This window comes from Odocoileus virginianus, chromosome 31 (assembly GCF_023699985.2).
Source record: "Odocoileus virginianus isolate 20LAN1187 ecotype Illinois chromosome 31, Ovbor_1.2, whole genome shotgun sequence".
NCBI lineage: Eukaryota > Metazoa > Chordata > Mammalia > Artiodactyla > Cervidae > Odocoileus > Odocoileus virginianus.
Genome location: NC_069704.1, coordinates 12,042,541 through 12,283,421, shown reverse-complemented (window position 1 = coordinate 12,283,421; position 240,881 = coordinate 12,042,541). Strand labels below are relative to the sequence as shown.

General features: G+C 38.6%; 1 protein-coding gene across 1 annotated transcript; it reads right to left on the bottom strand.

Annotated features, from left to right (window-relative positions):
- Positions 1 to 12,993: 12,993 nt before the first annotated feature.
- SVEP1 (sushi, von Willebrand factor type A, EGF and pentraxin domain containing 1) lies at positions 12,994 to 206,983 on the bottom strand. The gene is made up of 48 exons (XM_070459306.1): positions 206,184 to 206,983; positions 173,536 to 173,791; positions 169,754 to 169,930; positions 138,175 to 138,333; positions 137,043 to 137,222; positions 130,681 to 130,860; positions 122,749 to 122,946; positions 120,039 to 120,157; positions 119,258 to 119,387; positions 112,914 to 113,021; positions 111,812 to 111,943; positions 111,053 to 111,247; positions 109,756 to 109,877; positions 106,974 to 107,082; positions 102,550 to 102,714; positions 101,483 to 101,716; positions 99,469 to 99,630; positions 98,033 to 98,194; positions 89,047 to 89,208; positions 88,209 to 88,300; positions 87,024 to 87,120; positions 85,168 to 85,281; positions 84,207 to 84,320; positions 83,208 to 83,409; positions 79,964 to 80,121; positions 77,600 to 77,801; positions 75,570 to 75,745; positions 72,269 to 72,393; positions 70,971 to 71,094; positions 69,966 to 70,136; positions 68,147 to 68,320; positions 67,602 to 67,721; positions 65,551 to 65,727; positions 65,047 to 65,131; positions 63,749 to 63,940; positions 62,556 to 62,723; positions 51,109 to 51,781; positions 46,557 to 49,345; positions 44,432 to 44,657; positions 41,567 to 41,722; positions 34,990 to 35,053; positions 33,287 to 33,460; positions 31,945 to 32,121; positions 26,858 to 27,028; positions 25,572 to 25,667; positions 23,720 to 23,815; positions 17,836 to 17,929; positions 12,994 to 13,379 (listed from the first exon to the last, which is right to left on the bottom strand). Exons 1-48 carry the CDS (start codon positions 206,718 to 206,720, stop codon positions 13,358 to 13,360), a joined length of 10,716 nt encoding a protein of 3,571 aa, XP_070315407.1. The 5' UTR covers positions 206,721 to 206,983; the 3' UTR covers positions 12,994 to 13,357.
- Positions 206,984 to 240,881: the final 33,898 nt, after the last annotated feature.

Genomic DNA, 240,881 nt, shown 5'->3' with positions numbered 1-240,881 from the left:
ACAGAGAGTTGTGCTGTTAGCAGGACTGATTGGCTGTGATTGTGACTGTAGAAGCAGGAAAGAAGAATGTAAAGCTCAAGGTCAGCACACCAAGAGAAAAGGGAAAAATGACCATATCAGCAATAGGAAGACCATGACTTCCCTGGTGGCACGGTGGATAGGAATCTGCCTGCAAATGCAGGTGACATGGGTTAGATCCCTGATCCATGTCGCGGAGCAGCTAAGCCTGTGAGCTACAACCACTGAAGCCTGCACACCTAGAGCCTGTGCTCTGCAACGAGAAGCCCATGCACCTCAACGAAGAGTAGCCCCTGCGACTAGAGAAATCCCATGTAAGGAAGCAAGGAAGACCCAGTGCAACCAAAAAAAAAAAAAAAATAAAGGAAGACTAACTGTTCCTCTTCAGGGTGGAGGGGTGTAGTCCAGATACTGTTGCCAAACAGACAAGCCCTCCAGTGCATGCTAATGTGAATCACCCAGAAACTTGATGACAAGGAAGATACTGGGCGGAGAAGGTACTTCAAGTACGTGAAAGGCAATGACTATTATAAGTGGCATCTTAGGTGGAAAGAAGGTGGATTTAGCCAACTCCTTTTTCCCATAGCTTCCACTTAGCTGTAAGAAAAACTGACAGAATTGAGGGCCAGGGTAGATGCGGGTCAGGGTCTAGAGAGATCTTCCACAATGATTCATACAAACAGTGATGCTTAGGAAAAAGCCTTTCTCAAATTAAAGGTCAGGGTTTCAAAGAACTTACATGTTTTTCTCCTATCTTGATGCTTACTTTTTTTTTTTAAATTAGAAATAGCAGGGTTTAGAGAACACAGATTCACTATGGCTTTGCACAGACCCAGGAAATATCTCTAGAGCTCTAAGCTTGTAAGTTTCCATATGTCAAATGTTATACTGATACAATGCCAGGACTGAAGATGTCATCTGATTACTTCTTATAGAGTCTAAGCTATAATGATGGCAAGGTATACTCTTAAATTGCCAACCACACAATGCCATTTTAAGAGGTATTCCTAGTTACAAGATGTTAAAAAACATGCATTTAGGATGAATGAAGCATATTTAATATCCTGTTGAATACTGTGATTTCTATTTAACTTTAACTGCTACCCTAGCATTGTTATACTCTCTAGGGATGTGGTGAGGCAACTATAGCCAAGAGTTTATTAATTCTCAGGGCCTTATTGTGATACCTGGGTCAGAATCCTATACACCAAGCCAGGAGAACTAAGTGGGGAGGGTCATGGTAGTGTGTTGGTAGCAGGGGTGCTGGATAGTAACAGGAAAACTGATTGTCCTGGCAAACTAATAGCATGGCACGACAGACCAAGGATAAGAGTGCTTTTCAATTCTACTTCCCAATGCTGACAGTGCCCTTATCTCAATATTGTCCTTTCTTTTTTTTTTAAAAAAGTATTTCATTAAAGTATAGTTGGTTTACAATGTTAATTTCTGCTGTCCAGAAAAATGATTGAGTTACACACACACACACAAATACTGTCCCTTCTTTAGTGGAAGAGGTTTGGAGTCATCCAGGCATCAAATCTGTAAGATCCACAAAATGTCTTATTTACTCATCTAGAGCATCAGCAATGGTGCATTGGGACTAATTTGCCTGCAATTTCCACTGAAGGGCTTGGCTTTCAGTATTGTGTCCAGGTTTCCTATAGTCTAGCTCAGCTGCTCAGACTGAATATGAGGTTAGGAGATAAAAGAACCTAGATTACCGACCCACTGACTGTTAGCATAGTAGTGAAACTCACAAGGAAATGTACTTGATTGACAAAGATGGACTGACTCAGTAAATTCTGTGAGTATCTACTTATTTGTGAGACTTGATCTTCACAACAATTCACAACAATTGGAGCAGGTCTTTCATTATGCAGATGAGGACAGAGAGGCACGTTGTTCAATTCACATGGCTTATAACGGAAGAGGCTAGCACTTGAATGTGGTTGATTAAATTCCAGAGCTTGTGCTTTTAATCAACTGCACCTGGTAGCTAAGCTGGTGAAGAATCTGCCTGCAATGCAGGAGACCCAGGTTAGATTCCTGGGTTGGAAAGCTCCCCTGGAGAAGGGAATGGCTACCCACTCCAATACTCTGGCCTGGAGAATTCCATGGACTGTATAGTTCATGGGGTCGCAAAGAGTCAGACACGACTGAGTGACCTTTCACTTCACTTCACCCATAAATAAGAACTCGATCTAGCCATTAAGGAGATTCAGACATAAATCAGCCATGATAGAATGACAAAAGTGCTTTAATCGACACATGTATGGAACGCTATGGAGCCCAGGGAATGAAGCAACTAAGTTTATGTATCTTATATATTAATATGAAAACTAAGCATGAGAAAGAGTCAGCTATCTTTTTTTTTTTTTTTTAAAAGAAGGAACACACAACTAGTGAGCCTGCAAGCTGCAACTACTGAAGTCTGAGCACCTTCGAGTCCATGCTTTGCAACAAGCCACAGCAATGAGAAGCCCTTGCACTGCAACTAGAGAGTAGCCCCCTCTCACCACAACTAGAGAAAGCCTGCAGGCAGCAACAAAGACTGAGCACATCCAAAAATAAATAAATATTTTTAAAGAATAAAAGAAGGAATACATCTTGCTGCTGTTAAGTTGCTTCAGTTATGTCCAACCCTTAGCAACCCCATGGACTGCAGCGTACCAGGCTCCTCAGTCCATGGGATTTTCCAGGCAAGAGTACTGGAGCGGGTTGCCATTGCCTTCTCCTGGAATACATCTTATTGTTTCATAATTTCAGCTTATGGGTTTCCAAGTACCATGTATCTGCTTGTTTGTGGCTCAAATCACAATGCTTTTACTCCCAGACTCCTGAATATTAAACCTCAGGTTCATTGGATACTGGCCAATAAATGCGATGTAAACATGTTTTTCTTGATTGTGGAAAATTTCAAACACTCACAAAAGTAGAGAAGAGAGAATAATGAACTTCAAGCATCTCTAACTCAACTTCAACTATTATCAACACTCTGCTGTTCTTGCTTTAACTATACCTATCTTTCCTTTCCCGCCCCCCCCCCAACCTGTTTTTTCTGGAGCATTTGAAAGCAAATCTAAGCATGCACATATACTAGTAAATACTTTGGTGTGACTGTCTAAACTACCAAGTCTTAAAAAATAATCAAAATGCCATTATGCCAACCAGTGAAATTGACAATAATTCCAAATATTCATCTAATACCCAGTCTAAATCTAATTTTTCCTGATTAATAAACATGCTTTTTATCAGAAGGACTTTTGTCACTATCAAATGTCTTTCCAAACCTCTTCAGGGCATCAACTGTTCAGGATGCTGGACCTTTCTCAGCATCCCCTGAATCAATCCAGCTATCACCATTTTCACCTTTCAGATTTCTTCTTTGACTTTGGAAAGGCAAATTATGAAAAAGGATTAAGCAACTGGGTTGTTTGCCTCTGAGGAAAAATTATACACACACACATATTGTCCAAAATATCATGTTATATTTTTATGATACTTTACTTTTATGATACTTTTTTTATGATTTTTACTATGTGCCATGGCTTAGCCTCAGAACCACAGATTGGAGAGGGCAACTATTGGTCAGGAGAAAAATAAGAAGGGTAATCTCCTCTATGAGAGAGAGAAAATGTATCAAGTTTAGAAGTAGACAGAAAAAGAGTTGAATTGACAAATTACAGTGTTTTATATATCAGAAGGTGAAATGAGGAGAAAACACAATGACTGACTCTGCTTCTTAGGGAGTAGGATGATGGTTACCGTGACTTAGGTAGATTTGTTTTCCTTTAACCTACTGGAGGATTAGTCAAATACTCATATAATAATACACATGAGTGGGTGGACCTTTCTGTCGACTCCTTTGATCCACTTGTTGGAGTTATCAGAGTTTGATCATCTTGACAACCCGGGCAATGAGGAATCAACTGGAGCTCAGTGCCTGCTCTTTCACTTTGATAGAAGACACCTTAGCACCCAAGAGTCTACTCTGTTAAAGTATACGCATACTCACACCATGCTTATAGGCTTCTGGGGGCCATCTCTGTATTTTGGGGTAGACTCAAGGTTCAAGTGTAGCAAGTTAGCCAGAGTCTTAGGACCAAGATTGTGAACTACTTTGATAGGAATAAAATGGTTTGTGGTATGCATGCACTTGTGTGTAATACCACTTTCAGACATACCTGACCTATTGTTTCTCCCCCTGAATCTTACATCTTTCACACCCATACCCACAAACACCCAGAGTATATTCATTCTATGCTTGAATAACAATGTTGGTTTGTCTGTTCTGCTAACTGGCAATGTTGACGAGAAGTGAGAATGGGATGGAGGCAGGAGGGTTTAGAACAAGGACAACAGTATCTGAAGGCTCTAAAACAAATGCCGTTGCTGATACTGGGGTTGGGGGAGAACTGGGAGTAAAGAAAAGTGACACAGATAAAGGAAATGTCTGTGTAAAGGCTTCAAGATGAGCCCATGGATATTCAGAGGACCGAAAGCCATTCGTCATGATAGCTTTTCAATGATGCAGCCATGACTTATGGAACATTTTGAGCTGTCCTTTAAACACAGCCTGGAGTTATTTGGTGGGACTCCTACGAAAACCAAGGTTGCTTTGTGATTAGGAACATTTTCTTTCGCAAACCTCAGAAACACAGGCTGTAATAATAAAGTACCATAGTTATAAAGGTTCCTGAAGGTTGAGAATGTGCTGTGACTGGTTACTCTGAACCTTAGTCTTCAGGTGTCAGGCAATAATTTCTCGATCTTGTAGACATTCCTTCACTGCCTCAGTTTTCTTAAATGTAAAGAGGGAGCTTTGCAGAATTAGCTGAAATGGGGTGGGGACGGCCTAAAAAGCATGAAGGATGCAGTTATGTATCCAGCTACTGCTAAATGCCAGGCACCCATGTGACTTGCTGTTCTCACAACTTTATGAGACAATGAAGAAGAAAATACAGTTGAAATTACAAAGCAGAATACAAACTCTAAGGTGTGCAAAAAAAAGTTTGGAAACATTTCCCTTTTGACTATACATTTCATAGACTCTCAATAAAGGATTCAGCTTTCTTTGAAGAAAGTGGCATAACTTAGAAATGCACACAAGTGGTTTTTGCCACTTCTTTGTGATCCTCATCTTACTCCGTTCCTTCAGGTTTTTCTAGTTTGTCGGTTAGTGTTTATTACCCTTGCTGACCGAATACTCTTTAACTTAAGAGGAGCATAAACGAGCTTGAACACTGCTGGGAAAGTAAAAGATACAGTGGATGTAATGAAAGCAAGAACTTTAATGATTCAGGAGGGCGAGGATCAGGTGTGTAATTAGACAGGTCAGGACTCATGTGGGTGGAGCAAACACACTTCAGAGTGGTTTCTATGAGTGGGTGTGATCAGCATTTTCTCCGAAGAGAAGGAAATAGCGGTCTGTACTGTAATGTTTACAGACATCCCAACAGCCTCAGTCTATGTGTGTCTCTTTTAAGCAGTTTGGCTGTGTGCACAAAACTTAACAGCCCAGAAATATTCCACTGAGGATCATATATTTTAAGTGACTTTGCCTGCTGATTACTGTGGCTGGAAGAGGTAGCTGTTGTACCAGCTGAAGACATGTGGCCCTTAAAATATGTTTGCAGCTTTTTTATTATTTTCAAAACAGTGCATTTCTTTCAGGCGCTATGCAATGCTACACTTTGACCCAGGTGACCTTGAAGAGCTGATTGATAAGATAATTAGCGAGGGGGAGGTGGGGGGGGGAGTGAAAGTCTGAAGTTACTGTCACTATTTTAAGGTCAGAGTTAGGACAGAATCACGAGTATTAAGTATAATTCCTCCTAACAAAAAAGCAATGCTGTTGCTATGTTGGTTGTTAAGGAAGTACGATTCTGATGTAACTTGGCTGGTAAATTTCAGGTATTGTAAGTGTCTGTCTCTTATGTTCCCTGGAGCATAAAGCACAAGCATATACTCTAGAAATACACTGAGAGTTGTAATAACTGATTTAAGTTCCTTAATTTGATCATCAGCAAATATTTCCCTTTGGTGTATATATAAACAGCTCACAATTGACTGATATTTCCTCTTGGTAACAGTTTCCATTTTTACGTTAACCTACTAACCATCTTGCTCTGAACTTTTCTCTAAAGTTTCATTCTAAGGAGAGTTTAAATTACATGGAGGCATGATTTTTAAACTTATACAATACATGCCAATGCAAATACCAGATTAATTAGAGAAAACAGAAAGATTGATATTATACTTTTACTTCAATTCATTTTCATGAATTTAAGTTATATTTGTATGAATCTTAAAGTATATTTAAGAATGTAAAAGTAATACATTCTCATTGAAAATAGAAATAAAGGGAAAATTGGATGGATGACACAAAAATCACCATTGTTTTCTATCTTAGGGAAACCCACTATTAACAAAGTTAGTAAATTTCTATGAATATTGCATATGCATATTCTAGGCAATTGAAAGCACATTATAAACACATTTTATATACTGTTTTCCACTGAGCACTATGCCATGATGATTTTTCCTGTTACTAAAACTCTTTGTAAATGTAATACTTAATGGCTTAATAATATTTAATCTTATGAGTTCCATAACCAGTACCATGAATTCTATAACCAACTCCACGAATTTTAGTCATATAAATTGTTGCTTATTTTTAATATTAAAAATGCTGGACTTCCCAGGTAGTCCAGGGGTAAAGAATCTGTCTGACGATGCAGGGGGCACAGGTTCGATCCCTGGTCTGGGAGGATTCCACCTGCCATAGGGCAGCTAAGCCCTTGCGCCACAAACTGAATGAGCCTGTGCTCTGGAAACTGCAAGCCACAACTGCTGAAGCCTGAGTGCCTTAGAGCCTGTGCTCCGCAACAAGAGAAGACACTGTAATGAGAAGCCTGTGTTCGGCAACTACGGAGAAGACCCTGCTCACCGCAATTCAAGAAAGACCAGGCATAGCACTGAAGACCTAGTACAGCCAAAAATAAATAGATAAAACATTAAAAAATGCTGTGATAATTAGCTTGTGCATAAATATTTGCCTTTTGGTTGGATTTTTTTTTTTTAATGAGACTGTTTTAGGCAAGGAATTACTGTAGTAAATGTCATGCATTTAAAAAATTTTGATACAAGTTGCCAGTTGTTTGGAAGAAAGGTTGTTCCAGTTTATATTCCCTACAAATGTTCAAGAAAATGATTTTATCTAACAGCCAACTGCATACAGTCATTAAACAAACACTGCCACCACCACCACCACAATCTTTGCCAAGTGGGTAGGTGAAAATTCATCTCATTTCTTTTATAATTAATGAAGTTGCTCATTTTCTACCTGTATTTCTCCTCTAGTGATCTGCTTGCTTATCTCTCTGCCCAAAACATAGTTTTCTTATACTTATCTGTTCAGTTCAGTTCAGTTCAGTAGCTCAGTTGTGTCCAACTCTTTGCGACCCCATGAATCGCAGCACACCAGGCCTCCCTGTCCATCACCAACTCTCGGAGTTTACCCAAACCCATGTCCATTGAGTCGGTGATGCCATCCAGCCATCTCATCCTCTGTCGTCCCCTTCCTCCTCCTGCCCCAAATCCTCCCCAGCATTAGGGTCTTTTCCAATGAGTCAACTCTTTGCATGAGGTGGCCAAAGTATTGGCGTTTCAGCTTCAACATCAGTCCTTCCAATGAACACCCAGGACTGATCTCCTTTAGGATGGGCTGGTTGGACCTCCCTGCAGTCCGAGGGACTCTCAAGAGTCTTCTCCAACACCACAGTTCAAAAGCATCAATTCTTCAGTGCTCCGCTTTCTTCACCATCCAACTCTCACATCCATACACGACCACTGGAAAAACCATAGCCTTGACTAGATGGACCTTTGTTGGCAAAGTAATGTTTCTGCTTTTAAATATGCTATCTAGGTTGGTCATAACTTTCCTTCCAAGGAGTAAGCGTCTTTTAATTTCATGGCTGCAATCACCATCTGCAGTGATTTTGGAGCCCCCCAAAATAAAGCCTGGTCATTGTTTCCACTGTTTCCCCATCTATTTCCCATGAAGCGATGGGATCAATATTTTAGAGCATTATTATTTTGTCATCCATATTTCTGCTTGGTTTCACAATGCAGTTTGTGTTAAATTTCAACTTATGAGAGAAGCTTCCACATTTTTTCAGTGAAACATATTTACTGTGTGGGTCCTTTAAAATTTTACTTAAAAAAAATTTCAAGTATATACTTCCGAGGTTTTTATCATACTATTCATGAAGTTGTGTAGCTATCACCACTATCTAATGGCAGAGAATTTCATCAGTCCTGTATCTATTAGCAATTACTCTTCATTCTCTCCTCCCTCATCTTCTCTATAGATTTGCCTGTCCTGGGCATTTCATATAAAAAGAATCTGATACTACAGGGCTTTTTGTGTCTGGCTTCTTTGACTTAGCATAATATCTTCAAGGTTCCCAAGGTTAGCCTTTGTTTTTTGTCTCCTTTTGACCACATTTGGTTTTGCTACATACTTTGTCTTTTTTGAGAAACTACAGGAACTTAAAATCTATCTGTTCATAGTACACCTTAATCCACTGACTTTGGTTAATTTACTATTCAGCTTCTACTGCTTCTTACATCCTCTTTCTAGTCTGAGTTTTAGAGATTGCTAAAAATAGAGGGACTTCCCTGGTGGTCCAGTGGCTAAGATGCCATGCTCCCAATGGAGGGGGCCCGGGTTTGATCCCTGGTCAGGGAACTACACCTAGCACGGTGCAATTAAGAGTTCACAGGACAAAACTCAAGATCCCACGTGCCACAAAAAAGACTGAAGATCCTGCACACCCTGGCTCAGCCAAATAAATAAATAAATATTTTTTAAAAAGATATTAAATTTTTCTGAAAGGTTTCCCTACATCTATTGAAATGATCATATAGCTTTTAGTATTTGACGTTCCTATGATATACAGTAGGAGCAATTTTACTATAGTTGGACAAATTGTTCATTCTTGCTACAAAAAACCATATCCCATTTGACTATCATGGACTATTGAATTTGTTTTTATCTGTTATCACATTAACTGTTTTATGTTTGCCATATGGATGTAACAAAGTTAAGAAGCAGTCTTTGAATACAGTTATAAAACACAGGTATTTAAGGCCAGCATATCTGAGTTTTAATTCAAATTACAATACATAAAATTTTGTGACCTCGGACATTTTCCTTTTCATCCTCATTTTGCATTATTTTTGTAGATTTTTGACCATGTGAATATAGAAAATCTTATATCTTCCTCTTTTCCTCATTATTTTTACACTACATACATTTTCCATGTTATTGCATTCTTTTTGAAGGCTGGTATAATATATGACTGAGAATTGTGCTTGAGGTAGCATAGAGTTTTTTATTGGGACTTTCATCTATGTCCACATTTCACCAGTAATAATTCTGTGATGAGCTTTATTATGTTTAACACTTATGTTTTATTAGCTCAAAGCATACAGAGATACTTTTAGAGATACAGATCATAGTGCTTTCTAAAATTATTATATTGATTTACACTCTCACTAACAATATATAAAATGTCCTGTTTTATCCCATGCTTGCCAGCATTGTTTATTAACACTAAAAATAAGTCACTGCTAATCTGATATACAAAATGTTTTCTCCGTATTTGTGAGGTTAAACTTTTTCTCACACATATGTGAATATATGGCATTTCTTTGGTGAGTTGTTTGAGTTCTGCAGTTCCATAAATTTTTTTCAACTTATATAATAAAACCATTATAATAAAGACTACTATTTGGTCTGTCATAAAAATATATCTTTCCATTTTACATACGTTTTTCCCTCTTTTTTTGGGCCAGACTGCTTGGCTTGTGGGATCTTAGTTCCCTGATCAGGGATCAAATCCAAACTCTTGGTAGTAAAAAATGCAGAGTCCATGGGCTTCCCTGGTGGCTCAGTGGTAAAGAATCCGCCTGCCAATGTAGGAGACACGGGTTCGATCCCTAGTCCAGGAAGATCCCACATGCCTCAGAGCAACTAAGCCTGTGCTCCACAATAAGAGAAGCCACCACAATGAGAGGCCCGAGCACCACGACCAGAGAGTAGCTCTCATCCACCGCAACTAGTGAAAACCCAGGTAGCAAAAAAGATGCAGCGCAGCCAAGATAAATTAAAAAAGCAGAATCCTAGCCACTGGACCACCAAGGGATTCTCTATCTTTCCATGCTGGGTATGATTTTTTGAAAGACAGCCTAAACTTCCTATTTATTTATGCTATCAAATCTATTATTCCTACCATAATTCCTCTGTAACTTCTAAACTAGAAGATTATTTTAAGTCTTTAAATTTTTTAGATAATCAATATTTAACCCCCCAATCCACCTTGAATTTATTTTTATGTGGTGAGAATACAAATTAAAAGATTTTCAAATTTTTACCAACTGTCTAATGCCAGTAACTTAACTTTTTAATACAACAAAAATTTCACTGGTTGTTGATGCTTCCTTGATGACTTCTGAGTTTTTAAGTAGAATATTCAAACTTGTAGGTATACACTTTCACACTGCTGTTTTCATGTTTCTCAATCCAGAATGCACCATTTTAATTCCTACAGATTTTAATACTGGACAAACACCCTTACTTCAGTTTTTTTTAGAAATTGAAGAATTCACAGTGAATATACTTAGTACTAAAAGTTTAAAAAATAACATCGTTCTGTAAATTGGTACAGCCACTTTGGAAAACAGTATGGAGGTTCCTCAAAAAACTAAAAATAAAGTTGTATATGACCCAGCAATCCCACTCCTGGGCATATACCCAGGAAAAGCTATAATTCAGAAAGATACACACACGCCTACACTCACAGCAGCCTATTTACAAAATCCAAAACAGGGAAACAGCCTAGATGTCCATCGACAGATGAATGGATAAAGAAATGTGGTAGGTATAAAACAGAATACTACTCAGCCGTAAAAAAGAATGAAATATGCCACTGCGGCAACACAGATGGACCTAGAGATTATCATACTAAGTGAAGTCAGAAAAAGAAAAATTTATGATATCACATACATGTAAAATCTAAAACATGACACAAATGAACAGACTCACAGACAGACGAGAGAACAGACTTATGGTTGCTAAGGTGAGGCAGAGTGGGGTAGGGATGAACGGGGAGTTTGGGACTAGCAGACGCAAACTATCATGTATAGAATGGATAAACAACAAGGTCTTACTGTATACCAGAGGTAACTATATTCAATATCCTGTAATAAACCAGGATGGAGAAGAGTATGAAAGATATATACACTATATATGTATATATAATATATGCATATATATATATACAACATAAAAACACATACTAAATAAATATATATTGGCTTCCCAGGTGGTGCAGTGCTAAAGAATCTGCCTGCCAATGCAGGAGACGCAAGAGACACAGGTTCAATCCCTGGGTCAGGAGGATCTCCTGGACTAGGAAATGGCAACTCACTTCAGTATTCTTGCCTGAAGAACTCCTTGGACAGAGGAGCCAGGTGCGTACAATCCATGGGGTCGCAAAGAGTTGGACATGACTGAGCATGCATACACACGTGCCCGCACATGCACGCGCACACATACACGTAACTGAATCGCTTTGCTACGCAGCAGAAATTAACAATTATAAATCAACTATATCACAATAAATTAAAAAAGATTTTTTTCAACTGCTTTTAATATTCTTTCCCTGTGAATCACACTTTTAGTTATGTAGAGCCTCATATCATTTGCAAACCTTACTCGTATGGTGCTTCACTTCCTTGTCCTGTCTGCATAATGCAACTAATATAACTTACTGTCAAGTATAGATCTTTTAATCTATTCAAACTAACCCAATACAAATTTTACATGGTAGGTTCATTTTCAGAACTGAGTTTTGCTTTCAAGTGTAGTAGCTTTCCCTAGCTTAAAATTTCTGGTACCACCTTGCTTTTTATTATTTAGATTTTGGATTTTATTTGATAGTTTTATGATTATAAATGACAAAAATCAACATAGTTTGGAAGTCGATGGGGGCATCAATTAAATAAAAGGCATACTCATAAGCGTGGAAGACTGGTCCAGAGGGTGACTGTCCGAAGAAGGAAGGAAGAGGCGTCAGTGGCTGACAGAAGAGAAGACAGTGAGGAGAACCACTCGGGCAGTCAGGATCTTCACCATTCGTCTCTTCACAGTGTTACACTGTGCACCATGCCTTGTGTGGAAGCAGTTCTCCAAAGGATGAGATGAGCTGACTGCGATTTTCCTATTTTAAACAAAATCCAGTGTTGTGGCTTCCCGCCCCCCCCCCGCCACAAAGTCTGAGAAAACCTTTATCCTGCTAGAAGGATGGTGATGGACTTAGGGGGAAGCAGTGGGAATTGAGAGGCAGCTCAGCTCTGCCTTAGGCAAACTCAGTTCTTTTTTTTTTTTGGCAGGTGGAGCCAGGAGCACAATTGCGGCGATTTTCTCCATTTGCCTTTTCCTTTCCCCTTTTCTGTTGTGTTATTCCAATCTCCTTTCTCCCAAAGTAGTGAGTGGTGGGATTATGACCCAGAAATGGGCTCTCTGTTAATCTTCCAGTTCTTGCATTTCTTATTCCAGCTTAGAGAAGGAAGTGAAGCACTTTATTTTGTGAACCATGGTCATTATTTTTTTCCCCCCATCCACTAGGTTGATGCCCACAGCTTTCCAAATGCTGTAGAAGGAATTAGTCAGGCTACCCTCAGCACCAGAACAGTGTTTTGCATGGAGGATAGTGGGTCCAACAGTTACTTTCTGATTGAACAAAAGGAAACTTCTACTGTTACATATATTGTAGACATGATGGATCTACCATGAAGGAGTCTCCATTACTGTAATTTCTCAGTACATTGCATGTAATCTCATAGCATGCTAGCGGCACCAATGATGAATCCTCTTTTCCCTCACAAAATGGCACTACTGGCAAAACATTATTTAGTAGCAAAATATATTTTAATTGAAAAATCATTTTAAGTAACTGAATAAAAATGTATACCAGGAACCTTCCAATAGACAGCAGAGTATGTACATTTTGTCAGAGTGGAGCAGCATCTATTTAATATATTTTTATATAGAAAATACAGGCATATTTAAAAATGGAAACATGTAAGAAGGTATGTCACAAGAAATAAACTATAACACAAAATAAAAAGGTCAACCCAAAGTAACAAGATGACTGAAACGAGACAAGACCCAGCACCGTGTTGGAAAGTCTTCACGTAAATTGTGCGATGTCCAAGACGGCCAGGAAGAGATGATCCTGCATTTCAGGAGAGCTGGTTGGTTGTGCGGTGGTTAAAACCCAGTCCTCCTTTTCCTAGAACAAAAAACAAAGATTCAACAGTAAAGAAAGGGGGAACATCTGTATGGGGGCTGATTAAAACACAACTGAAAGTCTCAGATACCTGGGCATCATCTGTGATGTGGTTTGGATGGATGGGGGTCAATCCTTGAGAAAACGAAGGGACACGGAGAAAAAGTACTAATGTACACGGCACACTGGAGTTTGAGTCCTGGCTCTGTCACTAGTTTCCTGTCTGATAACCTGCTCATCTGCAGAATGAGGGCTTTGGACTTCGTGAACCTAAAGGTCTCTTATAGCATGAACTGTCTATGGTTTTTATTTATGGTATTTGTTTAGGATCCATTTTCTGTGCATAGTCAGAGGAAACACAGTATCTTCCTTGAGGACGGAACAATTTGGGAATGATTCATCAGTAGAGAAGGCTACAGATTGAGGGACCTAATGGAATGCCACAGGGTTATCTCTCCACCAGCTGTCACGATGCCTGAAAACTGTTCGGTCAACCAGCTGTGCTGTGCTAAGTCGCTTCAGTCATCTGACTCTGTGAGATGCTATGGACAGCAGTCTGCCAGCCTCCTCTGTCCATGGGATTCCCCCGGCAAGAACATCGGAGGGGGTTGCCATGCCCTCCTCCAGGGGATCTTTCCAGCCCAGGGATCAAACCCGTATCTCTTACGTCTCTTACATTGGCAGTGGGTTCTTTACCATGAGCATTAATTTTTCTGTCTTTACTAAGTATGAGGGAGACAATCTTTAAGGCACTCAATCTTGTGGAAGAGAAAGAAAGTATGTGTAAACATTTATTGTTTTGATTTCCCAGAAAAGCTTTCTCTCCATCTCTTTCACCAATGAATTGCCAGTCTCTTCCACTCTTTACCCAAAGGCATGGTAAAAGTTTTAGCAAAATGAACTTTCACATTAGAATAACCCAACCTAGGGTCACCATTGACTGATCCATCATGGGCCCTTGAATCAATCTGGGCTAATGAGTTCTTCTCCTGCAGTTTTAAAATGGGTCAGCACACTACTTCTGTGGGCAGTGGGGTCCTTCCATGTGAAATGAATAGCAAAGGAAACCATTCTGCAGCGGGAGGATGGAGAAGATGTTAGAGACAGGAGGTGAGATGGGAGGGGAGAGGCTTCAGATGTCTTTCAAGTTCTTAGTCTGTTTGCCCTCATGCTCAGCCAACCATGTATGGGGTTCCATATGAGGTCCCATTATTGTGATAACAGATTGCTTTCTTTGCTTAAGCCACTTGGAGTTGCAATAAGAGAGTCCTAGCTAATGCAGGTCTCCTAGAAAAATCCATCACAGTATAAGGAGAGGGGGGCTGCTGGGTCTTCTGGCTTGACCTTTCCTTGAATTTGCATTATTATTATTATTTTTTCGATTCCTTTATCAAGCTTTTGAATTAAAAAAAATCTAGATTTTATTACCTTTATTAATAGCATTTTATTGTTTATAAGGTAAGTTCTTTCTTTCTTTCTTTCTTTTTTTTTTTTTTAGTAAGTTCTTTATTGACATCCTCTGGTCAAGAAAAATTTCCTATAGGGGTAGTTGACTCTTGAATAATGTGGGGGTCAGGGGAGCGGACACTCTGAGTGGTCAAAAATTGGTGGATGATTTTATAATCAGTTGGTCCTCTGTATGTGGTTCCACATCCACAGATTCAGCCAACTGAAGATTGTGTAGATCTATATTATGGATCTATTGGGGAAAAAATCTATATATAGGGGGACTCATGCTGTTCAAACTTGTTTTGTTCAAGGGTCAATTGTATTTTGATATTAGGGAACCATACAAACTCTGAGCTTCCTTTATTTATCTGTAAGATGAAGTAGTTGAAACATAAAGCTTTAAATAATGTTACAAATACTTCCTGTTCCTTTTTGAGTCACTGTCCTTATTGTTTCTATCTTTGTTTTTTCTTTTCTTTGCTCTCTTTTTTTCCCCAGAAATCCTCTCCAGTCTGATTCTCATTTTCTTAAGTTCTTTCAACTCTGCTGTCAGGTAAAACTATCACTTTTATGTTAGAAACTTCTAAATCTACTTGTACAATCCAAATTTGTCCTTTAGGGTTCAATTTTTTTTCTCTCTGCAGAGATGCATATACTTGAGATGATATGAAGAAATTCATTGGCATGAGACATATATTTTCATCAGTTAAGTTTATATGTAAATAGATTTTTGTCTTGGCAAGTTGACTTTAATTGTCCAATCAAAATTTAGTAAAAGGACATGAAAAAAAGAAATATTCTTCTCAGTTAACTGAATTTTTCACTTTAAAAAATGAATATGGAAATACCCATTTTTTCCAATGATTCCTATAATATAGAAGTAAATGTACATAATGCAAATCTAAGCGATGTAATATAATGACATATATTAAAATTTTAAAATAGAGATGGTAATATTCCAACACTGCAATATTTATGAGGACAATGGTGTAATATTGAAAATATTTTATCAATGGTATGATGCAGTATGTAATCAAAATGATACAGTATTGGTATAAAAAACAGACCATAGATCAATGAAACAGAATACAGAACCCAGAAATAAATCCACATATATATGGTCAATTAACTTATGGTAAAAGAAGTTACCATAACTTCTTCTTTCTCCTAGAAGAAAACATAGGTCGTTGGCTCCTTGACATCAGCCTTGGTATGGTTTTTTTTGGATTTGCCATCAAAGCAAAGGCAACAAAAGCAAAAATAAAGTGGGACCACATCAAACCCAAAGGCTTCTGCACCACAAAGAAAAGCATCAACAAAATGAAAAGACAATCTACTGAAAAGAAGAAAGTATTTGCAAACCATATATAAGGATTAATGTTCAAACTACATAAAGAAATTACAGATGTATATGAAAAGATATTCAGCATCACTAACCATCAGGAAATACAAATTAAAACTACAATGAGATGTCATCTCAAACCTGTTAGAATTGCTATTATCTGAAAGGCAAGAAATAACAAGCATTGTTGAAGATATACAGAAAAGGAAATCTTGTACACTACTGATGGGAGTATAAATTGGTGCAGCCACTGTAGAAAATATTATGGGGTTTCCTCAAAAGATTTAAAATATAACTACCATGTGATCCAGCAACTCTCTGGGTATTTATCTGAAGAAAATGAAAACATTAATTGGAAAGATGTCTGCACTCCCATGTTCATTTTGGCATTATTTACAGTAACCAAGACATGGAAACAGCCTGTGCCCATTGATGAATGAACAGATAAAGGAAATTTTCTTTATAAACACACACACACCTCACAATGGAATATTATTAAGCCATAAAAAGAATGAAATCTTGTCAACTGTGACAAATGGATGGACCTTGAGGTTATTAGGCTAAGTGAAATGAGTCTGAAAGAGAAAGACAGATACCGTATGATTTTGCTTATTTGTAGAATCTAAAACAAAAACCAGAACCAAACTTACAGAGAACAGATTGATGGTTGCCAGAGGTGGAGGTGGGTGGGGGACTGGGCTAACTGGGTGAAAGGAGTCAAAAGGCACAAATTTCCAGTTATAGAATAAATAAGTTATGGGAATAGAATATATAACATGGCAATTATAATTAATAATACTATACTGCACATTTGAAAGTTGCCAAGAGCAGTAGATCTTAAAAGGTCTCATTTCAAGAAAAAAATTTTTATAACTACATATGTGGACTTACATAGTTAACTATACTGTGGTGATCACTGCACAATATGTACATATAGAAATACTGAATCACTATGTTATAGTAATATACTAAACTAATATAATGTATGTCCATTATACTTTATTAAAAAGTTTATGATATTTAAACTTTCAAACTTTTTCCTTTGATTTATTTTTGTGATAATCTTTTCTCAACTATGATATTTATCTGGTTACAAATGAGAAATCAATTCCTAGAACACATTTTTACATAAATTTTCTTGCAGTCCATTAAATACTGACTGTATATACTGTAAAAAATATGGAAAAATAATTGACTTTAAAAATAAATGGTCCTTATCATCACTTTCAATACTATTTGTATTACAAATAGGAATGCAAATGAATGTCAGTAAAACATACTGAGTTTATCATTTGCTTTCTTTCTTATGAAGGGTGCAATCTACCATCCAAGAAGTCATTAACTTGTTTAATTAAGCTCTTTGTCAAAAAACTTCACAAATTTGCATGTCCTCCTCATGCAGAGGCTATGCTAATCCTCTAAAATTATGTTGTTTCAATTTTATTATTTGTGCTGTAATAAATGTGTGTTTTTGAGAAATCATTGTTTTATCTGTCAAATATTAACTAATACTTCTTCATTTGGCTTTAGTTCAAATCTCAAAATGGCTATTTCTGGATACAAAATGCTTACCTTCAAACCTGAGATATCTTCTGGCTGTTGGGACAACTTAACTTGAACTTCAGTCTTCTCATGTTGTAGATAAACAGTAGTTTTTGGTTGTCTTACCTGGAACAGTCATGTCCCGTCCATGCCGAGAGACAATGGCATCGGTTTGGTCTTACGCATTTTCCACCATTTAAGCAGGGAGACTGGCAGACAGCTGGGATGAAAAATTCATGCATTTACTTAATGAATACTTAGCAATCATGAAGATGCTCATGAAGATACGGAGAATAAGATTTGACTCTGCTTTCTGCTCCAGCTGCCACCATTCCTAATGGACTGCATCCTGCCAGTTTGCTCGATCTCACATTATTATGTGGTACCACCTCCCTCTGTCCTTCCAAGCAAGAATTGATCTTTATATTTAAATCCCAGCTTAAGTTCTACCTGCATACTGAAACCTTTGCTGATAACTCTGAGTCCACTAATTTTTCTCTTCTTTAATCCTTATTTAGGTAACTAATTTGACACTGTTTGAACTGAAAATTATTCATATGCTCAGTGAGACTGTCAAGCTCTTGAGACAGCCAGCAATGAACTCTATGACTGATGAAGTCATTATATCAGATGTTAATTCTTATGACACTAGATTAGGCACATAGACTGGCTAACATAACAAATGATTCAAAAGCCCTTTGTGCTTGCTAGGAAATTTATTTCATGGCTTTTACCAACTTGAATTGGAATTACAGAGCCTGGGGTCGAGTTAAAAATGAGCCACTGATGTAACCCTGAGTGAAAACTGGGAGATTTACTGTACAGTCATCTTTCTCACAGGTCCATAGTCTCAGGGTCAAACTTTTCTCCATGAATCTACTTGTTAAAAAAATCTTAAGGACACTAAAAACAGATGAAGGCCAGCCAGTTTAATGTATCAAAGAAAAAAATAAGATGCCTGTTGGGAGAAAGCTGGAAATGAGAAACATTTCAGTCTCATTATAACTTGGAAAAGCAGGCTTCCCCAGATGAAAAACTCATCTTTGGTGAGAGAGGAAGAAATATCACTTCTTTATCACTCATTCGTAAAATATAGGGAAAACATCAGCAATCCAGGCACTTGATAAGCATTGAGAGAGGATAAGAATGAAAACACACCAGTCTTTGCTCTTGGTGAGCTTTCTTGACAAGCAAGCCAACAAAATGCACATATTTGCAATATAACCAAAAGGAAATTATGAAATGAAGCAGGGTCAAGAATAGCAAAAATAAAACTCAATAGTCTACAACTAATTCTCCATAAAGCAAAGCAAAGTCACTTAGTCGTGTCCGACTCTTTGCAACCCCACGGGCTGTGGCCTACCAGGCTCCTCCGTCCATGGGATTTTCTAGGCAAGAGTACCAGAGTGGGGTGCCATTTAATTCTCCATAGCTGCTCACTAATATTAAAAAATCACTCCTTTTCAAGCGCATGATGATTTAGCAGTAACTGACTGTACTAACAATTTTTTTACATTATTATTTTTCATTTCTCCATGTAAAAGCCTAACACCTTCCTCCTTCCCTATAACATGGGTGACCCCAACGTTCCATTCTGGGCACCTTCTCATGCCACCTTCTGCACAGACTTCTTTTTTTCCCTCTACGAAAGTTTTCCAGTGATGACTGATATCTATCTTCAATGTAGTGTATCTTCTGGGAAGATACATCATCCAATTGCCTGTCAGACCTCTCCCTTGTATGTTCCAACTCAGTGTGTTTTTGTGCATGCATGCATGTGTGCTCAGTCATGTCCAACTCTTTGTGACCTCATGGACAGTAAGGTACTTTTCACGTAGTAAATAATGGAATGGGTTGCCAGTTCCTCTTCCACAGCATGTATTTTCTCAACTCCTTATCTGTACCTTCAACCTCAGCCTATCCTTACTTAACTCTTTATCTGTATCTTCAAACTCAGCCTGTCCTTACTTAACTCCTTATCTGTACCTTCAAAGCTCTTCCTTTTGGGTTCTTTGTCTCAGCCAATAGCACCATCTTCCACTCAGAAGCCTAAACTGGAAATATCAACCGTGACTCTCCTTAGACCTTTATTTCCACAATAAATCTATAACCAGGTAGTGCTGATTCATCTATCTTCTCTCAAATCTATCCTTTTCGGTCACCATTTCTCTAGACTTCATTGAATGTGAAAGTGTTAGTCACTCAGTCATGTCCCACTCTTTAGGACCCTGTGGATTGTAGCCCGCCAGGCTCCTGTCTGTGGGATTCTCCAGGCAAGAAGACTGGAGTGGGCTGCCCTTCCCTTCTTTAGAGGATCTTCCCGATCCAGGGATCGAACCCAGGTTTCCTACACTGCAGGCAGATTCTTTACCTCTTGCCAATTCAGGCTGGGATAAGTCTCTAACAAGTCTATTTTTAAGTCTTGCTTTCTGCCCTTTTCTGTACTGTTCCCAAAATAATTTTTCTAAAAGAATACCTAATCACATGATTTTCCTGCTTAAGTCCCTTTAACAGCCTCTGTGGCTCAGAAGCCATAATTAAGTATGCACTGCACTTCCTCATCTGGCTCTGCCTAGCTTTATACGCCACTTCCGGCCACACCCCTCCACTGCCGCTATGGCTTCCGCTCTGGCTCTAGTCAGCTGACCAAGCTTGTGTTACACTTCTATGCCTTTGTCTGGAATGAGCTCCACCTGGGGACTCCTCTTGCTCTTCCTTTGAGTCTACGCTTGCGGAGCCTTTTTTGAACATCTACTGGGTCTTTCCTGGTGGCTCAGACCGTCAAGTGCCTGCCCGCAATGCGGGAGACCCAGGTTCGATCCCTGGGTCGACGACTGAGCAACCTCACTTTACATTTGGGTAGTTTACTCATTTTACTATTGAGCATGTAGAGAGTTCAATTAGCCTCCAGTCATTATACTTATGACTGGAGTATATACTTATTATACTTAATGACTCCAGTCATTATATAGTATACCTCCATACTGATAGGCCATTCTGCTCATCCCTTCTTTTCTAGACTGGATTCTGGAGAGCGAGATCTCCTGTTGTACACTCTTTTGTATGTTTAATACCTAATGGATATAAATGGGATCTTTGCTGAGGCAGCTGCAGCAAAACTGAAAAACATAAAGGCTGTATGGCTCATGTCAGTGAGGTGCTTAATGTCAGGGAGCTAAAGAGCTAAAAGAAATACAAATCAGCCAGATTAACTGAGCTTTAAATGGCAAGTGTCTGTGTTTAGTCCCTGAGTCGTGTCTGACTCTGTGTGACCCTATAGACTTTAGCCCGCTGGGCTCTGTCCATGGGATTTTCCAGGCAAAAATATTGGAGTAGGTTGCCATTTCCTCCTCCAGTGGATCTTCCTGATTCAGGGATCAAACCTGCATCTCCTGCATTGCAGGTGGATTCTTTACTGTTGAGTGACTGGGAAAGATCCTTAAATGGCATGGTTCTAGCTAACTGTGCAATATCTATAGAGATGGAATGTTAGAAAACAGATTTCCGTTGTAGAGAGCAAGTTTAGGGATAACAGGAAACTTAGGCAGGGCTTCAGAGGTGAGTCTTAATAGGCAATAGCCATGTCTGCAAGGGACAAGATGTGACTGGCAGGAAGGGAAGTAAGTGTATCATGTATGCTGGTGCCAGTACACACAGTACCTCAGGAGGCAGAAGAATCTGGGCTGGATGTGGAGACAACAAGCAACCATCTCAGGTTCTTAAACAGGGCAAAGATATGCCCAGAGCTGTGTGTAATGGTGTTATTTTGGAAATAGAAATGGGAAGGTTAAGTAGTAGACTCTGGTAGTGATCCAAAGGAAAGGTCTTCTACTAGCTGGTGATAGTGGAGATAGAGTAGGATGCAAGAGATATGGAGTCGGAAGGAACAGAAAGGAGTGCTGATACTGGTAGATGAAGGGGGAGGGAGAATTGAGAGCGTCTCCGTCTGGAAGCATGCTGCCAACACCTACAGAGATAAGATGCCCGGGAAAGGGCAAAGCTGGTTTGCAGGTAGGTTGAATTTTGTATGCATGAGAAATATAGATAAATATCAAGGCTGGGGCTTCCCTGATGGCTCAGTGATAAAGAATCCACCTGCCAATGCAGGAGCCGTGGGTTCCACCCCTGATCTGGGAAGATCTCACGTGTCTAGGGGCAACTAAGCCTGTGCACCACAATTACTGGGCCATGCTTCAGAGGCTGGGAGCTGCAACTATGGAAGCCCAAGTAGACCACTAGAGCCTGTGGTCCGCAAGAAGAGAAGCCGCTTCAATGAGAAGCCGGAGCACCGCAACTAGAGAGTAGCCCCGGCTTGCGGCAACTAAAGGAAAGCCCGCACAGCGACCAAGACCCAGCGTAGCAAAATAATAAACAAACAAATAAAAAGCTAAAAAAAAAAATCAAGGTTGATTTGTGATAAAGAAACACGAAACATTACTTTAAGACTGTCAAGTACCCCTTGCCCTAGCCCTTCTTTTTATTTTTCCCAATTTTTCTTGAGGTATTTCAAATTGGTTCCTTTCCTCTATAAACAAAGTTCATAACCAATGTAAGGCATTAAAGTAATCTAAAAGTTGTCTGTGTTTTCCATAAAAAGTTTAAATAATGAGTGAGGACATGGGATGGTGATATCAGATTTTAAGGGGTGTTACAGGCTTGAGACTTCAGTGAAAGTTATGAGCCCACTTATACAGCAAGATACATAACATATTAAACTTTTAATACAAGAGTGAAATGTCACGGGTTCCTACACCACCCAAAGCTCACCTATGGTCCTCTAAAATCAACAAGGTTTACAATAGACCGCTAATGATAATACTATCAGGAGTCAACCACTGTACCATTTCATTTGAAGTCTGCCTTTTCTCTGATGAAAATAAAAATGGAGAAATGCAAAAAAAAAAAAAGTTTCAAATAAAAACTTCAAATTTAGCCTCCAGTATTACATTTTTCCTTCCCTATACTCATGGGTGGCTCACTTTCACCTTTATGTGGGGTGGCTGCACGTCTGCTTTGGCGTTTTTACAACTTTGACTCCCATTTCCCTGACTTGCTTCTTAATAGTGCCCCTTTCATCCTCCAAAATCTCCCAGTTTGGAGGCTAAATTATATAGTCATTCGAGCCTTAGAGTTCGTGACAAGCTCTGGTGTCAGTTGGCCTGCTCTGTTTTACAATTAACCTCACTAGGAAGTGGTATAAATATTATTTACAACAGGAACAAGAAGGGTTAGAGTTAACACAAAATAATTACAGTGAGTTCTGTGCTTTTAACAGTTGCCTGACAATTAGGACATTAAAAAGGTAAAAAAAAAATCTATCATTTTAGACTGCTGGATTATTTAGACAATTACTGAAAAACCTGTCATATTGTGGGCACTATGCTAGCTACTGAGAATATAAAGATCACAAATATCCCTGCCCACCAGTGGCATATAATCTAGTGAGGGCAGGGAAAGATCAAAGTCAAGCAATTAAACAGATAGCAAAGTATAGTGGATAGGCAGGTATTTGAGCATGGGTTGCTATGAGGACAGGTTTATCACCAATTAAATCAACAACAGTTTCTTACTGTCTTCCATGATAAGGAACCATCTCTTGTTGAGTTACTTCACTTTAACTTCAATTGTATTTATTTAGAGCCTGTTCATTCTAAATAGTTACTACCAATTTAGTGATTTAGCTTCATAGAGGTTTAAATAAATATTCTTCTGAACTTCTGCATTATTTTTTCTCTAATTCTGCAAAACAGAGCAAATGACATGAAGAAGGCTGACAAATGAGTCACCTCTGATGCTCTTATTGGTCACACAACCCTGAGAGGTGTCTCTGAGGCAGACACAGGTTGAGCATTGAGACCACCATTCAAGGGACCATCTCGAGGAATTCGTGAGAAACCCCGATACCCTTTGGGCTTACTGCCACCTCTGAATCTGAGTCACACTCACTGGTGTTCTCTAAGGTTTCATGGAGTCCAGTCACCAAGAAAACCAACTCTGATAGGATGCCTACCTGTATGACAGCGGGACCCTGTCCAGCCAGGTGAGCAGTCACATTGATAAGGGGCCACACAGCGACCACCGTTCAGACAGGGGAGAATGCAGATCGCTAGAAAGGAGATCAAAATGGATTGGATCAAAACCCACAGATATGATCAGAGTTTTCAGAAGATATTTTCCAGGAGGAGTAAAACCTCAGATGACCTCAGATAACTTTCCCGTATATGCTGTGTTTATTAATCAGTATTATTGGGAAAACACAATCCAGAAAGTCAATCTGGACCCTTAGCCCCGTGTAATGGACTCCAATGCCAAATGCACTCTTCCGGGAGGACGCACCAAAATCGATGCCTGCTAAGTGCTTTGCTTTCTCTTCACAAAATAAGCAGAATGTTTTTTATTTATTATCGTTTCAAATTTCCATTACAAATTACAGAAAATGATCTAAGAGGGTTTGGCTGCCTTGAGGTTCTCTTCTTGGCTGTAATTAAATGTGAAAATGCAGTCAGATAAGCTCTTCCGTGGGCTGGTGTGGGTAACACGTTAGTAACTGCCACCCTTTATTTCCTTGGAGCCGAGGCCTAATGGTGACTGAATCTGGCCTCCCTGACATTCTTCATGGCAATCATTTCTCCTACTAGAAATCACTGAGCTCCGTAAAGAGGCATTATCTGTTTAAAAGAAGTGAGACTGTCTACTGACTTGGTATTCAAAGCATGGTTCTCAAGACCAAAGCACTGGCATTACATAGGACTTAGTTGGAAATGCGGAATCTCAGGTCCTGTCTTGGGTCTACCAAATCAGAAGCTGCACTGAGCCTCTCCCAGGTGGTCTGTAAGCGCAGGAAAGCCTGGGAAGCCCTGATCTCATGCACTATAGGCACATGTTCAGCGAACTAAGCCAGGCTTGTCATGATCCTTGGTATTCTAGCAGGTCACATGTGGAAGCCCTAAGTAGGAATGTAGGACTGGGGAGAAGTAGAAGGAAAAATTCTCTTCTTTCTGAGTGACTGTGAGAACACTTGTTTTGGTGAGCTATTAGCAGCCTAAACTGATTTCCATTGTATTATTTCCTTTCTACATTAGTTGAAATACTTACACTTTAAAAAGTTTCAGAATTTCTAATAAAGTGCTTGGCCTTAGGAAAAACTGATATAGACCAATGGCCATCATATCAACGACTCAATGTGATTAATATACTCCCAATAATTTTATCCATGTGTATGTATTTTTAGAGATTTTGAAACAAAGTATAGTTTAGACATTAAAAAAATTAAAGCCACTTTTTCACATTCTCCTGGAAACTCAAATTTAAATGTATTTTTTCCTGAGGACTGAAATTCTGTATTAAAGTATCAAGCATTGTATAGCTACTGGAGTACCAATTTATTTTTTTAATTGGAAAGAGCTACCCTTAATGAATGATGGGCTCCCTATCTTACCTGCAAAGTACAATTTTATGCAATGCCATGAATTTATACTAATCTAGCAAGAAGCAGCACAGAACATAAATGGACTTGAGATAAAGGGAGACCAAGGTTGGGAAACCAACCCTTTATTATAAGCTCCTTCCCAAGAAAGTTCTTGGAAATCTGTGCCAGTAGGCAGGTTGAGATGGCCTTAGATGGAGCTTGATAACTGTATTTTCAAGGCCTGTAATATTATAGATCTTCTGCAACTAAATGACATATATAAATCAGCTCTCGGACCTTTGTCTGGTCTGTCACGGGATTTAAGCAAGAGAATTCCTGCCACTAGTGAAGCCAGTTCCTAGTAATGCCCCTAAGTTGGCAGCTTCCAGGCAAACCATCGGAACTCAAAGTAAAATCTTAGGACACAACTTGTAAGATACGAGGACAGACTCACGCTCTTCACAGAGGCGACCCATCCAGCCATCTGGACAGGAACAAGCATTTGGGCGTTGGCAGATCCCTCCATTCTGACATGGGAATCGACAGACAGCTGGAAAACAAGCAGGATGGGTCATACATCTAGGGAATTAGGAAAAGCAAGGCCGGTTGTCAGAAAATAGGATTGATCATTTACATTTCAGAGTATTTCCTCGAATCAAGTCTTAAGGAAGAGAAATGAAACCCAGTTTCAAGATTTTGGTTGGGGATGAACCTGAGGGGCTCAGGAGGGACATAAACAAGTTCGGGTAGTTCTGAGATTATAACTATCAAACGTTTTAGTAGTTTGGGGATTCAGGGCAAAAGAGAACCAAGTGGTTCATATAAAAGATTGTCTCCGTTTATCTGGACAGGGGAAATGCCTTTCTAGGAGATTTGAAAATTCCCTTAAAGGAAGCCTTTGATGGCTAATAGCTCTCTGGTGCTGCCAGCGTTCCACATTACCTTAAAGAAGTGAAGAAACAAACAGGTAAACAGACACACACCTCTCATTTGACTTCTGACTTTAAGTGACACGAGCTGTTGCTTAAGGAGGTAGCTCCTCAACACCCCTCTCAAGAGGAGTTTGCGTATTTTCTTACAACCTATGAGCTGACAGGCACATGAAAAGATGCTCAATATCCCAAGTTATTAGAAAAATGCAAATCAAAACTATGATGAGGTATCACATTGGTCAGAATAACCATCATCAAAAAGTCTAAAATAATAAATGCTGGAGAGGGTGTGCAGAAAAGGAAACCCTCCTACCTTGCTGGTAGGAATGTAAACAGACACAGCCACAATAGAGAACAATGTGGAAGCTCCTTAAAAGATTTTAAAATGTACTATATTAGTCACGATAGGATCCCATATGGGGCCTCATTCCTTATGGGGCACAGGGGTCTGCTGAGGATGGTTGGTTAGAACTGGTATCTGTATTGAAACACCAGGAGGTTGCCCTCATGACCCAGTCACGACACAGCTCTGCCTAGGGACTGGAGAACACTCCCAAGATGCGGAGAGGAGACTTGCTTAAGGAGCCATGATTGACTCAGGAAGGGGCCAGGTACTGGACCAAAGGTCTGTGTGCAAGCTTTCAAAACTCCAACTTGCAAAGTTAAGGAAAGTAACACACATGATATGAGAAAACTGAAAGTCAAGGAAAGATAAAATAGCATGCCTACTAGTTGTTGGCCATATCAGACTTCCATATACATTTTTCTACAGTTTCACTAATAACTAACCATTCAAATATCTCCTTACCTCTGCAGACAGGAGGTGATGTCCAGGTTCCATTCTCTAGGCAAACACTCCTCAGGGAACCCTCCAACATGTATCCACTGTAACAGGAGTAGGTGATCATGTCCCCATACTGATAATGTACGCCTCGGGCAATTGCATTTTCTACATGAGTTGGTGGACCACATGAGATTTCTATAGGAAAATAAACAAACAAAAAATAAGCTTGCAATACTAACCCAGCCAGTGGAGAGGAGAGAGCATAGTCTCACCTCTAAGACTGAAAGAAGAAAGATAAAATACACAAAGGTAACCTTTTTAACTACATTAAATCTAAAAGGCACCAGAAACTAAAAGCACCACCTGCTGCTCTCTAGAAAAATTTGATGTACAAGATCAAAGGTTTTGCTTTCTGATTCATATGTTGAAGCTGAGGTATTTTATACTCAAGGCATGAAGTCTTGTCTTCTTATACCTCACCAAAGAGATATAAGAATTTCATTGCAGCATGCTTAGCTTATCAGATAAGAAGAGAAGTAGCATTCGGATTATTTACAGCTTACCACTTTAAAGATCACGAATTGCAAGACTACAAATACCATCATGGCTGTTTTATCAGTGCCCAGAACAGTGCCTGGTGCAATGGGCTCTCAATAAATATTTGAAAAATGAGTAAAGGAATGAATATTGTCTCTAACCTAAAGATAACTCCATTTACACAGCCTGACGGGGTTTATGAAATTCAAGCTTTCACATTCGTTTCCCTCTTTTCAAGACTATAAGCAGTGACCCTCTTCTTTCGGAATGTGTAAGACGGAAGGATAATCCTCTCTTTTAAAAGTACATGCTTTGAATATTTAAATAAAAATGTTTATAGCTAATTTTGCTTTGAGAATTTTATGGGGATAAACTAGATAACTAGTGTTGTTCTGTACTGCCTCACACAACAAAGGCTGGATTGGAGCCAGGATTCTCATCCGTTTCCAGTTTGTACAAGGCTAACTTTTAGATGAGTTTTCATAAACTGGCTTTTAAAAGGCCACTTTCTGGCCATAATACTATTGAAAAACTTGCCAGAGGCCATGGTCACTTTTTCTGATTCTTCTAAATTTTCTTTTCCTTCTAAGGTAGTTAAAAACATTAATTCAATCAGCCACATATCAAATAAACATGTATTCATGCCTACTGTGTACAAGAAACTGGAAAGAAATAAATGAAGAAAATGCTGTACCTTTGCTCAAACAAATGGGTGAAGATGTACGAAGAAATATAGTCATATAATTTAAAAACAGCTGTATCAGAGGCCTGGTTACCATACTGCAGAAAATTGGGGTCAGTGTAACTAATTATGCTTAGGCGGTTTTCAGTGACAGTGGTCTTTGGACTAGACTGTAAAGCTTGAGTGAATCAGAGGACTACGGCTCCCAGGTTAGAGGAACAGTAGGTACAGAGATAACAGTGAGCTGCTGGATAGTTTACAGAAGTGCTTATCAAAGCAGAGGTTTCAGGCCACCTATGTGGGAATCAGCTTGGATTCTTATTAAAAATGCAAACTTCTGGGCTTTCTGGCTTATGAGTCTGTATCTTACATACTCTCCCCAGGAGAGTCTCATGCCCACTGAATTTTAATCACTGATTTGTAGTGATAAATAGCAGGATGAGGTGAAAAGGATGAGGAAGGTGGCTAATTTGGTCTCGGGAAGGATATTTGTTCTAAGCCACAGACCTCCTGTCTAATAGAAAATGCAAAAGAGGGACTGAGGATAACAAACAACTGTGGAAACTGTCTCCTCTCCTAGGCAACCCCTGATCTTCTCAAGAATATTGAGGAGTAATTAAGCATGCACTGAAAGGACATTTGTAATAAAGGCATGTCCCTCCTTGCTGTTGCTTCCGGTGCTCTGAGTAGTAAGTCTCTGCGAGCCAAGACCAACGTGAGGATATGCGGGTAGAATCGGGCCACTTGGCTCACTTTAGTTCAGGCTAATGGCTTTAAAGGAGCTTAGACCGTCTGGCTTATACATACTTAGTTCTTCTCACTTAACTGGGGATAGATTTCATAAGGATTTGGGATGCAAAACCCCAGCTAAAAGTATGATAAACACTTTGCTGAAGTAAAATCAAAATTCTAATGCTGCAGTAGGCTGCTAGTGGAAAATTCAGGGGTTTGGGGTTATTTTACGCTTTCTATCAGGAGATAGCAATGTCACAAATATATATCAATTAATTTATTTTTTTAAAACAAACCTATAAGATAGGAATTTCTGGTGCTATTTGCAGATGAGAACTCCAAAATTAAAGAAGTTAGGGCACCAGCATAAGTTGAGGATTAGGACATTTTGAGGATAGAATTCAAACCCAGGAGGGTAGGATATTGGACAGGAAAGATGCATTACATGTGTTAAGAAGTATCAAGAGTTCAAAAAAAAAAATGAACAAAATAATGCCATTATTATTATTATTATTATTAATGGAATAATGCCATGAATGAAATAATGCCATTTGCATCAACCTGCAATTATCATACTAAGTGAAGTCAGACAAAGACAAATATCATGATATTGCTTATATGTGGAATCTAAAAAAAGGATGTAAATGAACTTATTTACAAAACAGAAACAGACTCACAGACACAGAAAACGATTTTACAGTCACTAAAGGGAAAGGAATTGTTGTTCCGTTGCTAGTTGTGTCTGACTCTTTGCAATCCCATAGACTGCAGCACACCTAGCTTCCCTGTCCTTTACTATCTCCTGGAATTTGCTCAAACTCATGTCCACTGATTGGTGATGCCATCCAATCATCTTATCCTCTATCATCCCCTTCTCCTCCTGCCTTCAATCTTTCCCAGCATCAGTGTCTTTTCCAATGAGTTGGCTCGTTGCATCAAGTGGCCAAAGTATTGAGCTTCAGCATCAGTCCTTCCAATGAATGTTCAGGACTGATTTCCTTTGCATTGATTGGTTTGCTCTCCTTACTGTCCAAGGGAATCTCAAGAGTCTTATTCAGCACCACACTTCGAAAGCATCAGTTCTTTGGCACTCAGCTTTCTTTATAGTCCAACTCTCACATCCATACATGACTACTGGAAAAGCCATAGCTTTGACTATATGGACCTTTGTTGACAAATTGATGTCTCTACTTTTTCATATGCTATCTAGGTTTGTCATAGCTTTTCTTCCGAGGAGCAAGTGTCTTTTAATTTCATGGCTGCAGTCACTATCCTCAGTGATTCTGGAGCCCAAGAAGATAAAATCTGCCACTGTTTTCATTTTTTCTCCATTTGCAAAGAAGTGATGGGAGCAGATGCCATGATCTTAGTTTTTTGAACGTTGAGTTTTAAGTCAGCTTTTTGAATCTCCTCTTTCACCATCACCAAGAAGCTCTTTAATTGCTCACTTTCTGCTATTAGAGTGGTATCATCTGCATATCTGAGGTTGTTGATAGTTTTGGCTTATGATTCCAGCTTATGATTCATTCATTCCCAACATTTCCCATGATGTACTCTGCATATAAATAAGCAGGGTGACAGTATATAGCATTGACAAACTTCTTTTCCAATTTTGAACTAGTTTGTGTTCCATGTCCAGTTGCTTCTTGACCTGCACATAAGGTTTCTCAGGAGGTACATAAGGTGGTCTTTAATAATTCTCATTAATAATCTCTTTAATAATTTTCCACAGTTTGTTGTGATCCACACAGTCAAAGGCTTTAGTGTACTCAATGAAGCAGATGTTTTTCTGGAATTCTCTTGCTTTTTCTATGATCCAGCGAACATTGGCAATTTGATCTCTGGTTCCTCTGCCTTTTCTAAATCCAGTTTGTACACCTGGAAGTTCTCAGTTCACATACTGCTGAAGCCTAGCTTAAAGGATTTTGAGAATTACCTTGCTAGCATGTGAGATGAGTGCAACTGTGTAGTAGTTCAAACATTCTTTGGCATTGCCCAAGAATACGATTGGGATTGGAATGAAAACTGACCTTTTCCAGTCCTGTGGCCATTGCTGAGTTTTTCAAATCGGCTGACATATTGAGTGCAGCACTTTAACAGCATTGTCTTTTAGAATTTTAAACAGCACAGCTGGAATTTCATTATCTCCCCTAGCTTTGTTCATAGTAATGCTTCCTAAGGCCCACTTGACTTCACACTCCCGGATGTCTGGCTCTAGGTGAATGACCACAGCACTGTGGTTATCCAGGCCAAGGCAGGGTTAATCAAGGTGATCCAAGTCATCAAGGGTTAATCAAGGTTATCCAAGTCATCAAGGGAAAGGAGCGGGAGGGATAAATTAGGAGTTTGGGGTTAACAGATACACAGAAATATATATATACATACACACACACACATATATAAAATAGCATAGGGAGTGGCATTCAATATTTTGTAATAACTTATAATGGAAAAGAATTTTTAAAAGATTATATACAGATATGTATAAGTAAAAGAAAACAGCAAATGCTTATATATATTAAAATATTAAAAAAAAACCCACAAAGATATGTCGAGAGTTGTCACAAGGCTGCAAGAGATGCTGCCAGACTGTTATGTATCAACACAGTGCTAGCCCACAGGTTCTCCAGTTGTGTTTTTAGGACCAGCAGTATTGCCATCAGCAACACCCGGGAAACTGTTAAATGCAAATTCTCAGGGCTCACTCCAGACCTACTGAATCAGATACTCCAGGGTGGGCCCTGTTTGTACCATGCCTGCTAGGTAGTTCTGCTATCCGCTCAAGTTGGAGAACTACTGTGAAATAAATTTTGTATTCCAAAGCCTGTTAATGGATAGTTTAGAGACTCAACAATGCAGAGAAAAATATGTATTTTAGATTTAACATCCTGCCCGTTCCTAGAAAAGTGTGATTTGAAAATCTATTCAGTGAATCCTGGTCAGGCAAGTTTTAGCCTAGTTCTGGTAAGTTTCTCTTTATGTTTGGATTTCAAATTAAATAAAAAAATTTTTTTAAAATAGCAACACAGAGTTGATGACCATGATAAGACAGAGATCTAAATATTTACATGTAAGTTACTTGATTGAAAATAATCTCAGGAAGATGAGAAAATCTCATTCCCCACTCAGTAAATTCACTGGCTCCCACGTGTCCACTCACTTTCACACTTGGCACTTGTCTGCGTCCACGTCTCGTCAGGGTTGCAGGTGATAGTGCTCTGGCCCTGGAGCAGGAAGCCTTCCCTACACTTGATAGACACGTTCTGATCAACATAGAACTCCTTTTCAGAAAGCACAGCATTCTCAGGGATCACAAATGGGACAGGGCATGGATTTGCTGTTAAAAAGAAAAGAAAATGCTTACTGATATTTTCTCTCCTTTTTTAGTTTGTTTCTTTGAAGGCAGAGTATGAACTCTGCCAGAGTTGAGTTCCCAGTGATGACAATATGAGGCTTCAAAACATAGAACTTCAAACATTAAATAGACTTATTTTGCATCCCCATGCAATTATTTGTCAGGATAAAATAGGTAAGATCTGAAAACATCAAGCTCTTCAAACACTAATGCATGGTCCTAAAATTCTAAGATGGCAAATGAAATGCTTCACAACTGCAGCTCTTCCCCAGGGAAACCAAAGCTGTGCTAGAAACCCAAGGAGTATATCAAACATCCCCTTCATATCTGAAGACTATTAAGAACGTGGGATGAATGCTACCTACTGTCCCTGTACTTTCTTTTACTGAACATCTTTCAGAAGGATGGACCAGAGAAAAGTCAGACATTTCTCAGAGAGCTGAATATAACTTTAGACCCACACCACTCTATAAGAGCATCAGAGCTTAAATTATAGAGTTTCCCAGGCTTTTTGGTAAAAATGAACTCATTTCTCTATGGGTTTGAAGGAAATACAGGAAGTGTTGCTTTTAGTGTAAGAGTGTGATGCACATATCAACACCAATTTCATGTAATTTCAGTTTTTCTAATTTTCAATGGGCACAAATGAAGTTTTGTGAATAAGAAGGGTGTCAGCTGAATTCTAAAGGTTTGATTAATTTGTTGTAATACTTAAAACAATAGCTAGAGTTTTCTCAATTTATACCTTGCTTGGGAATACTGTTTTCATTCCAGTGGCTATAGCTAATTATCTTCATACACTATATTTATGTTTATTATATTAATATTGAACATTAAATATATTTTCTTTTATCACTCCTATCATATGTAATTCATTATACATTTATGGCAAATTTGTAAAATTAAGTTGCATTTTCTGTGAGTGTTTTGGACTTGTACTCATCCAAGGAATCTTATGAAGGCTGATTCTCAGATAGGCTATTTAATATAACACAGTTGATTTTTAAAACACCCCATAGTATTCAGCTTGGATATGCACAGATTTCTTTCTCTGGGCCAATCTCACTTGTCAGTGGAGTTTCTACTATGTTCTAGACATCCGGGGAAACTAAATCTGATTGAAACCCCTCCTACGGTCAACACACACGTTTGCAGAGAGGAACAGGGTGGCTCCAAGTCCCATTTTCTGTGCAGGAAGCCTCGGGCGCCCCTTCAAGGCTGTAGCCTCTGTTGCAGGAATATATCACGTTGGGCCCAGCGGTACTGTTTTCAACTTCAGCTTTCCCATTCTGAAACTCAAGTGGAGCTTCACACATGATCTCTAAGAAGAAAAAGCAAAGCCTCATCTTAAATGATTCTTCCAACCCTCTTCTTTATACAAGGATTTTATATCACTTATTTGATAATTTAGAAAGAAAAAACCACAGAGAATAACAGGATTCACATAGAGTGTTCTATTACTATCTTGCATTCCAGAGATAGAAGCTATACAAACCATTATCACTGTTGTTTGAATTAAACCTACTGCAAAATGGAAACAATCCCCTCACCAACTCCATAAAGAAAGAAAGAGAAGTAGCTCAGTTATGTCAGACTCTTTGCGAGAAGCCTGGTAGGCTACAGTTCATGGGATTTTCCAGACAAGAGTACTGGAGGAGGTTGCCATTTCCTTCTCCAGGGGATCTTCCCGACCCAGGGATTGAACCCAGGTCTCCCGCATTTCAGGCAGACACTTTGCCCTCTGAGCCACCAGGGAAGCCCCCACCATAGCAGTTTCCTACTTCAGACATGTTTCCTTTTTGGTCCCCTCTTCCCTCCTCTGTACATACATTCAAGTTTGATCATGCACCAAAAAAATGCTATTATCTGGAATGCTCATTGATGTGAATATTGAGATGTTACTCAGTGTTTACGTATATCTTTCTGTATGCACACACACAGAGCTCCCTTTCAGAGCTACAAAGTCATACTCTCCATTGAATTTTAGCCATATAATATTGCTTAAAAGACTTAAGATTCCTATTGCATACAAAATCAGCTCATTAATCTACTTTAGAAACAAAGTGAACAAAACTCAGGTACCCCAAGTCCTAGTGTTAGCTTGCCACTAACTTCATTTCTGATACTGGGCAGGTCACATCCCCTCTCCCAGTTCATTCTTCCTCATTGATTAACTGAAGCGGGTAGAGCGAGATTATCCTAGAGGTCTCTTCTGGTTTGAAAATTTGATGACTCCTCCAGAGTTATTAACAGAAAACAAATTTTAAACTTGCCATTTGACTGGTTTGTAACTACTGCATTTGAATACATTGCTTTTTGGCAGAGGAATCATATGAGCCATATCCTAGGAACTGAGTCACTTGAATTCACCCACATCTTGCTAAATAAACTTGGCTGTTCTCATATGATGAATTAACGCAAAATTCCACCAAAAATGTGAATATTCATTTGCTGGACAGATGTGTCAACGTTACTTTAAGAAGATGTCAGTTTTGCCCACTACTGTTACCAAGGCAACAGCTCTAAGTCTTCTAAATTATCATCATTTGGGGGGAAACCCACAAAAAGAAGGCAAGTAAACTCAATAATTAACTAGTTTCAAAACAAAATGTTTGCCATTCCAGAGTCAGCAATCTTCTGCTCTGTTCCAATCTAATCATTAATCTCTACCACAGTTTTCCCACTGCTTTATTGGTTTGGTGCCTGTGAGCAAAAGCCCATAAAAGGCTTTCATATAGTTCATGGAGTCAAAATTTGTTTTTAATTACGTAAACAACTTGCAAAGAAAATGAGGCCACATTTGTATTGTGTCCTTAGTATCATTTTGGGACTAAGAGTCATTAGACTTACTTTTGCATGTTGCCACCCCTCCACTCCACTGTCCGTTCTCCTGACATACCCGTTCTCTGCTCCCCTGAGAATCAATAAAAACAGGTTACTGACAAGACGATTCCTCTATAATGAAAAAATACGAGAATGCAAAGCCAACTCAGCTGTGAACTTGAAATTCTTGGCATTGGGATGCTAAATGAGTTCATTAAATAAATACAGTTTAAGAAGTAGGTTTAGACTTTCAAAAAATGTTTTCATCAAATTACCTCAAAATTCATATTCTGGCTGACCAGGGTAATTCAGGTACAGACTTTGTTTCACTTTCTGCTTAAATGACAACTAACTATAACCAGTAGCAGAATGTGTCTGAAATGTCTGAGAGGTATATTTGCTTAGGATTTTAAAAACTATTTTGAATTGAGTTCATTTTTCAGTATCTGAGAGATACAGCAAAGAAGTGCATTTGTTTATATATACCCTTGGACATGAACTAGGTCAAGATATCTTATTGATATCAGGATTGAATTTTTTGACAATGTAACTTATCCATTATATATAAACTTACCCTATTAAGGGCCCAAGCAAGTAAAATTTTAAATATTTTGAGCAAAAATCTTTCTAAAAATTTATTTATTTATTTAGGTTTCCAAATTTTCTTTGTTTTTCTTTTTTTTTTCCATTTATTTTTATTAGTTGGAGGCTAATTACTTTGCAATATTGTAGTGGTTTTTGCCATACATTGACATGAATCAGCCATGGATTTACATGTGTTCCCCATCCCGATCCCCCCTCCCACCTCCCTCCCCATCCGGTCCCTCTGGGTCTTCCCAGTGCACCAGCCCTGAGCACTTGTCTCATGCATCCAACCTGGGCTGGTGATCTGTTTCACATTTGATAGTATACTTGTTTCAATGCTATTCTCTCAGAACATCCCACCCTCGCCTTCTCCCAAGAGTCCAAAAGTCTGTTCTATACATCTGTGTCTCTTTTTCTGTTTTGCATATAGGGTTATCGTTACCATCTTTTTAAATTCCATATACATGCGTTAGTATACTGTATTGGTGTTTATCTTTCTGGCTTACTTCACTCTGTATAATGGGCTCCAATTTCATCCATCTCATTAGAACTGATTCAAATGTATTCTTTTTAATGGCTGAGTAATAAAAATTTATTTCCCTGCCTTCTGAAATAGAGTAAAAATAATATAAACTTATTTGAAAAATCATTTATAGTTGTTATCCTCGATGGACTTTTGATATATTTTCCTATATTCCACAGCCCTTTGACATGGGGTGGGGGTGTGGTAGTGGGTAGGGGGAGGATATCAGCTGTTTACCCCTTAGAGTTACTATATGCTGAGCTAGGCTAAGATTACTGGGTTTTTATTTCTGGATAGAATTTTTATGTGTCCTCTTTTTTTGTGGTTTATCTTTTCTTGTAATCACAACTGTTTCTAATGATAACCTTTTCCTATGTTTTAAATTCCTAATTTGCTGTGGAACAATTAATAAGATAAATAAAATTCTGTAACATTATGGTAGTGTGTTAAGGGACTTGGCTTTAAGCATATGATTTTGTCTCACAGTTTTTCAATCCTCAGATCTCTTTGGATACACATTCTCAGAGCTGGTTCTAAATTAGCAATATATCTGAAAAGGAGCTATTGCCTCTACTATGATTTTTATCTGCTCAACTGTTGTCTTTTATCTTTAATCTTCTACTATTCAAAGGTATTTTCTTTGAGTTTAATTACTGACAAAGCTTCACCTACAAAAATTCCACTGATGTCTATGGAAGGATACTCACCTGATCTTCCAAAAAATAACTGAACCAAAAAAATAAATGTTTTAAAAAATATATATTATTTTCTTCTTATTGAAAAAGTAATATGTGTTGATTATAGAAGGCTTAGAAAATATGAAAGAGAAGTAAAAAGTTTTCTAGAATTCTTCATCCAGAGATAAACCCTGTTAATATTTGCTGTACTTCTCCTGTGCTTATATACTTACATTTGCAAAGGAAAATAAACATTTTAGTTTGTTAACTATTTATTAATTTTGAGGAAGTATATGACAAGCTCTTGAAGTCAGCTCCCCATTTGGGTATTCCAGAGTGGACTACACTCAAGTAGTTAACTTAAGCCAACAGAATTTTTCTCATTCTTTAATAATTTGCATAATAAATATTCTGTTTCAATCATGTCAATTTTTGTTCCAATAAAATTCTATTTTCTGTAGCTATTGCTGTAAAAAGAAAATCAACCCAGATGCCCATCAGCAGACGAATGGATGAGGAAGCTGTGGTACATATACACCATGGAATATTACTCAGCCATTAAAAAGAATTCATTTGAATCAGTTCTAATGAGATGGATGAAACTGGAGCCCATTATACAGAGTGAAGTAAGCCAGAAAGATAAAGACCATTACAGTATACTAACACATATATATGGAATTTAGAAAGATGGTAACGATAACCCTATATGCAAAACAGAAAAAGAGACTCTGATGTATAGAACAGACTTGTGGACTCTGGGAGAAGGCGAGGGTGGGATGTTTCAAAAGAACAGCATTGAAACATGTATATTATCTAGGGTGAAACAGATCACCAGCCCAGGTTGGGTGCATGAGACAAGTGCTCGGGCCTGGTGCACTGGGAAGACCCAGAGGGATCGGGTGGAGAGGGAGGTGGGAGGGGGGACGGGGATGGGGAATACATGTAAATCCATGGCTAATTCATTTCAATGTATGACAAAAACTACTGTAATGATGTAAAGTAATTAGCCTCCAACTAATAAAAATAAATGGAAAAAATAAAAAAAAGAAAAAAAAAAAAAAAGAAAATCAAACACTATCTGTTGGCTCCCCTCTGAGCAAATTGCAAATTTTACTATTTATTATTTTATGATTTATTATTTACTTTCCTTTCTTTTTCTCTCTCTATTCCTTTACATATCTTGTTTTTGATGATTAAGCTGGAGTTTTAAATCCAGATTAACATCAAGTTACTATTTTTGACACAATATATCTGCTTAATCAGCAATTTAGTTAGATAGCTATATTAATTTTTAGAATCATAGAAACCACTTTACTGCTCATTAACAGCAATTTTAGAGCATGATTATACCATTTTTGTGTTCTTTATTTTGATTTATTCCTCAGTTGCCTGTAGGGATTTATATTTCGAGACGATCACATGTATAGTGACACTTGGGGGATTTAGATGTCTCAAAAAGGTTGGCAATCCTTATATAAAAATGATAACATTTACAGAGTAGAAAAACTGACCATGATTTACATTGGTTGTCTTAATTGCTTTGTCTGACTTTGGTAATCATGAATACTAGGAGTAATGACAATTACTACCCTCTGTTGAGCTCAGACATTGTATAAAGTGCGGTGCTTGCCACTTTCTTTTATCTCTAATCCTTGTAATAACTTTGCAAAGATGGTTATCACATACTGCAGACAGGATGAAACAGAGGCTCAGAGAGGTTCAGTCAGTTCCCCAGCACCTTTACATCCAGCAAAAGCAGAGAGCCTGCAAAAGAGGTGTGCTGGGACTAAGTCCCTATTCCTTCCCAGCCACTGACCTTTGGCACTGGGGGAACTTGTTAAAAAGTGCAAAAATTCAAAAGTTCTTTTTATGGTAAGACTTTTCCCCTAATGGTTTGTTTTTCCATTGAGAGGCATAATGTCCGGCTCCATTATTATTATTATTATGTTTGACAGCAGTAGCCATGCTGATGAAAACCTAAATCCATTAATTCATAAGAGCTGCAAATTCTGAGATTTGAATTCTATCATTATTGACTGGAGCTCATTTACTATTTGGTTATCTAGTCATTCAGTTGGGGTTCTCTGGGGGCTCAGCTGGTAAAGAATCTGCCTGCAATGCAGGAGACTTGGGTTTGATCCCTGGGTTGGGAAGATCCCCTGGAGAAGGGAACGGCTACCCACTCCAGTATTCTGGCCTGGAGAATTCCAGAGACTGTATAGTTCATGGGGTCTCAAAGAGTCATTGAGTTAGCCTTGAAAAGATACTTTTCCTCCTTTTGTTGCACTTTCAAAATAATGAATTTGCTCATGGAAATCCCCTAAAAGTCACCAAATAATCTTTTAGTATCATTATGAGTCTGTCATTCATGACGTATTTGATGTGTCCATTAAAGTTATTACCCTTAACTACGCTAAAAAGGTTTCATTTTGGCCATCTTGGGAACCTCATCCAGTTGGCTCCCGAGGTCTTTTCTTAAAACTTTATTTACTATTTCTGGCTTTGTTGGATCTTTGTTGCTGCGTGGACTTTTCTCTAGTTGCGGTGAGCAGGCGTTACTCTCTACCTGTGGGGCACAGGCTTCTCACTACAGTGGCTTCACTTGTTGCAGAGCCTGGGCTCTGGAGTGAGGGAGTTTCAGCAGATGCAGTTCCTGGGTTCTAGAGCAAAGGCTTAATAGTTGTGAACAGGCTTAGTTGCTATCCCGGCATGTGGAATCCAGAGAAGGCAATGGCTCCCCACTCCAGTCCTCTTGCCTGGAAAATCCCATGGACGGAGGAGCCTGGTGGGCTGCAGTCCCTGGCGTTGCGAAGAGTCGGACATGACTGAGCAACTTCACTTTCACTTTTTACTTTCATGCATTGGAGACGGAAATGGCAACCCACTCCAGTATTCTTGCCTGGAGAATCCCAGGGATGGGGGAGCCTGTTGGGCTGCCGTCTATGGGGTCGCACAGAGTCGGACATGACTGAAGCGACTTAGCAGCAGCATGTGGGATCATCCTGTCCCTGGGATTGAACCCATGTCTCCTGCATTTGAACCCATGTCTCCTGCGTTGGCAGGTGGATTCTTTACCACTGAGCCACCAGGGAAGTCCGTCTCCTGAGTTTTCTTTTTTTTTTTTAATATATTGTCCTTGATAGATTCCTCTTATCTCATATGATAAAGATTTTCTAGGCTAATCTTTTACATACCATGTTCTAGACCTAGATTTGATTATTTCTGTAAATAACTGGACATAAATATTTAGAGATAGTCTCTTAGGTGCTTCAAACATGTAGCTTGGAATAATAACAACTGCTATAACATCTCTTTCGATTTTGTGGTTACCACTGGGTATTTCCAAAAATTTTAAGGTAAATTATCCACTTCCTCAAATTTAATGACCCATCAGTTTTCTCTAGATTTTATACCACTTTTCTTCTTAACAAAATGCAAGGTTAGTACTCTCACATGAAGAACAACTGAGTTTCAAAAACAGAAAAGCTCTCCAATTGCCATCAACCATTACATTATCATCCTTTTCTCCCCTGAAAAAGAATCTTTTGAGGAAATAAAACAAGATCCACATAAGCCTAGTTTCATCTCTCATGGACCTTGCTTATGAAAATTCTCTGATTCTATGGTCAGCAGGAAAATAATGGAACACACCATTCACATTTAACAAATCTCTGGCAATGAACACTTCTGAAAAAACTACATTTAATACCATTATAACAACAAAAACAGGGAAGAAAGTTTCCTGAAAAACCAAAGGGCAACATCACACAATATAAAAAAGGCCTCTTATATTTCAAGTTTGATGATGTGATCATGTTTTGATGGCAGCATTCCCACCAGAGTAAATTGGTGCTGCTAACAGGATTTTTTTTTTCATTTATTTATATTAGTTGGAGGCTAATTACTTTACAATAATGTGGTTTTTTCCATACATTGACATGAATCAGCCAGGGGTATACATGTATCCCCCATCCTGAGCCCCCTTCCCACCTCCCTCCCCATCCCATCCCTCTGGGGATGTCCCAGTGCACCAGCTTTGAGTGCCATAATGAAAATTGATCTTTTCCAGTCTTGTGGCCATTGCTGAGTTTTCCAAATTTGCTGGCATATTGAGTGCAACACTTTAACAACATCATTTTTTATTTTATTTTTATTATTTTATTTTTTTTTCCATTTATTTTTATTAGTTGGAGGCTAATTACTTTACATCATTACAGTAGTTTTTGTCATACATTGAAATGAATTAGCCATGGATTTACATGTATTCCCCATCGCGGTCCCCCCTCCCACCTCCCTCTCCACCCAACCCCTCTAATATTACAAACCAGGCAGGCATGATCTTGAGACCCATCATTTGGTTAAAACAGCTCTGAGGAGTTTTTTTCAGGTTATGCCTACCTTAAGGGAACCTGGCATCTCAATAAAAAACCCTCCAAGGTATTTGAGCCCATGGCTTGAGGAAATTCTAGCTGTGCATACTCAAATTCCTGTAGACACTGCCCCATATAGTTAACAGGAGGCCAAAACATAGGTTTAAGTGACCAACTAAAGTAACAATATCAGTTTTGGGGCGGGTATGTAAACTCCATTTTTTTCATGGCTTTGGTTTTTTAATTTGAAACTTATTCTGCTTTTTAAAATTATAAGTCACTTTAAATACTTCTAAGAAAAGATTAAGCTATAAGGCAACAATGTATAAAAAAGTGTTAAAAAGTCTTTTAGGACCCAAATCAGTGAGGTAAAATAGTGTAATACTAAAAATATTCCTAAGTATATTGGAAAAACAAATTAATTCTAGTTAAACAATTTGTTTGCTTACCTCTAATTCATAGCCAGTTTCACAGTGATAAGTAATCGTGCTTTCAAAGTTGTATTCACTGCCAAACACAAATCCATGTTCTGGACTTTCAGGTTTCCCACAAGAAATTGGACTGCAGGATTCATCAGAAAATGGGGGCTCCCAGGTGCCATCAAGCTAAGTAACAAATTATAAGTTACACTTAGGAATTAGTGCACATGAATGAAGATGTCTGCAAATACTGCTCATATAACAGGATAATCCTCAAATGATAGTCAAAGGATCTAGAACTTGCTACTATTTCTGCTACTTATTATCTTTGACCTTAAGAAACACACGTTAATTATCAGATGGTCATTAGTAAACAATTTTAGACATTTCTAACACTCATAAAACAAGCATTTTCTTCCTAATAAAATCCTTTAAAAAAAAAATCAAGAACACCAAGAAGTACATCTTCATTATGATGAGAACTGTATGGTAGATACAAATATTCCATGACTTAACACACTCTTATATTTTACATAATTCTACATTTTAATCTAAAGCTGATAAGAAATAGTCACGTTTAGGCATATCACCTAAAGTTTAAAAAGATGGCTTCCTTTTCTCCATGTCAACATAAATACTTGAAAACATTCTATGACATATTGTGAGCAAGTCACAAAGTTGAAAAAAAAAGCCACCACCACACACAGAGACATTACTTTGCCAATAAAGGTCTGTGGAGTCAAAGCTATGGTTTTGCCAGTAGTCATGCATGGATGCAATAGCTGGACCATAAAGAAGGCTGAGCACCGAAGAAGTGACGCTTTCAAACTGCGGTGTTGGAGAGTCCCTTGGACTGGAAGGAGATCAAACCAGTCAATCCTAAAGGATATCAACCCTGAATATTCATTGGAAGGACTGCTGCTGAAGCTCCAATATTTTGGCCACCTGATGCAAAGAGCCAACTCACTGGAAAAGATCCTGATGCTGGGAAAAACTGAGGGCAGGAGAAGAAGGGGGTGATAGAGGATGAGATGGTTGGATGGCATCATTGGCTCAATGGACATGAGTTTGAGCAAACTCTGGGAGATAGTGAAGGACAGGGAAGCCTGGTGTACTGTAGTCCATGGAGTTGTAAAAAGTTGGACGTGACTAAGCGACTGAACAACCAAACACACACACACATTTACTTTATTCCCCCACCACCACAATTAGTATTAACATTTTCCAGTCTTCTTTTGGGGTGTACAAAGAGGTGCATACAGATGTTTCCCTTGAAGACAGTTATTCTCTGCTAACATTATATTGTCTTCTTTGAGGAAATAGCTTATGAGTTGAATAGCATTCGAAACAGGACTTGAGACTAAACATTTTATTCTACACATGAGCCAAAAGTAATTTTATATATATTAATATACACCTGTCGCATAATTAACCATTCCCTTAATGTTGGAAATACACATTATATCTAATTTTTCAATGCTGTAAATTATGCTTCAATAAATATATGTCTTGTACAGATTATCCTAGGTATTACTATTAACTTTTAAAAGCTACACAGTGTTATTTTCTTTTGATGTATATGGAGTTTATTTTAGCATGTATTAACTTTTCCCCTACTGGGAAAAGTTGTCATGATTCCTTTATTAGGATCTGCTTTTGACAGTTTCTTCCATTTCATTCATTTCTCCTTCTAAAAATTTCACACTAATGCCATGCTGATATGTTGTTGTTCAGTCACTAAGTCGTGTCTGACTCTTTGCAACCCCATGGACTGCAGCACACCAGATGTCTCTGTCCTTCACTATCTCCTGGAGTTTGCTCAAACTCATGTCCATTGACTCAGTGATGCCATCCAACCATCTCACCCTCGGTCGTTCCTTTTTCTTCCTGCCCTCAATCTTTCTCAGCATCAGGGTCTTTTCCAGCAAGTTGGCTCTTTGCATCAGGTGGCCAAAGGATTGGAGTGTCAGCTTCAGCATCAGTTCTCCCAGTGAATATTCAGGGTTGATTTCCTTAAGGATGTACTGGTTGGATCTCCTTGCAGTCCAAGGGACTCTCAAGAGTCTTCTCCAGCACCACAGTTAAAAAGCATCACTTCTTTTGTGCTCAACCTTCTTTATGGTCCAACTCTCACATCCATACACGACTACTGGAAAAACGGTAGCTCTGACTATATGGACCTTTGTCAGCAAAATGTCTCTGCTTTTGAATATGCCAACTAGGTTGGTTGTAACTTTTCTTCCAAGGAGCAAGCGTCTTTTAATTTCATGGCTGCAGTCATCTGAAAATCCCTAATTAGATTGGATTAGGAATGCTATGCTGACAGTAGCTAAGCAATTCTAAGTGACTTTATAAGGTGACATAAGCAGAGGCAGAATTTGACTCCAGTTTCTTTCTTCTGACTCTGCTCTTTTACTAAAACCAGAAACATACGTGGTAACAATCAGGGCTCATTAAGCACAGACTGTCCATGTGTAAAGCATTCACATGGCTAATCTGTCATGAAATCTTTTGTTATAGATATTTTAACATTTTTTCTATCTTTGATACTTTTCACCTACCCTTGGCACTTTATTTTTAAAAATGAGAATATTGGAAAGAAATATATGCTGTTATATTTCTACGAAAAAAGTACTCAAATTCTTTGACAGGATTGGAAACTTGAGGCATTTTCTCTTTTCAGGATAGCAAGATACTGCCTGTGTGGCTATATCTGTATCTATATCCACACACTTATACCCACAGTTACTTATACACTTACACATATATGCATATGCACACACACACAGCATAATACACACTTACATATATATCCACATACACACACACTCACATATAGTATAATATATATATAGATGAGTTATACTGTACATGTTCCAATTAAGAAAATCTTACCTGACATGTTGATATATTAACTCCCTCATAGGTATACCCTTCTGCACATGACACTGACACTTGCTTATTCACACTGAAGTCATCTCCATGAACAAGTATATGTGTTACATTTGTTGGCAGAGGACATTTTTTAGGACTGCAAGAAATTATCTCAGGGAACCAACGACCGTCCTTCTGACAGGTGAATGTGTCTATATCTGTATCCATCATATAACCTTCTAGACACCTGCAATGGAAAATAAAGTGAGTGCCTTAAATGGAGTGCAATGTAGCTGGTGACTTATTCTTGGGTTCAAGAAGTTGCTACAAAGCTCAGCAGGCATTTTATACGACATATTAAAACTGACTCAAATGTCAGGGAGATGGTGTTGCCATGCAAAAACACCAGGATAACAATGATAATCAGATCAATGCTCAGTTATTCACATTAAAGAGGAGCCACGTCTAAACTTGCATTAAATTTTGTTGACATGATTTACCTTTGCTCTGGATAATACCATTATTGAATTCATTTTTATTCTGAAAATACCTAACAGTTCAAGAAACTCTAGACAAGGTTCAAAATAAACTCAGATACTAGTAAGAATACAGCACAATTAGTATTTACTGGGAATCTATTTTGTTCCAAGCATTGTTCTAAATCCTCTACATAGTGTGTGTCTTTTAATCTTGTTTACTAGCTATCATGTAACAGTAGTATTGGTGTTCAAACTCAAGTCAATCTGATGCTAAACTCTCAATGATTTTGAAAATTTTGCATTTTTTTCATTCAACAAATGTCTACAGAATATTTATTAAATTCCACTCACTGTTCTAATTGCTCTACAGATACTAAATCAGTTTCATGTCAACTCTCTGAATAGGTGTGATTATTTTTATTTCCATTTTACAGGTGAAGAAACACACCAGAGAGATGAAATAACTTCCCCAGGAAGCAGCAGAGCTGAGATTCCTGCCTAGGGAATCTGGCTCTGGAGGCCCTGCTTTTACCACTATACTGAAACCATTTAATTAATATTTATTGGGTGGGCATATTTTCAAAATTTCACAAACCACCAGGCTATGTAACAGTCACAGGTTTGCAAACTTGGAATGATCGGTTTACTAACAAGTGAAGATCTGAAGACAGTCAACACACAAGGAATAACAAACAGGAGAGTCTTAGGAAGCAGGTGGTACTGTGATTTCTCAAGCTATCTGACACATGAACATCCAAACAGAAAACTGCAAATGCACTTCAAAAGTAAAGAATAGTTTTTGTTTTTCTTCTTGGTGCATAAACCACTATTCCTTAGCTTTCATTTCACTAACAACCTTCCCTTGGGTCTGTTTCTTACTGCAAGTAAGAGAAAATGAAGGGCTAAAATATCTACAACAAACAGGCTGAAGAAGAGTTATTATTCACAAAACTTAAGAAGCCAATATGTGAAGAATAATCCCTAATTCCTTCAGAGATACCAATAAAATCTAAACTGATTTAGAGGGCTGAGATATATTTGCACATTACAGGCATTCATTCCAATAAAAATCTAAATTATAAATTCATTCCATATTTTCTCATCTTTTTTTAATAGTACATTTTAAATAGAGAATTTTTCAGCAAACATCACCATTTGTGCATTAAATGCTTAGTTTGCTCGGATAGCATAGATTAGACGTCCTCTTAAGACTATCTCCTTATTTATGTTGCCCATTGAAAGTATGTGACTTTTGACCTGAATTCTTGTTTTTGCCCTATTTCCCCGACATTTACATAGATGAATATAATTCTAAGGTGATACCAAAGAAATTTATCAATGTATCATTCAAAAAAGAGCCTATGATTTAATAGGTATTAAAGCTAGTTAGACAATCTTGCTGGTCCAAGAAGCTCAACAGAACACATTAATTATGATAACTATATTAGAAACTATAATCTGAAAATGTGGAAATTTACTTTTACAAGCCAATGTATGGATAATTATGGGCAGAATAAGGCGAAGTGTTAAAAGCTTCAGTTTTCAGAGAATAGCCCAGAGAAGATGTCTTCTTCCCAACTAGCTTAATTTCTGATTTATCACCTTTCATTTTATAACCCTCCTGTCTGCGCCCCTGCCCCTTGGAGTCTCTAGAGCCACAGTCTTACCTGAGCTTCACGTGACTTTCATAGGTATATGCTTCTCCAGTTGCCACTGCATTGGAGACAGATGGTGGAGGTCCACAGGACCGGGGCTCACAGGCTGGGGAAGGCTGGCTCCACGTCCCTTTCTCTGTACAAATCAGATCTGAACTGCCTCGGATGACATACCCAGGCTTGCAGGTGTAAGTGATCACATTTTCCTCCAATGAACCCCTCTCAATGATGAACGCATTTGGTATCGTTGGAGGAGAACCACAGGAAGGGTGTTCACAGCGTGGGAAGTCAGAGCTCCACTGGCCATCGGCTTCACAGGTGATCTCGGAGGGTCCCAGGATCCGGAAGCCTTTGAAGCACCGAATCTGAGCTGCCTTTCCACAACTGAAATCTGTCACATTAACAGCTCCACTCTGAATGGTTGGTGGGGAGCACTTGCAAGGCAAGCAGGAAGGTGGGCTGCCGCTCCAGGAGCTATTAGAGAGACACTGTCTGGAAGGACTTCCATGGAGCTTGTAACCGGGAAGGCACTGATACTCTATCTGCCCCCCACGATAAAAGGAAAAGCCGTTAGTGAAGCCGTGGTCAAGATCTTCAGGAGGGCTGCAGTTGACTGGTTTACACACAGGAGCCTGGGCATCCCAGTTACCATCTGACTGACAGGTGAGTCTGGAGGCCCCATGTAACGCATACCCATCCTGACAGCGGATCACCACTTCCTTCCCGAAGCCATAGTCCAGGCCATCCATCACCCCATTTGCCACCTGTGATGGGGGGGCACACTGGACAGGCACACAGGTGGGAGTGTTTCCACTCCAACTTCCATCAGCAAGACAAACACGAGTGCTGGCCCCCTCCAGTGAGAAGCCTGTGTTGCACGTGTACTCAACCTCTTTCTGGAATGTGTATTCCTCTCCCGTTACCTGGCCGTTGGCTGAGCTTGGAGGTGAACCACAGTCCACGGGAATACAAACTGGCTCGTCCCCATCCCACATTTTATCTTCCTGGCACGTTCTCCTGCTGGTGCCATTCAGCACATACCCAGAATTACACTCGTAGTACAACACACTCAGGTACGAGTAGTTGCTTCCTTGGACGGAGCCATCTGTAAGTGGACTTGGTTTGGGGCACGAGACGGGCTCACAGCGTGGGGAAGCACCGCTCCATTCCCTGTTCCTTAGACAAAGTCTGATGTCGGAGCCCACCAGAGTGTGCCCAGGTTTGCAGCTGTACCGCACGGCACTGCCCGTGGTCGTCTCTGTAACTTGCAGAAGGCCATTTTCAGGAGCAACGGGCAGGTCACACTCAATTGAAATGCATGACGGTGCACTGCCATTCCAAGTTCCATCTTCCTGGCAGATCAGCACAGCGTTCCCCAGGAGTTCGTACCCCGGATTGCAGCTGTATGAAATCAGGGTGTTGTACCGAAATTTTGCCGAATGCATAGCAGGAGACCCCTTCGTGTTTCCCAAGGCTTTGGCCACTGTTCCCAGATGATGAGGGGGGTGAGGAGTCACATGCGGAACTTCCATCATATCTTCTTGGTTAAAATACCCCTGACCATCTCTGACCACAGTAGAGTCTCCAAAATCAATGTGAGGGGGGAGACCACAGTCGATGGGTACACATGTTGGGATGGAGCTTGACCATCCAGACTCTTCACAGGTCTGCATGGCGTGACCAGCTACCTGGAACCCAGGGAAACAGCTGTAGATGATCACGGCACCGTGGCTGTAGTCTGCACCTTCTACAAACCCGTTTTCAATGGGTTGTGGGGGATCACAGTGGATGGCATTGCAAGACGGGACGTCCACATCCCAATCACCTGTCTCTAAACAAGTCAAGGCTTTGGGACCTTCGAGCCTGAAGCCTCGGTCGCAAGAGTATGTAACGGTTTGCCCATAATGAAGCTTTGTGTAAGAAAATTTGCCATTCAAAATCTCCTTGGGCTTTGGGCACTCGATGGGTTTACAGGCTGGTTTTTTCCCAAGCCAGTGACCATTTTCTCCACAAAGAGTGGTGGTATTGCCCACCAACTCAAAGCCTGGCTTGCAGGTGTACAAAGCTGTGCTTAGGTAGGCAAGACCTTGCACATCGACGATGCCGTTGAGGATTTCCTCAGGTTGCGGGCATTCTACTGGCACACATTCTGGCAGTGGAGAGCTCCAGGTACCATCAGCTTGGCAGGAGGTGGTAGGATCTCCTTTTAAGAAAAACCCATCCACACAAGAATACTTGACAGTACTTCCAAAATGAAGAGCAGAAGAAGGAGCAGGGACACCGAAGGAAATGAGGGGAGGTGGGAGGCACAGAATCATCTTACAAACAGGAAAAGAATCATTCCACTGCTGGGATGGCAAGCATCTCAGGACAGAGCGGCCCTGGAGGACTTGCCCTTCCTTACAGGAAAATGTTACCACTCCTGCCTCCGTGGTCAACTCCTTCAATACGAGCTGGTTCTCCAAGAGGGGTGGCTCTGGGCACTTGGCAGGCACACACTTTTGGTTTGGCTTCTTATTCCATTTGCCAGATTTCAGGCAGGTCCAAGAATGATCACCGATAAGCTCATAACCCTCATTACAGAAAAAGTGAACCTTGGCTCCTACTTCAAAATTTTCTCCTTTTGTGTAGCCATTCTGGATCGGGGGAGGTTTCCCACAGTTGAGAGGGATGCATGACAGAGGGGATTCACTGTGCCAGTGGCGATTGGCTTGGCAGACAAACACAGGACTTCCGACTGACTTATAGCCTGGGTTACACTGGTACCTCGCTTCACTCTCAAAGGTCCTGCCAGTTGTATGCTGGGTAACAGGGAGAAACAATTAAACACAGTTTGTATAACAGATAATATAACTGACAAAATACAATGAATCATAGGAAAGAACTAAAATGTCTGTGTTAAAATAACTCAATTAAAACAAGCAAATGAGGACTTATATTTTTCCAATAGGTCCACTCTATTTTTTCAATTTAAATACATGAAAATGATGGTAGAAGGCCAAATTAAGTAATCAGTCCCTACAGCAGAAATACTAGCCACAGTGGTAAGACCATAATAAGGAAAAAATCAAGTCTCTAAATTGATTGATGAGAAGATGGAGCAATACCAAAAATTATAAACTGCTTGGTAAATTTAAAAAATCTCACAATGCTATAGTTTGTTGTTTTACTCACAGAAAAGAAAACATACACAACACAAAGATACATCTGTTTGTGCTGTTAAAAAAAATTTTTTTTAATGGGTATGGACCTATTGTCAGAGTTATGAATTCATTTTTAATGCACTTTAAAAAAATTGCTGTCATAACATAAGGGTGGAAAATAAAAAGTAGTATTTTCTCTTTTAAAAAAATATAATATTCATGATCTCAACATTCAGATACGTAAATATATAATAATCATTTTAGGCAATACTAAGATGCATAAGTTATGAAAACTTTAAAAACATTACAATGGTTCTTTCATTAGTGATCACGGTGAAGTGTAGCTTCTGTGCTGCAGTAATCCTCCCAGTATTTGGACATAATTATTTACTTTGTCTACCTACTTATTTCTTGGGTACCCCACATACATGTAAATACCATGATGGACCTAATCACAGATCTATTCCAAATTATTAAATACTAGATCTCGATTGCTTACCTGATACCTAGTAGGAGCTCCAGAAATATTTGTTAAATGAATAAATGAAGAAAGCCTTCTTACATATACTAGACACTCTCATTTCAATGGAAAGTTAATATATCTGAGCAAAGGTCTTAGACAAAGGCTTTCACTGTTTTAAAACATAAAGGAGAAACGGTGCTATATGCATGTGTGAATTTTTTAAAAGTATTTAATTAGAATATAATCTATTTAAAATGGCCCTTGATTTGAGGGAATAGACTTTTTGATAGATTTAATGAGCAGACACATATTAATGAGAAAGGAGGACATTTGTGGATATGATATAATGCTTTGCCCTGATAAAATTACCTTTAGGTGCCCTAAAAGAAAATCGCAAAAGCCGTCCTACAGTGAATGGATGGTTTACCACCCTCCCTTGTGTCTAAAAATTAGAGATGATAACAGATTTCTCTAGGTTCCTTTTCCACCTTGATTCTATAAAAATAAATAATACATCCATCTTGCAACAACTTTTATAAAGCAAAATAACATTTTCTTAAAAAGGTTTTACTGTAACTTCATGGTTAGGGCTAAGATATTGCTAAAAAGTATTTCAAGTGTCTGTATGCTAGCAGAAGGTAGAAAGCTATAGATTAAAAGGATTTATAACCTCTATCAAATTCTCTCCAATATTTACTGCCTATAGATTTAGTCTCTTGTTATTCAATTATATGCCCCTGCTTCTTTATTTTTCGATAGCATTTTTAAAAAATTGGAGTAGAGTTGCTTTACAATGTTGTGCTAATTTCTGCTACAGAGCAAGGTTGATTAGTCACATGTATAAGTGCATCCCCTCTTCTGTGGCTTTCCCTCCATACCCCTGCTTCTGAGTAAGCCACACAGTGGGCTGGCCCTGTCAGCGATGAAAGCCAGGGACACTTGGGAACCAGTCTCTTACCTCCAGGAAGCCGTTCTCGACCTTCGGGGGCTCACTGCAAGACACAGGGTGGCAGCTGGGTATGGGGCCGCCCCACTGTCCTGTGGCTTCGCAAGCGCTCTTCTTCTCCCCTTTGATGTAGAAGCCCCTGTCGCAGCTATAAGCCACCACGGCTCCAAAACTGTAGTTTGACCCAATTGCATAGCCATTCGTGATGCTGGGCGGCTCCCCACAGCGCAGAGGGATGCACCGGATGGACATGGGGGAAGGCTTCCACTGCCCGCCTCGCAGACACTCAATCTTCGCTGAGGTGTTCAGGACAAAACCCTCCATGCATTTGAAGCTCACAACTGAGCCTGCTGCAAATTTTGCTTTGCTCACAGATTCCAAGATGCTGTAGGAAACAGCAGGGGGTTTTTCACAGAAATGAGCGATACAACGGGGCATGGCCTGCCCTTCTGGGGGAACCCACTTGCCCTGGGCATTGCAGAGGAGCTGGGAGTTGTCTGCCAGGCTGTAGCCGTCTGAGCAATAGTAGAACGCGATGTCTCCAAATAGCCGATGGCCAGTCTCCGGGGAGGCGTGTTCCACGCTGGGCGGCTCATCACAGGAGACAGCCAGACATTGCTGGTCACTTCTGCTCCACTGGCCACTGGCCAGGCACTCAACAGTATCAGGACCAGCAAGGGTGTAGCTGTTAGATTGGGGAGAAAGAAACAGTAACCAAGGATATTATTTGAGAAAAGCTGTTTGCATCTTCTTATTCTGTCTTTATTTTTGATCTTTCCAACAATGACTTTACCTTTATCCTTTTTTAAAATAATATTTACTGCTTGAATTTGAGCCTATTGAACAAATCAGCTTCATTTAAGATATACATTTTGGTAATAATACTAGGGCTTGTTCAGAAGGGAAATGGATTTTTGCTATTTAAGAAACTCTAAAAATGTTACACATTTTCTTACAAATAAAAATGAGGAATAAGTTATGATTCTGTTTGACTAAACTTAGTTGGAACTTCGTCTGTCTACAGAGGGTTTCAGTTGCTTGACTTGATCATTAGTCCTAAAAGCTCTGATGAACCATAGGTAGCCTCTATGTAACTCTTAGTTATTCTCTTACTTATAATCAATGAACTGTAAAGGAGAGATTATAATTTCAGTCTCCAATGTTTCCTAAGGCCTTAACCACACTGTTAGCATTAAAAGCTGTGTCTGAATATGGCTATTTGACCAGAACAAATACATTTTGCTTAATAACTGTCTTTTTTATGCACAAGGCTTTTCACCATGTATGATGATAGACTGATGACTTACAAAAATCTTAAATTATTCTCGAGTACTCTTTCAATGAAGTAGAACACAATATTAGGATATGCAGTATTACAACAATTACACAGTGACTTTCATTTTCACTTTCTTACTGAAGATAAAGAGGATGGGGACACTGAGAGGAATGCCTAACATCTCATCAGTCCGTCGTTCTGATACTAATGAAGGATAAGGGGACTGGAATAATTTGGTAGCAACTGAACTCTGCTTAGAAATATTAATTTCTTCATTTTACAGTGAAGGTTCAGAAGGCTACATAATCTGCTGAGAATCACACAGATGCAAGCAGCAGAGTTAGGATGTGATTTTGGTTTACTGAATTCTAACTTTTGCCTTCTCTCTCTCCTTCTCTCCTTAAAATGAGATCAGTTACATCACAGATGGTGGGTATCCTGTGGAAACTGTATGTCAGTGTTATTAGTACAAATTATCTGACCAACTCTTCAGCAGATTCTCAAATCATCAGTTAGTAAACATCTCCAATTTCAATTATGATAGAGAGGGTGGAATTCCTTTATCTTTGTTGGTAAGATTTATGAAATCTGTAGAAAACAGAGATCAGGTAAAAAATGATCGAGGAACATCAGAGATGTTTGTAACCTCCCTATCTATAAAAATCATATTATATTTTTATGCTGTGGGTAGAAATGGTCTCAAAGCAAACACTCATAGCTGTACTCAATAGCTAAGGAGTCTCCAGTTGGTGTCTGCTGGAGCTCAAGGTTGTGGATTAGCACAGTTCTTTGTATAAGAATCTGAACTTAATAAACTGTTAGGTGGCTTCCATCTTAAAGGGTCCGGGAAGATATACAAAGACAGTATATTAAAACTTTAATTTTATTATTAAAAATCCATTGTCCGAGGTCTGAGTGCCTAGCTTCAGCTATTACTGTGTAGAATGCGCTCCATTTGTAGATATTCTCGATGTTTTCTATTTTCATGGTACAATTTACATCCTTGGAACCATACATCATCATTTTCACAAGGTCCTTTAATGCTGCTACTATATTTCATTGGCTGAAGTTTACAGACATCACCTGAGACATCCCTGATTTACGAGGATCCTTTGTGCTATCTATAAACTGCTTCCTTTATGTCATGAGACTAGCTGCTTTGAGGCAGAAACCTCTGCCTCCAAAACCTTCCTTATTCCTGAAGGCCTCTCAGGGACACAAAAATGGTGCTTTGTAATCTGGCAGCATTTTGTTAGGTCTCTGACCTCTGATCTGCTGGAAAATCTCCACTAACTAGTCCCACTAACTACTCTTTCCTAATGGGAAAATCACAGCGAAAAAGCACTTCTGTAATGTAGTAGTAGGAGATTACCACTAAATACTTGTATTTTGAACAAAATGAATTTAAAGAATGCAATTTTGATACTATCCATACTCTCCTAGAATGGACACCATCCCTTTGTCTTGACTTTTCTTTATCACTCTCAGTCAACATTTAGTCCTTCATTGGACAATGAGGCGATGCTATGTGCTAGAATCTCTTCCCCTAGTGCACAAGGCAATACCAGTGCCTATACTTGTTTACACATCTGTGTCTCAGATGAAATAGCTTTTGAGAGGAGTCATGAAAAAAGCAGGAAAGGATGAAAAGTAACAGGAGCAAAGAAATGGGAGTGTGGTACAGCCGGGGCCTTCTGCAGACTTACAAACAGGAATGGCATATGAACAACTGGAAAAGGAAGCAGCGGTCTCTAGGATCTTGTGTGTTTTTGACAGGTTCTGATGGCTAATGAGTGAAAGTGTGGCAGGCACAAATGAACTGGAAACTGTATTTGACAGTTGCTCTGACAAGGCATCTCATAAGATTTTAGCTGACAAAATGTTGCTAGAACAGAAAGATACTTAAGTGGTTTATTAACTGGATGACCCAAAGAGTGCTGGTTAACAGAAGTAAGCTAGCTGGGCATTTCCTATCTTGTGAATGCCACAAAACTCTGTCCTTAGCCCAGTGGTTTGTAAACGACACATAACTGTAGGGTGAAGGATGAGGGTTTTAATAGTCCAGTTCAATGCTTCTAATCTTACAAGGGAATACTTAACAAAGATAAAATGGAGGTCCTGTATATAGATAACAAAGAACAACCACGCAGAGGGAAAGCCGGCCCAGTGGCAACCAGTGCCGAAGACTTTAGTTTCATCAAACGAATTGAGTGAGTCAATGGTGACATCCTTCAAAGGGTTACTGTATCTCTAGAAACTCATTTATTCAGAAAGAGAAGAGAGATGAAATAAACAGTTATGTTTTAAGTACCATGCACCAGTCCCTAAATTTAGTGTCGTTTTTGTTGCAGTTATCTTCTAATTTGCATGTGTCAGTGTACATTCAGCTCTGGGTATCACAGTTCAAAAATGGCTATAGGCCTATTGGAATAGGCTCAGAGCACAGTGACTCTGAGACTGAACAGACTTGGCATCACTTCCATCTATGAGAAACAGAGAGGCAGATTTGAGGTTGAGCTGGCTGAAATGTCTGTCTCCCGACACCTTCACTTCCAACGCTGCGAGCTGGACATCTTAACCAGAGTGTAGGATCTTTTTTTGTTTTTCAGTCATGGGAATGTATGAAGGGCTGTGATCCTTTCTGAAACCTATCAGTTAGCTCCAATGATCCACTTGTAGGAGAACCTTGGGACCAAGCCATCAAAACTTGAATAGCTGGCATTTCAGAGAAGCAGAGAAATTTATACTGAATCACTTCAAAAAGTGGAAATAAAGCCAGTGCTTTAGACTGGATAGAATATTCAATGAAGATGAGGATAGGAGCTTATTAAAAATAACTGCCTTCTAAGATACATTAGTTAGTCTTTTAAGATGCTAAAGAAGCATATGTTCTCTGAACGACAAAAAGAGGAATTAATTTGTAGTTACTGCCTAGAAAGAACTATAACCAGTCTTTGATCAAACTGCCACATCATTCCATTATGGTAGGAATCTAAATGAGTGCTCAGTTTTCTGGAGGATACAGTTAATCTGCTTATGTAAAAGAATCATTTAAAAATGATGGAGTTTTATACTAATGATAAGATATGGCCTATAAATGTTGGCTACCAAAACAGGAAAAACTGGAATTGGTAAAAATCTAAAACATTGAAATATTTAATTTTATTCTGTGTGACATTTTGTAGTCTCATTCAAAAAACAATGGGGACACCCTTGAAGTCTGTTATTTAAAACCAGGACATATATATTTTAAAACAAGGAAAAATCTCTGTAATTCCAAAGAAAACTGTCCCACTGATATTACAGTGAAGCCATGGAAGGAACATTTTAGGATGAACTGGTTGTAATGCATTATCATACTTTTAGAATGATTAAAAAAATCCTTTGAAAATGTGCAGAGTAATCTCCAGATGCAATTTTCAGTGGTTTGATTCATGGCATGAACACTTACTAATGGGCCTGGGCAGCTTTTTTTTGGGGGGGGGGCAGCTTTATGAGAAGACTTTATGAGTGGGTTTATGAGTGGGTTATTAGCTCTTCTCTTAAGAAGTCTTAAAAGAGCAGCATACTAGATAATTTAAAGAGCTGTAATTTAATAAGATCAACAGAAAGTATAAATCTGTATCAGCAAGTAATTCTGTTTTCAATTGAAAAAGATTATAAAAATGTTATTATAGGATATACAGTAATTGCATTTTAAAAGTCTTTATTTGAGAAGACTCAAAAGGGAAACATTCTATCAGGATGTAAGGACATCAATAATCCTTCCTTCCTATTGAATTTCTTACCGAGAGAATATATAAGGATGAAAAGGAAAATGGGAAATAAGCAATCATTCTATAAGTTGGGGCAGAAAGCTAAAAACCCCCAGGGTAATATTTTGATAAAAGATGGATTTGGAAGGCCAATTTCAGGGCAGGAGACAGAAATGAGACATTCCTTTTCTGCCATTCATCTTACTACTCTAGGCTCCTAAAGTCTCTGTTCTTCCATCCTTATCTTGAGAGGGTATATAGTCCCTTCTTAATCCAAGGAAAGGCCCATGCAAAGCACAATACCGGTATAAGGAGACAAAAGCACTGAGACCAAAGCAAGAAGTGTGTATGTGCTCCCAATAAGCAGGAGTGGGTAGCTCACACACTGCGCAGGGCAGTGGCCCATGTTAGGCAGCCCAGGGGAGGAAAGGAAGCTGAGAGGGTTAGAGAGGGAACAGGTTCTTATCAGGCCAACAGCACTTTAGGAAACAGGAGGAAAGGACAGCACAGAAAAGCCGTTACACAAAAGCTATGACATGAGCACAGTGATTCTATCCTGGCATAGAACAGACACAGGGCATGTTCTGTGCACTATCCCTTGTGAGGGAAGAGATGGAAAAGAAGTGAAGTGATAAGGCCGAGCACTGACTTCTTGTTCTGGCTAGAATATAGTCTGAAAACCGCCTCTATGTAACACTTGATGAAATACAACAAAAATTATTTTAAATGCATAGCTAGGCTGACAACAAATATGCCAGAATTGAAGAGGAAATTAAAAACAGAAAAGTCTGTGAATGAATGCTATGGTTGCCCTTGGGTTGGCCAGGAAAGGGAAGAAGTAAGGGCAGTAAATATAACCTTGGAGTTGAAGTAGAGGGTAAAAGTTGAGCCGCTGGTATGATTCTATGTCCTGGAAGGACATTCGGTGAAAGGATGTTCACTAGAAAATTTGCACCTTGAGGCCCAGTGATATGACAAGTGAGATCCCTGCACTTGCTGGGAATCTGGTTAGGAAAAAAAGTTCCAGCTAAGGTAGCAGAACCCAGGGCTGCATCTCATGTGGATTTGAGGATAGGATTTATACCAATCGGGCTTCCCTGACAGTTCAGTTGGTAAAGAATGGGCCTGCAAATCAGGAGACCCCAGTTTGATTCCTGGGTCGGGAAGATCCACTGGAGAAGGGTTAGGCTACCCACTCCAGTATTCTTGGGCTTCCCTTGTGGCTCAGCTGGTAAAGAATCCACCTGCAATGCAGGAGACCTGGGTTTGATCCCTGGGTTGGGAAGATCCCCTGGAGAAGGAAAAGGCTACCCACTCCAGTATTCTGGCCTAGAGAATTCCATGGACTATATAGTTCCTGGGATCACAGAGTCGGACATGACTGAGCAACTTTATACCAATCATTTCATATGGAAAGCCTTCAAACTGATAAATAAATGTAAAACTGGGTTTTGGTTGGTGATATTCTTGGGGTACACAGTAGAAAAAATAGTCTATACAGTCAGACCACTAAAGAACTGTCATAGCCCCAATACTGTAAGGATACAATATAAAATTATAAAACACATGCATATTTTTCATCATGAATGGGTCAGTAGACAGAACAGCAAGATGAGGGCACCAATAAATTGAGATAAAAGAAAAAGTGGTCTAGAATCTTAAAAATAATATGAAATAAATTTGTTCAAATAATTAAAGACAAAAGCCTCAGAATTCTATTTAAAAAGAAGAGACTACATGAAAGGACACTTGAAAAATAAACAAAGAGTAATTTTAAAAATAAAGATATAGGAAATAAAATTTTTTTTAAATGGACACCATTCAAAAGCAGATTATAGACAGCAGAAAGAAAAACTAGTGAAATGGAAGATATAAATTAGGAAATTACCCAAATGCAACCCAAGTGTTTAAAAATATGGAAAATGTGACAGATAAATGAATATGTAAAACAGAAGTAAAAGCTCTAGTATATATCTAATTAAACTAATATATATCTAGAGATAGAGAAAAGTGAAAGTGAAGAAGAGTGAAGTAAAAAAGAGTTTATTCTAAAACTGGTGAAAGACACAAATCCTCAGATGTAAGAAGTACAGTGAGCCCTGAACAAGATGAATGACAATCAATGCAGCTTCAGTCATAACACAGAGAACCACCAAAACAACAGAGACAAAAAAAAAAATCAAAGGGAAAACACATTGTGTATAAAGGAGCAATTCAACCATTCTCTCAACCTCAGCACTACCGACATTTTGGATCAGACAAATCTTTTTTGTGGGAGTCTGTCTTATGCATTGTAGTATGTTTTAGCAGCATCCACAGAGTATATCCGCTCACTGCTAATAGCATCTTTCCCTCAGTTGGGACATCAAAAACATCTCCAGACCTTGTCTAATGCTCCTAAAGGGCAATACTGCCCCTGATTAAGGACGAATAAATTAGACTGATGGAACCTGCAACAGAAACACTAGAAGTCATGGGACAATGGCATAACATCTTCAAAAATGTTTATGGAAGAAAACTATTAACGTAGACTTGTATACACAGCTGGGGGCTTCCCAGGTGGCGCAAGAAGTAAGGAACATGCCTGCCAATGCAGGAGATGTAAGAGATGCAGGTTCGATCCCTGGGTAGGGACAATCCCCTGGAGAAGGAAATGGCAACCCATTCCAGTGTTCTTGCCTGGAGAATCCCAAGGATAGAGGAGCCTGGTGAGCTACAGTCCATAGATCACAAAGGGTTGGACATGACTAAAGCAATTTAGCATGCACGCATGTATACCCAGCTAAATTATAATTCAAGAGCAAGGGTAAAATACTATTATTTTCAGACAAAGATTGTCTGAAGTATATGCCAAAAGAAGAATATAACGGACGTACTTCAGGAAGTAGAAGCATTAAACCCAAAAGGAAGCAGGGGGATGGAAAAAGCAATTTCCATGACCCAATAATTCCAACTCTTAGTATGAGAGGTATACTTCCTTCTAGGGACCAGGAGACATGTACAAAGATGTTTACATCAGCACTGTTGTGTCAGGAAATAAAGTGGAAATCAATTAACCCTCTACCAGTAGGGAAATGGGTAATTTAGAGATTGCTCATTCTTACAAGGAAATTAAAATTAATCCTGCAATTAAAATGAATTCTGTTGATTTACATGTATCAATAGTTATATATTAGGCTCAGCTTCTAAGTCGTGTCTCTTTTCAACCCCATGGACTATGCAGCATGCCAGGCTTGCCTGTCCTTCAATATCTCTCAGAGTTTGCCCAAATTCATGTCCATTGAGTAGGTGATACTATCTAACCATCTCATTCTCTACTGCCCCCTTCTCTAATAGCGTCAATCTTTCCCAGCATCAGGGATTTTTCCAATGTATCAATAAATATAAAAAACATGATGCTAAATGAAAATCAAGCTTCAAAATGATACTCTGAATATGAAGCAAAATATACAAAAATTAAAACACATAAATTAACAGAATATTTACGAGGACCTTCATATATAATTGGAGAAGGAAATGGCAACCCACTCCAGTACTCTTTTCTGGAAAATTCCATGGACTGAGGAGCCTGGTGGGCTACAGTCCATGGGGTCGCAAAGAGTCGGACACAACTGAGCGACTTTTCACTTTCACTTTAATATATAATACAGAAAAATATATATTTACTTTGGAAAGAGTAGGTGGTGAGAATGGCTTACAGTTATCTCTGTAATATTGTATTTCTTTTTATAAAAAGAAATCTACAATAACTATGGCCAAATTTTAACATGCTCTTTTATCTCAGCAGTAGACACACAGGTAATTTTAATAGAGATTATTTGGGCTCTGTGCTCTTTTGTATATTTAAATGTTTCATTAGACATTTGCCCAGAAAAAAAGGAATAAGACAGAAGGTCTCCAGTCTGGCCATCCTCATAACACTCTAAAGATGAGTAAATGTATGTCAAGTGGCAAAACTGTTCTTCCTCTCATCAAATTTTACTTTCAAAAACGTGAAGCTATCTCTTAATAGCTATTAATATTTTTTTCTTTTAGAAAAAAAACATGGGTGGTAGTGATTTGTGACTGCGTGTACTTTCTACTAATTTGGTTAAGATAGGTTCCCTTATATTAAAATATCATCTCTTTACGTAATGATGATGATAGGTGCATGCGTGTTCAGCTGTGTCCAACTCTTGCAACCCCATGGACTGTATCTCACCAGGCTCCTGTGGCCACAGGATTTTCCAGGCAAGAATCTGGAGTGGGTTGCATTTCCTTCTCTGGGGTATCTTCCCGATTCAGGGTGTAAACCGGCATCTCCTGCACTGCAGGGAGATTCTTTACCACTGAGACACTAGGGATGCCCAGCAACGATACAGAAAATACTGATAAAGCCATAGCATGTCTTGCATACATAAAGCACTCTAATAAAAACGGCCTCCTGCCCTTTAACAGCTATTTCATTTAGGTGGACAGACTTGGTTTCCATCTTTCCAATGAGAAGAAAGCTCCCACAGAGTGTCTACTTGCTCAGAGCTGAAGGAGTCTGTATGACAGTATGGCCCCCAAACCTTCTGTTTTAACTATAAAATGGGAATAATATTTCTCCGGCCAAAACCCCCTCCTTGTGGAAGAGAACACCTGGGATAATTCACAGCAAACTCCTCTGAAGAATGCAAAACCCTCTACAAAGGCTGGGATTTACCACCATTTTCAATGTTATCTTTAGTTCGTTTTTTAATAAATCCTTTTTTTTCCCCATAATGTATAGACTTAACATTAGGCAAATACAGAACTCTTCTTATGATACAAATGAATGATTTATACAGAAAAAAAAGAAAATATGGGAATTTTTATAAGAGATGAACTTTAAAACTATATGTGAAGACAAAGTTCTGGCAGGAGATATAGTAAATATAATAAATAAATAAATATAGTAAATAAATAAATAAATATAGTAAAATATTACCAGTGTTTATCTTTGGGCAATTTAAAAAATACATTTTTATTTTCTAGTTTTACATAGTGGTAATAGATTACTTTTGTAATCAGAAAAAAACCCAGAAGTAGTCAGTATCTAGTTATTATTTGAAACATTTATATTTGAAAAGATTTCACAAACATTTAAATAACTAATCTTATATAGTACTATGCAGTTCATTAGGAAGCAGTTTTTAAATGAGTCAATCCACAGGGGAGAGATGAGGCCATCAAAAGTTAACTTCTACAAATTAACACAACATTGTAAATCAACTATACTTTAATAAAATAAGTTTTGAAAAGCTAATTCCTACACTGACATTTTAACATTCAAGATTTCTTTTTTTTCACTTGTTAAGTGTTAAGACCACTTAACAAGCGTTAAGTGATGTTAAGATCTGGGATTTCTGTCAACTATTTGAGTATTTGACGCTCAAGAGCTTTTTGCAAGAAAATGTTGTCGCCACCTTCTGGCGGCCCGTATTAGTGGGATGGTCTTTTTACCTAAGTGACAAGAACTTCAACATTCATGTTCTAGAAACTGTCCTCTCTTCTGACATCATAATAATGGCAGAGTTTGTTGAGATATCGTCTTCTGGCTAGTCCATGCCTTATATAGTTTTAATCCTCACAATGGCCATAAGGAGTACGACCCTTTAATGAACTTGTAGAAAAAGCACAAAGAGGTTATACCATTTTCTCCAGGCTACACAGTAAGCAAATGACCGAACTGAGACACACACCAGAAAACGGCAACGCCTCTGCTGTTCTTTGTTACAATTGGGTGAAAAGCAACTGTAAATCTGGAGTGTGAACGCTATCAACTGTCACTGCTAAACCATTTACTGAGGAAGCACGTGAAAAAATGAGCAATTAAACGCCAGATGATCTGGGACTGAATCATCCTTCAATGCTTTACTGCTTGCCTGAGACCTTGGGCACATCACTGTCCCAGAGGGAACCTTTTCTTTCTGTGTCCTACATGGCTTCTGTGGGGGTAAAATGAGACAAGGAGTAGGAAAGCACTTTGTAAACTGCTTCCTATTTGCTTACATCTCTAAACAAAATGAGACCAGCAAAAATGTAAAAATCTGAACTCTATTATCTTTTGTTTTTCATGCAGACGTGGCATCTTAGTGCTGTGACCTAAAGTGTTACCTTTGGTTTTGCAGGGGACAAGGCACCAATGCTTATTTAAATGTGCTTTTTGCATCTGTAACTAAAATATCTAATGCTTTCCACTGTACTGCCCAATGTCCATTATTCAAGGCCCAACTGGATAAATTACTTTAATTCCAGGAAAACACTATTTTTACAGGAGAATATGCTCCCTTTGGTACAAGAAAAGAATACCAAGCTCTCTCTGGCTTTGGCTGCCAGGAAATTTAATTTAGTGTTCAATGGAGTCCATCTGCAGTTGGGACCACCCTCTCCCAATAAGCCTTCCCTTCCCCGGGTTTACTCACCCTTCTCTGCAAGCGTAAGTGACAGTGTTCCCGAAGGTGAAGTTACTCCCGGTGGTGACAGCATCTTTGATGGCCGGCGGCTCGCCGCAGGAGACCAGACGGCAGGTAGGTGGCGCTCTGTCCCAGCTGCCAGAGGCCGAGCATTCAATGACTGAAGGGCCCTGCAAACTACAGGAAAGAAAGGTGCCGCTTCTTTCACTGGCTATTGACTTACTGCTCTAGAGGTGAACTAGGAAGGACTTAGCAGAGAACAGGGGCCACTTGGGAATTTTAACGCGTGAGCTTTCTTTCTATTTTATTGTTTTATATAAAAACAAAGGAAATCTGAGTTTGGCTGTAGATTCATTTAAAACTATGAGTAGGCTAAAACAACATAGCAACAACTGGGGTATAAAATACAATGGTTTAATGTGCTCTTTGGTGATCTTGTCAGGTGCTCCAAACCTTGTGATTAGCAGATCACTTGGATGAGAAGCAGTATTAGGCTGGTTAAGGTCCAGTGATAAGGGAGACAGACACCCAGGAAGTCAGAGTAATTCAAATCAAAGGGCACCATCCTTGCTATGAGCCTGGGCATCTGAACAGTGTTGTTCATCACTCTGACCTCTGGGCTGCCTTTGAATTTAAAAACCTAGGAGTTCTATGGCATGGTTTACCCAGCCTCACTTGCTAACCAGATTTTGATTGTACAACTCACTCCATTTTCCGTTCAGTTGATCTGTTAGCCAAGTTTTTGATCACAGCCTGACTCTTTCACTTCTTTTTGAACACACACACACACACACACACACACACACAACATTAATCAATTAATACCTCTTAACAGTATTAAAGATCCAGGCCCTTATCTTGACATGATTTTTTAACAAAATTCTATGCAATGTTTTGTTTACCAAAAAAAAAAATCATCAAAGCATTTTATTAGGTGTTATGTTATGCTTCATAAACATTTTTTGCTTTCATGTTTAGTGTCTAAATGTTTATAGTATTGAATTGGAGCTCTCAAAGTTAGATGAAATATTTCCCTGAGCATTTACTATAGGCTGAGCTTTAAGAAGCAAACATGTTTAAGAATATCTTTTACACTTAGAAACTTGTATTTAGAGCCAGCCAATCACATGGAAGTGAAACCCACTGAGTAAATAATGAATAACAGGGTATATAGGAAGCTGGGCTGCTGTCTAGGACTGTACCTGTATCCATTCTCACATGAATACGATGCAGTAGAAAGATAGGTAAGCCCACTCAAAATATAGGTCCCATGATTTATGTCTTCGGGGCTAGAACACTTGACCAGTTCACACACAGGAGGAGAATGACTCCAAGAACCACTAGCAAGACACGATGATTCTTTCTCACCCTCCAGAGTATATCCTTTGTTACACCTAAAGCAGATAAAAGAAAATGACAGAATGGAATTCACTTTGCATAATTTCATCTGTACCAAAACCTCCAAAAAGACTAAAACTTTATACATATTGCTAGACTATTTCCTACTGAAATAATGCTTTGATAAATTTTTTTTCAACATTGAATACTATGCATCTTGCCCACAGGGACCCTGCTGGGTAATAAAGAGAAGGATGGATTTAAGCATTTGACTTGCCTCCAGTTTGTGTCATGAGTTAGCATCTGCCAACAGAAAATTCACTCTTGAAAATTTAATTGAAGTACAGTTGATTTACAATGTCATGCCAATTTCTACTGCACAGCACAGTGATTCAGTTATATGCATGTACACATTCAGTTCTACATATTCGTATATATATGTGGCTCAGATGGTAAAGAGTCTGCCTGCAGTGTGGGAGACCCGCGTTCAATCCCTGGGTCGGGAAGATCCCCTGGAGAAGGAAATGGCACCCCACTCCAGTATCCTTGCCCAGAAAATCCCACGGACAGAGGAGCCTGGCAGGCTACAGTCTATGGGGTCACAAAGAGACACAACTGAAGCGACTTCACTTTCACTTTTCACTTTCATACATTCTTTTCCATTATAGTTTATCATAGTATATTGAATATAGTTCCCTATGCTATACGGGAAGAACTTGTTTATCCATTCCATATATATATATAGTTTATCCATTGGATAATGGATATAGTTTATCCATTCTATATATAGTAGTTTGCATCTGGCTAATCCCAAATTCTCAATCCTTCCTTCTTCTCCTCCCCTCCCCCTTGGATAACTACACACCTGTTCTCCATGTCTGTGAGTCTGTTCCTGGTAAACAGAAAATTCCTGGTTTGATAATGGTCCTATCTAAAATAAATCCTTAAGATGCTATGAAAGAAGGCCCTACAAGCTAATGAATATTTTTGGTCATAAACTGGAGCTTTGGATCCAAGCCCAAATATAGAATTCAATTAATTCCATATTAATCTGAAAACATCCTCTGGGATTACTTTGTCTTTTTTTTTTTTACGAGTATTTTTTGACTGCCAGCATGTTATCAATAACATCTACAATGCAGTGTTAATCTTAGACACTCACCTATATATTACTTTATTGCCATAGGTAAATACAGATCCATCAATGTCACCATTTTCTGGGATAGCTGGTGCAGCACAGGAAACAGCTGAAAGAAGGAAAACCAACAGGCATTGCTTTTCATAGCCAGTATGCGTAAAAATCTCTTTAAGGGCAGCTCCAAGACTCTGGTCATGTTTAAATATGAGCCTAGGGACTTCCCTGGTGGTCTGGTGGTTCAGATTCTGCCTTCCAATGCAGGGGGTGTGGGTTTGATCCCTGGTCAGGGAGCTATGATGTACATGCCTTGTGGCCAAAAAACCAGAACATGAACAATAGAAAGAAAGCTGGAAAAAATTCAGTAAAGACTTTAAAAACGGTCCACATCAAAAAAATCTTTAAAAAATACATTCAGTCCAATATTGGGCTTTAAATATAAAAAATATTGGGACCACACTTGGTATTTCTCCACCCTGACTTTCTAGCACTGCTGTACACCATACGCAGGGGGGAGCTTACTCAACATACCTTCACAATATGGTATCAGATGACTCCATTCTCCAGACTCCAAACATGTGAGCCTGGCCGCCCCCACCAGCTGGTACCCTTCTTCACATGAAAATGTGACCTCGGCACCCACGGTATAAGTCTCCCCAGAAGAGTGGCCATTTTCTGGATTTCCGGGAGTCTTACATTTTATAGGTTCTTGAAAGAGAGAAAACAGTTTTTGTGGGTCAACAGGGTCTTTCACATAACCACATGAGGTCTCATAGCAAAAGAATTCCACTGAAGTTAAGGTACCAATTAAATCTTGAAGGGGGGAGGAAAAACTTCTGAAGGGAAAGGCATGAATTCCAAGGACAGACCAGATCATTTAATAGGCATTTGAAAAACAGTATTTTGAAACAGCAATGAATAAGAAAAAGAAACAAAATGTCTCTGTCCCCAAAGGAAGCTGTTTAGGGAGGAACTGGTGGTGGTGCCAGGGCATGGCTCAGAAGGGCTTCAGCCCCTGCTCCTCCCAACCTCATCTGTTGTTGGTCAGCCGCTCAGTCATGTCCAGCTCTTTGCAATCCCATGGACTGCAGCACGCCAGGCTTCCCTGTCCTTCACCATCCCCTGGAACTTGCTCAAACTCATGTCCTTTGAGTCAGTGATGCCATCCAACCATCTTGTCCTCTGTCGTCCCCTTCTCCTCCTGCCTTCAACCTTTCCCAGCATCAGGGTCTTTTCCAGTGAAAAGACCACTTTTTAAGTGCAACTGACTTTCTCTCAAGATGATACAGAGGCAGCCGCAAAGCACACTGGGGGGAAGTTCCCCACCTCCCCTTTCAAACAGCCCCCAGATCATAAGGCTGCTGTGTGCAAATCCAGGGTCAGTCACCCCTTCTAGGAAGGGGGATTATAGAAAGGGAGATTTAGGGCTAGAGTCGAACAATGGGACCAAATGAACACTGAAATTCTCAAAAAAGGGAGATACACTGATTCAATCTTTCTGAAGATCTCTTGGACTTTACATGGAACACTCGCAAAAAGTAAATGCAATTATAAGACTGATTTTGAGAATTCCTCATTAAGTTCTAATTTTTCAAGTAGCTGCTTTCTCACAATTAGTATAGAAAGACACTGATGGGGTGAGTATTATCGACCTTACCACAAAATACAGGTAAAGCAAGTGGTAAGGCAAGATGTCTATTTTTTCCCAATGATTCTGTGTGGCTGAGGCAGAGGAAAGATTCTGAAAGAGAAGAGGTGATGAAGTAACCTCTTTGCTCTGCCTGAAGGCAGCAGGGGCCACCGCTTATACTTCTAGATTCACTCTATTATTCTTCTATTATGGAGACATTTCTTCAACAGTCAGGTGATAAAGTTGGCTCTCAGTTTTGTTTTTCAGAAATTGGGATCTATGGCCACACCACCCTGACCGTGCCAGATCTCGTCTGATAATCTCAGAAGCTGAGCAGGATCAGGCCTGGTTAGTACTTGGATGCGAGAATTTGTGAAGTTAGGAAAAGCACAGTGCTAGTTTAAAGCACCTCCAACTGTTGCTTTGTCTATCTTTAAACACTTTTTACTGAAGTATAAGTTGATTTTATAATGTTGTGTTAGCTTCAGATGTACAGCAAAATGATTCACTTATACATATATTGATTCTTTTTCAGATTCTTTTCCATTACACATAATTATACGATATTGAATATAGCTCCCTGTGTTATACAATAGGTCCTTTGATTATCTATTTTACATATAGCATTTATACTGTGTATATGCTAATCCCAAATTCCTAATTTATCCCTCCCTCCACATTCCCCTTTGATAACCATAAGTGTGTTTTGTATGTCTGTGAGTCTGCTGCTGTTTTCTAAATAAGGTAATGTGTGTCATTTTTTTTTAGATTTCACATGTAAGGGATATCATGTATTTGTCTTTCTCTAAGTATCTTTTTAAAGATGACTTTTCTTCTCCATATCCCCTTTGAAGTTGAAAATACTGTCTTATTTTTATATGACATACATTTAAACTATATACTTGAATTAAAAAGTTGAAAGAGACTTCTCAATTACACATAGCCTAGTTACCTGCACAGTTTTTACCATCTCCTGTGTAGGGTGGGATACATGAGCAGACATAGGATCCATTTGTATTCAGGCAGGAGGCGTGCTCACTACAGTCTGATCCAACTGCACATTCATCAACATCTAAAATAGAGATCGTTTACAGGCCATAAGGCTGATGGATTTGTCTTATGGAGCAAACATTTGTTTTTACTTTTAAATCATTATGTATCACTTAATGCATCACATTATATATATTTTTTATGAAGTTTAGATGTAATAGTCATAATCATATTGCAGATCTACAAAAAAGCTATTTCCACAGTTTATAGGTGGATAAGTAAGAGAAAGAAAGAAAGAAAAAGATATTCTTATATTGGGCCTGGTAAAAATTTAAAACATGTTTGGCATGTCCATGGACAGCTGCTTTGTCACTATGGCTTGCCCAGAGCTGACTAGGACAAGATGAAATTAACAAAGGCACGCCGCAAGAGCCTCAGGAATTTGGGATAATTATCTCCCACAGAGTCAGAATAAAGGCACGCAGTAATTGCCAAGATTCATCTCACCAAGACACGATGGTGAAATGCCATTCCAGCTCCCATTATCCGTACAGAACATCCTCGAATCGCCCAACAAATAGTAGCCGCTGTTGCACTGGTAGGTCACTGTGCTGCCAGCATGGAAGTCCTCTGCTGAATAGAAGCCGTTCTCCAAAGGGGGTGGCACCCCACAACTAATGCCTGGAATGTGACAATTACCTTAGGAGCAAAATACTCAATGGACATCTTATTTATATTAAACCTGTAGTTGAGTTAAACATGAACTCTTCAATGCACACAAACATTACACTGAGAATACTATAGGTGTGGTGGCAGGCTACAGCCACTCTTGTGCCCAGAGCATCAAGCACAGTGTCTGGCTCACAATGGGCATGCAATTCACTCATTTAAAAGATAATTATGGAGGGACTTTCCTGGTCATCCAATAGCTAAGACTTCACGGTCCCAAAAAAGGGGGCCTGGGTTCCATCCCTAGTCAGGGAACTAGATCCCACATGCCGCAAGTAAAGATCTAAAGTGTCACAACTAAGACTCAACACAGCCAAATAAATAAATACTAAAAAAAATAATTATGGCGACCCTGCTACCTGCTAGACATTGTCTGGGTGCTTAGGTTGAACCAAGCAGACAAAATCCCTGCCTTACAAAGTGTACTGTCTAGTCAGAGATGAGATACATGAAACAGATAAATAAGCACCAGGTGGAAAGAGATGTTTTGAAGGAACTTCCCCAATCACCCCGTCTACAATAGCAGTCCTGCTTCCACCCAACCCTCTCACTTTATATCTCCCTATCCTGCTTTTCCCCTGGTGACTCAGTCGCTGTAGAACCTGCTTCCAATGCAGGAGACGCAGGTTTGATCCCTGGGTGGGGAAGATCCCCTGGAGAAGGAAATGGAAACCCACTCCAGTATTCTTGCCTGGGAAACCCCATGGACAGAGGAGCCTGGAGGGCTACAGCCCACAGGTCCCAAGAGTTAGACATAACCACCTCCACCACCCTGCTTTAGTTTTCTTCAAAGCCTATACTTCTGGCCTTTGCAGTTCTTACTTACTATAAATAAATAATGTTACTTCTTACTTCTTGCCTTTCCTACCACAATGTAAACTCCACAAGGAGACAGACTTCCCCCAACTGCTGTATCTCCAGAACTTAGTTCAGTGTCTAGCACATACTGCTGCTGCTGCTAAGTCGCTTCAGTCGTGTCCAACTCTGTGCGACCCCATAGACAGCAGCCCACCAGGCTCCCCCGTCCCTGGGATCCTCCAGGCAAGAGCACTGGAGTGGGTCCCCATTTCCTTCTGCAATGCATGAAAGTGAAAAGTGAAAGTGAAGTCTCTCAGTCGTGTGCGACTCTTCGCGGCCCCATGGACCGTAGCCTACCAGGCTCCTCCGTCCATGGGATCTTCCAGGCAAGAGTATTGGAGTGGGGTGCCATTGCCTTCTCCACTAGCACATACTAGGTACTTTCAAAATTGTTGAATAAATGAATGAATGGGTGCATCCAACTTAAAGAGATATAGTCCTGTTTTCCCACCCAGCAACGACCCATCTCCCTCTGGGCTCCAGGCTTCACACCTGTCTTTCCCTCCATTCATTTCCTTGGGCCACTTGGGTGCCTTCACAGGTGTGGGCTCTCTGCATCCTCATCTCCCACCTCCCTCATGGTGCCCAGCACACTTCATTACACAAAGAAAGTAATGAGTATCTGCTATATTGGCTGTTAAGAAGCACTCCGCTTTTATCTAGCATTCCTCAAAAAGTGTTCTTAGGGTTCCACTAATTTTCAAGAGCTACTGAAATGCTTTCAACAAAGGCTGCTCACGTTCACAGCGAGGCAGTGGTTGTGTCCACTGTCCTTGATTCAGGCAATACTGCACAGAGTTCCCGACCATCTGGAAGCCTGGATCACAGTACAGACTGATTTTGGAGCCTGGCTTTACATCTCTTGATGCAGTTCGCAGATGAGGTACCGATCCTTCTAAAGATGGGCAATCTGAGGGCAAAGAACACTGGTTCAGAGCTTATCAGAAACACACAGGCAACATCATTAGGTTAAGGGTTTCAAATCATATATTGTACCAGCATTTGAGAGCCACTCTATTGATACTAAAACAAGATAACGTGTAACCAGATCTCTGGCATGCAAAATTTCTAGAAAAAAACTACTGGAGTCAACAAACAACTTTTCCTCTTTCAGCAGAAGTCTGCTGAATATTTTTAAGGAAAATGGTATTTTTGAATTACAAATAGTATTTCAGAATTAATAAAATGTCCTTATGAGTTAACAAAAGCCATGAATTCTAGGATATCTTCAGAAACTTCTTTAAATATTATATATTGAATTTTAGAAGGGAGCTGGGACCAGAGGGCAGAGTTTAACAACTCAGTATATATATTATTATTATATTATTATATATATATAATATCTATTATATATTATTATATCTATTTCTTTCCCCTCTGTGCTACCTGCACATGGATGATGGCTAGGAATTACAGAGCCAAGAGAGTACCCCATCTCAAACTGGGGGACAGGACTTCGATGGGCATTTAAAAAAATTAACCGTATCCCTCTGCTCATCCTATTTTCCTTATTTTACCTTTGTTCAATTTCCTGCACAATTATTTTGAGCAGTGTTTTGTGCAGTATTGTGTATTTAAGTATTAAAAAATAACAGACCCTTTAGATAAAGTAGGCTAAACATGAATTATTAGGTAAACTGACAAGCACACACTATTTGACCAGTAGAGAATCAAATGTCTCCTTTTGCTAGAAAATCCCCAAGTAATCAAGAGACAGCAGAGTCTAAAGAAGAAGGAAGCTAACCCGAACAGAATATGCTCTTCGGATTGATCTTCACTCTCCCCACAATTCCCGACAGGAAATCAGGCCAGGCTAGCACGTTTCCTTTACTGAGTTCCTCTGGGCATGAGGTGGCCAGCGATTTCACCTGAAAATTTACAAATGCATCTTTTAGACAAACCTCACTTGCTTCTGGAAGAGAGTTATTATATCGTAATCTGGTCCTGCTGAGAACATTCACATACTTGTGAGGGGCAGGGGGTGGGAAGCAGAGTTTTGGATGTAGGGTGTGATTTCAGGGGCAAAGGAAAGTTCTCTTCCTTTTCTCTCTCTCCCCTCCTCCCCCACCATTCCCTTTACCAAATATTTCATAGTCACTGGAAATTCTGAAATTCTACATATAGAATTTCTCGTCTAAAATTCTGCAGTTTGTCAAGGTGTTGTAGGGGCGCTTCCTCTCTGGCCTCCTATGTCTGATCTGGAGGCGAGAAAGCTGAGGTTCAGGCAAGTTCCTCCACAATAATAGTAAGAGTAAGCATCTATCAAGCACTTTTGCTATTGTTTAGTCACTAAGTTGTATCCAACTCTTTGCAACCCCATGGACTGCAGCCTGCCAGGCTCCTCCGTCCATGGGATTTCCCAGGCAAGAATACTGGAGTGGGTTGCCATTTCCTTCTCTTGGGGATCTTTCTGACTCAGGGATCGAACCCACGTTTCCTGCATTGGCAGATGGGTTCTTTACCACTGAGCTACTGGGGAAGCCTGTCAAACCCTTACTATGTAACAAACGATACCTCAATCTTGTATGTAGGACTTTGTTCCATTCTGCCAAAACTCCACTATGCAGTTCTATTTGTTTATCTTTAATAGATTTGAAAACTGAAGCATAAAGAGATGGGGTAACATGTTCAAAATCATCAGAGTGAGCTCATGGTGAAACTGGAACTTGAACCCAGGCCATTGGACTGTAGGCTGGCTTTAACCACTAGCCCATCTGTTACTCTGTATGTGTGATCTTGTGCCAGCCCTAAATTTCTGCTTCTTGAGTCAGAGGGATTGGGAATATTCTTCTCTATGATTCTTTCTAGTTCTGAAATCACAAGATTTATGAAAGTCATGTCCAATAAAATTATAAAACATCACCAAGACACTGTAAATAACCTCTGCCTCGCTTAGTCTACTACCATAGCAGCAAATGATACTGCCGGTAACTTCTGAAAACTCAGCGGTGGCATAGATACGGTAGCATTAGGCTGTGCACATTTGTACTAGGTTTGTACCTTTGCATGTCATTACTGTCATACACTGAAAATGGAATTGACCTGCTGTGGAGACAGGACATAGTCCCAGAGGTTGAGCTGGCTTATGGAGCCCACAAAAGACTCAGCTGGGTTGAATCCCTCTCCTTTTGTGTCTTGTTCTTGCCCAAGAACCAATGAACCACCACCTAAAGAGAAAAGGAAAGAAAAAAGGAAGAAGAGTGGCCTGGCTGTTATTTCTAAAATGCTAACTTAATGAAGGCACAGCCTATACAAATGTATCAGAGGAAATTATTGAGAAGTTAAATTATCTACATTCACTGCATGATTTATCAGTAAGATGAGTTCGACATTTTATACAGCAACTAAAAAATCAGTCAAAGACGATTTGGAACACAAGATTAGATTTATAAATATTTAACTATAAAACTACATATATACTTATATATGCATATAGTATTTTATGTCCACAAAGTAACTAAGTCCTTTTTTGCCTCTTCTGCTCTAGGAAATTATCCTCTGTGACAGATTACCAGTAGCTGCTCTTCATTATCTTATTCTTTAGCCTATAATGCTTAAAGTTCTATTACTAATTCCAAGGAACATTCCTTCCAGTGGCCACCTAATGACCCAAAACAAAGGAAACTCTTCAATATTCACCTCTGGTGACCTCTCTATATCACTTGCTTCTTGGAAGCATTTCACTCTACTAACCTGCCCTTCCTGGCACTCTAGAAGGTCTGTACCCCTCGAGAGCCACCCTCCCCCTTTCTCCACTCTGCTTTGTGGCCGCACGGTTGACACCCATGGACTACACCACCTGGTTTCTTCAATCCTCTGGCCTCTGTTTGTCTGGCCAATGGAGAGACCAGCCCAAGGTAAGAAAGTGGGATGAGAGACAAGTTTAACTTCTTGGATAACTTCCGCCCAGGCAACAGACGGAAGGGGCTGCTTTCCTCTCTCTTGCATCACTGGTTTGTAGGCAAACCATCACTACAGGTTTGCCTACATTCTGGTGACAACTCCCACTCTCTGTCACTTCATGTGCATCTCTTGTGACTTTCCATCGCTACTAGCCAAGGGGCATTTTACTACATTTTGGTTCTCTTAACTTTGCTCAGGACAGCATGCTAAGTCATTCCAATTGTGTCTGACTCTTTGTGACCCTATGGACCACTTCCTGCCAGGCTCCTCTGTCCATGGGATTCTCCAGGCAAGAATACTGGAGTGGGTTGCCGTTTCCTACTCCAAGGGATCTTCCCAACCTAGGGATCGAACCCCCACCTCTCACGTCTACCTGCATTGGCAGGCGGGTTCTTTACCACTACCTGGGAAGCCCACATCTTTGAAAACAGTCCTTTCATGAAATTCTTCAGTTATCCTTCTTGCGTGTGTCACTTGCTTCCTGCCAGGAGCCCTCCTGATTGCAGTTGGTTTCCATGATAGCATCCTCCCCTGGTTCTCCCTGAACCTTTCTGCTCATCCTCAGTCTCCCTTCTCCACCTGCCTCTTAGATTCTGATAAACCCAGGATTCTACCCTTGGCTTCCTCTCTTCTTTCAGTTATTCTCCCATCCTGCCACTCCACGTCTGTAGAACCCTCATTCATGATTTCCCAATCTATATATTCCTCTTATAAAATTAACAATTAAAAATGAATAATACACATGGAAGAACATTTTTAAAAATTAAGTATAAGGAATTCTTCCTACTCAGGAAAAATCATTTAACAGTTCTGTGTATTTCTTTCTAGATTATATGTTTTTAAAATTATTTTTTTTAGTATGTGTGTATGAGAGAGATTTTAAAACACACAGAACAGGATCCTACTACACATGATGTTGGAAGCTTGCTTTTCTTGAACATATTTTCATTTCATGAGTTTTAATAGTTACTTTATTATGTGAATGCACAACAATACATAATTTTCTTAATTAACTAAGTTAACAACTATTTCTTAATGGATACTGGAGTTGTTTCCAGGCTTGGTACCAAGGTAACACTGAACTAAATATATATATACATAGATATTTATTCAGATCACTGATTCTTTCTTTTTGATTAATTCCTGGTAGAGAATTGTTGGTTCCATGCAAAGAGTTTCTCTAAGGCTGTTGATGAATGTTTCTAAATAGTTTCCCAGAAAGTCTGGATCAATTTTCACACCCCCCCAGGACTCTATAAGAGCATTCACCATGCTGAATTCTTGACAAACATAGCCTATCACTAAAAGACAATTCTGTCATTTTGATATAAAATGGTATCAAATTATGTTTTTAGCTTCATACATTCGTGGGATTAAAATTCATACTCAGTATGTCTAAAACCAAACACAGAATCTTCCTCTACCCCTAATTCTTGCTCTAATGACAGTCCTTTCCGAAGAATTTCTATTTCACCTAATACAGTCTTCAATAAATCTGGTCAGCCAAACCACAGTCAGTCATTCACTAGGGTCGGTCAAATGGAGTTCTGCAATAGTTATGGACTATAATTCATTCTTATTACTGTGGTCAGAGAACTGTCCCCATGGGTAGCTACTATTATAGTTCCAATTCTTTTAAGATAGAAACTTTTTTTTTTTACCATAAATGAAATAAATGCTCATTATAAAATTATCAGAAAAGGACCAAGAAGAAATATAAAAGCCACCTAAAATCTCACCACTCAGAGAAGGGCAAGTTAAAAACAACAACACTTTAAACACAAAAAGAAGCCAGCACTTCCCTTCAGAGGATAATACCACTTCCTGCAGAAACACTTTTAATGTTTCCTTATTTACTACAGGGAGCCTCTAGCTGTTCCTGCTCACATGACATATGTCACAGAAGAACCTAGACAGAGCAGGCTTATTGCCAGGTACAATGCTGAGAACCCTGGAACACTTAATACTTTTGCATTCCTTCAAAACTCAACTCTCTAAATATTTGTTTAAAAGTATTTTTAGAAGAGAGTCTGAGTTCTATGAGAAAAAGGGCATAAAAGATAGATAACTATTAGCAGTGCTTCAGCTTATATTCTGAATCTACTTGTTTAGTGTGTATACTGATCACAAACCAAACCTAAAAAAAAAAAATAACAGACAAAACCAACAAACAAAACACCAGCAGTTAATCTCCTTCTTGGAAGATAATTTAGTAATCAGGCACAGTCAGTTCAGCATGCATCTTGGTAGTCTTATTTTCGATCCCAAGGCATTTCTTATACAAAGTCACACAGTTCGCCTAGGAAAAGCTTCTAATAATTCACAGTCTGGATAATTAGGAGGTGGTAAATGGGAGTGATGACTCAGCAAACTTGATGTTCATCAAAGCACCACCGCCTCCAGCATCAGATGGAATTATATTCTGTTTGCTAAGACGTACCAGGGATGGGTGATCCAACAGAGAGGCCCATGCCACCGTCGGATAAATTCCCATCGATGTAGACTTTCCAGGCTCCACCAGTACTCGTCCAAGTGATGGCAATGTGATGCCAATTGCCGTCATTCACGGAGGGACAGTCTGTTATTTTTTCCTTGCCATTTACATAAAGAACCCAGCTGCACAAAGATTCAAGGGATACAATCATCAGTCACATGTTGTAATCCCATATGTGGGGCATGTTACGATCTTTCTTCCTTTTTTGCCGGTAAAGCACTTCGGGTACAACCATTACCTCTTTTTCTCCATTTGAGCCACATTTTATAGAAGCAGATTTGATTACTAATTACCTTTGATTGTATTGTAGCTCATTGAAAACTGGTTTGTGTTTCCTAAACACTGAGGGGTAGGGAAAATGCCTTAGGACAAGCTGAAACAAACTGGCCCAATTTGAGATAATTCACCAACTGTCTATTCTAGAGAGAATGAGTCAAGAATGGAAGGAATGAGAGTTTCGCAAATGTCAGTCTGGTTTCTTTTCTCTAGGATGTATGTTCCTACAACTTGGAACAGACTTCAGAGATGTCCTAGGAAGTCAGTCCTATCTCTCTGTTGCCAGAACAGTCACTTGGCAGATGAAGTACATTGATGCAAGAGAAAGAATAATTGGCACTAAACTAGGTGACCAGCCACAAAAGGGTTCCAACAACCATGTCACTTAGAGAAATGTTCAAGTTAAGAAGCAGTGGAAAGTGGAGTATCTTCAAAAACAAATGGAGAAAAAGAAAAGATTCGGGGAAACTGATAAAGAAGAAGTCATTGGAGTAACTGTATCAGCAGCTTCTAAACCCCTATTCAAAGATGTTTATGAAAAGATATTTCTAAAACAAGAATTGTTTCCCCACTGTTTTTCCTCCCCAAACTCAAGCAGGCAACAGGTTTTCTCTTCCTATGCAATCTGTCTTGGGGGAGGATTTTGAAATTTCTTACATTTTGTTTCTGAATGTTCAAGTCCACTAAGAAGGATAGGGTTTGAGGACGCGAAGATTTCCACCAGAATAGTGAGAATCTCATGGACTGAGGCAAGGAAGGGGAGCTCAATGTATTGTCCTTGAGGCCTGCAACTGGAGCAAAAGTCCACACGGTTGGGTAGACCTGGGAGGAAAAGGCCATGTGGTGTGCCACAGCATCTTTCTTAATCAAAAGGCATAAACTCACAGCCTTGCCAAGGACTCCACACGTGGCAAACAGCAGAGGTTCTGAAAGGACCACAGAGGCAGCTCAGTGATCAGCAGGGTGGACAGATAACCAGTGATGGAAGTCTTGCCTGAGCCAGTGGCTCTTTAGCAAAACTCTGTGGGTTTTAGATGATCCACGAGTATCTAAGACAGGAGAAGCAGTCACTAGTGAAAGAAATCAGAGAAACAGCTGAAGTTGACTTTCCTATCAGCCCAGAGGGATGGGGCCCTGAACTGGAACTAATTGATCCAAAAAGACACCAAAAAATGTCACCTTGCACGCTGGAGATTTCAAATGGATTCTTATTCAATACAAGGGTCTTCCAAGGACCAACAGTGCCATGGAAATCCTTTGACCTTTGACCACTCTGATATGTAAATAAAGGAGCACTGGTCTGAACAGTCAGTTTGACAATTCTGCCACTCCCATGGTGTGAAATTTGGGGGGGGGATGGGTAAAGCATTTAGCTTCTCATTCATTTCACCTGTTAAGGGGCATCAGGTTCCTCAAGTCCTTGTGAAGCTCAAATAAAATAAAACATATGAAAATACCTGGGCTTCCTTGGTGGCTCAGATGGTCATATTTAGCAAATAGCAAAACACAATACACGTATAAGGTACTACCACTGAAACGCTGCCTTCGTACAGGACCTGTCGAGATGCTCTGTTTGACTCTTGTCACCCTGTTGTCCTGTTGGAACACTTGAGCCTCCTACCGCTCCATCCCCACCCATGTCAGTTCTAACCTGGTGCCAGGATAAGTCCTAATATGGCCTTCCTGATGTCTCTGCTTACCCGTTATAATCGGTTAGGAGGAAGGTATTGTCACTGCCATTCTCCAGGGCATAGGAGATCGGCGTCCCGTAATTCGTGTCGTCAGACGATTTCATCCAGAACGTGCAGGTTATAGCATGGAGGGACGGAAGCACACCATCCAGCATGACGTAACCATAAATGGCAGAAACTTCAAAATCCAGGTTAAAGCCTGCAGACTGTTCTGCAACAAATAAGAAAAGTATGAGAGGACATACAGATGGCCAAGAGACACATGAAAAGATGCTCAACACCAGTAATTATTAGAGAAATGTAAATCCAAACTACCATGAGGTATCACCTCACATGGTCAGGAGAGTCATCACTAAAATGTCTACAAATAATAAATGCTGCAGAGGGTGTAGAGAAAAGGGAATCCTCCTCTACTGTTTGGAAGGCAAACTGGTGCAGCTACGGTGGAAAACAGGATGGAGGTTTCCTCAAAAACCAGAACACAGAACTACCATATAACCCAGCAATTGCACTCCTGGGCATATATCTGAAGAAAAGTCTAATTCTAAAAGATACATGTGCTTCAGTGTTCACAGCACACACACACACATACACACAAATGGAGTACTACTCAGCCATAAAAAGAATGAAGTGAAGTGACGCAGTTGTGTCTGACCCTTTGTGACCCCCGTGGACTGTAGCCTACCAGGCTCCTCCGTCCATGGGATTCTCCAGGCAAGAATCCTGGAGTGGGTTGCCATTTCCTTCTCCAGGGGATCTTCCCGACCCAGGGATCGAACCTGTGTCTTTCGCATTGCAGGCAGACGCTTTACCCTCTGAGCTACTGGGGAAGCCTGGTAATGAATGAACTAATGCCATTTGCAGAAACATGGATGGACCTAGAGATTATCACACTAAATGAAGTAAATCATATGGAGAAAGACAAATATCATGATATCACTTATCTGCGGAATCTAAAAAAAATGATACAGATGAACTTATTCACGAAACAGGCTTATGGACGTAGAAAACAAGCTTATATTTACTAAAGAGGGGAGCAGGATAAATTAGGAGTCTGGGACTAGAAGATATAAACTACTGTACATAAAATGAGCAAGTTTAGCAAAGGGAGCTGTATTCAATATCTTGTAATATAGTCTAGGGAAAAGAATATGAAAAAGAATATATATACATGTATATATAAACATATATAACTGAGTCACTCTGTGTATACCAGGAACTAACAAAACCTTGTAAATCAACTACACTTTAATAAAAAGGAAGTATCATGGCAGTTGTGAAGCATTTTTCAATTGTCTAAAGTAGTACCAAGTACGTAATACTATCGCCAAAGAAGCTCATTTCAGTAAATATGATAATCTAAGAAGCAGTTTCAAAATTAAATACATATTGCTTACAAAATAAATAACATATTCCTTCTTTTGTGTGTCTTTTACTATTATTATTTTTATTGAGATATAACTGATTTACAATATTAAATAAGCTTCAGGTGTACAACACAGTGACTCACATATTTAAAGGTTATATTCCATTTATAGTTATTACAACATACGGACTGTCTTTCCTATGCTCATCCCTGCAGCCTATTTATTTTACTCATAGTAATGTGTATCTCTTCTATCCCTATACCCACCCTACCCTCCCATCTTCCCCCTTCCATTAGTAACCACTAGTTCTCTGTATTTGTGAGTCTGTTTCCTTTTTGTTCAACAAATTGTTTGAAATAAAACCAACAGTGCATATCCAAGACAGGAGAAGCACTCTGCAGTGAAAGGAAGCTTCGAAACAGAATACCTGGAAGGAGAGGTGGGGCTGGGGAGTCATTCAAGTTGAGACACTAAGCACCTGTGGGCTGATGGGAATAATCAAGGGAGTGGGGTAACTGACACTGCAGGAGAGAGGGGGGTCCACTGTGAGGGCAACAGTCCATTCCTGCTCAGGGCCCTGGCTCTTCCCCATTTCAGGAGCCCCAATCCTGCATATCCCACTCAACAGAACAAAAGTCCTATAGCTAGAAGACTCCTATGCTTAAGAAAGCAGTTTAGCATTAATTCTTCAAACATATCCATGGACTCTGAACAATCTAAATCAAGTGACTTATCCAAGTGTCCTTTCTAAACACGCAGAATGTGAAGAGTTCTGTTAAATTCGATTTTCTCCATTTCACCCTTGCATCTCTAAGCTCAACCTCCTCCTCTGTGCTCCTGGAGATAACATGAGCCAGTTTACTGGATGGCTGTGAAGGCTAAACAAGTACAAAATGCTTCACATAGTTTTTGGTATACAGATTGTGCTTAGCACAGGTAAAAATTGATGTCGTTATTGTATCCCTATACTTGATATCATTCTTAACAACAATAAGCTCACATATACCTGTTTCACACCTGCTGCCTGAAAATCCTGGCTGACATTTACAGTTGTATGAGTTTAATTCATCCACACAGGTGGCCTGGTTTTTACAGGGGTTAGACTGACATTCGTTGATGTTCAACTCACAGTGAGTCCCTGTGAAGCCTGCCGCACAGTGGCACCTGAAAGAATACAAAATGTTATAACAATTAGCATAGTTGCAGAAAGGCATTAGAAGCAGCCTCCCATTAATGACAGCATCGTCTCAAAAGACTCTGGAAAGTTTAGTGCTAATATGAGCTCTCTTGCATGTGAAATCTAAATATATATATATGTGTATACACACCCACCCACACACACACCCATAGCCTAGAAAATAGACTAGTGGTTGCCACAGGCATGGGGTGGGAAAAATGGGTGAATTGTTTTGTTTTCTCTTTTTTTCAGTTTAACTGAATTGTTAAAAAATCCTGACATGCTGAAACACATTTTCCACATTAAAACGGTGTTTTAACTATTACTTTTTAAAGTTCATTCAAATAAACCTATTTAAGACAACATATACTTGAAATGTTACAGTGGTAAAAAATAGAGTAGAAATTAGTTCAGGTCAAGGTAAAGTATTATTCACCCGTTGCCAATTTCTCTCTCCACGAAGTGCTAGGAAAAAATGTAAAAAGTTCACACGCTCTTCTAAACACTTATATATGCCATGCCAAGTTGCTTTAGCTGTGTCTGACTCTTTGTGACTCCATGGACTGTAGCCCACCAGACTCCTCTGCCCATGGGATTCTCCAGGCAAGAATACTGGAATGGGTTGTCATGCCCTCCAAGGGATCTTCCTGACCTAGGGACTGAACTCGTGTCTCTTATGGTCTTCCTGCATTGGCAGGTGGGGTCTTTACCACTAGCACCACCTGGAATTCCCCACATACATTAATTCAATCCTTATAACGATGAAGAATATTATTATTCTCAGTTTACAATGAGTAAATTGTGGCTCAGAAAGGTTAAGTTGCCCAAGTCCTCTTGATACTAAGTTGGGGGGGGGGGGGACTTTGATCTCGATCAGGATGCCATACAGTCTCTGGGGAATGCAAGAAGCCATTTAAACTCCTCCAAATGGAAAATACATTGGATGATGTCAAATACTGACAGAGTGTCATGAACCATGTGGCAATGTCAAAGAAAGTGGAGGGTTTGCACTCTCAGAGCCCTGTATGTTCACTTCTAGTATGAATTCTAGGAGATGACTGTCCAGGTGTGCAAGGACACGTATAACAAATGTTCACAACAGCATCATTCTGCATGTTCATGAAGAAGTGAATGGGAAAATAAACTATGGTATATTATCCAATAGAATACTAATTGGCAGTTGAAATGAATAAACTAGAGGCAAATATATCAACATTAATAAATACACAGTGTTGAAAGGAAAAACAAAATACAAAAGGATTATATATATATGTATATTATGATACTACTTATATTAACATGTAAAACTATACTATTTATTATTTATGAAGTCATATATATAGTAAAGCAAAGTCTGAATGAGAAAGCTATAAACCGACTTCAAGACAGTGGTTACTACTAGTGAAGAAGAGGAATGTGTGTGTATGTGCACACTTATTGGAGGGACTCCAAATCTATCTTTAGAATTTATTTTTGTAAAAATGAAAGATATGAACCAAATATAGAAAAAGACTAAGGATTGATCACTACTGTGGTGAGTGTATGACTTTTATTATTCTTCGTAATTTTTAGTATATCTGAAATATCTTTAATTAAAAAGGATCTTCCCAATAAATGTAGTTAATATTACTACTAGCATCTTTATATGGGGGCCTCTTTGATATTGGTAATAATATAAATAAATGGTATTTGGAGGTTTAAAAGAAAATTTCAGTTGGAATTGGTGGGCATCTTTATGGAGTTCTGTATATTTGATGGTAAACCTATTTTGGCTAGAATTTCACTCATCTTTATCTGTCCATGCTTTTTTTTTTTTTGGCAATGCTTTAAAAATATTTGTTTTTTAAATTTTATAGAAGTATAGTTGATTTACAATGTTGTTTTAATTTCTGATGTATATCTGTCCATGTTTGATATCATTATAGTAGCTCAGTATCTCTGTGAAACAGATTCACTTTGGTGGCAACTAGCATTGCTTTTGAAGTAGGAGAGTTTGCCTTCTTCACCTTTCCTCTAGTTAGGATTTAGACAAATTTGGTATTTATCAATTGTTTTGGACCCTGGGGAGAGTTTGGAACTCTTGCTGTTCATCTGGAAATGTCTCATTGCCATATGCTTGAAGATACAAAAAAACCTATGACAAGTTGATGCTACGTGAAGATCTCATTTTCATATTGACAGTGAAAGTCTCACTGGCAGAACTGGCTCCTTATTTCTTCCAGATAGTGTCCTAGCTCTTTTGGGGGATGGTAATGGAAGGGGGCTGGGAAATGTTGCAACTGAGGTAGAAATTTTTTATTTTTTTTTTGCTTTTAACTTGAAAACTTGCAGAACCAGTTGCTTGCTGAGGATAGTAAAGATCCCTAAAATTCTGCAAGCAAAGCCAGTCTCTTTTTGTACTGCAGGAGCCACAGATCCTGCAAGGGGAAGTGAATGGAACAGAGCAGAGTTGATAATGATTAAAAAAAAAGTGTTGGTTTTCAAATTGCTTTCTACTGGTACCCTAAGACCTGCCTCAGGAAGCCAGTCTTTCTCCTCCAAAACACCACTATTTTCAACCATAAAAGCTTAGCTTTAATTTTTTTATTTGTTTACACTTTGATTTCCCTGGAAACAAGGGACACCAAACTAAAAAAAATTTGAAAACCATGGTCATAGAATGGCACTGTGACAGTAGGATTGCACTATTCCTTCTGATTTTAGCTGGTGCGAAAACTCCAGCTAAAATATAAAACATTTAAAACTGGGTTTTGAATAGTGATTCTGCATTTGCTTTTGAATAAATGTCCTTCCTTTTATCTTTTATGACTTCCCAAGCATAGGATAGTGGTTTCAAAGTCTGGCTGTGCTTCAGAAACACAGGAGAACTTAAAACATACAGATTGTCTATTATAAAATTCCAGACTTTACCCAAGAGGTAGGAAATCAGAACATCAGATGGTAGTCAGATTCTACCATAGCTTATCCTTGGGCTAGGATTTGGGAAGGGCTGGCCTGGGATTCAAAGTAATATTCTGTAAGACGGCAGAATGACTGAACAGTTAAGATTAAGTCAGGCTTAGTCTATTATTACCTGAAGCTATTGGCACCATCCTTGCAGGTAGCTCCATTTTTGCATGGTTGGCTGAGACACTCATCCATGTTTATGTCACACCGGGTGCCCAAAAATCCAGGTGGGCATTTGCACAAGAACCCCCCAAGCTGATCTTCACAGACTGCGTTATTTAAACATGGGCTTGACTGGCATTCATTGACTTCTGTTTCACAGTGTAGGCCTGGGGATGGATGAGGATGAGAGACAGCCCAAAGGTTAACCCCTTTGGAAAACTGGAATCAAGGTGAGGACTCCTTGGAGGATGCTGCTTCGAAAGGATGAAAGGGAGGCTGCAGAGCGACTGGCTGACCAAACAGTTTTGGGACCTATCCCTAAATAAGTTCTGGCGTTTCTAAGTCATTTTAGGACTGTATTTTTGATAATCTGCTCTTTCAATCTTACCTTTTTCTGTAACTAACACTAGCAATGAACATCTAACTGAGATAATGTTTAAATAAAAATGAAACTAGCACATATAGTTCAAAATGTTCATCTGTATCTTTGATCTTGCCTCTTTCTATCACTGATCATTTTCTGTTTTGGACTTATTCTTTACCAGTTATATATGTGTGTATATATATACACACACACATATACATTCTATTACTTAGCATTCACTTATAATAATATTTTATATAATTCATCTCCAGTTACTTCTTGAGTGTTTGTCTTAGCATATAAACTCAAGTCTTCTCTTTCTGTCTCTACATATACATATATACACAGACATGTACAAGAACATATTACTTTTTCTGAATTGCTTTAGTCAATTTTAGACCCAATGCTCTCTTACCTCTAAATACTTGTGTGAATTTCCTCAAAAATAAGGACTTTCACTTATAAAATCATGGCACAGTTATAAAATCAGAAAATTAACATTAACTTATATAATGTCACATATATAACAGTAAATATAATGATTTATGAGACTTTACAGAACTATTTAAAAGACAACTAGGAAGAATGAAAACATCTTACCCATGTATCCTTTCACACACATGCAGTGATAACCAGCCAGGCCATCAACGCAAGTTCCTTTATTTAAACAAGGACTAGAGCTGCACTCATTTACATTTTCTTCACATAGTTGACCTGTAAAGAATCATAGAATCATAGAATATTTGTACTTGACAAAACTTAAAGGAATTTAAGACTAATCGTTTCAAGCAAGTTGTTCAGGTGTAAGAGCAGAGAAATTGGAAATCAAGGCTAATATGCTTGTGGAAAAATATGCACTTTGCTAAATATAATTATTTGCTGAATAATATTCCAATAAATGTTATACATAGGGCTTCCCAGGTGGCGCTAGTGGTAAAGAACCTGCCTGTCAATGCAGAAGACACAATGAGATGTGGGTTTGATCCCTGCCCTCCAGGAAGATCCCCTGGAGAAGGGCATGGCAAGCCAGTCCAATATTCTTGCCTGCAGAATCCCATGGACAGAGAAGCCTGGTGGGCTACAGTCTACAGGGTCACAAAGAGTTAAGACACAACTGAAGTGACACAGCATTGAAGGATATCTACCTACCTACCTACCTCACATTTTCTTTATCCATTCATCTCTTGATACATACTTAGCTTGTTTCCATATCTTGGCCATTGGCTATTGTGAATAATGCTGCAATGAACATGGAAGTACAGATATCTCTTTGAGATAGTGATTTCATTTCTTTGAATGGATACCCAGAAGAAGGATTGTTGGACTGTATGGTAATTCTATTTCCAACTTTTTGAGGAACCTCCATGCTGTTTTCCACCACGGCTGAAGCAATGTACATTCCCACCAAGAGTGCACAATAGTCCCCCTTTTCTCCATGTCCTCACTAGCACTGTTATCTCTTACCTTTTGATGATAGCCAATCTAACAGGTGTGAGATGGCAACTCATTATTTTAAGGTTTCAAAGGTTTATATTGTAAGAATGAGACACTCCTTCCTTACCTGTGTAACCAGATGGGCATTCACAAATGAATTCTCCAACTCGGTCCTTGCAAACTCCATTGTTGTGGCAGGGCAGTGAGCTGCATTCATCAATGTCTATCTCACATTTTAAGCCTAAAATGCAAACACTGAAGGTCAATCAAAGAAAGGATGAACAGAACCGTCCCTTAAAGGTAATTATCCCAATAACCTGAATTTATAGGGAGTGGCAGTGATGAAAAAAAAGGCAATATGTTAGGAATTACCATCTAATTAAGTATTTCATGAAGGTATTACCTCTTTCTAAATAGATTTAAGCTCTCCTTACAAGGATACATAAAAGACAGCAAAAGATCCCAAGTCAGAAGCAGGGGGGATAGAGGGAAATCTGGAAGCATAAAATGTATGCTAATCAGACTAATCAGGAATTAGTCTGATTTCAAAGTGAAAAGTAAAAAGTCATATGTACTTGTTACCAAGGCCACTTGGCTAAGAAATGGGGGTGGTGTTAGATCCTGCCAGATCTCAACTCATATGCCAGGCGTCCTAGAATAGGGTTTATCTTTTCATAGGGTACACACAGTCTTTCTATGGACTAACTCTGATGAAACCCATATTCTTCTACATGAGGAGATCTCAAAGAAGGGTCTCTGGATCAATAGCATCAGTAATCCCCTGGGAATGTGACAGAAGTGCCACAGTCTGTGTTTTAGGAAATCCTCCAGATGATTCTGATACGCATCAAAATTTGAGAATCCCTGTCATATACTACGCTTTTCTCAACAAACTCTCGTTTATAAAATTCTAGGACAAGATTATTATTTCTTATGGAATGTTGGGACAAAAATTCTTATAAAAATTGAAACACACACACATACATGTGTGCACATGCTGAAATAAGTGGAATGACAATATTCGGTATTTTGCCTTCCAACTTCTCTTTTGTGGTGAATTCTTTTATCTAAATACCACTTTTCGCATTAAAATACTTCATGCTGGTGACACAAAACTCAAAAAGGAAAAACTGCATTTCCAGAAGAAAACAGGAAATTATTTTAAATGAGCTGCAACATTTAATATATAGTTCATTTCTCCTCAAAAAAAAAAAAAAACATTATCTTTCTGTACTGAACTGGAATTTGAACCAAGCTGCAAGAAAACACAATTCTTACATAATTCCTACATAATCAAGTTCAAACCCATACTGTTTTCCTAAGCACAGCTTGCAGAAAGACAGAAATAAACAACACATCATGGCCATAAGAACTTCCATTCGTGTGAAACAAATGAGAGAAACTGGAATTTGTTTAAAAATGTTTATGCTAGACAATCTGTTCTAGGTTGAGTGTCATGCATTTAATTTGTGTCAGAATGCAACCTTGGACATGACCTCTGGAACAGTATTCAAATTTAAATTATAAGTTACGATGTGATTTTTTCACAGAGAAGATGATTCTTATTATTCTTCCTCCAAAACATACAAAGAAAATTGTCATTTGTAAGATCTGTATAGTTTTTTCACATATTGGTTTGTCTTGTTCAACCAAATTTTTGTGCATCATTATTTTTTTAAGTTTTTTTTTTTTTTTTATGTAGACCATTTTTAAAGTCTTTATTAAATTTGTTACAATAGTGCTTTTGTTCTGTGTTTTGTTTTTTGGCTACAAGTTATGTGAGATGTTCAGCTCCCCAACCAGGGATCATACTTGTACCCCCCTGTCTTTTTGAAGGTTAAATCTTAATCACTAGATTGCCAGGGAAGTCCCCAGTCTGATGTATCTTATGGCATTCATCTTTAAAGTTTCAAAGTTTGATACTTCAAGTTACAATGATGCAGTATGAAAGATAACACGAAAATTTGCATTCCTCTGTGTTACCTGTATATCCAGGCAGACAGAGACACACATAACCACGGCCCAGTTGTTGGCAGGTTCCACCATTGTGGCAGGGGTTTAAGAAGCATTCATGGAAAACCTGTGAAAAGAAAATTCATCAGAGACGAGTCCATTTCAAAGCAACTCTGAGTAGGGAGTTAGAAGATTCACAGCATTAGCTGGTTCCAATTTCCAAGTGAGTCCAGTAGGACTGCTGCCTGCATTAACATTGGTACCTGCCATATACTGGCACAAATGCTATATATTATTCTTGAGTGATGCTCTGCTAAACCCAGGCAGTGTCACTCAATGCTGGCTGCATGTCAGACTTCATTTAAGGAATTTAAAAAGTTTACTAAGGACGGGTCCCAACCCAAACCAGTTAAATCAGGAATCTCTGGAAGTTATATCTGTGCATCATTATTTTAAAAAGTTAGCCAGTGGATTCTAATATGTCTCCAGAGGTGATAGCCATGTCTTTAGAGGTTCTATGTCCATTGGGCTCAGTTTCAAAGCTTCACTTATGAAGCCCTTACAAGTGAGAATGTTTGGATGCTGGAAGTTAAAATAAGAAATATAACTTCATTATCCTCCTTAAAGATACTTAAAGCCTTGGAATTTATTATGACATTGGGCAAGGTGCATTCAGATTAATGGCTGAATCACTCAAAATAATTGGTCTTCACTAGTCTTTAAAAAATAAATGGAGAACAATTATGAGTTATGTTTCTTAATTTTTAAAAAAGTCACAGCTTTTCTCCAATAAATGATTCCCCCCGTTCCCGCTGGCAAAAAATCTAAATATCTTTCATGGAAGTTGAGTAACTTGTCCTGCTAATCAGAAAAAGCCTTTGGCTAATCCCAACATGCTTACTCAAATGATGGGTTATGCTCATGGTACATGATAATTATTAGCAAATCAAAAGACTCTCCACATCCATAATTCTCTACACCAGACATCACAGGGAAAAATTCCAATTTCTGGTACTTAGGACTTCTAATGGCACATTCTTGGAAAGTTCCTATTATAAGTCATAAGCAAATGTAATTATTCATTGATAATATTCATGAGCCTTGATTAGTTGAAGTTTCAAGTCTGGTAGTTTTCCTCTGTGCGACATGTATAATGACAAATTGTTTTCCAAGCACTCCATTAGAGAAAATTTTATAAGTACAAAGTAGACTTGCCTGACTGCTGACTTCATACTTCTTTTTGACATGTCCAGGAGAAGCAAGAAGTACTGTACTTTCCTCTGCTGCGGAGAAAGTTGAACTAAAGCCTAATAAAGTTAAAGGGGAAATATCTGAGAAAAGTATTTGGTATAGTAGATATTGCAAATTAAGTGCATTCTATTTTTTTCCTTTTTCTTTTTTAATTGAAGTATAGTTGTCTTTGAATATTGTGTTAATTTCTGCTGGGTAGCAAAGTGGTTCAGTTTAATATATATATATATATATATATATGAGTGAATATATAGCAATATATATTTTTATATATTTTATTCTTATTCTTTTCCATTATGGTTTATCATAGGATACTGGATATATAGTCCCATGTGCTATACAATAGGACCTTGCTGTTGATCCATTCTATATACAATAGCTTATATCTGCTAATCCCAACCTCCCACTCCATCCCCCCCCACAACCTCCTCACACGTGGCAACCACAAGTCTGTTCTCTATGAATTGACTCTATTTAAATGCCATGGTCAAGATTTTGATTCTCAGAGTCAGTAAAGCCACATATATTTTCCTTTAGTCAAGTAAAAAGACAGAACATGAGAGACAGATGTGACATGTCATTAAATTCTAGACTCTTAGAAATTTGGAGGTTATCAAGTTCGACAGTCCCAGAGTGAAGCATCGAGTCGCTGTCATCAAAAACACCTTCAAAAGGACAGCTAAACACATCCAGACACCCAAAGGCATTGAAAATAAATAATATTCGCAATTAAAGTTACCGCAGAGACAAACAAAACTCTCCAATACAGGATAAGATGAGAAATGAAGTATTATCATCTTACTGGAACAATCTGTGATGGATCTGGCACCCGTGATGGTTGTAGTTCCATAAAAGGGACAAGATAAACAGAAGGACTTCCCTGGATTGGGTTGGTAGTAGTCTTGAGGACATGGATAACAGGGCATTAACCCAGAACGAGAGAATTCTCCCACTGGACAAGGAACTGCAAAAGAAAGAAAAAACCATTTGTGCTTATAAAGCAATATACCCTACCTTCTAAGAGAAGTGCATTAACCTTTGGTTATAAGAAAGCTATCACATTGCTGATATTTTCTCTTGCACGTATTTAATACCTAGGTCATTAAGTAACACTCAGACCACTTAAGTAAATATTTTGTTGTTTCCTTTCCACCTTTAACAACACACATTAACTTAATAAAAATCAGAATTGGTCATATAATATTGTACTCCAATTTTTCCACTTTATATACAAGCAAATCATTCCCCAAATCATTAAATAACACAATGTTTAATAAATGAAATATATTATATCTCACTGGCAGACCATAATTATCTTGTATTTCCTCTACTATTGAACAACTGCAGTTGTTTCTACTAGTTCTATTTGTTTCTAATAATTTCTAATATTATAAATAATGCTGACATGAAATTTTCTATACAAATTTTTTTATATAACTCTGATTATTTCCTTGGGATAACACTTGGCTTTAGTTAAAGCTAAAGATATGAAAATCTAAAGCCATAAATATACCATGCTTGAATCATTAAAAAAAATGTAATTTACAACCCCATCAGCAGTATATGAAATTACCCTTCTCAATGCATGCTCATCAGCATTGAAAATGATCTTTTTTCTATTTGAAGGTAAAAATGGAACTGCTCTGTTAATTTGCATTTTCGTGATACATGAAGTTGTATTTTTATGTTTATCTGAAATGGTTCTTGCTCCTATATAGTTGTCTATTATGTATTGGGAGGGATCTTCTATTTTTAAACCTTTTAATGTTATTTTGTGCTTTAAATGCTTTTCATATACTACATTCAGTTGAATATTGTCATTTAACCAAGTATGAAATTCTCTTGCCAACCTCTGGTGGAATACGAGAAAAGGTCCCCAGGCTTCCCTGGTGGCTCAGTGGTAAAGAACATGCCTACCAATGTAGGAGACAGGAGTTTGATCCCTGGTTTGGGAATATCCCACAAGCCACAGAGCAACTAAACCCATGCACCACATCTGTTAAGACAGTGCTCTAGAGCCCAGGAGCCACAGCTACTGAAGCCCATGCGCCCTAGAGGCTATGCTCTGCAACTAGAGAAGATACCGCAATGAGGAGCCCAAGCATCACAATTAGAGAACAGCCCCTGCTCACTGCAACTAGAGAAAAGCCCAGTGAACTAGCAAAGACCCAGCACAGCCAAAAAATACTTAGATAAATAAATAAAATTAAAAAGAAAAGAGCTCAAAACCTAATATGGATTTTCTTCAATAAATTTTGGTTACATGTGGCGGAGGGGCAGTGAGAAAGATTACCCATGACTAAATCTGTGGGTTGGGGTTTTAGACAATGATCCAAAGACAAATTCAGGTGGAGTGTGTGAACTGGAGTCATTTGGGTGAGCCCGAAAGTCATTACAAGCTGAGAAAACTACTGTAACTATTAAGACCTATCTGTATAAAATTAGGCATGGAAGATAGAACACAGGGAAACAGCTACTCAGTGTATCAGCATACTTACCCTTTAGGTCTTGGATTCTTGATAACAAAAATTAGTTTAGCAGAAATAATTACCAACAAGGTTTAAAGAGTTAGAGATACACTTGAGGCTCAAGGGAGCAGGATACTCCAAGTGGTGGCATCTCTCTATCGGTAGGACAATAAACATTAAATAAATGACAACACATCTGTCATAATCTCAAGATGCTTAGATCAAATTTCTTAAGCAAAAACAGCCAGCCAAATCTTTTGCAAAAGATCTCTTTTACATACCCAACTGACAAAAACTCAGGAGTTGAATCAAGAGATGGCAGAAGATAACACAGATATTAATGCATATTTAGAAAAAAAATTCTGGTGGGTACATTTGCCACATTCAAGAAAAGTTTTAAACTCTAAATTATCTTTGTTTCACCAGGAATAAAATAAATAATCTACTCTGTTACTAGAGGTAACAGAGGCTTTGCACAAAACATAAACTTACAGGAGTTTATAAAGAATTCCTCATTCTCAAATTTCCAAAAATAACTGCCTATTTAGAAGAGGTATTAATACTTGCCAAAAACCTAATTATTAATAGTTAACTGAAAGCATAAATCTTCTACTGGAAAAAGCATAAATTTTCTGTTTGAAAAGATATCTATGAATGTGTATCATATGCTAGAAACATAAATGCTGCCTGTAAAACTCAAGATGCTATAATGAATTAAACTATTTTTTTAATATAATTTTTTCAGTACAACCTCACTCTTAAAAAGAAAACCTGACAGAATTATACTGTCAGCTGTAGTATATAATTATACTTTAACAGTCAAAAATTACACTAAAACATAATAATAAAATCTTAAGATTAAAACTCAATAAGCCAGTTGGCATCTCAAAACAGCAAACATGGTACTGTGTTGTCTATTCTATGCTTTTTGATCCAGAAAGTGCAAAATAAACTTTCGTGTGGAAATTAGTTTAAATTACATTCCAAGGGCAAACAGGTGTCATCACAAATGTACTTTCTAAGAGTGGATAATCAGAATTTAATATATAATTTATATATGTAGTTAGTACATACACATGCACACATGTGGTGCTAGTGGTAAAGAACCCGCCTGCCAATGCAGGAGATGTAAGAGATGTGGGTTCCATCCCTGGGTAGGGAAGATCGCTTGGAGGAGGATGTGGCCACCCACTCCAGTATTCTTGCCTGGAGAATCCCATGGACAGAGGAACCAGGCAGGCTACGGTGCACAGGGTTCCAAAGAGTCAGACATGACTAAAGTGACTTAGCACGCACTCAAACAACACATGAATGTATAAACATACACATATACATAATAATAGCACTATCTACTACAGTATTAAATATACAGACATTGACACATACATGACACAGTTCCCAATGGATTAACATCATAAGGAAAGAGGGGAGAAAGCTTTTGTTTTGAATCTTGGACAAAGAAACTATGGTTTCTAAGTCAAGAAAAATGAAACAAAATCCTTTTCACCTCTTATATTGCAGAGAAGGAGAGAAAATATTTAAATATGCCAAAAGTGATATAAAAATAGAATTAAAAATAGAGCACTGAAATGAACAGGAAAAAATGTAACCCCACACGCCTGTCCCCTGATGGTATAAAGGGAAAAATTTAGTTTTAGAGACACTAGTTTCTGATGACAAAGCCAGAAGTCAAAGCCTCTCATTCTGAGCCTCCTTTTAATTTCATCCTAGAGGGTCAAGGTAAGGGGTGATGTTATCTTGTTCCACAAATAATCTTTCCTTCTATTGGGACCACATGTAAACCACACCATCACCAAAAACCCATTTGTGGGACTTATTGTTTTGGTAAAAATCTTTTTAAAAACTTAAAAATTTCAGACTCTTGTAACCAAAACTCAAGACTGTTAACTAAGGACTCAAAACTGTTTAATATCCTAACACATGATGATAGGTGAAATGTATAAAGAATATTACGTTATACTAACATAGTTATACTTGTCCTTGTTTAGTTGCTAAGTTGTGTCTGACTCTTTTTGTGACCCTATGGACTGTAGCCTCCTAGGCTTCTCTGGCTATGCGATTCTCCCAGGCAAGAATACTGGAGTGGGTTGCCATTTCATTCTCCAGGGAATCTTCCTGACCCAGGGATTGAAGCTAGGTATCCTGCACCACAGGCAGATTCTTCACTACTGAGCCACTTAGGTAGCCCAATATAGTAATATACTTAAATATAATCACTATATTTATTAATGATGTTTTAAGTTCAAAGGCTAAATAATGCAAAAAGTGGTACGTCAGCAAAAAATAAGGTAAACTGCACAACATGCCCATAAAAATAAACCAGTACAGAAAGAAAAAGAGGAAAAGGAGAGAAAGATGGGGTGGGGACAGAAAGGGGGCTGATTGAAAACTACAGAAATATATATGAGGGACTATTCTAGAACACTTTAAGTAAAAACAAAACGGTGCTTATCCAGCACCACAGGGGAAAGTGTCATTACCAACTACTACTTATATTCCACTCACGACAAGTAGAATATGGTTAAACATATGCTAGGAATATTAGAAATAGAGCAGTTACCAGAAGTTTAAAGATTTTCTGGGAATTACAATTTCTTAATCGCAGCAATTTGGTATGAGAAAACCTCAAGGCTTGTTCGGAAACTTAAAGGAAAAAATTGTCAAATATGAACTTATTTCACTGCGAAAATCCCAGTTGGCTTTTGCAGTTGGAGGGAGGGAGGAAGGGAAAGAGAGAACACTTATTTTTCCTGCGGACTTTGTTCCGAAGTTAGACTGTATACTGACAAAATGAGAGAGTCTTTGGTAGATCTCTTTTAACCATAATGTGAGGTTTTGTCTGACTTTCAATTAAAAAAAAAAAATCCACAGCTGGTATTACACAACACACATGGTTTATGAGTTTCAAGTAGTTCCTAGCTAATCTTTCTTCTCATTTCTTCAGTGAAGCATTAGGTTGATGAACACTTTTGCCCAGTTCCTCATGTCTAAGAGGCTTTCATCTACTGTGATTCTGGTTCTGAGATTCAAACAGATGCAGCATATAAAACATATATTTAGGGTAGCACTTAACTTACGGGGACTACAACTCCCAGAACGCAATGCTGGACATCCCCTGCCCCCTGCCCACATCTACACTCAAAACATCCTAAGTATTTATTTTCTAGAAAGCTCAGTCTCTGACTGGATACAAATGTATATATGTGTGTGTAGCTTGGGGAAATCAGGAACCATCAGACTGGCTAATAAGCCACTGATGATTAAAAACATCACTCATTCAATAAGGGAAGTTTTTACACTTTAGATTGTCATGCATATGTGCTAAGTCGTTTCAGTTGTGTCCGACTCTGTGTGACCCCATGAACTGCAGCCTGCCGGGCTTCTCTGTCTGTGGGATTCTCCATGCAAGAATACTGGAGTGGGTTGCCATTCTTTTCTCCAGGGGATATTCCCCACCCAGGGATCAAACTCATGTCTCTTAAGTCTACCTGCATTGGCAGGTGGGTTCTTTACCTCTAGTGCCACCTGGGAAGTCCAGACTGCCACAGGTCTTGGGTTTTTCAATAAGGATATACAGAATGGGTAGGACACACAATTTTTTAAAAAGTCATCTTTTGCCAGGCATGCTTGTTCTGTTCCCAGTGGTATAACAGATGGAGGTCAACAACTTTTTATTTTTTGCAAAGTTCCCCTTGCATTCCTATACACTAACAATAAGAAAACAGAAAGAGAAATTAAGGAAACAATTCCATTCATCATTGCAATGGAAAGAATAAAATACTTAGGAAAATATCTACCTAAAGAAACAAAAGACCTATATATAGAAAACTATTAAACACTGATGAAAGAAATCAAAGAGGACACAAATAGATGGAGAAATATATCATGTTCATGGATTGGAAGAATCAATATAGTAAAAATGAGTATAATACCCAAAGCAAACTATAGATTCAATGCAATCCCTATCACGCTACCAATGGCATTTTTCACATAACTAGAACAAATAATTTCACAATTTGTATGGAAATACAAAAAAACCTCAAATACCCAAAGCAATCTTGAGAAAGAAGAATGGAACTAGAGGAATCAACCTGCCTGACTTCAGGCTATATTGCAAAGCTACTACAAAGTCATCAAGACAATATGGTACTGGCACAAAGACAGAAATATAGATCAATGGAACAAAATAGAAAGTCCAGAGATAAATCCACGCACCTATGGACACCTTATCTTCAACAAAGGAGGCAAGGATATACAATGGAGAAAAGACAATCTCTTTAACAAGTGGTGCTGGGAAAACTGGTCAACCACTTGTAAAAGAATGAAAGTAGAACACTTTCTAACACCTAACCCTAACTCAAAATGGATTAAAGATCTAAATGTAAGACAAGAAAATATAAAACTCCTAAAGGAAAACATAGGCAAAACACTCTCCAACATAAATCACAGCAGGATCCTCTATGACCCACCTCCCAGAATATTGGAAATAAAAGCAAAAATAAACAAATGGGACCTAATGAAACTTAAAAGCTTTTGCACAATGAAGGAAACTATAAGCAAGGTGAAAAGACAGCCTTAAGAATAGGGGAAAAAAATAGCAAATGAAGAAACTGACAAATAATTAATCTCAAAAATATACAAGCAACTCCAGGAGCTCAATTCCAGAAAAATAAACGACCCAATCAAAAAATGGGCCAAAGAACTAAACAGATATTTCTTCAAAGAAGACACACAGATGGCCAGTAGGCACATGAAAAGATGCTCAACATAACCAATTATCAGGGAAATGCAAATCAAAACCACAGTGAGGTACCATTTCACACCTGTCAGAATGGCTGCTATCCAAAAGTCTACAAACAATAAATGCTGGAGAGGGTGTGGAGAAAAGGGAACCCTCTTACACTGTTGGTGGGAAAGAAAACTAGTACAGCCATTATGGAGAACACTGTGGAGATTCCTTAAAAAACTGAAAACAGAACTGCCATATGACCCAGCAATCCCACTGCTGGGCTTGCACAATGAGGAAATGAGAATTGAAAGAGACATGTATACCCCAATGTTCATCGCAGCACTGTTTATTTTATAATATAATAGCCAGGACATGGAAGCAACCTAGATGTCCATCAGCAGACGAATGGATAAGAAAGCTGTGGTACATATACACCATAGAATATTACTCAGCCATTGAAAAGAATACATCTGAATCAGTTCTAATGAGGTGGGTGAAACTGGAGCCTATTATACAGAGTGAAATAAGCCAGAAAGAAAAACACCAATACAGTATACAAATGCATATATATGGAATTTAGAAAGATGGTAACAATAACCCTATACCCAAGACAGCAAAAGAGACACAGATGTATAGAACAGTCTTTTGGACTCTGTGAGAGAGGGCAAAGGTGGGATGATTTGGGAGAATGGTACTGAAACATGTATATTATCATATGTGAAACAGATCACCAGTCCAGGTTCAATGCATGAGACAGGGTGCTTGGGGCTGGTGCACTGGGATGACTCAGAGGGATGGGATGAGGACGGAGGTGGGAGGGGGGTTCAGGATGGGGAACACATGTACACCCGTGGTGGATTTATGTCAATGTATGGCAAAACCACTACAATATTATAAAGTAATTAGCCTCTAAGTAAAATAAATAAATTTATTTTTAAAAAGTTACATTGAATTTGTAATGTCACTGCAGGATTTTTTTTTTTTTTTTGGAGTTTCTGGCAATAGGCTGACATTGATTTGTCAAATGGAGTCCCACCATCATTCTAAGTTTTCATCTTTTACTTTTGTTTCTGTCTTCCAGTTTTTACACTGCTGGAAAGCTGTACCTGGTAAGGATGGTAGAACTATTTGAAACTCTAATCTTCATATTTCTATCTAACCAGTGGCTCTCAGTGTGTGGTCCGTGGACCAAGCAGAATCAGCATCACCTGAGAACATCCAACACTTTGTGACCCCATGGACTATACAGTCCATGGAATTCTCCAGGCCAGGATACTGGAGCAGGTAGCCTTTCCCTTCTCCAGGGGATCTTCCCAACCCAGGGACTGAACCCAGGTCTCCCACATTGCAGGCAGATTCTTTACCAGCTGAGCCACAAGGGAAGCCCAAGAATACTGGAGTGGGTAGCCTATCCTTTCTCTAATGGATTTTCCCAACCCAGGAATTGGACCAGGGTCTCCTGCACTACAGACAGATTCTTTCCCAACTGTGCTATCAGGGAAGCCTGAGAACTAGGTAGAAATGCAAATTCTCAAGGCCTTTACCAGACCTGTTGAAGTAAAAACTCTGGGGCGGCCCCAGGAACCCATGTTTCAGCAAACCCTCCATGGTGACTGTTGAGAACCAAAAATTAGTCATATTTTAGAATCACCTGGGGGAACTTTGGGTTTCCCTTGTGGCTCAGTGGTAAAGAATCTGCCTGCAATGAGGAAGACACAGGTTTGATCCCTCAGTTGGGAAGATCCCCAGGAGAAGGAAATGGCTACCCACTCCAGTATTCTTGCCTGGAGAATCCCAAGGACAGAGGACGCTGGTGGGCTACAGTCCACAGGGTCACAGAAGAGTCAGACATAACTTAGCAACTAAACAACAACATGGGGAGATGGGGGGGGGATCTTCAGAAGAAAACCAGTAAACTTACACCAGAATTATCTGGGAGTTGGAGATTGGGCTTCAGAATTTTAACATGTTACTGACTGGGGCATTTTTTGCAGATATTAACACCTGCGGCCCAGTGATCTGTTATGTAAGTGAAACTGAAACATTCTGGTCAACAGTGTTCAGGTAACAAAAGATGTACTAACATGTCTCTAGTCAATAAGTGGCTACAATACTGATATGAATGTGCAATGATTCTAGTAGGCAGCCAGAGTGGATAAGCACTGCTGAAAATCTTCAGACTGTAAGGAACAAAGGTCACAATCCAAAAGATATATTTTTTGAGTTTCAAGGAACATAAGATAAGACCTCATTTTATACATGAAAAATCCAAGTTCCTGGTTGACAAGTATTTCTCTCATACCATGTGGTCACATGCTTACTGGTGTTGAGGGCTGGGACCAAGTCATGTGCTTCTTGTGTGTCCCTAACGGTACCAGGGTGGTGTTTATATTACGGGTGTTTACACTTAAGTACCGACTGGCTGAATATAAGGAGACGCTCTATGAAGAGACAGCTATTTACATTCTTCGCATATAGCAGACATACGGCTCTCCTAACAAGATTCCACTATTCCACGCACAGGCTTGCATAGGCTTGGGGGGAAAAAAAAGCAATGTGTAAGACTTAACCTCCACAAGCAGAAATATCCACGGCTCCTCTCTTCACAGTTGAAGTGTTTTCTGGACATAAGAGGCACCCCCGGGAACCAAACGCTGGCTGATAGCTGCCCAGTGGACATGATTCGCATGTTTCAAGCCCATTTGATGAGTAGGTGCCTTGTTTACACTGAGCTACAATGAAAAATGTAATATGGTTAATAATAATGACATCAACTGTACAAAAGTAGCACTGTGTACAATAGGGTTTTCCATATTTTGATTTATTTTGGATAAAATGAGGGTCATAAAGAACTCCAAGCAGACACATTATCTTTTAGATTCTTCATACTTCTGTATACTAATAAGTTATAGGCTCATTTCCAGCTCCTTCTATTATGACCTAGCATGGTGTTGGACACATAGAAAATGTCGATAAATAGTTTTGGGGTGAAGTTAGAAATCTGCATCTGACAAGGTCAAGCTGTTACAGGGAAACTTGCTTTTGTACAAGTTCCCAGCCTGTACGCTGTTCTCTTGAGTGACAGAAACAAAACTCACAATTGGCCTTTCATTTTGTAACTATGCTGGTACCATTTTCACACTAAATAAGAACTGGCCCTCTTACCTCCTTGTGCTTACAGACACCATTTCATTTGAGAGTTGGCAGAGGAGGAAGTAAGAGCAGTCTTAGCATCAGGCCCAGAGAGGTGAATTAAACAACCTTCCAAAATGCACAGCAATGGTTTTGTAGTAGAGTGGGCCTCGGGCCAGATTCCTCCACTCCCAGTGCACTGTCCTCTTCTTCTGCCCTTTTCCTCCAGATTAACCCCACTTTCAGCACTGCCAACATTTTCAGGGCATTTGCAGTCACCCAGCACTGCTCTCAAGCTCAAGTGTGTCACGAAGCACCCACACCTGCGCTGGCAGCAACAGGCGAGGAGGAACCACCCTGCAATTCCTTCTTTTAGGTGCATCTTAACCATAATGTGAAAGAGAATGTTTCCATTTGGAATGGTCATTGAGAATAACAGTAACAGTATTTTGGAAAGATTGGATACTTTAGTAGCAAGAATATGTGCATATGGGTCTGTGGTTATTCATTTCCAAGCAAATGGAGTTAATCTCATCATATCAAATATTATTCAAACAAAAAGCAGCCCAATGCTTGCTAAGAGTCATGAAAGTCCCTTCCACCAGTTAATGTGAGATTCACTAAAACACATGGAATTAATTGATGAAAACAGGTTAAAGTTCTTGACAGTGGAGTCTGATTTAGACAGCAATAGGCTGTTCCAAAAGGAAGATAAATGGACTTCTCTAAGTGAGGGAAACATTCAAGTAATAGCTTATAATTGAAAGAAAGAAAAAAAATCGGTTAATAAAATTGCTTTAATTAATTTAATCCTATTTGCTAGCGAGATTTCCTAAGTGGAAATAAAATTCAGGCTTCTGGTCTAAGCCTCTACCTTTGCATTCCGAGCTGCTCCTTGAATGGAGATATTCGGTGTAAGTTCCAGTCGGACAAGGTTTGCACTCAAGCTGCCCTTCTTCATCTTGATAGGAGCCCATCAAGCAACTCTCACAGACAGAATGCTCCAGGGAATAGTAGGTTCCCAAAGGGCAGTTGACTGAAAATAAGCAGGAAACACTGAATATTGTATGGAACATACATTTTTCCCCTAGGTATGAGACTAATAAAGCCTGCTTCCAGCTACTATTGTTTATGATTTAAATTTTACTGTCAGAGGTTTATTCACAAGATAAACCTTCCATAAATGCAGTCCTCTACACAAGCAGATTTTTTTTTTTTTTGAGAAAATGCAAATTCTTAACTGACCAAGCTTACAGCTTATAGGATGGGGGCTTTGAAGTATGGGTTAAAGCATACACCAGATCATTCTGGAAACACACAGCTAATGGAAGAAAAGAATAAAGCAGTTAATTTGGGGCTTTGAGATATTAAAAAATGGTTTCTTAGCTGTTCTGAATGGTTTCCCTATGCAACTGTCCATTATAGCATCACTTCTAGAAATAAAAACAGACAAGGGTGGTGAGCTTAGAACAAATGAGTTAAGTCGACCCCTCTTCCTGCTCAGACTGCTTGCACTGAAGCCAAGTGCAAGTCTGAGGCATCCTTAGACCCAAACCCCCCGCGGAAACTGGCCAGTTTCAAAACCTTCCTCCCCTGGAGATTTGGTCTACTATTTTGGCAGGCTTGGAGTGCAGAATTTCTGAAATCAAAGTGGGATATTAAATTCCCTGAGAGGTTGCTATCAAAGTTAGTATTCTTACAGAGAGAACACCTGAAAGAATCACTTGGGTGATTCTGAGGTGTTAATGTGTGAAAGAATTATCAGGCAACTTACTAAAATTTCAGATTCCAAGGACCTGACCCCAAAGGGTCAGAGACATCCCTTGTGGATTGGGACCTGAATCAAGCTGCGATTTGACAAGCACTTCAGGGGATGCTGACACAGGTAGTCTGAAGGCCACACTAAGAACTGCAAAATGCTGGCCAAGGCAATTCCTGATTTTTACTCACAAGTTGAGAAAGAAACAAGAGGAGGCTCAGAATGACAATATTAATGTGCTTTTGATGAGCTGGGTTTATTCCAGTGTGAAAAATCTAGCTGAGCTCTGGGAATAGCAATGAGAACTGTTGATGAAGGTTTTCTGACCAGGACACAATATCCCCCACTATAGAGAGATTAACAGAAGCCTCATGTCATTTGGTTCTGTTTGAGCACATAGATTTTGCTTGGAGGAGACTCTGCTGTCTATAAATGATGACTCACTTAGGAAAGAGACTGGAATTGACTCAGATGTGACAGTCTAAAGTCAGAGTAAAAGCTAAGGGACTGGGTGGGGGGAGGGAGAATGGGGACTGGCACTTTAATGGGTCTGGGGTCTCCTTTGGGGGTGATGAAAATGTTTTGGAACTGTGATAGAGGTGACGGTTGAATGTCACTGTGACTATACTAAATACCGCAAACTGCATACTTCAAAACAGTTCATTTTATGCTATGTGAATTTTGTGTTGGCTGCCTGGGTGGGTATATCAGCTAAGTCACTTATTGTCTTAAAAGACCAAGTTCTTAGCCTCTTGGCTTTGGTTTTCTCATGCATTAAATGTACTTAATAATAATGGCACCTCACACAGTAGCTAAACAGGATTAAACAAGACAGGGTCTCAGTCAGCACACAGAGGTGGTCAGAAAAGTCTTAGTTTTTGTTACTGGTGTTGCTGCTGAAAGCTGTGAGGTCTAAAGATCTATAAATAAAACTAAGATTTTAGTCCCTTACCTAAAGTAATCTTATCCTGACCAATAGTGGTTATCTAGACTTTTGAGACAAAAGGCATGCAACAATAACAAAATGTCGGTTTCATGACAATACCCCTTCACAGCTGTAGGATGACTGTAGCTGTGTCATCTGACCCAAGAGGCACCAAATATTTTTGGTGACAGGGAGAAATCTTACCACACATTCGGCCTCTCAGCACGGAGCCTGGTCTGCAGAAGAGGAAAGCCTTTTCTGTTTCTAAGGAATTGCTGTCAGCTACAAGCATTTCAGAGGCAAGCTGAAAGGAATACATGGGCTCCTTAGTAAGGGTCCTTTTCAGTCGATTTGTGATAGTTTCCAACGTCTTAATGAGCCGCTGCTGATTTTCCAATTCAAGGGTATCGTTTCTTTCATCGGGTAATGGCACACTAGCTGAGATAAAAACAAAGCAAAAGAAAACATAACACACACACATGCCGTGTTGCAGCAGACCATTTGGAGTGAGTTTCCACCCTAAAAAAATGACTTGCATTAACTTTAAAAATGCACTCCAATATACAGTAGGTGCAGACAAATAGTGTTTGATTCTACTTATACGAGGGACCTAGAATAGTCAAATTCAAAGTCAGAAAGGACAGTAGTAGTAGATCCTGGGGTCAGGTCTGGGGTGGGGAGCGGGAATGGGGACTTACTGTTTAATGGTGATAGAGTTCCAGTTTAGGAAAGTGAAAAATCCAGGAGATAGATGATGGTGGGAGATGATGCATGTATTTAATGCCACTGAATTGTACAGTTAAATATGGTTAAAATAGTATGTTTTATATTTTGTGACTTTTAAATCACAATTAAAAAAACACTCCAGGAAAGATACACACAAATTTAAATATTATTTACTGAGTAGCTAGTATATAGAGAATATTAAGAACAACATGTTTTGTTTTAATCCTTCTGTCCTATGCTGGATTTATATCACCATTTTGTAGAGTTCTTAATGATTACATATTCAGTTCCAGCTAACTCTCATTTTTTAAAAACAGGCCTCAGTTCATCATGTCAAGATGAATATGAAGCTGGGGGCCTGTTGCTATGAGAATCGTAAAATGTATCTGTGATATTATGAAAAATAATAGAACAGGTGACTGCACTTGCCCTAATATACAGTTCCAGGGTAATTTCCTAATAATGACAACACATAGAAAGTTTGAAAATAGATCTCCAACCAAGAATTTTCTATTAACCTTTTCAAACAGACAGTCTATTCTTACCTGTGATGTTAAAAATTAACCTGATTTTGTGGTCAGATAATGGGGCACTTCTTTCTACCCGTGAAGACCTGGCTTTGCCAGCACCCGTGGGTGTTTCTCGCACTGTGTCCTGGAAGTCACCATATGAGTAATCCAGCCTGTTGGCTGCACCCCAGCCACCAGGTCCTGAAAAGTTGGAGCAGAGAAACAAAAGATTGAAGAGCTGCATCTTTATCAGCTTTTAGGGTCTAATGTTAAGCCACAAATTACATTGTCTTTGATCACTATTTAAATTGCCCATAATGTTCTACATATAAAGTTTTTGCCTGTAATTTTATACTGTAATTTTGGGCACTTCATATTAAATTTAGATTAGCAATGAACAAGGAAAACTATTTATAGAGCAAACCATTCTATCTTTGGCCTAATAATTAATTATCATAGGTTTAGACGAAACAGGAGGTGGGTATAGATTTCTATTTCCCTTCAGGGTTTGTTCCATTCTTGTCTTTTTTAATATGAGTGTCATAAACTGAATGTGCATAATCAGATTTCCCTTTGTGAAGATTATTCAAGATATTTGCATATCTGTATATTTTAAATATAAACAAGCTGTATTTAACAAAGCTAATACTTTGTGTATATTATTTGCTAATCATTTTCTCAACAATACATTATATAATATTTCTGTGTCAAACAGTTTAATATCTTTTTCTGTAGCTATACTGGTTTCTGAGGGCGGCATATGAGTTGAATGTTTACACACTTAAGAAACTGCTGGAGGCAGAGTGCCGTGCCACGCTTAGTCACTCAGTCATGGCAGACTCTTTGTGACCCCAGGGATCGCAGCCTGCCAGGCTCCTCTGTCCATGGAATTCTCCAGGCAAAAATACTGGAGTGGGTTGCTATGCCCTCCTCCAGGGGATCTTCCCAACCCAGGGATCAAACTCAGGTCTCCCACAATGCAGGCAGATTCTTTACCATCTGAGCCAGCAAGGAAGCCCATGAATACTGGAGTGAGTAGCATGGTTGTATGTGTTTCTTTAGATGCCTTCCATATCACTGTGATCAACTGCGTGGACTCAGATTGTAACTTCTTGATAAATGATGTATGGCTGTACAATCTTAATCAAGCTACTTTCATTACTCTGAATCTCTGTTTCTTTATGTCTACATTGAGATCATTATTCCCACCTTGTAGGTCTGCAGAATAACTGAGCTAATTCATGCAAACTAGCTCATATTTGATTCATTCTAAAAGCTCGGTGAGAGTAAATATTAATATTGATGTAGGCATGCTGTTGTTGCTTAGTTATGTGCTTTAAACATCAAATCTATTTATACAGGTTTGTCCACTTAAGTAAGTTGGTTTTTTAGTTTCTTTTTTAGCTTAATTCATGCTTTCAGCCATTTAAAAAGAACTGGGAGGAATAGTTTTATTTTTCACTTAAACATTTTTCCCTACAAGTGTCAGGTAGCCGTTATAAAAAACACAACACAGAACCCCAGAGGAACAAAGAGAAAAATGTAAAAGATTGCCTATAATTCCACCACACAGAAATAATGACCATAACATTTTAGCCAAGAATATTTTCTATGAATATATAAACACACACATACATATTTATGTGGCAGGGGAGGTGGGCAGGGGAATTCCCTGGTAGCTCAGATGGTAGAGTCTGCTTGCAATGCAGGAGACCAGGGTTTGAGCCCTGGGTGGGGAAGATCCTCTGGAGAAGGAAATGGCAACCCACTCCAGTATTCCTGCCTGGACAATCCCATGGATGGAGGAGCCTAGCAGGCTACAGTCCATGGGGTCACAAACAGTCGGACATGACTGAGTGACTTCACTTGCTTTCTTTATATATATATATATACAACTAGAATAAATATACACATACTGTATTTTTAACAAAATAAGAGCATACTATATGTATATTATTTGCCAATCACTTTTCAAATCTTCTCAACAATATAATATTTCTGCATCAAATGGTTTCATATCTTTTTCTATAGCTATACTACAAATTAACCAAGTTTCTATTTTCAGACGTTGAGGTTATTTCAAAATTTTAGAACATCCTTGTGCATACTCTATGTCATAAAAGACACCATCAGTGAGAAGACATCACCCAATTCCATAAATACCCAAATGAAAAATGTACATCTTAGAATTTATAAAATATGATACATGTTTGTACATTAGTATGACTTCTATCTTGAGAAATATCCTCAGATGGGTCTGAGCATTTTTAACCCTTTAGTTACATATTGCCAAATGCCCTTCAATTTCTTCTCTACACACAATATGTGAGTATGATTTTTATCTCATGACACCCTTGCCAACTCTGGGTATTGAGATTTTTACTCAAATTTGTTAATCTGACAGATCAAAAATGGCATCTCCTTTTAGCTTTAATTTGAATGACATGATTAGTATAAGATCTAGCCATTTTGATATATTTATTGGCCCTTTATTTTCCACACATTATGACATGCCAAGGTGTTATAAATATTACTGATTTTGTGAGTGGTGTAAAGACACTTGAGGAAGAAGGTTCGCCTCTTAGGATCACTTGTATCACTTGCACCATACGGCATTCAGATTCTTACAGGATGACAAACATCACCCATCACAAAGTCTCATGATGATAGCTGACTCACTCTGTGTAGCCCTGGACCCTTGCAACCTACCTCAACAATCCGGGGGCAGTGGGGACCTGGGTCACGTGTGACAGAAGAGGCATTGATATTCTAGATGTGCCACTAGGCATTCTTCTTCTAGACATGCCACTGCCAACTCCCCCGCCAAAGCCACTTTTTGTTTTTCTGTCTAAAACTTTAACTTCCAGTATGTTCACTGAGAACTTGTATATAATTGTTAAAATTGGAAAGCAACTTAAAGTCTACCAATAGGAAACTGTTTATATAAATTATGGCAAATTGATAACATATGTAGCCATTAAAACTGTACGGAACTTCAACACTTGTGTATTCAAAATGGATAACCAACAAAGATCCACATACAGCACACGGAACTCTATTCAATGTTATGTGGCAGCCTTGATGGCAGTGGGGGTTTGGGGGAGAATGGATAATGTATATTGATGGCTGAGTCCCTTCACTGTTCATGTGAAACTATCTCAACATTGTTAACCAGCTGTACCCCAATAGAAAATAAAAAATGCAAAAAATTGCATTGAAGTATAATATTTATAACATAAAAGTATCCTCAATAAAATATTAACTAGAAATTCATGTTTATGAAATAGTATGGGTCTACACACAAATGCAGTACAGTAATATAACATTAATATAGTAACAATTATTTCTGGAACTGCAGGTTATCTTAATTTCATTCTTTTTTTTAGTTTTTAATTTTAATTCTTTAATTCTTCTTCATTATTTTTCAAATATTTGCAAAAAAATATATGCAGAAATGATATTTTTCAATTTAAAAACTCTAAAGCAATAGTCAATATCACTCTTAATGCTAAATCACTAAGAGAAATATGATTAGTGTCAGAAACAAAAAGAATGTCCACTGTCATGTGAATTAATACTGCTTCAAATAATCTTCTAAGCACTTTATTATTCTTGTACTTCCCCATTTAATCCTTACAACAGCCCTATGAGTTCAGCACTCTTATATACCCAATTTAAAGATGAGAAAATTGAGGCACAGAGTGATTTGAGAACTTAAGTTCTTCCCCTGCCTCCTAGTAGGGGGGTAAGCCAGGATTCAGACATTTACTAGTTGGTTGCAGAGTTCATGTATTTAAACGGGACCGCATCACCATTGTGTTCTAAAACATTACTGTGCAAGTTCTGTAGAGACAGTCTTATAAGAATGAAATAAAAACAGGTATAATTACTGAAAAGGACAAAGAAATCCCACAACACACTTTGGAGTACACTTAATAAAAGTTGTATGTCAATTATATCTTAAAAAAACAGAAGAAAAGTTCAGCGTCTACATGAAGAAAACATCCAAATTCTACTTGAAGGTATATCAGACTTGAATAGATTGAGTCTTAACATATTATAAGTGAGGAATGTGAATATTTTATGTTTATAAATAGAAATATTTACTATTTTGAACAAATGACTTACTTGCAATTTAAGTTAAATGCCATATAAAAATTGCTGTTAGTACTTTATTACTATTCTAAGATATCATACAAAGATTTGAATTTTACAATCACAATGTGACTTGGTTTTCTTAGTATTTATCATCCTGAAGCATTCTGACTAATATTTTGAAAGAATTACATATCCATAAAGATCATTATGTATAGGATCAGGTTATCTAGTCATCCTAGAATTCTTGATGAATAAATAAGTGAAAGGTCATTTTTTTTTCTAATTTGCCCCACTCTTCTGTAATGATTTTCTTAGTTTGCACAACAGTTTTCCCAACTACCCACACCAAATAATTTCATTACCGATTGCAAAGCCATTTTCATAGTCATAATTATATTCGAGGCAGTATTTTTTGGTCAGATCCTCCAGTCTGCAGTCAATGTCATCAGCATCACTACAAAATGACGGGACCTGCAAATAAAAAATGAAGAGGACAAACTCTGCTTCACATCTGGGTGTGCCTTGGATAAGCTCTGTGCTCCTGTTCCTCATGTCTCCATCAGCAGGAAGGAAGAAAGGACCCCAGAGTGCTCCCTGTCCTTAAAAAGGCTCCTGATCCTCCTCCTTGCCCTCCCCCCCACCTCCTCTCAGCACAGTGGACCACCGAGATCAGTCTCAAGCCTTTTCTCTCTGTTCACATCACTTATCGCAAGGAACTCAGGACATCCGGGATATCTGTCTCTGAATTTTCACCCCAATTGAGTTTTTTTTTAATTGAAGTATAGCTGATTTACAATTTTATATTAATGACTCTTTAGACCCCTTTTCTCTGAGCCCATCTCCCACCCTCCTCCAAGTAAAGTCCTCAAAACTTTCTTTGGTGCCCTCTGAAGTTCAGAGTCAATTACCAGTCCAACCCTTATTAGTATTTACCTCCTCTCTCTATGTTCTCTTCATTTTTGCTCTCAATGAAACCTGACTTCCTTGTTTTTTTAGGTGGTGGTCATGGAGGTGAGGAAGTGTCCGCCTTACTCCTTGGTGCTGTTTCTAGATCATACTCCCATGAACCTCCTTGAAGCCTCAGAGTTTTGAAGCTCCTGCAATAAGCTGTGCCACACACTGATCTCCTTGTGCCTGTCACCTACAGCCCTCCTCTATTCTGAGTCACTCCCTCATTCCAAGAACCTTAGTAAGTGTCCCTGGTATAGCCCTTGGTGATTTGTATATTCACCCAGCTGATCCTTCCATCACCTTGAATTCTCACTTCTTCCATCTTCCAGCTTTACTTTGTCACTTACTCTCACAGTCATACCCTCAGATCTTGTCATTACCAGTCACTGCACCATCTCTTAGACCCAGGAATCCAACAACTCTTTGACTTCATCAGAACCTCTAATTCACTGACACTGTCCCCTCTTCACTGTCCCTCAGCCCATGATGTCTTCACTTCCTCATTTACCCATCTTGGATCCCATCATGATCCATCACCATAAATTACTTCCTCCCTTGCACGTACCCTCCTTGGTCTATCACCATGAAATACTCCCTTGCATGCACCCTCCTCAATTTGTCTGGAGAACTTTAACCCCAGTTAAATTTATTGCTCTGCTTCCTCTGCATCTGTGCCCACATGTTCAACTATAGTCTGGGAGAAAACACATCCCTGCTTACAGCCAATCCTACATTTCTCTAGTATATTCATTTATGCTCTCCTAGAAAATCATTTTGTACCACTTCTCTTTTCTCAAACCTCCAACAACTCCTCCCCAACCTTACTCCAGACTGATCATTCTGCATCTTTTTTCACAAATCAGATAGTCACAAAAGATCCTTCTTTCACACATATCACAGGTGGACTAACTCTGGTACCTGTGCTCATGTACGCCACCCCTTCGTGACACCTCTCTTTCTCAGACTATATCAAATCTACTGCTATTGCATCTACTTTCAGAATCTATCCAGAAGCTAAGCCACTCAGCTCTGTTAGGGATACAAATATATATATACATATTTTGTATGTACTCAAGATAGCTCTGGAGTTAACTACACATTAAGTTGCTTAGAGGACTATGATTTCACAGAAGTTATACATACATACACACACACATATATATAATATAAATATATAAAAAACATATATAAAACATTCATATACCACATGCATATAGAACATTTCCTGCTTTCAAGATGCTCAATACATTTAAATACATTGCTTTGCTCTCCTGGAATCCCGAAAGAGTCCTAAACTTGCATGAAAAAGAAAACCCTTTAAATGTTCAGTGATCATAAAAGAAGAACAGACTAAGAAAGCTGTGGTACATATACACAATGGAATATTACTCAGCCATTAAAAAGAATACATTTGAATCAGTTCTAATGAGATGGATAAAACTGGAGGCCATTATACAGAGTGAACTAAGCCAGAAAGATAAACACCAATACAGTATATTAATGCATATATATGGAGTTTAGAAAGATGGTAACAATAACCCTATATGCAAGAGAGAAAAAGAGACACAGATGTACAGAACATACTTTTGGACTCTATGGGAGAAGGTGAGGGTGGGATGATCTGAGAGAATAGCATTGAAACATGTATATTATCAAGTGTGAAACAGATCGCCAGCCCAGGTTGGATGCATGAGACAAGTGCTCAGGGCTGGTGCACTGGAATGACCCAGAGGGATGGGATGGGGAGGGAGGTGGGAGGGGGGATCGGGATGGGGAACACATGTAAATCCATGGCTGATTCATGTTAGTGTATGGCAAAAACCACTACAATATTGTAAAGTAATTAGCCTCCAACTAATAAAAGTAAATGGAGAGGGAAAAAAAAACAGACTACAAGGGCATTTTTGTCATGCTTTAAATAACAAAGCAGACATTCTCAAAGCAAAGGGACTCTTAAGTTTTTCTGAATGTTTTAAAAAATTCAAAGTGCTTTAACACAGATTTACTTATAATTCACTCCAGGAGACCAAAACCTATGAATAACGCTAAATATGAGGAGCAAGTTTGGGCCACAAAGAAAAAGGAAATCATCAAGACAAAGAATTTCTGTTGCAGGTGATGCAGAGCAACTACAGAAAACTCAACAGCATCCTTTACAATGTGGCAAACAACCAAGGAATGCTACTGACATACCATTTTCCCCAGGGTGGTCTCAAATGCTTCAGAAAACTTCTTCAACAGATCTGTGTCATCACAGCGAGTTGCCTTGTATAGCATCTCAAAGGACTTATACCCATGATTTGCAAAACGTTTTACTGGAAAAAATCAGTTTCAGTTGGTTAGTGTTTTCAAAACACAAATTTAATTTCTGTGGAATTAAACTGGTATTTTCATCCAGACATGGTTTGTGGGATTGTTATAAAAACAAAAGTTGACAGTTAAGGAATGTTTCCAGGCATTAATCGATCATCATAAACCACCAGCCAAGCAGCCGTGTACCCAGTTACCTGGTGATATATTTGCTTTCTATATTATTCTTTACCTTCCAATCATATGACAAAGTGAACATTTAAGGGCAAAAGAGATATAAACATTTTTTCATTATATTCCTTGGAATCTTTGAAAAATTCTGGTTGCAAAGATATTATATAAGTTTATAATGTATATGTTTATATTTTCAACCAATAGACACTAAACAATTTCTGAATGGTATGTGAAATTATATTTCTTAAAAGTGTAATTTCACAGAGATAAACTTTTCCTTGGATCAGAAGTTAAGAAGTTAAGACAGCAAGATGTCTTGAAATATTCACAGTCTCCTAACAATATCAACATTAAAATCCTACGGTCTAAATCTTTGATAGAGGTGAGTAATATCACTTGTATTTCCCAAATTTATGAACAATACAGTTCAAGTAAGTGAGTTTTACTTTCTAAGACACTGGCATTTAAACTTCATCTATAGTAGTGGATCAAATATCCACTCCAGAGATGATTATTTACACAAGATAAAGACATTGGATTATTTTTAGAATAATACACAAGATTACAGAATAGATCTAAATCACTTCTAAAAAGAGTATGACTGATCTGACTGCATCATGTATACAGGCTCTTACTTTAAATATAAGTTCTTCTCCAGACATCAGACTATACATTAGTTCAAGTTTACAGCTCAAGAATGACATCTTGAATCTTCTGACAATTCTGGTAAATAATAATGAGGGGGCCAAGATGTTTTTCCCATAAACTGAATCTTGTCCTATAGCAATCCAATCAGCAATAAGATTCTGGGCTAATATTTTAAATTGAAGGATGGACATTTCTCCTATCTATAAACACTTCACATTCATGGCACCATTTTGTACTCACCAAATCTAAACCCTGTATTAAGGCAATTTTCTTCTTTAATGTTAAGAAATTTACACATATAGGTAGTCAAACACATATTTACACATACTAAAGAAGCCCAGAAAAATTTAGAACTTACTAGCACAGTCTGGCCATTCAGTGGAATATGGTGGTTTCCAGATACCATCTTCATAAGCACAATAATACTTGTCAGTAGATCCTTCTGTGAAATCATAGCCCTCTAAGCAACTTAATGTGCAGTTAACACCAGTACTATCTTGAGTACATACAAAATCCCCATTTACAGGTGTAAATGGAACTTCACAGGGGGAACCTGTGTAAAAAAATTGAATTATTCATATACAGTGGTATAAAAATATCAATTAAAATCTAGGTGTCTAAGCTGAATTTTGAAAAGGAGTCCTGTCCACCACTACTCCCAGAAAAACTCTCAGAATAAATCCATAGTGTGAGGTTGCTGCAATTTCTGCTTTTTGATTCCTAGGTGGGTATGCCAAAAAGCTGTACCAATGTGTAATTAATGATCTTTGCATAACTGTGATATTTTTGGCATTCTTTCAATAAAAAGGAAAACCAAATAATGTTACATAGCAAATATATTTTCAGAATCTGTCTCCTCAAGCATTCAAAATAGGATCATGACAATACTTTGTAACTTTGAAGAAAATATTAATAAGTGGTTATAGACTAGCTCAGAAGAAAGCATGTGTATTTACCATGAAGTGAAGAAATAATAATTGAAACCTCAATACAATTTGTCAGTATTCTAACTTTAAACAGCTATGTTCATAGCCTATTTTCTTTCACAAAGGAGAGTGCAATAGTGATTACATATCTCAAGTGTCAGCTAGATTTTGGAGGCTTATGCAGAGTATACCTTTTACGATAATGTGAATGTCACACGATCTATTATTGCCTGAGGGGTCAGTGGCTGTATACCGCACTATCGTCTCCCCATGAGGGAAAAGGTCTCCTGGTGTATGGCTTCTGGTGATGGTCAACACGGCCCCTAAAAAGTAGAGAAGGGGAAAGAAGGAATCCAATCCGGGGGTTATTGTGTGCAGTCACTTTATTTGATTTGAATTTTCATTTACTCTTTATACAAACCAGCTGAACATTCTATTGGTACTAACTGGGCTGCTAACAGAAAATAAACTATAAAATCTTACACTAAACTATAGAAATAGTTGACTCAGAAGCCTCATTAAATGAAGGCATTCTTGCTAAATAGATTATTTTCCTTTACTAGGTCAGTCTCTGTGAATATTGGAAATTGAATTAGAAGCATATTTCACTTGCATTCTTGTTTTCAGGGTGTTTGTGAAAACTTTAAAGTGAACTTCAGCTATATTTGCTCATTTTTTTTCTGTTTTCCCATGAGCTTTTGTAACATTTTTGGCAAATGTTTGAGAACTGAGTATGAATACATAGAAATGCATTAGATTTGCCAATAGGATGCATAGCTTATGTCTCTAGGATAAAGGAAGCTTAGAGGCTCAACGAATTTACTAGAACATTTTCAAATAAAATACACTGTACAAGTTTAATAAATCCCCACTGAATAATGAATGAAAAGCCATGGACAGGAAAGAATAACAATGTTAAAATATATAGAATTATCCTAGCATTAAAACATCTTAGGTAATTAATTATCCATGCTACTATATTTAGATGTAATTTGTTTTTTATTTCTTTTATCTTTTTTTGGTATTTTTTAAAATTTTTCATTTATTTTTTATTAGTTGGAGGCTAATTACTTTACAATATAGTAGTGGTTTTTGCCATACATTGACAAGAATCAGCCATGGATTTACATGTGTTCCCCATCCTGAACCCTCCTCCCACCTTCCTCCCTATCCCATCCCTCTGGATCATCCCAGTGCACCAGCTCCAAGCACTTGTCTCATGCCTTTTTTTATCTTTTTAAAAGCTTTTTATTTGGTGGTAACATGTTGACAACAAGATATCCACATTCTCACCTGAGTTGTCTGAAAACTGAGGCTCATCCCAGGTTGCAGCATGCTCCTTCTCAGAGACCTGGATTGGAGGCGGGGATCTGCACCAGTCTATGCTAGGTGGTTCTACATCTAAAAAACATGAAATCAGAGGATGAAGTCACAACTGATGTTCAAAACTGATGAGGAGGGTTGCAAGAGAGAATCAAAGTCTACTTGTGCTGGCGGAGAACCTTGACCTTGACACAAGGCTGGCCCTGGGATCCCTTTGATGATGACATGGTAAAGAATCCACCTGCCAATGCAGGAACTGTAAGAGATGTGGGTTCAATCCCTAGGTCAGGAAGATGCTTGGAGGAGGAAATGGCAACCAACTCCAATATTCTTGCCAGGATAATCCCATGGACAGAGGAGCCTGGTGGGCTATAGTCCTTGAGCACACATGCATGTTTCATCCCTGATCTCAACATCACAAGAAAAAGCTGATTCTTGCTATGCTTCACTCTACTTGTTGAAGAAATACTGGATTGCTAAAATCACCATGAGCACAGCAGTATGAATGGTAAATTCGGGATGTGGTGAGCATTTAATTTGTGAGTTTTGCCAGTGGTAGTTGAACTGATTCACCCAGAAATGAAGAAAACATTCCCAGATAATCAGAAGGTGTGAAATGACCAAAGCAGTCATTTCACAGGGATCTCTTGAATCATCCTCCTCTTAACTGAAGGGTTGACAGATGCTACATGGAAGACCAATGGGCAGAGATCTGAGTCATGCTGCAGAATATATAGGGCATTTAAGTGTCATTGTCGTTGTTAAGTTTCTCATTATGTCCAACTCTTTGTGACCCCATGGACTACAGTGTATCAGGCTTCCCTGGTGTTCACGATCTTCCAAAGTTTGCTCAAACTCATGTCCTTTGAGTCGGTGGTGCTATCGAACCATCTCATCCTCTGTTACCCTCCTGCTCTCAATCTTTCCAGCATCAGGCTCTTTTCCCACGAGTCAGCTCTTTGTATCAGGTGGCCAAAGTACTGGAGCTTCAGCTTCAGCGTCAATCCCGCCAATGAATATTCAGGGCTGATTTCCTTTAGGATGGATTGGTTAGATCTCCTTGCTGTCCAGGGACTCTCAAGAGTCTTCTCCAGCGCCATAGTTCGAAAGCATCAATTCTTTGGCACTCAGCCTTTTTATGGTCCAACTCTCACATCTGCATATGACTACTGGAAAAACCATAGTTTTGACTATGCGAGCCTTTGTCAGCAAAAAGTGAGGATGTGATATTGCTGAAAGGCTAGGAGATTATGTCCATAGGTGGGACTATGGGGTCTAAGATGCCTAGGTTGATAAATTCCAGTTAAAGACAAAGAAGAGCATGTGGACATGGGAATAGGGGGCTGCAATGGAGAGGGGGTGAAAGCCACGGTAGAAATGAAAGAACTGTGAGTCTGTTGCTGGGCACTGTAATCTACATTGAAGGAAGGGTTTGAGGGGGTTGCGGGTGAGCCAGGTTTCAAACTCTGATGGAATGCGGTGGAATTTGAGGTCAGAAAAGTACAACCAAGAAGTCGTTAAGGAGGATATTTTCACATAACTATTGATTTTTACATATATGAAATGTCCTTCTATCTGTAGTAACATGTCTTTGAGGGAGACTGGACAAATAATATTTTTCTTATTATATAGGTAAGGAATCTCAAACCAGGCAAATTTATGAGACTTGCCCGAGGTCAGTAAGCTGGTAAATTACAGTCATAGGCATCAAGACTAGGATGATATACTGTCTATGTATATGGAAACACATATCCTGAAATGAAACAAGCTGTACCTATAATAATATACAGATTTCTGCTTGAAGCTAAGTCTTGTGAATAAATATTCAGTTTTTCTCTTTTCCTAGTATTTGCATTTCCTCAGTGTAGGATCTTTGATTTACTGCTTTCTTAGGCTGTGAACTCTGTCACCCAGCAATGGAGCCTCTTTGGCTCACAGGTCTCCACGGCCTAGCACAGCACCTGGGCCATAACAGATGCTCAGAAAAAGTTGCTCACATGAAGAAAAGAATGAAGGAATGCTCGTAGGAGGCCAGTGCACTTTGAGAATTCGGAATCAAGCCAATGCATAGTTAAATTTATAAATCTAACAGTATTTACTGTGCTCCCCAAAGAAAGTACAAATGAAATAGTTCCAAGATTTTCTAAAGTTATCTGATTTTAGCCAAACATTTAAAAATTGCAGTTTGGGGATGAGAGAGAGCAGTCCGCAGAGGCCAGTGTCTGTCAAATAACTGGAGGTCCCAGCAGATGCAGCATCTCCAGAAAAAGAAAGTCCATTTCAAAGCACATGAGACAGCATTCTGTGGAATGTTAAGCAAAAGCATTCCTACTCCCTCTCATTTATCATTAAGACACCAACACTCTGTCATCTGAGGAAAACAAGAAAATGTAGGCTTTGGAATATTTTCGGTCTCCCTCTCCCCCTGCCTTCCCGGTCTCATTACCTCCCCTTCTTCCGTTCCCTCCTCCCTCCCATTTCCTTGCTCTCTTTCAGAATTTGAAAATTCAGCTAGTATCTAGCTAGACACTCGAGTATACTTTTTATATTTCACCATGCTGACTCTTCATTGTGAAAAATGAAAACGTGGCAAACTTTTCACTCACATGTCCATGTTTAAAATCACAGCACCATAAAAATAAACCCAACATATTTTTCATGTGACTGGTGATGTTCATATTTAAAACATTAAAAAAGCAATTAAAGACACTAAGCATTAGGACATAAACATAGGTTTTTATATAAGTCAGTTTATTTACTTTCACCAAAACCTACCATTTCTAGGGTAAGAAGCCAGTTTGATACACATTAGTTATTTCAAGAGGTTATGTACAATTCTTAAAATGAATTCAATATACTGAATTTCAAAATAAACATTAAAAATACATATGAAACCAAAAGAGCAAAACGTTAGTATATTTACAAAGAGCTTAATGCAGGTCAGGAAGCAACAGTTAGAACTGGACATGGAACAACAGACTGGTTCCAATTAGGAAAAGGGGTATGTCAAGGCTGTATATTGTCATCCTGCTTATTTAATTTATATGCAGAGTACATCATGAGAAACGCTGGGCTGGAAGAAGCACAAGCTGGAATCAAGATTGCCGGAAGAAATATCAATAATCTCAAATATGCAGATGACACCACCCTATGGCAGAAAGCAAAGAAGAACTAAAGAGCCTCTTATGAAAGTGAAAGAGGAGAGTGAAGAAGTTGGCTTAAAGCTCAACATTCAGAAAACTAAAGTCATGGCATCTGGTCCCATCACTTCATGGCAAATAGATGGGCAAACAGTGGAAACAGTGGCTGACTTTATTTTGGGGGGCTCCAAAATCACTGCAGATGGTGATTGCAGCCATGAAGTTAAAAGACGCTTACTTCGTGGAAGGAAAATTATGACCAACCTAGACAGCATATTAAAAAGTAGAGACATTACTTTGTCAACAAAGTTCCATTTAGTCAAGGATGTGGTTTTGTCAGTATTCATGTATGGATGTGAGAATTGGACTATAAAGAAAGCTGAACACTGAAGAATTGATGCTTTTGAACTGTGGTGTTGGAGAAGACTCTTGAGAGTTCCCTGGACTGCAAGGACATCCAACTAGTCCATTCTAAAGGAGATCAGTCCTGGGTGTTCATTGGAAGGACTTATGTTGAAGCTGGAACTGCAATACTTTGGCCACCTGATGCGAAGAGCTGACTCATTTGAAAAGACCCTGCTGCTGGGAAAGATTGAGGGCAGGAGGAGAAGGGGACGACAGAGGATGAGATGGCTGGATGGCATGACCGACTCAATGGACATTGATTTTGCGTAGACTCTGGGAGTTGGTGATGGACAAGGAAGCCTGGTGTGCTGCAGTTTACGGGGTCTCAAAGGGCTGGACGTGACTGAATGACTGAACTGAATTGAATGTGTCAGACGCTACTTCAAGTAGTTTGTATATCTTAACTAATTAAAAACCTCAGAATAACCCTATGAGGTAATATATTTATTAATTATATTTCTGGATGAAGAAACACGCACAGAGCAGTGGCCAGTCACACTGTCTTAAGTAGGAGAGATGGCTCTGGAGTCAAGCAGTTTGTGTTCACAGTCTGAACTTTTAAGCACTACAGACCACCTCACTCATATATTCCCCACATATTAAGTCTTATCGGTGGGCTTCCCTGGTGATTCAGATGGTAAAGAAGCTGCCTGCAATGCAAGAGACTTGAGTACGATCCCTGGGCCAGAAAGATCTTCTGGGGAATGGAATGGCTACCCACTTCAGCATTCTTGCCTGGAGAGTGAACGTGAAAGTGAAGTCGCTCAGTCGTGTCTGACTCTTTGTGACACCATGGACTGTAGCCTACCAGGCTCCTCCATCCATGGGATTTTCCAGGCAAGAGTACTGGAGTGGGTTGCTATTTCCGAGTACCATCTGGTATCTACTGAATATCTACTGAATTGACTGAAAGTACAAACACCAGTTAGGAGATGATGGAGTAAACCAGGTCAAGAAAATGAAATTTAAAAGGACTGATCTATAGCAGTGGGATATGAGGATGGAGAGATGGGGACAGATTTCAGAGATCCTAATTTGATGAAACCAGTAGAACCTGATAACTTATTGAGTGTTGGTGACAGAGGGAGAGGAGTCAAGAATGACTTCCACCATTACACGCCAGTTAGGATGGCTGCTATCCAAAAGTCTACAAGCAATAAATGCTGGAGAGGGTGTGGAGAAAAGGGAACCCTCTTACCCTGTTGGTGGGAATGCAAATTAGTACAGCCACTATGGAAAACAGTGTGGAGATTTCTTAAAAAGCTGGAAATAGAACTGCCATATGACCCAGCAATCCCACTCCTGGGCATACACACCAAGGAAACCAGATCTGAAAGAGACACGTGCACCCCAATGTTCATCGCAGCACTGTTTATAATAGCCAGGACACGGAAGCAACCCAGATGCCCATCAGCAGACGAATGGATGAGGAAGCTGTGGTACATATACACCATGGAATATTACTCAGCCATTAAAAAGAATTCATTTGAATCAGTTCTAATGAGATGGAGGAAACTGGAGCCCATTATACAGAGCGAAGTAAGCCAGAAAGATAAAGACCATTACAGTATACTAATACATATATATGGAATTTAGAAAGATGGTAACGATAACCCTATATGCAAAACAGAAAAAGAGACTCAGATGTATAGAACAGACTTGTGGACTCTGTGGGAGAAGGCGAGGGTGGGATGTTTCAAGAGAACAGCATCGAAACATGTATATTATCTAGGGTGAAACAGATCACCAGCCCAGGTTGGATGCATGAGACAAGTGCTTGGGCCTGGTGCACTGGGAAGACCCAGAGGGATCGGGGTGGAGAGGGAGGTGGGAGGGGGGACCAGGATGGGGAATACATGTCAATCCATGGCTAATTCATTTCAATGTATGACAAAAACCACTGCAATGTTGTAAAGGAATTAGCCTCCAACTAATAAAAATAAATGGAAAAAAAACAAAACAAAAACAAAAACAAACTAACAAAAAAAGAATGACTTCCAGATTTCTTGCCTGGTAGCTAGGTCTTCACTCTATTTTCTGAGCTAAGAAATACCTTAAGTTTGAGTGAATTTGAAATGCCTGTGGGGCATTCACATGGGAAAGTTTAGTATGCAGTTTTATATAAAAATTTGAATTTAAGGAGAGAAATCTGAGCTGGAGACAGAAATCCGGGAGTTGTGAGTTAGCAAAATTACCAGGAAAACTAGAGAGAAAGAAAGAGGGTCAAGACTGGAATCCTGGGGATGATCCATATTTGAGAGTTGGTCTAAGGAAGAGAAACCTAAAAAAGAAATCAAGGTGGAAAAAATGAGAAAAATGAGGGAAAGAAACAAGAAAGACTGGTGTCTGAGAAGACAGGGAAGGAGGCAGTTTTGATAAAGAGAACATTGTTAATAATGTAAAATCCATAGAAATATTATATAAAATAAGGACTAAAAAGTGTGCAGTAGGGTTAACTCTAGAGATTACTGGTGACCTTGATTTCTATGAGTAGAGGAGACAGAAGCCAGAATTGAGTGACTTTGAGAATAAATGGCAGTTAAACTAAAAGATATGGCAACCACTGGGGAATTTTCAAAAGGTGCAGACAGAAAGGAATCAAAGAGATATAGTAATAGTTAAAGGGTACATAGGTTTCAGAGAGGAAGCGGCTTCGACGACAGAAGGAAGAATCAGTGAAAAAGGAGTTGCTGAAGATAAAGGAGAGGCAAAGCTTTTGGGGGTTCTGGATTATTTTCACAAACTTACCAAAGTAATCTGAAGACTTACCAATAACCTTGATATGGAAGGTGCAGCTGGCTTGGTTGCTGGATGGGTCAGTTGCCGTGTATGTGACAGCAACATCTCCAATTGGGAAAAGATAAGGTGGGGTAAAAGCTGGATGAACGTGGATTGATACCTTTTGGAAAGAAATTTCCAAATATTTGGAAAGTTAAAGTTAACATTAATAGTACTTTTATTACTTTTTGGTTTATAATATATTATTAGCAAAGTGAAGTTAAAAATGATACAATATTTTACATATAGTAAAAAGGAAAAAAAAAATCAGGCATAGTCTTTGGTGTATTCCTTTCTAGGCTATTCTACCTAGGCAGTTTATAGAGTTTGGATAGATAATATAATAATGCTGGTTTTTGAAAGCAGAGTAAGAAACACTGTTATCTTCTTTAGACTATCATTTCAGAATCATATTTTAAAAGATATGTTTATAAATAGGAACTAAGATTGATTCCCCATCTTTCTTTTTCTTAAAAGATCTTCAGAGCATAGTAAAGTGCCAAGAAACTTTAGCCAAGTAATCTTAGAAGATACACAACACAAAAAACCCACAGAATGAAAAGTTTCTGTTTTTAGATTTTCATCGGAGATTTCTAATGAAAAATTCAAGGCTGATCATTCTGTTATCAGATGGGCATTTGCATTTATGAGTAGAGTACAGCTAGAGACAGTACAATCATAAAGAGTACTGGAAAGTTTTCAATAGCACACATATTTACAGTGTATTTAGAGTCCATTTGAAAAAGGATACAGATATTTGCTCAAACCTTACCTTTTCCCCAGAGTTGTCTTTAGCTGTTGGGATTTGCCAGGTGATATTAGCAGAGTCTTGCTGTTCCTGAGTCTCAGCCTCTATGTCCGCAGGACAGCTGATCTGAGGAGCTTCCACATCTAATTCAGAAAATTCACATAGCAGTTAATGTATTGATGCAGTGATATAATTCTAAGTCATTTAAGAAACTGGGGCATGCATTCTCAGCAGCTAAGTCGTGTTTGACTCTTTTGTGACCCCATGGACTGTAGCCTGGCAGACTCCGCTACTCCATTGGATTTCCCAGGCAGGAATATTGGAGTGGATTGACATTTCTTTCTCCAGGAGATCTTTCTTACCCAGGGATCGACCCACATTTCCTGCATTGACAGGCAGATTCTTTACCATCTGAGCCATCAAGGAAGGCCACAAGAGACAGGTAAGAAATATTTTTAATCCTAATCTAATCATAGAGGATTTCTAATGTACTTCAGCATGGCTTCCAAAGTTCTTCCTGAACTGGTACCTGCTCCTCTCTTAGCCTCATCACTTACAGATCCCCAGTCAGAACTCAGTCTCCACATCAGATGTCCCACAAGAGTACCATGATCCTTCTTATACCTGGGCCTTTCTTCACGCTCTTTTATTTGCCTGAATCAACGCTCTCTTCTTCCTTGAGGCAGGTAACCTCTACTTGTCCTGTAATTCTCAGCTTAGACACAAGCTCCTCAGGAAGCTTCTCTGACCCACTGGTCCATTTTGGGTGCTCACTGCACAAGTTCTGATTGCCCTCTGTCCTTCCCAGCCATGATGCACTTTGCCATTTTTAAACTGAATTTCCTCCCCCCAAATAATTGAAGTTCTTTGAATGCCACGATTTCTTATTTCATTGTATTATATAGTTTCTGGAATATAATATGAACTTGATTAATACTTATGGAATGAAATAAACAGGAAAAAATGAATGCTGAGTCTGGTAGGAGGGGACTACTTGAAAACAGACTGTCAAGTAGAATTAATTAGTATGCTAAAATGTACTGTCAAAGCAAACAACAAATTAAAGCCAAAGATATTTTTTGCAGTGTGAAACTTTGCGGTACAGATACTGCATTAGATGTGGTAACATTCCACAGAGCTCCAACAGTCACCGTAGAGCTAAGTTCTTATTATATAATAAATCCTCTTCAGTTATATCAAGTCTTCTGCAACTTGCAGCTGAATATATCCAGATTAATCTGTGTCTCACTTTCTTGTTTCTTAAAAGTTTTATTCAATTTGTATTTTCCCTTTCTCAGAGGGGCTAACATGTAGACAATTTGCCCCCACAAAGGTGCATGAGCATATTGACTCTTAAAATCTAAACAAGCATTTCATTTTTTCTTTAGACTTGAATAATAGCTTGAATGAACTTGGAATTTCAGGTTTATATGGACTCTCCCTCTGTATTCTTAGCACACTGCTACATTTCCTTCTGGCATTTTGAGTTGCAAACGAAAAGCGTAGTGTAATCTGTCTGAATCTTGTGTCCTTTGTGAAGTTCCTCTTTTCTCTCTGGAAACTTCAGATCTTCTCCTTACCTTTGGATCTTAAAACTTTCACAGAGTAGTGAAAGTATGCCTGCCCAATACTCAGACTTTTCGACTCACATTATTCAGTGTTTATGTGCATATGGACCAACAAACTCTTTTCCTGATAATGGAACTTTTTATTTTTTATTGAGGCATAGTTGATTTACAATGTTGTGCTAGTTTCAAGTATATAGCAAAGTGATTCATACACACATTCTTTTTCAGATTCTTTTCCATTACGGGTTATTATAAAATATTGGATATAGTTCCCTGAGCTATACAGTAGGACCGTATTGTTGGGGGTAGGGGAGGGACAAATTAGAAGCTTGAGATTAACAGATATAACTACTTTATATAAAATAGATAACCAACAAGGTCAGAGGTTATTTTCGATCTAAAAGTTCAAGACTTTCTGTAGCTCAGGGAAACTTTCTTCTACTGGTAGGAAAATTCTTCTCCTCCATCCCTTTTTCTCTCTGTGCTTCTGGAGCTCCTTATTAAAGGGCACTGGTGTTTCTCGATTTCTCCTGGGTATCTCTCTTAACCTCTATCTTTTGAACTCGATCCACTGGGATATTCAAGTTCCTTGTTCAGTAGTTCTCCCTTCTGAAGGAATTCTCAATTTGTTTCTTCAAATCACTAATCCTGTTTTCAACAACTTCCACTCCACCATTTTGCCCTTTACTTAGAGAGAGATATATTTTTACTTTTAAGAACTTTTTCTTGCTCTCCAGACCTCTTTTTTCATAGCAGTCTGCTCTTGCTGTAAGGAAGCTGGCAATGTTCTCTTGTGAACGTACTGAGATGCAGGTTTCAAAGTGCTGATCACTTGTTTTATAAGAAAAAAATTAATTTAATCTCACTTGCTTAATAGGAGTCAGAAGTTCTTCTAAGATTTTCAATTCCAACTGGAAAACTTACCTGATTTCTGGCCCTAATATCATCCTTAGTTTTCTATCTTTTCTATCATTGCCTGGCATGTGGTACTGGATTTTTGTAAATTCACCACCCCAAAGCCAAAATCTTCATAGCATGTATTGGGATGACATCTACCCTTTTACCATAGGTATGCAGCGAAAGATGCAAAGAGTGACAGTCCAACACTACACCAACACACCACTATATAGAACTTGCTTTTCAACTTGACCAACGTGGGGACCTACCTTTACAAGCAGCTGTCTGAACTTTGGCACTCCATTTTCCAGACGTGGTACACCTCACTTCTTCTCTGCCCCCCGATAAAATGAATCCTTGGCGGCAACTTAGCTGACAGATCGTCCCAGGTTTGGCAGGATGCCTGCCACAGTTGGGAGGTGATACGGTAACACCTTTGGGCTTCTGAAAGGTGGCACAGTAGCGTTCTATTGCAGGAGAGCAAGCAAATATTATTTGCATTCTCACAAATTACAAAATGCCACAGATTCACTTTACTCAAGAAAAATACAATTGGTCTGCATGCAGATGTCTACATATGACACAGAACAAATATTGTATTGTTAATTATGCTCAACCAGGTAGTGCTAGTCATGAAGAACCTGCCTGCCAATGCAGGCAGACGTGACATGGGTTCGATCCCTGCATCAGGGAGATCCCCTGGAGAAGGGGATACCCACTCTGGTATTCTTGCCTGGAGAATCCATGGACAGAGGACCTGGCCACACTGGAGCCAACAGAGTTACAAAGAGTCAGACATGACTGAAGCGACTAAGTGCACACACACATCTCTTTGGTTGCCTCATGTTTTCTGCCAGTGTACCAAAACTTTAAAAGATTTCTAACTAGTATTTAAATCAATGCTGATTGTGACTTTTATCATTTGCTTAGAGAACCTTCAGTTTGCAGAATATTACGTTATGGCTCCAAAGTGTAAAATAGTGAATTAGATTCTGTTTTTCATGGGGTAAGTGATGATTCAACAACCAGTTTCCATTTTTATGAGCTTATGGTGGCATCTTTAAGCAAGCATATTTTGAGAAAAGTTTTTATACTCTCCCTAGAATCACTGTGTCATGTTAGGGCCCAGACTCTTACTGATGTTATTTTCAGCACTGATGAACAGCAGGTGAATCAGGTAGAAAGGAGAGAAAGGAAAATCAGATGAAGACTTAATACAAGATATGTGTGTGTACGCACATGAACCCACATACAAATTTGTTTATTGTAGTAGTGATTCTACTGGTAGCACTGCCAGCAGCTTTACTCTGTATTTCCCATGTGATAATCACTAAGTTTATCCAGTGTTTACTACGTGCCAGGCATTATTCTAAGTGCTTTACATGGATAGACTCATTTAATCCAATGCAGGAAGGACTAGTGTCATTATTTTCACTTACAAACAAGAGCGCTGGAGCATAATAGTAATTCTTGTAGCTAACTTTCCTGAAGCTACCAACAGGTAAATGGCAGAACCTGTGTGCCCCCCAAATATTCTATAATCAAGCCTCCTCCTGAAATGACTGCTTTCAAACCTCTCTGTCAATAGAAGTAATTTTTCCTGAGAATTGCTATGTTTCTTTATTTTTGCACAGAGAAGCCTGGTGTGCTATAGTCCATGGGGTTGCAAAGTGCTGGACATGACTTAGCGACTGAACAAAAAAGAACAAACGTACCAAATGACAGTCCAGATTTCCTGTTCTGCTTTGATCAAGAGGACTGTCAGAGACAAATTTGTGGTTCAAATATAAACAACATATGGGACTTCAAATCCTTTATTTCAGGACAGTTGTTTATAAATTAGGAAAATTATCCTTTTAGCTCTCATATCAAGATTTTATTCCCTGCTAATATTCTCTTTCTTATTGTTTGTTTATGGCATTTTGAATTTTTATATTGTTGTTTAGTTGCTAACTTGTGTCTGTCTCTTTGTGACCCCATGGCTGGAGCCCACCACGCTCCTCTGTCCAAGGGATTTCCCAGGAAAGAATACTGTAGTGGGTTGTCATTTCCTTCTCCAGGGGACCTTCCTGACCCAGGGATCAAACCATGTCTCCTGCACTGGCAGTTTAATCTATTCTAATGTAATGGAGAATTTTTTCCCATTGCTTTTATGTTTAATACATTCTGAAGTGGATTAATACTTACTTCATGTATATTAACTATACTCTCTTCTAGCTTTTAATGGCTTTATTTTTAATGTATATTTTAAAACTATAAAGTATTTACATTGGTGTCTGGTGTATATTAAAGACATATGAAAACCTCATTTTGATTCATTTTGTTTTTTCCCAAGGAGCAAGCCAATTTTCCTATATTATCAGTTGAATAAATCTTATCTTCTCAACTGAGCTATGATGCTTCCTTAATAATAATGAAACTCATAAGTCTGGGAATCTATTAAGTCCCACTGATCTGATGGCAATTTTTACATACTTTTCATTTTTGTAATTTAGTATATATTTTAAAACCCAGCAGAATTACTTCCTTTTTACTATTCTTTATTACACTTCCCTTTCAATCTTATTTTAGTGAGTTTTGCCTGCACATTCTTCCAGATGAATCCTGGAATCACTCCCCAGTTCCAAGAAGGGGAAAAAAGAAAATCTCTTTTGGGCTACTGAATAGGTTGCATTTTACCTATACATATATTTGGAAAAAACTTTGCCTTTTGACAAAATTTTATAAATATATTAAAATGTTCTTTCTATCTAAGCAATATTTCGTAGTTTGTGTAATATAGGTTCCATATATTTTTTTGAGGTTATTCTTACATATTTTATATTTTATATAGATCTCTGACTGTGGTTTTTCATTATATATTCTGTTTATCATTTATACAGAGGAGTTGTTTATTTTGTATTCTTAAGACTTTAATGAACTTTCAGTCTTTTAGTAGTTTCATTTTATTTTAGAGGTAAACACGTAGTTTACAAATGATTATTTTGAATCCTCTAAGCTCTAATTTTATGATTTATTACAAGAGCTAAATCTTAGACAATCTTACTAAATAACATGGATGATTCTAGCATCCTTTTTGTTTTCCAGATTTAATAAGACTGTCCACATTTTTTCTTTAAGTAGATACAGATGTAAGATGAACTTTTTTTTTCCTTTTTTTTTTAAGATGAACTTTTTTTTAATGTCAGTTATCAATGAGTTTCTAAGAATTTTACCAAAAATCTGTTTTAAATGATAATGAATACATTTTTATCTTATATTGAGCAACCATATGAATTTTTCCTATTTGTTATGAAGTAATTTATTATATTAATAGAATATCTAATTTTAAACCCTTCTTGCATTTTTAGGATAAACCTTTACACATCCTGGTTTGAGTATGGATTGCTAGTATATTTGCTGTCATAGTTCTAGCTTCCTCTTGGTAAATGTCAGATTGGCAACAGAATAACAATAGCTCAATAGTATGAACTGATTTATTTTCCACTATTTGGGCCAAATCAGATGGTATGAGAATTGTTTCATTTTAAAAGTTTGAAAGAGTTTAATTTTTTCCTCAGTCGTTTTCAAATGCTTGGAAAGATTGAAGGCAGGAGGAGAAGGGGGGTGGCAGAGGATGAGATAGTTAGATAGCATCACTGACTCAATGGACATGAATCTGAGCAAACTCTGGGAGATAATGAAGGACATGGAAGCCTGGTTTGCTGCAGTCCATGGGGTCGGACACGACTTATCAACTAAACAGCAAAAGCAACAACTAAGTAAATTCTGATATTTCCATTACTTTGTAAATCACTCATAGGTAAGTATTTATTTGCTTTTCTACTTTTTTTCTTGGTTCATTTAATAGTTTTCATTTTCTTAGAAAATCATGCATCATAAATGGTGTTTCATTACTTTAAAAACCTCAGACCTCTATATAGTCCTTTGGTATAGCTTCTTAGAAAAATTCCATTTTTGCATTTTTCTTTCTTCTACAATCTATGACTTTATTCAAAGATTTTCCTTTCATCCACTTTACTGCATCCCATCTCCTTTTATAATTCATCTTTACATTATTATGTGCTTCTTTCAACTTCTCTCACAATCACTCTTTTCCTAGTATTTAATTTAATGTTTAGTTATTTTCATTCTTCCTGTTTAATGAAAATATTTATATCCGTGAAGTTACATCAGTATATAATTTAACTTAGGTCACATAACTATGGCTTCAGAATTTTCTCAATTTTGTTATTTTTTTAATTGTATTTTTAAAATGTCTCCTTCGTCCATTTAATTCATTTCTTTTATCCCTCTTTGGAGTCTTCATATTTTTCTGTTTTGGTCTAGTTTCATATGTCAGAAAATGTTAAGGACCTTGACTTTTTAACATGTGTTTCAAATAACTTTTCCTTTTTCTTGTTTGCATTTTAAATATAGAGAATATATGTCTGCAGTACTGAAATTTAAAGCTTTATATATTCAGATCTATTGTCCTTTCCTTTTTAGGAAGTTATGCTCTGTTAAAATCCATAGTTTGCCCATTTTCCTACATTTCACTCCTTAACCTGCCTCATTTAATTAATAAAATTAATTGAACTTAATTTTTTAAATGAAGCAAGAGTCCAAACTAGTTTTTAGATAAGCTTTTCCCCTACGGATATCTAAAATTTCCCTTATTGAATACTATATTTTTCTACAAACTAATGTTTGTTTCTGAGGCATGCTTGCTTCCATTGTTCTGTGCATCCTTGTATCACAAACCTACCATATTAATTACTGGGTGTTCATAATTGGCCTTAAGAATAAGGTTTCTCTCATTGTACTTCATGTTCAGAATTTTCTTATTTTGCAACTGTCTACTCAAAACTCTTTTAAAATTAATTACTTTATTTTATTTATTCTTGGCTGCATCAGGTCTTAGTCGTGGCATGAGGGATCGTTCGTTGCAGTGCACAGGCTTCTTTCTAGTTGTGGCTTGTGGACCCCAGAGTCTGTCACAACTATTGAGTCTGCATGCTCTGTTGCCCTGAGGTATGTGGGATCATAGTTCCCAGACAAGGGTTGAATGTGAGTCCCCTGCATTGGAAGGCAGATTCTTAACCACTGGATGACCAGGGAAGTCCCTAATACACTTTCTATTCATGTCCATCAACGTTTAAGTGGAGAATTTCATAGTAACTATGGTTATTGTCAGAATTTGGGGGCTATAATGAGTTGTTCCTCAATAAATTGTATTAAATAAGGATGGTTATACTTCAAAACAACCAAGACTGACATCCGCTTTAAATCATTACAGGGATGGGTACAAAAATTTTAAAGAGAATTCTTAAAGCTTAAAGAATTTTAAAAATTAAGTTAAACTTAAGAATTAAAGTTTTAAAGAATAACTCCAGAGCAACTTTATTAAATATATTACCACTTTTAATTCAAGACTGGGTCCCTCATAAGAAAAGCTGCTCAGCTATGGAACCATAGATGACTCCTGGGAGTAAACATTAATATCTAGATACAAATTCTAAGGCAGGAAGACAACTTTCCAACAAAAGGGATTTATTAAAATTTAATGTTCCATTTGCTAACCCATCCTTTCTATGGTGGACAGATCCATCATTTTCATTTAAATCTGTGAAATATCTAGAGAAGCTAACTCCCTTTGTTTTAGTTTTATGCCAATTAAGTCTAAGGTTATCAGTAACCTCAGGTATGCAGATGACACCACCCTGATGGCAGAAAGCAAAGAAGAACAAAAGAATCTGTAGATGAGAGTGAAAGAGGAGAGTGAAAATGTTGGCTTAAAATTCAACATTCAGAGAACTAAGATCATGGCACCTGATCCCATCACTTCAAGGCAAATAGAAGGGGAAACAGTGAAAACAGTGACAGAATTTACTTTTTTGGGCTCCAAAGTCACTGTAGATGGTGACTGCAGCCATGAAATTAAAAGACGCTTGCTCCTTGGGTGAAAACTTTTGACCTATCTAGACAGCATATTAAAAAGCAGAGACATTACATTGCCAACAAAAGTCCATCTAGTCAAGGCTATGGTTTTCCCAGTACTCATGTATGGATGTGAGAGATGGACTATAAAGAAAGCTGAGTGCCAAAGAATTGATGCTTTTGAACTGTGGTGTTGGAGAAGACTCTTGAGAGTCCCTTGGACTGCAAGGAGATCCAACCAGTCCATCTTAAAGGAGATCAGTCCTGAATATTCATTGGAAGGACTGATGCTGAAGCTGAAACTCCAATACTTTGGGCATGTGATGTGAAGAAATGACTCATTGGTGAAGATCCTGATGCTGGGAAAGACTGAGGGCAGGAGAAGAAGGGGACAACAGAGGATGAGATGGTTGGATGGCATCACTGACTCAATGGACATGAGTTTGAGGAAACTGCGGGAGCTGGCAATAGACAGGGAGGCCTGGAGTGCTGCAGTACATGGGGTCGCAAAGAGTCAGACATGACTAAGCGACTGAACTGAACTACAGCTAAGTCTGTCTATGGTTGAGGAATCCTTGTAGATTCTGCCTCTCGGGAAATACAATGCCTGTCAGGCCTACATCTTTCAGTAGGCCATAACAGCTATCTCATTGCTAATAAACTTTACTTATTATTTTTAATATTTTATACGCCCTATAAGCTTTCTGAGCCTGCACAGTGAGGGTGAATGCTACGACTGTTTTTGAATCCCTCAGTAAAGCCCAACATCCTTCCTGGAGACACCCTCTCTTAGCCTTGGATACTACTAGATCATACTAGAATAAACCTAGAAACCAATTTAAAAAGTCTACCCATCTAGGATCCTGGCATATTGTAACTTATTCCCTACATAAAGTTCTCCTATTTTGGAAGTTGGTTATTTAATGAAATAGCTGTTAATGCTCCCAGGTTTACTGTATCTTCCACCTTCTAAGGGTTCACTAAATGGCGGTTATCATTTCATCATGATCATTATTGTTGTTACCACTGCTGAAGTGTCTGTGGTGTATAAGCAGCAGCAAACTGGAAAAGCTGCATTCATTCTGGACCCAACTACAGGAGTGAGATGTCACAGCTCTTAGTGACAGACAACGAAGAAAAATCTTCTGATGAAACAGAATTCTACAGCCAAGATTCACTGGTTCATAATTTCATCATTTCAATAAGAAGGTAAAAGTAAACTGTTTTCAAAAGTGAGGGAATTACATGGCACTTGCTTTTATTTTTTTTTTTTTTTTGTTTTTTCTCTACTTTCTTTTTATTTATTTATTTATTTATTTTATTAGTTGGAGGCTAATTACTTTACAATATTGTAGTGGGTTTTGTCATCATTGACATGAATCAGCCATGGATTTACATGTGTTCCCCATCCCAATTGGCATTTGCTTTTAAAACAAATCTGTTCCAAATGTGCCCCAAGTATAACAAAATTCATTATTATTAGAAGTTGTAAACTTTAGGGAGTTGGAAGATTGGATTCTGGTGTAGTCTTTTTTTTACCAGTGGGAGCAGTAAAACCACATACTTGTTCATGTATGTACACATCATATATCTATATACATATGGATGTGTATTTATACTCATATGCCTGTATCCATATGAATGTGTATTTATACTCGTGTATCTATATACACATGGATGTATATTTATACTCATATATCTATATACATATAGATGTGTACTTATACTCATATCTGTATACATATGCATATGAGTTTATACTTGTATATCTATGTACATATGGATGTGTATTTATACTCGTATCTATATACATATGCATGTGAATTTATACTTGTATATCTATGTACATATGGATGTGTCACATATGGATGTATATTTATACTCATATGCCTGTATACATATGGATGTGTATTTATATTCATGTATCTATATACACATGGATGTATATTTATACTCGTATATCTATATACATACAGATGTGTACTTATACTCATATCTGTATATATATGCATGTGAGTTTATACTTGTTTATCTATGTACATATGGATGTGTATTTATACTCATGTATCTATGTACATATGCATGTGTATTTACACTCATGAGTATAAATGTATATCTATCTATATACATATATGATACTTGAGGGAGCTGGAGGTATTCAGGATGGATGTGTGTTTATACTCATCATGAGCTAGTTTTTAGTTCAGGTCTTCACAGAAAATAGGAGAAAGCAGAGAGCTATAGAAATGACCCATCCAAGGAACCATGCCCTAAGAACTTACCCAGACACCGGGGTTCTGGACCATCCCACTGAGCGTTTACTTGGCAGGTAAGCCTAGCACTTCCTTCTAGTCTGTACCCTTCATCACAGGTGACCAAACACACGGTCCTGTAGGACATTTCTCCAGTTGAACAGCTCAGGCGGCCATGTTTGGGCTGGCGGAGACGAGGGCATGTTCTCACTATATGAAAACGATTAGATAATATTTCACTCAATAAAGAAAAAATTATAAATTTAATAATGCCTACATATTGCAAGCAGTAAATAATACACTATTATTTTTTTAATTAGAATGGCATAATTAAAAGTATGTATTTTATCAAATGCACTGCCTAAATAATATTCCTGTTGTCTGCCTCTGCCTACAGGTAGGAAACTTAAGCTGTTGAAGGAGTTTGGCCCTGGCCGGGGGATGATGGCTGACTAAGGGAGGGACATTCAGCTCTTAATGGGCCTTTGCTGTGATTCTACAGGCTACATTTTAACGAAAGGAAAGGGTCTTTTCTGGGACAGAGTTCAGGTTCAATTCAGTTTTCAGACCTCTTATGAACTTTTCCTTACTTTTTATCCTGGTTTAAAATAAAAAAATCTTGTCATCTCTTACAGACAGAGTTGAAGGTGAGAGAGTGGTCATTTTTTTTCCTTATTGCTTTCTCAGGTCATTCTCTCCTCTTTCTTCCTGAACACCTCCAGCTCCTCTCAAGTATCATATCATATACCCAACATCTCTTTCCCCTAACTGTCTGCTGGCTTCTAGGCCATTTCTCATTCTTTGATGATTTTATATTTCTCTCTTTCTCTCTTCCCCTCTCTCTCTTTCACACACATATGCACACACACGATGATGATTTCATCATACAGATGATCATTCCAGTACCCTAGAGTCATATTCCTCACCTCTCCAATAATCAGTCCTTCCCCTTATTTCAGCACCCCCTCCAAGTCCTAAATCCTCCGGACCTGACCATGACCAATCCAAGCACCCCACTCTCTGACAACAACCTGTCTTCCCAGATTACTCTCGCAAGAGCTTCAACTCCAGCAAACTCTACACCCTGTTGCACTCTCTGATCCATTACATGTCCTTCTTCAGATAAAACCATCTGTAAAGAGTTTAAACTCTTTTCACCCCTCTTTGTCTCCAGTTCTAATTTAGACTCACTCCAACAGGATTTCAAATCAGGAGGAGGATGAAGGAAAGGGGGAGAATAAGGAGAGGTGAGAAGGAAGAGAAGAGAAGGGGGAGGAAAGGCAGGCGATAGAGAAGAGGAGGGGAGGGGAGACTTGGAACAAGACTGGAAACGACAGTATGGGGAAGGGAGAGGAGAAGGGGAGTCCTGCACAGACCCGTGGCTGTGACCCTTCCAGTTAGATGGCGTGTACATCCCACCCCTAAATGTATGTACATCCCATCTATGTACCCCAGAAATACATAGATGACAACAAGGTGGATTACTGTTGAATGTGCCAGCAGATGGGCATATACATTCCTATTAATAGCTTACAGGTTTTATCCTAAAAGCATCAGGCACCGTACAAAGCACAAAAACCACCCCTGCAAAAGAACAAATTATGGTTTGCTCTCATGTAACATGCCTGCAACACTAAAGGCCAGAAGACCACGTAGTAATCAAGAGCTTTGTTGGGACTCTGGGTAATATGTCTTTCCTTCTTTTATGAATTTGTCAATTTTTCTTATCAAGCAAGTAGTTACTTTTGATGAAAGTTTAATTTTAAAATAATAGGAAAGGAAGTTGGGGTAAAATATTCAGTGCATATTCAACTGAAGTCATGGTTGGACAGAATCTACTCAAAGAAACCCATTCAAATTATGTGAGTTGACAGAATACAAATTCTGATTTCATGAAAGATATATTTAAGATTGATTACTCCTTAGAGAAAACTCAAGAATTAGAAGTTAAACCATAAGCCCTAGATTTCCAATTAGTTTGAAATGAAGTCAATTATTAATGACAAATGAGTATAATTACATTGACTTCTATGTTTTTTTATTGAGTGTGTCCATCACGTAAGCAGAATTTTTATTAAATGTGTCCATCAAGTGCATAGAAAATATTTTGCCTTCCATATTTTGGCTTTTCTTGAGGTAATCATCAGTGGTAGCACAATGCCAAATGCCAGGTAGGATTAAAAGTGAATAAGATAAATTACTATGATCAAGATATATAAAATCTAGAAAACCACATTAAACAACTGCTTTTCGATTCAATAAACTGCTGAAATGATTCCAGGTTTCCAATTAGGGACAAAACGAACTTGCAACATGTCTCAAGAGAAAAGACAGTAAATGAGAACTGGTGTTTCATACACATGGAAATTATATTGCTTCTCAAAAGTGTTGGTTTTAATAAACTTTCATTGCTCCTCTGGGAAAACAAAAGCATATGTAATAAATCCTATTTAGTTCTTAAATATCTATGTTCCTTTTCAACCAAGAATGATCATTTTTATCATTTTGGATAGGAACATGCTTATATATGAGTTTCAACTTCCAAAACATTTTTATTTCAATAAGCTGGAAAATTCTGCAATAAGTGTTTGACATTCATATTAAAACAATCCTTAAATATTTATTAAGCCTTTCAAAAACAGCAATTTAATATTTTAAGAGAATGGTTTACTTGGTAGCAGACAATTTAAGAACATGTTCTGGTTCTCATTTGAAAGAATTGCTATATTTTGTCTCAGACTCACAGTTTCTGTCCATCTCCCAATTGTGACAGCTTTAATGAAGAATGTATAAGAGAAACAAGAATCAAGCCTATTAGTTATTATCTAACACTACAAATCATTCAGGATGTGACATGAAATTTGTGAAAAGTTTTACATTTTATACTGGTCTTTCATTTCTGTCTCACTTTTAGAAAGACTTTTAAGAAAACAAAAAAACAGCTAAAATTATCCTCTGTCTTTATAATCAGATTTAAACTGGAGCCCATTATACAGAGCGAAGTAAGCCAGAAAGATAAAGACCATTACAGTATACTAACACATATATATGGAATTTAGAAAGATGGTAACGATAACCCTATATGCAAAACAGATAAAGAGACTCAGATGTACAGATTTAAATTAGATCTTTAAAATGCTACTTTCTCCATAGTATAAATAAAACTAATTTTATTTCTAAAAATGTTCACCATAATCTGACAATATGGGGTTTTTGATTTGTAAAAAAATGTAATATCAGCAAAGCAAAATAAATCAAAGTGCAGTAAAACGAAGTATGCCTATAAAAATCTATTAATGAGGAGCAAGAGAAAGAGCCTGAATTAGTACCTTCCTTCAGGACAACCTTGTTCACTGATAAGTTAGGAAGCAGCATTAGAGGTGAAATGGAAAGAATTTTAGGAAAATTCACTTTCTTGAGCACTGCTTTTACTTTGACTAAATTTATTTTATTTATACTATGCAAATTGCATAAAAGACAATAACCCTGCTTTGTAAAAATGAAACTGCATGATGGGAAGTGACACAGAAGACCACCAATGTAATTTGTCAATGTATTTGTCAGTGTAATACTTACCAACACGTATATTTGTTAAATTCAGATTTTCAGTCATTCAGCAAAGGTATAACCAAGGATTGGCTGGAGTAGGAGAAGATACATTCTATGCTCATAATGAGTTCACAGACTAGCAGAGATGATAGACGAGCTAATTAATAAAAATACAGTGGTATGTATTGTAACAAGCTGGTTAAGCTGGCAAATGCTGTCAGAATCCCCTTAGAGTGGGCCAGTTTAGGGTTGATCAAAGAACCTGCACTTGATTGTGGAAGATGGAAGAGAAGCAGTGGTCATTGCAGGCAGACTCACTGATGGACAAATGTAGATGTACAGTAGGTTCCAATTCATGTTTCTTTACTTGTCTCCACCCTACATCTCAACTGCCAACCCTGTTGACCCAAGGTGGCCCAAGCTCACTGCTAGGTTCTTGGCTATAGAACATCAGGGCGGGGTCACACAGAAATGAAGCTTCTCCTAGGCTTCCCAACACACTTCTCTTGTGATTCCACTACAGCAGCTGCCTGGGCTTGGATTCCTGGGCTGGTAGTATCTCTTCTGAGGCTCCAGTTTCTCTTTCTGAAACTTCTACTTTCCAGCTCCTTCTATTATCTAGGGTGAAACAGATCACCAGCCCAGGTTGGGTGCATGAGACAAGTGCTCGGACTGGTGCACTGGGAAGGCCCAGAGGGATCGGGTGGAGAGGGAGGTGGGAGGGGGGACCGGGATGGGGAATACATGTAAATCCATGGCTAATTCATTTCAATGTATGACAAAAACCACTGCAATGGTGTAATTAGCCTCCAACTAATAAAAATAAATGAAAAAAAAATAAAGAAAGAAAGAAAAAAAAAGAAAAAAAAAAGAAAATAAAAATAAAATTGTATAAGGTCTGATTCTTAAAATAAGTTCCTTGTCCCATAACACAGATGGGGCATTTCCTGGGTTTTCCTGACTGACCCTGACGCATGGAACATAAGGGCTGGAATGAGGGCACAAGAGGTCTGCGTATGCACATGTGGAGGTTAGAGGTCATCACATCCCAGCGGGAGGTCAGTGATGGGGCGGGCTTATCTACAGGGGCTACAGGTCCCTGTAGATCAGAGGATCAAGGTTGTTCCAACAACTTACAAAGGGATGGCTTCCTGACAGGTGTGGCCACTTCTTAAGGCTTTAGCATAGGATTCAAGGTTCAGGATGGAGATTGTAGAGGGTCAAAGAGGCAGGGGCTAGACCTTATCCTAAAGGGATTGTCTGCCTGATTTTCTCACTCTCCTTTGGAAGGCCAGTAAGGGGAAAGTTAAAATGTCAGGCTTTCCACCTTCTGCCATGAGGTATTTAGGAGAAGGGGTAGAGATTATACATAGACCTTAATAACTATACAGGAATATATTTAAGAGGTTCTTACGATTAACTTTTTCAGGAACGGGCTTTTTACCATTTGAAACTGTGTGACTGAGAAGGTCTTGGCTTTCCCACATAAACAATCGCTTGTCAAAGTTTAGAGATCTAAGGTCTAATTCTTTTCTTCAGAACTTTGGAAATATTTGCTGATCTTCTAAAATTTAGAGTGGCTGGTAATGGGCTCAAGGAGAGTCTGATTCCCCTTCCTTCATAGGTAATGTTATTAAACATTTTTAACTGTCAAACAGGCACAATTTTCTAATTTTTCCAAGGCTTTCAGAAGTTTCAGTAAGATTATTTCCAGACATGGATCTGTTTGCAATAATTTGTTTTCTGGCACTCAGTAAGTGATTTTAAGTTCAGTATCAAAGATTTCAGTCATGTGTATCTTCAAGATTTCAGCTTGCAGATACATTCTTTGATCTTCTAGGAGTGCTTCTCCTTGGCTCCATTTTCTCTCTGGATTCCTAGTCTGCGAAGAGTCTATTTCCTGTGACTGTTCTCATGTCATTTTATTCTTTCACCTTTTTTCTAATCTTTCAAATGTTGTTCTACTTTCAGAATGATTTCTGGGGTTGATTTTCTAACTTATTAATTTGGCTTTTGACTACGATCTCAGGTTTATCCCATTTCTTGGAATCCTAATCTTACTTTACCAATGCAGTTGTAACTGCCTTTGAATCTCAGTGATTCCATTACCCCCAACCTTTACTTTCAGTTCTCCTTTGTTCAGTCTGTTCTTTTTGTAAATACAGGTAAGAGTCTGAATTAGGACCTGGATTTAAGCAAATCTGTAGATGAGTTCAGTATCGGTAGCTGATAAATACAAAGATGAATGTCTCCTGGGGTTCACAAGTGACCCTGAAGTTGTGAGTAGGTTGGCTTCCCCTATGGGTGTGGGAGCTGAGAGAAGCCAGGAAAACAGGACTTCTCACTCTACTGCAGTAAGCAAGGTGATATGGGGGTCTTGGAGCAGTCAAGGCCTCAGCAAAACTTTTACGGCACGCTGTCTATTCAAACTCAAGGCTGGGGATGTACATGCTGGCTAACTACTCTTGGCACAGGATACTGGCATGGTTCCCCAAATCCTGCCATCAAAACAGACATCAAAGCCCCATGCTGACCATCCTCTAACTCTCCCTGGACCCTGTCTTGGCTGCTTGAAATCTGAGGTTTAAGGTAACCTGTCCATTTCCTTCCCAGGCAGGCCTTTCCCCTGCTTGTTCATAAAAGAAACACAGGAGGCACAGTTTATGATGATGTGGTCAATTGAACTTAGTAGTTCTGACTAAACTTCCTATAATTTTTTCTCTTTCTGTGGTCCGTGGTCCATGAGCTCAAAAGCAACCGAGAATTTACTGATCCATTAGAGTTTCAATCAAGGACATCGAGCAAGACAATCAGTAAACAGTGTGAATTGGCAGTCTGCATACCTCTGCAGGAGCTTTCGGAACCGGACCACAAACCACTGGGGAGACACAAGAAGATGCTGCTTCCCACGAGGTCAAACCCAGGGTGACAGCGGACCCCACAGGCTGCATTGAAGTGGTTGTTGCACGTGTTTCGGATAAAGTAACCGTTTTCAGGAGGCTTCAGAGCAGGGCAGTGGACAACTAACATTTACAGAAATAAAATTAAAAAGCAAAGCTAGCCTTTGTCTATAGAGCATCCTCCTCCCACTTTTCCTGTTTAAGAGGACATTTTATACGCAGAGCTAAACTACCTCCAGCACTCCCATTTATTGCATGTGTTTGTAAGTGCATATTTGGAAGGACACTTACACCTCATGCTTAGTAGGTATTTGTTTCTAATTAAATTTAAAGACAGACTAAATACTTAAGCCTGAAAAATCTTTTTATCTATGTGAATATGAAATTTTCTAGTTCTTGACCTTCATGTGTCATTTGCTATTTCCCTTCTCAATTAAAGCAGCATAAAATAAAGAACGAGAAGGGCCAGCAAAACATGTCTGTCACAATCCCAGGACCCACAGCTTCTTGTACAAATTATTGGCTAAGTAAATATTTTTAATTTTTGGTATGAATAATTTCAAGGCACATTACTTACAAAAATATTTTCTTTAAATGGATTTAACCATCACCAGGGCCCCAAAATAGCTCATTTATTATTCAAATTTGCTGTTAAATTTGAGACTTCTCAGGACTTCCCTGGTGGTCCAGTGGTTTGAGAATTCCTGGTTCTCAACACAGGGGGCACAGGTTTGATCCCTGGTCGGGGAGTTAAGATCCCTCATGCCACATCCTATGGCCCCACCAAAAATATTTATCTGAAAAAAACCTTGTGACTCCTCTCTTAATGTTCATTTTAAATCTTTTATAAGTCTGTTTTCATAGTTAACGATACTTCTGGAGTCTCAGACCTCCTTTCTCTGAAACAAGACATGGCTATGTTCACTGATAAGAAATGCTAGATAATAAAAATAAAGAATATTCCCCAAATATGATTAGAGGATCATGCCCAGGGAACTGGATGAAAACACTGGTCTTACCTCCCTAAAAGAGGTCAGGTTTTATACTTCCTATCTGCCAGCGGTGGGATCCTTACCTTTGCAGGTCTGGCCGGAGGCCTGGTACCCCTCTTTGCAGACACAGTCTTCAGGGGACGTACTTCCAGGTGGAGACGTGTGATTTTCATCAGGACAGGGAAGGCAAGTGCTGATTCCTCCCGGTGAACCTTCTGGTTTGTATGTCCCGGATGGGCAAGCTGTGGGTAAGCCAGGGAAGTCCATTTTATGTGATATGTCAATGGATAGTGAACACCATTCTGGAAACTGATTGGGGCAAAAAGAATCCCAAACAATAGCTTTCCACAGAAATAATCGTACAATTCAAGCAAGGAGAGAAACCAAGATTTTTTTTTTTAGAGTGATGTAGTTTGTAATTTTCAGGTTATGAAGTAGCCTCTTAGCGTCCCATAATTAGTTAGAATCACAACACACTGCAGCATGATATGGCTGGGCTGATTTGTGGGAAAACTCAGAACAGTGTACTTGAGGGGACTAAAAGGAATCCATAAAGCTCAGCGTGATTACTCAAGAAAACAGGTTTGCTTAACCACAAAACTAAGCAGGCTCGATTAGCAACAAAACCATGCAACAGAAGCATGAGACATGCCTCAAAACAATAAAACAATGATGGTATGACCCATATCCTGTTCAGTAAGTTAATGATCCCTAGAACATGCTCTCTATACACATAAAAAAAAAATAAATTTGTGGACCTAGCTTGACCATGTAGGGACAAGGAAACTCTCTTGCCCAACCTGGAGGAGGGGTTGATGATGGAAGCATGACATCTCCCTTCCCCACTTTTCCTTTGATTATACAACTGTAGCCCCATAAGTTCTTGGGATGTGGCATCCTTTCACCTGTCCAACTTGTAAACCTCACAAATGTCCTATTCTAATAAATCACTTCTCACTATCAAAAAAAAATCTTCTAAAGACGGTATACCCATATTCTAACCACCCCCACCCCCATCTCTGCAGCTGCATCTCCTTCACTGCGCTCCGCTCACTCACTCTCAATGGAGAAGAATGACTGTAGACGTGCAAAAATTACTGTGCCCTTTAGTTTGGTTCAAAGTACTTGACAAAGGATGAGGAGAAAGTAAAGGGCTTGAGGGAAATGATCCTACTGATGAGAAATAGGCCCTCTGAAGCAAAGAGAATCACAGACTCTGCTTTTCCCAGACTCGGGGGGAAAAAAAAAAAAGATGAAAGCAGGATCTAACTGACCTTGCTTCATATCTTCCCTTTGTACCAACAATGTGGCTTTGAACCTGTATTTACTCTCTCTAGAGTTACACTTCTGTAAAATAACTGAAAATTAAGAATTCAATAATAGAAGAAATTGTGGAAATAGAACTTGCAGTGCCTAGTGAAGCCAAATAAATGTAGCATAGTCAAGTAAGCATTAGATCATTTTTAAAAAGTAACAACCAAGGAATGTGCACTTACGTGTGATGCTATTTGATACAAATGATCTCATTTAATACTCACAGTACTAATTAGTATTAATAATTACTAATATTTGTATTAATAAGTACATTATTTTTATTAGTGCTGTGTCAGAAAATGGAGGCTTAGAGTAACCTGATGATTAGGCTAAAGTTACTCAGTTAAAAGGTGATAGAGCTATGAGTTTATTTTTTTTTTTAGTACTTAACATTGGCTTATTATATTTTTATATTGAAAATTCAAAATCATTTATCTTGGTTGTAATTAGCAAGCAAAATATTTTTAAATTAAATATATATAACCTTTCCTCTTCCTGCTGTCATTTGTTTAAGGCCTGTTTCTAGGTAGATAAGCTCTGGCTTATTTTAAAAAAATTTTTTTTTTTAATGTTTACAACAAAATTGAGATGAAAATCTGTGCCAGAATTTTACAGCAAATGTTTATACAGCATTCACTATGTCCCAGGGACTGTTCCACATATTTTGTAAATTATCTTTTTAATCTCTTTAAGAAGTATCATAGAAATGATACTATGAAGTATCATTTATCTCATATTACAGATGAGAAAACTAAAGCACTAAGAAATTAAATAAAACTAGCCAAAATTATATAGTAAGTGACAAAGCAGAGATTTGAACTAGGAGAATTTGGATCCAGATGCCACATTCTTTATCACCACATGTTCTATGTCTCACACCCCAGTATCCTGGATGCAAAAGTCCTGTTTCAACAACTATAATGCTAAACCCAGAAACAATCAGTGTTGAGATAGAAGACTCATAATGTTATTTTTAGAAAAAGTATTCATGCTTCTAACATTCTTGATTATATTTAAAAATGAAAGAGAACATTTTCCCATGTATATAGTAGAAAATTCCAGAACTTGATAAATCTGTAGCTATTTAAGAATGAAAGAAACATTTTATAAATGTTTTTATAAATTTATAACTATTTTATAAATAGTTATAATGATGTGTGACTTATGAAAAGTACTTCAGCAGGAAAAAGGGGAACATGACTTCAAAGCATCATAACATTAAATATTGAATTATTCATATTTCTTAATAGTCATTTCTATAAAAAGTTCAGTAAATATGTGCACAGATCTTCACAAAGATGCAAGACAACACTGTCTCCCTTAAACAGAAGTCAGCAGCTGTAGGAGAAAATGATTAAGAGAAATACAAAGATAGAAAAGAAAACATAAACCATAAGAGCAAAATTAAAGTTGTCACTGGAGGCAGTGAAAAGTAGCCGTAAAATTCTAAATCAACAGAATTGAGTAGACCTTGGAGAAGTTGTGATATTAATGTAAGAAAATACTCTACTTGACATTTTAGCACCATAAAATTCATCAAGTTCCAAGCGAAATTAATAGTGTTTCACACCTAGAATAAAGGGAAAGTATTACAAGCAACTAAGAAAGAAAAAAAAAGAAGGAAACAAAAATCAAACTGACATTTCATTTCTCCTGTGCAAAGACAAATGTCAGGAAAAAGAATAAGATACATAGCTATGCGGAAAAAATATTTTGAACCCCAAATTCTGTATTTGGGCAAACTATTGGCAGATATGAGGAAAGAGAAAGACATCTGAGAATGTGCATGGTTTCTGGAAATCAATATGTATTCCACTGATTGAAAAGAAGTCAAAATAAAGAACTCATACTTGAGAAAAATGGTATTGAAAAAATTGCTTGAGATTAAGAAACCATCCTAAAGGAGATCATTCCTGGGTGTTCATTGGAAGGACTGATGCTGAAGCTGAAACTCCAGTACTTTGGCCACCTCATGCGAATAGCTGACTCAGTGGAAAAGACCCTGATGCTGGGAGGGATTGGGGGCAGGAGGAGAAGGGGACGACAGAGGATGAGATGGTTGGATGGTATCACTGACTCGATGGACATGGGTTTGAGTAAACTCCGGGAGTTGGTGATGGACCTTGGTGTGCTGTGATTCATGGGGTCGCAAAGAGTCGGACATGACTGAACTGAAGAAACCAGTGGAACATGTAGTATATTGCCAAAATAATTGCAAAAATGAAAACAAGTGTCAAATAAAGCCCCTTCTTAAAAAGATATATAATCCAAGGGAAAAAAATAATCTTTACATATTACAAAGAAAAAGGATTTAAAATATGAGAGAAACTGGGAGATGGTTGGGAAGAGGAAAAGGTGAAGTTCTCATTTTGTATACACCAATATGATAAAACTGAAAGAAAAACAGGTTTAAATTTGGATACAAAGAATACACAAAACTATGAATAGAAAAAGAATGTACAACCACCAAATCAGTGGGGAAGGAAAAAACACAAATAGCAAAAGATATAAAAACATAGGACAAGAAAATAGCAGAGAGAATTAATAACAAAATATCATAAACTAAGGTAATGGAAGTAAAACCAAACATATCATTTACCATCAATAAGAGTAATGGGTTAATTTAACCCTGTTGATAAGATATAAACTTAAAACAAGCCAGAGAAATAGGTTAAAAATAATTGGATGTACCAAGACGTTAAATATTTCAAAAAATCTTCAAGAAGCAATCAAGTTACTACCTTAAGGAGAAATAAAAGTTTAACAAATAAAGGGCTTTTTCTAATATATGAAAAATAGGATAATTTCAACAGAAAAGTTAACAAAGAACAAAAGCTGGAGATTAAAGAAATGACAATGACCAATAATTGTTGCATACATAGTCTAACCTCACTTATAATGCAGAAATGCAAACTGATGACTACTTTTCGATTTGAAAAAAATTTAAAGGATATTAATACCCATTCCCATTGTTGGCAGGCATGTGGGAAAACAGGCTTTCTCCCACTTTGTAGGGAAACCTGAGGGTAGACACTAAAACCCTCAAATAGAGCCCTTCTTTTGATACAGCAATTCATTTCTAAGAATCTGTCCAAGTGAAAGTCAACATTTTTTACCTACACATATAAGTACGAATAATTGTTAATTATATACATAAGTATGTATAGTTACTGTTTGTCATTACACAGCATTGGAGATAACACAAGTGTCAAGACATGAAGGGTCTGTTAAATTCTTACGACACATCCATCCAGTGGCATATTAGCCATAAAAATACAACTGTTGACAAGGAAAGTCAATAAAATTGTGTGGTCAAGTGTAAATAAAAGCATGTCCCAAACACCATATGTGCTGTATGATCTTTTGACTAATAAATGCATAGAATTCTAAAAGGTTATGTACACATGGTTTGTTTCTCTGGTGGCTCAGGCAGTAAAGAATCTGCCTGCATTGCAGGAGACCCAGGTTTGATTGCTGAATCAGGAAGATCCCCTGGAGTAGGAAATGCAACCCACTCCAGTATTCTTGCCTGGAGAATCCCATGGACAGAGGAGCCTGGCGGTCCACGGGGTCACAAAGAGTTGGACACAACTGAGCGACTAACACACATGGTATCTATTCATGGTAGAATGACAAGGTTTCCAAGGTTGTTTATTTTTGCTGATCTACATTTTCTTGTTTTGTTACACTGAATGGGTACTGTGCCAAAACATTAAAAGTAAAGGAAAATTATGTATAAGATAAAGTCATTATTTCAAACACATATGTTTCATTTCACAGTTAACTACTTCTCTGACCTCAGAGATCACTTCAATTCCTCCTTCTCCTTCCATCTCTTTCAATACTGAAATGAAAACCATGTTGTTTAGATTTTACTCCATAAAAGCCCTCCAAATTTTGCCTATCTCTCCATCTGCATTTCTCTTATCTTAGATCTGAACTCATCACCTCTCTTTCAGGTTTTCACAAAATCATATCACTGGTCCCTCAGCCTTTACCTCTACTGTTTAACCCATCTTAGATGTTGCTGCCTGAACATTTTTCTAAAATATAAATTTGAGCAAATCACTTTCTACCAAAAACTGCACCAACAGGATGAAGCCTTCTCTCTTTACTTAGATCTATAAAGACATCTTTGATCCATCTGTACCCATCCTGTCAGTCTGCTACAATGAACGGGTGAATTCCATATCCTGATCAGAAGCTGCTTCAGAACTGAGCAGAGACTAGTTGTTTTTGTTTTCTTAATTTATTTATTTTAAAGCCTTTATTGGACTTGTTACAATACTGTTTTGTCTGATGTTACAATACTGTTACAATACTGTTTTGTCTGATGTTTCATTTTTTTGGCCATGAGGCAAGTGAGATATTAAGATCCCAGACCAGGGATCGAACCCACGCCCCCTGCGTTGGAAGGCAAAGTCCTAACCACTGGACCGTCAGGGAAGTCTCAAGCAGAGATTAGTTTGCACCACACCTCCCCCACCTCAGTTTACTGGACTTGGCAGTTGGACCAATTTCCTTAATTTTTCTGAGATTTAGTTTCTTCATGTGTAATTCCCTTATAAATTTGTTGCTAGGATTAATCGAAATAATGTAAGAAACATGCCAGGCATGTAGTTGGCATTCAGTAACTGTGATAATGATGCCTCCAACTTTTAATCTTCTTAACCATGGAAGCGATAATTATACTTCTTTTATAGGCTTGCTGTGCCCAGTAGATGCTCTGGTACTCGGTAAACACGATCTCCCTCTCTTCCCGCTCCTGTCTCCACTTAGCTTCTGCCTTGGCATATGCTGTCCTTTCTCCGAGCGAACCTCCTGCATCCCTCAGTGACTCGCTCTTCAAAGCTTCCCCAACTTTTTGAGATGGATTTTGTCACCTTCATTTCTGGGCCCCGGAGAATGTTACTCTCACCTCTCCTGGCACCTATCACACTGTGTGTAACATACACACTTGTCTCTGTCCCGCCAGGGGGAACACACTCTTGTAAGTTTAGGGAGTCTTCTGGTCATCTGACTCAGCCTTTGCTCATCTCATTCCCTGAGCTAGCAGTCGCTTAGACAAAGGAGGACAGAAGGTGGAGGATGGGTTAGTGTGACGGAAGGACCGAAGTCAGAGGGACTACCTACCAGGGCAAAGTGAAAGGACGTCAGACTCTGAGTCAGGACAATTGAGTTGCTATCTTGGCTGCTCCACTAACAAGCTACGGGGTTGCTGCCAATTGTTTGTTTTTTTCTTTTCCTACAAAATACAGAAGTTACTTGTAATGATGGCTGTGACCTTTCTGATGCTAATACTGAATGATTCTATAAATAGACTAACACTAAAAAGTAAGTTAAAGAAACCTATCACATGAGCAGTCAGATTTTATCTACAGATTTTATAATTTATTTGAAAATGGTATTACACAAAAAGGAGTTAATCTTACACTGTTACTCCCCAAAACATTTTAAGAAATAAAGAATTTACAACATTGGAGAACAGTGTTTTGGATAAAAATATCCAAAAGTACATTTGGAAGTGTATTGTGAAATTCATAATGATAATCAAAAACAGACTTAAGAAGAACTATTTAAAGGCATTGCACAATTCTAGTGGGAGAGGTGTAATCAACTTCTTTGATTCCCGAAGGAGAAAATTCCTCATCTAAAACCAAGCAAAAGTTGAAAAGATGAAGTTAACTGTGGTTTGAAAAAGTTCCACAAGTGATGGTAAAGACTAGGGTACAGTTACTTTCTTTGTCATATGAAATGATTCCCTTCCTGGAAATGTACCAAATATTTTTTTAAATTGTTCTTTTTGTTGTCAAAATAAAATTTCTCCTTTCAGAAACATCTTAGCAGTTATCAGCTAGGATTACTGGAACTGTGCTTCTTGAAGATATCATGCGCTAAGATTAGATTTTCCTTCTGCCAACACAATTTTTGACTGAAGTAAATGAAAATATCAACCAGTTTGCAATTCATAAAATCTAAAGAAGTCTCCATTCTTTAATTATCAATTCTTTAGATGACTATTTCAGTTAATATTTAAGTAACTTATACTTTATAAAATTCCTTCTCACTAATAATCTAAGATTAATTTTAAAACTCTCCATAAATATTAAGAGCCTCTGTTCTTTGCACAATTCACCTTTAAAGCTTAATGAATTTCTTTAAAGAATATAGTTTTAGGGCAGTTGCATCAGCTGCCTTCAGGCTGTGAGGTACACAACTCCAAGAACACTCACTAAGGAAGATGAAAATATACCCAGGAATTGTGGAAATCAAAAGCTTTCATTTCAGCTACATCTAAGTATGGGGCCCCTGGAAGAAAGCTCTTTATTATTACAATATCATGCTTCTTCTCAACTTTATGGATTCATTCTGAACAAGCAATCATTTCTATAAATAGTGTGCTAGGGTTTTGAACACAGGGACCCACTGCACTAGAAAAGAACCAGCTTTCCCCACGCTAAGTCAGTCCTTATCACAAGTACCAGGTAAGGACCTAGGCATGCATACGAAGGACTTTCTTATTAAACAGTCAAGATCCTTTGCATTTTCATCAAGCATTAGACAAGGAGACTACTGACTGCCCTGGATTCTGCACATCTGAATCTGTGTAAAATGAATTCGCATCCTGCCAACCTCCCTGTGATTGGTTAACTCATTTGGCTGGAACACAGGTTATCTGGACAAAATTATGGGCAACTGCGTGGTGCCATGGTAGCAAATGGCACCCTAGCTGCAGGATGCCATGCTGCCAATGTGAACACCTGCTCTGACTAGAAAGGAGATTAGTGATGGATTAGGACAAGTCTACACAAAAACAAAAAAGCAAAATGTCTGAAGACTGTGTCCAAAAGAAGACAGTGAAATAAGAGTCATGTTATGAATAGTGTACACACATACACACACATATAGACATAATATATACATACCACACATAAACACATATATCACACACAAATATTACCTGGATGAGTACATAACACTTACGCAAAGTCTTTTTAGTTGAAAACTCTGTATTCTTAATTGTTTTAAGGTATGAACTGTCTGCGTGAGAAATGTGAGATCATTTTGAGTTTTATAACAAAAACTCTGTGTCTAATCACTTTGAGAAAAGCCTCTGGAGATTTTAGAATTATCTTTAATTTTATTTATTCCTCCTAAAATAGTTAATAACTCAGACTTGTATAAAGAAGAAAATAAAATTCACCATAAGCTATACTACTCTGCTTTAACTATGCTTTAAATGTTTCATACTTTCCTACAATCACCTTGTTCTTTATATTTTTCATCCACTATATTTTTTTCTTAGCAATATAATAGTAACTTTTCATTAGCCTGTTGCTGTTTAGGCACTAAGTTGGGTCCAACTCTTTGCAACCCCATGGACCATAGCCCACTAGGCTCCTCGGTCCATGGGATTTTCCAGGCAAGAATACTGGAGTAGGTTTCCTTCTCCAGGGGATCCTCCCAATCCAGGGACTGAACCAAGTCTCCTGCATTGCAGGTGGATTCTTGACCACAGAGCCACCTGTGATATTGGGCCTGAGAAACAAGTCAACTGGCCTAGTGTTCAACATAATGCTACCAAAAAACCCGAAAGCCTTAGCATTTATATCTCAGACTACAACATAGGAACAATTCTCTTTAAGCTACAATTTCATGATTATCTAGAAAATCACTGATCTTCAGACAGTAAATTCATACTATACTACTATGTATTTCATTAGCCTACTGTCCACAAAGCGTCACACATGACTGGGCAACTAAGCCCAGCAAAAGTATTGTCAAATTATTGTATATTCCCATCATCAAGAATAAAAATACATCTTTTACTGTCGTCTCATTACCACTGGGTATTAACAGGTTTTTTTTTTAATACCAATTAATCATTATTTAAATGTGAAGTCCCAGACCTCCCTGGTAGTCCAGCCATTAAGACACCTGCCAGTGGAGGGCACCCAGATTTGGTCCAAGAAGCGCAGCTAAGGGCAACATGCCGCAGGGCAACTAAACCCATGTACCACAACCACTGAAGCCCGGGTGCCCTAGAGCCTGTGCTCTGCAACAAGAGAAGACACAGCACTGAGAAGCCTGTGCACCACAGCTAGAGAAAGCCCACAAACAGCAACAAAGACCCAGCACAGTCAAAAATAAATGACAATATTGATTCTTCCAATCCATGAACATGGTATATTTCTCCATCTGTTTGTGTCCTCTTTGATTTCTTTCATCAGTGTTTTATAGTTTTCTATGTATAGGTCTTTTGTTTCTTTAGGTAGATATACTCCTAAGTATTTTATTCTTTTTGTTGCAATGGTGAATGGTATTGTTTCCTTAATTTCTCTGTTTTCTCATTCTTAGTGTATAGGAATGCAAGAGATTTCTGTGTGTTAATTTTATGTCCTGCAACTTTACTGTATTCATTGATTAGCTCTAGTAATTTTCTGGTAGAGTCTTTAGGGTTTTCTATGTAGAGGATCATGTCATCTGCAAACAGAGAGAGTTTCACTTCTTCTTTTCCTATCTGGATTCCTTTTACTTCTTTTTCTGCCCTGATTGCTGTGGCCAACACTTCCAAAACTATGTTGAATAGTAGTGGTGAGAGTGGGCAAATCACAGCAGGATCCTCTATGACCCACATCCCAGAATTTTAGAAACAAAAGCAAAAATAAACAAATGGGACCTAATGAAACTTAAAAGCTTTTGCACAACAAAGGAAACTATAAGCAAGGTGAAAAGACAGCTCTCAGATTGGGAGAAAATAATAGCAAACGAAGCAACAGACAAAGGATTAATCTCAAAAATATACAAGCAACTCCTCTAGCTCAACTCCAGAAAAATAAATGACCCAATCAAAAAATGGGCCAAAGAACTAAAAAGACATTTCTCCAAGGAAGATATACAGATGGCTAAAAAACACATGGAAAGATGCTCAACATCACTCATTATCAGAGAAATGCAAATCAAGACCACAATGAGGTACCATTACACACCAGTCAGGATGGCTGCTATCCAAAAGTCTACAAGCAATAAATGCTGGAGAGGGTGTGGAGAAAAGGGAACCCTCTTACACTGTTGGTGGGAATGCAAATTAGTACAGCCACTATGGAAAACAGTGTGGAGATTTCTTAAAAAGCTGGAAATAGAACTGCCATATGACCCAGCAATCCCACTTCTGGGCATACACACCGAGGAAACCAGAACTGAAAGAGACACGTGCACCCCAATGTTCATTGCAGCACTGTTTATAATAGCCAGGACATGGAAGCAACCTAGATGCCCATCAGCAGACGAATGGATGAGGAAGCTGTGGTACATATACACCATGGAATATTACTCAGCCATTAAAAAGAATTCATTTGAATCAGTTCTAATGAGATGGATGAAACTGGAGCCCATTATACAGAGCGAAGTAAGCCAGAAAGATAAAAGACCATTACAGTATACTAACACATATATATGGAATTTAGAAAGATGGTAACGATAACCCTATATGCAAAACAGAAAAAGAGACTCAGATGTATAGAACAGACTTGTGGACTCTGTGGGAGAAGGCGAGGGTGGGATGTTTCAAGAGAACAGCATCGAAACATGTATACTATCTAGGGTGAAACAGATCACCAGCCCAGGTTGGATGCATGAGATAAGTGCTCGGGCCTGGTGCACTGGGAAGACCCAGAGGGATCGGGTGGAGAGGGAGGTGGGAGGGGGGACCGGGATGGGGAATACATGTCAATCCATGGCTAATTCATTTCAATGTATGACAAAAACCACTGCAATGTTGTAAAGTAATTAGCCTCCAACTGATAAAAATAAATGGGAAAAAAATAAATGGAAAAATAAATAAAAAATAAAAATAAAACATGAAAAAGTAAAAAAAAAATAAATGACAAATACATGCAATTTTTTAAAGTTTAAAAAAATGTGAAGTCCCATGAATTTTAATGCAACAGACTTTCAACTTAAATTTAGGGGGCCTCTCTCTCTGAGATTCAGACATGTGTAGGCCCAGCAGACGTCTATTTGCTTACAAAAGTTCAGAACCTTCTGGGTGAAAACTTTATCTGTGGTAAGGGTAATATTTAAAATGTTACCAAAATGGCATGATCGTTGATCAACAAGAGCATACCTAAGCTATAGCATTAAGCAGAGTTCTGGCATGCCCACTCATCTGCTGGGCTTCCCAGGTGGCACTGGTGGTAAAGAACCTGCCTGCCAATGCAGGAGACGTAAGAGATGCATGTTTGATCCCCAGCTTGGGAAGATCCCCTGGAGGAGAGCATGGCAACCCACTCCAGTATTCTTGCCTGGAGAATCCCATGGACAGAGGAGCCTGGTGGGCTACAGTCCATAGGGTCCCAAAGAGTTGGACACGACTGAAGTGACTTAGTGCGTGCATATGCATGCACACACGCGTGCGCGCGCGCACACACACACGCCCCTAATCTGCTAGATGAGACCTCTCTAGGTGCTGGATTGCGGGAGAAATAAATGAGCCTAGAGAAAGGGGTCAGATCAGTAAAAGGGCATTTAGGGACTTGGGGGCAACACTATTTTTACCAACGAGTATGTGTGTACTTCAACATTTTGACAACTTTTATAACTGTACTGATGCACATGTGATGAATTAGCTCGTCCTGAGGAACAAGATAAACGATACACATTTAGACCTAGTAACACTTGTCTTAGTGGTCAGTAAGAAAGAAAGATTCTGAGTATAGTTTGGTATTGTCAAATATGTTTCCCTTTGGGTCAAATAAAGAGTGATGAGGTATGAGTAAAGTCACAGGCCATAGCTGCCTTTCATGTTTTCCTTTCCTCATCTCCTCTACCTCAGTTCAGTAGGACTTTGGGGGTTTGGAAGTACAGATAAATATCAGTTGCCATGCCTACTATTGCTGTACTAATTTTGGACCTTATTATTTTAGGACTTCATTTAGCTGCAACCTGTATACACCCATTTCTTATTCTAGGATATACAGAGTCAGTGATTTCTGCCACAGATACCAAATTAATATTCTTATAACATGCCTCTCACCATGCCATATTCCTGCTCAAAAATCTTCAATAGCTTATAGTTGCCAGTTGACCAAAGGCTATCTCTATAGCCTGGAATTCAAGTCCCAGTACAATTTAGTGCCTCCTTACTGTTCTTCACCTAAATCCCACTTGTTCTATTGATTTAACCTACTTTCCCATCCGTACAAGCTAACTTCAGTCCCCATCACAAGTCTGCACTTTTCATTGTCCACAATAGTATCCCCTTTCTAACGGTGCTAATCCTATTTTTCAAACGCAGTTCATCTTCACAACTAACAGCAAATATTTTTTGAACAGCCATAGCATTTTATATATCACATATGTATATTTTGTGCATCACATTTTATCTTTATTTGATCTCAATTGCTTAGAACTGGATTAAATGTAAGTCTTGGTTCATGGCACACATTCTTACTTCTTTGTAATAATTATAGGCCTACTTCATATTAAGTTCCTTTAAGGCAAGTGCTATGCAATAATCAAATCTTCTGAAATACCTAAAAGATATTCAATAAATAGTTAAGGGAGTCAATGGACAGATTTCAAAGATTTCCTTCTGTAGTTTCCATAAAACCTGATTCAGAATGACCCATTCTGCCTGGCATTCTTTCTGATCTGTGTGGTCTAATCTACTGCACCTTGAAATACTCCACTCATCTAGTCACTGTTTCCTTTCCAGATTCCCATATTCAAATGTTTGTATTATTTTCTGAATTTTAATCTGCGTGTAAAGAAAATTGAAAGTATTTTACTTTGGCAATTACAATATATGCTTTCAACATGTTAAATTTCACCATGTCACCACCTTTCTCCCTTACCATCCCTTAAAGGAGGGTGTGGTGCAAAAGCCACAAGGCAGAATCCTTGGATGAGAATTCTGCTAATTACTACTGGCTATGACACTGTCTGACCTTCTCTGTGTTATGTAATCAATTGGAGAACTGTTTTTTTCCATCGTGACACATGGGTGATCAAGTTTACAGCCAAGTGCTGGTAAAACTAAAATGCTATGAGCCTCTCTAGGGGTGAAAAGGATATGACAGGTAATGGGATTCCTAGGATAGAAGAGTAAGATAGAGCTTTGCCTGACGTCTTCAACAGATGATTATAAAGGGGCAAAGTACCATGTTATGCAATAAAACATAAGGTAGATGTTACCCAGACTTGAGGCAGGGGTGGATGGTCAGGTAAGCTTTGTTGGTCAAAAAGATTTCAGAGGTGAGACCAGAACCATGCATAAAAGTGAGGGGATACAGAAACAGGGTGATGGCATTTCAGACAAAGGGATCAATATGTGCAGACTCAAAGGCAAGAGAGGACAAGCTTGAAAATATTAAGAGTTGTCTCTGGCTGGAACAAAGAGGGGGTGAGGTTAGAAAGGTGAGTGCAAGAACCACTGGGCTGAATAGGTCATTTTCAAAAGTTAGGAATTTAATTCTTAAAACAATGAGAAAAATGACAATAAGTTAGGACGTGTGACAAGATCATCTTGGATGCCTTCTGGAGAATGATTTTGAAAGACAATAATATTCATCCTCAAACATCAAACATGGAAAGATTTACTCACTCCCATATATCTCTATACATAAGGATGATTTAAGAACTTAATTACAGTTAATTTTTTTTTTTTTTTTTTTGCTTAACTGATTTACTGTTTTTCTCCATGACTCCCATTTTCCTTTTGGCTACTTCTCGTTTTCTAGACATATAAGTCATCATTGGGCATAAAATATGAGAAAACTGACATCACCCATTCTAAAGACATAACATGTAAAGAACAATATCACTGGATTGATACAGCCATCATGGAAAAAAGTGTCAACAGAGAAGAAAGAAATGATGCACATGAAAAGCAGAGGCATCTGTTTCTCGGAGGATGGAGTAGATGTATTTTTTCCTTAGTCCTTCTGCTAAAGTACAGCTAAAACCTGTAGATGTTATATATAAAATAAACATGAAATGACACTGATAAGGCAGACCTGCCAGGGACCTCAAGATTCAAAGAACAACATGCTGTTAAGTTCCCTGGGCTTTCTTTTCCCTCACATATCCCCGACTTAGAGCTGAAGAAGCTGGAAACCTCAAAACACCAACAAGGGTGGACATAAAAGCCCCCAAACAACAAAAGACACTTCTCTCAGCCAAGGATGAAGAAAAGGGCAGCCTAGCAAAACAGATCACTTCTGGACAATAATCAATCAACCCTATTCTAGCCAAACGCGGCAGAAAAACCTGTGGCCCAAGCTGAACCTTACCAGGCAGAGGCCAAGTAAACAGCCTAATTTCCACTCCTGCAAAGATCCAGAAAGGCACCCCACATGTCTGCCAGGGTTGGTATGAGAGAAGGCCAAGAAGAGAGATGGGTCTTTCATATCAATGGAGACCATAGGGGTGAGGATGGTGTCTCGCTTCTATACTCACCCAGAAGTAACAAAGAGTCCTGTCCTGCTCCACCAGAGTGGGTCTCAGAGTACGCTCTGGTATATGAGAACTTGCACGACACCCAAGCAGTGAAGGGGTTCCCTCCTCGCAATGTCAATGGAGGCCACATGGAGAGCAATCAGCAGGCATCGAGACCCCTTCCATCCCAGGGGAACCAGTGGAGGTTAGCAAAGAGCATGGACTTCCATCCACATCCAGCAGGAATGAGGATCCCCTCACACACATAAAAATGAGGAACCTGGGTTTCTATATTTACCTGCTAGTGCTCCTCCCTCTTCCCTCTGCTGGAGGACTGTTTATATAACACTCACGAAATGATAACATCAAAGATTTGGAGAACAGACTAGTGGTTTCAAGAGGTTAAAGCAGGGGCAATCAGGGGTAGGAGGGAAGTGACTGTGGTTCTAAAAGGACGTGTTATGGATCCTCATGGTGGTGATGCTGTTCTATAACTTGACTGTATCAATGTCAATATCCTGGTTGTGATATTATAGTTTTGCAAGATGATACCATTGGGAAAAACTAGGAAAATGGTTAATAAGGGATTTCTCTGTATTAGTTCTTAAATCTGCACGTGACAATAGTATCTCAAAACGTGTAATAAAAATTTTAAAAGTGAAAGGCAGAGAAGCAAAAATTTCAGGGTGCATCCAGAAATACCCGAGACACAGAAACTTTACCTTGAGCCTGCGTATCTGGGTCACTACAGAGATATGCCTTTTTGCAGGCCAGGGATACTGCTTTATACATGGAACAGAATATGATGAAGATTATGCACAAGTATTAGAATGACTGGAAAGAGGTATTCCTCCTATAGAAATTTACAATTTGACCTCTTATGCATCTATCAGTTTCTATAAAATTTTACAGTTGCCCATGAGGGTCACACATTTCTCTTTGAAACTATTCTTAGGAAACACTTTTTTTCCGTATTACTATAAATTGGATTTCAGGACATTTTTAAAATTTAATGTTTCATTGATATGAAACATCTTTATCCTGCCACCTTACAAGTCTGTTCTATTAATTCTAGTGGTTTTCCATGGATTTCTTTGGATTTTCTAGGTTAGCAATAACATCATATGCAAATAGTGAAACAGCTCTTTTTTGTTTTAAATATTGATGGTGAAAAGGAGTAACTGTGCCTTATTAACCTTTATGGCTATGCCTGTACATATTACACATTTCACATATAATGTGTATTTGATTACTTTTTTTTCATAACTTATTCTATAGTTCATGATTTATTTTCCTACACTGCTTCCGTATTTTGACAAAATCTATAAATGTGGAGGTTTTATGAAAAATTTCCCAAACATGAACATATGTTTCCTTGATGGCTCAGTTGGTAAAGAACCTGCCCGCAATGCAGGAGACCTGGGTTTGATCCTTGGATTGGGGAGATCCCCTAGAGACGGAAATGGCAACCCACCCCAGTATCCTTGCCTGGGAAGTCCCATGGACACAGGAGCCTGGAGGGCTACAGTCCACAGGGTCACAAAGAGTCACGTACAAGTTAGGGATTCAACCACCAGTAACACATGTTACATACAGAAATAATGGTTTACTTTGTATTTGTTAACTAATGTTTAAATGGTAAAACTTCACAATATCCTGGCATGTTCTCTTGTGCTATGAATTAAAACACTACCCAAACTATCAATTATCAATACATGCAAATAGCTTTACACATACAAACAAACATAGATACACAATACCATGGTTTTAGAACTAAATTTGTAAAGTAACCTCGGTGTAACTAAACAACATGAAAGGCATAAATGTGTGATTAGCCACTTCCTACTGTTGTACTTGAGCTTCCAGATGGCTGACTTTGATTCTTAGCCAGTGCTTCTAAGGGTCAGTAGACTTGTTCACCTTCATTTCTCTAAAAAAGGAATGGAAAATTCCCAGGAAGTTGGGAACCAAGCAGAGTTTCCATATGCTGTGTTCTAGCATGTAAACATGCAAGTTACTTTACTTACTCATTCATTCATTCACTCAAAATTTATTAATGCTTACTCCAAGTTCATGGCCATGTAGCAGAGGCAATAAAGTGGGGGAGAGAGAGACAGACATAGACATAATCCTCCCCTAAAGAGATTCAGAGAATATCAAAGGAAAAAAACATACCAAAAATGGTGATACTATGTGGTAAGTGTTAACAGAAAAAAGATATTTATGAGAACCAAAAAAATCTAGATCAAAGTGTGCCAGGACAACAAGGAATGAAAGGGGAAGTTTCATAAGAAATGTGAGTTTGTTGAGAATCCTGATGGACTTGGTAAAAACTGAACAGATAGACAAGACATGGACTATCCTAAGCAAAGGAGGATAAATTCAGAGCCATGAAAGGGTTTTAAGCCTAGGAAGGCTGGAGCATAAAATAGTGTAATGTTCATAACCAAGACATTAGTTAAGCCTGATAGAATTGCATGGCTTTAATCTTTTTTTTAATCAAACTTTCAAAAGAGATACAATAATGTTTTCTCAGTCTTTCATGAAACCATTAATTCACTTTGTCAATACAGAGCAGATGTCTCAACCTCAGTAGAGGGTGACATTTGGAACTTGTCACAGCTGTTTGGTGTACTATAGGCTACTTAGCAGTGTCCCTGGCTGCTAGTCACTAGACAGCAGTAGTTCCTTCCAGCTGTAACAATCAAGAATGTCTTCAGACAAAGCCAACTGTCCCCAAAGAGCAAAACCTCTCTGTTCAGAACCACCACTGGTAAAGCATCATTATTTAAATTAATCAAGGACTTACTATACGCCAAGCACTGTAATATGCTTTTTACACATACTATCTCATTGAATTTTTGTAAGAATCCTACTTTATTAACCCCACTTCATAGACTAAGAAACTAAGATTCACAGAGGTCAAAAAACTTGCCCAGAAAAACTCAACCAGGAAGTGACAGAACTAGGATTCATCACTAGCATTCATGCCACTAACTGCAATCCGTAACAATTTATTTATAGATTTATGGATTTACAAGGTTGTATAAGGGTTTCTCAAGTGGCACTAGTGGTAAAGAACCTGCCTGCCAACGCAGGAGACATAAGAGACACAGGTTCAATCCCTGCATCAGGAAGATCCTCTGGAGGAGGGCATGGCAACCCACTCCAGTATTCTTGCCTGGAGAATCTCATGGACACAGAAGACTGGCAGGCTACAGTCCATAGGGTCTCAGAGTGTCAGACACGACTGAAGTGACCTAGCACACACGCACACATGACTCAATCACATATCTCAGCATTGCCAGCATTTAGCAAGCTCACTGGGTCCATTATTTCTCTGAGCGTGACTTTTGTCTAGCTTCAGTTCAGTCGCTCAGTCGTCTCTGACTCTTTGTGACCCCATGGACTGCAGCACGCCCGGCCTGCCTGTCCATCACCAACTCCCAGAGTTTACTCAAATTCATGTCCACTGAGTCGGTGATGTCGTCCAACCATCTTATCCTCTGTCGTCCCCTTCTCCTCCTGCCTTCAATCTTTCCCAGCATCAGGGTCTTTTCCAATGAGTCAGTTCTTCACATCAGGTGGCCAAAGTTTTGGAGTTTCAGCTTCAGCATCAGTCCTTTTGTCTAGATTGGGCTATCATTTTCAAATTGCTAACTTTAGCTACCATCCAAACATGGCTCATCATCTCATATGTAGTGAGCACCAACTCCATGCAGAGCCTGGGGAACCAAACACGGGAGATGCTAAGCTACAACTGAGAAGCAACTGTTTATTTTAAATGTAGCCTGGAAAGAGCAGCAAAATATTTCTGAATCATTTCCTTGACAGATAAGGACAGTGCAATGAGTGCTATGGAATGACTGTTGGCAATAAAATGGAGCAGAGAGAGTGTTGGATACTGAGCTCCCAGAGAGTTGGGTCTGCACACTAACATCTTCGGAAATGAATGACACTAGGAAAATTTAACATTCTTTCACACTGCCTCCTGTTCTGCAAATGAGGAACATAAGCAGGCGAAGACTTTGCAAGAGGCATGTATGGCATGAATTATCTTAGAGAGCCAATTTCCAGGACTTCAGCATCCCTATGTACGCTTACCTAAACTGATGTGCCAGAGAAAGCATCTATTGCACCTTGACACAACTGCCCTTCGTGCCCTTTTCAAAAGCACCATGTACTTTTCACCCCTTCTAAATCTTGGTGCATTGCCCCAAGGCAATAAATCCCCAGCACAACTGAAAATCTTGTATCTGGAGACCCTTCAGGTTAAGGCACAATAAGCAGGTCCTCTAAGAAACATTTTTTACTTCTTCTTTTAAAAAAAAAATTATCTATTTATTTGGTGGCACTGGGTTTTAGTTGCCACATGGGGATCTTTGATCTTCCTGGAAGCATCTGGAATCTTTAGTTGCAGCATGTAACCTCTTAATTGAGGCATGTGGGATCCAGTTCCCTGACCAGTGATCAAACCCAGACCCCCTGCATTGGGAGCATGGAGTCATAGCCACTGGATCACAATACAAGTCCTAAAGAAACCTTTCTAGTCTTTCATATATTTCAATTAAGTATCTTTCAACAAGATTTCCTGACACCGGAAATGGGGCATTTTGGTTCATTCCTGGGATTTCTAAATTCATGTATGTTGCAGGGTGAGGAGGTGGGAGTAAAAGTGCTGTTCATTTGTCATTTTCCCTTTTCAAACCTCTGACTACTGTCAAAGCATATGCCACTTTTTTAGAAAAATCCCACAAGGGCAAAACAAAGGAGAAAATAACCTTAAGAAATACTGAAGGTGGCAGCAGCTTATTTCATCCAGATGACAAATTCAGGGCAGTGTCTCTGCCTCGTGTGTCAATCATAGAATTCTATAGTAATATGACTGCCACTGGAATGTTCATTAGTTTATTTAGCCTTTTTTCTCAGAAAAGAAATCTGATTTGGAGGATAGCTTTGACTGTTATAAATATTTTAACAAATAGATATGATAGATATTTGTTCAGAAATTAAACAAGCTAAATCTATGGCTCCAAGATTTTGATAAGAATATATTAATGCACATTTTAGGGTAACATTATTTTATCAAAAACTATTCAATGGCAAAAATTTTATTAAACTTAGTACTATTTTGTTTTTCCCAAAATTGATTAGGTTAAGTAAAATGGTTCCAAGTGAAATAGTAACAGACAGTCTTTTAATAATTCCTGGTAAACTTCCAGTCTTCGGGGACTTCCCAGAAATTTGAGGAATTTGTGAATGATTGGAATGATGGACTAAAAACTCCTTTTGCTGGTGAAAAGTTTTCCAATTCCTTAGTTTCAATAGAATTGAAAAAGGACCTAAGGGAATTGTCAGCTGAGAGATCATTTAGAATCACTTTTTGATAATAGATAACTCATTTTATTTTTGGCATGCCACTCAGGAGGAATTCCTAGAACTAAGTGACATCAACTTAGCCCAACTCTTTCAAGTCCCATCTACATTTCTGTATGAAGGTTTTCAGCACTAAAAGCTACAGAAATGAAAAACACCAAAATGAATGCTGTAAGGCCTCCCATTCTCACAGTGCATGACAAATCCACGGATCCATGAATTAATGAACAAGCCATCTTATTAACAGATGAATCTCCAACAGTATCTTATTATCACATGTAATAAGTATCAAAATGTATAACAATGCTTGACACATTATATACAAACAACAACTGAAAAAATAACAACCTGTTAGCAATTTTGGTCACAGAAGAGGTGAAAATTTCAATTGATATCAAAAATTTTTGTAGCGGAGAAGTAGAAGTCTGTGATCAATAAAAGGCTTTAAGGACATAAAAATACTTTGCATTAGAACAGAACTTTGTGGTGGAAGTGGAGTAAGAAGATTTAAGAAAACATGGAAAGTTTCTGCATTTAAAAAAAAAAAGGTGCTTGCAGACCAACAAATTTTTGGTTACCAAAGAGGGAAGGGTGAGAGAGGGGTAAATTGGGGTTTTGACTAACATATACACACTACTATCTACATAAATCACATTTTATTTATATATATATAAATCACAACAACCTACTGTATAGCACAGGGAACTATACTCAATACTTTCCTCTTTTTTCAGCTGCACTGTTAGACATGTGGGTCTTAGTTCCCTGACCAGGGTTCAAATCCTTGCGCCCTGCAGAGGAAGCACAGAATCTTAACTACTGGACTGCCAGGAAAGGCCCTACACTCACTATTTTGTAATAACTTATAAGGGAAAAGTGGGTTTCCCATGTAGCTCAGCTGATAAAGAATCTGCCTGCAATGCAGGAGACCCTGGTTCGATCCCAGGGTCAGGAAGATCCCCTGGAGAAGGGATAGGCTACACTCCAGTATTCTGGCTTGGAGAATTCCCTGGACTGTATAGTTCATGGGGTTCCAAAGAGTTGGACATGACTGAGTGACTTTCACTTTCATAAGGGAAAAGAATATGAAAAAGAATACATATATGTATAACTGAATCACTTTGTTGTACACCTAACACAACTGCTGTAAACCAACTAAACTTCAATAAAAAAATTTAAGTGCTTGTTCCTAAATGGATACCACTAGAAAGAATCAAATTTGCTCTAGTATTTAGACTTTGGTGGGAATGTTTAACAGTAATACAACAGTTTTATTTTATTTTAAATTTTTATTGGAGTATAGTTGCACAACAGCTTTTAAACATCAATACAGTACTATGGAAATGCCATCTTTAAAAACCCTGTTGAAAAGTTTGGATGGCCTCTTAAAAAGCAATGAGGGGCACATACATTTTAATCTTTCTTCGGTGTTTACATGAGCAAAAATATTTGAAGATTACTTATTTAGCAGGTGTTAACTGTTTTCCCTGTCTCCCTTTCACTGCTATAGGAAAGAGTTACTTATAGTGCAACTAGGGGAAAGAAGGAGGAAACGAGGAATATTCTACAATGAGAAGCAGGAATTGTTCATAATCTTTTTTTCTTTGACAATTTCAGAATATTGAGTATATTTTTATGAATATTTCTAAAGAAAACAACACACTGACTTTGGGAGGTCTCCATTCAAGACGGATCCCCGGGTCACCTCCTCCCACAACACGCACTGAATCTGCAGCTATAATACATATGGTACAACTTCCTCTGAAAAAAACCTAAAGGCTGTCTAAGCAACTACAACACATTGGGCAAGGCTTCCCAGGTGGCACAGTGGTAAAGAATCTGCCTGCCAATGCGGGTACCATCCCTAGTTTGTGAAGATTCCCCAGAGAAGGAAGGTCTGTCTAGTCAAGGCTATGGTTTTTCCAGTAGTCATGTATGGATGTGAGAGTTGGACTATAAAGAAAGCTGAGTGCCGAAGAATTGATGTTTTGAACTGAGGTGTTGGAGAAGATTCCTGAGAGTCCCTTGGACTGCAAGGCAATCCAACCAGTCCATCCTAAAGGAGATCAGTCCTGAGTGTTCACTGAAAGGACTGATGTTAAAGCTGAAACTCCAATACTTTGGCCACCTGATGCAAAGACCTGACTCGTATGAAAAAGCCCCGATGCTGGGAAAGATTGAAGGCAGGAGGAGAAGGGGACGACAGAGGATGAGATGGTTGGACGGCATCACTGACTCAATGGACATGAGTTTGGGTAGACTCCGGGGGTTGGTGATGGACAGGGAGGCCTGGCGTGCTGCAGTCCATGGGGTCACAAAGAGTCGGACACCACTGAGCATGCACACACACACACATTGGGCTGAGGAGACAAAGCTCCCACAGAAGCAGACAGGAGGAGCTGGGACAAAACCTCATCATAAACCCCATCCCAGCATGGCCGGCCACAAATCAGAGAGAACTCAAAACCTGGAGCTGCTCCCTGAGGAGGGAGGAGTTGAACCCCACAGTAGGCTCCCAACTTGTAACATTTGCATCTGAGAGACAAGACCCCAAAACATTTAGCTTTGAAATGAAGCAGCGCTCAAGTCCAAGAAACCCACAGATTATAACGAACTGAGGAAAGCCTCTTAATGGGGTCTTTCATGACTCACCTGCCCCAGGGCTCAACGCAGAGGCAGAGGGTCTGGAGGCATCCAAATTTGATACGACTCAAGTTCATTTGCTCATCTTAAAGCGTCTGAGTTTAGACACACACGGGGGCCTGCTGGCTGGCGGACACCATCTTTTACCCTCTTTCTCTTCCTCACGCTGCCAGTGGATACCATCTTTTCTTTCTTATTTCCTTCTTTCTCCCAACAGGCACATCTATATTCTCTGCCCTCTGCTATGCTCTAGGGCCACAGCACCTTCAAAAGGGGAACTTTCAAACGTGGCTGGTGCCCCAGTTCTTGTCAGCAGCCACTACCCTTAGATCGCTGGGCTCTGGAAGTGGGTGGGGCTTATGCTTGTAGGTCCCCAAGGGAGAAAGGGCAACCAATGGGAAAAAAGTTCTTAAACCACCTCTGCCCCCAAGAGACAGGAAGAGGCAATAGCCCCTGGGAGCACAGACTTTCTCTGTTAATTAACCGCTCTAGCTGCAGCCCCAGGGGCAGGTTTCTAATTAAACCCACGAGTAAGTGCTAATTACAATCCTTTCCAGAGCTCTCATAGGGGCGGTGCTAACTTCATGCTCTCCTTGGGCAAACCAAAATGCCAGTATCTCCCAGAGGGAGGCTTCACACGCGTCTGGTGGCCAGGTTTTGAGGCTGCCTCCCAGAAGATGATCCTGGATCGCCTGGCTCTGGAGATGGTGGTGGGGGTGCTTTGGAGTCCTCTGGGCCTTGAAACAATCAGAGAGACTGTTCCTGGCAGGCTAGCACCCCCCAGGGCACTGCACAGACTACAGACTGAAACACTGCTCTGACTTCCCATGAAAGAGGCCTGTTTGCTTCTTCTGGAGCCTGAGGGATGGCCTCAGGTTTGCCAAGCACACAGAGGCCTAGAGAGGTGCTCTCAGGGAACTCAGGCAGTTGGATGCCATCTTTACTTGCTCTCTCCTCCTCGCCACACCTTGCTGATGCTTCTTGGAGAGGAGTTCAGACGTTCATCTGGAGCCCCAATTTTTGTGACTACCACCCTGGGGACACCTCCAAATGGCCCGGCTCTGGCAGCCAGTGAGTTTTCCACTTGTAGACTGTATGTATTTGCATACTTTTAAAAGCCGCTGCCTGAAGGTATGAACTCCAAACAGCCTGCATCTAAGTGCTGACTGAGGTCCTCCCCATTGGAACACCTGCAGGTTTTGGCACACCCTCAGCTAATGGGAGGCATTAAAAATTAAAAAATAGGCTGTCCTATACAGCACAGGGAACTCGACTCTTCTGCTAAGTCGCTTCACTCATGTCTGACTCTGTGCGGCCCCACAGACGGCAGCCCACCAGGCTCCTCTGTCCCTGGGATTCTCCAGGCAAGAACACTGCAGTGGGTTGCCATTTCCTTCTCCACAATAATGCTCTATGGTGATCTAAATGGGAAAGAAACCCAAAAAAGAGGGGATATATGTCTAGGTACAGCTGATTCACTTTACTGCAGAGTGGAAACTGACACAATATCGTAAAGCAACTCGACTCCAATAATTTTTTTTTTTAAATAATAAAGTACAACAAAATAAGCTGCCTGCACAATCACAAAAGTTTAAGAGACAACCAAGAGCTAGGGAGGGTTGAAAGATACAGGTCATCTCCTACATGGGGCCACTTCTTCAAGACTGAGCTGTTTTATCTAACGCATAGAAAGCAATGTAGAGAGTCAAGGAAAATGAAGAAACAGAGAAATATGTTCTAATCAAAGGAATAAGACAAAACTTCGGGGGGAAAAAAAACACCTTAAATAAAGATAAGTAATTTGCCTGATAAAGAGTTCAAAGTCATGGTCATAAAGATGCTCACCAAACGGGAAGAAAGCCGAGGGAACACAGAACTTCAACAAGAAATACAATCTATAGTAAAGTACCAAATAGAAGCCACAGAACTGAAGAAGATAATAACTGAACTGAAATACAGTATTCTGACTTTGAAGTTGGGTAGTGTTTCACACCGACAGTCTAATGATACATGTTGTCCTGTTATAAAAATTATGATAGGCTGGAAAACGCACCATCAGGACTGAATCCCTACCTCATTCAGTGGCAAACCAAACTAACTAGCCCAGTCCAGGCAGCAGTGACCCATCCTCCTCAAGCTGATGAGAACCACTGTCAACATGCCAGCAACATTCCCTCATAAAAAATTGAATAGGAATACATTGTACAAATTCCTTATACCTTACAAATCCATTATTAGGCACAGCCAGGGAAGTTTTCTGGGAGAAAAAAAAAAAATAGCTCTGCTCTGCTCAGAGAACAAGGTTTCCAAATGTTCTGGTTTCTATTCAAGAATGTCTACAGCTCTCTGTCCTTTCTCTTTCCAAAGAAATGATACAGCAGTTAGGCAAGAAAATGAGTGTGTGTGCAGGGTGAAGGTGGGGATTTGTGTGCATATATTTACATGTGTAATAAGATATTGCCACGTAAATATGTCACTGTTTCCATTTCTATTGTGTATCCTCCTTTTATGAAAAACAATATAACTGGGGCTTTGGCTCATTATCTGGTCCTCAGCCTTGGCCCCCATCCAGGTATAATTTTCAACCTGCTCACCATTCCAAATTCACTGAAACGGAGCCGATGTCTGCAAAGCAGTGTCCTCAAGACGCCTGTTGTCTCCATACTCTGTCTCTCGAATCCCTTGAGGGGAAATTCACAACAGCTGCAACTGCTTGGATTTACAGCAGGAGTTCATTGGCTATGCACAACTAGCCTTTTAAAATGACTCATCTAGGGAATTAACCATTACCATGCACTGCATTTGATTAATTGTTGACAAAAGTTAACCAAATGTCAATATTTTGCATTCAAGTAAACTGAATACATTCTTAAAAAGCCTTACCCTGTGCCTCTGTGCTAAGGATCCATGGTGCCCAAGGAGGACATGGACACCAGGCAATTGCCTCTGATTTATATAATGAGTTCTTTGTTCGCTTAAGGTTCTGGTATTAAACTTGGCCTCATACTTACATCTGTTTTCTTGATGGGCACTGAAAGCAGGCAATGGGGATGCACAGTGAACTAGAAAATCACTGCCTGTTAAATCACTAGTCTGACGGAGTAGGAACAAGGCAAATAGTTGGTTGTGGTAGGAAAGGGGACTCGAAGAAGCAGGAAAAAAGGTCTGAGCAATGAAATCATGTGGCATTTTGGGGAAACTATAACTAGTTCCAGCTTTTAGCTCAAAGGGTAAAGAGAGGTCAAATCATACAACCTTAGTGCTCTGCTAAGGAACTTGTAGCTTATTCCATGAAGTGAAAGTTGCTCAGTCATCTCAGACTCTTAGCAACCCCATGGACTATACAGTCCACAGAATTCTCCAGGCTGGAATACTAGAGTGGGTACCCATTCCCTTTTCCAGGGGATCTTCCCAACCCAGGGATCAAACCCAGGTCTCCCACAATGCAGGCAGATTCTTTACCATCCAAGCCACCAGGGAAGCCCAGCTTATTCCATAAATGAGTAATAATTAAAAAAAATTTTAAGCAGTGGCAAGATCAGGTTAGTCCTTTCTGTCATTCATTCTCTTCTCTTCCTGCCTTGTATTAGATTGAACTGCATGAAGCTGCCACCTCATGGGTTGAAAGTAAACAAATATTGATGATCTCATAAGGGCCAAATTAATACTTAACAGCATTTTGCAATTATATTTTTAATTGTGTTTATCTGTTAAATGTCTATTTCTGTGGCTAGATGGTAGACTCCAGGGCCAGACAATTTTGGTTCATAAGTCAGCTCTTATTAGCTGTGTGACTCTGGATAAGTTACTTAACCTCTCAGACTTCTAGTTGCCTTGTCCCTAAAGTAGAACACTATTCCTGAGAGTTATTTGAACATCAAAGAGTTAATATATATAAATGCTTGAAATGATATTTGAGATATAGTAAAGTGAAAGTCACTCAGTCATGTCCGACTCTTGGCAACCCCATGGATGTATAGTCCGTGGGATTCTCCAGGCCAGAATACTGGAATGGGTAGCAGTTCCCTTCTTCAGGGGATCTTCCCAACCCAGGGATCACACCGAGGTCTCCTGCATTGCAGTCAGATTCTTTACCAGCTAAGCCTGAGATATAGTAAGTGCCACTAAAATATTGATATTAACTATTATTATTATCATCATCATCAGTTTTTATTGCTATCATCAGCATCAGCCTCTTCATCACTTTCAAATGCCTTTGTTAACTGTGAAGAATGAGAAAGTAAACCTAGAGCTAGAAATTGGAAGCACCTTCTTTTTGTTAGATTCCATAGGTTTTCAATCTTCTTCCCCTAGCTTAAGTTCAATAACTAATCCTAGCAGGATATTTCCTTAACCTTTTAAACCTGCTCATGTAGTATTAAAATTCCATACCTGAATTTCTGAATTATACAAAATACCTGCAGTAAATGAAAATGAGTTATGTCAGTTTATTTAAAAAGACAAAATATCAACAGCCTTTCAAAAAGCACCAATTTACAACTAAAAAAAAGAAAAATAAAAACTTCCTTCATGGGATGCACTTTCCTCATCTCCCAAGTGAATGTTGAGAAAGACCCTTATAGCTAGCTCTAGTATTCTGCTTTTCTATGAAGTTAACTAACAAATACAGTTTGCCTCAGCATATAACTTTTCCCCAGTCAAGCCAACAATCTCTTCTTCAGTATACCTTTTCTCACCCAGGATTCTTGCTTTTCACTGGATACTCATTAGGTCAATATAGGCTGTCCACCTTTGGCAGCTGCAGTGCTTCTTGATGGTACTCACCTGCATGCAGGGATTCTCCTTATCCTCCTGACAGCACAATTTCTCAGGTTAAGGGCACTAGTCTCACCCAGAAGAGTAGGATTTACAAAAGAGATGCTGTCCTTTATCTTCCAGTATCTTGTTCTTGAGATTAGCATTTTAGTGTTCATTCATTAGTTTTCTCACAATATTATATCATAACAATGACTATCACCGATTAAGAACTGACAAGCCAGATACTGTCCTAGGCACTCTAGGTGTATTGTCTCAATTACCCAACCATCTATCTATCTACAGATATATATCGATATATATACACACACACATATCTACAGATATACCTAAGTATACATATATATTGGGTTGGTCAAAAAGTTTGTCTGGGTTTTTTATACAATGTTACAGAACAATCTGAATGAATGTTTTGGCCAACCCACTATGTACATATACATATACACACACACACACACACACACACACACATGTGAAACTGAAAGTGTTAGTTGCTCAGTCATGTCTGACTCTTTTGTGACCCCATGGACTGTAGCCCATCAGGCTCCTCTGTCCATAGAATTCTCCAGGCAAGAGTACTGGAGTGGGTAGCCATTCCCTTCTCCAGTGAGATCTTCCTGACCCAGGAATACACACACACACACACACACACACACACACACACACACACACACATATACACACACATAAAACATACCATTATGAAGCCCATTTTACAGAAGAAACAGAGAATTAGAAGGAATTAATCATTCAAAATGACATAGTTTGTGTCAGAGGCTGAATGTGAGCCAGTCTTTCTGGATTTCTAAATACTTTGAGTACAATTCAGTGTTTATGGTTTCTGAAAAGCAATGAATCTAAGAAGTTTTTCAGAAAAAAATGCAAAATAAGCAGTTTGATATCTTGGAAACAGGATTTAGAGAAAAATGTCCTGGGTCCCTTCCTGGGTCCTGCTGATTGTAGGTGAGATATGGCCTCTTGAGCAAAATACTCATCTTTCCCTGAGACCTCAATTTCCTCTTGTAGAAAGAAGAGTTTAGAACAGATAATCTCTAAGGTTTCTTTTGGCTCTAAAGAGAAATGATTTGCTTTGGAAAGGCATTGTTTCTACATGAGGTTAAACGCTCAGAATTCCAACTATTCTGGACGAAAGGTAACATTCTCTCCTGAAGCAATTAAATAACTATCTTCGAGCCATCCTTCAGATCTTGGTTTAGAGAGTAGGATATTAGTCTAATCTTCCCTGGCATCCCTTCTTCATACTGTATCAACATGGCACAGTCTGCGATTACAAATTGCTTTGTGTAGCTAGATTGTAAGTTCCTAGCAGGTAGGGAACATGTCTATCGGTCCACCACTGAACCCCTGCCTGGCACAGAGAAACTGCTCAGGAACATCTGTCAACTAAATGTATTTTAAAAGGGGCTCATGGCTTCCAGGTTTTCAGTACTGGGTGATGGAGAGCTAATATTTCTTTCTACCTTTCCAAGCGGGAAGAGTCTAGTAATGAGTCTTTCAGGTCATGGGAAGGTTATAATTTATTTTCTTAGCTCGTAGCATACAGGAAAAGTCAGTGATGAGCAGAGCCTACCACAAGTGTGCAAAGCACAACTCGGAATTCCGATACTACTTTCTCCCATCCCTAAGAAACAAATATCGAAGATGATAACAGCAACTTTTATATCAATGAACTGGATCTAGCTGAAACCTTGCACATAAGGAAGGCTTAACTAACTGAAGCAAAGGGATGGATAAATGAATCCTTTTGTGCCTGGTGTTCTTAGCTGGAACCAGCAGCCAAAGTGTTTCTGTCCCCTCTGCTGAGGCTCCACTGATGAGCCCACCCACTGCATACATCTTAAAGCCAGCTGTGCCTTTCAGCCTGGAATGCACAACTGGTGGCAGCCACAGCGACTTGGGTAACTGGGGGCAGTGGGTTTGTGATCTGCCTCCCTCTCTTCATGCAGCCTGTCCCCTGGGATGCAAGATTACAGTGCCCAGGAGTGGCAGGGTCTGGGCACAGCGTGGCCGAAGCTGCTGGGCAGCCACTCGGCAGTGGTTTATTGGCAGGGAGCAGCTCAGGCTCAGACCACACGGAAACAGACATGCTGACTACAGCATGCAGCAAAGAAACCGAGAGCTTCTGACTGTGTTTGGTGGGCTCAGACGGGCGGAGGGAAGGAGGGGGCGTCGGGGAGGCTGCCAAGCTGCGCTGTTCATGGAAGTGTGGGAAGACTCAAGGGGAGGCATTTTGCCAAATCAGAGGCAGTTGGGCAGACTCTCTACACCCCCCACTTTTTCCCCCCGCTTAAATGAGAAATCCTGCTGGGTGGAATGGGAGCGGGGCCAAGAAAGGAGTGATTCTGCTGGGCAAGCGTGGATGCTCGCACCCAGGAAGGGTGTCCGCCAGATGGGATCAGGGCCAGTGGGAGGGGGTAGGGGAGAGGGAGAAGAAACTGGGGGAAGGGAGATGAGGGGCAATGAGAATGAAAGTCAGTGTCGGAGACTGGGACTAGCAGATGCCACCACTTATATACTGAAAGGATCAACAAGGTTCTACTGTACTGCACAAGAAACTATATTCAGTGTCCTGTGATAAACCACGATGGAAAAGAGGATTAAAAAAGAGAATGTACATATGTATGACTGAATCACTTTGCTGGACAGCAGAAACTAACAACATTGCAGATCAGCTACACTTCAATTTTTAAAAAAGAAGTAACAGCAAGTAGAAAAAGCAAAAAGAAATGATCCACAAGAAGAAAAGAGAGAAAAACAGATCAGGTCAAAGCTGGGAAGTTCAACCCTGGAAAAACCACGTATCTGTGTTACAAAGCAGACCTACCTACCTTCCAAATGTCAAAATGAAACAATGTTCACATGAAACAAGCAGTGAAAGACCACACTGGACAGTATAAAGCAAACCTACTGCCCGGAAATTCTCCTGGTGGGTGTTAATTTCCATGGGAATACATTTTTCCCAAGCAGCAAACCATGCAAGAGTTGTTTTAAAAAAAAACAATAAAACCTCTAAAAACCATGCTGCTTTTTAAGTAAAACAGAACAAATAAAATGCTGTCACAGAAAAAACCACACACTACTTCTAAATATTCGATATTTCCTAAAATATAATTTAAAACACAAGAATCCTAAGTTGTTTTTCTAACAAAATATTAACATGACAAAGATATTGTGGTAAGGAAACCTAGAGGAGGTAAAATTACAGATGTCAAAGAAGTGAATTCTATTTTAAAGTGATGTCACTTTTAGAGCTTTTTTTTTTTTTTTTTTTTAAGAGCTTTTTGATGTTCCTTTGCGGAGACTTATGAGGAGCTAAAAGACCATAAAGTGAATGTTACGTTTTTTTGTGACAATCCCACAAGCTCCAGGTGCCCTGAGGACCAGAATCCCACTTGTTTCAGTTTCTTACAGAGGCTGAAGCATAGTTTGATGATTTGGCTATTGACTGATTACAAATAAAAAGCTCCAAACCTTCCCCCTTCCCAGATCTGGTTCTAGGCTTCAAGAGGTCGTAGAAGCCTTCTACTTCGTCTTGGAACTCTGTGTCCACCACGTGAGCAAGACTGGGCTGGCCTCATGGTGTCTGACAGGCCACATGAACACCCTAGAGATCCTGGGCAAGCCACTTTAGACTAGCCTCCAGCCAGCGGATGCCCAAACAGGTGAGAGAACGCAGGTAAGATGCGCAGGGCAGCCAACCCTCCTCACGGTCAATGACAAACGTAATCAGTCACCACAGCTAAGGACCAAAAGTGCTGCCCAAACCGATTCACTGATTCATGAGCAATGTCAGATACTCTCGGGACTTCCCGGGTGGTCCAGGGGTTAAGACTTTGCTTCCCAATGCAGGGGGTGCAGGTTCCATCCCTCCTCGGGGAACTGAGATCCCACACGCCTCGTGGCCAAAAAAACAAAGTATAAAATAGAAGCAATACTGTAACAAATTCAATAAAGACTTTAAAAATGGTCCACATTAAAAAAAGAAATAAAAAAAAAACGCAACTAAATTCTTAGTGGTTAAGCCATTGAGCGTGGGGCTCCATTCCTACAGAGCAACAAGGCAACCGATACAGTTGACACAGACCAGACACTCACCTGTGCATTCGTACTGAAGACCTTTCCCGTAATACCCCTTCTCACAGATGCACTCAAACTGACCCGTGTGAGTCCCACATTTGCAGCTTGCCATCTGGTCACAGCAGTCTTTGCCGGCTTCACATAGATAGGAGCAATGGGACATATCCTCTTGAATAAAACTCCCAGAAGGCAGATCTACAAGCACATATGACAGGGAGGTCATTTAAAAAAAAAAAAAGGAATGAGCAGTGGAATGTTACATTCTCTTGTTACGAGGAAATATCTTTTCATTTCCGTCAAATTCCCAATCGCTCCCCACTCCCATCCGAATAGGAAAGTGTGTGATTTGCACAACTACAGGCTGGGGATTTGGAGCAGCCGGTTAAGCTCTTTCAGTCTGGGACCTCATCCTCAGTTCTCCAGGCCAGGCAGGGTCAGGCAGAAATGGAGTCGTTTCAGCGAGGAATCTCCAGATGCAGCAGGAAGTTATGCAGTCGGTTCTCCAGGTCAGTCTCCTGGCTTCCCCACCAGCATGAGGTCAGGCAGCAGTAACCAGATTTCTAGAGTCCCTGCTCAAACAAACAATAAAGCTGCAGTCCTGACTGCTGCCCAAGGGTGTTGATTGCGGGCAACTGACTTAAAACACGTATCTTTACTTCTATAATTATTTGATTAAAGACTGAAGCAATGGCACCACACAAGTTGAATCATAGAACTAGGATCTGCTTTGTCTCTCAATTTTAAATAAATTTTCACATGTAAAAGGTGACCATTACTGATTATTCAAGCCACATTCTAAAGCGAGCCATGATGGGAATTCGACAACTCAGGCAGGCTGTCCTGTTCTCAAAGTGACTTAATAGAGCAGGGTAAAATTAATTGCAACTTACCAAGAATCGATGGCCTAGAATCAAGCACACAGTAAGTTCTATGTACTGTGGAAGAGGTTCAAAAGTCTCAGCCTAAATTTTAGTACTAGGTCCATGGTGCTAGGCCAAGATACAGTGATGGGCTCACAGTAGGAACTCAAATGGGTGAGTTTCAGCAACATACATGAACTGCTAATGAATACTCAGAAAAGAGACAGGTGATGGCGTCAGTTATGGAACATCTCTCTCAACGCATTAAGACCCGAGCAATAATAGGGACTAAGTAAAGGGAAGATTCCAGCACTAAGGGAAAGAGACTAGTACAACCAAGTACCCCATTAAAGCTCATGCAATAGATTGCGGTGTGGGTACAAGGTCTGCAACACGGGCACCCAGGAATTAGCTCTGAGACACAGGTTGATCTGGCAGTCTAGGGAGCAGGAAAATGTAGCTGTAAGACTGGTGCACTAGGCATTTAGGTCTGGGAGAGGTAAATGAAGAAGTTGCATATCGAGAAAGCTATTATTCTAGAACCGACATCCTCTGAGAATGGCCACAAACACGGACAGTCTTAAGGCCAAAAGTGCACTAAGTTGTTTCAGTCATATCCAATTATTTGCGACCCTGTGGACTGTAGCCCGCCAGGCTCCTCTGTCCATGGGATTCTCCAGGCAAGAATACTGGAGTGGCTTGCCATTTCCTCCTCCAGGGGATCTTCCCAACTCAGGGACTGAGTCTCTTAAGTCTCTTGTGCTGGCAGGTGGGTTCTTTACCACTGGAGCCACCCTGGGAATCTAAAAAGTGGATCCATCCAATTGAAAGTAGTTTCAGCAGACCCAAAAATACAGAGAACTAGTGGTTACCAGTAGGGGGGTGGCCAATAGAGGGGTGATGGACTGGGAGGCACAAACTACTGGATGTGAATTAGGCCACAAGGATGTATTGTACAACATGGGGGATACAGCCAGCATGTTGCAATAACTGTAAATGGAAAGTAACCTTTAACAATTGTATGAAAATAAAAAACTATTGAAAAAAAAAAAAGAAGAATGCAACTGCAGAGAACATCAAGACAGGGGAAATGAGGTTAATTTCTTTTGCTTTGATCATGTTTTTCAGAAAAAACAAGATCTCTTCTGATGGAATCTAGAAACTCCATCAGAGTAGTACACATTTTTAGATACTAGTTTACAGTAATAAAAGTTACGCCTTTCAAAACCCTGTTGCAATATGGTAACCAAAATCCTTTCCCTGAAGACTCTGTCCCATCCAGTTTCTGGCTCACATCAGGGCAGAAGGGCCCTGTCCTACAAGACAGAAGGCTGGTAGGACTGGAGACAAGTCCTCAACGACACAGCTAATAACACTGATAATTTCACGATCCCATCTAGTGCAACAGCCATTCTGTCTTCCCACTCAACATATCACTCTTCCCAGAGAAAAGGACAAACAAAGAAAATCCCAGGTGGTGAACTTCTGCCAAGTGCCAAATATTACATTGGTGAAATTTAAATATTTTATTTAGTCCTCTTGACAAAACTATATGGCACATGTTATAATAGCTCCATTTTAAAAGCGGATGAAACTAAAGGTCATAGATATTAGATAAATTGCCTAAAGTAACAGCAATAATGGACAGTTATTGACAGCTTAGTATTATAAGCCCTCAGTAAGTTTTCTAGTCACTTTATATGTGTTAATCCATGTAATCCTTGGAACAAACCTATGAAGTAGGTACTCATCTTGTATCCTATTTCATCAACAAGAAATCTAAGGAGTACAAAAGTTAAATAATCTGTCAAAGCCGCTCAGTTACTAGTTGACTGACGGGGACTTTTTTTGCTACATGCATAGGGAGCCTGAGATGCTGCTCCAAACTCTTCTGCTGGAACTACAGTAGGGCTGACCCACTTCTTCTGTGTGTATATTAGTCACTCAGTCGTGTCCAACTCTTTGTGATCCCATGGACTATAACCTGCCAGGCTCCTCTGCCCAGGGAATTCTCCAGGCAAGAATACTGGAGTGGGTAGCCATTCCCTTCTCCAGGGGATCTTCCCGACCCAGGGATTGAAGCGGGTATCCTACATTGCAACATAGGTTTTACCATCTGAGCCACAAGGGAAGCTTATCACTAATTGTGAGGAAATCTTGTGTTGCCATGATTTACCCATCAAACTGAATCTTTCACGTGGATATCTGAAAGATCAAGCCTAATTTGCTCCATGGCTTTGGTCTGAGGCTATAGCCTTGATCCCCTACTCCCAATCTACACTTTCTCTTCTGGATCACGGCAACATACATGCCCATACTACACCTGGAAGTTCATCATCTGACTTAAGTCATTCAACTAAGCATCACTATAAACAGTGTACAAAGAACTTAATGAATGGATTTACTGATGCTACCCTCTGTTGCTCTCACTGCTCTTCAGTTTACCATAAGCATATCATATCAGTCTTCAAACTGTCAGGCCAAGAAATACGTGTTAAGTATTTACTCTCTCTATTCTTCATGAATATTTCTGGAAACATTCTGGTGAGATTCACGAAGTCCGTCTCTCAACGTTTACTTCATCCTTCCAGATAACTGTAGATGAAATCTAAGTCAAGGTTTCTGACTCCGTGTGTGGCCTTAAAACACACCTCCACTCATTCCACTGATTCTAATTGTCCCAGGTGGAAGCATATGGATATTTTAGTGAAAATATATCACAGCTGTTAAAAAACAAATACTCCTGTCGCAAGGTCAGAGTGTCATCTCTATTTTTGAAGTTCAACACATCTCGTAATACACAAGAGACACATAGCTATCATGCTCAGCAAAGACCCCATAGGGCTTGGCATTGTCTTCCCCACGGGTGGGTTTCAAGCAGTAAGCAAGAAGGAAAGCCCCATATAAAGACACTGTGGTGTGCCATTAAGCTTCCATTACCTTCATGCAATGCCCGGCGAGCTAAAGCCTCAAATTCTTCAAAACTGTGGAGCAGATAGCAATGTTCCTCCTTTGGGATGGAAGCCATGTCATTCAGCTCTCGAATGTTTCCTTGCCATATGCCAAACGTAAAGATTTCCACCCCAAAATCTCGCAGCAATGCCGCAACAGGTCTTGGATCTCCCCCGTTGGAATATCCATCCGTAATGAGAAATATAACTTTCGTTGAGTTTTCTCTAGAATGACGAAGAATTTGCTGTAATAAAATAGAGACAATTAGCACGAGTCTGTACTGCGTGTCCTATTCTGTTGCCTCCCTTTTTATGCAATGGAGTGCTTGTGTTGGCCATTAACTTTCTGCAAGCGTGGGGAATGGAACACCGATCAGTGAGGGTGAAACAAACAGGCACAGATAAATGCCTGCAACAGTCTTCTCACAGAACTATAATAAAACTCAAAAGCATTCTGTATCATCATCAGCATCCTCATCATCACTATGATTATTGCCACGCGTGCTAAGCTGCTTCAGTCATGTCCAACTCTGTGCGACCCCATGGACTGTAGCCCGCCAGGCTCCTCTGTCCGTGGGGATTCTCTTAACAAGAATACTGGAGTGGATTATCATGCCCTCCTTCAGGGGATCTTCCCAAACCAGGGATCGAACCCAGGTCTCCCACACTGAGGGCAAATTCTTTACAGTTTGAGCCACTGTGGAAGTCCATAAAAATTACTTAGCATAGAGCTTGCTAATAAAGAGCAACAAATGTTTATGGAATGAATTTGTATTAATATTATCAATTGTGGTTAAGCTATTTTTAAATTGCTTTTCAGGCTCAAAATTTGGACCAAATCTGAGTCCTATATATCTACTTCCTAGCATATCTAGCTAGTTACCCATGTACCTACCTAGCTGAACCACCTCATGATCAAACACTAAAAGCTGGACCAGAAGAAAATTGAGCAGAATATGTCTTTTCCATAGTTAACAATGGCTCACTTGCTTCCTCTATTTGTTTTTCCACTGCTCTTCCAAAATTGGAGAATTGATTCAACACTTCATCTTTTTTGGACCACCCAGTATTAGCACAAAAATCAGCTGTTTTTTCGGTGGTGTCCTGTCTTCATGAGAAAATACTACCGCTTCACTCAATTTGTCAGTTGGGCTTTAATGTTTTAGGATAAGTGAGTTATGCTTTATAGTGTTATATGCTATTTCTTCTCACAGATAAAAAGAAAAAAATGAAACCTTTTAAAAAAAAGGTGTATATTTTATTGCCATTGATGTTTTGTAATATCATACTGTAGAGGCACAGAAGATCCAATGGTGAACCTGGTTTATAATTAAACTAGTTGTTGTTGCTGTTCATTAGAAATGGATCAGAAAGGTAAAGAAGCACCAGGGGACATTTTCTGGCAAGTTCTCAGAATTCCATGTTTTTAGACAGTGATTCAAGAACAGCAACATTGCAACCTAGGATTCTATTAATGTTAAAAGGAGATATTGTGATTTTAAAAATAACTTTGCCTCAATTTATTTTAGGGGACAGACTCAACTATAAGCTCTAGATTCTCAGATTTTAAGATTCATGTCTACAGAAAACATATTTCATTGGTACATAATCAAGAAGTATTTATTCTAATTCAGTAATTGCTGCCAATTTGTTTTAGAGTCTGTGAGCAAAAGATAACGCTGTTAAATCTGAATTTATAAACAAACTAAAAGTTACTCTGGAAAACATCTGGAAAGCCAGCATTTTGAGAAAAGGTATTCAAACACTTCAATCCACTCCTTCGCAAAAACCTAGCAAAGTATACACAACAAAGTCCTAATGTACAGCACAGGGAACTATACTCAATATCCTGTGATAAACCACAATGGAAAAGAATATGAAAAAAGAATGTATACACGGGTACAACTGAGTCACTTTGTTGTACAGGAGAGGCTGGCACAACATTGTAAATCAATAATACTTCAACTAAAAAAAAAAGTGAAATAAAGAAAAACAAATAGTGTCGAGGGACCACACTGAAGCAGGACCTGAGGACAGGTGTGTGATGCAGGATAACGTGGGATACTGATGGAGACATTTACCAAGGACACACATCAAGCGGCTCCATCGACAGTCTCAAAATCCTTAGTGCGTTTTCCCCCCCATTTAGCTTCAAATTTATTGGCATAAGCTAATCATAATAAGATCTGTTTACTGTCTACATCAAAGTTCTTGGCTCTTGAAGCTTAAAAATCTACCCTCATGATGAGTGACAGAAGATTTGGAATGAATACTCAGTACATGAGAGCTAATTCCTCACTCCAGACAAGAAAAGAACCTCTGAATGACTCTCCTCAAGATGAACAGAAGTAACTAATATTGGTGAGAACGGGGCGGAAAGGGAACACATGTACACTGCTGGTGGGGATGTAAATTGGTGCAACCACTGTGGAAGACAATATGGAGGTTGTGCAAAAATCTAAAGAAACAGAACTGCCATATGTTCCAGCAACCCTACTCCTGGGTCTTTATCTGAAGAAAGCAAAAAATAATAATAATAATAAAAGAAAAAAAAATGAAAAGATACATGCACCTCGAAGTTCACAGCAGCATTATTCACAAATGCCAAGATCAGGAACCAATCTAAGTGTCTGTTAACAGATGAATGGATAAAAAAGAAGTGGTATACCTACACACAATGCAATACTACATATCCATAAAAAAGAAAGAAAATTTGATGCTTGCCAAAACACAGATAGATTTGGATGGCACTAGGCTAAGTAAAATAAGTCAGACAAGAAAGACAAATACTATATGGTGTTATGTGGAACCTAAAATGTACAATAAACTAGTGAATATAACCAAAAAAAAAGCAGACTTCCAGATATAGAGGACAAACTAGTGGTTATCAGTGAGGAGACAAAGGGAGGGACAATATAAGGCTAGTGGAGTGGGAAGTCCAGACTACTGGGTATAAGCTAGGCTACAAGGATGTATTTATTATACAACATAGGGACACAACCAATATTTTATAGTAACTGTAAATGGAATGTAACCTTTAAAAATTGTATAACAAATAAAGAAAATAATAAAGAAAAGAACTCCAAGGAGAGAAAGAGAGTTCTAGGAGAACAAGAGATTTTAGATATTGCTGTGAGGTTCTCTGCTCTACACCAAACTCTCCACATCCGCCAGCTCAGTCACAGAAGGAGCATGACTGCCATCCCTTTATGGGGATGGGCATAGAGATGCATGGCTTCCCTAGTGGTTCAGACAGTAAAGCATCTGCCTACAATGCAGGAGACCTGGGTTCGATCCCTGGGTTGGGACGATCCCCTGGAGAAGGAAATGGCAACCCACTCCAGTACTCTTGCCTGGAAAATCCCATGGATGGAGGAGCCTCGTAGGCTACAGTCCACGGGGTTGCAAAGAGTTGGACACGACTGAGCGACTTCACTCATAGGGATGTATGAGTTCTCATTCCATGTGCTTATTTGGGATAGTGCTAAGTCCCACAGAAATGCCACTAGTCACAGTGATATGAGGCAATAGAACATAACTATGTGGGATGTTCAAGGGAAGAGGATCTGAAGAGTCTTGTATATTCCTGGAGAGACTTAGAAGAGAGATTCAGGACAATATGAAGACTTCTGGAGCAGCCCTGCAATATTGAGGATGTGTTGGAGAAGACTCTTGAGAGTCCCTTGGACTGCAAGGAGATCAAACCAGTCCATCCTAAAGGAAATCAGTCCTTAATATTCACTGGAAGGACTAATGCTGAAGCTGAAACTCCAATACTTTGGCCACCTGATACGAAGAACTGACTCATTTGAAAAGACCCTGACGCTGGGAAGGATTGAAAGCAGGAGGAGAAGAGGACGACAGAGGATGAGATGGTTGGATGGCATCACTGACTCAATGGACATGAGTTTGAGTAAACTCCAGGAGCCGGTGATGGAGAGGGAAGCCTGGCATGCTGCAGTCCATGGGGTCGCAAAGAGTCGGACGTGACTGAGCGACTGAACTGAACTGAGTGGCTGACAGCATGGACCATGGAAGCCACACCTCTCTCAGACTGCCTGAGAGGAGAAATCCTGGAAGAAATCCTGGAAGCCCTAGGATACGACTGTACCAAGGGTGACAGAGATGACAAACCCATATGCAGGTGACCAGCGAGGATCATCATGACCACTGAGGAGAGAACTGAGACAGTTCCAGAGGACGAACATGCAGAGCGTGTCAGGGCCGAGAGGCGGACAACTCCTCCCACGCTGCAGCGTTGCTGAAGCTTTCCAAAGCGCAGATTCAACTAGAACGTGAAGGGAAGAGGAAAACCTTCCTGAATGTGGCTCAGTTTCCAACAGTGAAGCGCTTGAGGAATGTCTCATTTTGAGTTTGCCTGAAGTTTTCTGTAATCGGGTGGAGTCTCCAAATAGAAATGACAGTTGGTATTAGAAAAGAAAAAATAAAGATTGGAAAAAGATCTTCATTGATGGATAGGGAAATATTTTCTTTTTAAATAAACACTGTTTCTCTTCCTGATGGAACCTTGTGATATCTTAGAAAACAGGCAGAAAAAACTCTTTGGAACTCTATCTTATTTAGAGAAAGAGACAAAGATTGACGATGAAGGGCAGGAGGAGGGAGAGAAGGAGGTCACTTGATCCAACCTCCTTGCAGCCCAGCTCAAATGTATTCAGAGGTGACAAAGTCAAGGACAACTTCAGACAAAAGCCTAGTCTGGTCCCCAGATGTAACTTCCTTGAAGGCAGGTATTATCGTCTATTTTTTCAATTCTTTAATTCCCAATGTCTTGCATGGTGCTTGGCAAATGGTACACACTCAGTGATTAGCAGTCAATAAACAGAAGCCCATGGTGCAGCCAGCGCTTGGTCCAAAATCCTTGGTGTAAGCTTATCTGTTGTCTCTTCTTGCTTTAGAAAGCTTCCCCTCCCGAAGTCTGTTAAAATATTCTCATATTCTTTTCTCTAAGTTTTTTACTTTAAAAAAATTTATACTTTTCTTTGATGTGAAGTAGATATTTCCTTTATTTTTATCCAACTCCAGAAGCCATTTTCCTCAAATCATTATTGACTGACCTGTTTTTTTCCCCTGTTTTATTGACTTCTTTGCCTACTCTTGGTCAATATCACATAGTTTTGGTTACCATACCTTCATAGTATTTTTTTCATATCTGGTGAGGAAAGTCTAACATCCTTTTATTTTCACTTTTAAAAAGCTTGCAGTTAACCTTGAAAACTCTCTTCTCCAATACAGCTTGAGAGTCAGTTTATCAAATTCTTCAAATACACAGAGGCCAAAAAGAAAAAAGACAGAATCAAGGACCAGCCTCATGAGAAATGACCATCCTTAGAACCCTGATCACTATCTCCAAATACCATTTACCACTGAGAGGAACCAAGAATTCTTGAACAAATGATTAATTCAGGTCAAGAAATATACAACATGAGCTTGGAATATCCTGTCATGACAGAAAGCAAACAAGCTCTTAAATGCTATAAAGACACAACAAAGTGAATCAGAAGCCAGTCTGAAGAACTTCCTTCTATCCTTCTGGCCAAAGAAGTATATCAGTAAAAGTAATACTTGGAGTTATCAATTATGATACATATATATGTGAGTGTGTATGTGTACTTACATTTTCACTTAGCACACAACTCAAGCAAAAAGTCCTCTCAATATAAATAATAACTGAAATAAACTGAAACACACACACATTTTTTAGTTCAGTGTTACCTCTGGGGAAAAATCCAATTATTTGTTATGGATGGCAAGAAGTGAAACATTATTTTATGTGTCTTTAAAGTTATACATAGGTTTCAAAGGGTAACCCCTAGCTCTAGTACGTCAAGATGTGGGCAAGTTGTGCTTACACCACCCTTACCCTTTACTTAAAGTGATAAAGTTTTCTGAGTTGTTCGACTTGGAAGTTATAACCTAAACTCTATGGACATCCCCTAAAAGCTTTTGCTCATCTTCTCTCTCCCTTCTATAAGGCCGTGGCAATTAATGGTAAGCAAGATACCAAAAAAGTGACAACTGTGATGGAGAGGAGAAGAGGAAAAAATGTAAACTTTTTTTTTTGGTATGATATTCTTGACAGTGCCTGGCACAGACTATATGCTCATTAATATTTATTCAATGAATGAATTAATGAATAAGTGAAGCAGATAAACTCCAGGATTTGCTGGAGAGAGTTACTTGAGTAGGTTGGTCTTAAATGAGCAGTGGGAATATACAGCATGTGTGTGTGTATGTGTGTGTTATATGTTGTACAGTTTTGCACAAAAAAGATAAAGCTTTCTTTGTGTGCTGTTATCATCCTTCTGACACAAATACCACCTTGCAATATTAATCTTAACTCCTGTCAATAACATTCCTTAATATCCAGGTTAGGATTTGCAGAGAGTTCTGGCTGTACTACTTACTACATAGAAAACCCTTTACGCTGTGATTCTATTTTTTCTTGTCTTGCACAGAACTGCTGTTACGGGAACCATTATATCTGTTGGCAAGACAATATATTAAGCTTAAAATAGTAAGAAGAATAGCAGGACTAGAAGTCCAAGCAAAGAATTACACAAGATCTGGGTTTGGAATGCACTTTAATGATCGAGGTGGGGGAGTGGATGATTTACTGAAAATAATTTACCCCTCCCCCAATCTCTGGGCTTCATCATACTTGAATAAGAACATAATTCAATGGAAACATTTTTTCATCCCACAGATTTACGAAGTAAATAGATCTGTGGTAATGTTGGTGGAATGTGGTAGAGGACCAACTCTGGATTCTCCTCTTAGTGTTCCTGAAATAGTTTACATCATCTGCAATCCTTTGAAAAGCATTTAAGAAATGGAATTTTTTGTCCAGAATACTGAATGAGGCAAACCCTTTGTGGCCAACAAAAAATTCAATGTGAACTTTGTATAGCGAAAGGTTATCACCATCTGTATTGTATCAAGCTCTGATTAGTTTGTATAAATATCTGGCAGGGAAGTAAGCTTCCCTTGTCCAGTAAGAGTCATTAGAATGATAAAAATGCAGGGTTGTGTAACGTTGTTCTAACACCCGAGATCCATCACCATTACACAAGATTGCAATCCCCTCTCCCCACACCCTCCAAGTTAGACCACAAGAGAACTGCTTTGAAAAATGATCTTGAAAGAAAAAGAGAGGTTACAACAATGCTGACGTGGGTACAATATATGCCCTCGGGCTCCATTAATTAAACTACATGTAGATATAACACCAACCTCAGCACAACCTGAGCTGCAATTTCTCACTGTGGCCAACCTTGACTGAAGACAGCAACTGGAGAAACTCATAAGTCATCTTTTAATAAAAATTTGATTCTGTGAATCAATACCTATTATGATTCTATCAAAGGCACTTTCCTCCAGGGAGCAGAAAATTAGTAAATTATGCCAGTGTTTCAACTTGTTTTCCATGTACGTTTCTTTTCCATGTTAGGAAACATTAAGTACAAACACGACGCCCTAGGGATTGTAAATTGGTACAGCCACTATGGAAAACAGCAAAGAGGTTCCTCGAAAAAGTAAATTTGGGTTTCCATGTGATTCAGGAGTCCTACCGGGCACCTACCCAGACAAAACTGTAATTCGAAAAGATATGTGCACCCCTATTTTCATAGCAGCACTATTCACCATAGCCAAAACATGGAAACACCCTATATGTTCATCAGATGAATGGATAAGGAAGATGTGGTGTGTACACACACACACACACACACACACACACACACAGAGGAATACTACTCAGTCACAAAAAGAACAAAATAATGTCACTTGCAGCAATATGAATGGATTTGGAGATTACCATTCTAAGTGAGGTAAGTCAGAAAGATAAAGACAAATACCATATGATATCACTTATAAGTAGAATCTAAAACATGACACAAGAACCTATCTATGAAGCAAAAACAGACTCACAGACATAGAGAACAAGACTGTGGATGCCAAGTGGTTGGGGGTGAGGGAGAGATGGATTGGGAGTTTGGGGTTAGCAGATGCTAACCAGAAATATATATAGAATGGATAAACAACAAAGTCCTGCTATATAGCATAGAGAATTATATTCAATATCCTGTGATAAAGCAAAATGAAAAAGAATTTTTAAAAGAATGCACACACATATACATACATTTATGTATAACTGAATCTCTTTGGGGTACAGAAGAAATTAACACATTGTAAATCAACTATACTTTACTTTTTAAAAAATACCATAATCTATTTATACTACTTTCCTCATCCTTCAAATTGCAAAATTTCACCAAGGTTCATCTGTTATTTAGTTAACATTTTTAATTTGAATACTCAAATATTCTTCAGTTCAAGGAATATTTATTGCTTTACATTGATGAATAGTATATCTGGGAAAAGAAGTTATTCATCTGTTGGTTCATCATGTTTCTGGACACATTCTATTCTTTTATTTTTATCTCATCCTACTTCCTTCTGAATTTGGTGGAAAAGTCTCAAGCTTTTCTTCCATATCACCAGTTTTATGCAGTGTTGCTTCTCTTCTACTTCCAATTAAGAATTAATCCTGGATCAACAGATATTATACTAAGTGAAGTAAGGAGATAAAGACAAATATCATGACATCACTTATATGTGGAATCTAAAAACAGGACGCAAATGAACTTGTTTACAAAATAGAAATAGATTTGCAAACATAGAAAATAAACTTATGGCTACCAAAGGGGAGGGGGTGAATAAATTAGGAGTTTGGGATTGAAATATACACACTACTGTATATAAAATAAACAACAGGACCTACTGTATAGCACAGGGAACTATATTCAATAACTTGTAATAACCTATAATGGGAAGTAATCTGAAAAATCAGATACATACAATGGAATCACTTTGCTGTACACCAGAAACTAATACAACCTTGTAAACTAATTGTACTTCAATAAAAAAAAAAAAACTCAAAAATCACCTAAAAACTGGCACTTTAAACAAAAAATCCTAGCATTGCATTTATTTTTCTTGTTACAATATTTCTTTGTTTCACATAGTTTTCTCTTAATTCCTTTTAGCTTCCTAGGCAGTTTTGCTTTCTTTTCTGCCCTTTGTTTATCTCATTTCTCATCACTATTTCAGTGTTTTATTTACATATAGTAAGTACACATAACAAATGCTTTCTAGGATTTAGTTCTGTTTTTCATAGTGAATTCCTGAACTTCATCTGTATCTTACACTTTATCTTTATTTTACTTAGCAAAAAATTTCAAAGAAACCAGATAAGAATTTTTTGTCCTTTTCCTCATCCATGAGTGAAGAGGTATATCCAGTCAAAGTGCTTGCAGCAAATGATCAAGTGATTAAATTAGTGTTGGAATACATGGGTATAACATTTGCTATTATTATTACTGATAAAACCAATTGAAGTGATCAGTGAAGAAAGAAAGAAGAAAGTGTTCGTTGTTCAGTCGTGTCTGACTCTTTGTGACCCCATGGACTGTAGCCCACCAGGCTCCTCTGTCCGTGGGATTTGATTTCCCAGGGAAGAATACTGGAGTGGGTTGCCATTGGGGGTTAAAAATAAACCACACACTGTGCCTAGAAACAGAGGGTCTAGATCAGCAATGTCCAATAGAACTTTCTGTGATAACTGACATGTTACCTTTGCTGTTCAATAAAGTAGCCTCTAGGCACATGTGGCTACTCAACACTTGAAAGGAAGCAACTGTAACTAAGGAACCAGATTCATAATTTTATGAATCTTATGAATTTTATGATTCATGTTTAATTTTAATTAGTATAAATTTAAATAGCCACATCTAGCTAGTGTCCACAATGCTGGACCATGTAGGTCAAGCCTAGACACAGACTCATCCCTGGAGAAAAAAACACAGAAAGTCTAAGTAGGCCCATAAAAATATTCTGTCAACTCGAGAACTGCAAAATCAACTTGAAGATTCAGGTGTATACAAAATTTAATACTGAAATAAGAAGAAAGTAAAAAAAAAAAGAGGAAAATAACATGATAGAACAGCACTTGTATCTGTAGGATTTAGAAAGCCTTAGCATCCTGAAAACAGGAACTAAAAGTCACAGAAAGGGAGCAGGCTAAGAGGAAAACAGAAATATGCAGGAGAAGAGGGATCTGAAAAGAAAGCCAGGAAACCAAAAAGGCAATGAAAAACTTAGAAATCTACCTTGGTGGTAGTGAGATAAAATGTCAAAAACCCAAACTAATAAAGTTTAGTACAAACTTTAGAGTAAAAATCTGCTGATTAGGCTCACCTGAGAACACAGATGCTCAATTTCAAATAAATACTTCCAAACTGAATACAAATGATATTCAAAACAGAGAAAGACAAATACCATATGATATTACTTATATATAGAATCTAAAATATGACACAAGTGAACCTATCTATGAAACAGAAATAGACTCACAGACAGAAAAAAAAAATTTATGGTTATAAAAGGGGAAAAGGGGAGAGGAATAAATTAGGAGTTTGGGGATAGCAGATACTAACTACTGTATATAAAATAGATAAACAACAAGGTCCTACTGTATAGCACAGGGGAATATATTTAATACCTTGCAGTCAACTATAATGAAAAAGAATCTGAAAAAGAAAAAAATATATATGTATAACTGACTCTGATTATGTGGATCACAACAACTTGTGGAAAATTCAAGAGATGGGAGTACCAGGCCACTTACCTGTGTCCTGAGAAACCTGTATGTGGGTCAAGAAGCAACACAGAACCTTATACAAAGTGACTGACTGGTTCAAAATTGGTAAAGGAGTATGACAAGGCTATATATTGTCACTCTGTTTATTTAACTTATATAGAGAGTACATCATGTGAAATGCCAGGCTGAATGAATCACAAGCTGGAATTCAGATTGCTGAGAGAAATATCAATAACCTCAGAAACACAGATGATACCACTTTGATGGCAGAAAGTAAAGAGGAACTAAACAGCCTCTTGATAAAGGTGAAAAAGGAGAGTAAAAAAACTGGCATAAAACTCAACATTCAAAAAATGAAGTTCATGGCATCCTACCCATCACTTCATGGCAAATAGGTGGGAAAAAAGTGGAAACAGTGACAGAGTTATTTTCTTGGGCTCCAAAATCACTGCGGATGGTGACTGCAGCCATGAAATTAAAAGACACTTGCTCCTTGGAAGAAAAGCTATAACAAAGCTAGAGCATATTAAAAAGCAAAGACATCACTTTACCAACAAAGGTCTGTATAGTCAAAGCTATGGTTTTTCTGGTTGTCATGTGTGGATGAGAGAGTTGGACCATAAAGAAGACTGAGCACTGAAGCATTGATCCTTTTGGATTGTGGTGCTGGAGAAGACTCTTTAGAGCCCCTTGGACTGCAAGGAGATCCAACCAGTCCATCCTTAAGGAAATCAGTCCTGAATATTCATTGGAAGGACTGATGCTGAAGCTGAAACTCCAATACTTTGGGCACATGATGCGAAGAACTGACTCATTGGAAAAGACCTGATGTTGGGAAAGATTGAAGGCGGGAGGAGAAGGGGATGACAGAGGATGAGATGGTTGGATGGCATCACCAACTCAATGGACATGAATTTGAGCAAACTCCGGGAGACAGTGATGGACAGGGAGGATTGAAGTGCTGCAGTCCATGGGGTCGCAAAGAGTCGGATATGACTTAGCAACTTAACAGCAACAACAACATAGCTGAATCACTTTGCTGTATATCTGGAACACTGTAAATCAAATATAATTCAATAAAAATAAAAATAAAGTTAATCTATATAAAAAATAAGATTCAAAAGATCTTTGTCCTTTATTCAATAAGGCTCATTTCTCAAATGCAAAAGTAGACTAAAATTAGGTCTTTTGCTATTATGCAACACAATAATTGTGCCAATTAAAAGAAAATAATAATCTAAGGCACTAAAAAGGCATTCAATAACATTTTCTGCCTTTTTTATGAATAAAAATTAGAAATAAAAAGATAACTCAGTAATATGATAGAGTATTGATCTCAAAGAAACACTGTAAGTCATGCTCAGCTGTGAAAACCCAGCATATTTCCCAATTAGATAAGGAGCAAATCAGTAATTCTAAGCATTTTCACTCTTACTTAAAATCTTTTTGAAATTTCTAGCCAAAGCAATAAGACAAAATCATAATTAGTATTGCATTTCTTAAAGCTTCTGTTCTGTATCAAAAAAATCAAAATTAGAAAGCAAGGGACAAACTAGACAATATACTCATCAAATCAAGCTTATCAAATAGAGTATTAAGGCCTTTCAAATATAAGAGAAAACTTCTCTATATCTCTAAACAGAAAGATTTTGAAAAATAACAGAAACAAAGGGTTTTTATTAAAAAACAAAATAAGGACCCCCAAAATGAATTATATTTGTCAGAAAATGTGAAAAACATTTAACTTTACTAACAACCAAAATAAAGTTCAATAGAAACATTATTTTTTCACTTCTCGAATGGTCAAAGAATTTTTTTAAAGTTGTAAAATATGTGGGAAACAGTACTTCTATTGAGAATGCCACCTGAACTGGTAATATTTGGGAGTACAGTGTGGCAAAGTGATCATAGCTGCAAAAATGTCATGTGGTTTGAACAATTCTACAACTAAGAATGGCTTAAGGAAATAACCATGGAAACTCGTAAAAAGTGATCAACAGGATGAATATCCTAGAATAACTTGAAAAACAGAAAAGACAAACAACATGTAATTTCAACAAAAGAGTACTGGTTTATAAATTACAGGGCAATCATGAAATGTCCTTATAATAATATTGTTGAATAATATTAAATGTAAAAAGTAGCTAACCAAAAATAATGGTTTTATTACATCAGTGTGCATGTGTGTGTAAAGGTACCAAACATGATTACACGCATATGTCTAAGTGCTTAATGCCCTTAGAGAATGTATGAGGAATGACTAACAGCGTGTGCATCAAAATGTTAACTCTCTCTTGGTAGTATATTTACGGGGTTTCACTAACCTCTATTTTTTACTTTTGTATCATTTCCAAAATTTCTCTTTCTCTTTTCTCTATTCTTCCCCTAGGGAATGTCATGTGAACTCAGAATTTTGAGTCTCACCTATAGACTAATGACTCCTAAATCTATTCAAATAAACTCATATTCCTAATGTGAAGCTTGAGTGGCCCAGTGGACACCTCTACCTGAAGATGGCATATGTCCCTCAAACTCAATATATCCTTTCCGTGAACAAAAAATGGTTCCCTCATCCTGCTTTTCAAATATGGCAACATAATCTATTCCATTTTATAAATCTGTAACCTTGGAGTAATCTGCGATGCCTTCTTTGTGATCCATCGCCCATTGTAACCCATCCAGACCTATTTATCTCTGTATCATCTACCTGAGTCATGATCCTAGTGTCCCCAGCTAGGTGTAGGTACCAGATATTGGTTTTGTTTGGGTTATTAAAAAACACCAATTGTTTTCAGCATCTTGAGCTGAAGCTGCTCTTCTTTCAAATCCATTGTCTGACCTGCCATCCAACTTCTCGGTCCGAAATACTGAACTAATCATGTTTAAAAATTCCATGATTTTTCCCTCCATCTACAAAATAAAGTCAAAATTTCTTTACAAATCTTTTTATCACCTAGTTTTAAATAACATTCCTAGTCACATTCCTTACCTCATCCCTATCTTCTACTTCCCCAACCTACCTTTTACATCATACTCTTGCTACATCATTCTATTAGGAAGTTTTAAGACATATCATGCTTTCCTTCTGTTTGTTCTGTGTGGAAATTAACAACTCTTTCTTATCTCCCACTACGAATATCTCCACTTGTACCAGCTCTTTGGAAGCCAGATCAAAGTTCATCTCCTCAATGAAACTTTCCCAAACATTAAACCTACCTCAGTGTCCCCCACTACCTTCCATTACACCAATCCCATTGTAATTACAGTTAACACATTTGTTGATCAGTCACTCAGTCATGTCCGACACTTTGTGACCCCATAGACTGCAGTCTTCCTTGTCCTTCACTATCTCCCAGAGCTTGCTCAAACTCATGTCTACTGAGTCAGTGATGCCATCCAACCGTCTTGTACTGTCATCCCCTTCTTCTCCTGCCTTCAATCCTTCCCAACATCAGGGTCTTTTCTAACGAGTCACATACATCTGGCCTATCCCAAGCTAGCAAGATACTCTACTACAAGGCTGACTCATATTTTTACTCTACTGAAGATCAAAAAATAACTATGAAATACGTGGATGAAACAATAAACAAGCAGATGCCTTAATTTTCATTAGCTATATGTCCAACATGCAAAATAAGCTAATAAATTATAGGCCAAATTTTTTGGTATAGTAATTTTGCTATGCAATTGTGAAATGAAAAAATCTTATGAATGTTATAGTTTAAACTTAATCCACCAAACCTACACTGAGTCTCTACTATAAACCAAGCACTGTGCTACAGATTTTCAATCATTCTATTTGATGATACAACAGAACCACTCACTAAAAACACACAAGCCAAAAGTAAAGCAATGACAAAAGCACAAGTAGAAAGAGTATTCTGCAGTAACTAAGCTTTCCTATCCATATTGTAATATAAAATCAATTATATATAGTAAGTCTTATTTACTCAGCCTTTCTAGACTGAAAAAAAATGTTGGCTTGAGTAAGATTTAAACTATTTTTTTATAAGTCTAGCCAAATCAGTGGAGAAGGCAATGACAACCCACTCCAGTATTCCTGCCTGGAAAATCCCATGGACGGAGGAGCCTGGTAGGCTGTGGTCCATGGGGTCCCTAAGAATAGGACACTACTGAGCAACTTCACTTTCACTTTTTACTTTCATGCACTGGAGAAGGAAATGGCAACCCATTCCAGTGTTCTTGCCTGGAGAATCCCAGGGACTGGGGGGCCTGGTGGCCTGCCCTCTATGGGGTCACACAGAGTTGGACACGACTGAAGCGACTTATCAGCAACAGCAGCAGCAGCCAAATCAGAAAAGACCCCAAGGGTCAAAGAAGAACTTAATCTCAGATTTATGGTCACAGAGTTTTTCCACCCACATACATGCTTTAGCTATTAAACACGGACACAAAACATTCTAAAGTGAACCCACTGGGACAGTACATCAAATTGAGAAATGGTGTGCACAGGAGTTGATGAGTAGTAGACTTAATACAGACTGTAAAAAAAATCAACAGAAGAAACATGCAAAAGACCAAACAATCTTTCAGTAATGCCAAATTCCACCACCCATTCTAAAAACATTCCAGGAATAAAGAAAATGTGGATAGCAAAAAGTGCAGTTATCAGAATCCAAATGACAGTGAAAGAGGGCTAAATGACATATCACTCAAACTGCTAATTTACTACAAAATAAGAAGATAAAAATTCAAATTTATGATTAACATTGTTATCAATCAACTTATAAAAGGATTTCAGCTGACATGTTAAATGTCCATACAATATAACTGAGTAGCTGTTAGCCTATAAAGTCAGAGATATTCGGGAGTCTATTCTTTTGCTCACATCAAGTGGTCAAAGGAGAAAGCAACCTCGAATGATACCTGGGTATCAGTTTATGGTTTTACAAATGACTGAGGCAAAGAATACAAGGGTGCTGACTTAATATAACAGAAAGAATAAGCCAATGGGCAGAAACATGCTTGAAGCATTCTCATTAAATTTAATAACAAGGCTAGACTGTCTCATTACTTCTATGTGGAAAGTCTAGCTAATATAATGAGGCAAGAAATGGAAGTGTGTAATTAAAAAATTTTATATTTTTTCAGATGAAAGAGAATTAAATTGTGAGGAAATACTGAGAAATGTTGAGAAAGAGTCATGCATGGGATGACTATTTTAATTGCAAAGTTCTGTAATGACAACTGACTGGTAATACCTAAAAATTCAGTTGTGATATAATAGGAAGGCAATTTTTGGAGAATTTTACTGTATGGGGATATTTTCAATATGCAGCTTTAAAAATAAAACTTAACAAACACTCTTTCACTACATAATTATATATGTACTCATACGCAAATAAAAAAAGAGTAAAAGACAAAAACTATAATAGTTATATTTTTGTTTCACCGAAAACTATCAATTGATCTATTATTTACATAATAAGGAAAAGATGCAAAAATTATTTGTAGAGAGGCACGTGCAGATGGAAGTCAGTAAAATCTCTGGATGGTTACCTTTGAATTAAAGGTATGTGGACTATTTCAAGATAAAAATTGACGAAGGTGTTTTAACCATGCCTGGTGGTCAATAAAGATTTGATATCCACTGAGTTAGCTTAAGAAGAGCAAGGGCGTTATTGGAAGTATATAAAAATCTCTCTCCAAACCTAAGAGCAAGGAGAAGAAATGGGCTTTAAGAACTAGAACCAGGAATGATCAATGCTCTCTTCAACCTTCCATCTCTTTCCTTCTGGGGCCATGCTGCATCACGTTTCAGCTTCTGTCACACAGACAGGATTTCTCTGGTTCTCTCTGCATAGTCTTACCTCTGTTTCCTACCTACTGGGAAAAAAATCCTACTCTCTCAGAGTTCTTTGAGTCTGAGTCCAAGTTCCCAGGAGAAAGATTACAAATGATCCATCTGAAACGCTGGCTTGCCAGCCACAGTCCATCCAGAATGGGACAGCTCCACAGGAGGACAAAGGATTGAGGAGGAAGATGGGTGTGAGTCTCGGGGGAAAATGGATGTTGACATGGACTATGGAAGAAATGAGCTACAAGGGAAAGGGAGAATTCAACGCTGTGCCTGGACCTGTCCAGCAGAAAAACTGCTTTGGAAATTTATCAGGTCAAACTGTCCTTCCAAAAAAACACCAAATGCTAGGAAACATGGTGTAGAGAATTCAAGTGTAAACACGTAACTGAGAAAGTAGAAACACATTATTTATGATTCAAAGCTGTCAGGAAAGATGTCTTTTTACCAGGCATTTCAATAGTAACTATGAAGGAAAGTTTAGCAGGAGCTTGTACATGTGTGCGTACTAAGTCACTTTAGTTCTGTCCGACTCTTTGCAACTCTATGGGCTGTAGCTTGCCAGGCTCCTTTGTCCATGGGATTCCCCAGGCAAGAAAACTGGAGTGGGTTGCCATGCCTCCTCCAGGGGATCTTCCTAACCCTGGGATTGAACCTTCATCTCTTGCGTCTCCTGCATTGGCAGCCAGGTTCTTTACCACTAGACTCACCTGGGAAGCCCTGAGCAGGAGTTCAGAATATATTAAAGACACAGAGAATCTAACCAATCTATTGTAAATATCTGGGCTTCAGGAACAACCCAACTTTTCAAAAAGCCAGACGTATTTTACATCAACTGCGCTGATGCATGGAAGATTCCAAGAGGTTGGAGGCTGAGAGGAGATTTTCAGTTCATGAACTTACTGTGTATTGTATTTGGTATAATTAGCCTAAATTTATTTTTAAAAAAACACACATTTAATTGTAACATTTATTAGCATTCTAAATAAATGATATTTGGAAGTTTATTTCATCTTTTGTTTTTTTTTTAAATATTTTTGTTTTGCTTTGTATTTCAATTTGTATGAAGAGCTACATTAATTGCCCTTACAGTGTTTCAAATTTTTTGTTTTTGCAAATCTTTTTTTTTAATCATTGGAGTAAAACTGCTTTATAACGCTGTACAGTTTCTGCTATACAATCAAATGAATCGCCTGTATGTATACATTCATCCCCTCCCCTCTTCAGCCTCCCTCCCACCTCCCCCCACCCCAGGTCATCACAGAGCACTGAGCTGAGTTCCCTGTGCTATGCAGCCTCCCACTTGTTATCATGTGTTTCATATCTTAGAAAAAACTGTAACTAGGCCCCAAATGGTTTACAGCTGAGTTTGCATAGAAGACTTATCATATATATATATTTAAGTGATTAATCAAAGACTGTAGTCATATTTACATCCATCATCATTCAAAGGTGTTGACTTTTAAAATTACTATAGCATAGTCTCTAGTGAACTAAACAATTCATATAAATACATGCTTAGAACACTGACAATGTTACTTAAATATGCACTGAATACATAAATGAATCCAGTTCATTACCTAAGGTACTTGAAGAAAGATTTGTCTAAGCATTGACGATCATGGAGCCGATTGCTAAAGTGAGGTTTTCTTATCTGAAGAAACTACTAAAATAGTCTTACGGGTGATTGTTTTTCTTTTGTGAGCTGGAACGGCATATTAAAAAAAAAAGGAATGTAATTATGCAGGGGAACACTGAGTATCCCAGATCAGGATAAATTAATTTAGTTGGAAGACCAAGTTTTATACTGAGGCTTGGCAAATAAATTTATAGACTGAAGTTTACACAGGATGACATTTTGAGACACAGTGTAGAAGAATCTAGGACTAAAAAATGGACCAGGAGAGATCAGCCTTTCAGTAGGAACTGTCCTCTTCCCAAAGGCAAAGGTTCCAATGCCTACCCCGTTTCTGGGTCTCAGTTTTTCACTTGATTCTCAGCTCTCTGATGGTATAAACTAGAGGAGGGTGCTAGGCAGGGGCTGAAGGAGATTGTGTAGGGCTGCACGTGCATGTGGGCTAAGTCGCTTCAGTCATGTCCTACTCTTTGTGACCCTAAGGACTGTAGCCCACCTGGCTCCTCTGTCCAGGGGATTCTCCAGGCAAGAAGACTGGAGTGAGTTGCCATGCCCTCCTCCTGAGGATCGTCCCAACCCAGGGATCAAACCTTCGTCCCTTCCATCTCCAGCATTGGCTGGTGGGTTCTCTATCACTAGCACCACCTGGGAAGCCTGTAGGACTGCAGAGTATCCATGAACTCCGAGGACTGTATCACTCACAGCTGGTGGGTGGCTCTCCTTAAAATGTGGACGATTCAGTGTTTGTTACTTTAAACCATGGGTCCCAGGGCCAAATCTGAGACCACAGAGAAAGTCCTACATCACATCCTGTTGCCGATGAGTACTTAAAATGTAGACTTTTACTACTCATTAGATACAAACAGCCTAAACTTTGGTATCTTTATTGCTAGAAACTTCCAACAATAACTGGCTGGAATCACCATTTTGGGAGGAACATTTAAAAGCCACGCATGCATATTTTGAAGGAAATTGTGACTAAAGAGAAATCTTGGCTAGAAAAAGTACTGAGAAAAACACAAATAAGCAAGTAAAAATTGTCTAATTTCTTTCAAAGTCAATGACAGATTCATCTGGAAAGGTAAAACCTACAAAACAGAATTAAGACGAGGCTGTATTTGCAGACATGACTCGATTGGTGTAGGTCAAAATGAGTGAGCCAAGTTAAAAGAGATGCCATTATCAAAACAGTCTATCAAATAACACAGCTGAATGCAGCTGAACACCCTTTACCAAGAAGAGCAAGCAAACAGGCCGCCTGTTTCTGCATAGGACAAAAATCATGATTTAAAAAAATGAACTTTGAGAGCTAGGGAAGAATGGATTATGGAAAATGGGTCCTTTGAGGCATTTATTTGCGTGTGATGATATTAATGGATTGTGTGTGTTAGTCGCTCAGTCATGTCCGACTCTCCACAACCCCAAGGACTGTAGCCCACCAGGCTCCTCCATCCATGGAATTCTCCAGGCAAGAATACTGGAGTGGGTTGCCATTTCCTTCTCCAAGGAACTTAACGGATTAGAGAACATCTTTCTGCACTGAGAATGTCTTTTTTTTTTTTTTAATGAAGGAGAAGGAAAGAGTGGCTTTATTTCTTTGCCAGGCAAAGGGGGAGCACAGTAGGCTAGTACCTCGGTTACTGTCAAGACTGTCTTTGATGAGTGAAAGTAAGAGGGGTTGATGGGGTAGTGGGTCAGCATCCGTCTCCGTGTGTGACAAGCCAAAAGGAAGGCCATGTTCCCCTAACCTCTCAGCACGGGATGGAGTCAGTTTCCACCATCTGCACCCTCAGCACTCTGCTCTATGTCACATCGTGGCCAGCCATCCGAACTCCTCTGAGCAAATGGCGAAACAACCGCTGTCATCTGTGTGCAGATTTTTACGTGAGTTTCGATCCTCAAGACGCAATGCGACTCGAGGAAGGAGAAAGAGGACAGCTGGAGGGCATAACAGAATCTGTAGGCTCTGTGCTTTCAGCCCAGGACAATTCTCCAGTTCGGATGGGCTCAGGGCAACAGCATTTGGGGCTTGACAAAAAAAAAAAAAAAAGATTGGAATTGTTTCACTTCAATTTCCTGATAATCCGCTGAAGTATCATTTTTATTTCTTAAATCTGAGCTGTAATGTGGGATGGAATATAAAGTTCTCATGACAATTTAGTAAAAGCTGAGATTTAAAAGGATTTTTATACTTGAGACCAATCGCTTCAGGCTACACCTCTAGATGCCCCAAAGGCATGTCTTCAATCATTTGTGTCCAGATGAGCAATGATATGTCACTTCCCAGTAAGTAACATATGCTCATTATAACTAGTTTTTCAAAGGCAGAAGAAATGGACTTATTTAAATGAATAAGTATATTATGTATTGATAACTATGGTTCATATTTTGACATTTTTCTTCCAAGTTGTTTTATTGAGTGCATTTATTTTATGAAACTAGACTTTTACATATAAACACACAAAGTTTTGGCTCATTTAATATTTGGCCAATTTACAAGGCCATTAAATAGCCTTTAAAGATAGGATGTTATTGAATATATTTCACGGTGAATATGATTTTATTTTGTTGAACTTGGAACTTGGTTTTTTCTGCCTCTAGTTTCTGGATGCAGTGTCAGCCATCAGAGTTAACCTCCGGTCCCCCTACACCCCCACTCTCACCCTTCCCCTGGGAAGGGGGCTCCCTCAGCCTCTCTCTCTCCCCTTTTCTTTGGCCTCTGGCAGCCTGTCTGTGTTTTATAAAGATAGGCTCCATGTGTCGAGCACTGCCTGCTTCTGGGGATGCAAGTCAATCTAATTTAAAGATTCGGTATTAGGGAGTTATGCACCTGAGCCACATTCCGTATTAACTCGATGAAGGCATTCTTGATTCTCCACCTGCCTTATGCTGTATTCAACTGATTCAGAACTCAGAGGTGGAAAAGGTGTCATTATTAAACCCTTCCAAATCACAGTCAGATTGTATTATAATTCAACTGATTTAGAACTGTTGCATTATAATTCAACTGATTTAGAACTCAGGAGAGGTGGAAAAAGGTGTCATTTATTAAAGTCTTCCAAATCATAGCCAAATTGTACTATAATTCAACTGATTTAGAACTGTTGTTATTATAATTTAACTTATTTAGAATTCTATAAAGGTGAGTCATTTATTAAACCCTCTCAAATCAAAGCCAAATGGTTTCTAAATTCCTATTCCAAGCAACACTGGGATGAACATCCTTTTACAGGAATCTCTGTATGTTTCTTGAATGATTTCTTATGAGAAGCTAGCTCTTTGATGGGTAATAACTTAGTTTTACTGTTCATACTTTTAAGACTGCAAACATACTGACAGTTTACCATATCGCTCTTGGAAACATACTGCCAATGTTTAAATATACAGATGTATTGTAAATGTTCTACATGAAGAGAAATGCAGCTATTAAAAGAAAGATCTTGAAGACAGAAGAAATATTCTGCAGAAGATCTTCCTTGACTGAGGGAGGAGACCCTTACTCTAATAAAGGTAAGGAAGTATGGTTAAATATAGAGGCTCTTAAGTTCAGAGATGGAACTACTAGAAATTTGAGACTTCATATTTGAGAAAATTAGAAGTATACGTACTAACTGTATACACATTACATACATTTTAAATATCACTGGAAATTTTATAAAATTGTATTTTACATTAGCAACCAGGATATCCTATAACCAGTAGATCAGGATGGACATTAAATAACGAGAACTTCCAGGACCATTTCAGAGGGAACTAATAGTGCATCGAACTCATGTACCTCAAAATATATTTTCTATACCCACTCTTGAACTGGAAAAATACCCAACTTGAATTTTACTTAGTAAACGACTAAGTGGGCTTCCCAGGTGGCTCAGTGGTAAAGAATCCACCTGCCAATGCAGGAGATGCAGGAAACATGGGTTGGGAAGATCCCCTGAAAGAGGAAACAGCAACTCACTCCAGTATTCTTGCCTGGAAAATCCCATGGACAGAGGAGCCTGGAAGGCCACAGTCCAGAGAGTCATAGAGATGGACGTGACCAAGTGATTTGAGAACAGGCACACGCACACAGATAGATGCACACACACACACAATGACTAAGTACATTTACTCTAAAACTTTACTCCATCAATGACTCAGTCTTATAATCAGCCCTGCTAAGAACTTTCTTTCAAATGTTTTTTCTCTATTAATCTCATAGGAAGTTTTGTCCTTAATTTTGAATGACATCTATTTGCAAAACAAGCTACAAAACAAGGTAGCTGTCAACATATTTAGTTATCAGACCCTCTCCTCAAGGTTACAGCTTTCACATTCACTGAAGCTAAGAAGAAAGTATGCTCTGAATTTGAAAAATTGTTATTGCTTGACCCTTTACACAAAGAAAATGGTAACTGCTTAAATGACCTCATGACAAAGACAGATAGCAAGGAAGATGAATATTTTAAAAATCTTTTCATCAAAATAGGTTAAGAAAATGCATCTACTAATGGACTGCAGATTTCATTTTCTTCCCACTATCATTCATTTCAAGTGAAGCACTGTAACAACATTCGTGGGCTACAACAACATCTCAGAGAATGTTTCCTATCCACAATTAGCCCTCAAGCTAAAGCAGGTTACTGTATGTAAGCAGATCCTATGCCAGAAATACATTCTTCATACGGCTGGGGAAGATTTAGAGAACAGTCTTAAAAATCTATGGGAAAGACCGAGATAATACAGAACAGGAAATTCCTTTTAATGTAGAAGTCTCTTAACCTGACAGCTTCCTCTGAAAAGTCAAAGGAGAACCACATTTTCCCGAAAGGTTCATTTGGGTTTACTAAACTGATGACAAAATATCGATTATATTTTGTGGGATGCATTTGTTTCCCCGTGATGCTCAGTATAAGCTTTTATTTGGGGGTGAATGCCGTATTATTTAGAGGCTTCTGGGAAACTAAGATAAGAAGTTTCTGTTGCCAAAATTTAAACGGATTGCTCAGGAACTTTGATAGCTTTTTTTCTAAAGAAAAAAAAGTATGATCTAGCACAAGGAAAAAGGTATTTTGCAGTTAGGCAAGGCCTGGCTCTACCATCTTGAGCTGGGTTAGGCCATTTGAGAAAGACACAAAGAGGGATTTCCAGACATTTCTTTGGTCACACACACACACACACACACACACACACTCTTCCTGACACACTGGTTTGGTAAAGACCCCTCATTACTTCCTGAGTATCCACACTCTCCTTCCTCTTCAGTAATAAAGCTCCATAAAGCTAAGGATGGGATTGAGACCAGGTTCCCTCCAATGAGATCTACGTGGAAGTATTGCGTGAATTGCTACAGTCTTCTTAAAGAGCAATGTGACTATCTTTGTCCTTTCTTCCTTCTGGGGTGTGGAATGAGCCCCTGATGGTAGGAGCTCCAACAGCCATCTTGGACTATGACATAAGCAGAAGATGATAGAGCAGAGGGCTGGAAGCAAGAATTCTGGATCCCTGAAGACAGACAGGTGCCTATGTGCTCTGACTTTTCTACTCAAGACTTAATTTGAGAGAGAACCAACTGTTTATCATGTTTAAGGCAGTGGTACTTTAGATTTTTCTACTACATCCAGCTAAATTTAATCTTAGCTAATTTATTGGTTAAAAAGCAAGCTCAGAAGACAAGCTAGAAGGGATTAAACCATCTCAGGGTCTGCCAATGATTTGTCCGTGTTACAGTGTGGAACACAATCAAGGATCACAAAATGAAATTCTAAGTATCAGGTGGGGGTGGTTAGTCTCCAAGTCATGTCCGACTCTTGTGACCCCATGGACTATAGACTGCCAGGCTCTGTCCATGAGATTTCCCAAGCAAGAATACTGGAGTGGGTTGTCAATTCCTTCTCCAGGGGATCATCCCGACCGAGGGATCGAACCCAGGTCTGTCTCTTCTGTTGCAGGTGATTTCCTGCATTGGAGGCAGATTCTTTACCAAATGAGCTACCAGGGAAGCCCAAGTGCCAGGTGCTGATTAGTTGTGAGAAATCACACCCAGAATTGTTACACATTCCAGTTTGTCAAGAGTAAAACTCCAAACTCAGAGTTTTAAAAAAATGCTAGCTCCTGATTTTAAAATGCCTGCCAAAATTAAAACATAAAAACATGCATTTATATTTTAAAATACACAAACACATACACACACATACTCACATAGGCCATATATATATCTCACACACACATATTGAAGGCCAATTGAAAAGCACCCATGGAATGAACGTAGCTTTAAAGCCACAGTGTTTGTCTTCTGGGTTAGACTGGCATTATATCTTCTGTAACACTTTCAAAGCTCTGGAGATGGAATTCCCTGCTTCCCCCTGGCATTTGATGCAACTCAACACATGAAAGTAATATAGTAAGATGTTGGGGGTGGGGGGAGGAGAAAGACCAGATGACAAATCAGATGTCTCGACTGACTCTGCCTTTGGCATTTACATAGCCTTGTAAGTAGCATTTAGTTACCTAACCTCTCCTCACCTCCATGTCTTTTCTGTAAAACTAATTCTGTAAAATCATAACATAAAAGTGCTTTGTAAATTACAGTTCGCTTTACAAATTAAAGGTATATCTGGTCAAGAATGAATACATTTAACAATTTTCCTTCATGGTCATTGTTAAAAGAAATCCTCTCTAGCACATTTTTACCACGAGGACACTGGGGGAGGTTTTCCTATGTTTTGACCACAGAAGTGAAATAGAAAAAGCAGCCTACCCTTCCTCTGTGCTTAAGTATTAAGTCATTGACCAAGTATCTTCATGATGCATTTCAACCAAACGTCATAGAATACTGGTAGCCAATAGTGATGTGTCTTTAACAGTAACACAGATACACCTGAATGCATTTCACACTGCCCTGTATGCTGGGAATGAGAAAACTAATAAAATATGCAGGTACTAGACTAAGAAGAAACTGGAATCCAATATTTGATAATTATTTGTGCACGTGTTCCTCTCCCTCTTTTCCTCTCTCTCCCTCACATGATTTTCAGTACCATCTATACCTGGGAAATATATAAGAGGTCTGGATCAGTTTAAGCACTGAGGCTTCATTCATGCATTCATTCACATGTCTAACGTACTGACGGGATTACAAAAGAAGTTCCTATAGAAGACCAAGGCAATATGAAAACTGTTTAAAAGTTTAAGAAGCACAAAAGAGAGACCATTTTCAGAGGCCCATTTAGAAAGATCATCTTTCCAGCATCAGAAAAGAACTTAGCTCCCTCAACAGTGAGAAATTCATGACATTTAAAGCAAGGGTCTCTGATTCTGGAGCAGCTGAATCCACTGCAGACTGAATGACTCCCTCCCACCCTTTCCAACAGGGAAGGAGAACCTACACCTTCCTTATTCCTTCAGCATTCAGGTCATCAGAAAGACTGCTGCACAGACTATTATTGGTTCATTGTATGAAAATAAAATAGTTCTAATTTTATTCATCAGAGTTTTCATCTACTAGCCTCTCACACAATTCCAGGTTTTATCAGAAACATAAAAGCAAGATATTTTTTTCTTATGAGGCTGAGAGCAGAATACTCCCCAGGTAAAGACGTGAACATGCACCAGTGTGGACATATAACGATGATCTTCTTTCCTTGAAGCTAGGAGAAGTCTCTGCCTATCTATTCCCAGTTTTCTGTCCCTCTAACGCACAGATTTTTGGAGAGGCAGCATATTCCCCACCAGAGGATCATATTTCTGGAACTCTGGAGCAAAAAAGAACTTTTTTTCAAAGGAAGCTCCATACTATGTTTGTATAACAGATAGCCAAAGTGAAGTGGAAGGAGGGGCTCTGATTTTATTATAATGTGAAATGCTTAGATGATGAAGAGTTTTGCATGCAGAAAGGCGTCAACCCAAAAATACACACTTGAGGAAAGGCAATTTATAAACACATGATGGAGAGAAAAACCAAGAAGAAAGGTTGTTCTGAAATAGTCATCCTTGGAAAGGAAAAGCTGAAGAGCATTTCATTTATTTTTTAAAAGACTTTCATGTAATTAAGTTCAAGGTGCTAAATCTTTCCCCTATTCTATTGATTGTGTGTCTGGAAAGATCTGTACTAACTGCCAATTTCACTGCTTTTGTCCTGTACTCTTTGATAAGTGTTGGGGGTGGTCCCCAAGAAAAAAATATCTACACTGCAGTTCATCCATTCAAATAAAGTGTGTCCAAGCATATATTCTCTCATTAAGTGGTACAACTGACACCCTATAAAAAAATGAAGCAACACTGTTATCCTTTTTGTTTTGTCAATCATATGTACTGACAGATAACAGCAAATTTCAAGTTGGTAAATTCTCCATCTCGAGATTTTATATAAGAGGAATAAGATGTCTGAATTGGGAGGGTAGTCATATACTTGCAAGCGTGTCAATGTGCATACGTTTATGTGTTTGCATATTTGTCTGCCTGTGTTTGTGGCTGTGGATAGCTGTGTGGTCGCTCAGTTTCAAATGGAAAAGGTCTGAAAAGCTCATTTTCCTGGGGTTTTAAGGTTTGAAAAACCTCAAAAATGTACCTGTGATTTCCAATTTCACATCAAGGCTAGATCACAATCAGTTCCAATATCACCATTCTATGCACACAGGGGAACCTAAAAAACTGTCTCATTTCCATGAAAAAAATGTCTCAATTCCCAAATCAAACCACACAGCTTATCATTTTCAAACTAATCTTGTAATAAAACAGACTTTGATCCCTTTGCCAAAATTCCCATTGAAACTTCTTCTAATGCCATTTCTAAACACTGATCATCTTCTATCAAATTTCTTCATGAATATCTCATTTAATTAAACCTAAGCATGCTCATCAGAGGCCTGGCAAAGTTACAATAATGACAGGTAGGTTGCCAGGTCAGACAGGAACTGAGTCCAGCTGACCCTCTCCTGCACCTTCTCATAACCCAACCAAAACGAGAAAAGGAAAATAAAGTCAAGGGAAAGTTCAGTTAACACAAACGTTTGAGAAATCCCTGCTTGTTGGATTACAAATGGATGCAGACTGAAGAAAGGCACTGGGACCCCTTTGGCAATTTTACTTTCTAAGACAGGATGTAGTATTTGGAAGGAGAAGGCTGAAGACAGAGTAGGTTTTGAGGAGAGCAGTTCGTACTCGACTCATTATGCATTTAACTGTTTTGGATCAACAATACTGAGAGGCCCTGGGCAGACCCAGCCAAGCCAAACAGAGGAGCTGGTCTATGGCAAGTTCCTCCTGAAGCTGCGAGGTTCTTCTCCACTAGGAGTGGAGGCCAGCAGAAAACTGAGCCTATAAAACTGAACCCTGCCTGGGGCAACTGTTAATAGTTCAATACACAGAGAGCATCTTTAGTGAGCTCTTTTCTCTCATAAAGGCCTTTCAAACATCACAAGACAGGGGAAAAAAACACACAAATGAAAAGTAGATTCAATACACAATAAAATGGTAGATGCTGTCATCATAAACAAAATTCAAAGGCAAGTGAAGCACAGAGAAAAAAATACTTGCCGTAGACTTGGGGACAGAAAGGTTAATGTTATTAAAATTTAAAAGAGTATTCACAAATCACTAAGAAAAAGAACCACTTTCAAATAAAAAATGGTTAATAATCCCAAAGTATTGTAATAGGAATTTTTCAAAAAAGCTATATATGGCCAGTGTATTAAAAAAGTATATGAAAAAAGAGTTCAACCTCACTAACAAGAAAGGGCAATATAAAAATGAGATTCTATTTTTCACATATAAATTAGAGGGTCATGTTCAAATGATACTAACCTGTGTTGGCTGCATCCTAGATATTGACCTAGGCGCTTCATATAGGAGTATAATCTGGTACACATTTTCTGCAGAGCCACTTGGCACAGATATCAAAGGCCTCAAAAACAGGCATCTTCTCTGAAGGAATAATACCCACCAGCTCAGAAATTTGTATTCAGGAAATTATTAGAGATACGAGCAAAGATTTGGTCTTACCGTGTTGCTCTTAACAGCCTGTGTGTATGTTAATCGCTCAGTGGGTGTCTGACTCAGTGAATCCATGGACTGTAGCCCGCCAGGCTTCTCTGTCCATGGGATTCTCCAAGCAAGAATACTGGAGTGGGTAGCCATTTCCTCCCACAGGGGGTCTTCCTAACCCAAAGATCGAACTAGGATCTCCTGCCCTACAGGTGGAATCTTTACCATCTGAGCCACCAGGGAAGCCTATAACAGCCTAAATACATGATAATAGGTAATTACATGATACAAATAAATGCACATCCTGTAATGGAATACTGTGTGGCCATGAAAAATGATAAAGTAGAAATCTATTTCTTATTATGGAAAGAAGACTGCAAAATATGATGGAAAAGTTAAGTTAAAAAAGAGAATATACAATATGATGCTTTTTTTGGTAAACATTGTTTATACATGATATATGTATATGTATGAATATATACCTATTACCTGCTGCTGCTACTGCTGCTAAGTCACTTCAGTCGTGTCCGACTCTGTGCAACCCCATAGACGGCAGCCCAACAGGCTCCTCTGTCCCTGGGATTCTCCAGGCAAGAATACTGGAGTGGGTTGCCATTTCCTTCTCCAATGCATGAAAGTGAAAAGTGAAAGTGAAGTCGCTCAGTCGTGTCTGACCTATTATCTAGACAACTGCAAAAAGATCAGGATGGACATGTGCCAAAATATTACAGTGCATTTTCAGAAAATTTTCTGATTATTTTATCTTCTAAGATAAACACTTATTATAAGTAAAACAAAATGTGTTTTTAAAAAATGAATCAAAGAGAAAAACAAGCATCTAGATAAAGAAGTCATGTTTAAAAAATCAACAATGTTTCTTTACATCAAGAATAATTATTTACCTGCTCATATAACTCAGTAACAAAACAAAATCCAATCCAACTGAAAACTATGCCAAAGACCTAAATAGGTATTTCTCCAAAGACATATAGACGGCCAATAGGCACACAATAAGACACTCATCATCACTAATTGTTAGAGAAATGCAAATCAAAATTACAATGAGGTAACACCTCACTCCAGTCAGAATGTCCATCATCAAAAAATCTACAAATAGGTGGCACTAGTGGTAAGAGATGTGGGTTGCACATCTCTTATGACATAAGAGACATAAGAGATGTGGGTTGGATCCCTGGGTTGGGAACAATCCCCTTGAGGAAGACATGGCAACCCACTCCAGTATTCTTGCCTGGAGAATCCCACAGACAGAGGAGCCTTGTGGGTTACAGTTCATAGGGTCACAAAGAGTCAGACATGACTGAAGTGACTTAGCACAGCACAACAAATGCTGGAGAGGGCGTGGAGAAAAGGGAGCCCTCCACCACCACTGGCGGGAATGTAAATCAGGGCAGGTGCTATGGAGAACAGAATGGAGGCTCCTTAAACTAAACACTCCTAAGATCCAGAAATCCCACTCCTGGGCATACACCCAGGCAAAACTATAATTTGAAAAAATACATGCACCTTTATGTTAATAGCAGCACTATTTACAATAACCAAGACACAGAAATAACCTAAACATCCATCAACAGATGAATGGATAAAGAAGATGTGGTACATGTATACAATGGAATATTACTCAGCCATAAAAAGGGAGGCAATAATGCCATTTGCAGCAACATAAATGGACCTGGAGACTATCATACTGAGTGAAGTCAGTCAGAAAGAGAAAGACAACTACCATATGATATCACTTATACATGGAATCTAAAATACAACACAAATGAACATGTCTGTGAAACAGAAACAGACTCACAGATACAAAAGGAAAGACTGTGTTCGCCATGGGGAAGGGCAGTCAGGGAGGGAAGGACTGGGAGTTTGGGATTAGCAAATGTAAACTAGCATGTATATGATGGATTAATAATGAGGTCCTACTACATAGCATGGGGAACTACATTCAATATCCTGTGATAAACCATAATGGAAAAGAATATGAAAATATATGTATAACCGAGTCTGACACAACATTGTAAATCAACTATACTTCAATAAAATTTTTTTAATTTTAAAAATAATTGTTTAACATTTAATTTGAAAAGATGCTATTCATGATAGCAATATTGAATAGAATACATTTAAGTCTAAATTTGAAAAATATATGCAGGACTTAATTACTAGAAACCTACAACTTTATTGAAGGGTATGAAAAGAACTGGTTAAAAATGGACATACTATAGTCTTGACTTGGAAGGACTATAATTATAAAATGTAAATAATGCCCAAGTTAATTCTATATTTTATATATTGAAATCAAAATCTTGGCTGGTTTCATTTGGAATATATGAAAATGAATTAAAACTTCATATTAAGTAATAAATATGTAAGAATTGACTTACAGAGAAAAAATAAGAAAATGGAGACTTCTCATGATCAGGTATTTAAATAGATTGTAAAGTTATAATAATTAAATCACTTTTGCAAAGCTTAAAATTAATAGATAATATGATGAACTATCCTATCATCCAGGATAATAAAAAATTCATAGAAAGCTGGGAGAAGCTCAAATACCCATAAACTTTTAGTGTATGACAAAAGAGGCATTCAATTAAATTGGAAAAGGATGAATGGCTAGTAAACACATGATGCTGGGGAAACTGGTTAACTATTAAAAAATAAAGTTAGATATCTTTGTCATACCATACACTAAAAAAAGTTCCTGATAAGATTAAACTGTTAGATGGGAAAATACTTCTCTGATATGGGGAATGAGAAAGCCATGCTAAGAATATAAGCAAATGTAGGATCTTAAACACAAAGTTTGATAGATTTGACTATTATACAAATTTAAACCATCCATTTAACCACACTGTGATAAACAAAATTAAAAGTCAGTGAACTGGGAAAACATTTGCAGCATGTACACAAATAGTTACTAGTCTTACTATATGAAGAGATTTTACAAATGATCAAACCAACAAACAAACATAGTTGCAAAATGGTCAAAAACAATGACCAGGTAATCATCAAAGGAAAAATACAAATGTCCAGTAAATGTATTAGAAAATACTCATTCCATAATAAAATGAAAACAATTGAATTCGCTAAAATGATACCTCTGCTCACCTACCAAATAGGCAAAGACATTAAAAATATTGGCACATGTTACTGGTGACCCTGTGGCAAAATTACTGCTGTGGTACTCTGCTGAAGTGAAGTGAAAGTCATTCAGTTGTGTCCAACCCTTTGGGACCCTATGGACTATACAGTCCATGGAATTCTCCAGGCCAGAATACTGGAATGGGTAGCCTTTCCCAGCTCCAGGGGAATCTTCCCAACCCAGGGATCGAACCCAGGTCTCCCACATTGCGGGCAGATTCTTTACCAGCTGAGCCACAAGGGAAGCCCAAAAATACTGGGGTGGGTAGCATATTCCTTCTCTAGGGGATCTTCCAGACCCAGGAATACAATCCGGGTCTCCTGCATTGCAGGCAGATTCTTTACAAATTGAGCTATGGGGTGGGGGTGGGGGAGGGAAACTCTGCTGATGGGAATGTAAATCTATACAACCCAAGGCAGACCTGGACAAAATGTATCAAGTAGTTTACAGATGTTCACATCTCTTAATTTAGCAACTTTACAGAAATACTTCCTAAGGAAGTAATCAAAGGGGTCTAAAAATATGTTTACAAAAACCTGTGTTCAACAAGAGGTGACAGGTCAAATAGATTATAGACTATAATAAACTACCAAGTAAGGTAGGTATATAATAACTTCACTATATTAGATATATAATGATATAGATCATTTCATGATATAACAAGTGAAAAATGTAGGCTACAAAACTGCAAGACACTAGTTTGTTTTAAAGTATGAGCAGATGTGCATACTGGGCAAATACTCAATAACATGTAAACAGTGGCTTTTTAAGGGTGATGAGATTAGAGGATCTCCCCCCCCCTTTTCCTCCTCTGGTTTCATTCATTCCACACACACTGGCTTGTTATCGTGTGCCCAGCATCTCTATATGCTCTAAATTTTATTCAAATGAATATGCATTATACTGTAATCAGAAAAAGTTAAATTTTGGCAAAGTAAAAGTCCAGCATCTGAAACTGACTTCCTTCCTTTAAAAGTCTGGTAAAGGACTCAGAGCAACGAAGTGCATATTGAAAGTATAAAATCACATCCCAAAGAATTGGGGAAATGTTCAGGTCACTCCACCTCTTATCTTTAGCGACACTTCCTAAAACATACTCACCTGTTATAGTTTGCCCACAGTTTGTTCCTAGGACAGTGAATGTGAACAGATCTCAAGGACTCCTTCCTAATAGAGTTCTCAAAGACCATTTAATGAGCCTGACATCTCCTTAAGCCTTTAAAATCCATCCTTCCAAGGGAACCCCCTCCCTCCCACAACAGGATAGGTATGATTCTGACTCTGGAGATGGGGACGCTTGACTTGGGGTGCTGTGGCCGGCCCGAGGCTGAGCCGGCTTACGGCCGGGCAGGCGGTGGTGGGCGGGAAGGGCACCTTACCGCGGCTTGCTGGAAGGCGCCTTTGGTGTAGGTGCCACCGCCTCGGTAGCTGATGGCCGGGATCTCGCGGCTGAGCAGAGCGCACTTGTGTTGGTGCGCGCGGCGGGAGGAGATGTAATCGACGCGCGGCACCACGTTGTTCTTGGACGAGAAGGTCACGATGGCCACGCGCGTAGCCGTGGGCACCACGGGGAAGTCGGACAGCAGCTTGCGCACGAACTTGAGCTCGCTGAGGAAGTTGGCCTGGCCCACGCTGGACGACTCGTCCACCAGGAAGACGAGCTCCAGGCGCTCGCTGAGCTCCCGCAGCCGCCGCACGCGTCGCCGGAACACCTGGCCCAGCCGCTCCACTTTGCTCTCCGCGGCCGCCGCGTCCTCGCTGGATGCGGGCGGCGCGGGTAGCCGCCCGGGGGCTCCGGGCGCCGCCTCGGGGAAGAGGCGGAAGCTGAAATTGCGCGACGGGGACAGCTGCTGAAAGGTCGCCCAGCCTGAAACCAGCGCCAGACCCCAGCAACAAAAGGCCAGGCGCGCCCACATTGCGCTGGAGACGGAGCGGCCGCCCGGAGCGCAGGCGTCTGCCCGGCGCGGAGAGATGCTCGGGCGCCGGGGTCGCCGAGGGGCGTGCGCGGCGCGGGGCGTGGGACGGCGGCCGCGAGCCTCAGCGCCCTCTCATCTGACACTGGGGACACAGCCCAGACTCCTCCGGCAGCCCGAGGGTTAGGGAAGGAAGGCGCGCGCTCGCTACCCCTCTCGCTCCCGTCTTTTCTCTCCCCTCCGCCTCCTCGCTCTCCCTGAAGCCTATAAAATGTTTGAAGGCAAGGGGGCAGTCAAGAAGAATCTCCCGCTTCCCTCCTCCTCTCCCTCCTCTGTCTCTCCCTCTCCCCTCGCCTTCCTCTATCTCTGCCTCTATCTCTCTCCTCCCCCTTCTCCTTCTCCTCCCGAGTTCAAGCCAAAGACTCGCGGAGATTCCATGACACCAGAACCCCGCGTCTGTCAGCCTGTCAACATTCCCGCAGCAAGCGCACCAGCGCCGAAGCCCTGATTGATCCCATATGTCTGGCAGGAGCCGCAGAGGAATTCACTGGAGATGGATCCAGATACCGAGAGTGCCACAGTAATTGGAAACACTTTGTAGAGGAAAACACACACGAACTGGCCAGGGAGTTGAAAGCATCCTTTGAAAATTGCTTGCTCACCTTTTGTGTCTCTTTCCCCTTCTCCGGAGAAGCCTCAAAGCCCTCTCCAAGTGGGTGTTTTATTCGACTTTTGTGGTGGGGCTTTCTGATCGGTGGGGTGTGTGTGTGTCCTCTTGAGGGTCCCCTCCGATCACAATATATAGGGGTTGCATCTACCCCATGCAACCTATAGAATGAGTGTCGTGGCGCTGCATGCATGCATTTATTTATTCATCCATTTGGTCACCCCTTCATTCAGCAAATATTTTTGAGCATCTGTTGTGTGCTAGGACACCTGGAATATAAGGAAGAACACAAATTGACATAGGTCTTGTCCCCAAGAAACTTACAGGGTAACAAGTGAGATGACCATTAACCAGGCATTTCAGAAATAATGTATATAATTTCATCTGACCATGCTAAGTTCTACGAAGATCTTAGGCAGATAGAATTGACCTTGGAAAGGTCAGGGAAGCCTTCACTGAGGATGTGAAGTTTGTGCTGAAATCTGATGATGAGTAAGAGCTTCTATCCCCTAGTCCTCTCTCATATGCCCGTGACCTGTTTCAACAGGTGAGACCCATCGAGGCCTACCTCCTTGACTTTAAATGGTATCTAACACATAACTACATACCTACACAGGTTTCCACCTGGGGGTAGTTATTTTTCCAAAACAAACCCTGAAAGGGCTAGTGCAAGTGCAAAGAAGGAGTAAAAACTTTGCAAAAGTAATTCTAGTGAGGAGTCAGGAGCCTTGTGCAGATACGTTTCTGCTATTATATAAATCACCTGAACAAAGACACTTCCAAGTCTTAGCTTCAGTTTCCGTATCTGTTTCATGATGGAAATCAATAATCTCAGAATTTCCTTTGTCCCTAATATCAGATGATTTAATTCCATCTGTATTTAATGAAATACCTTCACAGTGTATATAATGGTTGAAGTTTTAGGGCTCTGGAGTCTGTTTGCCTGGAATGAAATCTTGCCATTCAGGAGTTGTATGACTTTGACATCAGTTTGCTCATCTGTAAAATGGAGTAATATTAAATAATAATGTATTAGAGTTATTGTGAAGATATCATACAAAGTTCTTGGACTGGCACTTAGGATATAGCATGTAGTCTACAAATGCTGATTGCTATTATTTCCATATTTAATAATGAATACTCTTCAGATCTTTATTTTTCTAGTAATATTTCTTGACCATCTACCATGCCAGAATAGTAGATACTGAGGTATTAAAGCTGAATAAGACTCAGTTCCAATCTTCCAGAAGTTCAAAGGCTATCAGAAGAGGGAACAGGCTTTGCAAACAATTAGAGAGCAGCAGGATGATTGCCAGGATGGGGAATAGGGAGCAAGAAGAAAAAATTCTCAGTCATCCTGGATCTTCCCGGGGAATAAGCAAGACCTCATTTGAGCTGAGACTTTTGAAAACGAGAAAGTCTGTCCAAATTTCATCTACTCTGTGCTATTTCAAATACATCATTAAGAGTTAACATTTCGGGGCCTTTATGTGCCAGGCATCATGGCAACGACTATGTGTACTCACTCATATATTCCCCACAACAACCCAGAGAGGTAGACGATTGTTTTAGTACTTTCTGGTTGCAAGCAATAGGCACCCAGCTTCTCCTCACTGTAAACAAGAAGGGATTGCTTGGCCCAGTAACTAAACTGGAGAAAGGACAAGGGTGGATTTGTCTCAAAAAAGCTTGGAAAAGGAAATAAAAAACGACCTCAGTCTTCCATTTTCCTCTCGCTTCTGTTTCTCTTAGAATGTTAGATTTAGTTTGTGTCTTCAGATTTATGAACTGAAAAGGAAAGACGTTTCCCCAGGAGCTCAAGTTAAAAACAATTCAGCAAAAAACAATCACCACCGTGACCACAGAGAAAGATGTCACTGAAGCATGCATGGGTTACATGCCCATCCCGAGCCCAGCACTGGGGAGGACCTGTGCTGTGCATAGTCGCTCAGTCGTGTCTGACTCTTTGTGACTCCATGGACTGTAGCCCGCCAGGCTTCTCTGTCCATGGGGATTCTCCAGGCAAGGATACTGGAGTGGGTTGCCATGCCCTCCACCAGAGGATCTTCCCAACCCAGGGATTGAACCCAGATCTCCTGCACTGCAGGCAGACTCTTTACTGTCTGAGCTACTAGGGAAGTGGTGGAATGCATGGACCATTATAATTGCCCTAACTTAGGTCATATGTTTACTGTGGCAGAGACTCTTAGTCACCTATCTAGTACATGTCTTCTAGAAGGGTCTAGAAGAGAAATACAGCTCCTGAGTTTTTGCTGGGCACAAAATTATCCAAAGTGAAGATTTACACATCCCAGCTTCCGTTGCAGATGGACACAGCCATGTTGCTAGGTTCTGGGCAATGATATACAAATCCCGGTTTTGTGTGGCAGCTTCAGAAAACCTCCTTAAAAGACAGCTGCTCCTTTTGTCTGTTGTCTCTTCCTTTCATCCCTTATTCCATTTTCGACCTGGAACGTGAACATGGTGGCAGACCTGTAGCAGCCATCCTGGATCATGAGAATAATGGCCACATTCAAGCAACAGGTGAGTAGTAATTTAGAAAGACCATGGATCCCTGCACACTTCACAGAGCAGAACCACCATACTCAGAGTGACTATCTACGCCTTTTGAGTTTTTCTATTACATTCAGCTGAACTTGATCTTGTATACTAAACTCAAATCTGGAGCCATAGAAGCTACCCTCTCAATACATGCTTTCATAAATGCTATGGGAGAGAAAAGAGGACATAATGAATTACTCACTACTCCAAAACACATCACTTGTTTCATTTCATTGCCAAAAAAAGATGTATGGCCATGTATAATGAAAGGTTGTGAAGTACAATCTTAACATTGCTCTAGAAATCAGAGCTAGAAATATTTGGTGAACACAGCAAACAATTACAATATTGAGTCACATGAAATGGGAAAATAGCTGAGTTCAAAAAGAAAAATCGAGAAAATTCTGGACAGCTTAATCTGCCCTAATTTTGAGGAGATTCCTATAGAAAAGAGTTATAAATCAGATTTTGCAAGGACTTTCTGATCTTTGGTTGGGGATAGTAAATTCACTTGGTGCCTGCTATATCACCTATAACTATGGTGAAGTACTTAGAAGTGGTCAACTCTAGCAGAAGTTTGTAATTGCGCAACTGTGGGCATTTGATAAAATTTTTCTTTTCTACATTTTTCATCCCAGCTCTTCTTGGAATTTTTGTCTTTTTTTGGCCCCCCAAAAACACCCAATTATACTAAAATAGTTATTAAAATGTTCTTTAAAATTATATTTGTCATATAGTAATGTGTACTTGTTCATGACCCTATTAAATAATATTACCAATCAACTATTCTAGTAAATGCCTTGTTTTCAAAGTATTGATGAAGTAATGATATTCTGCTGTGGATCTAGGTGCAATTTAAAGTTTCCTGGATAATCCTGACACATGCCCTAGGGGCAAGAGCATAAGACCAATATACTCTGGCATTGTATATTTCCAATGAGCTAAACAGTCAGGTCTACACTACCTATGCTTGTGATAAGGAGTGGAGACTTAGAGAAATCTTGCCTGTATGTTGTCAAGATTACTGCTCTGGCTTGGTACTGCCCCTCAGGGCTCTCTAGTGTGTTACGCTCTTTGGTCTAAAGCAGTGATTCTCCTGGGGGGTGATTCTGCACCTCACCAACTTCCCCACCCCTACCACCAGGGAAGACCAGGAAATGTTTGGAGATATCTGTGTGTGTAGGGGGGAACAGTGCTACCGGCATCTAGTGCAGAGGTGGGGAATGCAACTAAACATCCTATGATGCATGGGACAGCTCCCACAACCATCCAGCTCAATGTGTCAGGAGGGCCAAGGCTCAGAAACTCTGGCCTGTATGACAATTAACAGGCACAAAACAAGATAAACTTCCACTATAGGAAGTAAGTCAGAGAGAGAAAGACAAATATCATGTGATATCACTTATATGTAGAATTCAAAATATGACCGAAATGAACTTACCTATGAAACAAACAGAATCATGGACGTAAAGAACAGACTGGTGGTTGCCAAGTGTTAGGGAAATTAAAATGGAGAAAGCCTTCAGAAGCAGGAGAGCAAGCCTTTGATATGCTTCTGATCTGCCTGGACACTGCTTGGATTCCGTGCTTACATGCAAGCATAGTAAGTCAGGCAGCACCTTAGATAAGAAAGGGAGTGGGTCTTGGAATTCTTGAGCCCCTGGAGGCCTGGCCAGCCCCCTGGGTTCTAATGAAATGCTGTGATTCACAAGGTTAAACAAACAGCATTGTAAAAAGGTTTAAGTAAAAACAGAGCTGAAGTTTTGCACATAAATCAGTTTGCAGCCTGGGATTATAAACAGGAGCCCATCAAACTTTAATTTGAAGTCTCACCTGTTGGGTCAATACACCGCCTGGGACCTTTTCTCAATTGGGACTCCAGTTTGCTGTTAATGAGAGACTTCCCAGCGCTGTTTAAATCTGGATGTTGGTTAGCCCAATTGCTGATATATGTGCTGTTACTTTTCTCTATTGTTTCTATTTCTCTTCTTTTAATGACTGTATATTAAAATTAAGTCAATTAATCCTCTACTAAATACTGAAATTGTTTATGTGTGTGACGAGTGGTTTCTTTTGTTAACGAGTCCTTCAAACCTAAAACAAAAGTAAAACCTGCAGCAAAACACAAGAGGTTAGGGGAGGGATGGAGTGGGACGTTGAGGTCAACAGATGTAAGCTTTTATATATATAGTGAATAAACAACAAGGTCCTACTATACATAGCACAGAGAACTATATTTAGCATCCTATGTTAAACCATAATGGAAAAGAATATTAAAAAGAATGTATGTTATATATGTATTGAATCACTTTGCTGTAACAGCAATAATTAACACAACATTGTAAATTAACTATACTTCAATTGAAAAAAAAACTTCCACTCAAGAAAAAATTAAGACTGAGAAGCAACCTAAAAGTACTGAAATGCCACCATAGCCAGACTAAGAAAAATGACCTGGGATTTATCTCATGACATAAAGACTTCTGTGAGAAAGCAATGTGTGTTGGTGGTGTAAGGGATGGGGGATATGCTATATTTTTCTCGCTAGCTGCACATTGATAAACAAGAAACTGAACCTCATCCCTGCCTATCCGATGGGACTTTTATTAGGGACATCCACCTCCACTCCACCCTTCAGAGCAACCATCTTCCTGCATTAAAGCAGGTGCTGTAAAAAGACAGGATGGATTTGAGGTAGGGGAGATGGAAGGAGAAAGAAGAAAGCAGAGAATGGTGCTAGCAAAATGTCCTTCTGAGATGTCAAGAATCAAGTCCAGTTAATGGAAGCAGAGGGAGGAAAAGTTTCACTTTCCATGCATGCTGGCCATGGGGTCTTGTTTTAAAATCTATCACACAGTGTTAGTGAACCACAGCGACAGGCAGTAGGGATAGGAGGAAGATGCCACCTGGTGACTGTATTTTATAAGACTATCTTACAGTCGGGAATTTAATAAACAACATTCTCCCCTGTACAGCGATTGTTTAAGTAGAATTATCTGAAGATGGAGTTCATGATGGAAAAGTCCTAGCAGTGGACATTGTAAGCAGACAATTAAATAAATAAAAATAAATGTTGTCAATCTGACTTTAACACTTTGTGGTAGTTGTTGTATAGTCACTAAATCCTGTCTGATTCTCTTGCAACCCCATGGACTGTAGCCCACCAGGCTCTTCTCCATGGGATTATACAGGCAAGAATATTGGAGTGGGTTGCCATTTCCTTTTTGAGCGAATCTTCCCGACCCAGGGATTGAACCCATGTCTCCTGCATTACAGGCAGACTCTTTACTGCTAAACCACCATGGAGGCCCAGTTTTAACACAAAATACAGATTTAAAAAGTGTTTAAATACATATCATTTTATGTGCTTATTTCATATAATCTTGCCATAAATCCTCAAATAAATATAATGGGCATTCCAATTCTATAGGTGAAGAAATAGAGCTGTATGAGGTGGCTGTAATGTCTGGAAATAGAAATGGTTTATTGTTATTACATTTTAATGCCTGGCATGTTAAACATGTTGGCTCTTGCTAACAATGCAAGCTTGCAGTGAAGGTGGTAATTGACACATCATTTGTGTCCATCACTGCATCTGTATCTACAGAGCCCTGCCTTAGATAACCTGATCTCAAACACGACTCTTTATCCTCGAACCTATCCTCAGCTAAACTTTCTAAGGACTTACATCTTGAACTGGTGAAAGGCACATGGATTGAGAATTTTTCATGTGGTAACAAAAGGTACCCCCAGTTTCTAGAATGCTCTGGGACTATTATGTTTACAGTGACCATTGCCTTTACTTCTTCAGAGATAGTCATCCACAAAACAGCATGCCCAAAATATTGCCTGTGTCCTTGAATTTGTGAACCAAGTTTCCAAAGGTACTCTCTTCCAGAAGGACATGCACTGAAGGACCCTAGATTCACTGACAGGACCAGCCCTCATGCTCACTTAGAAGAGCTTAATGTGTTCATCTTTCATCATTTTCAACCTGTAAAAAATAGAACAGTATCATTTATATTTATAGACATTTTATCCAAGGTCAAGGCTTGAACCAAATTCAGTTTGTGATCTTCACCATAATTCTGGAGGTTGTTCTGCTAAAAACAAACAGTAATAATGATAAAAGTTTTTAAAAGGCACATTCTCTTTATCTCTGTTTTTTCCTCCCACCAGTGTGTGGAAGACAGATCGGAAAAGATGATTAATTTCGTATTGACAAACTGTGACATCACCACTCCCGTGTGGAGGCAGCCATAATTATAGTTACTTTATAAAATTTATTTTTAAATTATCATGCAGTAAAATTGACTTTTAGTGGGTGTACAGTTCCATGAATTCAAGCACACACATAGATTCATTTAACCACACCCACAATCAGGATACAAAGTAGTTCCATCATTCCGAAAAGCTCACTTTTGTAGTTACACTGTCTCCTGATTCCTAACTGGCAACCCAACTGATCTCTCCATTACTGTGCTTTTATCTTTTCAAGAATCATATAATTGGCTTCATATAGTATGCAATTTTCTGAGATTAGTTTCTTCTCATTCAGCAAAATAACTTTGAAATTCCCCTAAGTTTGTGTACAGGTTTTTGTGTGAACTTAAATTTTTATTGACTTAGGATAAACACCCAGAGATAGGATTACTAGGTCATATGGTAAAGAATGTTCAGTGTTACAACAAACAGCCAAGATATTTTTCAGGGTGCTGCATGTAGCATTGCTCACTCACAATGGAAATGTATGAGTTCTAATGGCTCAGCATCCCATTCAGCACTTGGTATTGTGTGTGTGTGTGTGGATACATGTACATATTTGCTTGGGTATGTATATATTATATACATAATTCTAGATTGATGGTACTCCTCTTTTTCTATTATCTTGAGTCCATTATTGAGCCCATTCAGTAAACTTTAAATTTCAGTTGTTATATTTTTCAGTTCTACAATTTTCACTTGATTCTTCTTTGTATTTTGCCTGAAGTTTGGGAAATACAAAAACAGGGGGAGGAAAACCACACACACACACATACTCTTTTCCACTCTAAGCCCGAACTTGAATGCCTCTTGTGAATCTCTCCCTTTGAGCACCCATGCCTACTTGTGGCTTCAGACTACAGCACTGAGCCACAAGGAATTTCAGAGGGGGTAAAATGGTAAACTCACTGCTGATTCAGTGGTATTTTAAATTCTGGTCTTCTCCCCCAAGTCCCCTGCTTTATTAACTTTTCTGAGTCCTCAAATAGTGGTTACATGCACCCTCTAGATTTTATAGTTGCCATTAGATAGGGTGGAATATACTTACACCATCTTACTACTTAGAACTAGTATCACTGTGTGTGTACATCCTCAGTTGTTCACTTTACAGTTAAATAACAATTTTATTTTCCTTTACTACTGTTACCAAGGTGATCTGTTTGTTTAAACTTTCACACTTCTTAAGAAAGTCTTAGTAATTTATATTCTAAGTTAGGAAATCATCTTTAATTTAAATGTTGATTTAAAAATTATTAACTAAAAAATTTAAGTAGCATACCTTTTCAATTATTATATTCTCCTCCATATATATGGTATTATTTAGCTTCTTTCCAATGTTATACATTGGTCATTTTACTTTTTCCCCCTCTTGATATTTTCATAAACATTTTATCTATTTCATGGTGCTTTTTAGGGACCCAGTGCTTGGACTTCTTGTTTTCTGATACATTAATTTATGCTTTTATCCTGAATAATATTTTATAGTTCCTTGAGTCCTTTATTTATTATCATTTATTGTCTCTTGTGGCAACCCACTCCAGTATTCTTGCCTGGAGAATCCCATGGACAGAGGAGCCTGGTGGGCTACAGTCCATGGGGTCGCAAGGAGTCGGACACGACTGAGCGACTTCACTTCACTCACTTTATTGCCTCTTAAATAGAGCTCTTAAAGATGTCATTCCTACTGAGTATAACTTTAGCTAAACCTCGCGTGCAGTGTCATTATTGTTTTCTGTGTGTGTTGGAGGGCTTAGTCACTCAGTTGTATCCAACTCCTTGTGACCCCTTGGACTGTAGCCCACCAGGCTCCCCTGTCCATGAGATTCTCCAGGCAAGAATACTGGAGTGGGTTGCCCTGCCCTTCTCCAGGGGATCTTCCCAATTCAGGGATCGAACCCAGGTCTCCTGCATTGCAGACGGATTCTTCACCATCTGAGCCACCAGGGAAGTCCCACTGTTTTCTATGCAACATATAATTAGATTTTGATTTCTTCTTTGGTCAAGAAATTGTTAAGTGGGAAACTTCTTTTCTTTTTATGTTATTATTTTAACTCTGAGTATTTGTTTGTATATTTTGTTAAACTATTTTAAAATTAATTTTCAAGTTTACTTCATTGGGGTCAGAGAATAGGACTGTACATTTTTGTTCTTATTAAAATTTCTTACGACCTAACATATGACACACAGTAAAACATACCATTAGATTTTGAAAAAAAAGATAAGCAGTTTTGGTTGTAAGTATAAATTATTCTGTCTTATAAATCAATATTATTGTATACATTATTCAAACACCATATCCCCATTTACTTTAATCTAGTCCATCTGTTTAAGACTGAAAGTATGTTAAAATCTGGTACAGTCATTTTTGACAAATTTTTTTATATTTTTAGGGTTTGCTTTGTATTTCTGTGATATATTAAATTTTACCCATACATATTTTAAAAGTTGTATTCTCGGTGAATAAATATCTACTGATAAACAAGCTAACTACAACTTCAACAACATAAAATCAGCCTCTATTCACTGAATACATATATTTACCTTGAATTTCACTATGTCTGGATGATGCCTCAGCTTCACTATAATTATCATCATCAACATGATTAGCATCACTGTTTTTAGTTTGCTTGCTATTTCCTTACTCAGTCTTTTTTAATCTCCTTTTTTAGTCTGTTGAAATGCCTTTGGAGGAGGAGATTAGAATTCTGATGCATTGAGTAAGTGAGTGAAAGTCACTCAGTCGTGTCTGACTTTTTGTGACCCCATGACTATATAGTCCATGGAATTCTCCAGGCCAGAATATTGGAGTGGGTAGCCTTTCCCTTCTCCAGGGGATCTTTCCAAGCCAGGGACTGAACCCAGGTCTCCCACATTGCAAGCAGATTCTTTACCAGTTGAGCCACAAGGAAAGCCCAAGAATACTAGAGTGGGTAGCCTATCCCTTCTCCAGCAGCTCTTCCTGACCCAGGAATGGAGCCCAGGTCTCCGGCATTGCAGGCGGATTCTTTACCAACTGAGCTATCAGGGAAGCCCCAAGCATCTGATGCATTAAAGAGACAAATATGAATTAAATCATGAAGAAACCAGAAGATATAAATGAACATTTCTAAGATTGCAGCATGTAAAAGGTTTTAAGCATGTAACCAAAGGAAGAAATCACAAAAAGAACCATTAATTTATTTGACCACATAGCCATTAACACTTCTATCATCATAAAATATCATTAACAATTTAAAAGGACAATGACAAAAAAAAAAAAAAATAAATAAAAGGACAATGACAAATTGGAAAATGGCAGAAAAAAAATCTTATCATCCTTATATATAATGCATTCTTGTAAGTCTACATTAGCAAGGCAATTAAGAATATAGACAAAGAATAATGAAAAAAAAAGAATAATGAAAAAGAAATTCTGAGAAGAATAAATGCAGATGGACACCAGGCATATGAAAAGCTATGGAACCACATATATAATTATGGAAATATGCATTATAGCAAAAATAATAAACTTTTTTTTTGCATTTCACGTTGGCAAAAATTGATGAATATATATTCAACCTTGGAACTGGCTAAGGCTGAGTTGGCAGACACAAAGCACATATGCTTTTATTCTTCCATCCCTCATTGAGGTTAAAGACCACTTATTTATTTTAGCATTCTTTACTGTTGGATCCAGATGTGGTCTTGCAGTCCTTCCCATCAAGAAGTACCAGGTCACCACTATTAACTTTAGATGGAATGTATTTACCATTCCTAAAGTTTGATAAAAGTGGAACTATTCTACATAGTTAGCCCTTGGCCGCCTAATTCAACAATATGATTCTTTTTAAGGTATAATAATGATCATATAGGGCTTCCGAGTTGGCTCTAGTGGTAAAGAACCTGCCTGCCAGTGCAGGAGACTTAAGAGGTGACTTCGATCTCTGGGTCGGGAAGATCCCTTGCAGAAGGAAATGGCAACACACTCCAGTATTCTTGCCTAAAGAATTCCATTGACAGAGGAGCCTGGTGGGCTACCACCCATGGGGTCACAAAGAGTCGGACATGACAGAAGCGACTTAGCACATTACAGCAGTGATCATATATCATATATCATATATATGATAACAACAGTTACCATATATCCTTTACCTAGGATTCCTTTCCAAGGAGATAATCAGAAATGAGTACACACACATTTATGTACAAGACTGGAATTTACAGTACTAATTATAAAAGTAAAATGTTGGGGATATTGGAAATAATTCTAACATATAATAATAGAATGGTTAAAGCATATTAAATACATAAAAAGAAAATCTAAACATTATGCTTATATTTTCAAAAAATTTAATGTTATAAAAATACTCAATACATCCTGTTAAATTGGGCTGGGGAGGCTGAAAAACTTGTTATGTGAATTTAAAAAAAAATATGCACATAGAAAAACATGACAAAAGGAAACATACAAATATGTAATAATGTTTATCTTAGAGCAGTAGCTATCAACTCTTCTTTTATTCATTATATTTTAAGGGGGTGGAAAGACAGACTCTAACTCATCATAGGGGAGTAGCAAGACCACATGGCAAAAAATCATGTGGAAGGAAAATATTATTATGGAGCTCTTTGAAAAATATATTGCCACTCAATATTAGAAGCAAATCTGTAATTTTTAGGAATCTCCCACCTGCTCTTTCAATTGCCAGCCTCCTACTTGAGAATTCTAATTCTTCAAAGAGCATTAATATATTCAGTGGGGTCTTAAGCCAATGTAAAGTCTAAAAAATAGGAACTTCTCTCTTATTTCACTACTTGATAAAGAACCAATTTGCAGTAGCACAATTTATCCCTTATGGAATGTGATTTGATCTCAGACTTACAATGTTTGCAAACTTGTACAGTTTAAAATGAAGCAACATACTCCACTAAATTCTGTTTATCCTGTTAATTCTTGCATTGTTTTCCTCCAGCCAGATGTTTCTTATGATTAATTTGCCTAACAACATTCAGACTAGAAAACCATTCTAGCATTCAAATGATGAACCAACATACCCACATTCCATATCCTTGGCTCTTTCTAGGTCTTGCATTTTTCAACATCCTTAATTTCTATTGAACCCAGATGGAATCTATGTTTGTCAGGAAAGAAAGAAAACAAAACATGTGACAGCACTTTATATTTTTCCGTGTTATGTGGAAAAGGCCTAAAGATATATAGTCTTAAAATTATGCTAGTTTGAATGGTTTTTAAGATTATATCTCCAGACTCAAAGCCGTAATACTCCTAGAAGAAAACACAGGTATAGTACACTCAGTAATGCAGGTCTTAGGAACATATTTTAGGATCTGTCTCCTTAGAGAAGAGAAAATTAAGCAAATGGGACATAAACAAAATTAAAAAGTTTTTCACAGTGAAGGAAACCTTCAACAAAACAAAAAGGCAACCTACTGAATAAGAGAAGATATTTGCAAATGATAAGGGGTCAATATCCAAATTATATATAAAGAACTCTTACAACTCCATATCAAAAAAAAACTAACATCCCAATTAAAAAATGGGCAGAAAAGCTGAAAAGGCATTTTCCCGAAAATATACAGATGGTCAATAGTTATATGAAAAGATACTCGACATCACTAATCATCAGGGAAATGTAAATCAAAACAGCAAAGAGATATCACCTCATACCTGTCAGAATGGTTATTATCAAAAAGACCAGAAATAACAAGTGGTGGTAAGGATACAGAAAAAAAGAGAACCCTCATACACTGTTGGTAGAAATGTAAATTGGCACAGCCACTATGGAAACCAATATGGAGGTTCCTCAAAATCTTAAAAATAGAACTACCATATGACCCAGAAATCCCACACGTAGGTAAATGAAGAAAATGATAACACTAACACAGAAAGATATATGCACCCCAATGTTCATAGTAACATTATAATTAGATATAGAAGCAACCTAAGTATCTGTCAACAGATGAATAGATAAAAAAGCTGTAGTATATATTCAATATACACAGACATATAATGGACTACTACTCAACTATACAAAAGAATGAAATTCTGCCATTTGCAACAGCATGGATAGCCCTGGAGGGTGAGTGAAATAGGTGCTTAGTGAAATAACTAGACAGAAAAAGACAAATGTTTTCATTTACATGTAGAATCAAAAAAGAAAAAATAGAACAAAACAGAAACAGACATAGATATAGAGGGAAAACTAGAGGGGAGAGGGATGTAGGAGAACCAAGATATATGACGGGAGTTAAGAGACATAGACAAATAGATATAAACTAAAGAAGCTACAAGGATATAATGTACACATGGGAATACAGCCAATATTTTATAATAGCTTAGCATGGAGTATAGTCTATAAAATAGAGTTATCATGCTATACACCTGAAACTAATAGTGCAAGTCAATTATACTTCAATTTAAAAAATCATGCACATCAGGCATTTGATTTAGCAAAGTGTGGTAGACAACCATTGGAACGAACCCTAATGATCCCTACCTCTTGATATTCATTTTGTGTCTTTGTAATTCTTTCCCCTTGAATGTGGGGTTGTTCTTAATGATTCACTTCCAACAATAAAATATGGCTAAACTGTTGGGATGTCACTTTCAAGATGAAGTCACAAAAGACTCTGTTTTCCACTTTGCTCACTCTCTCCCTTTCCTGCTCTGAGGAAAGCCAGTTGCGATGTCGTAACTAGTGATGCTTGATGGAGAGGCCCACAGGGCAAAGAACCGATGTCTCTGGCTAACAGCCAACAGGGCCCTGCCGTCTGTCAACAGCCAGGTAGTGAGCTTCAGAGTAGGACTTCTGAAGCCTATCAACAGTCATATGAGTGAACTCAGAAGCAGGTCCTCTCACTGTCAAGCCCGAGGATGACCGTAGCCCTGGGCAACATCATGGCTGCAGGTTTGCCAGACACTTCGAGCCAGATAACCCAGTAACACCTGGGCTCCTGAGCCCAGAGAATGTTAGATCCAAAAGGTTGATTGTGTTAATCTACTACATTTTAAGGTAATTTACCATGTCAGTAGCAATGTGGGCACCTAAAGCCCATAAAGAAAGCTTATGTCTTTGACATAAGAAGAATAAAATAAAAGTGCCCCTGTGGGTCAAAGAGTTAAAGGGAATCACTGTTATTTTTCTCTCTCTCTCTTTTGTCTTGCTACTTCATCCTGATGGCCATCTCGGTAGCATGTGCTACACAACTTGAAAGGAACTCTGGCTTTCCAGGCCAAAAAACAGAAAGGGGAACCGTAAGGGACAGAGCTTACAGGGGAAATTCTAGGGAGAAGAGATCTGGAGAAAGAGATCCTCTAATTCTGCATATGAATTGACCCAAGTGCTCAGTCATGAGCTGAAATGCAAGAACAGACCCAAAGAACCATAGCTCTGAGAATGAAACTACAATAATAATCATATCCATTATTCCAGACTAACTCCTATGAGGTATGTGCATGGAGCAGACTAAACAGAACAGTAAGGGTTTTGAAAACTGACCTTACATTAGACTTGCCATCCACAGAAGGAGAGAGAGAATGTGTGGTCTAAACCTTACTGGGTTTATTCACTGTGAAAACAAAACAAAAGACAAAAATGGGTATCTCCAGAGGATTTTAACAAGGCCTAGAACCTTGCAATATAATATTCAAAATGTCTAGGATGCATCTCAAAATTAATTTTTAAAAAACAGGAAAAAAGAAAACTTGTCTCACTTCTTCCTAGGAAGAGACAATCAACAAATGTAGACCCCAAGATGGTCTAGGTATTTGAATTATCAAAGATAATAAAGCAGCTATATAATGATGTAAAGTAATTAGCCTCCAACTAATAAAAATAAATGGAAAAAAAAAATAAAGCAGCTATTATAAATATGTCCCATAAGATAAAGGTGAATACTCTAAAAATGTATTTTAAAAGTAGAAGTTTTGAGTAGAGAAACTATAAAAGTGAATCAAATAGAAATTTAAAAACTGGAAAATGTAGTATCATAAATTAAAAAAAAATTCCTCAATGGGCTCCATGGCAGAAGGCAATGATGATAACAAAGGAAATATTCAGTTAACCTGAAAATAGAAATTATCCAATCTGAAGAACAGAGTCAAAAAAATATTGGGGGTGCTGAAGAACAAAATCTTTGGCACCTGTGGGAAAATATCCAAGTTCTAATTTTGTGTCATTAAAGTACCAAGAGAGAGAAAAAAATAGATTGGCGCTACACACATACACACACAAAAAATATATGAAATAATAGATGAACACTTAAATTTAATGAAGACATAAATATACAGATTCAAGAAGTTCTGAGACCCATCACAGAATAAACTGAAAAGAAAAAACCCAGACACATCATAATCAAGCTATCAAAACCCAAAGATTATATATTTTTATATATATATAAAATAAAATTTTATATCATTTATATAAATTTTATAAAATTTATATAAAATTATAAAATTTATATAAAATTATATATAAATTTTATAAAATTTATATAAAATTATATATATATATATTTGGTTATGTCCAATTCTTTGTGACCTCATGGACTACAGCCTGCCAGGATCCTCTGTCCATGGAATTTTCCAGACAAGAATACTGGAGTGGATTGCCATTTCCTCCTCCAGGGGACCTTCCCAACCCAGGAATTATACAACGAGTAAAATGTAACGCTGCAAATAAAGGAAGAACAACAGAAATGGTAAATATCAAAGTAAGTAGACTGTTTTTCTCCTTTTACACATCCTCTTCGAATAAGTATAACTATCACATGCAAAAATTACAGCATTGTCTGATAGAGCTTTTATTGTGTTACAACTATAATATAAAGAAATTGATATAAGGAACTTAAGTGGATGTAAGGCTTCTACATTTCCATGTTTCAATAAAAAAACAGAGGTTTTTAGGTAAGATTTTCAAAAGGACTCAATTTTATGCTGACAATAGGAAACTCATTTTAAAAGTAAATATAGGGGATTGATAAAAGTATAAAGAAGGTAAGAGATACAGTGTGAAATCACCAATGACTTCCCTGGTGGCTCAGATAGTAAAGAATCTGCCTGCAAAGCAGGAGACCTGGGTTTGACCCCTGGGTCAGGAAGATCCCCTGGAGAAGGGCATGGCAACCCACTCCAGTATTCTTGCATAGAAAAAAATCCCATGGAGAGAGGAGCTTTGCAGGCTACAGTCTATGGGGTCGCAAAGAGTCAGACATGACTGGGCGACTAACACACTATATTATCATAGTCAGAGTAGACTTTAGAACAAGGAAATATTATTAGGGATGACAAAAGACATTAAATATTGATAAAGGGGTGAATTCTAGAAGAAGATAAAATAATCCTAAATATGTGTGCTCCAAAAAACAGACCTCAAACTACATAAAGCAAAAACTGATAGAACTGAATAAAGAAATAGACAAATTAACAAATATAGTTGGATATGTCTATGCATGCAAACGTGTATGTTAGTTGCTCAGTTTTCCCTAACTCTTTGCAATGCCTTGGACCGTAGCCAGCCAGACTCTTCTGTCCATGGAATTCTCCAGGCAAGAGTTCTGGAGTGGGTTGCCATGCTCTTCTCCAGGGGATCTGCCCGACCCAGGGGTCGAATCCAGGTCTTCTGCATTGCAGGCAGATTCCTTACCATCTGAGCCACCAGGGAAGCCTGGAGATATCTATAGTTAGTTATTAATAGAAGAACTTGACAGAAAATCAGCAAGGATAAAGAAGACTTAAACAACACTAATTGTCATTTATAGAACATTTCCTAGAATAAGAGCAGAATACATACTCTTTTCAAGTGTTCACAGAACATTCACTAACATAGATGATATCTTGAGCCATAAAACGAACCTTAATCAATTTACACGAATTGAAACCAGATGAAGTATGTGCTCACTACAGTGGAATTAAACCAGAAATCAGAAATTAAACAGAAGAACATCTGGAAAAACACCAAACATTTGGAAATGAAACAACCCATGGAGCAGAGAAAAAAATCTCAAGAGAAGTTAGAAAATAACTTTAACTGAATGAAAATGAAAATACACCATATCATAATATATGGAATGCAGTTACAGCAGTATTTAGAGAGAAATTTATAGCACTAAATGCTATTTTAAAAGAAGGATGGTCTCAAGTTGATTTTCTAACCTCATATTAAGAAACTCATGAAGAAAAAAACCCAAAATGAATAAAGGAAGGAAATAATGATTGCATTATTAGGGGCATATACTCTATATAAAGGAATAAAAATAAATGAAGTGGAAAACAGAAAAACAGTAGGGAAGAATCAAGGGAACCAAAGAGTGGTTCTCTGATTAAAACTCAAACCCAGGCAGATAACGCAGAGGAAAAAAGTTGCAAATTACCAGCTCAGGACTGAAAGAGGAGATATCACTACAGATCCCACACACATCACAAAGACAACAAAGGGATACTACAAACAATTCTATCACACAAATTCAACAACTGATATGAGATGGACCAATTTCTTGAAAATTACAAACTACCAAAATTCACCCAAACCAAACTGGGGGAACCGTAGAATATCTATCTCAGGAGACGCCCCAGGGCCTTATTCAGGACCACTGCCTGCTCCCAGCACGCAGTTTCTCCAGCCTCAGGATAAGTTCTCATCTCCATAGCTCCAGCTACCATCAAAGCTTAGTTCTGATTCTTGGTCCTTTTTTCCACTGGTCCACACTTTTTGCTATAAACCTCCAATTCCACCCTCTTCCCTTCCCAGACTATTCTTTACTGAGAGGTGAATTAATACAATTTTTAGGAACTTTGGATAGGTTAGGTTTTCAGAAAAATTTGAAGAATACAATTAGCCTCTCTTAGGAGCCCCTTTGCCCATTGCCCTCTGCCTAAACGTTCTCAGCAACATGTATGTTCTTTGTATTAATACACATTCAGGGAGGTTCAAAGCACTTGCCTGCCTCTCCCTTCATCCAGCAACCCTCCTCCCCAAATCGACCAGCCGTCAGTAGCATGTGGCTTTTCTCATGAGTTTTATTTCCTGCTTTAAAAGACCAATAGAGACAGAGAACAGCAAAATTCTGTAAAGTAAGTATCTTCAATAAATAAATACATAAAAACAAAGACCAATAGAATCCTTGGAAAAACTAAGCTCCTTGCCCAAAAAACTGATACAAGGTTAGGATGCTCAAAGGATATCTTCATTCTAATTTAAGGGAGATCTTTCTGTGTTTTGTACAGCTTATGTCTGTAGATCTATGGTTTATGCATTAACATCTAGGGTCCTTCCTCTCCTGTCAGCTTTCCAGCTAATATTGTGTTAATTTATAAAATGAAAAATAACCTAAAAGCATAGTTCTCAATTCTGTCTGAAAGTGAAAAAAAAGTCGTTTTTACTGATTTCCTATACTTTTGCAGCGGTATTCCCGAACTAACAACGCCTGTAAGGGACAAACATGTTCCCAGGCAGCAATTGCTAGCATCTGGATAGGCAGGACAAGGTGCACTCCTGGCAATATTTTGAGAAATTACAAAAGCAATGGAGTGTGCAATAGACTCAGTAGTTAACCCATAAAGTTATACTGCTTAAACTTCCCAAGAGCCACTCCCATAATTAACATGGATTTCTTTAAACCACCAGAGCTGGGCTTCCTTCCTCTCCCACACTCCCTGGGAATTTCAACTCTCATCCAAGATCTTCCCTTAAAGACCGGCAGGTCATGGTGTTTATGGTCTCGACAAAACTGGACTTTTCCTGTTGGTTACATGTTGACTAATTCCTCATTGAAGTGATCCCCACCTTGGCAGAAACACACGAATGCTGCCAGCAATGCTTCTCTGAGCTGAGCCCTAGCCCTATCTTTTTTTTTTTTCCTTAATTGGTGTATAGTTGCTTTACAATGTCATGCCGGTTTCTGCAGCATCAATCAACCATAAGTATACACATAGCACCTCCCTCTTAGATCTGCCTCCCACCCCCAATCCCCCCCATCTAAGTCATCACAAAGTACTGAGCTGAGCTCCCTATGCTATAGAGCAGGTTCCCACTAGCTTGCCCCATCTTTTTTGTTTGTCTTTCAGAACCAGAATCAGCAAGTGCTCATCTTGCTTTCTAAGCAAATATAACTCCTACTCATTTCTTTCCTACCTTTTGGCAGCAGCAGGCTCTGCTTACTATACTCTCTTTCACATAATTACCTCTTTCTTTATGCTCAACCCCTTCTCTAAACAGGTATTTTTTTCTTTTTGTTCTCTTGTTTCCCTTTCTGAATCCCTAGGAGTATAAAAGCTAGAACTTGGTCTGCACTTTTGAAATGTTTCCCACACTTGTGGCGTGACTGTCACTAGAGGATTTATATTAGATTAAGTGAAGGAAACAAATGAAGTGTGAGAGGAATGAAGGATGAAAAAAACTCGCCTGTGATAGATCAATCAAAATGCCAGTCAATGATTCTTTACAGATAAAACATGTTACCCCATAACTTAAATTCTGAGAACTGCAGCCAGTTGGAGTAATCACTAAAATAAATGTGCCTAGTCTTTCTCCTTTAGAATATTGATTTTCAAATTTGAGTACCCATTGGTATCACCCGAGAAATGTTTTAAAATACTGGATACCTAGATCCCATCCACAAAGATTCTGATTTAACTTGTATGGGTTTCAGCCTGTGCACCGAGATTTTTTAAATTTCCCCAGGTGACTGTATTGTGCACCAAAGGGACTCTATCATGTAGGAAATACCAGCAGGATCAGAAGCACCAGCAACAGTTGATAAAACATAGATTGCCAGAGTTTCTGATTCGGTTGGTTTGGATGGGGGTCTGAGAATTGCCATGTCTAACGAGCTCCCAGCTGAAGCTTATGGTATGTCCCAGAGACCTCACTTGAGAACTGGTGCTTCAGAGAAATTTCATGTGCATCTGAATCACCTTTCTGTGCCTAGGAGTCTGTTAAAAAGGTAGGCCTGCCTCAGCACAACTGAGATTGGATCTGAGATTCTGCATTTCTAATGCACTCTCAGATGATACCAATGCTGATTCCTGGACCACATTTTTTTTTAAGGTTTTAAAAATAACATTTATTTCTTAAAAGTTAACATGTGCATAATTGGAAACCCAAAAACACAAGTAAAAAGTCATTTATAATCACAAGCAGTTTACCGTTTGATGTGCCCTTCTAGATCTCATTTGTGTATTTTCACAACTAAACATCCTTTTTTTTCTGTAATTAAGATCATACAATTATGTATCATGCTGTTTCACACATCATGAATATTTACCATTTCGAAGTCCCCAAACTATGAGTATTTTGATAACCAAGAATACATTAAAGCAATTCAATCTGGAAGGAAAAAATTACAATCCTGCCTTTCTTGGCAGCAGAAATTTCAGAGAAGACAAAAATGGCAACAGGCCTCTAGATAAAGATACTGGCAGAGTCTTGATTAAAATACTACATTCCCTTAATATTCAATTAAAGACAAGACATAAAGCATCAGAGTACACAAAGTATAATGCTTCTAAGATGATTCATTATCTAATCAAAACTATTAAAGTATTAGCAAGGATGTATGTTTCCACTGAATTAATTACTTAACAATGCATTCCTATAGAACAGCCAAGAGGTGCACACACATCAGTGGTTATCATCAAAATATAAATATTCGTTGGAGGGACTGATGCTGAAGCTGAAGCTCCAATACTTTGGCTACCTGATGTGAAGAGCTGACTCATTAGAAAAGACCCTGTTGCTGGGAAAGACAGAAGACTGGAGAAGGGGATGACAGAGGATGAGATGGTTGGATGGCATCACTGACTCAAAGGACATGAGTTTGAGCAAGGTCCGGGAGATGGTGAAGGACAGGGAAGCCTGGTGTGCTGCAGTCCATGGGGTCACAAAGAGTCAGACACGACTGAGCGACTAAACAACAACATAAATATGAACACATCCACATACAGCCCTCCCTTTATACTTCCTTCTGCCCCTCTGCCACTGGTTTTTAGGGAGGGCTGTGTTTTCTGAACCACACTATTATAGCAAAAGATTAGAGTATAGGAGGTCAACTACTAAGAGTAATTATTAAATAAAAAGGATCTTGTGAAAAGAGGGAAAAAATTAGTACCAAAGCACCAATTTGAAGGGAGTTTTCAACACCAATTTCAATATCATTACACAGATACATGATAAAAATATTATCAGCTTATTTGGTAAATGTTTGTTACAAAAGTCAATGGGTATTAAAAAATGTCAATAGGTATTGGGCACTACTCATATTGTGATCATCTTTCTTTCTCTTTTTTAGTTTTCTAGGCTTCCGCCTTCTCCTTCCACCAATTAAATGCTTGCTTTATGCATATTCCTGGTTTTGGCCCCATATTTTCATCCTAAAGGAGATCAGTCGTGGGTATTCACTGGAAGGACTGATGTTGAAGCTGAAACTCCAAGACTTTGGCCACCTGATGCAAAGAGCTGACTCATTTGAAAAGACCCTGATGCTGGGAAAGATTGAGGGCAGGAGGAGAAGGGGATGGCAGAGGATGAGATGGTTGGATGGCATCACCAACTCAATGGACATGGGTTTGGGTGGACTCTGGGAGTTGGTGATGGACAAGGGAGGCCTGGTGTGCTGCGGTTCATGGGGTCGCAAAGAGTTGGACACAACTGAGCGACTGAACTGAACTGAACTTTCATACTCCACACATTCTCCTTGGTGACCTCATCCACTCTCAAGTATTCATGTCATGCAAATCTCCATTGACAGTCCAGACCTCCCTCTAAACAACTTGTTAATCACCATGGGCATTTTCAAACTCAGCATGTCCAAATGAAGTTATCATCTTCAACAACCCTTCAATCTCCTGTCCCCACTATTTCTCTCCTATTACCCACATCCCTCCCCCTGCCAAATTAACTTCAAGTGTTTGTGATTACCCCCATAATAACCACTGGTATTAATTTATCCATGTGAAATTCAGAATCACCTATATTCATTGATCCATGTGGTCTTTTCACCCATTCATCACCATTTTCTGCATATTTAAGTAAGAAGAATATCTACTTATCTCAGAAGTAGTCTTGTAATTATTTCAAGGCTTTTTCAAATATATTTTCGTGAATTTACAATGCAAAATATTCCATCTTTTAAGTTTGTAACTTTTGGCTAAGAAAACATTAATATTTTTATTCAAGCCATCTGGGTCTTAGAGATAGCATGTACTTTTGATAATTATATTTAAAATTATATTATATACTTATCTTTAAAAATTATTTCAGGAATGTTATTTGCTAAATTGCTTTTCCTTTTTGTTTTCCTGAGTGTATTACAACTAACTTGCAATTTAAAGAAAAATTTGAAAAGGCTTATATTTAAACAATTTCAAATGAACATCACAAATACCAAATGATCAAATTAAAACATTAATAACTGTAGATAACTCACATGTTTCCTAGACTTACTGTTTTGTTTTAATGTTATTTTTCCTTGACATTAAAAAAAAAATCCTTTAGCACCATCTGCTCCTATAGAATTTTGCCAGGTTTTAAAAATTTCATTGCCAGACTCTACAGTTTTAAAATATCTCCATGAAAGTTTCTTAAAGGAAGTCAGTTGGAACAAGAGTTTCCATTCCTCTTAGTTTGTTTCTTAACAAACATCAGACGAATTACTTAAGAAACATGGAGCCACATATTTTTTGTTATAATCAGACATTTCCCTTCTGATTTTCCCTATGACCTATGGCTATATGGTGCCTGAAGAAACAGTATTTTATGTGCTGTATACACAACTTGTGCAATAATTTTACTTTAAAATATGTGGATCTAGTTCTATAATCTGAACCACAAAATGTGATGAATTTCCATGTAGTCTCATTCATTTTATAGATAAACATTTAACAAATGACTGGATTACCAAAATAAATTCTCCAAGGGACATAGATGGACTAAAGCAATAATTTCCAGCAAAATAAATCTGATAAAGTAAACAGACTCTTCCTCTATGAATCAGATTCCTCCAGTTTGGGACAGCAGTAATGGAAGATTAAGTGGCTCACTTTTTCACTGTGTACAATTCAAGTCTGATGTTGATTTAGAAATAGAAAGAAGTGGCATAAGATAGTGATGGTGAAATTGTAGAAGAAATAGCAATAGGTCAACAGTTTTCTCAGGGAAGTACAAACATGGGTGTGAAATTGTTTACCAGTATATTTATCCCTGGAGAAGGATATGGCAACCCACTCCAGTATTCTTGCCTGGGGAATCCCGTGGACAGAGAAGTCTGGCGGGCTGTTGTCCACGGGATGGCACAGAGTTGGACATGACTGAAGTGACTTAGCATGCATGCATGCATATTTATCCTGTTAGTCATTATTCAATATACATCAAACACTAGCTGTGTCTAGATTCTATACTAGCTTCTGTAATGAATCAATAATTTTCTTAATAATTTTAAATGAAATTGATTCATCATCGTAGAGATGCACCTGGACTCCCTTCCTTCAGTATTTTCTTCTCTGGTCCAATTTTTTCACATACTAACCAGAATTAACTTTGTAAAGTTAAAATTATATCATAAGATAAAGTTCAAGCTCCCTGATGTGGTTTACAGAGACTTGATGCTCTCACGATTACTTACCTCTCTGGCCTTGCAACCTTGACCTCTGGTCACACTGAATGACTAAGCATTCTCAGCAGCTAGGTATTTCCACAGCCCAAATGCTTTTCCATCTCTCCTTGTCTGTCTCTCTTTTTCCTTGCCTTTTAGTTTCTGGCTTACATATCTCCTTAGCTAAAACTTCTCTAAGAAATAAAACATGGTAAGGTGAGTCTCTTATGCAGTCAAATGCTCTACACCTGAGTTCTACCCATCAGGTGAGTCTCTTATGCTTTCCACCCTTGAGCACCTAACACAAAAACTTATTAACTTTTCTTCCTCTCCTACTGGACTGGCTACCCTTCAAGGACAATTGTTTGTTCTGGAAATCTTGCTGTGTGAAATAGGGCCTTGGTGATAATTGGCTGAATGAGTAAATGGAAAAATGAAATATGTTTTTCCAATTTATTTTCATGAGGTCATTTTATAGTGGCTTGTGAGTAAAGTAAGAAAAATTATCCTTGGCCTCACTACTTGACTACGTGGACTCAAATATTTGATGGTAAATGCACATACTTAGGGGTTTCCTTCCACTAAGTGACTCAGTGGTAAAGAATCTGCCTGCCAAGCAGGAGGCATGAGTTCAATCCCTGAGTCAGGAAGATCCCTTGGAGAAGGAAACGGCAACCCACTCCAGTATTCTTGCCTGGAGAATCCCAGACAGAGGAACCTGGCAGGCTGCAGTCCACAGGGTCGCAAAAGAGCTGGACACAACTTATCAACTAAACAACAACAACAATGCACATACATCAGCATATTCTCCCTTTTAATACATTTTAATTTTAATTTACTATTAAAATGTTTTGTACTGAAATCAGCCTTTCCTACTGAGAAGATTAAGAGCTTATTCTTGCTTTGATGTATTATGATGAGTCAAAATACAAGGCAAATGCAAAATCAACTTAAATTTATTTTCTTTTCCTCTTTTTGAAAGCAGAGTAAGAAGGGATTGCACTACCAAAAATTATTTCCTGGTTGAATTTTACTTTCATTTTTAAACTCTCTAACATTTTCCTAAACATTGACAATGAAAAGGTCAAAAAGGAAACCAATCAACACTTTTAACACACAGGAAAGAGCAGAATAGATAATGACATTGTTCAAATGAGAGATTAGTAATATGGGTGATCTGTGACTTTCTTGCTACCTTTAAAATTCTATAATTTTATGACTTCTCAATTGTACTATGTAAAAATTTGCAGATTTCGATCCATTCTAGATACAGTAGGGATTCACCTAGAAATGTCTGTGAAATGTTCTATCATGACAGAAATAATTAATGAAAAAGTTTACATATGACTTTAGTCATAATAAAAGGTAAATGCCTTGCACACAGTAAGTACTCATGAAATAGTGAATGAATAAATCCATCAATTGGTCAACAAATGCTCTTCATAGATGAAGTTTGTGCATTAAAATCCTGTCTCTGCTGCCCCCCAGTGGCTCAATGACTTAACTCTGAAAGACTTCTATTTCCAGATCATTATTTGAGGGGAGTATGAATGTTCAGGTTTGGAAGCGTGGTAGTTTTCTTGGGCAGTTTTGCATCTGTTCTCTGAGATACCACCTTAGTGCATCAAGACTAAAACCCCAAGACCAAATACATGATCCATCTCCTCCTATTTACACAAGGTTTAACTTTAGCAGTAACAACCGATGTTATCAATATGTAGTAACATTTGCACATTCATAGATTTTATAGATTTTTCATTTGTAATCACATAAAATTCCCCATAAGAAACAGTGGTGGACTTCCGCGGTGGTCCAGTGGCTAAGGCTCTGTGCCCCCAACGCAGGGGGCCTGGGTTCTATCCCTGGTCAGGGAAGTAGATCCCATATGCTGTAATTAAAGATCCTGCATGCCACAATAAAAATCAAAGATCCTGTGTGCCACAACTAAGACCGAGCACAGTCAAATAAATAAGATTTTTTCCAAAAGAAAGAAAAGTGAAAATGACAACAGTAATTGCAACTGTTTTATTAATATTAGAAATAGCTCTGGCCTTTCATTAGTACGAAAAGTGGGTGATAGTTTGGTTATATGCTTTCAGGCATGAGGATTTAAAGAAATGATACATGCTAAAAGCAGCCTGGAAAAATAAATAAATAAAATAAAAGCAGCCTGGGATGCCAAACTTACATGGAATCTAAAAGTAGTGCCATATATAAAAATGTTAACTTAGCAAATACTATCACAAATATCAGTTCTGCAATTTGGTGAGCTACAGAAGTGAATTTTTGTATTGTCTTGGCCTGTGAGAATTACATCCTAGAGTAGGTGCAAGAGAAAAACCTGTTCGTTTCCAAAAAAAAGGACTTTTTGACATTGACTGCGAGCTACCTGCCAGATCGCCTGTGCTTCAGGCCTCGTCCTGGGGTTTTAGATAATGATCTCCAATGAATCTGTAAATGTTTACCTTCTTTTGTTATTATAGTTCTTCTGGAATTTCCCTTCAGTTTTAGCCAAAGAAATGTCTAAATTCCTTCCTAGTCTGCCACCATGTCTCTAGGTGATGTGATTCTTTCTTTCTTTCTTTTTTTTGCTCACCTACAATCTATCATCTTGAATAATAGTCTCTTACTTAAATGTTCTTGGTTTTTTTTTTTTTTTGGCTTTCATTCACTGACCATTTATTATATTCTTTTTTAAATTAATTTTTATTGGAACACAGTTGCTTTATAATGTGTTAGTTTCTACTGACAGCAAAGTGAATCAGTGGAAAAAAAAAATATATATATATCTCCTCTTTTTTGGATTTCCTTACCATTTAGGTCACAACAGAGCATTGAATAGAGCTCCTGTGCTATACGGTATAGTCTCATTAGTTATTTATTTTATACATAGTGTCAATAGTGTATATATGTCAATCCCAATCTCCCATTTCATCCCACCCTGCCTTACCCCCTTGGTATGTATGTCCCATTTATCCTTCATAATATTTGTGTTTTTCTTAGTTCAGCTCAGTTCAGTCGCTCAGTCGTGTTTGATTCTTTGCGACCCCATGGACTGCAGCACACCAGGCTTCCCTGTCCATCACCAACTCCCAGAGTCTGCTCAAACACATGTTTTCCTTAGTTTCAATTACATTATTAATTTTTCTTAGTATCAATTACATTATTAGAATTTTGTGTATTTTATTCATGTTTTAATAAACTCGGGATTATTTAACATTTGTATAATTTTTCTACTTTTTACTTCACAGTAATTTTGCAACTTGTTTTCAGTTAATAATATATTGGGAATATTATAAAAGAAAAATTATTTTTAAAACTAAATCCTAAGAGAATAATTTTCTCACCAAAGCATCTTTATGACAGTGAAGCATTTAAAAAGAATAAGTAAATAAATGTCCATCAAAGGAGATGTATTATATAAATTCAATATCATAAAATGCAATAATATTTACTAATTAAAATTATGTTTTATCTAAGTATTCATTTGTTTGTTACAAGTCCATAAAATATAAAGTTAAAATTACATTTTGTGAGTTAAAATTATAAAGTATTTTAAAGTATTTTTTTCCACTTTACAAATGGATGTGCATGGGGTATTGTGTGTCTGTTTTACGTGTTACATATATGCACACATACACGTCTGAAAGAATATAATCTAAGCTACTAACAGTGATTTTATTTATTTTTAATTGGAGGATAATTACTTTACAATATTGTGCTAGTTTCTGCCATATATCAACATGAATCAGCCACAGGTATACTTATGTCCCCTTCTTCTTGAACCTCCCTCCCACCTTACATCCCATCCCAACCTCTCTAGGTTGTCAAAGAGCACCAGGTTTGAGCTTCCTGTATCCTACAGCAAATTCCCATTGGCAATCTATTTTACCAACCTAGATAGCATATTAAAAAGCAGAGACATTACTTTGTCAACAAAGGTCCGTCTAGTCAAGGCTATGGTTTTTCCAGTAGTCATGTACGGATGTGAGAGTTGAACTATAAAGAAAGCTGAGCACCGAAGAATTGATGCTTTTGAACTGTGGTGTTGGAGAAGACTCTTGAGAGTCCCTTGGACTGCAAGGAGATCCAACCAGTCCATCCTAAAGGAGATCAGCCCTGGGTGTTCATTGGAAGGACTGATGCTGAAACTGAAACTCCAATACTTTGGACACCTCATGCGAAGAGTTGACTCATTGGAAAAGACCCTGATGCTGGGAGGGATTGGGGGCAGGAGGAGAAGGGGACAACTCAGGTTGGATGGCATCACCGACTCAATGGACATGGGTTTGGGTGGACTGGGGCAGTTGGTGGTGGACAGGGAAGCCTGGCGTGCTGCGGTTCATAGGGTTGCAAAGAGTCGGACACGACTGAGCGACTGGACTGAATGTATATGTCTCAATGTTACTCTTTCAATTCATCCCTCCTTCTCCTTCCCCAACTCTTGTCTACAAGTCTGTTCTCTGACTACATCTCCAATGCTGCCCTGCAAATAGGTTCATCAGTACCATCTTTCTAGATTCCATATATATGCATTAATAAACAATATTTGTTTTTCTCTTTCTGATTTACTTCACTCTGTATAATAGGTCCTTGGTTCATCCACCTCATTAGAACTGACTCAAATGCATTCCTTTTTATGGCTGAGTAATATTGCATTGTATGTATACACCACAACTTCTCTATCCATTCACCTGTCAATGGACATTCAGGTTGCTTCCACATCCAAGCCACTGCAAACAGTCCTGCAGTGAACACTGAAGTACACGTGTCTCTTTCAGTTTCGGTTTCCTCAGAGTAAACCTTCTATCAGTTAACCCAGTAGCAGGATTGCCTGATGAGATTTTATCTGTGGTGTGGTTGTTATGATCTTAATCTAGAACCAAAAATATCCCCACGTTCATTATTCTTCATGAGGCCCCTTTAACCAAATTCAATTATGCCTCAAAATTCAACATATATTATACTTTAATACAAGTTCCTGAACACAAAAATGTTATGGAGATTACACACACAGAAGCAAACAACAACAAAAACTGGGATATTTTTCATTCTTATTACAACAAAAGTGAACCAAGAACACAGTCAGAAATTATTTTAAGCCAAGTTTCTGGTACTGTTGTTGTGGCAGCCCTAGGAAACCAGTATTCTTTAGGAAATTATCCATTTTATCAAGGTTTTAAAATTTTATTTGTATAGAAGTCTATATATAAAACAGTCTCTTATGATTTGTAATTCCTTCTGTTTCAATTTTGTTTTCACTCCATTCTTTTTTGCCTCTTACTTTCTTTTAAGTTAGAGGTACTTTGTCTATTTTATTTCACCTCAAAATAAGGATTTTATTTATCAATTAGAGATATTATTTTCTATTCTGAACCTCAAAAGTTCCTGTTTTACCTTTACTAAGTCTTTGATTATTTCCTTGGTTTATTTTGTTGTTTACCTTTATTTTTTTCTTGTCTTTTGTTTACTTTGTTCTTGCATTTTGAGCTGGCTATTTAATTCATTTATCCTCATTCTTTTATTTTTATTCATAAACATGTTTAAGGCTTTGAGTTTTCCTCTCACCAGTACTTTAAACATCTTCAACAGATTCTGATATATAGTGTTTTCATTGCTACTGGTTTTCATTAATTCTGTAATTTCAGTTTATATTTCCCTTTTCACCCATTAAGCAGAACTCATTTAATAGTAGGCTTTTCAATTGCCAGGTGGACACACATCTATTTATTTATTTATTATTAATAATTTTTCAGCGGATGTTGGCAATTTGATCTCTGGTTCCTCTGCCTTTTCTAAAACCAGCTTGAACATCTGTAAGTTCACGGTTCACGTACTGCTGAAGCCTGGCTTGGAGAATTTTAAGCAGTACTTTACTAGTGTGTAAGATGAGTGCAATTGTGCGGTAGTTTGAGCATTCTTTGGCATCGCCTTTCTTTGGGATTGGAATGAAAACTGACCTTTTCCAGTCCTGTGGCCACTGCTGAGTTTTCTAAATTTGCTGGCATATTGAGTGCAACACTCTCACAGCATCATCTTTCAGGATTTGAAATAGCTCAACTGGAATTCCATCACCTCCACTAGCTTTGTTGGTAGTGATGCTTCCTAAGGCCCACTTGACTTCACATTCCAGGATGTCTGGCTCTGGGTGAGTGATCACACCATCATGGTTATCTGGATTGTGAAGCTCTTTTTTGTACAGTTCTTCTGTGTATTCTTGCCACCTCTTCTTAATATCTTCTGCTTCTGTTAGGTCCCTACCATTTCTGTCCTTTATTGAGCCCATCTTTGCATGAAATGTTCCCTTGGTATCTCTAATTTTCTTCAAGAGATCTCTAGTCTTTCCCATTCTAATGTTTTCCTCTATATCTTTGCATTTATTACTGAGGAAGGCTTTCTTATCTCTCCTTGCTATTCTTTGGAACTTTGCATTCAAAGGGGTAAATTATAAGATTCTTAATTCAAAAGTATCTTCTTACAGTCTGTCTAGCAAAATAGAACTTTCTTGATGGTTTTTGTTTTTCTGTAGGGGGTAAAGAGAATGATTATGTGCTCTTTGATATTTTAATTTCCTTTTGTCTTCTAAGATCTTAAATTTCCCTCTCTTGCATCTTTTTCTCACTTATTCTGAATTTTCCAGGATGTTTTTCCCATCTGTTTAACCCCATACCTCCCCAAACTTACTCTTTTCTAATTGCCTCCTTGCATCCTCTGTACAATTTCTCAGTCCCTTCCATGAGGTCAGTACTCCTTTTCAGTAATTTTACACTTAGGTGTGGTTTTTTTTTCTAGAAGTAATTTCTAGATTAATCTTAAACCCACTGCCAGTTTCTGTTTTCTCACTTTCGAGCAGCTTTTAATAGACTGCTTTGGCTCTCTATTGACACTTCTATAAGGAATGTGAACAGTCACTTATTGGCATTTTGTTCCTTATTTTTCTAGTTTTACAAGTGATTGGAAGTTTGGACATTCTCTACTACTAGAGTTTGTGTAGTTTTATTTCTTCTTCTTGTTCTGACTTTAAGAGCATATGTTGAGAAAGATGAATTTACACCACTGCCATTGCCTTCAGTTCAGTTCAGTCGCTCAGTCGTGTCTGACTCTTTTGTGACCCCATGGACCACAGCACTTTAGGCCTCCCTATTCATCACCGACTCCCAGAGTTTACCCAAATTCATGTCCATTGAGTCAGTGATGCCATCCAACCATCTCATCCTCTGTTGTCCCCTTCTCCCACCTTCAATCTTTCCCAGTATCAGGGTCTTTTCAAATGAGTCAGTTCTTCGCATCACGTGGCCAAAGTATTGGAGTTTCAGCTTCAACTTCAGTTCTTCCAATGAACACTCAGGACTCATTTCCTTTAGGATTGACTGGTTGGATCTTCTTGCAGTCCAAGGGACTCTCAAGAGTCTTCTCCAACACCACAGTTCAAAAGCATCAATTCTTTGGTGCTCAGCTTTCTTTATATATAGTCCAACTCTCACATTGGCTTCCCTAAATTCTCCCAAGTTTAAGTGGAACATTTTAATATATTATCATCATTAAAAGTAACTTTGTAAAAAATATATATATATATATATATTTAAAGCAATGAAAAAACAATCCTGCAAAGTGCATGAGATGCTTCACAGCAGAAGACATCTAAGTCTTCAAGCCTGTGTTCCAAAAAGAATTGCTATTACAATTCTGGAATCACTACTAATGACCTTTGAGATACCAAAGGAACATGTGGAAATTGCAAGGATATCGCAAGTGAGTAAATCCTGTTGAGATCGTCACAGAATGGATTATGCAAGATAACTATAGCTTTTGACTTTGAGCCTAAGTAGTTTTCTAGGATGATTCAGAAGGCATTTGGAGTTACTCAGATGAAGCACTAGTTGAACATGGGTTCATTGTGAAGATGTACTCTCAGGTTAGCTAGACTACTCTTTTTGACAGGATGGGCCAGTTTGGAAATAATGTGAATTATAATGAATCTGGAATTGAGAAAACATTTGCCAAATCTTTTATTACACCATTTGGGCAAGATGGAAAAATATAAGCTGTATTATAATATCATCTTTTTCTTATTTGCTCTAAGCTAGCAGACCTATTTGTGTTAGGTGCTCACTTCACTATGTAAAAGAGGTCCAACAACACATTTTTTACCCCACTCTAAACAATTTTTTCTTGTTTCATGTTATTTTACCCCAACTTCTGACCTGATTCATTTTCCCATTTATGACTTTACCATGAGGCTCAGAATTGTGGCTTATTACAATTTGCTGGCTTAGCAGCTACACTTGGCAGGAATTCATATTCTCTCTTTGATTACTGCTACGAAAAGGGATAACTGTAAATTAAAGATGATAAAAGTATAAATAAAATGAAGAAATGAAAGAATGACAGACTGCATAATAAAGATTTTGGAAACTGTTTTTAACAGCACCATAAATATGCTGTACTAAGTAAATTCCATAAGATTCCCCATATATTTTCTTTTTCTTAAATATGTTATGATGTTTAATTTTGATAACTACCATCTTCCCTGAGATCTAAACATCTTGTTGTTGTTGTTATGAGGAAACAACTCCAAGATGATCACCAGATGGCACTGCTAACTTGAGGAACTAATTCCTAGATGAATTAAAAATTGGAGATGTAACTTTAAAAAACCAATTAATAGCCACTATATTTTTGCGCTAGTGTATTGAAAAATAATGAGAAAATAAAGCTAGACAGATGGAAGAAATTTTAAAATTAGATAAATAACATATAAAATCACTGCGAATATTTTAGTATATCAGTTCAGTTCAGTCACTCAGTCGTGTCCGACTCTTTGCGACCCCATGAACCACAGCACGCCAGGCCTCCCTGTCCATCACCAACTCCCAGAGCCCACCCAAACCCATGTCCATTGAGTCAGTGATGCCATTCAACCATCTCATCCTCTGTCATCCTCTTCTCCTGCCCTCAATCTTTCCCAGCATCAGGGTCTTTTCAAATGAGTCAGCCCTTCGCATCAGGTGGCCAAAGTCTTGGAGTTTCAGCTTCAACATCAGTCCTTCCAATGAACACCCAGGAATGATCTTTAGGATGGACTGGTTGGATCTCCTTGCAGTCAGGTTTTATAGTCACATGTTAAACAAAAATGGGATATATCCTGCAAAAACTTAGTGACCAGGGTTTTTTTTTAAATGAACAAGGTATTATAAACAAGTTGTTATGTCATCTTTCTCAGCAGCATGATGTTTTATGCGTGTAAAACTATGTCATAATTTAGTTATCCAATAACATGTTGTCTGATATTTGGGTTATTTCCAATTTCTTATTCTCATAAATAACACTGTTGTGAACATCCTTGTGCCTAATACATTGGTCACAAATATTACAAACTGAATTGTCTCCCCACAGGAGAAATTTTTAGAAGTAGAAGTTTTGTTTCAAAATATATCTTCATTTTTAAGGTATTGTTTTCAAATTGGTCACAAGAAAGGCTATACTAATTTACACTCTCCTTCTTGCTTTATTTATATACACTGAATATTATATCAAAAAGCCTTGGTGGACTTCCTTGGTAGTCCAGTGATTAAGAAGCTGTCTGCCAAAGCAAGGGACATGGGTTCAATCCCCCGTTCAGGAAGATTCCACAAGCCACAGGTCAACTAAGCCCACTTGCCCTAGAGTTCACGATCCACAAGAAAAGAAGCCACTGCAATGAGAAGCCTACACATTGCCACTAGAAAGGATCCCCCACATGCCACAACTAGAGAAAGCTCACATGCAGCAATGAAGACCCAGCACAGCCAAAAATAATAAGATAAATAAGTAAAGCCAACTCTATTTTGTTAAAATGCATTTGCTTCAAAATAGGTATAAAAATTAACTTTTAAAAGTGTCTTTCTCACTTTCAATAGGCTTATTATCTGCTTGATTTTTAGAAAATTTATATTCAAGTCTTTTACACCTTTTTGAAAATAGAATAATCATTTCTCTGCTTAATTTGTAAGCAGTCTTTATATATTAGAGCTTCCCTGATACTTCAGTTGGTAAAGAATCCGCCTGCAATGCAGGAGACACCAGTTCCTTTCCTGGAAGATCCC

Coding starts and splice junctions, on each gene's coding strand:
- SVEP1 (XM_070459306.1), bottom strand. CDS start 206,720: ATGTGGGCGCGCCTGGCCTTTTGTTGCTGGGGTCTGGCGCTGGTTTCA. Junction 102,715..106,973: donor TGAAAATGGCTTTGCAATCG/GTAATGAAATTA, acceptor CCAACTTTTCAG/GACCTGGTGGCTGGGGTGCA. Junction 27,029..31,944: donor GACAAGTGCCAAGTGTGAAA/GTGAGTGGACAC, acceptor ATTTTCCTATAG/AAATCTCATGTGGTCCACCA.